Here is a 288,358-nt window from a genome sequence, read left to right on the forward strand (position 1 = left end):
ATTTCCTTTTGCATGGTAATTACTGTTGTAGTTTTGGTTTCAGGTAATGAATATTGACTGTCAGAATGTCAAAGTAAATGATGCACATGGCACCATTAACCTTATATAATGAAGCTTCACAGTGGTGTTAACTTGAGTACTGGGAAAATAACTTGTGCTCGGAGCTATCCATGAAATATCCCATCTAGCTACTCACCTTTTGTCCTATGGTTCTGTTTGCTTTTAATTTCTGAAGAAGATTTTCAGTATCGACAGTTTTTGAATATTTCCACTTGCAAGAGATAATTGGGGTGGCGCATGTGTTAAAATGCGTGATAAATTGCATGTTACGTTTCTAAAATTCTTTCTTTTGGAGTCAGTTTTAGAAGTAAAGTCAATGTGGATTTGTTGCTGAATCTGAATTGACTTTGCATGTAATCAAGAAAATTTCTCTCTCTTTCATGCTGGAGGTCCAGTTTTGCGTCAAGACCCTTCATCAGGATTGGATCTGATCATGTGTTTTGATGAAGGGTCTCGACCCAAAACATTGATGTTCCATTTGCTTCCGTAGATGCTGCCTGACCCACTGAGTTCCTTCAGCGTTTAGTTTGTTGCTCCAGGTTCCCATGTCTGCAGTCTCTTGTGTCTCCGTTTTACAGAATTACTTTAAGAGTTTACTCTGGGATCAAGTAGCTGCAAGGATTCCCTTGGTGTTAGGGTGGAGAATCAAGTTGAAGATTCTGCATATGGATAAGCCTGGTGATTTTATTAGGGAGAAATGGCAGTGAGGGATTGTGATGTCAGTATTTTTAGATTTAAGTTATTTTAATTTCATTTCAATACTTTGTTTTTATTCTTGGATTATTTTTATATTACAAGCTTTAACCGTTTGTTTATTTTCAGTAGCTTTCAAATATTTTTGAATATCTGAAAGCCACCTGCTGTCAAAGATTAGGAATGAGTTAGCCCTGGGAGATGCAAGACCTGAGTCATAGCCACAGTCAGCAAATTGTGGGCCACCTTTTCTTCCCTCTTGCTTTAATTTTTTTCATGCAAAATGTAGCCCCTGGCTGTTGTGCAAAACTCAGATTGGAAATTGTTCTTTGTGACTGGATCAATATACTACATGGGGAATTGAGGGAACCAGACACTTTTTATGAGGTGGCATCCTGACCTGGTTCTAGTATCTAAAAGACCAAGTAATTGAAGCAATCGGTTTTGTTGCATTCCTTAAACTTCCCGAGTTACAGAATGAAATTACTGCGATGAATTTTTAACAGTTATTTCAACTATTTCACACTTCTTGACTGAAGTGAATTCCTTGTTGCTAATTAGTTCTGGAATATCATTTTTAGTTCTTAAATTGCTGGAGACATCCACATCCATTATAGCAGCAATTGAGAGTAACAATAAGGACAGATTTCCATTTGAAAAGTTGAGCATCAAGGTTTAGATATTCTGCAAAAAGGTCTGTTTTATTTCAGATGTCTAGCATCTGCATTCTCCTTTGGTCTCTGGCCTACCACAGACATTCTCTTTATTGTTTCCATTCTTTCGCCTTCTCTGCAACTTAACATATATTTGTTCTGTGTGAATCTCAATTCCTTGCTGTACATGCAGTTAGACTTGTTACCTTTTTCCAGCATTTTCTGTTTTTTTTTAACTTCATATTTTCTGCCTCTTTTGCTGTGGGGAGTGTGAGACCACAATGTTTATGTAAAAACAAAATGCACAGGAATTCTGCAACAGTCAAACATTAATGTTGAATCCGCAAGAAAATTCAGTTCCTTTGCCAGTGGATTTTAGGGGTGGACGAGAGTGGAAGAGGAAAACTTTTAAGTAAGTTCTAAGTGAATGGGAGGAAGAAGGTGCAAGGAAGCAAATCCAGAAGAAAATGTTTGGGATGCCAAAGTCCCAGTCAGCAAGCTTGGGGAGAGGTATGGAGGATGGGAAGTGTGATTAAAAGTTTGAGGAAAGAATCAAAATATCAAGATTGGCGGATGAGTCCGAGATGGGAAATGTGCAGTAAGAAGGGACTAAACTGTGCGGATGAGCAATTTGAATTCAAGATTGAGCAGGAAACCAGAATTAATAAATTAGATAACTGTTTTTCGTTTCCATTTGAATTTTGGCTATTTAGATAGAATTGTTAAGAATCTAGAGCATTGAATCAGGTTGGTGCACTATTCAAACCACCACCCCACTCCCCCATTTAACTGCATCATGTTGTCTGACTCATCCCATGTTTATGTTGACTTGATGTAGATGCATTACTACTGGTGAGCTCAACCACTCCTAATGCTAGTGAATTCCACATTCCTAACCATTCTCAAGTTTCTCTTGGCCATTTGATGGTAGCTCATATTTACACCCTGGGTCACGTCCTCTCAAACCTCCTAATACAAGACCTCGGCTCCTAACATACTTGCCTAATAGGAGCCATAATATTTATCTTGCAAATCAGCATTTTTTTCCCATTATCCAAGTTACTTTTCAAATGTCATTGGAGGCTCCTGTCCAAACGTTAGCTAAGCAATGGGGCACCTCTTATAAAACTTTTTTTTTCTCTTTTAGCTAACTGTAAACCCAAACTTGCTTTTCAAAACACCAAAGAACTTGCTTGGATATCCTCAAGCGCAGGAAGTTCATTAACATTTTGCTGTCCTGTAAAGATGAGATGATTTGGCTTTGATCCATTGTCATCAAATGACTGTACTAAACTGTAACAGTAAGCTTTTACTTCAGGATATGAAGAGAACATTTAAAGGATGTTGAGTCCTTTGTGTTGATTGATCATGCCATATACATGTTTAAAAATTTTAATGTTTATGTAGCTAAAGGTTTAGTAAGGTCCAAAACCTTAAACTTTATTAGAGTTCACAAGGACTTAAATCAGAGAATTGTCAGAATTTTTTATTACAAGGATCTCATTTGACACCTTAGCAATTTCAATAAAAGCAGTTGCATGTTTTTACCAGCAACTTTGATGTGTGTTGCTTGAATTTCCAGCATCTGCAGTATTCTTGTTGTTTGCATGTTTTTTCAAAGCTGTTTTTTTCTTGAATCATAGGAGCCAATCCACTCATTCAACCTGCTCTAGTCACAATTAGTAGCAAATATAATTTTGTATGTTCTCTTTGACTCTTTGAGACAGGAGTGATTTATGCTCACCTTCCATATTATCACATCAGTCTACCATCTTGTGACAAAATGAAATGGTATACTTTCTGATACAGTCCTGCCACTATGGGGATAAAAAGCACTTATAAGGTAAATGTGTAATTACTACACTTGCATATGAAAATGTTTAGATTTCTTCAATTCCTTTCCCCTTCTAAGAACCACAGTTCATTGGGTGTATCATTATTTGTTGAAAAAATGACATTGGTTGAATCCAGTTTATTTGTCATTGTTTATATAAAGTCAATTGAATGAGCTGGTTTGTTGGTTCTGTTTCTCTAATACACTTTCTGAAACGTAGCACTTGGCTGTTTATGTGCTTGAGGGCGGTTAACTTTTTGGCCTCTGCTGCTGTTTACTCTGTGTGCAATCAGTTTAATCACTAAATATAGGATTTTTCTTTTTTTATTTAGCCTTGTTTTTGGTCCTCCGCCCAATTGATTTGTTAACTATAAACACATCTTTAACTCTTTATTTCTGAGCTTTGACTTGAGCTAGTTGGATTCTGAAAGAAAGATGGTTTGCAGCCCATTTGAAAATCAGTGTTAAACATAGTCATTTGGAAATGCATATTTAACCCAGTTTAAACAAAAACGAAACACGTGTTTTGTACTAAGCGTGGGGTCCAAGTATGAATAAGTTAGTTGAGGTGAATTATGTATAAATCTGGGATGCTTTTCCTTTCTTGCAGCAAACATATTAAGATTGATGGCTATGCCTTAAGTTAGGTGGCATATTACAGTAATTACATAAGTATAGTACCGGCAATGAATTAGTTGAGTTATAGTCTAATTTATAAAAGTAGGAATGAAACTGTAATAGAAACATAGAAACATAGAAAATAGGTGCAGGAGTAGGCCATTCGGCCCTTCGAGCCTGCACCGCCATTTATTATGATCATGGCTGATCATCCAACTCAGAACCCAGCCTTCCCTCCATACCCCCTGACCCCTGTAGCCACAAGGGCCATATCTAACTTCCTTTTAAACATAGCTAATGAACTGGCCTCAACAGTTTGCTGTGGCAGAGAATTCCACAGATTCACCACTCTCTGTGTGAAGAAGTTTTTCCTAACCTCGGTCCTAAAAGGCTTCCCCTCTATCCTCAAACTGTGACCCCTCGTTCTAGACCTCCCCAACATCGGGAACAATCTTCCTGCATCTAGCCTGTCCAATCCCTTTAGGATCTTATACGTTTCAATCAGATCCCCCCTCAATCTTCTAAATTCCAAACGAGTACAAGCCCAGTTCATCCAGTCTTTCTTCATATGAAAGACCTGCCATCCCAGGAATCTTGTCATTCTTGTGTTTATCTTTAAATTCAATCTAATCTCCTGCATTGGATAATATGTTTATGCAATTGATTTAAAAGCTTAAGTTGAGGTGATGCCTTGTGTCCAGCCTGGGTTTACAGTTCAGATCAAAGTTATGGAGACATGCGACACGCACCCAATTGTGAATGCTAGTGGTCAATACGTGCAATTAATGTGACGGCAAGGCTCCCTGAACCACTTCAGCAAAGGAACTTATGGACTGGCTTTCGGGAGTCATAGAGAGAGTCGCTGGCACAGGGGATCTAGTCTCTGGCTGGCTCTTATTGCTACAATGTAGCTGGTTAAGTGTCTGATCAATGGTAACCCAGATTTTGTTGATGTGAGATTTGACAGTAGTAAACACTATTGAATGTCAAGGGCAGATTCTGTTATTGGAGATGGCCATTCGTTAGTATAAATTTTTCTTGCCACTTTCCTTATATGAACCCCTTCAGCGAAGGAGCTAAGGGGATCAACTTTGGTGGCTTTTAAGGGTCCAGTCACAGTTTATTCAATTCACTCCATTCCACACAATGCAAGAAGTCAGTATGGACTCAATTGGCTGAAGGGCCTATTTCTGTGCTGTATAACTCAATGCTCTAAGAGCATAAGAAAGATTAAATATCTGGATTCTTGAGATGCTCCTCTATTCAGTAAAATCATGGCTGATCCAATCTTGGCCTCATCCTTCCCCATTTTCTCCTTTGACTCTTTGACGTTCACAATGCATAATACCTCTGCTTTCATGATTCTCTTAAATAGAGAATTCTGAAGATTCATGACCCCCTGTAAGAGAGAAGTTCTCCTCATTTCTGCCTTAAGAGGACATGTTATGCTGATACTGTGCTTCCTGATGTTAGATGCCCATAGTAGGGGAAACTTCTCTCACTATTTACTCTGTCAATCATCTTCAGGATCTCGAGTGCTACAATGGGTCAACTATCTCTAATATTGTTCTTTTATTCCCACAAACATACCCTGATCTTTTGTGCATGTCCAACAACTAATTGCTTCATAGGTTTTACATTCTTCATTCATGTTCTCTTTTCCCATTAACCTATCAACAAGGTAACTTCATCAAAAGCTTCTCCCCAAGACAACCCTGGCTTCACCCTATCAAATGTATTCCCTTTATCCTACCTGTCCCTGCCCCATTCTCTGTGCGACTTAAAAAATTAATTTATTTTCTCTCTTTCCTATTTCACACAAAGGAATGTCAGCCTGCAACATTAATTCTGTTCCTTGGGTGTTTCATGACCTGAGTGCTTTTATTTAGAGGTAGAGTGTGGAACAGGCCCTTCTAGTCCAACGAGCCGCACTGCCCAGTGACCCACCTATTTAACCCCAGCCTAATCACAGGAAAATTTACAATGACCAATTAACTTCCTAACCGGTACGTCTTTGGACTGTGGAAGCACCCAGAGGAAACCCCACAGTCCCAAAGAGACGTACAAAATTCTCACAGACAGCACCGGAATTGAACTCTGAATTCCAACACCCTGAGCTGTAATGATGTCGCGTTAACTGCTATGCTACTGTGTCGTCCTGGAATACAGACTTACAGCCTCAGTAGTTTCTTCTTCAATTTTCACTTTCAGCCACAGGATCCAATATACTTCAGTAAGAGGGACTCTCGTTTTTCTGAAATCCAGTGAATACAGACCCAACATGCTTGTCCTCTCTTCATCTTGCCAATCTCTTCATAACACGAATCAGCCTAGTTGACCCTTCCTTGCACTGCATTCAGTGCAAATATGTTCTTCCTTTAAATATGGTACTGAGTACTGCACGTCCTCAAGAGCTTTGTAAAATTGTAGATTGTGATACATGACAATGACAAAACATGCAAAGTCTTGGTGGTATTCATGAAGTATTATTAAAGTTGTGTGTTGCTGAACAAACTACGCTTCTAACTAAGCTATTTGTATAGCTAAATTCTAACATTAACTTGCCAAAGTGGAAGATTGCTGAAGTATATTCTGCCTGCATAAAACAGGCCAAATTTTCAGCCTGGTGACCTTTCCTTACAATTAGCATCCATCAGCCTATTCCCAAACATTAACAAAGTGAAGGAAAGGGTCATTGAGCTTAATGAAAGGTGGGGCAAAAGTACTGACCTTGATGTCGAGGCAGATTTTGACTGATGGGATGGCAAAAGCATGAGTAAAACTGAAGTCAATGAGGTCAAAGAAAACATTCCATTATCTGCAATCCTTCCCTGCTATAGTAGTGTAGCACTCAGTGTGACACTATTACAGCTTGGAGTTCAATTCCGACGCCATCTGTGAGGAATTTGTACATTCTTCTTGTAACTGTGTGGATTGTGTAGCTCATTGAGCCCGAAGGGCTGTTCCATGCTGTACCTCTAAATAAAAAAAAAATAAAATGAAGGAAGATATTTGTAGTTACTGGAGGTCAAAAATCCCGATCACTGGATAGCACTGGAAAAAATTCCCCTGGACAGTTTTGTAGATCCAGCTATCTTCAACAGCTTCTACATATAAGGAAAGTGGCAAGAAAAATTTATACCAATGAATGGCAGGCAATGACCATCTCCAATACCAGAATCTACCCTTGGACATCTGATAGTTATTACTGTCAAATCCCACATCAACAAAATCTGGGTTACCATTGATCAGAAACTTAACCAGCCACATTGTAGCAATAAGAGCCAATCAGAGACTAGATTCCCTGTGCCAGTGACTCTGACTCCCGAAAGCCAGTCCATCAGTTACTGTACACAAGCAAGGAGTGTGATGAAGTGCTCTCCTTTTACCCCAATGAGTGTAGCTGCAACAGTGCTCAAAATGCCAGGACACCATCTACCACCTTAAATTTTCACTCTGTCTATGACTGGTGCACCATGTCTGTTGTGTGTGCAATCTATAGGACCTCCCAAATCCCAACGTCTACCATCTAGATGGGTAGTAAACAACACTTTAGTGTAGAGTATCAGATTGAAAGTTGAAATACTTCAGTGAAACAAACTTTATTTTAACGACATACTGTATAACCAGGTACTGATAGCTTTAGCCATATCATTGAAAGTACCAAAAGCTGAAATTTATTAACAACCTGGTTTTCTGCAAAGAAATGTAGAAACAACAGTATAGTGATGCAGCCAGTAGATTTGCTGCGTCACAGCTCCTGCAACCTGGGTTTAATTCTGAGCTCTGGTTCAGTCCATGTGGAGCTTATGACCACATGCGTTTCCCACCAGGTGCCCTGGTTTATTCCCACATCCCACAGAGATGTACAGGCTGCTAGGTTAATTGCACACTGCACATTGCTACAAGTGTGTAGATGATTCATGTAAATAGGTACTTAATGATTCACAGAGACTTGTGGGCTGAAGATTCGGGGTTCTAAGATTCTGACTGTACAATTCTATTACTCAAACTACAGCAAGCCAATAATGTGTCTATTTAAAATACAAGGAGTTGAGCAATAACATGTGGTTATTCGCCAGATCTTTTTCAGTCTTCAGAAGTCCAGGACACTCAATAGTGATTAGGGGCAATATCGAAACATCCCATCACTGCACAACAAACTAATTATTCTTTAATTATTAAAATAACGCAAATTTGCCACCCATCTCCACATCAGCTAGTGTGAAAATTATGTTGTTTTGTTTATTGGCTGCTCCGGCCACAAAAAAGAAGTCCTTTTCCATGTTGTTTGCTGATGAATTATACTGTACTTATCTTTCATCTCTCCCATCACCTAGCCAAGTTCTTCTTTATTCCCTAAGCAGAATCTCCCATCATGCATTGTATACATTGAGAAAAGTAGAAAGGTGGAAGACTGAGGAAGGGCAAATACCTTTGCATTTTTTTCCACAAAAGCTTAGAAAGTAAAACAAAATTCAGTTTTCAAAGGAATAATTTAGTGATCAGTATGTCGATTATTACACTATTTTATTATACATACCAGTGAAAGACAGAATATGACAATAGAGAACAGATGCTGCTAGCCTCCCCAGCATCAAGGATAATGCCTCAAAAATGTGGTATCCATCATTAAGGGCCCCCATCATCCAGGACAAGCCCTCTTCTCATTGATACCATCGGGGAAGAGGTACAGGAGCCTGAAGTCACACACTCAAAGTTATTGTAATTTATAGCTTTTATTAATATGTATGGCTAGTTCAAAACAACAGATTTCATGACATATGTTAAACCGGATTCTGATTCTGAACCCTGTTAAGCATTCCCAGTATTTGCACACACTGTTGCTAGGCCTTAAGATCCCAGTGCATTCGACCATGAACTTTATTTGCAGTGCTGTGAGATCCATGGATTATCCTATAGGTAGGTCAGCATTTCATGAAATGTCACTTGACAAAATAGGAAGACCTTTTTGGAGAGTTTTCTTGTTGCAGGCAGAAGAAAATTAGAACAATCCTTATCTTCAACCAAGAACATGGAGACTGAGGAACAAGTTCTACTATTAACCCTCTCACCACTGAGGCTACAATGAAGAAGCTTAAAATAACTTGATTTTCATCATTGATGTAAAAGCAAATAAAGACCAGATCAAACAGAATGACAAGAAACCCTATAATTCCCTTGGTTATTTTGACTATACCTCTTCCCATCCTGTAAAAATGCTATTCCCTTTTCTCGGTTTCTTCACCTCTATCGCAACTGTTCCCAGGATACAGGTTTCCAATCCAGGACTTAAGAGATGTCCTCCTCCTTTAAAGAACAGGGTTTCCCTCCCTCTTCTATCGATGCTGCCCTTACACGCATCGCTTCCATTTCCTGTACATCTGCGTGCACCACATCTTCCCGCCGCTGTAATAATGACAGAATCCCTCTTATCCTTACCTACCATCCCATCAGCCTCCGTAACCAACACATTATCCTCCGCAACTTCCGCCATCTCCAAAGGGATACTATCACAAAACATACCATTACCTCCCCCCACCCCACTTTCTGCAGGGATTGCTCCCATTGCGATTCCCTTGTCTATTCATGCCTCGACCTTAATTTCCCTCCGGGCACTTATCCCTGCAAGATTAGATTAGATTGGATTCAACTTTATTGTCATTTTGCCGAGTATAGATATAAAGCCAGTGAAATGCAGTTAGCATCTGACCAGAAATGCAAAGAATAGTGTTATTTACAAAATAACTGTGAATAAATGCACACAAATATAAAAGTACTGAGACAGTACAATATGGATGTAATACTGCTTGGCGCTGTGACGTGAGGTTCAGCAGGGTCACAGCCTCAGGGAAGAAGCTCTTCCTGTGCCTGCTGGTATGGGAGCGGAGGCTCCTGTAGTGCCTACCGGATGGGAGGAGAGTAAAAAGTCCATGGTTAGGGTGAGATGCATCCTTGATAATGCTTTTCGCCCTGCCCAGGCAGAGCTTATGGTAGATGTTCTCAATGGTGGGCAATTGAGTGCCGATAATCCGCTGGGTAGTTTTCACCACATGTTGGGTTGCTTTGCGGTCTGATATGGGACAATTGCCATACCACACTGAGATGCAGTTGGTGAGTATGCTCTCAATGGTACAGCGGTAAAAGTCCTTCAGTATCCTGAGACAGAGGTGAGCTTTCTTGATGTTCTGCATTTTGACCAGGATGGAGGAGTTCGAGGACCAGGTGAGATCCTCGGAAATGTGGACACCAAGGAATTTGAAGCTTGATACACGTTCCACTACAGCTCCGTAGAGGTAGATGGGGACGTGAGTGTGGCTCCTAGCAAGCCTGAAGTCCACAATAATCTCCTTGCTCTTCTGTGTGTTAAGGGCCACGTTGTTGTCGGCACACCATGTGGCCAGGTGCTGGACCTCATCCCTGTAGGCCGTCTCGTCATCCCCTCTGATCAGACCAACCACCGTGATGTCGTCTGCGAACTTGATTATGGAGTTAGAACCATGTACAGGAACGCAGTCATAGGTGAAAAGGGAGTACAGAAGAGGGCTCAGCACACAGCCTTGAGGCACACCGGTGTTCAGGGTGAGAGTGGAGGAGGAGAGGTTGTCTAACTTAACTGACTGGGGTCTGTTAGTCAGAAAGTCCAAGGTCCAATTGCAGAGGGATGAGCTGATACCAAGCTGGCGATCAGCTTGGAGGGGATCACAGTATTGAATGCCGAACTAAAGTCAATGAATAGCATTCTGACATAAGAGTTGGGGCTGTCCAGGTGGGTCAGGGCAGAGTGAAGTGTAGCCTAGTGCTACACCTGTCCATACACCTCCTTCCAGGTGAGTCAACACTTCACCTGCGAAATTGCTGGGGTGGTCTGTTGTGTCAATGTGGGCTGTACATTGGTGAGACCCATTGTAAATTGGGGGACCACTTCGTCAAACACCTCCGCACCGCTCACCACGAGCCCAGTGGCCAACGCTTTTAATTCTGATTTCAATTCCAATATCCATTCTGACGTGTTGATCCATGGCCGCCTCTTGTGCCAAGACGAGGTCATCCTTAGGGTGGAGCAACACCTTCCACCTGGCTACCTTTCAACCTGATGGCATGAATATCAATTTCTCCTTCCGGTAAACAAATTCCCCCCCCTCCCCACTCTGACCTTTTATTTCTTTTCACCTGCCTATTACTTTCCCCTGGGGCACCCTCCTCCTTCCCTTTCTCCTATTGTCCACTCTCCACTCTTATCAGATTCTTTCTTCTCCTTTGACCTTTCCCATCCATTTGGCTTCACCTGTCATCTTTCCCTCCCCCCCCACCACCACCTTTTTATTCAGGCATCTTCCCCCTTCTGATGAAGGGTCTCAGCCCAAAACGTCAACTGTTTACTCTTTTCCATTGCTGCTGCCTGACCTGCTGAGCTCCTCCAGCTTTTTCTGTGTGTTGCTCAAAATTTCTAGCATCTGCAGTCTTTCTCATGTCAGTGATATCAATGAAGTTAAAGTCAATACTCTTATCAGGCCTGGTGGTGAGAAAAAGAGCTGATGGCAATTTGACCTTCAGACTATAAAGCATTGCTACTGAGATTGGCATTATCTAAACCACATTCAACATTTATAAATATGGTAGTAAAATTTTAACGGACAAAACAAATTCAAGGAGAAGCTCCATGATATCTTAATTATTTTTCTGGGGATCTGTTGTTAGACATTCACTTCATTTAGATAAGCACGCCATCTGTAATTGGTTATGTTGCCATATAGCAATGATAAGAGTTGATTATTCTCTACAGAAACAAGTTATAGCAATGCTTGAAGAGATTATATATTTGCCAATGTCACACCCTGGATGGTAGATTTTGACAGTGTTACTGACCTTTGTTAAAATGATGAATGAAAATCTGTGAAACCACGTGAGTAGGGGAGAAGATTGAGCAAGCTAATACAAATAAAGAACTGGTTAAGGTTAAGACGCAAGTCCATGCCTATTTTATTTTAAGGTTTAACAAGCCTGCTTAGTGCATGTCTGAGCACAACTTGTCATGAATTATAGGTCATTTTATACAATGTAGTAATGTAGGTTGGCACAGTAGATCGGAAGATGTCTGTAAGGAGTTCTCCCCATGACTGTGTGTGTTTCCTCTGGATGTTCCAATTTACTCTTAAAGACATTTGTGTTAAGATTAGTAAGTTGTGGGTATGCTATGTTGGCACTGGAAGCATGGTGACACTTCTGGGTTGTCCCCAGCACATCCTCAGACTATGTTGGTTGTTGATGCAAATAACGCATTTTACTGTATGTTTCAATGTTTTGATGTACAAGTGACAAATAAAGCTAATCTCTCTCTTTAATATGTTTCTTTGTCTCTGCTGTAAAGTATATCTTCCCTCAAGAAGGGAATGTTGGTTCACTTCAGCCAGAATGTTAACGTTAAACATGTGTTAGATGCGAATTTGGGTTAGATAGAGAAAGTTAAGTTTAAGAATGCTTCAAGATCTGTGTAGAGACATTGAGATAGGCTCCCTCACTGGGCACGAAAAGCTTCAGATCCCCCAAAGACTTCAGTTCACCTCAAGTCCTCTAAAGAGCTTGGTCTTGATGGTTCATCAGAGGATTTATTATTGACCAGCTTTGTTCCTTTTCTGATTTAATTCCTGATGTAAGCTCGTTACTTCATTTAATCCTTTATTTCAGTAAGGGTGAGAAGATGATTCCTTAATTCCCCATTGCAGCCCTCCTCCACTTCCCTAATTAGCAAAAGTAGGCAGAAAGAATTTAGCAGAAGTTTCCTGGCCCCAAAAGTGGTTCTACTGCTCTACTGTTAAACAAGAGTGGAAGTATTCATTTCAGACGGAGCTGTTTAAGTACATGAAGGCAAAAGACTCGGTGATTTTGTGAGAGAGAATAAGCTAATTGGGCTGAATGGCCTTTTTAGTAAGCTCTCATGGTATGTAAGTTGAGTGATTACTTTAACAAACCTCTAAACACCAATTAATTCTGAAAATGAACTTAAAATACAATCGTCTCATGAATAAAGAGGGCATAGTTATAACAGTTAAAGCCATATAACTGAAATGATGTTCATAAAGTCATTTTGTCAGATCCAAGTAATGATTCACTTTCTCTTGGTCATTTAAGATTTCATGGACTCATTGCTTCTGCGACGTATGATGTCACATACACTGAGTGTTGAAATACTGACTAATGATAATGATTATTCACTGTGAGAATGGATGCAAAGTTAGGAATGAATGTTAATGAAAAAGTCAGCACCTTATTATAAAGCTCAAAATCTGGGAACAATGGTTTGTGTCATAAACTAAATGGACAGACATATTTTTAGAGATGTGCAGTGGGTAGGGATGTTGTTTTGAGTGTTCTTCTGCTCTGGAGTTGCTTATATTAATTTTTTTTCATCATGTTAAAAGATTGCAGCAGCTCTATCCATATGGTAGGAGCCAGAGGTTGAGTCCTCTCGGAGAGCCGGGAACAATGGTGTTCTGTGATCAGTTTGTGTTCCCAAAGCATCAGAGCAGTTATTTGGTGTACTGCTCCAGGTTCCTTTGGAAATATCACATAAAGGACAAGAAATCTGAGCACAAATACAGAAGTTTTTGGTTTCCAGTTGTACTTGTCTCAGCATTTCCATTTCTATTAGCATCAATGCTCCCAAAAGTTGATCCGAGATGCAGATTTATTTATCGCACGTACATCAAAACATACAGTGAAATGTGCTGATTGCATTAACAACGGACGCACCCAAAGATCTCCTGAGGGCAGCCTACAAGTGTCACCATACGCTGTCTCCAGTGGTCTCAGATTCTCACACATCCGGTCTTCTACTTCACCAGTGGGCTTATAGAGATTCACAGACTCGGCACTCTGGCCATTGGGAAATTCAAAGCTAGCAATATTAGACCCGATTCTGATTCTCTTGCATGGGTTTCGTTTCGATGAACTTCTCCCCAGATGTTTCATTAATACTGGACCTGATCTTTGCTACCAGAGACTGTAAGCGAGTCAAGATATCAACAGAGCTCTATCCCCCACTGCATCGCCGTCAACCAACTTCCTCATTACACTGGTACCTTGCACAGAATGCAGGATGAGCTCTCAGGAATGAAGTCAGCATTATAAGGAGTCACTATAGAAGCTGGTGTACCGGGAAGCTGGTGCGAACCCCTGCCGCTTGCAGTGAGTCGCCCACAGCTCGATGTGGAGAGGCTGCTTCTGAGGTCACGTGCTGGTTGGGTTGGGATAAGCAGTGACTAAGCCTCTCAGTGATTTCTCGCTAAGGAAGGAGGATGTGGAATCTTCTGGGCTGGAGAGAGCCTCGTAGTCATTCAAGCACAGGGAAAGAGCAGCTTCCATCACATCCAATAGGAGATGGGGGGAGAGACTGTAGGATCCAGGTGGTCTGATAGAACACAGAGCAGGTGCTGCCAGTCCCTGGCGATGTATTCACTCTCCGGGCAGAGTTCGTCCACTCTGCTGGCTCAGTACCAGTCCTTTCAAGGTGTGGTAATTCATTACTGAGCTGATTCATTCCCTGTTTCTGTCTTCCTACATTCCATTCTCCCTCATCCTTGTCTTTAACTTCCCACAAAGTTTATTTCATTGGTCTGAAACATTAGCTCTGTTTCTCTCTATGGCTACTAGGCATTACCAAGGTTTTCCATTTTTATTTCAGAATCCAACACTGCAACCTTTTGCATCTGTGCTATCAAAAACAGTTAGGACAATCCATGCAAATTATTGTTATTTGTGGCCCATTTGCTACTTAGCAACTGTCATTGGACTTCATAGTAAGTCATTAGATATGAGATCTTTTCAGGCTGGACTGATAATAGCGTTATATGAACTGAAACCATGCTTTCTATCAGTAGAGTTAAATCTGTCATACTTTGCCTTTAAAACTGGCATTGTTCTAGGAGCCCAATTACTGGCCACTGGTGCAATGTAACAAATATTTCCTTGCCCATGCAATCTCCCAAATCAAATAAGTCATTTACTTTTTTCTGTTTTTTTTTCCACTGCCTTAATTAGATCTATGGCCATCTTAAAGAAAAGACTTGTTTGTGTATTATAAGCACAAGAGAGTCTGTAGATGCTGGAAGCCCAGAGTAACACACACAAATTGCTGGAGGAACTCAGTAGGTAAGGCAGCACTTTTGGAGAGGAATAAAGAGTGGATGTTTCGGACCGAGACCCTGCATCAGTGCTTGCGTGTATTTTACTCTATCCAGGAGTCTCTTAAAAGACCCTATCATTTCCGCCTCCACCACCGTCGCCCATTCCACACACTCACCACTCTCTGCATAAAAAAACTCACCCCTGACATCTCCTCTGTACCTACTTCCAAGCGCCTTAAAACCGTGCCCTCCGGTGCTAGCCATTTCAGCCCTGGAAAAAAGCCTCTGACTATCCACATGATCAATGCCTCTCATCATTTTGTACACCTAGTGCCTTGGATTGGTTGATTATCTACTTGAGACATGGAACCATGGACACCGTGGAACTCCTTCTGTATTGCATAGAATGTCAGCCTAGATTTTTCTGTTCGAACCTTTGGAGAGGACTTGAAACCTTAACCTCTGAGACAAGAGTGATGTCAACAGCTAGTACATTGCACATGAACTTGATCAGGATATTGATTTTTTGGAGGGAACAATCAGTTCCATCTTATTTCAAATCATGGTTTCCAAGCCAAATGACAATGTTGGATATTTTATGTAGTGTTCACAATCTAAGTAACAGTAGCTCCAACTGGATATGATGCTAATACTTCAGAAGGGCAGCAATAGATGATACACCCACCTTCCCCCTCTTCTGGTTTCGCCTATCACCTTCCAGCTTGTACTACTTCCCCTCCCTCCCTTCCTTATTCTGGCTTCTTTCCCCTTCCTTTCCAATCCTGATGAAGAGTCTTGGCCTGAAATGTTGACTGTTTATTCCCCCTCCATAGATGCTGCCTGACTTGTGTTCCTCCAGCGCTGTTGCTCAAGATTTCCAGCATCTGCAGAATCTCTCGTGCTGATAATGTACATTTTGACGTAATTTTGTTCTATGCACTCAGGATAACGGGAGCATCTTCAGAACCTGTGTGACATGTTGATCAAATTCCATGCAATGAGAGGAGGGTCACAAGGATGATTCCAGGAATGAAAGAGTTATCATATGAGGAACGTTTGATGGCTCTGGGTCTGTACTCACCGGAATTCAGAAGGATGAGGGGGGAATCTCGTTGAAACCTTTCGAATGTTGAAAGACCTAGACAGAGTAGATGTGGAAAGGATGTTTCCCGTGGTAGGAGAGTCTAGGACGAGAGTGCACAGCCTCAGGATAGAGGAGTGCCCTTTCAGAACAGAGATGCGGAGAAATTTCTTTAGCCAGAGGGTGGTGAATTTGTGGAATTTGTTGCCACATGCAGCTGTGGAGGCCAGGTCGTTGGGTGTATTTAAGGCAGAGATTGATGGGTTCTTCATTGGACATGGCATCAAAGGTTACGAGGAGAAGGCTGAGAACTGGGGTTGAGGAGAAGTGAAAAAAGGATCAGCCATGATTGAATGGCAGAGCAGACTCGATGGGCCAGATGGACTAATTCTGCTCCTATGTCTTACTGTCTTATAGTCTTATAATCAGCAATTAATGAGAAACTCAAAATGTGAAGATGTTACTCTAGCAATAGCACTCAAGTTCATAAACAGATCTTATTTAATGAAATACTTGCAACCTAATGAGACAGATATTCATTAAATCATTTATTGAAAGTGCAGGATTTCTTAATATTTAAGCAGCTCTTAGAATTCAAAAGGTGTTCAGTATAACTGAGGCTGTTAATGCCGCACTTCCTACAAACTAACCCAGTTGTTTCTTTTTTCACAGCTTATGTTACTTGAATTTAAAATGTGATCCACGTGTGGGATGGGTCCATCTCTGTTCCAGACGTAGGGACCATGAGCTTGATCTTTTATTGATGAAAATTACTGGCCTGTGTTGCGCTTAGTGGCAGCCACGATGCCTTGAAATAGGGTTCCAGAACGGAACAATGTGTTTTGGCAGGTTCTGAGTTGTGCTGCATTATGCCAAATCCAAGTGGATTGTTTTCAGGACTTTTCAAACGATGTGCTTTAGATGGGCTTTTCATTAATTTGCAGGGCACTGGATCCTTAGGATGGAGCATTCTTTTCTTGGGGAGCTGTACAGAGGAAGTACCATTTGCCAGGAGAATAATGAACTGATGACAGACAGCTTATTTATTCAGTGAGTCCCCTCAGACAAAGGCCTGTGCTTTGTTTGAAATTATCCAAGCTGATTTATGAGGAAATGTCTGACCACAGCAAGTAACACACCATAAGTCTGCCATGTGTATGATTTATATCTGCAGAAACTTCCGGACACCCTTTCACTTCAAGATACTACTTGCTCGTGTAAATGAACTCCCCTAGGTTATGATAATGACATCCTACCATAGACTTAATTATGCTGTAATGAATTGTTGAACTTAATCATTCTAGCAGCCTAAACTAGACAACAACAATAATGTATTCTTAAATAGAACCTTTAAATTGTCCCAGGGTACTTCACAGCGGTACTCACTGGAGTTTAGAAGAATGAGGGGGGATCTCATTGAAACCTACCGGATATTGAAAAGCCTAGATAGTGTGTACATGGAGAGGATGTTTCTAATATTGGGAGAGTCTAGGACAGAGGTTCCCAACCTACCATTAACCGAGAGGTTCATGGACCCCAGATTGGGAACCCTTAGTCTAGGATCAGAGAACACTGCCTCAGAATAGGAGGACATTGCTTTAAAACAGAGATGAGGAATTTATTTAGCCAGAAGGCGGTGAATTTATGGAATTCATTGCCACAGATGGCAGTGAAGGTCAAGTCATTGTGTATATTTAAAGTGGAAGTTGATAGCTTCTTGATTAGTAAGGGTGTCAAGGGTTATGGGGAGAAGGCAAGAAAAGGGATTGAGAGGGAAAATAAATCAGCCATGCTCAAATGGCCATGTCTGCTCCAATGATCTTATGGTCTAAAATATGAGATTCAATCAGATAGTGGCACTGGAGGAAGCTTTTCAGCCCACATACTGGCTGTTGGTAAGATGATCCTGTCTGTCCCAATCCCCTTCTTTTTCACTGCAGCCCTGAACATGGTTCTCTCACATACCCTTCCAATTTCTCTTCAGAAGTCCTAATTGAATCTGTTTCTTCTTCCCTTGCAGTTTGTGAGTTTAAAATCCTGCTCATATTAGCACCTTTTGCTAAAATTTTAAAATCTATGTCTCCTGGTCCTCAGTCCATCCACCAATGAGAAATGCTTTTGTTCATTTGCCATTAGAAGAACATGTGAGAGGAGCTAAATGAAAGCCTGGGCTTGGATGTAGGTTTTAAGCAGCAAATTAAAGAGGGAAGAAAAGAGGGAGACAAAGGGAGTTGGAGAAGACTCAACCGCCCAGGGTGGAATGATTAAAATCAGGAATGCTCAAGCAGGGAAGCATAGATATCTCGATGATCTGCCAGACTGCAGGTTATAGTAGTGAGAACTTGTGTTGTTCATCTACTTTTCTTCACAATGAGTATGTTATTCATTTTGTTGGACCTGACTCTCATCACTTGCTGCCAATAGCAAGATGATGGTGAACTGCCATCTTGAACCATTGCAATTTCCCTCACAAAATACATCACTTTCTTTTTGATGTTCATTATCTTGACAGAGGTCATGTTTTTATCAAGACTTTGATGGGATTAGGTGATGATTAGCCTTGTGGAAATCTAAACTGGGTCACAGTGTATAAGATATAGAACATGAAACATTTGATTTAATTTTTATTTATTTAGAGAATCAGCACAGTAACAGGCGCTTCTTGCCCAATGAGCCTCCACCGCCCAATTAACCTATGAATTGTATCTCTTTGTAATATGGGAGGAAACCAGAGCACCCAGAAGAAACCCACGCGGTCACAGGGAGAAGATACACACTCCTCACGGGAAGCAAATCCAGGTTGCTGGTTCTGTAATAGCATTGTGCTAACTGCTACACTACTGTGTCACCAACATTAAACAGTATAACACAGGACCAGGCCCTTCAGCCCACAACATTGTGCTAAACTAATTAAATGCCACCTAATCGGGGTATAGGCTGGTTATGCCGAGCTAAAGTAATAAGGATATAGATGAGTTATTGCCATTAGAAGGTACAGTCAATGACATGAATTTGATGACTGAGTGTAAACTGACTGTGTGGTAATAATCTAGATTGGATTTGTCCTAGTTTTTCTTTCATGAACAGGGCATATATGGACAATGTTGGTAGATTCAAGTATTGTAACTGTACAGGTATGGTTTGGCTAGACACATCGTTAGTTTTGGAGCTAAGTCTTTTGCACTGCAGATGGAACATTGTTTGATCTCTCAGTTTTTGCTGAATCCAGTCCTCTCAGCCTTTTCCCAATAAATCAAACTGGCTGGAGACTGCTTTTCATGATCGTGAGGCTCTCGAGAGAAAGCCAAAATAGGTTTCCAGTCACCACTTCACGATTGTGAATGCTTCAATCTTTTCATTCTCATCCAGTGTTGGGGATGGGGATGTTCTTGGAGTCTTCCCTTTTGCTGTTTAATTGCCCACCACCATGACCAGCTGTGGCTGTATTGCAAGGTTTTGATCTGGTCTATCGGTTAAGAGAGTGAACTGTTAGGATTCGAATCAGGATTTTGTCTTTCTTTCAACTGCTATCTCTATTCTCTACTGCAAGTGGGAAGTAGTAAAATTATAAACACAAGAGGTTCTGCAGATGCTGTAAATCCAGAGTAGCACACACTAAATACTAGAGGAACTCAGCAGGTCAGGCAGCATCTATGGAGAGGAATAACAAATCCTGATGAAGGGTCTGAAAGTCAACTGTTTTTTCCTTTCCATAGATGCTGCTTGACCTGCTGAGTTCATCCAACATTTTGTGTGTGTTACAATAGTAAAGTTAATTGTTCTTGAAGTCTGTGATGATCAAGAACACTGCTGTGATGAACATTATGTAGCATTCATTGTATAGTGCTTATATATGATAATTAGCTAGATTATGATTCATAGTTAGGCCCAAAAAGCCCTGGGAAACTTGTGTCATCAAACTATTCTTGAGTATCCATACAGATCAATTGGTTGAACAATCAGTGATTAATGAAGATGAATGTGTATTTGATGCCATTCCTGTATTATGAATTGCTGATGTCATTTTCAGCTTAACATTGTACATTCTGATGTTGCTCATGACCGTACCTGTAAAACATAACCCTCTTTAGACTGAGTATTGATAAGGTCCTGATGAAGGGTCTTGGCCTAAAACGTCAACTGTTTACTCCATAGATGCTGTATGACTTGCTGATTTCCTCCGGTATTTTGTGTGTGTTCCTTAAGATTTGCAGCATCTACACAATTTCTTGTGTTTATGAGAATTGATAAGGGTCTCATTGTCTTTTGGAGGAAAATATTCAATGAAGTGTCTTAAAAAAGTCATATTAGATATCTCTATACTGTGGCATACAAAAGTTTGGCCACCCCGGTCAAAATTTCTGTTACTGTGAATAGTTAAATGAGTAGAAGATGAACTGATCTCCAAAAGTCATAAAGTTTAAGATGAAACATTCTTTTCAACATTTTAAGCAAGATTAGTGTATTATTTTTGTTTTGTACAATTTTAGAGTGAAAAAAAAGGAAAGGAGCACCATGCAAAAGTTTGGGCACCCCAAGAGATTTGAGCTCTCAGATAACTTTTACCAAGGTCTCAGACCTTAATTAGCTTGTCAGGACTATGGCATGTTCACAGTCATCGTTAGGAAAGGCCAGGTGATGCAAATTTCAAAACTTTATAAATACCCTGACTCCTTAAACCTTGTCCCAAAATTCAGCAGCCATGGGCTCCTCTAAGCAGTTGCCTAGCACTCTGGAAAATTAAAATAAATGATGCCCACAAAGCAGGAGAAGGCTCTAAGAAGATAGCAAAGCATTTTCAGGTAGCCGTTTCCTCAGTTTGTAATGTAATTAAGAAGTGGCAGTTAACAGGAACGGTGGAGGTCAAGTTGAGGTCTGGAAGACCAAGAAAATTTTCCAAGAGAACTGCTCGTAGGATTGCTAGAAAGGCAAATCAAAACCCCCGTGTGACTGCAAAAGACCTTCAGGAAGATTTAGCAGACTCTGGAGTGGTGGTGCATTGCTCTACTATGCAGTGACACCTGCACAAATATGACCTTCATGGAAGAGTCATCAGAAGAAAACCTTTCTTGCGTCCTCACCACAAAATTCAGCATCAAAAGTTTGCAAAGGAACATCTAAACAAGCCTGATGCATTTTGGAAACAAGTCCCTTGGACTGATGAAGTTAAAATAGAACTTTTTGGCTGCAATGAGCAAAGGAATGTTTGGAGAAAAAAGGGTGCAGAATTTCATGAAAAGAACACCTCTTCAACTGTTAAGCACGGGGGTGGATCGATCATGCTTTGGGCTTGTGTTGCAGCCAGTGGCACAGGGAACATTTACTGGTAGAGGGAAGAATGAATTCAATTAAATACCTTCAAATTCTGGAAGCAAACATCACACCGTCTGTAAAAAAAAAAGCCGAAGGTGAAAAGAGGATGGCTTCTACAACAGGATAATGATCCTAAACACACCTCAAAATCCACAATGGACTACCTCAAAAGGCGCAAGCTGAAGGTTTTGCCATGGCCCTCACAGTCCCCCGACCTAAACTTCATCAAGAATCTGTGGATAGACCTCAAAAGAGCAGTGCAGGCAAGACGGCCCAAGAATCTGACAGAACTAGAAGCCTTTTGCAAGGAAGAATGGGTGAAAATCCCCCAAACAAGAATTGAAAGACTCTTAGCTGGCGACAGAAAGCATTTACAAGTTGTGATACTTGCCAAAGGGGGTGTTACTAAGTACTGACCATGCAGGGTGCCCAAACTTTTGCTTTGGGCCCTTTTCCTTTTTTGTTATTTTGAAACTGTAAAAGATGGAAGTAAAAATGTAATCTTGCTTAAAATATTAAAGAAATGTGTCATCTTTAACTTTATGCCTTTTGGAAATCAGTTCATCTTTTACTCGCTTAACTATTCACAGTAACAGAAATTTTGACCAGGGATGCCCAAACTTTTGCATGCCACTGTATTTCCAGGGGCTTTGGTAAATTCTTGACAAATTGAAAAATATTTAATTCCTCCACCAGTTGTGTACCTCAAGTCACTAGATACAAATTTTCATTCTCTTCTTTGCCAACAAAAAAAAACAACACTGTTTTGTTCAGGAGTTGTTTGCCTTTTATTTCTCCATCTTTGATTCACAGGAAGACTCTCTCAACCTGAGCATTCTAGGCTAGGTGAATCAAGGATTTTAGGTGATCTTGGGAAAATAATATTGGTTTAAAAATCTGAAGTCTTGTCCCGTCCCATCAATTTTAGAAATGATGCTCTACTTGGAAGCTGGATGTTTTGTTTTAAACCTCATACATTTCCAATTACGTGGGATTGAAATGTAACCAGGAGGATTGGCTAGTGCTACTGAGAAAAAAGGAGAATGATTTTCCAAAGTCCCCTGAGCACTTTTAAATGATAAAGTTAGACGTAGTTCATCAATGTTTTGATCTCAGTTATCATCATTAGATGTTTTTCTCAAGCAGAACCAAACCAGCTCCCAATATTTTTGTGAATGGTTGTGTTTGTTATTTATTCCTCTTTGTGTGTGAGAGAATGATATATTGAAGGCACAAGGGACTGCAGATGTTGGAATCTGAAGCAACAAGCAATCTGTTGGAGGAACTTAGTAGGTCAAGTAGCATATGTGCGAGGAAAGGAATTGTTGACATTTTGGGTTGAAACCCTGTGTCAGAACTGAGACTGGAGAGGCAAGGTGGCCAGTATGATGAGGAGAAGGGGAATGGCAGGAAAGGATTCCTAGATGATCACTGTCTGACCCTACACCCTATCCCCATCTTGCTCCATAATTCCATAACAGTTTTTAAAAAATGAAGGAAACATTGCTGGGTAGACTTCTGCTCACTATATCAACAGAGAAGTTTCATTATGCAAGCATCTGCTGAAAATGACCATTTCTCAGTATGTTTAATGCTGTTGCTAAGGTTAAAAGTAGTGCTATGTTATTTTTAATTAATTGCATTGGTCTTCATGATATACCTTAGAGTAATATTCCAAAGATACTTTGTTTTTAATCAAAGGGTGCAAGGAGACCTAATGAAGATTGACATAGAATTCAATCAGTTATTAATAAAGTAACTTTGGATTTTCAATAAATAAATTATTCTCAGGATAATTTGGACTCATTGCCCCTGCAGTTTCTTGCAAATCCTTTGAATGAAATGTGTCTTGACTTGTAATGATGTTATCGGCATGGTAATGTTGGCTCTAGAAATCCATGTCATTGATCTAATGAAATGAAGCAATGGAAATATGTCAGGATAGTGTAGTTTGGAAAATGAATAAGACCTCAAGTTGTTCTTATCCTTGTGCATGGTTAGAGAGTTCATAGGAGTTGGTCCATCTTTCAGAATGGCTTCAGTGAATTTCTGCAAATTCCTGTAGGATTCCCATCACCAAACTCCAGTGATCTGGAAACAAGTGGCCTTTGAATATAGTGGGAAGAGCTCATAGTTGGTAGATATTGCACAGAAACTTTGAGAGGTCAGAAGTGAGTGACTGATCATAAGATTCCCAGACTTAGTCCAGCTTTTGGCTCTGCCTATTTAGTTCAGCTTCAGGTCAATGCTTGATAAATAGGGAATTCAGTAGTAGAAGGTTGTGGGAAAATGGCTTGTCTTTTTCTTGTTTAAGATGATCATTACTTGAATATTTCTTAGTTATGCATGCATTACCAGTTGTTTGTCAGTCTGCACTGTAGGTCTTCTCTGGATAATGCTTCAGCTTGGCAAGCGATTTTTCATGGTTGGTTTGTTTAATAAAAGGTAATTTCCTATTAGACTTTATATTTATCCCAGATTTTCATTTTTGGGTCTCACTGTACTTTTGATTTGGATGTTGTGTGCTTCTCTGGAACCATGGAGCCAGCTCTGATTAGATCTGCAATGGTAATGTTCTAAATGTTGAAGTTGAATTATTGGCAAAACGGAACATCCTGTTTGAATAAAGAAAGAAGTGTGCTTATTTTCAATTAAAAATGATCCCAGGGACAAGACAGTTGTTAAATCTTTTACACTTTGTTGTTGCAGTCTTCAGCACAATGAAGTAATATGTACCAAATCTGAATTTCAGACTTAAGCATTTCCCAGCTGTGTCTCAGAAATTTTAAAATATAAATCAAGCCTAATTCAACAGTGATACCAGAGCAGTAGGATTTTGTTTAATGCTGGAGTGCAATTAGTAGGTCTCTGTTAAGTCTGAGTTGGAAAGCTACAATTGACATCAGGGTCAGTGAGATAGTGTGGGGTAAGGTAGTCAGAGTTTGCATTCCTCAGCATGATCCAGTGACCCTGGTTGAGATTCGATTGGACTCAGCTATACTGAAAAGAAAGTCTCTTAGACAAGTATTGGAGAGTCTCCTAGAAATGGATGTCAATGTGAATCAGCACTCTTGGTAGGTAAGAAGATAAGAAACAGGAGCAGGAGTTGGCCATCTGGCCCGTTGAGCCTGCTCCACCATTCAATAAGATCATGGCTGATCTGACTGTGGACTCATCTCCACCTACCTGCCTTTTCCCCATAACCCTTAATTTCCCTAATCTGTTCGTATTGAAGCAGATTATTCATTAAAGCCTATCAAATGAAAAACTGGTTAGTTACAATAATATGGGAAAGTGGTATGGAGCTAATGAATAAGATGCAGAATCACGGAAAAATAATATATTCAACTCTTGAGCAAAATACTTTAATGCCAGTTTTATAATTATTGAAAGTGGTTGCAAGTAGCATCATGGAATAGAATATGTTGGTGGCCTGGCAGAACAGGAATTAGAATGGCTGTCACTGCTGACCACAAGGATGATATCAGATTCATTGACTCTTTGACTGGCCATACATAAGACATAGGAGCAGAATTAGCTTGGCCCATCGAGTCTCCTCTGGCATTCGATCCTGGCTGATTTATTTTCTCCCTTGCTGTGATTGTGATCAAAGTCAGTGGAGAGACACTGAAGATGATGATATAGAAGTTTTCATTCATCACAACAAGCAGGCATTCTTCCAGAGACACTCGTGGTAGAGTCTCACAAACTCAAAAGTACTTTTTATACCCTTCTGTAAGTTTTATATATATTCTTAAGGGTATAAAAGGTTTTTATACCCTTAAGATAAAAGATAACAGCAGGTGACACCATACAATTTCAATAGTTACAATGACATAGTTTACTTCAAAGTTCAAAGCAAATTTATCCCCAAAGTACATATATGTCACCATATACAACACTGAGATATGTTTTCTTGCAGGCATACTCAGTAAATCCAAGAACCACAATAGAATCAATGAAAGACTGTACCCAACAGGGCAGACAAACATCTAATGTGCAAAAGACAGCACACTGTGGAAATTCAAATGAGAAAAATAATAAATAAATAAGCAATAAATATCGAGAACATGAGATGAAGAGTCCTTGACAAGTGAGTCCATAGCTTGTGGGAACAGTTCAGTGATGGACAAGTGAAGCTGAGTGAAGTTGTCCCCTCTGGTTCAAGAGCCTGATGGCTGAGGGGTAATAACTGTTACTGAGCCTGGTGGTGCGAGTCCTGAGGCTCCTGTACCTTCTTCCTGATGGCAGCAACGAGAAGAGAGCATGACCTGGGTGTTGGAGTCCTTGATGATGAATACTGTCTTCCTGCGACAGCACTCCATATAGATGTGCTCAATGGAGGGAAGGGCTTTACCTGTCCTGGACTGAGTCGTATCCATTACTTTTTAGAGGATTTTCCAGTCAAGGATATTAGTGTTTTCATACCAGGCTGTGATGCAACCAGCCAATACACTCTCCACCACACATCTATAGAAGTTAGTCAAAATATTAGATGGCATGCCAAATCTTCACAAACTTCTAAGGAAGTAGAGGCACTGCCGTCCTTCATTTGCCATTGCACTTTTCATGCTGGGCCCTTTGAATAGATAACACTAAGGAATTTGAAGTTGCTGATCCACTCCACTTCTGATCCCCTGATGAGGACTGGCTCATAGACCAACTGTTTCCTCTTCCTGAAGCCAATAATCAGCTCCTTGTTCTTGCTGACATTGAATAAGAGGTTGTTGTTATGGCACCACTCAGCCAGGTTTTCAATCTCCCTTCTACATGCTGATTCGACACCACCTTTCATCCAGCCAATGACAGTCGTTTGTCCTCAGCAAACTTAAATATGGCATTGGAGCTGTGCTTAGCCACACAGTCATAAGTGTAAAGCGAGTAGAGCAGGAGGTCTAAGCACACAGCCTTGTGCTTCAGCCGTGCTGATGGAGATTATGGAGGAGATGTTGCCAATCTGAAAGTGAGGAAACCAAGGATCCAGTTGCGCAAGGAGATATTAAGGCCAAGGTTTTCAAGCTTATCGATTAGCTTTGGGGGTAGATTGTATTGAATGCTGAGCTGTAGTCAATGAAGAGCATCCTGATGTATTCATCATCACTGTCCAGATGTTCCACAGCTCAGTGAAGAGCCATTGAGATGGCATTTGCTGTTGACCTGTTGTGATGGCCGGCAAATTAGAGTGCATCCTGCTTTCTTACTGCATTCTTTTTAGATACTGGTATAACTGAAGCAGGTGGGTACCTCATACTGCCAAAATGAGAGGTTAAAGTTCTCAGTGGACCCTCCAGCCAGTTGATGAACACAGGTCTTTTGTATTTGGCCAGGTACCCCGTTTGGGCTGGATGCTTTCCGTGGGTTCACCCTTCTGAAGGGTGCTCTGCCGTTGGCCTCAGAGACTGAAAACACAGTGTCATCAGGGGCTGTGGGGGTTCATAAAGGTACCTCCATTTTTTGACAGTTAAAGTGAGCATAGAAGGCATTGCACTCATCTGGGAGCGAAGCCTTGTTGTCAGCTACGTCGCTTGATTTCACTTTATAAGAGATGATAATATCCAAGCCCTGCCACAACTGTCGAGCATCCTTCAGTGATCCAAATTTAGTCCAGAATTGCCACTTTGCACGTGAAATGGTTTTCTGGAGATTGTACCTGGATCTCTTGTATCTTACTTGGTTGCCAGACCTGAATGCCTCTGATATGGCCCTCAGCAGACTGCAGACCTCATGATTCATCCAGAGCTTCTGATTGGGGAAGACTGAATGATTTTGTGGGAACACACTCATCTAAGACTATTTTTATATATGGTCCCTGACAACTGTGGTGTATTCTTTCAAATCCTCTGATGAGTCCTTGAACATGGCCAAGTCCATCAATTCAAAGCAATCCTGCAACCACTCCCCTGCGTCCCATGACCACCACTTTGTTGTCCTTATCTCTGCAGCCTTGCTCCTTAGCCTCTGCTTGTATGCAAGTAGGAGGAGGACAGCCAGATGATCAGATTTCCCAAAATATAGTCTAGGCATGGATTGGTATGCACTCCTAATTGTAGTATAGTAGTGGTTGAGTGTGTTGGGACCCCTGCTGCTGCAGGTGATATGTTGATGATAATTGGGCGAAGATTTCTTCAAAAAAGCCTGATTGAAGTCCTTGACAACGATTTGAAAGGCATTGGGGTAGATTGTTTCTTTTTTGCTGATGGCAACACTCAGCACCTCGAGTGCCTGCTGAACATCAGCCTTTAGCGATATCTAAACTGTGGTCAGGATCATGGAGGAGATCTCTCTTGGTAAATAGAACAGTCGGCACTTAATCATTAGGCGTTCCAGGTCGAAGACCACAAAAGAGTTTATCATAAAACAAAGAACCTTGCCTTTTGCCTTCTCTGAAGCAGCAGTCTGGTCCATCTGGTGAATAAAGAAACCCTTGTGTCTGATTGCCAAATCCAGTGTGTCCAAAGTGAACCATGCCTCCATGGAACACGGAGCACAGCAATTCCTAATTTTTTTCTGATACAGCAATCTTGCTCTTAGGTCCTCAGTCTTGTTCTCCAGTGTCTGTATATTTGCTAGCAAGATCTAGGGTGGAGGAAGTCTTATACCCCGGCGTTTTAGTCTGGCTTGGAAAAAAACACTGGACTATTGTTAGCGAGATAGCTGGAGTTATGTGAGTATACCAGATAACAAAGAGTAGCGATTAACGGGTCCCTTTCGGAATGGCAGGCGGTGACCAGTGGGGTACCGCAGGGTTCAGTGCTGGGAATGCAGCTGTTTACAATATATATTAATGATTTAGATGAGGGAATTAAAAGTAACATTAGCAAATTTGCCGATGACACAAAGCTGGGTGGCAGTGTGAAATGTGAGGACGATGTTATAAGAATGCAGGGTGACTTGGACAGGCTGGGTGAGTGGGCAGATGCATGGCAGATGCAGTTTAATGTGGATAAATGTGAGGTTATCCACTTTGGTGGTAAGAACAGGAAGGCAGATTATTATCTAAATGGAGCCAAGTTAGGAAAAGGGGAAGTACAACGAGATCTAGGTGTTCTTGTACATCAGTCACTGAAAGCAAGCATGCAAGTACAGCAGGCAGTGAAGAAAGCTAATGGCATACTGGCCTTCATAACAAGGGGAATTGAGTATAAGAGCAAAGAAGTCCTTCTGCAGCTGTACAGGGCCCTGGTGAGACCACACATGGAGTACTGTGTGCAGTTTTGGTCTCCAAATTTGAGGAAGGACATTCTTGCTATTGAGGGAGTGCAGCGAAGGTTCACAAGGTTAATTCCCGGGATGGCGGGACTGTCATATGTCGAAAGATTGGAGCGACTGGACTTGTATACTCTGGAATTTAGAAGGCTGAGAGGGGATCTTATTGAAACATATAAGATTATTAAGGGATTGGACATGCTGGAGGCAGGAAGCATGTTCCCGCTGATGGGTGAGTCCAGAACCAGAGGCCACAGTTTAAGAATAAGGGGTAGACCATTTAGAACGGAGTTGAGGAAAAACTTTTTCACCCAGAGAGTGGTGGATATATGGAATGCTCTGCCCCAGAAGGCTGTGGAGGCCAAGTCTCTGGATGCTTTCAAGACAGAGATGGATAGAGCTCTTAAAGATAGCAGAATTAAAGGTTATGGGGAAAGGGTAGGAACTGGATACTGATTGTGGATGATCAGCCACGATCACAGTGAATGGTGGTGCTGGCTCGAAGGGCTGAATGACCTACTCCTGCACCTATTGTCTATTGTCTATATTAATTCAAGCACGAACCGGTCTTCTGATCTTATTGTAAATTGCAAGCAGTAAATTGAAGTTAAAAGCACAAGCTGGCCCACAGACTAGGAGATATGGTTTGCAAAATGGTGACCATGAGATGTTCACTTAGGTATCAGACAAACGTTAAGACAATGGGGTTGTGCTAATTGGAGTGCATCAAACCTGGCAACATGGTTAAGTTATTTGCACTTTTGTTACTGAGTTCAAGCTGGCAGACCAGACTGATGTTGTCACTTAGCATATCAAACATGGTTACAGCTATAGTTGCAAACAAAAGCTGATCTATTGTTTACTCGGTGAGTTAACTCACACAGACACCAATCTTGGGCATCTGGTTCTCTGTCTTCAGAAGTTTTTAGAATACCTGTGTCAATTAGTTTGTCCCAGGGTTGTTTGCACATTCAGAAGTGTCTCCACTGTAGATATGTAATTCAGAGGAAGCATTGACAACCCAGAACATGCTTGACATCTGTGGTGAGGCTTCAATGCTATTACCTCTTACAAAGTGAAATCAAGCGACATATGTGACAAGGGGATTCGTTTCCAGATGAACTCAATGCCTTCTGTGCTCACTTTGACCAAACATATTTATCTTGAGTGTTACAATGAAAATGAAGATATGGAAGATGCAATCATTGAAAGAATTGTATGAGGGCAGTCCGCTATCTACAGTAAGTATCTGTGCTGAATTTGTTCATTTACAGTTAATCGAAAGAACACGGTCATGTACACTGAACAAATTCCTCCATTGATAACTATTGGGAACTAATACACAGTTTTATAGTACTGTAGTAGTATTGGTAGTTCTAATTTGTTCTGTATTTTATTTAAGTACAAAATTTGTTACTCAGTAAACAGTAGTTTGTCTTTGTTATACCTTTTTAACTTTTTCCATGAAACTTTGGCGCATTGGAGCCAAAATGTATTGGTCCCAATGTGCCCCAATTAACTGGAATCCAATGTATATGTACATGAGCAGTACTATATAAACGAATTCTGTAAAGCAAAGATGCTTTCAAAAAGTTTCTAACGATCAAAAAAATTATCATAAAGAACAGAAAACAGTAAAAAACTAATCAAATCAATATTTGGTGTGATCACTCTTTGCCTTTAAAACTGTAACATTCTCTTAGATACACTGTTGTGCAGTTTTATTAAAAAATCGGCTGGTAGGTTGTTCCAAGCATCTTAGAGAACTTGCCACAGTTCTGCAAACTTTGGCTGTCTCACTTGCTTCTGTCTCTCCAGGTAATCCCAGACAGCCTCGATGATGTTGATCAGGGCTCTGTAGAGGCCATACCATCTGTTGCAGAACTCCTCGTTCTTCTTTTCACTGAAGATAGTTCTTTATGACCTTGGCTGTGTGTTTTGGGTCATTGTCCTGATGCAGAATGAAGTTAGGATTAATCACATCCTTCCTGATGGTACTGCGTGATGGGTGAGAATCCGCTTGAACTTCACAGCATCGAAGATTCCATTAATTCTGACCAGATCACCAACTCCATTTGCAGAAGTGCACCCCCAAACCTGCAGGGAACCTCTGCCGTCCTTTACTAACAAGAGAAAATCTGCAGATGCTGGAAATTCAAGCAACACACACACAATGTTGGAGGAACTCAGCAGGCCAGGCAGCATCTATGGAAAAGAGTACAGTTGACATTTCAAGTCGAGACCCTTCAGCAGGACCTGATGAAGGGTCTCGGCCCAAAATGTCAACTGTACTCTTTTCCATAGAAGGAGCCTGGCCCGCTGAGTTCCTCCAACATTGTGTGTCTGTGTGTGTGTGCATGTGTTACCATGCTTCACTGTTGACTGCAGACACTCATCCATGTAGCGCTCTCCAGCTCTTCCACAGACAAACTGCCTCCTGTCCAGAGCACTTGCTGCCATTGTTCAGCACCCCAGTCCTTGTGTTTCTACTTTGGAGGAATAGCTTTCTGGAAGCAACTCTTCCATGAATACCATTTCTGACAAGAGTTCTCCAGACTGTGGCAGCGTGTACTTGGGTTTCAGTGGTTTCTATGAGTTCAGGCTGATAGCAGTGCTGGATTCATCCTGATTTAGAAAGGACATCTGTTGATGTATCTCTCAGCTGCTGCAGTTCGTTTCCATGCCAACCACTGCGTTTCTGGTCCTCAACCTTACCTGTTTCTTTGTACTTCTTCGGAAGAGCTTGGACAGCACATCCTGAAACTCCTGTCTGCCACAAAATTTCTGCTTGGGAGAGACCTTGTTGATGCAGGGTGACCACCTTGTGTCTTGTTGCTGACTCTTGCTATGGTGTAAGAATTGATGATTTGAAGGTTAATCTGTCACATCCGCCACAGCCTGACCTTTTAGTTTGGTTGTCCTTTGCCCAGTTTCGTTCCTTCTACACCCATTTCTGTTTCAGTTAATCAGTTTAATTCACTCAACTCATTATGTCATTGATCATTGGAACCTGTTTGTTATCTTTGCTAATTCATACACTGGGCTATATACATGCACATATATGGCTGCAATAGTTTGTTGGCCAGGGAATGAACTAGAAGCCACTGACATCAAGACCTGGAAACTACTAGCAATACATGAAAGATTCCACCCAAAATCCAACATTGAGTGACTGTCTACCCTCCGGAATAAAGGAGGACGGGGACTTGGAAGTGTCAAGGCCACGGTCCTGGAAGAAATGCGAAACATCCATGATTGTCAGGAAGATGTCCCCTAAGGATGCCTGCCAGGAGAATTCCTCAGACAGCAGGCAGGGGGCATGGAAATGGAAGTGGGTGAAGCAGAGCCAGAGGACCAGAGGCCAAGGCAGGACAAACCACTGTAGGAGATGTACCATCACCAGACATCAGAGGTGGCTGACATAAGAATGTCCTACCCATGGCTGGAAATGGCAGGGTTGTGGGGCAGCAGAGAGGTGCTGCTCGTGGCTGCACAAGAACAGGCGTTGAGCACAAGAGCAATGAAAGCAAGGGTCTATCACACCAGACAAGATCCATGATGCAGACTGCGCAAAGAATCCACTGAAACCATCCAGCACATAATAGCAGGGTGCGAGATGCAGGCAGGGACAGCTTACAATGAATGGCACAACCATGTTGCAGAAATGTGTACATGGACATCGGTGTTGAGTATGGATTGGACACTTCCAAGTCCAAATGGGAAACACCCGAGAAGATAGTGGAGAGTGACAGAGCTAAGGTCCTGTGGGACTTACAAATACAGACTGATAAGCAGGTACTGGCCAACCAACCAGACATAGTAATACTGGACAAGGACCAGAAGAAGCAATAGTAATAGATGTGGCAATCCCAAATGGCAGTAACGTTAGGAAGAAAGAATACGAGAAGCTGGAGAAATACTAGGGCTTGAAAGAGCGGATAGAAAGGATGTGGAAGGTTAAAGCCAGAGTAATCCCGGTGATAGGAGTACTCGGAGCTGTGACACCTGGACTGGGAGAGTGGCTCCAACAAATCCCGGGAACAACGTCTGATATCTCGGTCCAGAAGAGCGCACTACTAGGAACAGCAAGGATACTGTGCTGAACGCTCAGTCTCCCAGGCCTCTGGTAGAGGATCCGAGATTGAGGGAAAAATACGCATACACACCACCCATAAAGGGTGAGGGGAAAAAAACTGAATAATTCATAGTTTTGGGCAATTTCAGCAGTGAGGCTTCCTTTTTGTCTCTCAGCCGACACCTGTTAAGTATGCTTACAAGTTCAGGTCTTGGACAGCTTAAGGTCTAAAGCATCTTGGCAGTGCCATGGGGACCTGGCATACTCCTTCAGAAATATCTTTTTAAGTTGCTGAGTGTTTAATGAAGTTTTCTGATGGATACTAGGTTCCTGAATTATACTGCCTTTTCACCTTGCCTTTCCTGGACAGTTTGCCTGAATCCCAGGGAACCAATAGATTAAACATTAAATTTAAAATTGTTGAAGTATTACTCCAATTAGTACATAATACTTGCAAGTAAGCTTCACCCAAAGGGATTGTCATCATTCAGTCTAACATATTTGAGTTAATTGTGAAAATTGGTAGCTTGTAATAAGTTTTTAGCTACGCATGTGTTTTTTGCTGAATTAATGCCCTCTAACCTAACCCCAATTTACACTCTGCCTCTCCACTCCTTGCCAAGCCCTTTGTGGCCTTACTTGTTGCTAAGACCAGAACTACGTAGAATCCGTCTTCCCCATTGTAATGGGTTGGTTGAACCCTTGGTCAAGGCAATGCTTCCTGCTTGAAATAAGAGTGGGTTCGTTTCATAGTCAGCGAGGTGGGAGAACTGTCTGCCTTGTTTATACCAATAAAAATGGTTATTTCCTTGCTGTTTATAGTGGCTGGGTGATAATTGGATGCTTTAGCTTCCTAATGCTATACTACGAGTCAGAACATGGATGGTTTGTGAGATTACAGCATGTGAATACATGGAAAAATAACAGCTTTATTTAAAACTGTAAGACATAATATTCTGAGCCTGCAATTTTGAATTAATTTGTATATAAACAAAAATTGGCAGTAATGTAGCTCTGATAGCATCTGTGGAATGTTAACTTATTTAGAGTCTTTAATAAGTGCCAGAAAGAGAATTATCAGAAACAGACATGGCAATAAGTTAAACAAGGGTATATGAGAATGGAGGTAATGTTTCGTAATGTTTTAAAGGAAAAGCGGAAGGGATAAGGAGATTTAGAACAGAAGAACATAAGAAATTGGGAGCAGGGGTAGGCCATTCAGCCCCTCAAACCTGTTCCACTTCATTATGAAAACCTGTGACAACCAGCTAGTGGGTGTGTTCAAAGACATTTTGAATCCCTCATTGCTACAGTTGCTTCAAAAGTGCAACAATCACACCAGTGTCCAAGAAGAGCAGGATGAGCTGCCTTAACAACTATTGTCCTGTAGCACTCACATCTACGGTGATGAAGTGCTTTGAGAGGTTGGCTATGGCTAGAATTAACTCCTGCCTCAGCAAGGACTGGGACCACTGCAATTTGCCTATTGCCATGGCAGACACGATCTCATTGGCTCTTCATGCGGCCTTGGGTCATCTGGACAATACAAAAACTGAAGTCAGGTTGCTGTGACTACAGCTCAGCATTTAACACAATCATTCCTACAGTTCTGACGAAAAATCTCCAAAACCTGGGCCTCTGTACCTCTGGCTGCAACTGGATCCTTGCCTTCCTAACCGGAAGACCACAATCTGTGTGGATTGGAGATAACATCTCCACCTCTCTGACGATCAACACTGGCACACCTCAAGGGTTTGTGCTTAGCCCACTCTCTACACCCATGACTGTGTGGATCGGCACAGTTCAAATGCCATCTATAAATTTGCTAATGATGCGACCATTGTTGACAGAATTTCAGGCGGTGACGAGAGGGCGTACAGGAGCAGGATATATCAGCTAGTTGAGTGGCGTCACAGCAACAACTTTGCACTCAGCATCAGTAAGACGAAGGAACTGACTGTGGACTTCAGAGAGGGTAAGAAGAGGGAGCACACATCAGTCCTCATAGAAGGATCAGAAGTGGAGAGTGTGAGAAATTTCAAGTTTCTTGGTGTCAATATCTCTGAAGATCTAACCTGGATCCAACATTTCAATGCAGCTACGAAGAAGGCAAGACAGAGGCTGTATTTCATTTGGATTTTGAAAAGATTTGGTATGACACCAAAAATCTCTACAAACTTCTGGTGATGTACCGTGAAGAGCATTCTAACTGGCTGCACCACTGTCTGGTATGTTGGGATGGTGCTACCGCACAGGATCGAAGTAAGCTACAAAGAGTTGTCAACTTAGTCAGCTCCATCATGAGCACTAGCTTCTGCAGTATCCAGGACATCTTCAAGGAGCGATGCCTCAAAAAGGTGGTGTCCATCATTAAGGACCCCCATCACTCAGGTCGTGCCTAGTTCTTATTGCTACCATCAGGTAGGAGGTACAGAAGCCTGAAGGCACACACTCAATGATTCAGGAACACTACCTCACTACTTTTTTTTATTTCTAGTTTTTGCATTACTTATTTAATTTAACATGTACAGTGTATACTTACTGTAAATGACAGTTTTTGTCTTCTATTATTATGTATTGCTGCAAAGTCAACAACTCTTACGACATATGCTGGTCATATTAAACCTGATTCTGATTCCTTCTTCTGTAGCAGCTCTCCATAGCCCTCAATTAGTGGATCATTCAAAGAAGTATTGACTTACTCTTTTAAGTAGCTCCTATGACCTGGTCTCTACAACCTGTTGGGTAAAAGATTTCCAGAGATTCACCAGCATCTGTAAGGAGTTCCTGCACACCTTGGTTTTGACTAATTACTCCTTAATCTTGTAACTATATCAAGTTCAAGTTTATTGTCATCTGACTGTACATATATACAACCAAGTGAAATGTTCCTCCGAACCACAGTGCGCCCACAAAACCGCTCACACATATCACATAAAACAAAATATTGCCACAAACAAGTTAATAAAATATCATTCAAAGTGCATGTACTGTGTAGCACAGGTAAACAGTAAATAGTAAACAACTCACTGCTCTAGTGGTGAGACCTTGGTGTTGGCGTGGTGTTCTTTGGTCTCACCGCCGGAGGGAAAAAGTTGTTACCCAGTCTGGCAGTCCTAGTCCTGATGCTCCTGTACCTGCTTCCTGACAGTAGTGGGTCAAGGAAATTGTGGGGTGGGCGGTAGGGATCCTCAACAATGCTTCTGACCCTTTGTTTGCAACGCTCCCGTTAAATATCACAAATAGGGGAAAGGAGACCCCAGTGATCCTCTTGGTGGTTTTTACTGTCCTCTGAAGGGTCTTGTGGTTTAATGCCTTGCAGCTTCCATACCACACAATGATGCATCCAGACAGGACACTCTCGAAGTGCTCCTGTAGAAGGTTGTTAGAAAGGGGGTGGGGAGCCTTACACGTCTCAATCTCCTCAGAAAGTGCAGACACTGCTATGCCTTCTTGACTAATCAGGTAGTGCTGTGGGTCCAGGTTAGATCGTCTGTTACATGCACACCAAGGAACTCTGTGCTCTTCACCCTCTCCATGGCTGAGCCATTGATGTGCAATGGACAGTGGTTGACCTGCGCCTTCCTGGAGTCCATAATCATCTCTTTAATATCCCCTCATTTCAGATTCTTTCACTAGTAGAAACATCTTGAGATTAATCTGTCAACCTGTCAGATTCAACTCAAACCCCATCATCAAGTTTGCTGATGATATTACAGTAGAAACCTCTTGAGATCAATCTGTCAGGCCTCCTAAGGATTTCATGTGTTTCAAGAAGATTGTCTCTTATTTTTCTAAGCTCTTAAGAACGTTATCTGATTTCTTTAACTGCTTGTGATAGGATAACTCTCTCATGCCAGGTATTAGCCTGGAGTGAAAATTTCAGAGCTTAAAACCTTGGCAACTGAATGAGTAGCCCAATGATGGAGAAATTAAATGATGACACAGGAGACTGCAGGTGCTGGAAACTGGACTGAAAAATAAGCTGCTGGAGGAACTTAAAAAGTCGGGCAGCATCTGTGCAGTTGATATTTTGGGCCAAGATCACTCATCTGCAGCAGTTATACATGGAAATAATCAAGAACCAGAAATGGAGCACTGTAGATATCTCTGATATGGTCCTAAAGCTGGGGAGGATTACAGAAAAGGATCAGCATAAAACCTTGGATAGATTTAATAACAAGATTAAGATCTGAGGCACTGAAACCAAGCACAGGATTTTGACGCACAAGGGTGCAAATTAGGATATTGGGAAGCAGGGTTTTGGATAATCTCAAACAGATGGAGAGACAGACAAGTGAGGTCAGTCATGAAAGTTTACAGGGAGAAGGTGGGAGAATGGGGTTGAGAGGGATAATAAATCAGTCATGATGGACTAGTGGAGCAGGCTTGATGGGCTGAATGGCCTAATTCTGTTCCTACGTTTTATGGTCTTATGAAATTTTTCAGAATAGCCGAATCTAGCTGTAAGGGTTTGAGCAGCAGATTCGCTGAGACAGGGCTGAATTGTAAGATGTGATTGAAAAAAAATGGTTCATAGCTTTAAATCTCTTGAACTCCTGCAATAACAAATTATCATGTCTGAAGCCACTGATGTTCAGCTTGCAGCATCTAATAAAGAAAATGTAGGCATCAGAAGTTTGAAAACCCACAACACAGACTTTACAACCAAACGATAGGAGCATACAATTTTTGACAACTGTATTAAATAACTTTATAGCTCTGAATCTTGTTAGGATGCATTTTGAAACATGCTGCGAAATTACTGTTTATTCTAAGCATTGTGCCACGGGCGAGGGTGATCAGCTTCTTTTATTTTGTGTTTGGCAAGAGTTGGGAAGAAATTCATGCACAATTTGGCTTCATTTAATCTTGTAAACAAGTGGTTCCAGAAAAAAGCCGGAGCCTTCGGTGGGATCCCAGTTGCCATGAAGCACTGCTGACTTTAATTTTACAGTACACCATGTACAGGAGGTGATATCCAGCAGCTGATAGGTATTGCACCAGTCCAGAATAGTGGTGTGCTTTAAGGGTATCAATCAGGAATAGGACTGATCCAACAAAATACAGCATGTTGACTATAGCACAATTTTTATAACCTTATTATCTTGATTGTTTTAGATAGATAATACCAATAAGATCACTGCATTTACCAAAAGTACTGAAGTTAGTACTAAGTGAGAGCTGAACTACTACATACAGTTGAAATGCTTTACTCCTTGTACACTGAACTAAGAGCCGGATTAAAATATGCTGATATAACTGTACACCTCTTTGCTGATAGCTTTTGGGGCTGCTTGACATGCATGCCTGAGGCATCTGAGGAAAATATTGGTTGAATGAGGTTCACTGTCACTTAGAACATAGAACATAGAAATCTACAGCAGATTACAGGCCCTTCGGCCCACAATGTGGTGCTGACCATGTAACCAACTCCAGAAACTGCCTAGAATTACCCTACCATATGGCCCTCTATTTTTCTAAGCTCCATATACCTACCAAAGAGTCTCTTAAAAGACCCACCTCCACCACCATCACTGGCAGTGCATTCCACACACCCACCACTCTCTGTGCGAAAAGCCTATGCCTGACATCCCCTCTGTACCTACTTCCAAGCATCTTAAAACTATACCCCCTGTGTTAGCCTTTTCAGCCCTGCATGGAGGTCGGTGACCAGTGGTGTTCCACAGGGTTCTGTTCCAGGACCCCTTCTCTTTGTTATTTTTATAAATGACCTGGATGAGAAAGTGAAGGATGGATTTAGTAAATCTGCTGATGACACAATGGTTGGGGGCGTTGTGGATAGTCTGGAGGGTTGTCAAAGGTTACAGCGGGACATTGATAGGATGCAGAACTGGACTGAGAAGTGGCAGACGGAGTTCAACCCAGATAAGTGTGAAGTGGTTCATTTTGGTAGGCCAAATTTGAAGGCAGAATATAGTATTAAAGGTAAGACTCTTGGTAGTGTGGAGGATCAGAGAGATCTTGGGGTCCGTTTCTATAGGACGCTCAAAGCTGCCGCGCAGGTTGACAGTGTTGTTAAGAAGATGTATGGTATGTTGGCATTCATCAACAATGGGATTGAGTTCAAGAGCCGTGAGGTAATGTCACAGCTATATAAGACCTTGGTCAAACCCCACTTGGAGTACTGTGTTCAGTTCTGGTCACCTCACTACAGAAATGATGTGGATACTATAGAAAGAGTGCAGAGAAGATTTACGAGGATGTTACCTGCATTGGAGAGTGTGCCTCGGTCAAAACTTGCAATACCTGCACATTGTACTCTGCTTCTGAATGTCAATGATGAGTCCCTACCATCGGTAGCATTTTAAGTCTTTACAAATCTGGTTCCTCTGCGGTCAATTTGATCCCAATGAAATCTTATGGTATTGCTCGATGTGTCGAACATGATTGGTACAGAAACTTTGAGACTGGGGTGGAATAGAGCTGCCTCACCCATCTCCGATTTTTGGCCAAAGCATCATATATTTCTGTTTTATTATTTCCTAAATTATTATTGCACATTATTACAAATTATTGCACATTGGTAAATTATTATTGTGTATGCATTATTCTTGAATTTATTATTAGCTAAGTCTGCACACTGCTAAATGTGTTTTTAAATGTTGCTGTAACAAAAGAATTTCCTGTTCAGGTTCAATAAACAACTTCTTCTTCTTCTCCTCCTCCTCCTCCTCCTCCTCCTCCTCCTCCTCCTCCTCCTCCTCCTCCTCCTCCTCCTCCTCATCCTCATCCTCCTCCTCGTCCTTCTTTTTCTTTTGTCCCAAACAAGAGAAAATCTGTAGATGCTGGAAATCCAAGTATCCAAGCATGTTGTGGTTAATTGCTGAATATTTAAAGCAGAAGATTACGATTATTGATTCTTTAAGCTGAACTCTACAATGTACTTAAATACTATTTTCATATATTGGTGAGCACTGTTTGTAGTTACATTGGATTTACACCCATTTGTCCCAGCAACTAACCTGCTTCCTCCCAACGTTGCCCCCCTACTACCTAATTCTATGAGGCTACTGAGGTTTTGGGGCTTCATTCTTTCTTTGGCACTGAACAGTCCATCCATTGGTTCAGAATGTTTAGAGAAATAAGAAGAAAATGTAATTTTAACTGGATCGTCAAATTTATACCAAACCATTATACTCCAAACAACAGCAGACTACAATAGGCCTCAATGGAATTACTAGCTTGCAAGGTATTTTGCTAAAAAGCTGTAAAGTAATTAGATGATAAGTATCCATGAGACAAAGTTATCAATAGTTTTAATAGTTATCAATAGTTAATTAATTGCTTTAAAAATTATAATGGAAAGATAGTGTTTGATTCTGGCTGCTATACAGAAATATCTGAGCAGCTTCCAGTCCCACTGAGAAATCGATTTAATGCAGTTTATCCTGAAGGCCAGTCATGCGGAATGGCCTGAAAGTTGTTTGATTTAATTTGTAAAAATGCATGTTGTGAAGCTGCTCGGGCCAAGGTAGACACTGAAAGAGGCATAGACAGGAACAGCAACCCTTTAAATTGGAGCCTGAACACTTTCCAGCTCATGCAGGACTGTAATATAATCTGTAACAAATGATTGAAAATAGACTTTGCAAAGCTCTTGTTACGTGGATGCTGGGTTGATCAGTATTTCCTTTATATAGAACAGTTGTCTGTCCAGCTAAAACATCAATAGCAAATAATATAGTATTTAGATGTGTCCATATACTTCCTCTTAGATTTTATGAGAAAAAATAATTTCTTGCTTCTTTTAAATCCTTAATGATATACTGTGATAATTTATCATCTTGGTGATGGTGGACCTAATTCCACAATGCCTTTCAGGATGTGTATAACGGGAAATCAAAAATGTACAGTTATTATTTTCACCCATCATTTCCAATCATCCACTACTTGCAGGCATAGCCACCACTGGGATCCTGGAACGACTCCTGAGTAATTAAGTAGGCCAATGATTTTTCAGAGTAGATTAGCTTTATTTGTCGCATGTACATACAGTGAAGTGTGCTGTTTGCGTCAAAGCAAATCAGTAAAGATGGTGCTGGGAGCAGCCTGCAATTGCTGCCTAACTTCTGAGATAGCATGCCCACAACTTACCTTAACTGTACATCTTTGGAATGTGGGAGGAAATCAGAGCACACGGAGGAAACCCACATGGTTACGGGGAGGACATATGAACGCCTTACCAACAGTGGCAGGAATCGAACCCTAATAGGTGATCGCTGGTGCTGTAAGGTAGAAAGGCCATTATACATTGATTTACTGGAGCTCTGGTAAGTAGTGCAGCACTGAACCATATGGAGTAGGCCTGGTCCATACTTTGTGCTGAATTTACTGAAATCATCACAATCTGTGATAACTTGTGATTTGTTTGGATAGGAATTGAAAAAATGGAGGCATCTCCTGATGGTGGGGGTAGTGAGGAAATTATTCAAGCCATGACAACTTTCATCTATGTGTCATGTCTTTAATGTACTAAAATAAGTCAAGCAGCTTCACTGTAGTCACTTCAGAACAAAGAAAATTTGACATTATGCCTCTTAAGAGGATACATGGACATAATGCTTTTTCTGGATTTCAGTTCAAAATTCAACACTATTGTCCCACAAACCTTGGTGAACAAATTCCTACTCCTTGGTCTAAATACACCCCTGTGCAACTGGGTTTTGGACTTCCTAATGAGCAGACTTCAGATGGTCAGGACACACAAGCGCTTCTCCCGCCCCATCATCTTCAACAGTTGCTCCCAGGACTGAGTGCTAAGCCCACTGGTGTACACTCTGCTCACACATGACTAGACGGCCAAACACCCGAGTAATCACATTGTCGAGTTCGCCGATGACACGATAGTGGCGGAGCTCATCACCAACAATGATGAGATGGCCTACAGAGAGGAGGGGGAAGAGCTCAAGGCCTGGTGCCAGGCAAATAACTTCTTCCTCATTGTCAACAAGACAAAAGGGATGGTTATCGACTTCAGGAGAACTCACCTCACTCACCACACCATCCACCCCCCCGCCTGCCCTTTACATTGATGACACAGCAGTGTAAACTGTGGGAAGTTTCAAACACCTGGGAGTGCACATTTCACACAACTTCTCATGGTCCCGGAACACATTCCACACAATCAAGAAAGCTCACTAATGTCTCTGCTTCCTGAGGAGCCTGAATAGAGCTGGACTATGCACAGCTATACTCACATCATTCTACAGATGCACAGTAGAGAGCATCCTAACAAGCGGAGTCACTGCTTGGTACGGAAACTGCTCTGCAGCAGACAAGAACGCTCTACGATGGCTAGTCAAAACTGCCCAATGCATTACCAGCACAGCTGACCCACCATCAAGGACATATACACAGAAAGGTGTCAGGAAAAGGCCTAGTAACATCATGAAGGATCCCACCCACCCTGCTCATGGATTGTTTGTCCCACTCCTTTCAGGGAGGAGACTATGTAGCATCCATACCAGGACCACCAGACTCAAAAACAGTTACTTTCCCCAAGTAGCAAAGCTGATCAACACCTCCACCCACTAACCCACCCCACCTCACAACCCCCACCACCACTACTTTATCATTTCCTGGCAGTCACTTTATGTGCAGACAGTCCTGTGCCTGGTGTCACTTTATGGACTTGTAATCAATATATATACGGTATATCAGCTATCTTATGTATTTATATTCATTGTGTTTTTTTATTATTGTGTTCTTTACCTTATTATGTTTTTTTCGTGCTGTGTCAGATCTGGAGTAACAACTATTTTGTTGGCCTTTACACTTGTAAACTAGAAATGATGTTAAACAATCTTGAACAAGGACATTGGACAAAGGGCTTTGGTGGAGAGAAATTCTCATAGAGCAGAGAGAGAGGAACCATAAATTTACCTTTTATTGGTCTTCCAGAAGGCATTTGAGATGTTTCATAAAACATTAGGACAACAGTGTTGGATGTGATGTATTGGCTACCAGGCAGGAAGTAACAAATAGTGATAAAGGAGTCATTTTCAAGTTGGTGATCTGAGGCTTGTGAGGCACTGTGAGAATCAGAGCTGGGAAACAACTGTTTATTATATTAGACTATAAAACCATAGGCATAGGAGCAGAATTGAAACATAAAAACATAGAAAACATACAGCACAATACAATCCCTTCGGCCCACAATGCTGTGCCAAACATGTACTTACTTTAGAAGTTACTAGGCTTACTGATAGCCCTCTATTTTTCTAAGCTCCATGTACCTATCCAAGAGTCTCTTAAAAGACCCTATTGTATCTGCCTCCACCATCGTCGCTAGCAGCCCATTCCATGCACTCACCACTCTCTGTGTAAACAACTAACTCCTGACATCTCCTCTGTACCTACTTCCAAGCACCTTTAAACTGTGCCCTCTCGTGTTAGCTATTTCAGGCCTGGGAAAAAGCCTCTGGTTATCCACACGATCAATGCCTCTCATCATCTTATACACCTCTATCAGGTCACCTCTCATCCTCTGCCACTCCAAGGAAAAAAGGCTGAGTTCACTCAACCTATTCTCATAAGGCATGTTCCCCAATCCAGGCAACATCCTTGTAAATCTCCTCTGCACCCTTTCTATGGTTTCCACATCCTTCCTGTCGTGAGGCGACCAGAACTCAGCACAGTACTCCAAGTGGGGTCTGACCAGGGTCCTATATAGCTGCAACATTACCTCTCGGCTCTTGAACTCAATCCCATGATTGATGAAGGCCAATGCACTGTATGCTTTTTTAACCACAGAGTCAACCTGCACAGCAGCTTTGAGTGTGCTATGGACTCAGACTCCAAGATCCCTCTGATCTTCCACACTTCCAAGAGTCTTACCACTAATACTATATTCTGCCATCATATTTGACCTACCAAAATGAATCACCTCACACTTATCTGGGTTGGACTCCATCTGCCACTTCTCAGCCCAGTTTTGCATCCTATCGATGTCCCGCTGTAACCTCTGACAGCCTTCCACACTATCCACAACACCCCCAACCTTTGTGTCATCAGCAAATTTACTAACCCATCCCTCCACTTTCTCATCCAGGTCATTTATAAAAATCACAAAGAGAAGGGGTCCCAGAATAGATCACTGAGGCACACCACTGGTCACCGACCTCCATGCAGAATATGACCCGTCTACAACCACTCTTTGACTTCTGTGGGGAAGCCAATTCTGGATCCACAAAGCAAGGTTCATTTGGATCTCAGCAATCTCCTCCCTCACCTCCCACAGTAGCCTGGGGTACATCTCGTCCGGTCCCAGAGACTTATCCAACTTGATGCTTTCCAAAAGCTCCAGCACATCCTCTTTCTTAATGTCTATATGCTCAAGCTTTCAAGTCCACTGTAAGTCATCCCTACAATCACCAAGATCTTTTTCCATAGTGAATGCTGAAGCAAAGTATTCATTAAATACCTCTGCTATCTCCTCCGGTTTCATACATACTTTTCAACTGTCACACTTGATTGGTCCTATTCTCTCACGTCTTATCCTCTTGCTGTTCACATACTTGTAGAATGCCTTGGGGTTTTCCTTAATCCTGTCCGCCAAGCCTTCTAATGGTCCCTTCTGGCTCTCCTAATTTCATTCCTAAGCTCCTTCCTGCTAGCGTTATAATCTTCCAGATCTCTATCATTACCTAGTTTTTTGAACCTTTCATAAGCTTTTCTTTTCTTCTTGACTAGATTTTCAACAGCCTTTGTACACCATGGTCCCTGTATCCTACCATCCTTTCCCTGTCTCATGGGAACGTACCTATGAAGAACACCACGCAAATATTCCCTGAACATTTGCCACATACATTTCCCTGAGAACATCTGTTCCTAAATTTATGCTTCCAAGTTCCTGCCTGATAGCCTCATATTTCCCCTTACTCCATTTAAACGCTTCCCTAACTTGTCTGTTCCGACCCCTCTCCAATGCTATGGTAAAGGAGATATACTTGCGAAAACTATCTCCGAAATGCTCTCCCACTGAGAGACCTGACACCTGACCAGGTTCATTTCCCAATACCAGATCGTAGGCTTATCTACTTATTGTGTCAGGAAACTTTCCTGAACAGACCTAACAAACTCCTTGCTCTAGGGAGATGCCAATCAATATTTGGGAAATTAAAATCTCCCACGACGACAACCCTGTTATTCTTACACCTTTCCAGAATCTGTCTCCTTATCTGCTTCTTGATGTCCTTGCTGCTATTGGGTGGACTTTAAAAAACACCCAGTACAGTTATTGACCCCTTCCTATTTCTAGCTTCCACCTACAGAGACTCCGCAGACAATCCCTCCATGACGTCCACCTTTTCTGCAGCCATGACACTATCTGTCGGTACCTCCAGTTGAACTTCCCCCTTTCGCAATTCCTCCGTCTCTGCCGCATCTGCTCTCAGGATGAGGCTTTTCATTCCAGGACGAGGGAGATGTCCTCCTTTTTTTAAAGAAAGGGGCTTCCTCCACCATCAACTCTGCTCTCAAACGCATCTCCCACATTTCACGTACATCTGCTCTCACTCCATCCTCCCGCCACCCCACTAGGAATAGGGTTCCCCTTGTCCTCATCTACCACCCCACCAGCCTCCGGGTCCAACATATTATTCTCCATAACTTCCGCCATCTCCAACGGGATCCCACCACTAAGCACATCTTTCCCTACCCCCCTCTGCTTTCCACAGGGATCGCTCCCTACGTGACTCCCTTGTCCATTCGTTCCCCCCCATCCCTCCCCACCGATCTCCTTTCTGGCACTTATCCTTGTAAGCAGAACAAGTGCTACACATGCCCTTACACTTCCTCCCTCACTACCATTCAGGGCCCCAGACAGTCCTTCCAGATGAGGCGACACTTCACCTGTGAGTCGGCTGGGGTGATATACTGTGTCCGGTGCTCCCGATGCGGCCTTCTATGTATTGGCGAGACCTGACACAGACTGGGAGACCGTTTCGCTGAACACCTACGCTCTGTCCGCCAGAGAAAACAGGATCTCTCAGTGGCCACACATTTTAATTCCACGTCCCATTCCCATTCTGATATGTCTATCCACGGCCTCCTCTACTGTAAAGATGAAGCCACACTCTGGTTGGAGGAACAACACCTTATATTCCGTCTGGGTAGCCTCCAAACTGATGGCATGAACATTGACTTCTCAAACTTCTGCTAATGCCCTATCTCCCCCTCGTACCCCATCCGTTATTTATTTATATATACACATTCTTTTTCTCTCTCTCCTTTTTCTCCCCTGTCCCTCTCACTGTACCCCTTGCCCATCCTCTGGGCTTCCCCCCGCTCCCCCTTTTCTTTCTCCCTGGGCCTCCTGTCCCATGATCCTCTCATATCGTCTTTGCCAATCACCTGTCCAGCTCTTGGCTCCATCCCTCCTCCTCCTGTCTTCTCCTGTCATTTTGGATCTCCCCCTCCCCCTCCCACTTTCAAATCTCTGACTAGCTCTTCCTTCAGTTAGTCCTGACGAAGGGTCTCGGCCTGAAACGTCGACTGCACCTCTTCCTAGAGATGCTGCCTGGCCTGCTGCATTCACCAGCAACCTTTATGTGCGTTGCTTGAAATTCCAGCATCTGCAGATTTCCTCGTGTTTGAACTTTGTCTTTTTGTGTGTTTTCTCCCTAGTCATCGGTCTGTGGTTTTGTATTGTCATGTGCTCCTGTTTGTTTTCATGTCCCATATGCTCCTGTCCCTGCTCCTGCTCTGCTCCAGCCCCTGTATTACTGAGTACTTCGCCTCTCACCTGTTTCTCATTACTACCTGCATTGCCGCTATCTGTGTCTCATTGTGCTCTACCTATCACCTGCCTCTCTGTTTATTGCTCAGTGTATTTCAGTCCTGTGTTTTCACCTGGTTGTTGCCTGTTTGTGCCAGTGAGTTTTCCTGAGCCTTTCCAGCATTCGTATCTGAACTCTGTCCATCTGAATATCGACTCTGTCTGTTTCCCGATTCTGGTTTTTGGATTTCTCTGGATGTTTTGATCTCTACCTGAACTTCGACACTGACTTTGTTTGCACCTTGGGATTTGTTACTCAATTAATATCACTGTATGCACAGTACTGGGTCTGTGATTGGATCCCTACTCCAGTGTCCTGACACTATCTCTGATCAGCAGTACCATGCTCCCACCTCTTTTGCCTCCCTCCCTGTCCTTTCGGAAACATCTAAAGCCTGACACTCTAAGTAAACATTCCTGTCCCTGAACCATCTAAGTCTCTGTAATGGCCACAACATCACAGCTCCAAGTATAGATCCAGGCTGTAAGCTCATCTGTTTCGTACATGATGCTATGCTTCTTACATTAAAGTAGACAGATCTCAATCCATCGGTCTGAGTGTATCCCTGCTCTATCACCTGCCTACCCTCCCTCTCACACTGTCTCTAAGCTTTCTCTATTTGTGAGCCAACCGTCCCTTCCTCCGTCACTTCAGTTCAGTTTCCATCCCTAGCAATTCTAGTTTAAACTCTCCTCAATAGCCTTAGCAAACCTCCCCACCAGGATATTGGTCTCCCTTGGATTCAAGTGCAACCCGTCCCTTTTGTACAGCTCACGCCTGCCCCAAAAGAGGTCCCAATGCTCCAGAAATCTGAATCCCTGCCCCCTGCTCCAATCCCTCAGCCACACATTTATCCTCCACCTCACTCTATTCCTATACTCACTATTGCGTGGCACAGGCAGTAATCCTGAGATCACTACCTTTGAGGTCCTGCTTCTCAACTTGCTTCCTAACTCCCTGTAGTCTGTTTTCAGGACCTCCTCCCTTTTCCTACCTATGTCGTTAGTACCAATATGTACCACAACATCTGGCTGTTCACCTTCCCACTTCAGGATATCGTTAACATGATCAGAAACATCCCGGACTCTGGCACCTGGGAGGCAAACTACCATCCATGTTTCTTTCCTGGGTCCACAGAATCGCCTGTCTGACCCCCTAACTATAGAGGTCCCTATCACTGCTGCCCTCCTCTTCCTTTCCCTACCCTTCTGAGCCACAGGGCCAGACTCTGTGCCAGAGGCACGACCACTGTTGCTTCCCCCAGGTCGGCTGTCCCCTCCAATAGTACTCAAACAGGAGTACTTATAGTTAAGGGGGACAGCCACATGGGTACTCTCTAGCATCTGACTCCTGTCCTTCCCTCTCCTGACTGCTACCCACTTATTTGTCTCCCCAGGCTCCAGTATGACTACTTGCCTATAGCTCTTACCTATCACCTCCTGACTTTCCCTGACCAGACGAAGGAATTAGGTCATTCCTCCCATCGAGTCTGCTCCGCCATTCCGTCATGGCTAATTTGTTATCCCTCTCAACCCCATTCTCCTGCCTTCTCCACATAACCTTTGACGCCCTGACTAATCAAAATCCTATCAACTTCCACCTAAGTATACCCAATGCTTTCTGTGACAATGAATTCCACAGATTCATCACCCACTGATTAAAGAAATTCTTCCTCATCTCTGTTCTAAATGAATGTCCTGCTATTCTGAGTCTGTGCCCTCTGGTCCTAGACTCCCCTCACCATGGGAAACATGCTCTCCAGGTCCACTGTATCTGGGTCTTTCAATATATGATAGGTTTCAATGAGATCCCCTGTCATTCTCCCAACCCCAGTGAGTACAGGCTCAGAGCCATCATGCGCTTCTCATACATTAACCCTTCCATTCCCCGAATCATTCTTATGAACCTCCTCTGGACCCTCTCCAATGCCAGCACATCTTTTCTTGGATAGGGAGCTCAAAATTGCTCACAATACTCCAAATACAGTCTGATCAATGCCTTATAAAGCCTCAGCTTTACATCCTTACTTTTATATTCGCACCCTCTCCAAATGAATGCCAACATCAGATTTCTCTTCTTTCCATTTACTCAACCTACAAGTTAGCCTTTAGGGAATCCTACATGAGGACTCCCAAATCCCTTTGCGTTTCTGATTTTTGAATTTTCTCCTTGTTTAGAAAAGAGTCTAAGCTTTTACTTCTTCTACCAAAGTGCATGACCATACACTTCCCTACACTATCCTACACTATATTCTATCTGCCACTTCTTCGTCCATTCTGCTAATCTGTCTAAGTCCTTCTGCAGGCTTTCCACTTCCTCAACACAACCTGTCCCTCCACCTATCTCTGCATCATCCACAGACTTGGCCACAAAGCTATCAATTCCGTTGTCCAAATCATTGACATACGACGTGAAAAGAAGCAGTCCCAACACCAACCCCTGTGGCACACCACTAGTCACTAGCAGCCAATAGAATAGGGCCCCTTTATTCCCACTCTTTGCCTCCTGCCAGTCAGCCAATCTTCTATCCATGCTAGTATCTTTCCTATAATACCATGAGCTCTTATCTTGTTTAGCAGCCTCATGTGCAGAACCTTGTCAAAGTCCTTCTGAAAAACCAAGTAAAGAACATCCACTGACTCTCCTTTGTCTATCTTGCCTGTTATTTCCTCAAAGAATTCCAACGGGTTTGTCAGGCAAGATCTCCCCTTAAGGAAACCTAGCTGAGTTTGATCTATTTTATCATATGCTTCCAAGTACACTGAATATCATCCTTAATAATGGACTCCAACATCTTCCCAATCACTGAAGTTAGGCTAACTGGCCTATAATTTCCTTTTTTCTGCCTCCCTCCCTTCCTACAGAGTGGAGTGACATTTGCAATTTTCAATCTGGAACCATTCCAGATTCTAGAGATTCTTAAAAGATCTCTACTAATGACTCCACAATCTCTTCAGCCACCTCTTTCAGAACACTTGGGTGTAGTCCATCTGGTCCAGGTGACTTATCTACCTTCAGTCCTTTCAGCTTCCCAATAACCTTCTTCTTAGCAATAGCAGCTATACTCACTTCTGCCCTCTGACACTCTCGAATTTCTGGCATACTGCTGGTGTCTTACACAGAGACGACTGATGCAAAATACTTATTGAGTTCATCTGCCATTTCTTTCTCCCCCATTACTATCTCTCTGGCATCATTTCCCAACAGTCCGATATCCACTCTTTTACTCTTTATATATCTGAAAAAACTACTTTGTACCTTCTTTTATATTATTGGCTAGCTTACCTTCATATCGGTGGTGGGGAAAACGCTAGAGTCAGTTATCAAAGATGTGATAACAGCACATTTGGAAAGCGGTGAAATCATCGGACAAAGTCAGCATGGATTTGTGAAAGGAAAATCATGTCTGACGAATCTCATAGAATTTTTTGAGGATATAACTAGTAGAGTGGATAGGGGAGAATCAGTGGATGTGCTATATTTGGATTTTCAAAAGGCTTTTGACAAGGTCCCACACAGGAGATTAGTGTGCAAACTTAAAGCACACGGTATTGGGGGTAAGGTATTGATGTGGATAGAGAATTGGTTAGCAGACAGGAAGCAAAGAGTGGGAATAAACGGGACCTTTTCAGAATGGCAGGCAGTGACTAGTGGGGTACCGCAAGGCTCAGTGCTGCGACCCCAGTTTACGATATATATTAATGACTTAGATGAGGGAATTAAATGCAGCATCTCCAAGTTTGCAGATGACACGAAGCTGGGCAGCAGTGTTAGCTGTGAGGAGGATGCTAAAAGAATGCAGGGTGACTTGGATAGGTTAGGTGAGTGGGCAAATTCATGGCAGATGCAATTTAATGTGGATAAATGTGAGGTTATCCACTTTGGTGGCAAGAACAGGAAAACAGATTATTATCTGAATGGTGGCCGATTAGGAAAAGGGGAGGTGCAACGAGACCTGGGTGTCATTGTACACCAGTCATTGAAAGTGGGCATGCAGGTACAGCAGGCGGTGAAAAAGGCGAATGGTATGCTGGCATTTATAGCAAGAGGATTTGAGTACAGGAGCAGGGAGGTACTACACGCAGTTGTACAAGGCGTTGGTGAGACCACACCTGGAGTATTGTGTGCAGTTTTGGTCCCCTAATCTGAGGAAAGACGTCCTTGCTATAGAGGGAGTACAAAGAAGGTTCACCAGATTGATTCCTGGGATGGCAGGACTTTGATATGAAGAAAGACTGGATGAACTGGGCTTGTACTCGTTGGAATTTAGAAGATTGAGGGGGCATCTGATTGAAACGTATAAAATCCTAAAGGGATTGGACAGGCTAGATACAGGAAGATTGTTCCCGATGTTGGGGAAGTCCAGAACGAGGGGTCACAGTTTGAGGATAGAGGGGAAGCCTTTTAGGACCGAGATTAGGAAAAACTTCTTCGCACAGAGAGTGGTGAATCTGTGGAATTCTCTGCCACAGGAAACAGTTGAGGCCAGTTCATTGGCTATATTTAAGAGGGAGTTAGATATGGCCCTTGTGGCTAAAGGGATCAGGGGGTATGGAGGGAAGGCTGGTACAGGGTTCTGAGTTGGATGATCGGCCATGATCATAATAAATGGCGGTGGAGGCTCGAAGGGCCGAATGGCCTAATCCTGCACCTATTTTCTATGTTTATATGTTTCTATATTTCATCTTTTCTCTCCTTACGGCTTTTTTAGTTGTCTTCTGCTGGTTTTTAAGCTTCCCAATCCTCCAACTTCCCACTAGCTGCCCAACGAAACATCAAATGGCTTGACTTCAGCACTCCTCTCTCCCCTTCAAACCTTACTGCCTCTGAGCGTAATGTCATCCACTCTTTCTACACCAGTCCCAACTTCACCATCAAACCTGCAGACAAAGCGGGTGCTGTTGTAGTGTGGTGCACTGACCTCTACCTTGCTGAGGCCAGGCAACAACTCTCAGTCATCTGCTCTTAATTACCCCTTGAAAAGAACCCCACTCAGGACCATCAGGACATTGTCTCTGGCACCATCACCAACCTCATCAACTCTGGAGATCTCCCATCAATCTCTACAAACCTCATAGTTCCCTCACTCCACAGTGCTTGTTTCTACCTCCTACCCAAGATCCACAAACTTGACTGTCCAGGTATGCCCATTGTCTCAGCCTGCTCCTGCCCCACTGACCTTGTATCTGCATACCTCGACTCCATTCTATCCCCCTTAGTTCAGGTTCTTCCCTCTTACATCCATGAAACTTCACATACTCTTGATCTCCTCAACAACATTCAATTCCCTGGCTCTGATCATCTCATTTTCACCATGGATGTCCAGTCCCTATCCCCCATCAAGAAGGCATTAAAGCTCTCTGCTTCTTCCTGAATAGTTCCCCTCCACCACCACCTTTCTCTGTCTGGCAGAACTGGTCCTCACTCTCAAGAATTTCTCTTTCGGCTCTTCCCACCTTCTCCAAACTCAAGGTGTAGCCATGGGCATCCATATGGGCCCCAGCTACACCTGCCTTTTCATTGGCTACATGGAAGAGTCCATGTTCCAAGCTGACACTGGTAACGCTCCCCAACTCTTTCTATGTGGTACATTGACAACCTCATTGGTGCTGCTTCATTCACCCATGCTGAGCTCGTCAATTTCATCAACTTTTCCTCCAGCTTCCACCCTGCTCTTAAATTCACTTGATCCATTTCTGACACCACTCTCCCCTTACATGATCTCTCAGTCTCCATCTCTGGACGTCTATGAATCTCTTTTAAATACCTACTGATTCCCATGTTTATCTTGACTATACCTCTTCCCACACTGCCTCCTGTAGAAAGGAGGACATCTCTGATGTCTTGGAAAGGAAAGCTTCCTCTACGGAACAGATGCAGCGGAGACAAAGGAACTGAGAAAATGGAATAGCATTTTTACAGGAGACAGGGTGGGTACGGGATCTTCCTTCCTCCACCATTGATGCTGCCTTCGTCTGCATCTCCTCCATTTCTCAGACATCTGCATTCACCCCATCTTCCCACTACTTTAACAGGGATAGAGTTCCTCTTGTCCTCACCTATGAGCCTTCAACCTCAAGGTGTAGCCATAGGCTCCGCATCCAACACATCATTCTCCGCAAATTACGCCACCTTCAATGGGACCCTACCAGCAAACACATCTTTACCTGCCCCCCCCACTCTCCACTTTCCGCAGTGATTGCTCCCTCCGTGACTCCCTTGTTCATTCGTCCCTCCCCACTAATCTTCCTCCTGGCACTTACCACTGCAAAAAGCAGAGGTACTACACCTACCACTGCACCTCCTCCCTCACCTCCATTCAGGGCCCCAAACAATCATTGCAGGTGAGGCAACACTTCACCTGTGAATCTGTTGGGGTTGTCTACTTTGTCCAGTGCTCCTGATGTGGCCTCCTCTACATTGGTGAGACGCAATGTAGATTGGAGGACTGCTTAGCTGAGCACCTCAGCACCATCCACAAAAAGTGGGATTTTCCAGTGGCCATTTAAATTCCTATCTTCATTCTCATTCTGACATGCCACTCCATGACCTCCTCTTCTGTCATAATAAGGCCACTCTCAGGTTGGAGGAGTAACTCCTCATATTCCATCTAGGTAGTCTCCAATTCCATCGATTTCTCAAACTTATAGTAATTTTTCCCCTCCTCCTTCCGTCTTCTCCAATTCCACATTCTGGCCTCTTACCTCTTCTCCTCACCTTCCCCTTTCTCCTACAGTCCACTCTCATCTCCTATCAGACTCCTTGGCCCAAAACATCGACTGTTTATTCAGTTCCATAATGCTGCCTGACCTGCTGAGTTCTTCCAGCATATTGTGTGTGTTACCCTTGTCCTTGTGGATTTTTTAGTAAGCTTTTGTTGGTTTTTAAAAATCCTCTAACTTCCCACCATATTTTGCTATATTGCATGCCGTCTCTTTTGCTTTTATGCTGTCTTTGACTTCCCTTCTTCAGCACAGTTGCCTCATCCTCCCTTTAGAATACTTCTTCATCTTTGGGATGTGTCTAATCTGTGCCTTTCAAATTTCCCAAAGAAACACCAACCATTGCTGTCCTGCCGTCATTCCTGCTAGTGTCCCCTTCCAGTCAACTTTGGCCAGCTTCTCTTTCACGTGCTTCTGTAATTCCCTTTACTCCACTCCAATATTGATCTATCTGTCTGTAGCTTCCCCCTCTCAAATTGCAAGGCAAATTCTATCATATTCTATCATGGCAGGCATTTAAAGGTTGCATGGATGAACTACAACAATTGTTCATCCCAGTTTGGCAAAAGAATAAATCAAGGAAGGTAGTGCACCCGTGGCTGACAAGAGAAATTAGGGATAGTATCAATTCCAAAGAAGTAGCATACAAATTAGTCAGAGAAAGTGGCTCACCTGAGGACTGGGAGAAATTCAGAGTTCAGCAGAGGAGGACAAAGGGCTTAATTAGGAAGGGGAAAAAAGATTATGAGAGAAAACTGGCAGAGAACATAAAAACGGACTGTAAAAGCTTTTATAGATATGTAAAAAGGAAAAGACTGATAAAGACAAATGTAGGTCCCCTGCAAACAGAAACAGATGAATTGATTATGAGGAGCAAGGACATGGCAGACCAATTGAATAATTACTTTGGTTCTGTCTTCACTAAGGAGGACATAAATAATCTTCCAGAAATAGTAAGGGACAGAGGGTCCAGTGAGATGGAGGAACTGAGCGAAATACATGTTAGTAGGGAAGTGGTGTTAGGTAAATTGAAGGGATTGAAGGCAGATAAATCCCCAGGGCCAGATGGTCTGCATCCCAGAGTGCTTAAGGAAGTGGCCCAAGAAATAATGGATGCATTAGTGATAATTTTTCAAAACTCGTTAGATTCTGGACTAGTTCCTGAGGATTGGAGGGTGGCTAATGTAACCCCACTTTTTAAAAAAGGAGGGAGAGAGAAACCGGGGAATTATAGGCCGGTTAGCCTAACGTCGGTGGTGGGGAAACTGCTGGAGTCAGTTATCAAGGATGTGATAACAGCACATTTGGAAAGCGGTGAAATGATCGGACAAAGTCAGCATGGATTTGTGAAAGGAAAATCATGTCTGACGAATCTCATAGAATTTTTTGAGGATGTAACTAGTAGAGTGGATAGGGGAGAACCAGTGGATGTGGTATATTTGGATTTTCAAAAGGCTTTTGACAAGGTCCCACATAGGAGATTAGTGTGCAAACTTAAAGCACACGGTATTGAGGGTAAGGTATTGGTGTGGGTGGAGAATTGGTTAGCAGACAGGAAGCAAAGAGTGGGAATAAACGGGACCTTTTCAGAATGGCAGGCGGTGACTAGTGGGGTACCGCAAGGCTCAGTGCTGGGACCCCAGTTGTTTACAATATATATTAATGACTTGGATGAGGGAATTAAATGCAGCATCTCCAAGTTTGCGGATGACACGAAGCTGGGTGGCAGTGTTAGCAGTGAGGAGGATGCTAAGAGGATGCAGGGTGACTTGGATAGGTTGGGTGAGTGGGCAAACTCATGGCAGATGCAATTTAATGTGGATAAATGTGAAGTTATCCACTTTGGTGGCAAAAATAGGAAAACAGATTATTATCTGAATGGTGGCCGATTAGGAAAAGGGGAGGTGCAACGAGACCTGGGTGTCATTATACACCAGTCATTGAAAGTGGGCATGCAGGTACAGCAGGCGGTGAAAAAGGCGAACGGTATGCTGGCATTTATAGCGAGAGGGTTCGAGTACAGGAGCAGGGAGGTACTACTGCAGTTGTACAAGGCCTTGGTGAGACCACACCTGGAGTATTGTGTGCAGTTTTGGTCCCCTAATCTGAGGAAAGACATCTTTGCCATAGAGGGAGTACAAAGAAGGTTCACCAGATTGATTCCTGGGATGGCAGGTCTTTCATATGAAGAAAGACTGGATGAACTGGGCTTGTACTCGTTGGAATTTAGAAGATTGAGGGGGGATCTGATTGAAACGTATAAGATCCTAAAGGGATTGGACAGGCTAGATGCGGGAAGATTGTTCCCGATGTTGGGGAGGTCTAGAACGCGGGGTCACAGTTTGAGGATAGAGGGGAAGCCTTTTAGGACCGAGGTTAGGAAAAACTTCTTCACACAGAGAGTGGTGAATCTGTGGAATTCTCTGCCACAGCAAACTGTTGAGGCCAGTTCATTAGCTACGTTTAAAAGGAAGTTAGATATGGCCCTTGTGGCTACAGGGGTCAGGGGGTATGGAGGGAAGGCTGGGTTCTGAGTTGGATGATCAGCCATGATCATAATAAATGGCGGTGCAGGCTCGAAGGGCCGAATGGCCTACTCCTGCACCTATTTTCTATGTTTCTATGTTTCTATATTATGATCACTGTGTCTTAAGGGTTCCTTTACCTTAAGCTTGCGAATCAAATTGGTTCATTACACAGCGCTCAATCCAGAATAGCTGAAGCCCTCATGGGCAGTTCTAAAAAGCCATCTTGTAGGCATTCTACAAATTCCCTCTCTTGGGATACAGCACCAACCTGATTTTCCCAATCAATCTGCATACTGAAATCTCCCATGACTATTGTAACATTGCCCTTTTTACGTGCCTTTTCTACCTCCGATTGACGGAGAGCAAGGAAGCAAATATATGGTATTGGTATTGGTTTGTTATTATCATATCTACCAAGGTACAGTGAAATGCTTGTCTTGCTTACTGTTCATATATATCAAGTCATTATACAGGGCATTGAGGTAGAATTTAAAGCAAAAAAATGCAGAATGAAGTGTAAAAACTGCTGAAAAAGTGCAGTGCAGGTAAATGATAAAGTGTAAGGTCATGATGAGGTAGATTGTAGGGTCAAGCGTCCAACTTTTCGTACAAGATGTTCATTCAAGAGTCTGATAACAGTAGGATAGAAGCTATCCTTCCTTGAGCCTCTCAATATATGTTTTCATGCTTTGGTATCTTTTGCCTAATGGGAGGGAGAGTAGAGTGAACAGCTGGGGAGGCTGGGGTCTTTGATTATGCTGGCTGCATTTCTCAAGCAGGGAGAAGTATAGACAGATTCCATAGAGGGGAGGCTGGTTCCCGCGATGTGCTGAGCTCTGTCTACAGCTCACTGCAGGTTCTTGCGGTCATATGCAGAGCAGCTGCCATACCAAGGCATTATGAATCCAGACAGCATGCTTTCTATGGTGCATCGATTAAAACATTGTAAGGTTCGAAGGTAACATGCCAAATTTTGTTAGCCTCCTGAGGAAGTAGAGGTGTTGGTGAGCTTTCTTGGCTGTGACATCATTGAGGTTGGAGTAGGATAGGCTATTGGTGATGTTCACACCTAGGAACTTGAAGTTCTCAACCCTCTCAACCTCAACACCATTGATGTAGATAGGTGCAAGTACACAGCCCCCCTTTTTGAAGTCAATGACCAGTATTTCATTTCTTGACATTGAGGGAAATGTTGTCATGACACCATGCCACTAAGCTCTCTATCTCCTTTCTGTACTCTGACTCATCATTATTTGAGATGCAGCCCATTACAGTGGTATCATCTGCAAACTTGTAAATGGAGTTAGAGCAAAATCTGGCCAAGCAGTCATGGGTTTACAGGGAGTAGGGGCTGAGGACACAACCTCAGCCCCCAATAAGTATGGTAATCAGATTTGCAGACAACATGACATAAGGAGAGAAGGGAAGTAGGAAAGAGGACATAAACACTTTACAGAGAAAGATAAGTGAGTGGGAAAAACGTTGGCAAAAGGATTACAACATGGGAAGGTATTTTGTTTTATTTTGGTCTTTCCAAAATGAACATATTATTTAAATAGAGAAAAGCTGCAGAAACCTTCAGCACAAGATCATTTGCAAGTTCTTCTCCATGAAACACGGAGAGGGGCTGGAGGAGGTTTGAGTATGAGGAGTATTTGATAGCTCTGGGCCTGTACTTAACTGGAGTTTAGAAAATGAGGTGTGATCTCATTGAAGCCTATTGAAAGGCCTAGAAAGAGTGTACGTAGAGAGAATGTTTCCTATAGTGGGAGAGTCTAGGACTAAACTGCACAGTCCCAGAATAAAAGACTTCCCTTTCGAACAGAGATGAGGAAGAACTTCTTTAGCCAGAGCAAGTTGAATCTGTGGAATTCATTCCCACAGACAACTGCGGAGGCCAAGTCATTGGGTATATTTAAATCTGAGGTTGATACTCCTGATTAGTAAGAGCATTGAAGGTTGTGGGGGAAAAGGCAGGAGAATGGGTCTGAGAGGGAAAACAGATCAGCCATGATTAGACTCAGACTCAGGTATTGAAACAGACTCGATGGACAGAGTAGCCTAATTCTGCTCCTGTTTCTTGTGACCTTATCGTCTTAAAAAGGCATCATGTCTGGAGTGCTGCAAACAATTTGTGACCCCCTTATCTCATTGGAGGTAGTTCAGAGAGATTCACTAGAATGACTGTTGGTAGAGAGTGGTTGTTCAATGAAGAAAGATTGAACAGACTGGAACTCCACTCAGTGGAGTTGGGAGAATGACAATGAGAACAGAAGGTGTCAGTAAACCTAAGGCTGAGACAGACAGATTTGTAATGACTAAGAGAATCATGCGTTATGAGGAAATTGCAGTAAAGTGGACTTGAGGAATGTCGGATCAGCCATGATCCTATTGAATGGCTACTTCTTCTGGTCTTGTAGAGAGCTAGGTTTATGAACAGCATTCCACTGCTTTTTTAAGGGTTCATGCTTTGTCCTCTTTTGCCTTAAAGAACAGTGCAGGCCCTTCAGCCCACAATGTTGTGCCAACACCTAAACCTACGCCAAGAGCAATCTAACCCTACCCTCCCACCCAGCCCACCATTTTGTTTCATCCATGTGTCTATCTAAGTGTCCCTAATGTATTTACCTCTATTACCATCCCTGGCAGTGCATTCCATACACCCACCACACTCTGTGTTCTTAAAAAAAAATCCTAACGCAGGCATCTCCCCCTAGACTTTCCTCCAATCACCTTAAAGTTAAACCCCCTTATAAATTCAGAAAATGTTTTATTGTGAAGTATTTCTGAGGTTCAATAAAAGTTCTACCTCTCAACTAACTTTCCAGTAATTCCTGCTGGATAAATCTTAGTGCTTTGAATCAGAGGAAAACCGCGACAGCTGTAAAACTCTGAAATATCAAATCTGGTAATTACTGGCGGTATAATGATTTCAATTTATTGATTAATATTCATTTACAAATGAATGGCATCTACAACTTTTGTAGTCATTTAGTTTGCTGTTCAACCATTTTATGCAAAAATCCTTGAAAAAATGACATTACATTATTTACATTTGTGTGATCATGTTATCTTGCCAAGCTGGTTAGTTAAAGGATCAACAAAGATACAGGTGCATAATAATTTTAAACCACGTCAAATTAAATGAGTTCAATAGATCTTTCAGATGCCCTTGGTGGAGTAGGGATTGATGTTCAGAAGAGTGATCATGTTCCTCTCCACACACGGTGTTGGCACAAAGAACTCCACATTGAGGATGTAGCTTGGGGTTCCAAACCATGTGCCTTAACTTTACTTCAGAACAACAACACATACAGCATCAATACCGCTTGTATCATCTTGCTCACAATAGCTGCTTCTAATGGTTTCTAAGAGAAAAATTAAAAATCAGGATTGAGGCTTGTTTAGTGTTCAAACAAGCAAAACAAAGTTTTCAACCCACTTTTGAGAGATGTTTTCAGAACTCATAAGCAGACAGAGTTTAGGTGACAGTGTGGTTAGAGGACAGCTGCAATCCTCAGCTTTAATTGTTCCCTTTCAAAGGCACAGTTTGATAAGATGTTTGATAACATAGAAACATAGAAAATCTACAGCAGAATACAGGCCCTTCGGCCCACAAAGTTGTGCCGAACATGTCCCTACCTTAGAAATTACTAGGCTTACCCATAGCCCTCTAAGCTCCATATATCTATCCAAAAGTCTCTTAAAAGACCCTATTGTATCCGCCTCCACCACCATTGCCAGCAGCCCATTCTACGCACTCACCACTCTCTGAGTAAAAAACCCGCCCCTGACATCTCCTCTGTACCTACTCCCCAGCACCTTAAACCTGTGTCCTCTTGTGGTAACCATTTCAGCCCTGGGGAAAAGCCTCTGACTATCCACACAATCAATGCCTCTCATCATCTTACACACCTTTATCAGGTCACCTCTATCATGTTCTGTTTCTCAAACTCTATTAGAATTGACCTCCACAATATGTTCAAAGCTGATTGCCCTGATAGTCTTGCTATTATCCTTAATATCGAGAAAATAACCATAATATATATTTTCTGAACGGCATCTCTTCTATTCCTTGCCTAGGCAGTCTTCCAGAGATGCTGATTGTCCTTTATCAAGTGTGAGCATTGACTGAGATTTTCAACAAGCTATAACAATGGGGAAGACAGCAGAGAATATACATTCTCATACATTGCTTGCACCTGCCACTTCCTTGAATAGTCTCCTGATATTCACTAGCACAGGGGGCTGTGGAGGCAAGTCGTTGGGTGTATTTAAGGCAGAGACTGATATGTTCTTGATTGGTAAAGAGGTTAAGGGTTACAGGGAGAAAGTGAGAGAACAGAGTTGAAAAAAAAATCAGCCATGATTGATTGGCAGAGCAGACTTGACTTGATGAGCCAAGTGGCCTAATTATACCCCTACTGTATATTTTATGGTCTTACCACAATGGAGGAAATGGTTATGGGATCTCAGGATTACTCCTTTATCATGTCTCTCTCCAGAAGGAGAATAGCTACTGTAACTCTAAGGAATTAAGGGAATGAAATGCAGGGATTCCTGTCAGCTGGTGGTTCATTTGTTTGCATCTACTGCCCTGAGTTAGATGGTGGTGGGTCAAAACGCATTCCAGAAACTGGGCAAAAGTCTAGGATGTCACCCCCATGTAATAATGAGGGAATGACACTTTGTCAAAGACCATAAACCAAGGCCCCTACATGGCCCCTTCAGTTTTGGGGGATAGTAAAATGGGAGGGAGAGTCGATGGAGTTGCTGTTTTATTGGGTTACACCAGCCACTACAGTTCAAATTATTTTATTGCAATGTAAAGCTTGTTGAGAAGCCATGATGGGACCCACATAAATTTAACTCATCTCTTTTTAAAACCTGACCCACACAGTAGTACCAGCAACTGCATAGAATAAATCTACTGAGTCATTGGGGTGCACAAGCTGAAATGCTATTTGCCATCTGTGATCAAAACATTCTGCTGGATATGAAATTTATGAATGTTAAATGTGTTTTGTGGGAAAGAGCCAAACAATATGACCTGAGCAGTGAATAAATTTTCAGCAGTCCAACAGGCGCGGATAACTCAGTTTTGTATGCCAGCACTGGCTAGTTTCTCTTGGTTTATTTCTCTTACAAGGATCTCTTGGATCTCTTCTCTGATTCTAAATAAAGCATTTACTGCATGTTGGATAAAGACCCTTTGAGCAGTAAGTTATTGAGAAAACAACCCACATCACAAAGTGAGCCTGAACACTCACTGTGGGCAATACAGTCCAAGGTTACCCGAGGTTTCCTTTTCATTTAGACACTGTAGTGTCATTTATTCAGCTGTTCTCTAAACAAAATAAATGGCTCTTCTAACTCTAGAGTTGGCAAAGACAGTATGTAACTGAACCAAGGAGCTGGATTAAGTATCAATTCGTGTTGAGTTCATAGATGATAAAATTCCTGCTCCTGTAAACGAGCCCACATGGACCAGAACATTCTTGGCCACTGTACTGCACCACCTACTACCAAATAGCCCTTGCTCTACCTAGGCTCACACATGATGACCAATAGCTACTGAATCATTCCCTAGCAACCAATCCAAACAAAATAAATGAGTCACAGAAAGCATGACAATATTTTAAGCTTGATACACCCTTTGTTTCTTTCATTGTGTACATCTAGCCCTGGCATTAACTTTCAGCCTGCATAGCCAGGATGATTGGGTTGGACCATCTTCCAAGAGAAGTGTATCTCAGCTAAGATAACAATATAACATTTAATGTAAAGTAAAACACATTCCATAGAATACAATAACATTGCATTCATAGTGGCAATATGCAACCTATTGTACAGGATGCCATTCAAAGTTAACAGTCTTGACCTGAACCCAAAATGAAGGAAAATCAATTTCAACACTAATGAATATACCAAACACGAGAAAATCTGCAGATGCTGGAACCTTCAGCATCTAGGCTGAATATATTTAAAAAAATTTTTAAATGTATATATTTTTAAAATGGAGATCTTAAAAATTCTGATTGTCCCAGACTTTGCATAACTCAGGTGCAACATGCGTAGAATGTGCCTATATCGGCCAAGTAGCTTGGGGAGCAGGACTCTTAAATCATGCACTGTAAGCACCATCTCACTCCTTGCACAGCTCTCTACATGTACTAGCAAAAGTTACAGCTATGACTTGCTTTAATAGCCTGCGACCACATTACTTTTTTTTCTCCTTCAAACAAACTGAGAGTTTCACAGAAATAGAACTAATGTGGTCAAAGTGCTTAAAGCCATAAATGTTCAATATAATGCTACATTTGAAGTAGTCATTAAAGTAAGTCATGAATAAGTTATATATTGCTACATCCATTGCTCTACACAATAGGTAGCTTCACTTCATGGTGGCCAGCACTCTTTGCAAGTTTTAGACAATATTTAGCTGGCAGATAATTTGCTCCTTCTTTTGCTATAATACAGAAAACCTGCATCTTTCCACCTCTGTTTCTGCTCCTGAAATTATTTGCACCTCGAATCATCATCCTCTGCTCTATATCCTTCTGCTTATGTCAATTTCAAGAGTAGTCAGTTTCTATCGGAAAGTTTAATTTGGGACTGTGGAACAGGGACAGTGATACAATTCTGAGTGTCACCTCACCGAGTAACACCACTTCCCCATCCTTACCACAACACCAGGACCGGCAGAATAGCAAAAATAGAGTTTAGCTGGCTTGAAGATGAACACGGGTTGGCTTTTGGATGAAATAGAGCATATGGGGTAAGAAAGAAATGAATAATAAGGAAATTGCTGGATTTTCTGCTAATCAGGGTCAAGGAGGAGATTGTTTTTTTTCCTATACCAGCATGTTATGAAGTCATGGTAGTGAAAGGGATAAGTTTACTATCTGACAGTTATTTTAGCTAGCTTTCTGCATACTCATAAAATTCCCGCCATTCTAGACCAACAATGACATGCCAAACCAAACCTTGAAAAACCAGTCTCAGTAACTCCCTCATCACCCATCCCACTGACACTTTGACATTGTTAATTGATGCCAAATTTAGTGCCAGGATGGTACGGCCGTGATACTGTGCTGGATTTACTGCACTCTGCATCGATGTGTGTAGACGTTCTGTATGATCCTGTTTGAATAAGATTCATGTGGAACTGACTCTGTAGCAGAATCCTTAGAAACCATCGTGTATGTTAAAAGTGTCCTGGCACTATCCCTTTTGCTCTATGTACCTTACAGTCAAATTCTGTCAAATCCAGTATTTAAAACCACATCTCTACACTTGCTTCACACACTGTGTGTGCTTCTAGTTTCCAATAATCAGTTGTTTTTCATTATTTGTTTTCATAAGTCCAAATATCCATTGCATAGTAGGAACTAATAAATCCATTCTAAGTTGAATCAAAAGTACACTCTTCGGCAACAAACAATTTGCAGTGAAGCTAATCAGCTGATCATTGCGAATATGGACTAGGTGCCCACTTCAAAATTAAGACTAGATTCAGAGGCCCATCTAACAGGAGGTGACGTGGTGAATTGAAATAGCATGTTTGGAATGGAATTTTCTTTGTACTTACAATGGAAAGTCGCTGCTTAGTCACGGTTAATTGCTTTTCCGCTCACTAGTGCTATGGGGCAAAACAAACACCTCCGCCTACAAGTAGAATCTAAATGTGGCTTCTCAGTTTTATTTTTTTTTAATTCCAGGCTTCTCTTTGGAACTTAATGACTTTGTAGAAGGTTAAATTGAGCAGCTTTGATTCAATAATTTCCGATCAATAGCTTTTTAGGCACTGAACTAGTTTGCTGTTATTCTTATTAATATTGTCAGATAATTCATCATAAATGAAAATCAGAAAAAGTTCAGCTGCTAGAAAACTGAAATAAAACCCCCAAAAAAATGCTCAAAATACTAAGCAGGTTGAGCAGTATCTGTGGAAATGTTTTGGGTTCAAGACCCTTTGTCTATCCTTCTCTGAATACAAATCTGATTTTCTATCTAGTGACACTGCCTGACCTACTGAGTGATTCCCAGCATTTTCTGGTTTTGCTTCATAAAAATATTTTACGTTATCAGGATTGGATTGGATGTCCAGAGCAAACAGGCTCTGCTCTTTGAAAACAGAGAGAATAAAATATCATTTTATAATATCTACTGGTATGATGGCTAACTTTATATGCATGTTTACCTGACAAGTTTCCAACAAGTATTGCCTTTGTTTGTCATACACATGACTATAGTATAGTATATGCGGACCATCACCGAGAAAATAACAGGAGACCCCAAATTGAAAACTAGTTTTGGAGATTAATAATTAAACAAAATTCTTGCAAATCAATGTGACAATAATATACAGGTGTTTGCACAATAAAATACGTTCAAGGTAGAAAGAAAGGTGTGCACTTGGCAGTGACAAGCATTTGGATGTCTCTCATATATTTACCAATACTCATTAAGAGATTTTATGCAGAAAGATGCATAGAATGACTTAAAGGAAGCATATTGAAGAGAAGCAAGAATATGTAATGGGTTAAAGCCATGAATCGACTTGCTGCTTTCTTGCAAATGAATGAGACTGCTGAGAAACCCAGCACTGCCTCGAGCTACTGAAGTCGCTTGCACAATATGCGTACGTAGTGGGGCGAGATTTATACAAAAAAAAAGCAGACAAATCAACCAAGGTTCTTAAACCACATAGGCTATAACTTTATATCCCAGGTTATTTGATATATGTAGTTCTGAAGCAACAGATTCTAACTTATAATTACTACCAGTTTCTAATAGTTATCGCAGTGCAATTAGAGAGATTAAAACCAAGTATTCCCATGTTGCTAATCAATACATGTATCCTTTGTTATAGTGCTGTGAATTGATGCACCCAGCATCTGACACGTAGGTGGTGTTCTCATCCAGATGTGACAGGGGTACTGTGTCCTCTTCGTTCACGTGCCGATCAAATTCTGACTTCAACAGTGGCCGCTGATTGTCAGGAAATGCCAAGGAGAAGAGTGCTTCTGGCTCACAGACAAACTTGTACACATACCGCTCACCAGCCACCTGAAAACACCAAAGGTCAATGGAGTACATGGGAACAAACATTTCATTTATAAATGGACACTTGCATCAGAGTTTCAATTCACTGCTTGATTTGTGGTTCTAGTTAATCATCTACATTTTTCTTTCACATTTCATTATTGGTTGATGAAAAAAAAACTTTTTCCATCACCACTACCTCCATTTTTTAATTTGGAATTTTAGACATGAATTTTAATGTGAGCTTGATCATATGAGATAGTTCAAAGCCCGCTCCTGTCCTCAGCCAATACACACACACACACACACACACACACACACACACACACACACACACACCCTTCCCAGAATAAGACCATCAGGTGATGGAGGAGTGAAAACCTGACTAACATCACCCCTCACTCACAGGGAAATTCTAAGCCACTTATAATAACACATGAGATCAGACAGAAAGCTGACCTTGAAAGCTGATTCCACATTGGGAAATGCACATATTTCCCTGCAGTTAAGAGCAGAAAGGAGGTCAACAATAGATTGAAATATTTAAAACTTGAACTGAATTCCTGAGCCATCAAATTGGTTGAAAAGCATTCTATCCTGTCCTTTCGCAATCACAATTCATTGGTAATGCAATTAGGAAGCACTCAACCCAGTTGTAGATAGGTTGAAGTCCATGGTAAATACAGAACAAAATATATTTTCATCATATTGATAATCTTGTTCCAACTGTTAACAAATGTTATCAAATCCTTAATTATAAAAAAAACATATTTTCTTCCCCCGTCCCACCCCCAGATTCTCACCATTATCTACACCTGCCAATTTGTCTCCTTGGGCTCAATTTGGCAATTGCTGGGTACACGAGTCTTCAAAAAATAAAGGCAATGCCTCCAAAAGGTAGCATCCATTATTCAGGACCCCCATCATCCCGGACATGCCCTCTTCTCATTACTGCTATGGGGGAGGAGGCACAGGATCCTGAAGACACACTCAATATTTTAGGAACAGCTTCTTCCCCTTTGCCATCAGATTCCTGAATAGACAATGAACCCATGAACACTATCTCAACATGTTTTCGCTGTCTTTGCACTACTTATCTAGCTTAATGTTTTATATTAATTTATAATTCTTACAGTTACAATAAAAATAATAAATTTCTTATTGTAATTTATAACACTTTTATGTATTGCATTCTACTGCTGCTGAAGAACAACAAATATCATGATACTGATCAAATCTCTAATTCTGATTCTGATACTGATAATGTGAAAGTGTATTTCATAACCTCCAATGGATCACACAGTTTAACCATGGAAAGACTCTTAGCTTCCTGATTGCAAAGACATTTGTGTTATAATTCTTGAACTTCAAGGGGTATGGAAGGTGGGGAGGAACTGAAAGTTGTCCAGGCTCGATGGAACTTATACAATAATATAAAAAATTATAAATACAAATCGAAGTGAGTAAAACTAAAAAACATGGAGAGCTTGAGAATTTGTTATTTTGACATTGATTACAATTTTTCCCCCACTAAGACCAGCCCTTGAGTGCATCAACCCCTCTGGCATTTGTCAGAACTGCTGGATAGCTGGTCTGTCTGGTCTCGGCCCGCAAAAAGGTTTTTATGCTGACTTCACCATTCTGGCCCAACCGGCCTAATCACTCTGCACACATACATTACCAGATCAGTCAAACATTATGGGAGGTTAAACGGAAAGCTAGCTTGATGGGCTACAGAGACAGTGCTCTGCTGTATGAATGAATTGGAGCCTGTCTATGATTGGGCTGTAGTCTTGATCGATGATCTGCAACAGAAGGCACTACAGTCAGATGGGGAATGGTGCCAGGAGACCTCCAATGACAGAGAGTTAGCTTGCTGTGGATAAACTTGGAATAAAATTATAAATAAACTATCCCTATAAACATTTTACAGAATATATACAACTTGGGATACACTCATTTGGCTCAACCAGTCTCTCAGTCTCTCATCCCTCTTCATTTAATTCTAACCATATGGCTTTCAACTCTCATCCACTCAACTTACTCGTTAATGCAACAATATAATTCATCTTAACCTGTGGGATGAGTTCAACTTTCTGGTCACTTGGGACATATCTGAATTGTCAGTTCTTCCTGGATCAACTTTGGCAAAATCTTGAAGATCACTGTTTGGTCATTACCCCCCTCTTTACAAGAGAAAGGAAATCCGGCCTCTTCAGTCTTTCCTCATTGCTAAAACCCAACCATTTGATAGCAATCCCACCAATCTTATTGCCATATCTCTATAGAACTTCCAAATATATATTCTGTTTTTGGGGCTAAAAAGCAGATTTTAAACAAATAACTGACATAGAAGAAAAAACAATATTCGAAAATCTTGATGGAGATACTGATTCTGATAACCAGCATATTTCACTATTAAGGTTTCTTAGTTTAATGAGTGAATTACGCTAACCTTTTGCATGATGCCCTTCTCGTAATAGTAACGAAGGGAACGGCTCAGTTTATCATAGTTCATGGCTGGTCTGTTCTTTTGCATTCCCCAAAGTCTTGCCACCTGGAAAATGAAGAAATTCTGGTTACATTGTTGTGCACAAATGAAAAGTGATTCTGCTCTTTACCGTCAACAGTTCAGAGACTACGAAAACTCACAATTTCATTATTGATTGGTCTTTTCTACAGTCCAATTTTATGAACCTAGAGGCCTGTAAAGGTTCAGGGCCATTAAACAAGATAACAAAGTCTGCAGGGTGACTATAGGAACTAGAGTATCTGCTTAAATTCATGTGGTAAGTCAGCAATTGGATGCAAACTTTCAAAACAATCATACAACTGAAGAAAATAAATCACTAAAATACAGCATCTATGGGGTGGGGGTGGGTGGAAAACTATCAACATTTTAGGTGATATAGCTGAAGATTCCACTTGAAATTCTGACCAGTCTGCTTTCCTGAAGAAGGTCTCGGCCCGAAACGTCGACTGTATTCTTTCCCATAGATGATGCCTGACTTGCTGAGTTCCTCCAGCATTTTGTGTGTGTTACTTTGGATTCCCAGCATCTGCAGATTTTCTTATGTTTACAATCTGCTTTCCTTACTTATTCGCCAACCATTTCCCTGTAACCTTTGACGCTCTGACTAATCAAGAACCTACCAATGTCCGCTTTAAATATAATCAATGACTTTGTCTCCACAATTGTCTGTGGCAATGAATTCCACAGATTAACCACCCTCTGGCTAAAGAAATTTCTCCTCATCTCTGTGTAAGTGGACATCCTTCTATTCTGAGTCTGTGCCCTCTGGTGCAAGACTCTCTCACTATAGGAAACATCCACTCCACATCCACTCTATCTACAGTAGGCCTTTCACTATTCAGTAGCTGTCAATGAGATTCTACCCCCCACCCCCCGCCATTCTCCTAAACTCCAGTAAGTACAGGCTCAGTGGCATCAAACACGCTTCATACATTCACCCTTTCATTCCTGGGATCATTTTCATTTTATTCAACTGTATTCCAAGCTTCCTCTCTGTCGTGAAATTTCCTCCTGGGATACAGTTTGATAATAGAAACATAGAAACATAGAAAATAGGTGCAGGAGTAGGCCTTTCGGCCCTTCGAGCCTGCACTGCCATTTATTATGATCATGGCTGATCATCCAACTCAGAACCCCGCCCCAGCCTTCCCTCCATACCCCCTGACCCCTGTAGCCACAAGGGCCATATCTAACTCCCTCTTAAACATAGCCAATGAACTGGCCTCAACAGTTTCCCGTGGCAGAGAATTCCACAGATTCACCACTCTCTGTGTGAAGAAGTTTTTCCTAATCTTGGTCCTAAAAGGCTTCCCCTCTATCCTCAAACTGTGACCCCTCGTTCTGGACTTCCCCAACATCGGGAACAATCTTCCTGCATCTAGCCTGTCCAATCCCTTTAGGATTTTATACGTTTCAATCAGATCCCCCCTCAATCTTCTAAATTCCAACGAGTACAAGCCCAGTTCATCCAGTCTTTCTTCATATCAAAGTCCTGCCATCCCAGGAATCAATCTGGTGAACCTTCTTTGTACTCCCTCTATGGCAAAGATGTCTTTCCTCAGGTTAGGGGACCAAAACTGCACACAATACTCCAGGTGTGGTCTCACCAAGGCCTTGTACAACTGCAGTAGTACCTCCCTGCTCCTGTACTCGAATCCTCTCGCTATAAATGCCAGCATACCATTCGCCTTTTTCACCGCCTGCTGTACCTGCATGCCCACTTTCAATGACTGGTGTATAATGACACCCAGGTCTCGTTGCACCTCCCCTTTTCCTAATCGGCCACCATTCAGATAATAATCTGTTTTCCTATTTTTGCCACCAAAGTGGATAACATCACATTTATCCACATTAAATTGCATCTGCCATGAGTTTGCCCACTCACCCAACCTATCCAAGTCACCCTGCATCCTCTTAGCATCCTCCTCACTGCTAACACTGCCACCCAGCTTCGTGTCATCCGCAAACTTGGAGATGCTGCATTTAATTCCCTCCTCCAAGTCATTAATATATATTGTAAACAACTGGGGTCCCAGCACTGAGCCTTGCGGTACCCCACTAGTCACTGCCTGCCATTCTGAAAAGGTCCCGTTTATTCCCACTCTTTGCTTCCTGTCTGCTAACCAATTCTCCACCCACACCAATACCTTACCCCCAATACCGTGTGCTTTAAGTTTGCACACTAATCTCCTGTGTGGGACCTTGTCAAAAGCCTTTTGAAAATCCAAATATACCACATCCACTGGTTCTCCCCTATCCACTCTACTAGTTACATCCTCAAAAAATTCTATGAGATTCGTCAGACATGATTTTCCTTTCACAAATCCATGCTGACTTTGTCCAATCATTTCACCGCTTTCCAAATGTGCTGTTATCACATCCTTGATAACCGACTCCAGCAGTTTCCCCACCACCGACGTTAGGCTAACCGGTCTATAATTCCCCGGTTTCTCTCTCCCTCCTTTTTTAAAAAGTGGGGTTACATTAGCCACCCTCCAATCCTCAGGAACTAGTCCAGAATCTAACGAGTTTTGAAAAGTTATCACTAATGCATCCACTATTTCTTGGGCTACTTCCTTAAGCACTCTGTGATGCAGACCATCTGGCCCTGGGGATTTATCTGCCTTCAATCCCTTCAATTTACCTAACACCACTTCCCTACTAACATGTAATGATCAGTAACCATCAGTAACTCATCTGAGGAACATTTTTCATTGTGGAATTGTGGTTATACTATAGCTTGCCACCTTCAAAATGAACTGCTAGATATTCTGGACACTGAGTGATGTTGGCTAGTTGATCTCTGAAAACCCTCTAGTTAATACTTTTACCAGCTGCAACGAACACTCTGAAATGTCACTGGTTAGAGTCCAGAAGTATAGTTTGTAACTATCTTTGGTGGTAAGGTTACAGCAGGTCAGCATGGATGTAGTGGGCCAAAGGATCCACTTTTGTGCTGTAATATTCTATAAGTCTAGCTAAGACCAGAACTATCATTGATGTCCAGCTCTGAACAGTGTTAAATTGAGGCTGGGGGTTGGGGGGGGGGGGAGGAGAGAAAAAAGAAAGAAAAGGATATATATATATTATCACAGAAATCCACAATCAGGAGGAATTTGTGCCATGATGACCATGTGACAGACCAGCATGATACTGGTTAACCATCTCCTCAGCTGAGTTAGTGTACTAACTGAACACTTCTCAGGTTGGCGTGGCAGAGCAAAGTCCAACACCATTTCCAGAAGAAAATACAGTAAATCTGGACATTGGGAGAAATGTATAGCTTTATGTAGTGCAGGTGAAAATGGGAGTAATTTTTTTTAAAGAGGGGTCTTTGAGTGGCACCACTGTTTAAACTTTAAACACTGCAGGTAAGCCAAACTTACGCTTGGCTGAGAACCACACATCTGTGTTTGCATGCTGTCATGGCTGGATGGATATTGGCATAATTAACACATTCCCTTCACCTTCACCCTCACCCCCACCCCCACCCCCACTCCGCTTGTTATCTTGCAAGTGTGACAAGTTCAGTGAATTACAGCAACAAGGACACTGAGTAGTTTTTACTGGGAGGACAATTAAAAAGCACAAGGTGTTATGTGGCTTTCACAGCGCCGACACAGGTGGTCTCCTATAAAATTACACCCTGAACAGGAGAGGAGGGCAGAGACCGAAGAGGCAAGTTCAGTTGATGTGTGACTAATTAACAGAGTATTGCTACAGCTCCTCCCCAGGTTACAAGTACCCCGTTTATTTACAGCCCATGCATAACAAACATCCATTTAGGAGATCCGTGAGATGGATTTATCAGCTGCTGAGGGACTACAGGTGACTATTATTGACACTAGCTAGAATTTTGCCACATCGAACCCAAGAGGAATACATTCTAGTTAACAAGTTTGCAAATCTTGTTCAGAGATACCCCATTTGGGCCATTAGCAGTGTTTGTTTCAAAACTGCCATCTAAAAACATGTAAAACTTCATCTGCAGTAAAATCTTCTGAAAGAATATCATTATCACATCAGTTAAGCCCAGGCCAAATTTGTCATAATTAACATAATTAAGAATGGCAAAACAAGATTTAGAATACTTCATCGCGAACTAGACGGGCTGAAGGGCCTGTTTTTGGTGCTGTGGTGCTCTATGATTCTATGACTCTCTATGACTTTATTTATATCTTTGGAACAACCCATCTCTGCTGGGTGGGAACTCAGATCATGACTGTATTTCTTACTTGAGAACTGAACACTTCTCAGGAATGGGACCTAGCTTTAACCTGGGAAGGGAATGATCTGTATACAGTTAGCTTTGATGGACAATATGAATCTGAACAAAATATTTCTTAATAAACTGCTTGACTGAATGGTTTGTCAGAATCTGTGCATTTTATTTCTTAGTCTGAACGTTCCTGCTTCATAACCCAAATTTACCTCCCTTTAACAACTGCTACGTAATTTTCAGTCCTCTCCCCTGGTAATGAAGGAATTTATTTGAGATATTACATTTGAATGAGCATTATAAATCTGGTAAAACCAAGTTGTGGTCTTGGAATCTACTCTCTCAAATGGAATTTTTCAAAATGTAATGCTCTATTGCCCTGTTTGAGTCAGACCATCTAAGCCAGTGGTCCCCAAGCACCGGGCCGCAAAGCATGTGCTACTGGGCTGCGAGGAGGCAATATGATTTGACAATATGAGTCAGCTGCACCTTTCCTCATTCCCTGTCACGCCCACTGTTGAACTTGAACGCACGCGAGGTCATTACCCACGCGTCATCCATGTCAGCGTGGGAAGAAGATCAACTCCTCAAGCTTGCAAATGACGGCGGGCTGAAAAGTATGTTTGACATAACATCTCTGCCGGCATTCTGGATCAAAGTCAAGGCTGAATATCCTGAGATAGCCACGAAAGCACTGAAAACATTGCTTCCATTTCCAACATATCTCTGCAATGAATGTAACGAAAACTAAATTGCGGAATAGACTGGACATAAGGAACCCCCTTCGAGTATCGCTGTCTCCCATCACCCCTCGATAGGACCGTCTTGTTGCAGGAAAACAAGCCCAGGGCTCCCACTGATTCAGCGATATTGGTGTGTTTCAATGATTTTATATGTTCATACGAGGAAAATATGTGCTGCGTGTTTAATATCCAAACGTTACTTAAAATGTTATGATGCTATTGACTTATAGTGACTTATCACTATATTCATGCGAAGAAAATATGCACTGCGTTTTTAATATTAAATTTGTTAGATAAACCCTTTTAGAAACAAAATTGAGTGTATTAGCCACTTATAAGTGACTTATAGCTGACTTATCACCTATAGTCCGGTCGTGATTAACACCCCCGCCCCAGGGTTGCCTACTGTCCCATGTTTGCCAGGACATCCCTTACATTGGGCTAAATTGGTTTGTCCCATACGGGACTGCCCTTGTTCCGTATTTCCCCTGCTAAGGTAGAGTGTTCCTATGAAACCTTTCGTGCCGAAATGGCGTAAAGCGAAGAAGCAATTACCATTAATTTATACAGGAAGATTTTTTGAGAGCTCCCAGACCCAAAAAATAACCTACCAAATCATACCAAATAACACATAAAACCTAAAATAACACTAACATATAGTAAAAGCAGGAATGATAAGTACACAGCCTATATAAAGTAGAAATAATGTATGTACAGTATAGTTTCACTGAACAGAATCGCAAAAAACGATTTGTAGAAAAAAAATCGACACGTACACGTCACGCATGCGCACACAGGTGCCCGCGCAAGGCTTCATGGTCATGGTAGTCTTTCTCGGGGTAAACACAACGTATTTGACTGCTACTCTTGTCCGTTGGCAACCCTACCCACCCCACTCACTGCCAGGTCGGCCGGTCCGCAAGAATATTGTCAATAATAAACCGGTCCGTGGTGCAAAAAAGGTTGGGGACCCCTGATCTAAGCATCAAATAGCACTCATGCAATTGTATTGTTGCACACAAATCCCTAGGTGGTAAAATCAGCTGGATTGTCAGTCCTTAATGGAATCAGGTAGGTAAACAAGTGACAAGTGGCTAAGTTGCACAGGTACTTATGGTTTGACTGAATACACTACCTCTTCATATCCGTCTGTTTCAGGGCCCATGGGTCACTTAGGTCTCTTGGTCCTGCCTATAAAGACAAATGAAGCTCCCACAATTGATGCATCAGTTGATCGACTTCATAAATGTGCCCCAAATGAGGTGATGATTTGGCCACCATCTTGTTTGTTTGTGTCTCGGCCTCCAGGCAAAGGTGAATGGGCACCTGTCACCCTGTGGCGAGCGAGGGAGGCTGGGACAAATATTTTTTAGGGTGGTATGGTAGAATAGCAGGCAGTGTAACACTATTACAGTGCCATCAGTAAGATTGGGGTTCAATTCCTGCCGCTGTCTGTAAGGAGTTTGTACACTCTCCCCATGACCACGTAGGATTCCTTCAGGTGGTCTGGTTTCCTCCCACATTCAAAAGACACACTGGTTAGGATTAGTGAGTTGTGGCCGCTCTGTGTTGGTGCCAGAAGCATGGTAACACTTGCAGGCTGCCCAGCACATCCTCACTGATTTGATTTGATGCAAACAAGGCATTTCAAACACCAACGCGTTTGAACAGAAAATCCTACAAAAGGTAGCATCACTGGTAAAGGTCTCCCAATCACTGAGCACATCTGCATGAAAAGCTCTCATAGGAAAGCAGCATCCATCATCAGAGATCTCTAACAGCCTTAGGACTCATAGCACTAGGTTCAGGAACAGTTACTACCCCTCAACCATCAGGCTGTTGAATAAAAGGGGGTAACTACATTCACTTGCTCTTTATTGAAATGTTCCTACAACCAATGATTTCACTTTAAGGACTCTTTATCTCATGCTCTTGTTATTTATTGCTATTTATTTATATTTGCATTTGCACAGTTTATTGTCTTCTGCACTCTGGTTGATTTTTCATGGATCCTGGTATAGTTATTATTCTATAGATTTGCTGAGTATGCCCACAAGAAAATTAATCTCAGGGTTGTATATGGTGACATAGATGTACTTTGATAATAAAATTACATTGAACTTTGGCTTTGATTTTCACTGCATGTTTCAACGTACATGTGGCAAAGTTAATCCAAACCTCACTGCAAATCAGGCAGGTGGGGTATGTCACAGAAATAATGAATTAAGTAGATATAGGTCATATATAATTAAATGTTCTGTGTCACACATGAATTGGCAAGATGGTGATGGGAACATCTTCACCCAAATTTCTGCTAGTTTAGAAAAGATATAACTCTGTTTTGTGCACTCCTAAGATTCAGCAATCACTCTGAGTTAATGAGAAAAATGGGATCATTAAACTGCACTTCTGGTGAAGAACTTTGGCTACTAGAAAAGCTGGGATTTCAGGCATGGTAGGTGGAAAATCTGGTGGGTGCTTGGCGATAGTCCCAAAATGTATTCCTGGCAAATGGTATCTTGCAGGTTGCTCTCAACTATTACACATGAAGCAACTGGAATCAAATTTCAACTGCCTCCAAATGTAAGGTGCAATGATAGCCATGAAGATAAAATCAGCATTAGAAATAAACTCCACAACAGCTATATACAAAACAGATGAAATTTGTGCAACAACTTTTACCTCTTGTTTGAGATACAGTCTATTGAAAAATATAAGGTATTTGATGTTATTTTGGCTGCTGATGTGCTTCTTTGTTATAGTTGAATCAGCTAAGTTGGTTATAATGACTCTATCCTTGTATCTGTTTAGACTCTTGCACGAGTGTCATCATAATGGAACAAGACTTGGTGGTGAACTTTTAACAATGTTTGTTTTAAATCATTCTGGAAAATGAAAGTTTGGAATTCAAACTTTTTTGAAAGAGTGAAATGAAGAAGGATGTCTCTCATTACTGTCTTCCAGTACTTGAAACAGATTGCAGGTTGGTTGGAGATTAAGAACACACGGGAAGCATTTATGTATATAGGAAAGAACAAAGTCATCCCTTTCTAGTTGTATACATCAGGAGATACCAAAATGGACTTCTCGTCTATCTTATGACCACACTTTCCTTATTCAGGCATTTTTCTTAACTAACATTATATTCAGCTATTCTCTCCTTGTACTGTATCTGTTTAGACTCTTGCACGGGTGACATCATAATGGAGCAAAATTCAATGGTAAACTTTTATCAATGTTTGTTTTAAATCATTCTGGAAAATGAAACAGTTTTGAATTCAATTTTTTTTTGAGAATGTGATATATAGAACGATCTCTCTCATTTAGAGTTTAGTACTTGAAATAGATTGCAGATAAGTTAGAGACCTCCTGCAATCTGTTTCAAGTACTGACCTCCAAATGAAAGCCATTAGAAGGTACAGGAGAGTCTAACATTCCTTTTTTATGCTTTAATTTGTAATGGTCTAGCTGACCACTGTTAAGTTGTCAACATGGATGGTATGTTATGGCTGTTCTAAGTCCCTATGTACACTAATACTTTGACAGCCAGCTCCTTCCGGACTAGGGGTTTAATCTTTTCTTTATTATTCCATTCCAGTTTGTACTTTCCTTTCAATCTCCATTTGTTTTTTTTTTAATATTCTGCAAATATTCATACTTTCTATGTCTTACCTTCTGCCACGGGGGGCTGCTGCACCCATTTCCAACAGTTTTACCACATCCTTCTCTTCTGCTTAAATTCTCTCATGGCTATCACTTCCGATCACTACTCCCTCCTTCCCAAGATCAAACCTCGACCTCAAGCTCCAAGCATCTTACCCTTAATTTAAAACATGTGCTCCCAGTTATTGCTGAGGATCACCTTGAAGATCTTTGTCTGTGTGGTTTCAAAGGAGGTTCATGTTGTATCTTTTTCATTGGTTCAGTGTTGATATGATACATTTTTCTACTAATTGAAAATAGCAAAACAAAATAACCCATGAAGGGATTTTTTAAAAAAGGTTTCTTTAATGGGAATTAGATCTGTGCAGATTTCTTTTCTCAAAAGTCTTTGAAAGCATTATCAACTCCCTAATCTGCCCTACTTCCTTTTGCATTCTCTATTATTTCTCTTCAATCAAAATTCCACCATTCTACAGTTTTAAAGACTTAACTCAAAGATACAAAGAGTAGTCTTGTTTACTGTAACCCTGATACATCTCTTCTGATCTCCCTAAGATAATAAGCAACACACAAGATGCTGGAGGAATTCAGAAAGTCAGGCAGCATCTGTGGAGGGAAGTGGGCTTGTGACGTTTCAGGTTGAGACCCTTCATCTGGGCTCTTTAGACACTGCAGAGTCCAGCATCTGCAGTCACTTGTGTTTCTCTAAATAATAATGACCACATTCTCCTCCTCCAACACTTCTCCACTATCTGCCTGGTGTGATGAGATTGATGTTATATGGCTAGGCCCCTAATTATCGGAGCACAATGACACTTACAGTCTCCTCTAGACTCTTCCACCTCCATCAGTTGAATAGTGTACAGGCATTGGTTTTGATCCCGTAACAAATTTTGAACAAGTTTTGACAGCTTCTCTCTTTCTGCTGTCTCCAATGGATTCAAGGTTTCTGATGCACAGGTTAGTGAAGAGGCCACCACCACATCATCAGCTGTGTCCACCCAGAGGGTGGTCCATCCATCTCATGGTTACTTCCCTCCTGAACCATTTCAGTATTCTCTTTGCCAGCTTCCTAACCTCCTCAGATGCCTGCTTATCCACAATTGTGCTGACTGTATCTACTTCCATCCTGAGTTCCATTCATTCTCACTGACCAACAATAGCTCTCATTACCACTATGTCTCCAATTTAAAGAAATTATATTTTTTTGTTTTAACCTTTTATGAAATTGTATCTCTCTACTTCCAATCTGCACCAGCTTTCTACCCTTTGCCCTTCTTTTTTTGTCCTTGGTCTTCTATCGCTGACTTAGTCAATCCCTTCCCCATCCCACCAACCATTAGTGGTGGTGTTTTTAATTCCCTAATCTCTATATTCTGGGGACCCCTTCCTAAACCCTTTTGGCTTGCTAGCACCCCCTGCTGGCATCACGGTAGTGCAATGCTTTACAGCACCGGCCGCAAGAACGGGGTTTGATTCCTGCCGTTGCTTGTACGGACTTTGTATGTGCACCCTGTGATCACATGGGTTTCCTCCAGGTGCTCTGGTCTCCTCACACATTACGAAGACATGCAGTTAGGTTTCTATATTGGCATCAGAAGCATGGCAAGACTTGAGGGCTGCCCACGCCTGATTTGATGCAAATGACAAAATTCACTGTATGTTCCAATCTACATGTGAAAAAATAAAGCTGATCTTTGTAATCTTTCTTTCTAATCTTTCCCCCTTTGAATCTCCATAAAATTCACCTCTGTGATCAAGTTTTGGTCAATTCTCATAATATGCCTCCTTTATTTCAACAACTATTTCATAGTTAATTATATTTTACAATTGTGGACAATCTTCTATTTTTAAAGCTAAATTCAGAGTACTACATAGAATCAATCATAGAGTCATATAGCACAGAAAACCTTTGGCCCAAATAGTCCATGCTTAGCAAGATCCTCAATCTAAGATAGTCCCACTTTCCAATGTTTAGCCTATATCCCTCTAAACCAGGAGTCCATGAACCCCTTGCTTAATAGTACTGGTCCATAGCATAAAAAAGGTTGGGAACCCCTGCTCTAAACCTTTCCTATCCATGTACCTGTCCAAATATCTTTTTAAGTGTTGTTAATGTACCTACCTCAATTACTTTGTCTGGATGCTCATTCCATTCACTGACAAGTTGGGTGAAAAGTTGTTCCTCAGTTTTCTATTAAAGTACCTCCCCTCTCAACTTAAAGCTATGCCTTCTGGTTCTTGATTTCTCCAACCCTGGGAAAAAGATTGTGTACTCACTCTATCTATGCCCCTCAGGACTTATACACTTCTCTAAGATCAACCCTCATTATCCTGTGTTCCAATGAAAAAAAAGTCCCAATCTGATCAATCCCTCTCCATAACTGAGTCCCTTGAATCCTGGCAACATCCTTGTAAACGTCCCCTGCAATCTTTCCAGCTTAATGGCATCTTTGCTATAGCAGGGTGATCAAAATTGAGCGCACTGTTCCAAATGCAATGTCTTGTACAACTGCACTATAACCTCCCATTTCTATACTCAACACCCTGACTGATGAAGAGCAGCTTGTCCAAAGCTTTCTTATCATGTACATGCAGATCTGATGTTTTTAAGGTCTGTGCATATAGTATATATATATATACACACACACACACATATATATATATATATATATACACACACACATTCCGCCCCCCCTCCTTGCCCCTTTCTGTGTGGGTTTCTTGTCTACTGTGAACACACTATCAAATGCATGATGAGAGACAGGCTCTAACTCATCTGAAGACAACCTTGAAGGTCACTGCTGAGCTACAATCTAAATTTCTGTATCTCCCACCTCAATCCCCCACCCTCGTTGTCCTTCTTATCCAAGATTCATACTCAGTTCCTCCCTGCTGGCCATTCCACACTACACCTTCCTTTGTAGATTGAGCTACCCCATGATCTCAAGCTGCTGTTTGATTCCATTTGTTTTAGCTGTTCACACAAAATATCTTCCGGACTTCCATCCCTTAGCCTTTGAGTAATGATTTAGAAAATGTAGCAACAACCTCACAACAATAAAAAAAACATTTCAATCTATCTTCTCACCTCCTCTGGTTCAACAAGTTTGAATTCCATTCCTCGACCAGTCCAAGCAATGAAGTTAGAGTTGGACGGATCGTCCAGGAGAGCAACAAGAAACTGCCACAACTGCAAAGAACCTCGGCGCTGATATAAAGGACCTTCGCGATATGTATTGATCTCCTGTTTGATGTCACCTGTCAAACGAATACAACATTTCTCATTGAAGTGACTAGGAAAGTTAGCAGACCAATATCCAGCATTCTCACATACCTGCACGAGCCAACTTGCCAATTGTCTTTTTTAGCTTTGTTTGCAGAGCTAGACCATGGAACAAATTTCACCTAGGTTAAAGCCAAAGGTGCATGAAGCGTGATAGATCATGCTTGAAAGAAAAACACACACACACACACACACACACACACACACACACAACAAGAAAAGATACATTAAGTGGCAGCAAATGGGTAACATCTATTTTAGTTTCTTCTTAAACACAAAGGACCACTGGTGGATAGAACTGGTTCCACTATTTTGACCCCCCCCCCAGGAAATAATAGTGAAGAGGTCATAACAATGAAGTTGATTTTGTATGTTTTAAATGTTTAGGCACTTTACACGTAAGTGAAGGAAATGATGTTGAAGTACTGTATAACTGAGGAGTGACTTGAAAACTAAGTTGAAGCACTTGAGCTCTGGGAAGGTCTAGAATTAAGAGATAGTAGCTTAAAGAGGAATTTAATGATGCCATGGTAATTAAAAGGTTAAATAATAATACGGTGCATGAGGGGAAGAAGGGGACAGAATGTGAAGAAGTGGATGTATGTCTGAAGGGTTTCAGATGCTGTGAGGGGTTTCAAGGGAAACAAATAGGCGGGTTGGGGCACAGTAGTGATGGTGAAATTTGCCTTTGGCTGCCAACACTGAACAGATGTGTATCCTATTGCTAGCTTGGCTCATCTCTTGCATGTTTGATATCTTTTCAGTTGGTGATGCTGAATGTTCTTGAACACATATAATGCTACTGAGAGAAGTTGAACTTCTCCTCCCAGGAAGTTAAGCCATCTATGGGGTCCAGGGAGTCAGTGCTGGCCAATAAGGATGGGTGTAAACAGTACAGACATAATGGAGCTCCTGCTAAGTATCAGATTGGAGTTTACTGAGGTTGAGAGGTCTGGATATGATAACGACTTTAGGGTTTCTACTGCTTTCTAACCCAAAAATTAGTACAGCCCTGGGGGTCCAAGGGTCTTGGTGACAAAAAGCAGTTGGATCATGAAGATCAGTTCAAGGCAGAACAAACCACCAGAGCAAAGAGGGCAGTCAGTCTTGTGATGAAAATCAGGGCTGGTTTTATCCCCAGTGTTCAGTGAAGGAAATTGCCACCATCCCAAGACACTGCCATTAGTGTTGGAGGGCTGGTACTAGAATGACATTAATGTAGGGATTTAAACTGTCTTCTGGAAGTGATGGGAGCTGTAGAGAGAGAAACCTTCACTGGATGTGCAATGGGGGAAAACAAGGCCAGTCCTGGTAAGCTGGGCAGTAAGAGAGACAATGGCAGAGTGAACAATGTGGGGGGAAAAAACAGCACTACTGAGGACAATAGGAATAATGTGAACAGTCATGAACAACAAAAACCTGTTTCAAGAAAAACATAGAGTAAATGATTTGATTAATGTTCTGCATAGGTGCAGCCAAGCATGTTTATTTTAGTCTTTGACTTTAATCTTTGTTAGTGTCAGGACACCAACACAAAAGCACATAATGGTTTCATAAACTGGGTAGCTAATAAAGAATAGGAGATGAGTCTTGTCTATGGTACCTTGAAAATACAGGAAAGAGTATGTGTGAAAGAAGTTAGGAAGAAAATAACATCTTTTCATCACGAAGTCTGCTGCCTTCTTACTTGTTACATACACCTGTTAGGGTGCATTCTCCTTATAAGGTAACTGTAGCCTTCAGCCAGGAGCAGATGTCATCAGGTGGTTGCCAACCTTCACCGAGTGTTTCGACCCTTAACCACGACACTCTCCAGTTGGTGGGCCGGCAGTGGAGGCCAAATCACTGCCCGTCTGCTCCTGGCTTCCAGCTCCCCGCCTCTCCCCTACTCCAAATCCAAAAATTATTTGTGTTTAAGCACTTCTTTCAATATTAATGTCTCAGGAGTAAAGAAACACACACATAAAAGCAAAACAGACCATCAAATGATGGTCCTGTCTGACTAGGAGAAAGTCTGAAACAAACATTTCCCTCATAGTTTATACAAAACAGAGACCTGAGGGAAAAGGCTGACTATTACGCAACACAATAGCTATGTTCACACTTCATTGTGAGGCTCCTGTGCTGGATGGTGTTCAGCAAATGGTAATAAACTCCATTCCCTCTGGAGTCAGGCTGAGCCACTGTTTCCAATGGAAAATTCACTAGGGTCCTCGAGAGGAAATGTGCCCAGCCAGGAACAGCTTGGTCTGTGAAAGAGCTGTATTAATAGCTTTTACTTGGATTATTCACAAGTTTTAGTATTAAGATTGCCAAAGTAAAAATCATATTCTGTGGCCTTCATTAACTCCCCCTCATCAAGATAGATCATATGGTACAAATGGACTAAGTTAAACTAATTTATTATCTGTGTCATTGCTTTTCCTCAACTTCCACAAGGATATAAATGAAATTACTTCAACAACTTAATATGAAGTTTAGGCTGGGCAAGACAATTATTAACCTGAGTTACGTAAGGGAAGGATTGTATTGGATTATTCAGTATTGTTTGAACGTGGATGGAGTTACCAGTCCCAACCATTGATTCACTCATTGCCACAAATTATATTTCATGTTTCAAAGCATGTGTTATACAGTGCCTGTAAAAAGTATTCACCACCCCCCCCCCTTGGAATTTTTCATGTTTTATTGTTTTACAACATTGAATCACCGTGGATTTAATTTGGCTTTTTTGACACTGATCAACAGAAAAGGCCCTTTCATGTCAAAGTGAAAACAGATCCCCATAAAGTGGTCTAACTTAATTACAAATATAAAACATAAAATAATTGATTGCATAAGTATTCACCCCCTTTAATATAACACACCAAATCATCCTGGTGCAGCCAATTGGTTTTAGAAGTCACATAATTAATTAAATGGAGATCTGTTTTTGGAGACCTGCGTGCAGTCAAGGTATTTCAAATAATTGTAGTAAAAATACACCTGTAACTGCTAGTGAGTCAGTATCCTGGCAAAATCTACACCATGAAGACAAAAGAACACTCCAAGCAACTCCACAAAAAGGTTATTAAAAAGTACAAGTCAGGAGATGGATACAAGAAAATTTCCAAGTCACTGAATATCCCCTGGATTATTCAAGTTAAGTCAATTATCAAGAAATGGAAAGAATATTGCACAGCTATAAATCTGCCTAGAGCAGGCCGTCCTCAAAAACTGAGTGACTGTGCAAGAAGGGGACTCGTGAGTGGGGGCACCAAGAGACTTATGCCAACTCTGGAGGAGTTACAAGCTCCAGTGGCTGAGATCGTAGAGACTGCACATACAACAACTGTTGTCTGGGTGCTTCAGCAGTCACAGCTTTATGGAAGAGTGTCAAAGAGGAAGCCCTGTTGAAAAAAAACGCTATGTTTGGCATAAGCGGGACATTGCACATCATCAAAAACACACCTTTCTTACCATAAAGCATAATGTTGGCTGTATCATGTTGTGGGGATAAGACCATAAGATGTAGTAGCAGGAGTAGGCCATTCGGCCCATCGAGTCAGCTATGCCATTCAATCATGGGCTGATCCAATTCCTCTAGTCATCCCCACTCCCCTGCCTTCTCCCCATACTCTTTGATGTCCTGGCTAATCAAGAACCTTTTTATCTCCGCCTTCAATGCACCCAATGACTTGGCCTCCACAGCCACTCATGTCAACAAATTCCAAAGAGTTACCACCCTCTGACTGAAGTAATTTCTCTGCATCTGTGTTCTAAATGGACGTCCTTCAATCCTGAAATTGTGCCCTCTTATCCTAGACTCCCCTATCATGGGAAATAACTTTGCCATATCTAATCTGTTCGGGCCTTTTAACACTTGAAATGTTTCTATGAGATCCCCCCTTATTCTGCTGAACTCCAGGGAATACAGCTCAAGAGCTGCCAGACTTTCCTCATACGGTAACACGCTCATTCCTGGAATCGTTCTCGTGAATCTTCTCTGAACCCTCTCCAATGTCAGTATATCGTTTCTAAAATAAGGAGCCCAAAACTGCACACAATACTCCAAGTGTGGTCTCATGAGTGCCTTATAGAGCCTCAACATCACATCCCTGCTCTTATATTCTATATCTCTAGAGATGAATGCCAACATTGCATTCACCTTCTTCACCACCGACTCAACGTGGAGGTTAACCTTTAGGGTATCCTGCATAAAGACTCCCAAGTCCCTTTGCACCTGTGGATTTTGAATTCTCTCCCCATCTAAATAATAGTCTGCCCATTTACTTCTTCCACCAAAGTGCATAACCATACACTTTCCAACATTGTACTTCTTTTGCCACTTCTTTGCCCATTCCCCTAAACTATCTAAGTCTCTCTGCAGGCTCTGTTTCCTCAACACTATCTGCTCCTCCACCCATCTTTGTATCATCAGCAAATTTAGCCAAAAATCCATTAATACCGTAGTCCAAATCATTGGCATACATTGTAAAAAGCAGCGGTCCCAACACCGACCCCTGTGGAACTCCACTGGTAACTGGCAGCCAGCCAGAATAGGATCCCTTTATTCCCACTCTCCGTTTTCTGCCGACCAGCCAATGCTCCACCCACGCTAGTAACTTCCTTGTAATTCCATGGCTAAGCAGCCTCATGTGTGGCACCTTGTCAAAGGCCTTCTGAAAATCCAAGTACAGCACATCTACTGTATCTCCTTTGTCTACCTTGCTTGTAATTTCCTCAAAAAATTGCAATAGGTTAGTCAGGCAGGATTTTCCTTTCAGGAAACCATGCTGACTTTGGCCTATCTTGTCATGTGCCTCCAGGTATTCCATAATCTCATCCTTACAATCGATCCCAACACTGACGTCAGGCTAACAGGTCTATAGTTTCCTTTCTGCTGCCTCCCACTCTTCTTAAATAGCAGAATAACATTTGCAATTTTTCAGTCATCCAGTACAATGCCAGAACCTATTGATTCTTGAAAGATCATTGTTAACTGCAGCAGGCCCTGAAAGGTTTTTGAAGGCAGAGGGTAAAATGAATGCAGTAAAATACGGGGAAATCCTGGAGGAAAACCTGATGCAGTCTGCAAGGGAACTGCAATTTGGGAGAAGATTTGTTTTCTAGCAAGACAATGACCCCAAACATAAAGCCAAAGCTACACAGGAATGGTTTAAAAACAACAACGTTGATGTCCTGGAGTGGCCAAATCAGAGTCAAAACCTCAATCCAAATAAGAACTTGTGGGTGGACTTGAAAAGGGCTGTTCACTCACGATCCCCATGCAATGAGAGAGCTTGAGCAGTTTTGTACAGATGAATGGGAAAAATTGCAGTGTCCAGATGTGCAAAGCTGTTAGAGACCTATCCACACAGACTCAAAGCTGTAATTGGTGCCAAAGGTGAATCTACTAAATACTGACTTGAAGGGGGTGAATACTTAAGCAATCAATTATTTTGTGTTTTCTATTTGTAATTAATTCAAATCACCTTGTAGACATCTGTGTTTATGTTGACACAAAAGATTCTTTTTCTATTGATCAGTGTTAAAAAAGCCAAATTAAATCAACCTGTGATCCAATGTTGTAGAACAGTAAAACATGAAAACTTTGAAGGGGGAGGGGCAAACACTTTTTATAGGCACTGTATGTGGAACATAGCATTATCATTACTAGCTGTGCTAGATTACAGTTCCAGGACAGCCTTACATTTACATTTGTCATTATTCCCTAGTTAGCTATGATGAGTGTGTCCCATTCCAGGAAAGAAGTGGTAATAGTGAAATTCCTGCTATTAGCGAATACTCTTCTGAGCCTTCCAGCTGGGTATAGGTGTCGATTATAACCAGCATTTTGATGACAAACTCTATCATCTTCATCAGGGCATCATCCCCGATGAAGATGGCAGAGCCTGTCAGCGAAATGTTGGTTAAAAGCAATACCTGTACTCGGCTGGAATGCTGAGAAGAGTTTATTCGTCATATACACTGGGAAAGCACTAGATCCTATTTCTGCTATTATCTTTCCTCCTTTATTTTCATACATAGCTAAACTCGGTATCTTAACTTCAAACTGGCAGGTAATTCCACAAAATAGGTACAAATAGTTCTCAATTCTTTGATTTTAATTCATCACTCTGGGCTCTAGATGGGCTGACGCACCCGTTCCTGTGCTGTCGTACTCTATGACTCAAGTTCAAATCTCTTACTCACTCTTCCTTCAGTTAGTCCTGACGAAGGGTCTCGGCCCGAAACGTCGACTGCACCTCTTCCTAGAGATGCTGCCTGGCCTGCTGCGTTCACCAGCAACTTTGATGTGTGATGCCCACAACTTACTAGACCTAACCTGGCTGCCTTTGGAATTTGAGAGGACACTGGAGGAAACCAACACGGTCTCGGGTAGAACGTACAAACTTCTTACAGACAGCAGCAGGAATTGAACCTTGATTGTTGGCGCTGTAAGTCGTTATGCTAACCACTACACTTTGTGCCTCCCTCTACCAACACTCATACAGAGCATTTCAGATTTCAGTCACCCTCTGGGTGAAAAACTACTGTCACAGATCCCCTCTAAATCTCCTACGTCTCACCCTAAATCTATACCCTCTACTTTTAGATATCACTGCTATAGGGAAAAGTTTCCTACTATCAGCCATATCTATGTCCCTCATAATTTTGTCTGCTTCAATCAGGATCTCCCTCAGCCTTCTCCACTCCAAGGAAAATAAAATCAACCTATCTAGTCTTTGCTGACAACTGAAGCTATGCTCTTAGCTGATGAATTACCAGTGAGTATTAATGAAACCACAATAATTTTTATTTCTACCACATTAGTGTGAGGATGAAAATTGTGCCCCCCCCTCACAAAATGGGAGAAGATAATTTTGTACAAAATATATTTATGAGAAGAGCACCACAAAAGGAAGAGGGTTGACTGAAGGAAGGAAAAGGGAATTTGAAGCACAGACAGTATTCCATAGACAGACAAGTCACGGAACATGTTGATGCCTGAACCCTTGATCAGCGGTTGCTAAAGCTGAGATGGAGTTGCTTAGAGGGCTCTTTCTGTGTCATTCCTAGCAGTCACACTGCAATATTACTGCAAGGAATTGGAGCTATGAATTACAGCAGATTTTATTATTGTTATTCTTCCTGCAGGTTCCAACTTAGTACATCAAGGCCTTCGGAGGTGCTTGCAGTACATTTGGAGATTAAGACATTCCACTAATCCTGATTCCAAGAAAAATCCCTCAGGCATATGCACCATGATGTTACAACAGTGGAAAAACTGGGTCAGGCAGAATTGGATCACTCTAGGTTGTCTACTCCCAGTACCTGTAGAGTATTACATAGTGTAATTGGGAATCAGCTGAGGAAGGCTTTCTGTCTCTTGGGTGATGTCACAGAGATGTAGAAGTGAAGCTTCCTTCAGGAAGAAGAGGCATTATCGGCTGAGTCTCTGCACAAGAGAGAATGCGAGTACTTGCAAGCCACAACTCTCAGACAGCCTGACCAGGCTGTCACCACTCTGTGTGCTACCCAACGACCACATGAATTGGCAGCATCCCTGCTGGCAAATCTATCTATACTTATTAAGTAGGCGGGAGGTAAAAATAACTGGCTAAATCAACAAATTGGTCCCAATGTGCTTAGAAATGACTAACTGATCTGTTATGGTCTCAGTAAGCACACTCTGAGGCTGTCTTAAGCTTAACTGTTGTTTTTGTTATTGTAGCTGCATGGGATGGTTTCCTAAGTTGGCAGATGCTTCTAAATTCCTACCAGCTCTTCTTGTATGATACAGGCAACCCCTGTATTACAGCAGTTTGGGTAATGGAAATTCACCTTTAGGTAACTCACAAATCACCACCCAAAACTCTGATACAGAATAACAAATATGCTTTTATAAAACATATGAAGAAAAGTAAATAAATGGTCACAAAATTCACTTTTTTCAACTCAAATATTTTGATGCATGTGCAGATGACGTGGCATCACATTACAGAAAGTCATGGTACAAACCCCTCCAGAAGGTGAGGGCTGCCTATACTGTGCTATCAAGTTTAGAGCATACTACAGAAAGAATAACTATTATTCTTATTTTAAAATATAATTAAAAATTCGATCACATTTTTATAATTGTTATACCACATCTTATCAATTAAAAAGTGGCCTTCATTTAAATGTTTATTATCAAATGCAATGGACTTATGATAAGCACAGGACTTTATACATGTATTTTAAAAATTGAATTGGAATGAAACCATTCTGCAAAGCACATTTGAATGCCTAAGTCATGCTCAAACAGTAGTCAGGTATCAGTTGAAGATACTGTTTTTTAAATTGAGGAAACACAGTCTACCGCCTCTTGTTAATTAAACCAAGGCACAGTTGCATTGAGATATTCAAATTAAACTGCCAGGAACTTTTCAGTAACTGAAGGGTCTTTCTTTTCAGTTATATAATACATTCATTTTACTCCTACAATGACAGCTGGGTCTAGATCCCTACACTGGTGCAGAAAAATACAATTCAAATTTATATTTATATTCTGTTAGTACACTGAGTTAACATTTTCAGCAAAAGTTATTGAACAGAAATCTCAAATCTCTCATGAGTATGGAAAGTTGGCTCTGTTTATATTGTGGTTTCACTGTATATTCTTGCTTTATCTTTCCAATGTCAGAAGAATTGCAATGCTTTTTTTCCCAAAATCAATGGTAATAACCAACATCAGGCGAAAAACCACTTGCAAGACGTAGTTTATCACAACTTCAGATTTGCATTATGACTCTGTTTTACACAAATTCAACTCTGATATAAAGTTAAACAGAATCCAGGTGGTCCTCTGGGTCATCTTTAAAACTTGAACTTTTCATGGCCATTTGAGACCAGTGAGTGGAGCTCTGTACACATATTGAAACTTTGGTTGCTCTCTCTTGAATAGTGTGAATGGGCAGTGAAAGTTAAGGTAATATATTTCATTAAAAGTAACATGCATCAACATAGTTGTCCTAAATGCAGCAAAAGTTTCCAATGTACTCCATAAGAATTTGACACCAAGCCACTTTAGGCAGTATGAGGAGAGGTGTCTAAAGGTATAGATATAAAAGGAGTAGGTTTCTATGGAATATCTTATAAGAGGAGAGAGAGGTGGGGAGGAGAATGATTTCAGGTGGAATTCCAGAGTCCATTGCCAGGGCAGATAAAAGCAAATGAGCCACCAGTGAGGCAATAAAAAATGGATCTACTGTAAAAGCAGATACCATGGTATATACATTTCAAGATCAAAACCAATAGTCGATAAACATAGAGGACTTGAATGAATGTTAACCTTATGCTATGAAATGGGGACCTTAGTACAAGTCCATGCAACATCAGAACCTCTTGTAGAAATTGAGCAACTGGGAGAAGCTTTTCCATTTCCACGGATCTGGGAATGAAGAGTTTCATGTTTAAAGTTGCCTCTGGTTTCTGGGGTTAGACATCTTCGTGCCATGTGCAGTATAGCTGCACTATTGACCTCCGACTGCTGCCCAGGTGTGAAGGAGAGCACAATTTCTGAGTGGTATTCATGCATACAATTAGTCCTAATGGTCATAGACCATAGAAATGTTTAATGAATTTCCCTTATTGTAAAATTTAAACTTTGCCCATCATAAACCTCAGCTTTTGGTTATCAGTTATTTTAAACCATTTGTGCACTATTCGTCCACTGTTATGCAATGAAAAGTCCTAACCTTCAAGTTTGTCAGGAACTACAGATGCGTCGTCACTATAGGATCTCAGCTGTTTCTCATAGGAAAAACCTGAAATATAAGAAAGAACATTTAGTAATATTATTATTGCATGCCTCAATCCAATGACTTGTCTCGTGCACCTCATTTGAACAGTGATAACTATGGTTAATAAAGAAATCTATATTAGCTAAGGTATGTACTGAGAACTGATTCATGGCAGCACAATGGTACAGTGTTGTATTGATTTTTGGGTCAGTAATTTATCCTATAATGTACTATCTTACTATTTGTAGTGTTCAAGCAGATCGATTGTTCAACTTCGAAAAGCTGAATGCTGGCAGTTTGTACAACCACTTACACTGTTTAGAAGTCAGTGACAAGAACATATTGTATCCAGGATATATGGATAGATGGAATTAAAAAGATATTCTTTGAGATTGTTAATGAAGTTCCTCATTGGATATTAATGAGATAAAGTTTTACTTGATTGTGAAGATGAAACAAGTGAAAAGGAAGATTAAAAGGTTAGCATAACTGCTGGCTGATACAGCTGCACTTTATCAGTGCCAACAACTGAACAATTTCCTTGCTTACATTTTTAAATGTGAAAATCTGAAATACTGAACTTGGGAGGGGATATGTTGCCTCTGCTTCTGTTGTAAATCTGTAGTAGTGTTTTAACTGTGTAATAAACACTTCAAAATATACATCTATTGAGGCTTGCTTGTTCATTACATCGATCCTTGTTGACTTAACTTCAGATTTCTGCATATCAGATTTTGCTAACTGCACCCTTCTATATTTGATTTATGGTGTCAATAGTCAGTGATATCCATGAATTTTGTTCTACTTTAATGCAAACTTTGCATTTTGCAAAGGGTTAAGGCAAAAGGACAAAATGAGACAAAATGATTCTTGGGAGCAGGCCAGCCTGAACAAATAGAGACAGCATATGCTATAAAATTTAACTGTTTTAAATGAAACTTCCTATTTTAAATTCCTCCTCAATTCCAGACATAAAACCAACTACATATTATACTCTAATTCCTCAAGTTAGTTCTATTGACCTCAAAATGTATATAATAAGCTTTGTTATGCGTGCATATACAACCAAGGACAAATTTCCATTCCTTGCTGTACAAGGATCTCCAGTCTCATAAATATGAAATTACGAGTTGATCATAGAAGACCTAATTCTGCTTACAGTGCTTTGTCAGGTATCTGTGCTAATAGATAAATCAAGCACATTTTCTTTAGGGACAGCAGCAGGTCATTCTACATTTCAAGCCCATCCTTCTATTCAATTAGATCAGGGCTGAACTGTACCTCAAATCCATTTACCTGCTTTTCTTCCAAGTCCCTTGATGGTCCTACCCAATAAAATTCTATTGATCTCATTCTTAAAAGTTCAATAGAACCTACATCCATTGGCTCTGGGGAGAGTTCCAAGTTTCCACTACTAATTCATGCAAAAAACAGTTTCCAATTTCTAAAATGCTTAACCCTGATTTTAAGATTATGCTGCTTCATTCTGAATTCTTTGGAGGATATGCTCTTTCTGTATATGCTCTACCATTTTTACCATTTTCTAGATTATAGTATTTTCAATATTCAAATGTTTGAACTAACGAGGATTATCGGCGTTTACCATCATTACACCGAGGTCCCAACCTAGAGAAGCTGCAACATAGGACTACCTGTATGCTCACTAGCACCAAGCATGTTCAGAACCAAAGAATCAAATGGATTACATCTAGTATGATGGTGGTCAATTAAACAACTAATGGGAGGAGGAGACTCCAAGAGCAAACTCATCCTCAGTGATGCTGAGACCCAGCATATGAATGCAAGAAGGCTGAAGTATTTACAGCCAACAGAGATAATCCACCTCAGCCTCCTCTGGATATCCTCACCATCACAGAAGCCAGTCTCCAGCCAAATAATTGCATTCAGTATAGTCTCATTAAACGGCAGAGAGCAAAGTCTATGGAACAGAAAACCTACACATGAAAACCAGTGTGCTTCTCTAACATATCTGGTTGAGACTTTATTCACCCAGAGAGTGATGAATACCTGGAATAGACTGCCTGAGAGAGAGTGGTGGGAGCAGAGTACTTGACAAAATTGAAGAACTGCTTTGACAAGCACTTGAATCGCCTGGGTGTAAAAGGTTACAAGCCAAAAGCCTGAGGATGGGATTAATACGAATGGATGTTCCACTGGTAGGTATGAATGTGGTGGATTGAATGGCCTAAATCCATGCCATATGATTCTATGACCCTATTCAAACTGTTCCACTGTATTGGCATCTATCCAGAAATGTGGAAAATTGCTCACAAGCAAGACAAATTCAATCCATTTAATCTAAGCTACTCTCAAACATCAGCAGAGTTATGGAGGCCATCAAAGACAGTGCTTATTAGCTGCACTTACCAATTACCTATTCATTGATGCCTAGACCACACAGCTCCAGCCTCACTGCAGCCTTTGTTCAAACGTGGGCCACAGCGAGGTGAATTTTGCACACGAGAAGAGAGACTGCCCTGGACAAAAAGGAAGCATTTGAACGAATGTGGCGTCAAGGCACTCAGGGAGAACCGAAGTCAATGGGAATCAAAGGGAAAGCACACCAGTGATTGGAGTCATATATCATGCAAAGGAAGACGGATGAAGCTGCTGATGGTATTTCCCATAAAGTAGCACTTTGCAGTTCTATAAGTCAATAGCTGAACTGCATTCTATTGTACATGGCCAACCAACAAAAAATTATAAATGTGATTAAAATGTTGGGAATGAACTCTAAAGACAAGACTTACTGATTTAAGTTCAGTAAATTGAGTGGGTCCCACCCAGGCAATTAATGAATAGTGATTCATGGATGAATAGATCTAAGGGAGTCAAAGGATAAAAGAAAGTGGAACTGAGATAAGAGAAAGCCTATTCCTACCCTTATTAAGACACCAAATCAACTTGAATCTTCAGTTGTCACTATCATGTTATTTTCCATCTCTGACTGTTGATGAATAACAAATCTCTATCTGATGCCTGTGCATTTGTGAAAGATCTGTTTAGACCACTGAAGGAAATCTCAGGCACCCCACGCTAAAATTCCTGCAGGATCCTGATTAATTGACAGGAAGCACAGACCCACAGGCCAGGTGCCTTGGTGCAAGAGAGACAAGTCACTGTGGGTTCAGGAAGGTTAACTTCAGGGGTGAAAGGGAAACAGCTTTGGTGAAGTAAATTCAATGAGCCTTGCAACTACAATATGTGGAATAGGTAGTCAAGGCTTAAGGCAGGAAATTAGATACTCCCTTGGCATATTAGCAGAGCCTCCGAGAAGTCATTCTGGGTCATAGGTACAAGGTTCAGTGGAGTGAAATGATTTGTAAAATGCCTCAGTTTTACTAGTACTGTCAGCTATTTCTTCCACGGCCTTAAGATGAAGAAGCACCTTCATCTGAAAGAAACTGTATTTTCAAATTTATTTCTTTACAGGTTTTATCTTGTATCTGATGTTGGCACGCATTTGTCAATTAATTCAATGACTTGATGACTGAAGTTATGGCAGTCATTTTTATCACTATCTTTCATGCAGTCAGACTCAGCAATTCCACTGTAGTAATCTGTCCCAGTGTGGCCATTAACAGAAATATAATAAAATCTAAAAGGGGTTATTCAATATGATACAGAACTTTCCTGTCCTTCCTCTTTGGGGTTACAACCACAGTATAATTTTTGTTTCTTATGAAATTAATCATTTCCAAATACTGTAGTGGACAAAATTGCAATTAGATGAAAACAATCTTCAAGAGGTGTGAGAAACTTATCCTTTACTCCTCCTTTCAAGCCACATGTAAATTCTGGCTACCCAGTTTGTTGACAATTAACATAGGACTTTAAAAAAAATCTTGCCTTTCAATTTCCTATTAAGTGTTACTGCTTCCTTAGTTTTTTTAAGATATTAACCAAAACATTTGTAGCCACTGAACTAAGCCATTAATATATATTAACTGATGTATAGATTATTGTTGATTTTTTTTCTGTAAGCAAATACCCTTGAGTAAAAGCAAAGGATTTTTTTGTCAGCAGTAAAGGTTAAAATAGATCTATGTGCAGTGGAGGCTCACTTATCCATTAAATTTACCTTGCCCATCAGGATATTTGCAGACTAAGCTATCTGCAGAACGTTGTATGCTAACACAAATGAACCCCAGAACTCAATTTAGATCCAACTAAATCTGGCTATTTATTTCTATGTCTAGATTAACACCATTCCATTCATAGAAGTCCAAAATGTGTTTTGTTATTATACGCTGGGGACCCAGTCCATTTGGAGTGTATAGCAAGAGGTTCTGCTATAGCAATTTAAAACAGATAACCAGCAGGGTGTCTAAAGTCATGGTTGATGATAGAATGTCTCATTAGGATTAAGGTGCATTTAGCATTGCTCTTTGTGGGTAGTTACTCTTCAGAATGATCGTAACAAAATTGCATGCTATTTAGATACCAACTGTAGGATGCCAAGCAGTGGAGAACCTCTTACAGCTTTTCATCCACGTTAGTACTAATGCAGCATCCACGCTAGGACCACTAGTCTCAAAAACAGTGACTTCCCCAAGCCGTCAGGCTGCCAAACACCTCCACCCATTAACCCACACACATCACCTAGCGTCACTTTATGTACATACAATCAATCCATGTATTTAACAGTTACTTGTACATTGTGTTTTACAAGACTGCTTCTATATTTATATTTATTGGGTGTTTTTTTTTGTTTTGTGTTCTTTATGCTTATTGTGTTTTTCATGCTGCATTGAATCCAGAGTTACAATCATTTTCTTCTCCTTTACGCTCATGTACTGAAGAATGCCGATAAGCAATCTTCAATCTTAAAACTGAATCTTAAAACTCTTGCCAACATCAGTATGGAACCAGTGTGAATTCCATTCTGGCTCAGGCTTGGAATCCAGATAGGAAGGAGATTTTTAAGAAGCATATGACACAGAATAGGCTCTTTGACCCATGATGTCAATGCCAACCATCAAGTACCTATCTATATGAATCCTACTTACTAGCATTTGGTCTGTACCTTTCCATGCCTTAGTGACTTAAGTTCTTCTCTAGGATATTTATTGAATGTTGTGAAAATAGTTGCCTCCATTACCACCGAATCCAGTGCATTCCAGATTCCAAGCACCTTCTGGGTGAAATGGTTCTCCTCAGATCTCTTCTAAATCTCTTTCTCTTTCCCCTAAACCAATGTCCTCTAGTTTCAGGCATCCCAGGCTTGTGAAGCTTCTCAGTCTTCCCTATCGATAGCCTTCATAATTTTGCATGACTATTACACCACTGCCTCGTCTCCTCCTCTCCAAGGAAAACAAACACAGCCTACCCAGTGTCTCCTCATTACAGAAATGGTCCACTACAGGTAACATCCCCAGTGAATCTCCTTAGAACCCTCCCCAATATAATCACATCCTTCTTATACAAAGTAGTTTGGTAACCAGAACTGTAAATACTAATCCATTTGTGGCCTAACCAATATTAGACCATGGAACAGGCCCTTCAGTTTACTGTCGGTGTCAACCATGATGCCTACTTACACTGCACATTTGCCTCCACATAGTCTATATCCTTTCATTTCCTGCCTGCACATGGTCTATATCCCTCCATTTCCAACCTATTCCTTTCAATAATACAAACTGATCTCTTTAAAGAGAGTTGGACAATAGAACATTAAGTCCCATCAAGTGAAACTTTACATAATGGAACCTTTATAGAAATTTATGTGTGTAGTACTGATTAAAGATTAAACTGTGTCTCTGACCCATCTGTATGCCATTTCTCTACGGAGATTTATATATGATTTTATAAGACACTGCTATTTATGTTAATATCCAGATGACAGCTCCACTGAATTATCCATTTGGAGACTGAAGAAAGCTGAGCAGAATAAGGAGGTGCATTGAAGCTACTGGACAATATTTAATGATGTCTTTTATATGTTTAATAGTTCCTCTACAGCTCCACTGGTAAATGTCTAGCTCATACTGCAGTGAACTGGGTGATGTCTGTGCAGTGCGGTCTGATCTCTGCTCTGGCAGTGGTGGAGATGGTACAATGGCTTCATTGAGATTGAGCCAAGAAGGGGACCAAGTGAGGTCAGCGTTCCTTCTCCTAGTCTCTTCCCGGTCTTTCACAACTGTAAAAGGAATCAGCCCCAGCTATGATGGCTCTCATCATGAAACTGTTCGCCAAATCTCACTTTTTAAGATGGTACTTGAAAAATAATCACATGATCCTTGGACATGTGAGGCTCCTTTCAATAGGGAAGGGAGAAGTTAGGAAAAATTTAGATACTGTTACCAGCATATCTTCCAAATAAAAACAGAACTAGTTAAGAATTAATCAAAAGCTCACATTGGAATGTCAAATTCAAAAAACAAATTCGTGAATAAATTGATATTCAGTCAGAAGATTCATCACCCCATAGCTTTAATTTCACAAGTTAATTACATTCAATTTCTTTGTCTTATATCAAAACATTGCAAAAAGTCTGAGTCATCCCAGTGCTTAAACCAGTATCTCCTTGAATAACATATTCATATTAATCTGATCAACCATTCTAGTTAGCCACTGCCACCCCCTCTGTGATTTCAGTCACTGTACTCCACTGTAAACATTTTAAACTTCTTATTATAATGCTGTTCACATGCTGGTATTTATGTATTTATGCATATTTTATTCCATATCTGTACTTAAACTTCATTTTTATGTAATTCTTATAATTGTTAAATATTGTTTTAATTACATGTTGTGCCAACACACCACAACAAATTCCAAAAACATGTAAATGTATATGGCAAATGAAGTTGATCCTTGATCCTTAAATTTTATAAAATATTTGACAAAACAGGGTAAATACTGTTGACTACATTAAGAACATTATTATTCAGGAGCTTGGGACTGCGCAGAATTTGGGCAACACAGTAGCTCTACAGGTAATGTTGCTAATCTCAAGCTCTAGCCAACCCAGGTTCGATACCGGCCTCTGGTGCTCAATTTGTGGCATGCGCATTCTCCATATGACCATGTGGGTTCTGCTTGGCTGCTTCAGTTTCATAGCGCAAACCAAAGACATGATGATATTAGATTGTTTGGCTGCTGTAAATGAAGGGTGTCATAGCAAAATCAGAGGGTAGTAATGGGTACGTGTGAGAATAAGGTAAGGAGAATTGAGGGGGAATGAGACTGAAAAGATAGCTCTGAGAATGGGCATGAAGTTGATGGACTGAATAGTCTTTTATGTAAAAAGGAAACTTGAAAACCCACTGTGGTTGAAGTGACTGCTCCCAATATAAAGACACTTGTGCAGACAATGTAAACTTCAGATGAGACTCAATCCATAAGAACAACCTATTCAATTTAAATTGTTGACATTGTACATTAGTAAAACAGCTATCCTGATTTTTGGAAGTTAATATTCTTACAGAAGAGTTACTCGACTGACTCTGATTTTACCTTCGGGATTGCTGGATTGAGTAAGATAACCTTCAGTAGGCATGTACATGGAAGGACAGCCAGGAATATCTAGGGAAAAGACAAATTGTTGTTGGTTATAATGAGGTCCTGCAGTTTCACCAGTAATTCAGCAGCAGGGATAACAATAAACTTGCCTCCTTTAATTGAGTATTAGTGTACAGACAAATATTAGTAAATGGCGATTGTAAACAGAAATTTGCAGAAATAATGCATGCAATAAGTGATAAGTGCATTATACACTCCATGGCCACTTTATTACGTACACCTATAATCAGCAAATCATGTGGCAGCAACTCCATGCATAAAAACATAAAGACCTCTGGTCAAGAGGTTCAGCTGTTGCTCAGACCAAACATCAGAATGGGGAAATAATGTGATCTAATTGATTTTGACTGCGGAATGATCATTGGTGCCAGATAGGGTGATTTGAGTATCTCAGAAATTGCTGATCTCCTTGGATTTTCACACACAACAGTCTATAGAGCTTAGAGAAGGATGCAAAAAAATGAAAAAAATCCATTGAGTGGCAATTCAGTGGGTGAAAATGCCTTGTTAATGGGCTAGAGCATGATCATACATTCAAAATATGACATGAACGGACACTCAGTTCCCACTTTATTAGACACAAGAGGCATCTAATAAAGTGGCCACTGAGTGTATGTTAGATATAACTCCACTCTTATTTAATATCTCCATTACTCAATGAATTCAACTTTTACAAATGGGTTTCAAATTGACTGAGAATTTGCGGTGAGGAGAAATGATACTTCCCAGTACCTTAGTAAAAGCTGCTCACAAAGATCTAGAGACTTCAATGGCAAGAACTTCTCCTATTCTGATGCCCTTGTGCTGTCAAAGTGATCCCAGGCATTCAGCATACGTGTGATACACCAAACAGACTGAGCAGCCAGCCAAGTAAAAGAAGTCTCACACAGTCAGCCAGGATGTAATGTTAATTAACTTCTCAAACATTACACAGAGTGCTAAATAATGGTGGCAACGTACGTATTTTGATTAAAGTAGAAGCTAAAATATTATAAACAATTAAAAAGTCAGATTTCAAAATAGCATTTTAAGTATCTCTGTTAGGAAATTAGGTATGTAGTGCGAGATAATATACTCTTCAATAATTATAATTTAGTTGAAGTTCAATAATCACAGCTCTAGAATATAAGACCATAAGATATAGGAGCAGAAGTAGGCCATTCAGCCCATCGAGTCTTCTCCGCCATTCAATCATGGGCTGATCCACTTCATCCAGTCATCCCCAGTCCCCTGCTTTCACCCCATACCCTTTGGTGCCCTGGCTAATCAAGAACCTATCTAACTCTGCCTTAAATGCACCCAATGACTTGGCCTCCACAGCCGCTCGTGGCAACAAATTCCACAGATTTTCCACCCTCTGATTAAAGTAATTTCTCCGCATCTCAGTTCTCAATGGGCGTTTTCAATCCTGAAGCCGTGCCTTCTTGCCCTAGACTCCCCTACCATGGGAGATAACTTTGCCATATCGAAACTGTTCAGGCCTTTTAACATTTGGAATGTTTCTATGAGATCCCCCCTCATTCTCCTGAACTCCAGGGAATACAGTCCAAGAGTTGCCAGACGTTTCTCATACGGTGACCCGCTTATTCCTGGAATCGTTCTCGTGAATCCTCTCTGAACCCTCTCCAATGTCAGTATATCATTTCTAAAATAAGGAGCCCAAAACTGCACACAATACTCCAAGTGTGGTCTCACGAGTGCCTTATAGAACCTCAACATCACATCCGGGCTCTTATATTCTATACCTCTAGAAATGAATGCCAACATTGCATTCGCCTTCTTCACAACTGACCCAACCTGCAGGTTAACCTTTAGGGTATCTTGCACAAGGACTCCCAAGTCTCTTTGCAACTCTGCATTTTGAATTCTCTCCCCAACTAAAAAATAGTCTGCCTGTTTATTTCTTCCACCAAAGTGCAATGCAACACACTTTCCAACATTGTATTTCATTTGCCACTTCTTTGCCCATTCCCCTAAACTACCTAAGTCTCTCTGCAGACTCTGTTTCCTCAACACTACCCGCTCCTCCACTGATCTTTGTATCATCGGCAAATTTAGCCACAAATCCCTTAATATTGTAGTCCAATCATTGACATACATCGTAAAAAGCAGTGGTCCCAACACCGACCCCTGTGGAACTCCACTGGTAACCGGCAGCCAGCCAGAATAGGATCCCTTTATTCCCACTCTCTGTTTTCTGCCGACCAGCCAATGCTCCACCCACGCTAGTAACTTCCCTGTAATTCCATGGGCTCTTATCTTGCTAAGCAGCCTCATGTGTATCACCTTGTCAAAGGCCTTCTGAAAATCCAAGTATACCACGTCTACTGCATCTCCTTTGTCTACCCTACTTGTAATTTCCTCAAAAAATTCCAATAGGTTAGTCAGGCAGGATTTTCCTTTCAGGAAACCATGCTGGCTTTGGCCTATCTTGTCATGTGCCTCCAGGTACTCCGTAATCTCATCCCTAACAATCGATTTCAACAACTTCCCAGCCACTGATGTCAGACTAACAGGTGTATAGTTTCCTTTCTGCTGCCTCCCACCCTTCTTAAATAGCGGAGTAACATTTGCAATTTTCCAGTCATCCAGTACAATGCCAGAATCTATCGATTCTTGAAAGATCATCATTAATGCCTCCGCAATCTCTCCAGCTACTTCCTTCAGGACCCCGAGGGTGCGTTCCATCAGGTCCAGGAGATTTATCCACCCTCAGACCATTAAGCTTCCTGAGCACCTTCTCAGTCGTAATATTCACTGCACAAACCTCACTTCCCTGACACTCCTGAATGTCCGGTTGTAGACGTCTTCCACTGTGAAGACTGATGCAAAATACGCATTCAGTTCCTCTGCCATCTCTGCATCTCTCATTACAATATCTCCAGTGTCATTTTGTATTGGTCCTATATCTACCCTCGACTCTCTTTTACCCTATATATACTTAAAAAAGCTTTTAGCATCTTGTTTGATATTAGTCACCAGCTTCCTCTCATAATTCATCTTTTCCTTCCAAATGACCTTTTTAGTTTCCTTCTGCAAATTTTTAAAAGCTTCCCAATCCTCTATCTTCCCACTAGCTTTGGCTTCCTTGTATGCCGTCTCTTTTGCTTTTACTTTGGCTCTGACTTCACTTGTCAGCCACGGTAATGTCCTTCTTTCCTTTGAAAATGTCTTCTTATTTGGAACATGTCTATCTTGCACTTCCCTCATTTTTCGCAGAAACACCAGCCATTGCTACTCTGCTGTCCTTCCTGCAAATGTCCCTCTCCAGTCAACTTCGGCCAGTTCCCCTCTCATGCCATTGAATGTACTTACAAAGAAGGTTTCCTGAACCCATCCATCCCCAATGACACTCCTTCCATTATGAAACCAGAAGTGGGGACATCAACAGCCTCAGAACAGAATGATTTCCCTTTAGAACAGAGATGAGGAGGGATCTCTTTAGCCAGAGGTAGTGAGGCTGTGGAATTCATTGCCACAGATGGCTGAGGAGGTCAAGTCATTGGGTATATTTGATTCTTGATTAGTAAGGGTGTCAAAGGTTACGGGGAGAAGGCAGAAGAATGGGGTTGAGAGGGATAATAAATCAGCTATGATGGAATGGCAGAGCAGACTCGATGGGCTGAATGGCCTAATCTGCTCCTACAGTATGTTTTATGGCCTTATTTGCTGATGGACTATGTATGACTAAATTACTGCTCCTGCAGCAGTGCTCAAACCCACACCTGTACCAATAAAGAAGGACAAAAACAGCAGCTACATGGCATCTCCATCATCCACAGCTTCCCCATCAAGCCACACCACCTGAGTTTGGGACATTCCTTTCATTTTCTTTGGGTCTAGTCCTACAGTCCCTGCCTTCCCACATTCGGATGAGCACCTTCACCAGCAGGATTATAGTGGTTTAAGATTTTGCCTCACTTTCTCAGAGGCAGCTGCAGAGAGGCAACTAATGCTGGCTTGGTTAATAAATTTTGCATCCTGAAAAATAACAAACAAAACAATATTAAAATCATAATTAGATCCTATAACAAAGAGTAGGACTTTTGGGATATTTTACATGTTGTGATAATCTGAAGTTGACAATGTTTCAGGTACTTTTGACATAACTGCCCGAGAAAGCTTCAATCTACAGCCTGAAGGTGCAATGCACCTTTGAAAGCAACATTGTGTGATTTCCACAATAACTTCTTCTCATACTGTAAATGCAAGTATTTATTTTTTCCATACAGTACTGTATATTTTATCACTGAGCCACGGGGGAAGACCTGAAGACACATCTATTAGCAGACTAAGTTCCTCTTCCTTATGGTCATCACAGAGTTAATAAGCTATGAAAACTGAAGTGCGTGCCTGAACTAAAACTGGTGTATAAACAATTTATGTATTCATAAATTCAGACCATAAAAGGGAATCTATTCAATGCAAAGGTCGCACAGTAGGAAATCCCCTCCCAATATCTCTCCATTCATAATGATTTTTTTCCATGAAGACATAACACAAGCCACATATCAAAAAAGGATTCCTGTGCTTGATTTCATAGAGAATTTGGATAAGTGATGTGTACAAAAGCATAATTATAGAGCACATTGGATTAGTCATCACCCAGCTTTACCATCCATCCCCTTTCAAATATGAGTCTGGAAAATTTCCAGATGTGTAATTTGCTTCCCTCATTTTATTTGGGAATGCAGGAAGGGTTCCAGTCTCAGCCTTACCATCCCTTACTTAGCAAAGGAAAAAGCTATTACTTCTATTTTGAAGAACAACAGGAGAGTGAGGAAAGAGGCTCAAAAATAGCTTTGCAACTTAAAATTCCCTATTTGGTTGTTACTGTTTTTTTGCCCATGTAATGAGGTGGTGATAGCATAGGATCTTGATGCAGAGAGTTGTACTTCCTGGTCCAATGGAGCTCCCAATCATTTATCATTGGCAGCGCAGGAGGAGAAAGTTTTGATAGCTTCTTGTCATTAATATGTAACTTCAATACTTGGGGAGGCACAGAGTTTGGGGTAAGGCGAGTGCCCAGCACACTGGTGGCTGGAGTTGATCTGGCAGTATCCAGAAGACTCTGGGGAGATTTGTGGTGGGAAGCTGCAAAGTGGTTGTTCAGTACTCAGTGTCAATATAATCTCAACCCAGCCAATACACTGCTGCCTGTGCCTTAACTTGCGTTGTCTTTTTCTCCTAAAACCCAGAGCTTTGTGGCTCCCGATTAAATAATGGCCGACTTTACAGTTTCTATACTCGATTTCAATCCCTCTGTGATCTGATCTCTCCCCAGTTCATTAGCTCCGCCTGTCTTCCAGCCCTTTGGGATAGCTATGGTCATTCAATTTTGCACTCGTGAGTATTCCTGATTTTAACTGCTCCACCACTGGCTGTCAGCCTTCAGCAGCTGAAGTCCAAAACTCTGAAACTAACTTCTAACTCTTTTCATTACACATTTTAACCCTTTTAAGACATTCAGAATCAAAATGAGGTTTATTATAACTGACGTATGTTGTGAAATTTGTTCTGTGGCAGCAGTACAGTACAAGGCAGAAAAACCACAAGTTATAATAAAAAAAATAATTAAGTAGTGCAAAAGAGGCATAAGTGAGGTAGTATTCATGGCTTCATAGATCATTCAGAAACCTGATGCAGAGGGAAAGAAGCTGTTCCTAAAACATTGAGTGTGCATCTTTATCCTCCGTGATGGTAGCAATGAGAATAGGGCATATCCGAGATGGTGAGGGGCCCTTAATGATGGATGCAACCTCCTGAGGCATCGCCTTTTGAAAATGGTGGGGAGGCTTGCACCCGTGATGGAGCTGGCCGAGAACAACCCTCTGCAGCCTCTTTTGAACCTGCGCATTGCAGCCTCCACACCTGGCAGTAATGCAACCAGACAACATGCTCTCCACCATACATCTGCAGAAATTTGCCAAGAGTCTTTGTTGACATACCAAATCTCCTCAAACTCCAAATGAAGTAAAGCCACTGGCGTGTCTACTTTGTAATTGCGTCAATATGTTGGGCCAACATAAATTCTCTGAGATGTTGATGTCGAGGAACCTGAAGCTACTCACCCTTTCCACCGCTAACCCCACAACAGGGGCTGGCGTGTATTCTCCCGACTTCCCCTCCTGAAACGCACAATCAATTCCTTGGGCTTACTGATGTTATGTGAGGTTGTTGCAACATCACTCAACAATCTGACCTACCTCACTCCTCTACGCCTCCTCCTCATTCTCCGAGGTTCAGCCAACAACAGTGATGTTTTGACCAGGCATCTACCCATGGAGCTCTGTATAGTATCAAACTCTCAGTGACAATATTCCTGCAAAATACTTTCTATTCTTTTCAGCCTTGATGAAAGGTCTCAGACTGAAACATCATCTGTCTGTGCTCCTTCGTAGATCCTGTCTGACTATAGATTTCAAGTATCTGCAGAATCTCTTGTGTTTGTGAAATACCTAGGGATACTTTACTGTTTCAATGGCCAGATGTCAAAGTTGTTATATCTACCACTCTTCGAAGTCCTCCTCTGAACTGGGCCACTGTTCTGTAAAACATAGATCCTTTTGTATTCCTTATGTGGTTTTAACTCCTAGCACATCACAGGAATTCCGTGAGTCTGTTTGAATTTATTGGATTTAGTCAGTAATTTGTATTCAGAGTCTGTGATTGCATGACCTAATAAATGTTAGACACAAGAAAGCTGATACAGCCCCAAAGCCATTCCACTGTATAGAACATCACCATCTCTCATAGCCGAACCTGTGACAGCAACACATCTGAACAGGAGCTACTGAAAAATAACCAGAAGCTTCACACTGTCTTTTCCTTTCTCTCTCTAGCCTGTGCAGGAAGTGGTTGCAGGATCCAAGCGGTCACCCAGCTGAGACCAGCTGCTTCAAAAAGGCCCAGGGAAGGAATACAACTTCTTCTTTCGGCCTGGGTCATCTTCCTTTCTTTCCTAACAGAAGATGCTGTAATATCCTTAATACAAGAGATTCTGCAGCTGCTGGAAACCCAGAGCAACACACACAAATTGCTATCTAGGTAGGCAGCATCTATGGAGAGGAATAGTCGATGTTTTGGGCTGAGACCCTTCTTCAGAAGACCCTCCATGCTGATGAAGGGTCTCGGCCTGAAATGCCGTCTGTTTGTTCATGTTGCTGACCTGCTGAGTTCCTCCAGTGTTTTGTGTGGGTTACTGTATTATCCCTCAGGCCCAACCAGACTCTCACACATGGTTGTGTTACAGTGCAGTAGCAGCAGAAGAAGAAACTCATCCTGGGTCTCTGGATCATCTTGCTATCAGGTGGTTGTGAGAGATCCCATAGCTAAAGCAGAGTTGAGGAATTTTCCCCGGCATCCTGGACGATGTTTGTCACTTATGCAGAGTATCTGCTTATGTACCACTTAGCTTTGGGAAAGTACCTATTGAACATCTAATACTGCTTCTCACAGCTGTCAGGTTTCAATCGGACCACCGATGCTGTCTATGTGGAGTCTGCATATTCCTCTGTGAGTGCATGTGTTTCCCTGGGAGGTTCTGGTTTTCTTTCTGGTAAACTGGCTGCAGTAAATGATCTCTAATCAGAGTGGAGTTGATGGGGGAGGAATGGGATTGCTGGGATTGATCTGACAGCCAGCATGAATTCAGTGGGCCAAATGGCCTCCTATGCTGTAAAAATGAGTTATGACATTATGGGAGCTTGCCATGCACAGACTTCTTCCTATGTTTCCTAACTAGCACCATTGAGTACAGTTCAAGAAGTATTTCATGAAAAATACTGGAGAAACTCAGCAAGCCAGGCAGGGGAATAAACAGTTGATGGCAACTGTTCACTCCTCTCCATAGTTGCTGCCTGACTTGCTGAGCTCCTCCAGCATTTTATGTGTGTTGCCCAAGGTTTCCAGCATTTGCAGAATCTCTTGTGTTCAGAACATTTCAACTACTGTAAACTGATTTGTCAAGTTCTGAGGCAGTGGACATTTCTATAGAAATACAGGTGTACCTTTCTATCTAATAAACCCCCAAAAACCTCCTGTAAATGAGGGCATGGGATGGTAGGCCAGAGCTAACTGGGGATCTGCTGTGATGCCTCCTGAGCACAAATAGCTGTAGCCGCACAGCGCCCACATGGGAAAAATGAATAACAGGATGTGATGCCCCAGGTTACCTTTATCCACAAGTAAATTTTCAACAAGAGTAAGAACAAATTAAAGACAGAAAATGTGTTATTTATTCAGCAAGGTTGAGGTAAATCTAAGCAATGGGCTGCAGCTGAACTAACATCTGGTCAAAACCTTTGTAGCTGGGCTATTTAACACCATCTCCAATTTTACTAAGCATGCTCGTTTAACCCTGAAGTCATGTGCCCTTATAGAGGAAACGTCTGGTGAAATTCTACACCACAGAAATTCCAGCTGGAATTCTAGCCTTTCCAACCTCCATTTTATGAATGAAACGCTGCAGCCTCCATTCACAGAAAAACAAGCCCCTACTGGTTGTTCCCAGAGGTGAGGCAGTCACTGACGATAATGGAACAAAGTCTCAGTGGGAGCGGATAAGGGCTGTAAGCTTCGTATACCTGAAGGGTATCAACAGTAGACAGACAGGCTGTCGGTTCACAAGTTTTTCTAAATAAATTAAATTGGCCTTGCAACTTTGGCAGGAAACAATCGGACTCCCTTAAAAGTGGAAAATACAAAGAGAACCAGAAACAAAACCACAGTCTTTCAGTGAAAATAAACAAAGTTCAGTTAAACAATAAACCTGGCATAGTGGTTAGCGTAATGCCATTACAGCTAGGGCGTCTGAGTTCAGAGTTCAATTCCGGCTTCCTCTGCAAGAAAGTCTGCATGTTCTTCCTGTGAACACGTGGGTTTTCCTCCCACAGTCCAAGGACATACTGGTTAGTGGGTTAATTGGTCACTGTAGATTGTCCTGGGATTAGGCTAGGGTTAAATCGATGGGTTGCTGGGTGACGTGGCTCAGCCAGCCGGAAGGGTCTGTTCCGCACTGTATCGCTAAATAAACAAAACATTTTAAAAATAACGTTTACCATTGAGTACTCTGGACAAAATTCAAATCCTGCTCTTATCAAGAAAAGCTATGAGAAGTTTGTGGAAAGTGTTTGAGGTTGAAATCAGCAGCAGCATCGTTTTTGTTTATATGCCATTTGCCCAAACTTGACTTGGCCTCAAATAGGTTGTGCCGCCAATCATTTCTGGGTGAAATTGTGCCAAGTGCAGGATTAGACTGGGGACTTCTGTGTGCAATTCACATTAGCACACCTGCCATTTTTCCTGCATCAGGTGGTGCACACTTAATGACAATATTATTTGCATAAGGTTCAAATCTGTTCATACTGCTATGAACTGGAGAGGAAGCTGGAACATTTGATCACATTAGAACAGTCTCAATAGAATTCAAAGCGCATTATACAAGTCTGTTGCTTTTATCGCTGTTTAAAGATACACTCTGCTGACATTAGAAGATCTGATGACTGCCTTCAGAAGTGACTGCAGGCCACTTAAATAGCTCCCAAAGTCCACAACAACCAACAGAAAGTGCTTTCTTCAGTACTTTGCTGCTGAAATTCTCATTCTACAGATACTTCTGCTGAACTCCACCAGCAGTTCTCCATTACTGGCGGCTTCTCTATGACTGTGGATGGCTTCTTAGTGTGGGTTGGAGACCTCTGGGCAGGTAGCAAAAAGCTCCCACAGAGACACCACATCCCAGCTGAATCTCTCCAGTGGCCTGTGTTTTCAAATGCTTTTCACATTTCCAGGGTTGTCAGACTCTCTTGTGCCTGGACTCCTGCCTCTGTGGAGGTTATGGTCACTTCCTCACCACTGGGTGCTTCCAGATAGGTGCAGCAGATCTCTGCTGGGTCTCCTAATTGCATTAAACTGCTGCCGCAAAACAACAAATTTCATAGCATAGAGTAGTCAGTGATAATACACCCGCTTCTGATTCTGAATTTGCTGCCTGTCGCAACATCACGTAGGTTGCGGGTACTTTATTTTTAAAGGAAGGCGAGCTTGACTTCAGTGATAAGATAAGGTATCACCTCAGGCTTTGAGACCTGCCAGCATTGTTGGCTTTCCAAAGTGCAGGTAACCATTAACTATACTTGCATGCTCGTTAATATTATAGGTAATGTCACAGAGAGGTAGAGCACGGCAACAGTCCAGTTGGCCCACCGGATCCACACTGACCTGTAAGTACCCATTTAGACAAATCTTCATTCCTAATGTTTTCTTATTCTCCCCACATTCAACTCTCCTTGGATAAAACCCCTCCCTACGCACTAGAGGTAACAAATGTTAGTCAATTAACCTACCAACCTGCAAGTCTTTGGAATGTGGGAGGAAATGGGTACACCCGAAAGAAACCCAGGCAGTCACAGGCAGGATGTGCAAAGTCCACACAGATACTATCTAAGATCAGTATTGAGCTGGGATTGCGATGCAAGACTCTAGCTCTTGTCTCTGTGTCCACCATCCTGTTGCCATTTGAGACAGTCCCTTGGTCAATGTCGCAATTTGATTGTGCAGGAATCTGAAAATGCATTAGTACTAAATGCAGCACACTAAAACCGATGCAATCTAATTTCTAGGCTATCCATTGTAACAGTTGGCAGCTACTATAAACTTCAAATTCAATAGAATTGGGCTGTTGAAGAAAAAAAAAATGAGTGTTTACGTCAATTGAATTCTCCAACTGAGTTCTTGCATAAACTGTTGGCCCGTCTTAAATTACAGTGTGACAAAGCCTACTGAGCACATTAGACAGTACAAGGAACTATTTTAGAAAAAGTGATAAAGGGGATCACAATGGTATTTTGTGTCACTTGAAGTCAGATATATTTAGCTCACATGGCATTATTAGCAAAGGCAGAGTACTGGGAGAAACAACCAACCCTAGAAACCCACTATAGCGTACTGTTTCTTTGGCTGGTTTAGGCACAGTTTCCATCTTGGCAACATAGTCAGGAAGATGCTTGATAAAAATGTGTGTAACTGACCTGCTTAAAAGCACTATTCCTTCATCTTGAGTCAGGATCATCACTGGGGCACATTGGAGCAGATGTAAGCCTCTGTTACACCCCAAGAGGAAAACCTAGAATTTGGAGCTTCCTGCTATATCTCTTGACCCAGTAATCATACCCTATCCTTACTGCAGGACATCATAAGTTCATGCCATGTCTCAGTAGTCACAGGCTGAGGTCATTCTCTTTCTGCCTGACCATTAACCCAGTGCCAGACTGCAGAAGGGGGTTACCCAAGAAATCAGCCGCCAGAACCAGAGACGCAAGAGAGAGACTGGAGATCTGAGGCAATACACACAAACTACTGGAGGAACTCAGCAGGTCAGGCAGCATCCATGGAGGGATATGAGCAGCTGATTTTTCGGGCTGAGACTCTTCATCAGGGTGGAACCAGACAGTGGCCCTGGAACTGTGAGGTTGACCCATGCTTCTGTAAAGCAAGTGAGCAGATTAACCAAACAGAAAATAATACTTTCCAAACTGAGTTGTCAGGTTGTCGTGGGCACTGTGGAGGAGTGGCTCTGGTAGCTGCTGTATGTACTGTAATACAGGAAAGCAACATGAAATCATGTTTTGATCATATGACCAAAGGAGGTGAACAGGGAAGAGTTTGAGAGATGGAACAATTTCCTGCTGTTGATAGCGCTGCGGTGTCAATAAAATTGTTCGAGTTCACCTGCAGTGCTCCCAATTGGCTTCAGTGCACCTGCCCAGGATCTCAACTACAGCCAACTGCAGCAAACACCTTAACGATTTGTCTTTAATCAAATTACAACCGAACAAGCCTGTATAATCACCTTATGCAAGAACCTCAAATTGGAAGATGTGACATGTCTCTTCATGTTGCCTGGAATAAAGTCTACCCTCTGTGCATAATTATTTTGCTGATTTGCATTTTTAGATTGCCTCTCCGATTTTAAGATTTACTTCCCTTTATACTAATTTTGCTTCTTACTATTGCCTTTCTTGTTTCCCACATTCTGAATCATACAGCTAAAAACAAATTGCAAAACTGCCTGTAAGAAACAGCAGGCTGGATTTCACCAAGGATGCTTATTGACATTCATTGGTAAGATGAGCTATACGTAGATTGTTCAGTCATACTTGACATTTGTATTTGCACTTTACTAAGTACACAATAGTTTAAACAACATGAACCATCCTGTTGCCTCTTTCCATTCTATAACGCAAAAGGTGATGCACAATGTTTAGCAAAGTTTCAGTAACAGCACAGACTTATTAATAATTTTTATGACTATCATGTGGTATGACTTTCAACAGCCCTGTCTTCTTAATTATTCTTTTTTTTGGATCTAGGTATCACCAGCATTTATTCCACATCCCAAATTACTCATTGAGAAGATGGTAGAAACATAGAAAACCTACAGCCAATACAGGCCCTTTGGCTCACAAAAAAATTACCTAGGGTTACCCATAGCCCTCTATTTTTCTAAGATCCGTGTACCTACCCAGGAGTCTCTTAAAAGACCCTGTCATAGTGGTCCCCAACCACCAGGCCACGAGCATGTGCTATTGGGCTGTGCGGAAACGATATGATTTGGCGATATGAAACGATATGAGTCAGCTGCACCTTTCCTCATTCCCTGTCACGCACTGTTGAACTTGAACATCCCCTCCCCACCCGTCGGCCGGTCCGCAAGAATATTGTCAATATTAAACTGGTCAGCGGTGTGCAAAAGGTTAGGGACTGCTGCCCTATTGTATCCACCTCCACCACCATCACCGGCAGCCCATTCCATGCACTCACCACTCTCTGCGTAAAAAACTTATTCCTGATAGCTCCTCTGTATCTACTTCCAAGCACCTTAAAACTGTGTCCTCTTGTACTAGTCATTTCAGCCCTGGGAAAAAGCCTCTGACTATCCACACGATCAATGCCTCTCATCATCTTGCACACCTCTCACCCTCAGTCACTCCAAGGAGAAAAAGCTGAGTTCACTCAACCTATGCTCCCCAATCCAAGCAATATCCTTGTAAATCTCCTCTGCACCATTTCTATGGCTTCCACATCCTTCTTGTAGTGAGGCTATGATAACATTAAAAAAAAGGCCTTTGCAATTAAAGAGATCAATCACGAGGTGGTTGAAGAGCCAAATAATATTCCTGAAGGGAACTTTACAACAATTCCTTAGATTTTTTTGTGATAATCATTTCTAAGATTGTTTGGATTCTGGTTTACCAAATTATTAACTAAAATTTAAATTCCACATTTGTATTGGTGGGATTAGAATTTAGGTCTCTGGGTTGACAGTCCAGGCCTCTAGACTACCATTGCATCAATTTAACCTTCTACATTGGAAAACCAGAATTTGGTACATATTCAATTTGTTACAAGTTGTTGTGGTGAAGCTTAAGAGGAAAAAGTCTGAAGCATTATTTATCTCCCTGGAAGAAGTTGGAAGATGATCTACAGATTTGATGTTATCACTTTGCCAGATCCTGTTGTCATGAATTTAATTGACGACAATTAAAAATGCTCAGTAGCTCTCAACTTACAGTTAACTGCTATCGCTCAAGTTGAAAATAGATTGCTTATGATCCCTTCAAATTGCTTAGTAGTTACTATTTCACTGCTTACTTTAAATGATAAAAACAATGTTTTATAAATGAGATACTTAACTATTTCAGCATCTGAAATAATGATCCTGTGTTTGAGTAGTGCAGCATTAAGTGCAGTATGTGGTGAGAAACCAAATCTCAATTCAATTGACTGCACTGCCCCTTCCTTAGGGAAGGGAGAATTGTCCAGGGCTCCTATTCATCTTTGCCACTGATATTGTGTAACAAGGGAGCTGCAGTCAGTGGCCACTTTAATAGGCACCTCCTCTACATAATAAAGTGGCCACTAAGTGTATGTTCATGGTCTTTTGCTGGTCCGATGTGTTGTGCATTCAGAGATGCTCTTCTGCCCACCACTGTTGTAACACATGGTTATTTGAGTTACTGTTGTGTTCCCGTCAGCTTGAATCTGTATGGCCATTCTCCTCTGACCTGTCTCATTTTCACCCACAGAACTGCCATTCACTGGATGTTTTTTTTTGTTTTTCGCACGTTCTCCGTAAACTCTAGAGACTGGTGTATATGAAGATCCCAGGAGATCAGCAATCTTTGAGATACTCAAATTACCCCGCCTGGCACCAATGATCACTCCATGGTCAAAGTCAATTGGACCATATTTCACTCAAATTCTGATGTTTATCCTAAAAAAGCAACTGAACCTCTTGACCATGTTTGCATGCTTATGCATTGAGTTACTGCCATATGATTGGCTGATTAGATATTTGCATTAATAAGCAGGTGCACTGGAGGTACCTAATCAAGTGGGCACAGAGAAATAAAAAGAGATAACCAGTAGGGGAATACTGAGGTTAATTTGCTCTTTAAACAATTGTGGTAGAAATGCCTACACTACAACTCCAGCTCTGACTACAAGATTTCAATCGCTCTGCTTACTGGAATGTTGCCAGAGGATTGGAGGACTACTAAAATTCTACAGCTGGTTAAAAAGGGAGAAGGGCTGAACGAAGAAATTACAAGCCTGTTAAATTTTGGAAATGAGCAAGTTATTGGAATCCATTTTAAGAAACAGATTCACTTAAGGCAGCATAAATTAATCAGGGACATTGACTTGTTTTTGTAAAAAAAGGATTTACTTTACTAATATTGTCTGACAAATGATTGAAGTTTCAGAGGAAGGTCATTGAGGGGAGTGCATTAGACATAGTCCAAATGGAGTTTGAAAGGCTTTGACATAGTCCCATATGTGGGCTGGTCCAAAAAGGGAATGGCCCTAGATCTGAAAAGAGAGTGGCAAATTGAATCCAACCTCACTCTTTGGCAAATCATAGAGAATAATGGTGAACAGCTGGTGTTGTGACTGGGAGGTTGTTTTTGTTCTCGTTATTTTCGAATATCTATATGATATGATAAAGAAGATTGTGGATGATACAAAAAGTAGTTGCCTGGTTGATCAAAAGAAGGAAAACTTTACACTATTGGAAGATATAAATGGCCTGGTCACCTGAGCAGAAGGCAGCCGAATGAATTTAAATGTGAAGTAATGAATTTGAGGAAATTTAAAATAGATGGGAGCATAATGAGTAACCTTTTTTATCTAAATTCTTTGACACCACCATTGGGAAGGGAATGTGGAGCACAGTCCTTGAGTTTGCCCACCCACAGAATTCAGCTCCATTTGATTCTTGATGGTGTCCAAAGCAACAGTTCCACAACCAATCCACTCTCAGTGCAGAGCAGTGGTAAACAAGACTTCCTCATTTTCCTGGCTCTTCTTCTGCGCTAATGGGTTTCGTTCAGGTTTAACTGATCTACAGGACAATGGGAAGCTGTTCAACACAGTAGTCCAGCTGCAGATCACATGCATATTCAGAAGTTGACCTCTGAGTCGTTAACTCATTCACTGTTGCATACGGGAGGATGGTCATTCCACTCAACATCTACAACATAAAAATTCCTCTACTAATCTGTCCCTGTTGTATGACATCTTCCTTCAACAATATAGGTCTGTACTAATACATTGGAAAACATTGATCACTTTCCTTTCCTTGGGAGCCAAACATTGATTATGAAAATTTCTATCATCTTCAAAGTATCTGCCCAGCCTTTCCAACTTCTTTCCACAGAGGAAGATTTGACCATGTTTTGTTGTCTAACCAGAACATCTGATTGACCCTAGAGACTGTCTTACCTGGGTCATATGCATAATCTGGAGGTTCTTGCTTGATGACCATGGAGTGGGAGAAACGCTGGCTGCCAGCATTGCCTGGGTTTCCCTGTTCATACATTGGGTCGTGATACTCCTGCTTGTAACTGTGCTGTGGGTATGAGACACAGGGCTCAGACATTTGCTGCTGGTATCCCAGAGGTGCTTCCCTGTTCATGGTTTGGGAAGAGGGAAAACGGTGGCAAAGCTCCAAAGGCTGTTGCTGAAACTGCGAGCTGAGAACAAATATGAAATTGGTGATTACAGTAAGTACAAGAGCTCTTTGTGGATACTGATTTATCCATCACATCTTTCCTGCCTCCCAAGAATTGACTTTCATAATCTAGCCTTGATCCCAATGGCCTTAGCAATCTCCTCAGATCATCTGCCTTAAACACTGTTAATATATCCTTTTATTTTTTTAATGTACAGTCGGCCCTCCGTATCCACGGGTTAACATCCGCGGTTTCAACCAACCGCGGATCGGGATCGAAAAATAATGGAAGTTCTCTCTCTTTCTTCTTATTCCCTAAACAATACAGTGTAACAACTATTTAAATAGCATTTACATTGTACAGGTTTCCCCCGCTATCCGAAAGTAAAGCGAAGAAGCAATTACCATTAATTTATATGGGAAAAATTTTTGAGCGTTCCCAGACCTAAAAAATAACCAAATCATACCAAATAACACATAAAACCTAAATAACACTAACATATAGTAAAAGCAGGAATGATATGATAAATACACAGCCTATATAAAGTAGAAATAATGTATGTTTAGTGTAGTTTCACTTACCAGAATCGGGAAGACAGCGAGCACACTGGAAGGTTCATGCATTTTTCGATCATACAGTTCTTTGTAAACACTCAAAACATCCTGCAAACCTGCCCTAAACCTACGTGCCCTTTCAAAATTAAAGTCATACTTTTCTGCAATCATTGCAGCACTGTCAGTCGTAGCGAAAATCTCACGCAGTTCAAAGCTGTGGCGGCTTGATGCTGAGAGCAAAACAAACGCTGAGCGCTATTTTAGCTTTTCGCCACTCTTGCTGCTTGGAGTGTGCGCTGCTTCTATAACGGCTCGCTGCAAGGCAAATGCTGAATGCGATTTTCGCTTTTCGCCACTCTCGCTGCTCGGGGTGCGCGCTGCCTCTATAACGGCTCGCTGCAAAACAAACGCTGAACACTATTTTTGCTTTTCGCCACTCTCGCTGCTCGGGGTGTGCGTTGCCTCTATAACGGCTCGCTGCAAAACAAACGCTGAACGCTATTTTTGCTTTTCGCCACTCTCGCTGCTCAGGGTTCGCGGAAGAGCTACGGTGGTTGCGTCTGTACCGAACATGTACAGACTTTTTTTTGTCATTATTCCCTAAACAATACAGTATAACAACTATTTACATAGCATTTACATTGCTAATATAAGTAATCTAGAGATGACTTAAAGTATACGGGAGGATGTGCACAGGTTATATGCAAATACTACGCCATTTTATACACAGGACTTGAGCATCCGCGGATACAGAGGGCCGACTGTAACTCTAAATATGTATCTCATTATCTGGAAGAAAATGGAAGACAAAACCATACAGCTTATCAAATCAGCATTATCCAAAATCTGAATATTATTATTATTTTGTTGAAGCTCTCCTTCCATCATAGTCACTAATCCAAATACTTATGTCTATTTTGATTAGGCAATGGTATTAATGGGACCAGATTTGGTAGATGGCAGGTAGATTGGCTGGAGCAGACAGAGCAGTCTGAAAAGCCTGCTGCTCTACTGTACTGTTCTATGTATATGGCATTAAGAAATTTTATCAGCAAGATTGAACTGAGTGGTAGAATCAGTCTGAGGGGTTGAATGGTCTACTATTGTTTATATGTTAAGGTCCCTTTTCCTATTTTATTTGAAGTATATCAAGTGTATGGAAATAAAACTTGGCAAGGATTTTTTTTTAACCAACATATCTCATACTGGAATAACATATCTTAACAACACAACTACCCCCTAACAGCTAGGCACAAGCACAGGATCAGATACCAATACAGTTACTTCTTAAATTTCTCAAATATTTACACAACTCTTTTTGATATGCATACCATCTTCACATGCAAGTGCTGTATGTATTGAATGATAGAGTTTATTGAAGTTGACACCAAAAAGATCAAAGGAAAAGGAAGTGGGTCGGGAACATGAATGTGAAGTGTATTATCAGCCGATATCTTTCTGAGCGATGGGGTAGGTTTGCATTGCTCCTGCTTCTCTTTTCCCATGTCCTTATATGATCAATGGAAAATATTTTCAGGCTGTCTTTAATGGATTTTTGTGTCTAAGTTAATTGAAGTTTTAAAGAACAAAATTAGGCAGCCTCTGAATTTACAATTGATGATCATTTCTGGAGCTGAAGTCTGGAATGAGATTAGAAGACATTGGAAGACATTACCCAGTGGACAGTGAAGTTGTGACTTTCTCTACCACTTAGATAGAGGATCATTTACATGTACTCAAAGCATGATTTGTGTGTACTCGGGGGATCAGGGGTTATTGGGTTAATATGGGAAAGGAGTGTTGAGGTAAACAATCATCCATGATTTTATTGAACAGGTTCACGCGATGGAATGCCATACATCTGTTCTGTTTTTTAATTCCTTCCTCACAGCTTTATTCAATGTATTTAAGATTGAAAACAGCAAAGCCTGGAGGAGCCAATATGCAAAACTTATCAATGTTGCTAAAACACCCCTGACCCAACTGAGAGTTGAAAGAGCAGCATCAGGTGCAGCTCCAATGATGGGAGCATTCCTACCACTCTTACCAAAGTGCCCTATGTGGTTAAAAACACAGACACCACGTGAGATTGATACATAACTAAATAATTCTGGGATCTGTAGTGAGTTCTGCAATGGCCTTTTATAAACTGTGTTATGTAAGCCTTTTCCACCTCCAAATGAAATCCCAGCAGTTGCTTACTGTAAATTAATATTTTAGACTGGATGTCACTAGCTTAACTCAACCACACCAGAATGATTGCTTGTGGTTATTTCTGAATTTATCCAGCAACACACAGCATTAAATATGTTATATGAAATCACGTTGTCCTAATGAAAATAATAGGCAGAAGCTAATTGCCTGGCAAGAGAAAGTAGATAGTCCTGGTGCTTCTTAGCTCCAAACACCCAGGTTTTATCCTGACCTTGGATCTGTTTGTGTACAGTTTAAATGTTCTGTGATAACATGGGTTTCTTGCAGGTGTTTGGTGCAGATCAATGGCAGAGAGAAAAAAAATCAAAGGGGAGTTAACGGGCTTGTGTAAGGGAGAACAGGTTGCAGTAGTGCAGAGGACTACAAGGAGGAGGAACGGAACTGTTTCCCTGGGATCTAGCATAGATCCAATTAGCAGAATGATCTCCCCCTCTATCATTATAAGTTTAAGGTATGCATACGTAATACATTTTACACCGTTTAACAGAGATGAATTTTAGGCAGGCAAATGTTGACAAGATAATATGATGCAAACAACTTATCATAGAAAGAAGAAACTGTAAAATATTTTGGAAACCTGTTCATATTCAATAAGAAAACATAAATGTGATTTGGTATCTCTGGTACCTGTACCTGTGATCCATTGGGTATCTGCCATTGGACATAGGTTGAGTGGGTGTATGGAGATTCAAAAAGCCGTGGTCCCGTCTGGGGTTCACAGTGGATTTATTGCAGACTTGCTGTAATGGGGTAGTTGAAGGGTTCCCATGATTTGGGGAGTTGAGACCAACGTGTGGCTTTTTCTCATAGGCACTGCATAAGGAAGCATAAGCAAAATATTGTCTACAATGCACAAATATTTCTCTATTACATTATTCCTGAAATATTCATCACTTCGTTAAAGGTTGTTTATTTTTGTTTTGGGGAATTCCTTTAACATATTTCATCTCCTTCAATGATTTCTTCCATGTTCAAGGTCATTTCCTGGACTTCATCTTGGTTCCCTGTTCCCTTCATCACATATAGGCTGCCTCTCATTCAAGTTTTCCAGAAGTATGCGTACACCATCCACAATAACACAATCTCCTCTGGTCATATGTCTTAGTTCCTATCCTTTTCTCCTTTCTATACTTGAGTTCTGTATTCTTTCAGTTACTAAAAACTTGGTCAACTGAAACCTTTCACCCAAATCCTCAATATATCCTGCTTTCTTTCCAAAAGATTTCTTAATACCCTTCTTTTTGCTCATGTATTCAACCCTGCCTTCTAATGTTTCATTCTCCATTGCTCTCAATACTTTGTTCTTCATATCCGTCTAAAGTGTCAACATTTTGAGGAGTGATTCTGGATTCGGATCTGTTGCTTATCTTGCAATAGCTCTAGACATGAAAGCTTATTCTGCATTCACTGAAATTTCTGCCTTATTGGGAGTACAAAGGCAAGAATTAAAGAGCTCATCTAATTACATTCCAAGCCTGCAGTTCTGAGCAGAGCTGCACATACTGCTGAGATATAGCACATAGTTCTGGATGTGCAAACACAGGGAAAGGTTGATCAAACAGAACTGTAACACAGTGAAATCTTCACTTTAATATATATGACAAAAAAGATTAATATAATCTTTATCCAGAGTTCTTATCTGCCATTTGCCTATGTAGAGAGGAACTTGGTAAGTCTTGCCAAGCAGTTGGTCATATTTACAGAATCAGAAGAAAGCCTTGTGTCTAGTTTCCACTCAATGTAATCAGACCAACAGGTCAACTTATTGATAATGGGACATGCCTGGAACACTGGGATTTTATGCAAAAAGCCACCATGCTATATTGCCATCATAGATTGGACATTATTAATCTTAATCTTAGCTTAGTTTTTGGCCTGCTTTAATAGAGAGTTATGAATGCATGAAAAATTCCTTATTCATCCATTACTAATATATCCTGCAGCGGGCTGACACATTCAAATACAAGATCTATGGGTGGTGCATTCCAATACTGACGGTACAAGAAAGCATAGGGAAAAACAAAATACCGACCAAGCCAAACATGCAATAAAAATATTGGAAGCAGCAAGGAGAAATTTAAACATATGCAACAGCATCCTCTCTATTCCTGTTAAGCTCATGAATGATCCCCATCGAGGAAACACAGCCGGTCTTGACAAGCATTCTGCTGTGTTTAAGGTAGGTGGCATTTGAAATCTAGTATCAACAATATTAGGTTACAAGACTTCAGATATTAAATTTTGCTAAATCGTGTTTAAAATAGGCATGTACGTTTAACAGCAATTCATTTCCTCTCAGTCTGTGCTACCATTCATGAAGTTAGAGCAAACATTTCAGTGAAAGCTGAGTTGCATCTTAATGCCATGTGTTACAGTATCACCTCCTGTCGAACCTACGACTCACTGAGGAAGATATTGCGTTGAGTCTGTGCCTGAAGAGTCAGGAACCCGATCCACAAGTAGAATGTGGTGACATATCTTTGTAACTTTGCTCTGTTACCTTGCCACGTGATTCCTCAACCTGTGGCAAAACTTCTGCTAAAGCACTGTTAGTCTGGAATATGCAACTTAAACTGCAGACATCTCCCAAGCACAGTACTGCACTGCTCTATGGTCAACCTGCTGAAGTTTGCTGATTTTTGCTGGAAGTAATTTCCACACCCTTCTCCTCTAAATCTTGAGGGGGTATCAGATAAACTATACATTGGAAAGGCCGAAGTTGGTTGAGATAGTCATTGAAACTTGCATCTCTCAGTCTGACTGAAACACTATTCATGTACTGTAATGACCAGACTCCAGTTACAAGCTTTGTTTAAACTAGCTCTTACATTAAATAAATACCACATGTGATTGAATGCCAAAATCTTTATTTTTGTAATGCAGGCATATCCTGAGACACCTTCTCTAACAGTTTTCAGATTAGTGTGAACTAAGGAAAATTACTGTGAAATTAACCCCCAGCTGTTTTAAGCAGAATGAAGTTGCTGACAGGTGAACAACAGAATTATCAAAAAGTTCCATTTCCTTGGGAGAACAAAAAACTTCATTCCAGTTATTTTAAAAATTATTTTAATCAGAAATGGATCCCAAGGAAACGATTAAGGAGACTCTTTTGCGGATGTGAAAACGATATTTATATTTTGAAGCAATGTGAAGGCCACCCATTGTTCTATGATTTCCTTTATAAAAGATTCCTTTCCACACAGACTGATCATGTATTTTTATATAGCTGAAACACAGGAGGATGAAGCAAAAACAGAAATAACTCATTGATGGACTTAATCGGGTCATAACATCGGGAACTGCAATGTTATGACAATAACATCCAAAGTTCAAAAAGGTGATGTATTCATTTAGAACATTCAGATCAGGTTAAGGTTTCCCATCTTATCACTTCCACAACATTATACTTTTTTGCTTCTCCAGTTGTCTAGTATCTTAATGCTAAGTAAACTACTCTATTTATCTTCCTTCTTCCTTCAAACTCAAAAAAGGTTTATGATTGCTTAGTGTGAGGGTGGTGGAAACAGAGAAAATCAGTGCTTTTGGAAGAATTATTTTTAGGGTTGTGGGGAAAGAGAGGAGAATGAGATTGATAGGATTGCTCTGATATAGAGGCTGGCACAGTCTTGAAGAGCTGAACGTTTCCTTCTGTACACTAAAATTCAAAGATTCTTTGGTGCTGCCAAACTGAGCTTTTACTTATAGCTTGTCATAAGAAAAAAACAAGCAGAAAAATAACTTTTAAAAATAAATATTATATAAAAATGCAGGATCTGCTGTAAATGACGGATTTGAGTCCTGCACAATAGCATTTGCTGCAGCCAACTTCATTCTGTGTAAAATAGCTGGGAAGAGGGTTAATTTCACAGTAATTTTGCTTAGATCACTTCATTTGTCATAATTTAGATTATGTTAGGTAGTTTTCTGATTTCTGACATCCATTCCTGTCACCATTTTCACTTAGACACCAAATGACCTTGTTCTTACATTCCCAGCCTCTCCTCTATAAAACCAAAGGTTGTTTTCTTTTTGATTGTGCATTGCAAAAGGAACTTCTCTCTCCCCAAAATTACTTCTATGAAGCTTATGATAATTACTGCATAACACCAACCTGGCATAAAGGCACTGTTCCCCATTGCCATACTGGTATGGTTGCTTATGTCGGCAGGACAGGCTTGGATTAGAGATGGGACTCTGTGGCTCCTTCTTAATCTTCAGTGTGGGACTGTGAAAAGCCACTGTTGGGGAAAAAATAATGCCTGTGATAAATTGTCTTTACAATTCTATTCTCTTCTGGTCGAAATGTTCAGCAGAGTTGTGATCAATACGTGTCAACATTAACACGATGAATGAATTCCAGAGCTATGGGAAAATAAACCATGAGCAAATCAGGTTATTATTTTTAAGGCTTAAAAATCAGGCGCAAAGACAGAATATGCACAAGTACCCCTTGGTCACTGTCTCAGTACAGATTTTAAATTCAAGAAGCCAAGCATAACTCAAGAGTAAAATATATTTGTACAAGATGAAAATGCAGAGCAGAGATGATTAATTAATTATAGTGATTCAGAATTAGAATTGACAGGACATTTGCATAATTATCTGAATATTTTACAAATCTATACATACAGAAAACAAGTTAGAGGTCCTCCATGAGACCCTTCTACAGCATTGCATCCAAATCACTTCTATCACATCTGAAATCCTGCCTGCCCTCTACCCTGGACCCCCATCAATTTGCCTATCGCACCAACAGGTCTATAGAGGACGCCATCTCCACAGCACTTCACTCTGCCCTGACTCACCTGGACAGACCCAACTCTTACATCAGAATGCTGTTCATTGACTTTAGTTTGGCATTCAATACTGTGACCCCCTCCAAGCTGATCGCCAAACTTCACCAGCTTGGTATCAACTCATCCCTCTGCAATTGGACCTTGGACTTTCTGACTAACAGACCCCAGTCAGTTAAGTTAGACAACCTCTCCTCCTCCACTCTCACCCTGAACACCGGCATGCCTCAAGGCTCTGTGCTGAGCCCTCTTCTGTACTCCCTTTTCACCTATGACCGCGTTCCTGTACATGGTTCTAACTCCATAATCAAGTTCGCAGATGACACCACAGTGGTTGGTCTGATCAAAGGGGATGACGAGACGGCCTACAGGGACGAGGTTCAGCACCTGGCCACATGGTGTGCCGACAACAACCTGGCCCTTAACATCCAGAAGAACATGGAGATCATTGTGGACTTCAGGCATGCTAGGAGCCACACTCACGTCCCCATCTACATCAACGGAGCTGTAGTGGAGCGTGTATCAAGCTTCAAATTCCTTGGTGTCCACATTTCCGATGATTTCACCTGGTCCCTGAACTCCTCCATCCTGGTCAAAAAGGCGCAACAGTGCCTTTATTTCCTGTGGAGCATGAAGAAAGCTCACCTCTGTCCCAGGATACTGACGGAATTTTACCGCTGTACCATTGAGAGCATACTCACCAACTGCATCTCAGTGTGGTATGGCAATTGTCCCGTATCGGACTGCAAAGCACTCCAGCAGGTGGTGAAAATTGCCCAGCGAATTATCGGCACCCAATTGCCCACCATTGAGAACATCTACCATAAACGCTGCCTGGGCAGGGCGAAAAGCATTATCAAGGATGCATCTCACCCTAACCATGGACTTTTTACTCTCCTCCCATCTGGTAGGCGCTACAGGAGCCTCCGCTCCCGCACCAGCAGGCTCAGGAAGAACTTCTTCCCTAAGGCTGTGACCCTGCTGAACCTCACATCACAGCGCTAAGCAGTATTGTACCCATATTGTACTGTCTCAGTACTTTTATATTTGTGTGCTGTAGCACTTACTTTTTATTCACAGTTATTTTATAAATAATACTATTCTTTTGCACTTCTGGTCAGATGCTAATTGCATTGCATTGGCTTTGTATCAATGACAAGAAAGTTGAATCTAATCTAATCTAATCTAAATACAATACACACCAATGTGTACATCCCTGTTCACTAAACCACTGAGCCTTTATGAGGTTGAAAAAGAGAAAGAAAACAAAAATAAGCCAATATATGAAGATAATGTTTGCTTTCAAGCCTGGGACAATCTAAACACTATTTGAGACACAAGAATCAGAATCAAATTTAATAACATTGGCATATGTCATGAAATTTGTTAACTTCTTGGCAGCAGTAGATTGCAATACATAATAATATCAGAAAATAAATAATTAAAGTATATATGTATATTAAATAGTTAAATTAAAAATAGTGCAAAAACAGAAATAGTAAAAGTGAGGTAGTGTTCATGGGTTCAATGTCCATTTAGGAATCAGATGGCAGAGGGGAAGAAACCACCTCATCCATTTAGGTTAAAAGGTTCTAACAGTAATAAAGCGGTTGCATCCTTGCTACAGAACTTATAGGGTTATGGATTTAACATCAACACACCTGGCACTTGAGTACCAAAGTCTAGGCTGACTCTGGAACAGTGCTAAGAGGATGGTGCAGTGTAGGTGTTGCCTTCCGAGACACCGGTAGTAGCTATGTTAGTGCAAGGCCTCCTTTATCCTTCAGGTCCTATTTACAGTTCCATTCTGTTGAGACTGTTCTGTTTTGAACGGATTGATTGCAATTGCATAAGAACATATGAAATAAGAGGAAGAGTAGACAAGTCAGCCCCATATGCCTTCTTTACTGGTCATTGATACCATTATTAGGCTTGTATGTCAGCAGCACTGCCTTGCACAAATCCCTTGATTCTCAGAATCAGAGGAGGATCTCACTGTCTCAATAGCTGTCTCAAGCCACTTTGAGAATTTGATCTGCTGCACGATGAGATTGGCTCCCGTTATTGAATCCAAATCAATTATTTAAACCAATCTTCATCTCACCATTTGCAATGATAATTTGAGGTACATCTATCTGATTACAGTAATTTTTGACAAATGAGTATGAGCAACATGTGTGTGAAAAGGTATTCAGCCAGCTGGGAGTTAAATTGAGTAATGGGGGTGGGCAAATAGATTATTCGACCTTCACTTACCTGTGTCACATGGCTTCCGTCTGCAGTGTACCACTAAGCAATGGGGACTGCATTACAGTAACTATATGATGAAAGCTATGATCTTTAGATTAGATTTGAAGGGCCTGTTGCTGGCACTTAGCATGCGTAGCATATTAGTACAGGGACTAGTGCCATCACCAGTGACATCAAGTGGGGTACAATATTTGTTGATCTCAATTGCTCAATATTCAACGCGGTACACAGGGAATGGAAGAATAATGAAGCAGCTCTTAACTGAAGTCAGTTGCCAGCTTCAACTTTCCATCAGCAATGATGCCAAGTTATACTATTGTCTTCAATTCCCTCCCTTCTATTTTGTTTCCACCTTCTATTGCCACCTGACTAAACCTCCTCTCATTTGGATAGCCCATGCTGCTAAACATCTGCTCAAACCGAACTGTCCCCCATTAATTAGCTGCTGAGGATTTTCCTCATAACACCCATCTGACCTGATACCCATAGCACCTCTGCACCACCCCCTTCATGAACTCTATAGTCAGAAAATATATGAGGTGCTTCAGCAAAATAATCCAAGTGTTGATTTGTGGGTCAAAGCATAGAGTAAAAATTCTTGTTTACACTATGGGACTGCATCAATTTGTACTCAGTTTGGTGCTACTGGATGACTGTAATACATCCTGTTTATTTTACAGGGTACATTCTATGGCCCTGACAGCCCAAGACAGCCTCAGAGTTCCATTAAACCTTTTGATTTATGATTGGATTTCCTGATTTCCACATTTCATACGTTATTTCATTCCCACAGTGACATTTCTAAATAAGCCTGCAATCTGTGTGTGTTAAACACTGACTGGTAGGAACCTATGAATGTTTGCAGAGTTTTAAAACTGACATCAGGTAAACCAATGATCTCAAAGCTACGTGTCACTTCATTTATCTGGCAGAACTCTTGCTCTGGGTGAGAACACTGTGGTTTCTCTCTGTATTCCAAGAATCCACGTTCATGATGATAAATTGATATTTCAGTCTGGAGAGAATTGTTGCTCTGTCAGATGCCAGTGTGCAGATAGAGTCATGATCTTGGAATCTAATGATACTGGTAAATGTTATGCCAATGCACTCTTTAATGCAGTGCAACAGGTTCTGCTCTCCACAATAAGACATCAATCATCTAAACTGCTACAGGAAGAAAGCCTATTCCGATGTTCGTATCCCGAGGAATAAGAGTTTACTGATAATTTCATTGCTGGCTATAAACAGAACTGCACTACATTAAACATGATAGAACCACTTTACAGGTTTAAGCGACACACACAAAACGGTGGGGGGAAATCAGCAAGTCAAGCAGCATCTATGGAGGGGAATAAGCAGTCTACATTTCACGCAGAGTCTCTTCATTGGGACTGGAATAGAAGGGGATAGAAGCCAGAATAAGAAGGTGGGGGGAAAGTAAAGTGATAAGTGAAAACGGATGAAGAGGAGGGGGGGGGATGAAGTAAGAAGCTGGGAGGTGATACGTGAAAGAGGTAAAGGGCTGAAGAGAAAGGAATATGTTATGAGAGGGCAGTGGACCATGGAAGAAAGGGAAGGAAGAGAGGCAACAGAGGGAGGTGATAGGCAGGTGAGGGAAGAGAAAAGGTGAGAAGGGAACCAGATGGGAAATGGAAAAAGAAAGAAAGGAGGTGTATCACTTCTATCTTGCACATTTAGCACATGTGACTATGGATGGATTTCTATCCCGGAAATTTCATGCAAGTCCTGGTGAAGGGTCTCGGCACGATACGTTGACTGCTTATTCCTCTCCATAGATGCTGCCTGACATATTGAGCTCCTCCAGCACTTAGTGTGCATTTCTATCCCGTTATTTGTAAGTGCCAGTGAAAAAGGAAGGGTCTTACAAGACATATGCCTTTAGTTACAAGATTACAATAAAGAGCAGTTTAGAATTGGAATTGGTTTATTATTGTCACATGCACCGAGATACAGCAGTGAAAAGCTTGTCTTGCAAGCTATTCATACAGCTCAAATCCTTACACAATGCATTGAGGTAGAACAAAGTAAAAAAATAGCAATGCGTGATAAAGTGTAACACCTACAGAGGAAGTGCAGTGCAGGTAAACAATAAAGTGTAATATCATAACAAGATAACATACAGATCTTCACCACACTAGAGGGCAGGACAGCCAGCGGTCATTGACAAAAGAGACTGCAGATCTGAAATATGGAACCAAAAGAAAAACCAGAACATTGGAAGAATTCAGCAGGTCAAGCAGCATCTGTGAAGACAACAGATGTTAGTTGATGTTTCAAGTTGAAAAGTTCATGATGTATAAGACGGAAGTGGAAAAATAGCCGGTGTATAGCAGTATGTGGGAGGGTGAAACAGAGGCCGGTAGGTGATTGGTGGAACCAGATGACCAGTTGAGGGAGGGAGTGGAAAAGATTAACACGTGTGTGTTTTACCTGAAACTGGAAAATACAGTGTCTATATGAATGGGTTGTAAGCTACCCAAATGTTATACAAGTTGTTGTTTTTACAATTTGTTTGGCCTCACTGTAGCAATGAAGGAAGGAGAGTTAAAATGAAATGCAACAGGAAGCTCGACAGAGCATAGGTGCTCCACCAAACAATTCCTTACAGTCCATCCATTAGTCACCACTCTTGAGGAGGCCACGTGGAGAGCTTCGAAAGCAATAGACCAGGTTGAACAAGTACTGGTGAGCTGATATTTTGTTTAGCTGTGTACATGTATGGCTGAATGACAATTGAACTTGAACACGACTTGCTTCCCTGCTGTACATCTTTGATTGCGAGGTCCTGGGTGTTCCTTTTGGATGTAAAAGCTCCCCCAGTATTTTGTATGTGTTGCCTGCATAGAGCTGTCAGGTGCAATGTTGTCTGGCACAAGATCGTTATGGAGTTGTACAGTGCAGAAACAGGGCCCTTCAGCCCAATTGCCATGTCAACCACTGCACTTACTTTTAACTAGTCCTAGTCACTGGTTCTACACAGCTAATCAGTATCCTACTTATGTACAGCCTGTAGAGACGTTGAAAGGCCGAGATAGTGTGAATGTGGAGAGGATGTTTCCTTAGTGAGGGAGTCGAGGGCAAGAGGGCACTGCCTCAGAATAGAAGGACATCCCTTTAGAACAGAGATAAGGAGGAATTTCTTTAACCAGAGGGTTGTGAATCCATGGAACTCATTGCCACAGACCACTGTGTAGGCCAAACCATTGAGTACATTCAAAGCAGAGGTTGTTGGATTCTTGATTAGTCAGGGCATCAAAGATTACAGGAAGAAGGCAGGAGAATGGGTTTGAGAGGGTTTATAAATCAGCCATGATGGAACGGTAGAGCAGTGGCCTAACTGTTCCTATGTCTTATGGTCTTATTTAGCATAGATCATAGAACAGTACAGCACAGTACAGGCCCTTCAGCCCAGGATGTTGTGCCAACCCTTTAACCTACTCTAAGATCAATCTAACCCTTCTCTCCCACAAAGCCCTCTGTTTGTCTTTCTTTCATGTGCCTGTCCAAGTTTCTTAAATGCCCTTAATGTATCTGTCTCTATTTAGTTCCATGGTTTCTTCTTCCTTTTCTTATCTTTCCCATTGCTTCCCCTCTTCACTTCCCCATCTGGTTCCATCTGCCCATCATTCCCCCCCCCCACCTTATCTGGTTCCACCTATCAGCTTTCAGCCTCATTTCCACCCCACCCTCACTCTGCTATATACTGGACATCTTTCCTCTTCCCTTTAAATCCTAATACAGGGATTTGACCCAAAACATTGACTTACACCTTTTGCCTCCACAGATGTTGCTTGACCTGCCAGGTTATTCTTGCATTCTGTTTTCTTGTGCTATTAAAATCTTAATGATCTGGACTAATTCCCCAGACAAAGAGGCTTGGGAGAAACTTTGAGGGAATAAATTAAAGAAAATATAACTAAAAACAAATGAAAATATACTGTTACTGTGTTGTAGCTGTTGTCTCCCATTTTGTCCAGACCCACAGTGATACAATTCACTGCTAACTATCTGCTTAGCATACATTTAATTCTCTTATTTCTTCATTGGTCAGAGCATGAAGGGATAAGGGGAGAAGGCAGGAGATTGGGGCTGAGAGGAAAATTGGTTTAGCCACGATGAAATGGCAGAGCAGATTCGATGGGCCAAATGGCCTAATTCTGCTGCTATATCTTACGATCTTATGGTCCAATAATGGGCAATAATTGTGAGGTCAATTTGCAGCAGCCACACTCCATATGAAAATAAAAGATGTATGGTATTGAGGCATTTAGACTAGATGAGGAGGAGGAGAAGATGGCGGCGCGACGGCAGCGCACGCGGCCTCTCCGGTGATGAATATCTGTTATCTGTCAAGTAGGGGACCGTGCACAATTCTGATTTGATGGAGACGGATGTGAGAGTACGGAGGAACATCTGGAAAACTTCTGAAATGCCTGTTTCGCTGCTGCTGCTACTGTGTGGTAACCAGAATCTCCGGAGCAGAAGGCCCCGAAATCCTCAGCTTTGCTTGTTTCAGCGGCCGGGGTGAGGTCGAAGGCGCTTGGCAGAGGATGGTGCTCGGGAGGCTGTATCGGAGGGGCTGGTCGGAGGATCAAAGTTTTCGGACGGATGGACTCAGTGTCAGCTGTGTCGGCTGCTTCCAAGGCATCAGCAAGTTGACGGTGCCTGGAGGTTTATGGCAGGGAGTTTCTCCCTTTTGCCGCCTGCTATCGGGGACTCGGGAGTCGATCGACTCGGGGATTTTGAGACTTTTTTTTTACCGTGCCCATGGTTTGTTCTTCATCAAATTATGGTATTGCTTTGCACTGCTGTAACTATATGTTATAATTAAGTGATTCTGTCGGTGTTAGTCTTTGGTTTGTCCTGCTTTCTCTGATATCACGCCGGAGAAGCATTGTATCATTTCTTAATGCATATATGCATTTCTAAATGACAATAAAAGAGGACTGAGTATTCTCATAATCTAATCTAATGGTCTTAGATTTGATACCAGACTATGTTGAGTACATCCTGAACATGACAGAGGCAGGATAATTGGATTCAGTGCTCTTGCACCAAATATTGGGAGTGATTGGTGTTGAGGTTTGAACATAGGCTCTCCCACTGATTCCTTTTATCTGGTCACTTCAACAGGTACAGTACATGAAAAGGAAAGGTTGAGAGGTACAGGGACCAAACAGGTAAAAAGGAGTAGCTTAGAAAGGCATCTGGTCAGCATGGACCAGTTGGGTTAAGGGCCATGTTTCCCTGTAGTATGACTCTATTTTCTATACTCTAAGTCCTGATGCAGGGTCCCGACCTGGAACATCAACAACCCCTCTGTATCCACACATGCCGCCAGACCAGCTAAGTTCCTCTAGCAATTTGTTTTTTTTTTGTCCCAAATTCCAGTGTCACCAGTCTCCTGAGTCTCTTTACACCTGTGCTATTTTTGACATTGAAAGATTGGGATGCCATGCCCTTCATGATGCAGAAGGCTTCTAGTATCCATTTCCTGAGCTCAGGGGTTAAAAATTGCCACTTACAACAAATATTAGAATGGTTCAACTTTGAGGAATTGAACACAGTGTAGTGAAGACAAACAGGGGGTGGGGGGGAAATCACAGTAGTCTCACATTGCTCCCCTGTTAGCTTTTAATATTCCTGTCAACTATCAATATAGATTGGCTTGGATTTTGTTTTAACAATGACAGTTAGTTTTTGCTGTTATTACTCTACAAAACTAACACTTCCATTATCTTCACATCCACAATTAAAAAATAACTGAAGTGATACTCTGCACTGTTACATAATACATCAGTGGCAGTTACTGATGTGTTATAAATATCTATATTTTTCTATGTATTCAAGACAGGCAATAAAAGCAAAATGATAATGTTAAACCTTAATGAATGAAGTATGAATAATCATTAATGCTCTACTCCCTCTCTGGCTCTGAAAATATGAATGAAATTCCATTCCCTCCCATAAGCCCAATTTAATTTTAATATGATTAACATGGTAAATATTTAAAATGACTGTTTTTATATTGCAATTCTTGCTCAAGAGTATTTCTCAATGTTAACTCAATTTCTATCTGTTACTTTAAATGTGATTTATATTCCCTTTTTACTGGTTATTTTACGGTCTGTAAGACTACTTTAATGTGATTGGCTGCATTATTGCTGGATACTATACTGTGGATTCACTGTAGAAAGGGGCAGAAAAGGAAACCTGCATTCAAATGCCCAGTAAATCTTTGAGGGGAAATATGTTTGAGGTCACTGACAACTACTTCTGGTTTTACCATGAATATTAAATCATGAAAACCACGCCTTGCTTGGCTAACTGGCAAAAATCGTACCATTTGTGAGCTCACTATTTAATGGGCTGCCTCACAAACTCCAAATACGTTTAACATATCTGTGGTTGATTGATTTGCCATTCCCTGTTAGACTGTTCAATACAGAGGAACCATGCATGGCTGCCTAAACTATCCCATGACTAATGCCTTGAAAGTTAATAAAAATGGAGATAACTATTTTAGTTCAGTGCAGAAAGTATGCTGACCGGTTAGATTTATCATTTGGTTTATTATAGAGAGTAAGGGGCTTAAAACCAAATGATAAACAGATGGGCTTGCTTCCTCCCAGGACTCTACTGTTGGGGTCAGAGCATAAACCAGTTAAAAGTCTGTTCACTATTCTTACTACCGTATACCTCAGAGTACAAGGAAAGCACTTACATCCAGTGCACAGTTTCTGTTTCACTAAAATTGCTGTAGATGGACATATTCCAGATGTAAACAGACAGAATGTATACACGCAAAAAAACCTCTAGACTTGCATTACTGTCATAGAATATAGAACAGAATAGCACAGAAGCAGGCCCTTCAGCCCATGATGATTGTGCTGTGTACAAAAATTCTCTTGCATTCCACTATTGTACCTGCAGTCCATCGGAGAGCTGGCTCTACCAGTTGCTGTATGCTAACATGCTGCACAGGAAACCTGAGAGATTTCTGAAGTGTTACCTTCACCTTCCTTATGGTGATGGGCACTCCCTCCCTTTTTCCTTGAGAAACCCACAACCAGTACTGCTCCTTTCCCTTTTCTGAGTCTGTGCCCTCTGGTTCTAGACTTCCCCACTATAGGAAACATCCTCTCCCTCTCCACTCTATAGAGACCTTGATAGGTTTCAATGAGATCCCTCCTCATTCTTCTAAACTCCAGTAAGTACAGGCCCAGAACTATCAAACATGTTAACCCTTTCATTCCTGGGATTAAGTAGTAATATGACCATCACGCAAGGGTACCAGTCACTCTCAGCTAGGGTATCAATAGGGGAACTGCACTTGATAGTGCTCCCTAGAGAGGGAAAAAAAAAGAACTATCATTGCAGGAGTTCAGTGAAGATGGCAGTGGCTTTGATGGTAGTGTACAAAAATGAAATGGCATCCCATCAATCTGAACCCACATAGAAAGAATTGACACCAGGGGAAAGAGTTACCTTTTTATAATCATTTAGCACCTTTAATAGATGAAGGAGAAGGGACTAAAAAGAACATCTCTTTCTGCCTTGAATCTACTAGAGCTATGTTATTCATTAAATCCTGTACATGGTTTTAATGAGAAACAGTAACATTTACAAAGCAGTCTGATTAAGCATCATTCCTATTGACAAAGGCATCCAATGCATTAAAAAGATAACTCTCAAACAGGAAAATCTATTCTTCCAAGATTAGTTAAGAATTTGCAGAGCCCATATTTAATAAAGTTCATAGTAATCTGGCTTTATAAATGCCATAATACTACAGAAGCCATAAGATCTTTGATTAAAGGGTGGATTTAAAACTACTTACTAAAGTATTTTATATAGATAATGCTTTCATCATCTTTATTCTTAAACTACACCTTTGCCTTATTTGTGTGTAGGTTCAGAAATGCTACTGTAATAAAGGATTAGCTGCCTGAAATTATATGACTCAAAAGTGTCTGAGAATATTTGACCTCTTTTTAGCAGATGGATGCTGTCACAAGTAATTTGTCTCTAGGAAAATAAGGAAGGAACATCATATTGTAAACTGACTATCAAATCTGTAGCACCACATACCTCTCCCACTCTTCAACTGGTCCCATGCTTTATTGCATAATCGAGTTTTTCTATCTTTCCATTTGCTGATTTAAAACTATTTTCAATACACTCCACCATACACAATCCTGCCTATCATAAAGCTTGCCAAAGTTCTGATGTCTAGACATCAATATTATCCCCAGACAAATGGCAGTGCATATTGGTTCTGCAAACTTTTTAAAAATTTTACATGGAGCCCTGTCACAGCAAAGCACCATCCAAGCCATGCTCTCTTCTCACTGCTACCATCGGGAAGGAGGTACAGGAGCCTCAGATCCCATACCACCATGTTCAGGAACAGTTACTACCCTTCAACAATCAGGTTCCTGAAACACTTGGACCTCACTCACTTTAACAGTGAACTGATTCCACAACTTACAGATTTACTTATAAGGTCTCTACAACTCATGTTCTCAGAAATACTTATTTATTGATTGATTATTATTTTTTTGTATCTGCACAGTTTGTCTTCATTGCACATTGATCGTCAGTCTTTGTGTGTAGTTTCTCCATTGATTCTGTTGTATTTCTTTGTTCTACTGTAAATGCTTGCAATAAAATGAATCTCAGGGTCATATATGGTGACATGCACGTACTTGATAATAAATTTACTTTAAATTTTGAAATTAATTCTGATAAGGCCTAGATATGATTCCTTGCCTGCTGTTTCTTCTGTAAAGGTGGGTGTACTGCACCCTAAATGTACTCCCTTCATTTGTATCCACGGTACTCAAAAACTAGGGAAACCATCAATGAAACCTTTTCAGAGAAAAAAAGTAACTTGGTATGATTTAACCACTTCCAGATTTATCTTTTTACCTAGTTCCTGCTTCCACTTGCTCAATTGTCTGAATCGAACTGAAAAGTTATGTCAGAGCAAGAGTGAAAGATAGCATTGAAACCATCCAAGTCGCTTGGAAGGAGAAATATTGTTTCATTCTGCTATGCATTAAAGAAGTGACCCTTAGAATGTTCTGAATTGACAAAGTTGTGCACTGCTGTTGCAGAATAAATTCTATCTCCAATCAAGTTCATCAGATAGGATGAGGGATTTGGGGGCACAGTAAAGGTGAAGGGGCAGATCAGCCATGGCACTGTTGAAGAATAGGGTAGGCTGCTAGGCCCGAGTTGTTTAGTCCTGCTCCTATGCTCTTACGTTCCTACTTTTAGATCCACAGTTTTTCTCTATGATTGGCTGGAAAATTTCAAGATTTTCAGGGAACCTGCCCTGACAATGGATCTCATTTATTGATAACAGATGTCAGGTTAACCAATCCAAATTTCCCTGGATAGACTCCGTCATCATAACGTAATGACATTCATAATTTTGTGTAATCTAAGGGAATCAAAGGAAATTCACCAAAAGGTCTTGGTTCGATCACTGTACCCAAGGGGAGACATGCAGAATTAGTCAAGGAATAGATATAATGTTTATTTGCCGGATTGATACTGGATCTTCAAGATTAATTTATAAAAACAGGTAACTAGGTTTTCAAGATTTTAAGGGGATGTGATGGAGTAGACAAACTATTTTTAAATGGGGAGTTTAGAACTAAGGAACTAATCAAAATATTGGGGATAGGCCTTCTTTGGAGTAAAGTTAGGGAACTCTGTTCCACATGCAGTAGTGAAAGTTTAGAACTTATTCTACAACTGATAATTGATCTATTTAAATTTGAGGTTGCTAGATGCTGGTTAATCAGAGGTATTAAAAGATATAGAACAAATACTGGTTGATTAATTATTACAACATGGATGAAGGCCATCACCAAAGCAACCAGTTTCATTCCCTCTCTTTCTGTATATATCTATTTTCTAACATCCCTTTTTGTTAGTTATCAAGATTAAGGAGAAAGGTAGAGTGCCAACCAACTCACCAGTGTATTCTTAGGATCTGGAAACTCATATATCACAGGGCTAACATGCAAATACCACACAGACAGCAGCTGAGGTCAGGCTTAAACAAATGACCCTGGAACTATGAAGCTGCAGCTCTGAATGGGAATGCATCATATTCTCCTGGTGAACCGCTACACAGATCAACTACGATCTCATTTATTGCTGGAACAGACTCGGGACTACAATGGTCTACTCCTGTCCTTCTCTTCTGATGCATGTCTGCATTCAGCTACTCAGTGCATTTTGTTGAAAACATCGTCCCTCTGTCTTTACTATATGCTTGTCTAATCTCCACATTAATATATTCTATATTATGGCTGTTACCAGATGATCCTAAGACAACTACTGTCTTATATCCTTTCCATTCATCATTCTAATCATGCAATCTCTTATTATTTCCTTCATCGTTGAAGTAATTTCACCCTTCAGTAACTAAAGCTAGTGCTCCCACTATACATTTCCCACTTCTAGGAAAGTTCATAAGACTGCATATCCTGTAGCTGGTTTTGATAGTCTTTCTTTCACATCTTGATGATAGTCCTCTTTCTTTCCACCTTCAACTCTTTCAATCAGCTTCTTTTACAAAAAAATTCTAGTTTTGATCTCGCACCTCAGTCCCGTTTCTTCTTTACTAGTATTTTATATCTTTTTTCTCATGTTCTATTTACTCATCATATAAATGTAATTGCAAAGAAAGCATGACAGCACTTTTAATTCCTTAGGAGTCTGTGTAGATTTAGCATGACATCAAATACTTTGGCAAACTTCTATAGTGTTTACTGGAGAGTGTATTGACAGGCTGCATCATGGCCTGGTATGGGAACATCAATGCCTTTGGATGCAAAATCCTACAGAAGGCAGTGATTTGGTCCAGTACATCATGGGTAAAGCCCTCCCAACCATTGAGCACATCTACATTGTCGGAGGAAAGCAACATCCATCAAAGACCCTCAACACCCAGGCCATACTCTTTTCTCACTGATGCCATCAGGACTTGCACCATCAGGTTCAAGAACAGTTACTACCTCTCAACCATCCGGCTCCTGAACAAAAGGAGATAACTATACTTACCTATTGAGATGTTCCCACAACCAATGATCTCACTTTAAGGACTCTTTATCTTGTTAATTCATGTTCTCATTATTTATTGCTATTTATTTATATTTGTATTTGCACTGTTTATTGTCTTCTGCACTTTAGTTGATCTTTCATTGATCCTGTTATAGTTACTATTCTATAGATTTGCTGAGTACGCCCACAGGAAAATGAATTTCAGGGTTGTATGTGAGAATGCATATGTACTCTGATTTTAAAAAAAGTTCAAAGTGAATTTTATTAACTATTTAAATAGCAAATAATGCTATTATGTTAACAAAAAATATGAAATGATAGAGCATTTAATTTACAGTCGTCATACAAATGGAGAAAGGCTCTGATTTGAAGTATGATTTGAGTTGAGTCAGATTTGTTTCTGTAAGAGACAGATTTCATTTTTTATTTAAAAAACACAAGCTTGAATACATGCTGAATTTTCAAATGATTCTGTGATTTCCCAACTTAGCTATTAGGATAGTTTATGTTGTGCTTTATGCATCACTGATTTTCCACTTTCTTCTTACATTCAAAATACACGTCAGTAATGTTGGTTATAACCTATAATTAACTCATTAGGAAAATTACTGATTTATAATTAGGTAGTTAGCCATCACTCAGCTCTCAAAAGGACAATTTAAACTGATGCACTTAAAGTTCTATTGGTTAATATTTAATGTGGTGTTAAATTCTCCATTTTAGAGTAGCGATTAATGGCTTTGCTTAAAACGGACCAGTCAATTTCAAGCCTAAAAGCATATGGACAGCAAAAGTGTAAGTTTTAACTTAAAAAAAAACTGCTTTTTTAAAAAAAAGCTAAAAATTAAACAAAATTAAATTAAGTAGAGGGAACCAGTTTCTTTTTGTTGAAACGGAAGGTGTAATTGTTACTGTGGCAATTTTAATGATATTAAAAGAGGGGTGAAAACTTCAAAAGTTGGCAGAGGGAAATAAATACAAATAATATTGCAAACATACAATAACTCTATTAGTGTTTTGTTGTGATTCTTCTACAATACTCATAGGTCATACCTTTGACCTCCAATTACAATTTTAAGGCAGGAGTTTGCGTTACTCAAATAATGATATCATTAGGCGAGTCTGTCTGATATCAGAGAATTGTCAGGTGCATTAAAGTGAAAAGTCCACAGAAGTGCTTGTGGTTTCATTATATCCTGAGTTAAAATAATTTTCACATGATTTTCATATAAAATGTGCTAATCACTCCAAAAATACTCAGTTACCTTTGAACTTACAGATGGGCTTTTCCTGAATTATTTAATTCTATGAGTAGGCTCACATTTATTCATCGAAATTGGCATTTAGTTATTAAGTAACAAAGGATGGCATCGAAAACAGCACAGTCCTTGTTCTGTAAATATAGTCATTTGGCAAAATCCAATAAACCACAGACCGTTCAGGGCAAAGACTGTATATACATTCTACAATTTGCCAATGACACCACTGCTCTTGGAAGAATCACATGTTGTGATGAGTCAACATAACAGAGCGAGCTAAGACACCTGGTTCAGTGGTGCCACAACAACAACCTCTTGCTCAACGCTAATAAAACCAAAGAACTAACTGGTGACCTCAATAAGGCGAAGGAGGGCAGGCATGCACCAATCTACTTTGGGGGATCAGCAGGTGTGCCAACTGCTCTAAATTTTTGGGCTTTAACATCCTGGATAACCTATCCTGGGCACAGCACATAGATGCAATCGCAAACACTCCGAACACCCTAACAAACTTCAACAGATGTACTGTTAACAGTATCCTGTGTGGTTGCATCATGGTCTGGTACGGTAATTCAAATGCACTGAAGCTGCAGAGAGTAATGGACTCATGGGTACATCCTTCCCAACCAGCAGCTGTATCTACAGGAAATGCTGCGCCACTGAGGATCCCCACCGACCAGGCACTGCCATCTTCTCACAGCTACCACTGGGCAGATTATACAGAAGCCTTAAATCCCACACCACCAGATTCAAGAACAGCTACTTCCTTTCAACCATTCAGTTCGTAAACTGAAAATTCAACCAGCATGACCCCTAATCATTTCCTTTCTCACTAACAAGGGGTTATCGCCCACAGAACTGCTGCTCATTGCTTGTCTTTTCTTTTTTGCACCATTCTCTGTAAACTCTAGAGGCTATTGTGTGTGAAAATCCCAGATCAGCAGTTTCTCAGATACTCAAACTACCCCGTCTGGCACCAATAATTATTCCACAGTCAAAGTCACTTAGATCACATTTCTTCCCCATTCTGATGTCTGGACCGAACAACAGCTGAACACCTTGACTGTGTTTGCATGCTTTTAGGCATCAAGTTGCTGACACATGATTGGCTGATTGAAAATTTGCATTAACAATCAGGTGTACAGGTGTACATAATAAAGTGGTCACTGAGTGTACAGGAGGAATACCTCACAAAGTGAATGCTGTTTTCATTTGACAGGTGTACCATTGGAAACAGATAATGAAAAGGAGTTTAATAACAAACAACAGTAAAATTCAGCAAGTTTATTTATGCATGAAAGAGAACAGAGGGAGAAAAGTAGAATTCAGTAAGTGTTGGGGAGGGAGGGTAGACAGTAGATCTGACATGGAAAAATAGATTATAGAAAATGACAGCACTCTCAATAAACCAAGTTCCTGGACCTAATGATAAGAGATGAAGGTGTGTAGATATATCTGTCACAATTTTTCCTTCATGCTTTAGATTCAGGAATAATGATTGTGTGAACTGGAATGCTGTGAACATGAGTATACATACGGAAGAAGGATAATTGAAACTAAATAACTAAAGACCGGGTTTTGATGCAAGATCATCTACTTTTAAAATTAACTCTGCTCCCCTCTCCATGGATACTGCTTGACTTATCGAGCATCTTCAGCATTTTCAGTTTTTGTGTCAAATTTCTACTGTCTGCAGGTTTTTTTTTTAAAAGCTACAGGCGAATCAATTTAATGTCCTAGCAGAGGAAGTGGGTGCACAATTGATGTTGAAGACTCTTACAAAGACATTTGGGGAAAAAAGAGAGCAAAAAAAAAATACACAATGGTGAGGCGGAAGGAGTCTTGGAATCTAGGAGACACATATCAACAGATAGAATGATGTTTTAGAAACAGCATTATTTTGGTTTCAGCTCTTTAGACCATGGTCCAGAGTATTGTTTGGTCCAAATATATCAAGGGGCTGCCTTTCCTGGCCCTGCATGATCAAAAAGTTTAAAAGTTAACAGAAAAGTAAGTTTAAATAAAATTAATTATGATAATTAATTTGGTTTAATAAAGAACAGGATATTTATTAAGCATTTTTCTCAATACAAGCTATCACAAATATTTCAGACCCAGTGAAATGCATTATTGTTGTTCCTCTTCACCCCTTGTGGCGCATCGGGTGGCAATTTTGCCATTTCTTTAGCATGTCTTTTTTAATGAGGCCGAGGTGCTCGCTCGACACTCAACCCAGCACGGACCACTCACCTTGAAGTCTGGTGCGGATGCCACTACTCCACCCACCAGCAAGTGAAGTACTTTGCAAGAATGTTAATTGTAATCTTGCAGCAAAGCACTGCATTCACATTAGTGCATAACAAAGTAAACAGCCAGGCAATAAGGTTCTAATATGGAGGGAGGAAATCACATGCAAAATACTCAAGATAGTGGAGATCTGAAACAAAAATCATTCTGGAAATACTCGGTAGGTCAGTCTGCAGCTGTGGAAAGAGAAACAGAGTGAATCTATTGAATCTGTGGAATTCTTTGCCACAGTTGGCTGTGGAGGCCAGGTTATTAGGTATATTTAAAGTGGAGATGGATAGGTTCTTGATTAGTAAGAGTGCCAAAGGTTACAGGGAGAAGGCAGAAGAATGGGGTTGAGAGGGAGAATAAAATCAGCCATGATGGAATGGTGGAGCAGACTTGATGGGTCGAATGGCCCAATTCTGCTTCTATTCCTATGGCTTATGGTCTTATGGACCTCTTATCATCATTTTCTGATAGCAATCAAGGGATAAATGTAGGCTGGGATATAAAGAAGAATTGAATCAAAAATAGAAAATGCTGAAAACAATCAGCAGCTCAGGAAGCATCCTCAGATAGCATTTTACATTTGGCTGACTGAGCAGAAGGGGCTTTAGTTTATTGGCTTACATTTTACTTCGGGCAGTGAACCAATGGCATTCAGTTCTGACCTCAAAGAAAACTTCCCTCGAGGATTGCTGTGCTGATCTTTCCCTTTCTCCACATTGGTTGCTGCCAAGCACTGGTTCCTGGAGTTTGCTTACAGTAATGTCATCTAGTTCACTGAGCAGTTAATTCCATTAATCAATTCTCACACACAGGAAACAGTGAAGGAATAGACATAACCTTTACTATTTTTCAGAACCTGAAATAAAGATTGGGCTATACACATTAAGGTGCAAGGTAAGAAATACTTCAAAGTTTTAGAATTTTCATCACATTTTGAAGTATTTAGCTGAGAGATTACAATCCATAAACAATAGATTTATTTGAAATTGTAGAGAAGTTTTCAGGCAATAAATAAGACTAGACTATTAAAAGTACAGTAATAAAGTCTTCAGGTCATTAGATAGAGGATAAGTTATATATACATATCATGTTTTTGTTCGCTTGCTGTTTTCCTATGTGCAAGTTCCATTTGATGCTCCAGGAGTCACTGGAATTCCAAGTTTAATTATACACATGCTAACACTAGAAGATACTGTTTCTGTTGTACCAGGAGTGGTGGTGATGCAGGTACATGAGGGACCATTTAGGAAACTCTTAGATAGGCACATAGATGACAGAAAAATAGAGGGCTATACAGGAGGGTCAGATTGATCATAGAGTAGGTTAAAAGTCTGACACAACATTGTGAGCCATAGGTACTGTACTGTGCTGTAATGTACTATGTTCTTTGATGTAATGATGACAACTTCGTCTTCATTGCAACCACAGGATCCAAGCAGAATATTGCTCAGAAAGCAGGATCTCCAACGGTACAGCACTCATTCTGGGCTGGACTGAAATGTTAGATTATGTGCACAAACCTAGTGGTTCTTGAATCCACAACCTCCTGACTCACTGCTTGAGTGTTACCACTTAACCAAGGCTGGTAAACACAAATTAAGAAGTCCGCTTCGCATAATTGATAATTGCAGGCCACACATCGCATTCTGGGACCTCCCACTTTAAGGAGTGAATCCCCAGATGTCTTACAATTTCTTGCACATCAGAAAGTTCTTCCAACTTAGCCCTTGACGTGGGGCAAGTTAATAAAAGGTGGAAGTGGAATATTATGACCGTCATTCGGTGAGGGAAAGAAAACCAGACAGTTTCCAGTTCCCTGGTGTAGCTACTTTTTGATGTGTGCAGAATGTTAAGTAAAGAAATGTTTTGAGTTCTGCCCATGAGGCTCTGATTCTTGAAATCAACGCTGGAACATGGATTGAAACTAAGAGTGATAGGTTGGGTAAGATAGGAGATGTTTTTCAGAGCAGGTGGGGTCATGTTCACCTGTACATCGTGGAGACAGAGGGGAGGAAACAATCAAAATCTAAATTGTAATCCTCAGTGATCAGCTGAATGAGCCCAGTTAATTCCAGGGGTAACGTTTCTGCAGAAACCGTAGCCATGTTGACTCGTTTACCAATGGCCATTTAAATAGGGTATTAATTTGGGTTATGGATAAACCTCTGCCTTTCATAAAGATATAATTGGTTTCCAAGATAAACCGACTGACAAAGATTTTTTGAGTTTTATTTGGTTCACTTTTAATTGGGAAAGATGCACAGATTTATTGCTGCAATTAATTCATCAGCTTTCTTGTTGATGACAAAGAAATCATTAGCAAACCGAATAAAAAGCAACTCAGGAGGACCCGTCCTGATAAAATGGACTGCAGCACACTCCTTCATTTAATAATATAAACTGCCAATATTATAGAGACAGCTGGAGGCACTGTGGAAACACAGCTGACGTAATGTGCAGCCCCAGGAAGTTGGGAGTCATTTGTTCATGATGTGCATAATTAAACACATATGAATACAAGACCTGTAACATTCCTCAAATAGCTCATTCCTCCACATGCAAAGACTCCCTTTCATCCCATGACAAAACAATGCATTAATGTAACCTGAAGCAAACATTGGGTTTGTCCACCTTTTTTGTGAATCAATGGGTTTTCCCATCCTCATACTCAACCCCTATACATTAGGATTTTGACACACAAGGCTGAAAACTAGACCCGAAATTAACAGGAGCCTTTCCTAATGTTGTTTTCCCTCCAGTATTTGGCAAAGAAATGCATACGGAACTCAACACTGGAACTTTGAATGAATTAAGGTGTTGAGTTAAAAATATTTTTGACTGTGAGGACTTAATGCAGCGTTAGTGTTACTTCTATACACTGTATTTAAACACCACACCAGCTCATGCCACAGTCAAAAGCACCATTCATAATCTGACTAATATGCTTAGTCTACAAGTAGATTTGAGAACTGAATCAAACTATTCTGTTGGGAGGTCAAAAAAATAAAACTGTATCTATCGGGATTTCTGGTTTAATTAGGAGCTTACTACTTTGTTGGGTCAAATTGACTTTATGCAACCAGAGTTTGGGCAGATAGCAAGTACACAATTAAACAGTTTAACCAGACCTTAAGCAGTAAGAACATAAGAAATAGGAGCAGGAGTACCCATACATCCTCTCAACCTTACTTAATTATTTGACAAGGTCAGTGCCAATCTGGTTTTGGCATTGGGTTCACTTTTATCTATGATCCCTGTAATTCTTAATTCCCTCATTGGTTATAACCTGTGAGCATGGAATAGAATGCAAGCCTCAGTCTCTCTCACTGTCCAAGGGAGATAAATTTAAAAATCCATAGCCCTCTGAGAAAGTAAATGCTATCTTCTCTTTCTAAAATGAGCGACCCATGGTAGAGCCTTAATTTTAAAACTGTTTGGGGAGTGAGTGCCCTCTTTGCTCGTCTGATGCTGCTGTGTGAATAACTGTTTTACCCTGAAACCATGCCTCCATGTTCTGAATTCATCCACGAAGGGAAATTTTTTGAACATCAGCTATCCTGTCAAATATGATGGGAAGTATACAAGATCAAATCTCATTTTCCAAATTCCAGACAATACTGATCCAGTTTACTCAATTCTTCCTCATGAGGACAGGAATCCATCTAGTAAACCTTCAATCAACGAACACTCTTCTTTAAATAAAAGAGAGGTCCTGAGAGGAGAATATAAGGAGTTAGGAAGGGAGTTGAGAAAAAGGACTGCAAAGGTAGTAATCTCGGGATTACTGCCTGTGCCATGCGACTGTGAGAGTAGGAATTCAATGAGGCGGAAGACAAATGCATGGCTGAGGGTTTGGAGCGGGGGCAGAGATTCAAGTTTTTGGATCATTCGAACCCCTTTTGGCACAGGTGTGACCTGTACAAAAATGATGGGTTACACTTGAATCCTAGGGGGACAAATATCCTGGCGGGGAGATTTGCGAGGGCTACTGAGGTGACTTTAAACTAGAATGGTTGGGGGGTGGGAATCAAATTAAAGAGACTAGGAGGGAGGAGGTTAGTTCACAAATAGAGAAAGCTAGTAGACAGTGTGTGAGGGAGGATAGGCAGGTGACAGAGATCTGGAGCACTCAGACCAAAGATGTAGGGGAGAAGGAAGAAAAAGATAACAAAGTTGTTTGCTCCATTAAGGATAAAAAGAGAGTAAGAGGTGGAGAGTTTCTTAAATGCATCTATTTTAATGCTAGGAGCATTGTAAGAAAGGTGGATGAGCTTAGAGTATGGATTGATACCTGGAAATATGATGTTGTAGTTATTAGTGAAATGTGGTTGCAGGAGGGGTGTGATTGGCAACTAAATATTCCAGGATTTCGTTGCTTCAGGTGTGATAGAATAGGAGGGGCAAGAGGGAGAGGTGTTGCATTGCTTGTAAGAGAAAATATAACAGCAGTGCTCTGGCAGGATAGATTAGTGGACTCGTCTAGGGAGGCTATTTGGGTGGAACTGAGGAATGGGAAAGGCGTAGTGACACTTATGGGGGTGTATTATAGACCACCTAATGGGGACCGAGAACTGGAGGAGCAAATTTGTAAGGAGATAGTGGATATTTGTAGTAAGCACAAGGCTGTGATTGTGGGAGATTTTAATTTTCTACACATGGACTGGGAAGCCCATTCTGTAAAAGGGCTGGATGGTTTGGAGTTTGTCAAATGTGTGCAGGATAGTTTTTTGCAGCAATACATAGAGGTACCAACTAGAGAAGGGGCAGTGTTGGATCTCCTGTTAGGGAATGAGATAGGGCAGGTGACGGAGGTATGTGTTGGGGAGCACTTCGGGTCCAGTGATCACAATGCCATTAGTTTCAATATAATTATGGAGAAGGATAGGACTGGACCCAGGGTTGAGATTTTTGATTGGAGAAAGGCTAACTTTGAGGAGATGCGAAAGGATTTAGAAGGAGTGGATTGGGACAATTTGTTTTATGGGAAGGACGTAATAGAGAAATGGAGGTCATTTAAAGGTGAAATTTTGAGGGTACAGGATCTTTATGTTCCTGTTAGGTTGAAAGGAAAGGTTAAAAGTTTGAGAGAGCCATGGTTTTCAAGGGATATTGGAAACTTGGTTCAGAAAAAGAGAGGGATCTTCAATAAATATAGGCAGCTTGGAGTTAACGAGGTGCTTGAGGAATATAAAGAATGTAAAAAGAATCTTTTACAAAGAAATTAGAAAAGCTAAAAGAAGATACAAGGCTGCTTTGGCAAGTAAGGTGAAAATAAATCTAAAGGGTTTCTACAATTATGTTAATAGTAAAAGGGTAGTGAGGGATAAAATTGGTCCCTCAGAGAATCAGAGTGGGCGGCTATGTGTGGAGACAAAAGAGATGGGAGAGATTTTGAACAATTTCTTTTCTTCGGTATTCACTAAGGAGAAGGATATTGAATTGTGTAAAATAAAGGAAACAAGAAGGGTCATTATGGAAAGTATGACGATTAAAGAAGAGGAAATACTGGCATTTTTAAGGAATATAAAAGTGGATAAGTCTCTGGGTCCGGACAAGATATTCCCTAGGACCTTGAGGGAAGTTAGTGTAGAAATAGCAGGGGCTCTGAAAGAAATATTTCAAATGTCATTAGAAACGGGGATGGTGCCAGAGGACTGGTGTATTGCTCATGTTGTTCCATTGTTTAAAAAGGGTCCTAAGAGTAAACCTAGCAATTATCGGCCTGTGAGTTTGACGCCAGTGGTGGGTAAATTGATGGGAAGTATCCTTAGAGATGGTATATATAATTATCTGGATAGACAGGGTCTGATTAGGAACAGTCAACATGGATTTGTGCATGGAAGGTCATGTTTGACAAATCTTATTGAATTTTTTGATGAGGTTACTAAGAAAGTTGACGAAGGTAAAGTGGTGGATGTTGTCTATATGGACTTTAGTAAGGCCTTTGACAAGGTTCCACATGGAAGGTTAGTTAGGAAGGTTTAATCATTAGGCATTCATATCGAAGTAGAAAAATGGATTCAGCAGTGGCTGGATGGGAGACGCCAGAGAGTAGTGGTGGATAACTGTGTGTCAGATTGGAGGACGGTGTGTAGCGGTGTGCCTCAGGGATCTGTACTGGGTCCAATGTTGGTTGTCATAAATATTAATGATCTGGATGATGGGGTGGTAAATTGGATTAGTAAGTATGCAGATGATACTAGGATAAGTGGAGTTGTGGATAATGAAATAGGTTTTCAAAGCTTGCAGAGAGATTTAGGCCAGTTAGAAGAGTGGGCAAAAAGATGGCAGAAGGAGTTTAATGCTGAAAAAGTATGAGGTGCTACATTGTGGTAGGACTAATCAAAATAGGACATACATGGTAAATGGTAGGGCATTGAAGAATGCTGTAGAACAGAGGGATCTAGGAATAATGGTGCATAGTTCCCTGAAGGTGGAATCTCATGTGGTGAAGAAAGCTTTTGGTATGCTGGCCTTTATTAATCAGAGCATTGAGTATAGGAGTTGGAATGTAATGTTGAAATTGTATAAAGCATTGGTAAGGCCAAATTTGGAGTACTGTGTACAGTTCTGGTCACTGAATTATAGGAATGATATCAATAAAATTGAGAGAGTACAGAGGAGGTTTACTAAAATGTTGCCTGTATTTCATCTAAGTTACAGAGAAAAGTTGAACAAGTTAGGTCTTTATTCTTTGGAGCGTAGAAGGTTGAGGGGGGACTTGATAGAGGTGTTTAAAATTATGAGGGGGATAGATATAGTTGACGTGGGTAGGCTTTTTCCATTGAGAGTGGGGGAGATTCAAACAAGAGGACATGAGTTGAGAGTTAAAGGGCAAAAGTTTAGGGGTAACATGAGGGGGAACTTCTTTACTCAGAGAGTGGTAGCTGTGTGAATGAGCTTCCAGCAGAAGTGGTTGAGGCAGGTTCGATGTTGTTGTTTGAAGTTAAATTGGATAGATATATGGACAGGAAAGGAATGGAAGGTTATGGGCTGAGTGCAGGTCGGTGGGACTAGGTGAGAGTAGGAGTTCGGCACAGTCTAGAAGGGCCGAGATGGCCAGTTTCCGTACTGTAATTGTTATATGGTTACAGGTGTCCCCCGCTTTTCGAATGCTTGCTTTACGAAACCTCACTTTTACGAAAAAAAATTCAGCGCGCGCCCCAAGCAGCTGCTCTCACCCGGATTGGGAACTGCATTGCTTTAACATGTTGCATTGAGCAGCCGTTTGCAAGATGAGTTCTGAGGTATTGGAAAAGCCTAAAAGAGCTCGTAAGGGTGTTACACTTAGCGTAAAACTAGACATAATTAAGCGTTTTGATCGTGGTGAACAAAGTAAGGACAATGTGAGTTTGGCTCGTGGAAGCTGACGAACATGATGTTGAAGAGGTTTTGGTATCCCATGACCAAGAACTGACAGATGAAGAGCTGATGCAATTGGAAGAAGAAAGGATAGCAATCGAAACCGAATGAGTAATGATAAAGTACGACTTTAATTTTGAAAGGGTACGTTGGTTTAGCAGATATTTGTAGGATGGTTTGAGTCCTTATTAAAGAACTGTGTGATAGAAAAATGCACGAGGCTCAGCAGTCAAGCAAGCCTTCCACATCAGCCACAGCAGATGACAAACCTCGACCTTCGACATCGAGGCGGGCAGAGATAGAAGAAGATGAGCCGCCTGCTCTAATGGAAACAGACGATGAGATGACACCCCAGTGTCCCACCACCCCAACCCCCAGGCCACGGACAGATACCGATTCGCGGAAAATGCAACAGTAGCCGGGACGCACGCAGCACATCTTTAAGAAAAAAGCCAAAATAAACATGCTAATTAATTAGGTGCCACCTAGCACGTAATTGTCGGCCCAGATCACTGCTGATGCAGTCGGCAATCGTCTCTGTTCTGCACCGACATTCACGTGCTGGGCAGCACCTAATTAATTAGCATGTTTATTTCGGCTTTTTTCTTAAAGATGTGCTGTGTGCCTCCCGGCTACCCCTGCGTGCTTCGCGGCAATGTATCAGTCGGCGGCCCGGAGGGTGGGGGCCACTGCACCACCCAACCTGTGATGACTCAGTCTAACACACCATCATCAGTGTGCTCGAGGTCTTCCCAATTCCGGTAAGTGATACTACACTGTACATACATTATTTCTACTTTATATAGTCTGTGTATTTTTACGTGTTATTTGGTAGATTTGGCAGCTTCATAGTTTAAAGGTTACTAGAGAGCGCGTTTATGCCAACAGCGCTTGCGTGAGATTTTCGCTACGGAGATCTGTGCCGGCAATTGTTGTAGAGAAGCATTTCTACTTTATATAGGCTGTGTATTTATCATATCATTCCTGCTTTTACTATATGTTACTGTTATTTTAGGTTTTATGTGTTATTTGGCATGATTTGGTAGGTTATTTTTGGGTCTGTGAACACTCACAAAATTTTCCCATATAAATAAATGGTAATTGCTTCTTCGCTTTACGACATTTCGGCTTACGAACCGTTTCATAGGAACGCTCTACCTTCGGATGGCGGGGGAAAGCTGTAAATGTAATAAAAAGAGACTGAACCTATGTACAACACTTCTTACAGAGACCTTGTACAATTGCAGCAAGATTTCCCTAGTTTTGTACTTTATTCCTCTTGCAATAACACTGGTATTCCATTAATCTTCCTAATCACTTGCTGTACATGCGGCTAATTTTTAAAAACTCGTATGCAAGGACACCCAGATTTCCACTAGTTCCATTATTTATTTCACAACCTTTGAACAATATTCATTTGTCTCTTTCAAAATTGTTAACCTCACGTTTCTCTCACAATATTCCACCTGCCAGGTTTTTTTTTGCCCACTCACATAACCTGCCCATATTTACAGGTTTTCTGCAGTCACTTCACAACTTTGTACAGTCTACAAATGAAGTTAAAATAAAGTTTCTTTTCGGTTGTAGTAATGTTTGTGCAACTGTATATGTATATATTGAGAATATAAAAAGGGACATTTATCTTGAACAAGAAATGGCCAGTTTGTGCCAGGACACAGCTGTATGTAGACTAAATAACCGAACAGTGTTATTACTTTGGACACTATAAAAGCAATAAAATTAACTTTGAACACAGTTTGCAATGATTTCATGACATATTAAGCTGTATCAAATAGAGAAAGACTAAAGTTTCAAATTTAATTCTACTTTTCATAGATCTGGCTTCACATCCAAACCACAGCAGAAAGAAAAACTTCAAATCCAGTCTAAAAGCCAATTCCTTGCTTGGTTAATCTACTGGAGTTCTTTAAGGATGTGGAATAGATAAAGAACAATGTAAGTGGTGTGTTGCCTTTTATTGCAGGAGAATGTTAGCAAGGGAGTAAAGGCATCTGAATAAAATTGTAACATCCTCTAGACTACAAAGTACAGTTTTAATATCCTTCCATAAAATAAAGGATTTATTTTCCATAGAGGGAGTGCAGTGAAGATTTGGTAAATTGCTTTCTGGGATGATGGGTTTGTTGTACAGTACGTACAGACATGGAATAGACTAGGCCTATGTTCTCTAGAATTTAGAAGGAAGACAGACTGATGATTTCACTGAAACTTACAAAATTCTTACTTGGCTCAGTAGGTGGAAACGTGGACGATTGTTACTTTGGCTGGAGAGTTAAATTCAGGGGGCACAGTTTCAGGATAAGAGATAAGCCCTCTGAACATAGATGAGGAGACGCTTCTTTACTCAAGAGGGCGGTGAACCTTTAGAATCCTCTATCCCAGAAGGTTGTGAGGACACAATGACTGAGATTATCCCAAACAGAGATAAAGGTTCAAAGCATAGAACTCTGAAATTTGTATTTCTCCAGATAGCCACGAAACAAAGAAGGAATAAGGAAGTCATTCAGAGAAACATCAAACCACCCCCTCCCCCTGCCAGTACAAAAAAAAGAACTGCATCCCAATCATCATGCCCCCCCCCCCAAATGAACAGATAGATTTCTGGACATTAAGGGAATCAAGGAATATGGGGTTAGTCAGGAGAATAACAATAAGGGTGGAAGTCCAATCATCATCTTAATGCATAGTAGATGCGACCAAAAGGCCTACTCTTGCACCTAATTCTTGTGTTATTATTTCCTAAGTGCAATGCACCCTATGGTCAGGTTTCCTTTCTTACTAAGTCACCCGACGCAGGCTGGGAGATCGTTTCACTGAACACCTATGCTCTGTCTGCCAGAGAAAGCAGGATCTCCCAGTGGCCACACATTTTCCTTGCATTCTGATAATGTCTATCCATGGCCTCCTCTACTGTCAAGATGAGGCCACACTCAGGTTGGAGGAACAACACCTTATATTCCGTCTGGGTAGCCTCCAACCTGATGGCATGAACACTGACTTCTCTAACTTCCTTTAATGCCCCACCTCCCCTTTGTACCCCATCCCTTATTTATTTTTTCCCCTCTCTTTTTTCTCCCTCTGTCCCTCTCACTATAACTCCTTGCCCATCCGCTGGGCTCCCCTCCCCCTTTCTTTCTCCCTATGCCTCCTGTCCCATTATCCTCTCCATTCTCTAGCCTCGTATCCCTTTTGCCAATCAACTTTCCAGCTCTTAGATCCACCCCTCCCCCTCATGTCTTCCCCTATCATTTCAGATCTCCCCCTCCCCCTCTCAAATCTCTTACTATCTCTTCTTTCAGTTAGTCCTGACAAAGGGCCTCAGCCCAAAACGTCGACTGTACCTCTTCCTAGAGATGCTGCCTGGCCTGCTGCGTTCACTAGCAATTTTTATGTGTGTTGCTTGAAATTTGGTGTCTATTTTGGGTTCAATCGTTAGGTATTACTATTGAAGTAGTAAAATGGATTCAGCAGTGGCTGGATGGGAGACGCCAGAGAATGGTGGTGGATAACTGTGTGTCAGATTGGAGGCTGGTGACTAGTGGTGCGTCTCAGGGATCTGTACTGGGTCAAATGTTATTTGTCATATACATTAATGATCTGGATGAAGGGGTGGTAAATTGGATGAGTAAGTATGCAGATGATACTAAGATAGGTGGAGTTGTGGATAATGAAGTAGGTTTTCCAAGCTTGCAGAAAGATTTAGGCCAGTTAGAAGAGTAGGCTGAAAGATGGCAGATGAAGTTTAATGCTGATAAATGTGAGGTGCTACATTTTGGTAGGACTAATCAAAATAGGACATATGTGGTAAATGGTAGGGCATTGAAGAATGCAGTAGAACAGAGGGATCTAGGAATAATGGTGGATTTCCCCCATTTTGGATCTGCCCCTCCCCTCCCACTTTCAAATCTCTTACTAGCTCTTCCTTCAGTTAGTCCTGACGAAGGGTCTCGGCCCGAAACGTCGACTGTACCTCTTCCTAGAGATGCTGCCTGGCCTGCCGCATTCACCAACACTTTTTATGTGTGTTGTTTGAATTTCCAGCATCTGCAGATTTCCTCATGTTTGCACTGATCTAATAATTCTGGATTTGAATTGTAATCAGTGATACCCACCTCAACCAGCATGCATTTAGATTATTATTAAATTAAGCTTGCAAGCAATCTCAAAAAGCTGAATCCTGTTCTTTTTTTTAAATAAATGAATACAGAAGGTAACATTGCATTTTCATCCATGTTCAGCGTCTAATAAAGCAAGCCATCTGGGAAGGTAAACTTACAGAAAGACAGACCAAAATTTGCAAATCCTGGCTTTTTCTATCATGCTACAAGTACACAGAGAGACATACTCTGCAATCTCACATGGACACGATGAATTTGCCAGTGCAAATCCAAGTTAAAAACTAGTGATTGCTTTGTGAGTTTCTCGAGTAAAATTAACTGAGTCGTAGAGGTAAAGCTGGTATTCAACAGGTCAGGTAGCATCTGTGGAGGTGGAAACGAAGTGATCACGCTGGAATGTTCGCTCTGTTTCTCGTTCCACAGGTACTCCCTGACAGCTGATTATCTCCAGAATTTCCTATTTTTATTTCAAATTCCCAGTATTTGAAGCATCTAGTTTCTAAAGGCAAGGAAAACTCCAGGTTTAATCCCTCTGATACTACGTTAGCTCCCCCAGAATAGCAGTACAACTATTAGAATTAATGTTTCTGAATCATAAAATGAGACCTAACCACCAGTCAGGAATCTCATTTCAGGCCTGTCCTACTGGAGCAGAGACAGAGACAGTTATTGTCTAATACTAAAACTAAAGAGGAGGGGGGACAGAGAGAAAAAGAAAGAGGGGAGAGACCAAAGCAGAGAAAGACAAACAAAAAGAGAGACCCAGAGACAGGCAGAAAGAGACAAACAGAGAAGACACAGGGAAAGAATACAAACAGATATTCAATCACTTAACATTGTGCAATTGAAAATCAATTTTCTTTTTCCTGAATGAAATACGAAAATTGCCACTGCTGAGTGATTTGACAGAATACCGTCGAGTGAATTACTGTGACACATTGATGAATGGGCTGGGGGAGTTATCCTTTGCCCAATGCTCTTTTTGGTATACAGTTTGGGGAAATGAGCACCACATTTGGTCACTAACAGGACATCTTGTTCTTCACACTGCCATACACGATCAGGTTTCACTATCACGCGTCTTTTATTTACCTTATCATCCACCTGTTCTCCCCATCCCCTGCAACACGACCCAACCCATACATTTCATTCTCCTGCGTCTCAACTAAAGCACATCCCTTCATCATCCCTTCCTTCATACTGACCAAAGCTCAGACAAATGATTGTTCACCTACAGTCCTTACCAAAACATAGGCTTCGGGCATTCATGCCCTCCTCACTACCAAAGCACAGGCCTCAATTGTTCATATCCACATCTTCCCAACCCCCAAGGTGCCAGGACCCCGTTATTATCCCCAAACCTAAGTAGAGCAGAGAGCCCAATCAATCATCCCCTTCTCCCCCACCAAAGGCAGATCATCATTGTTCCCTCCCACAACCATAGACAGCATACAGCTGTTCCCACTCCCTGCCCCCACACCAGATGTTGGCCTCCATTTTAACTCTGGACAACTGAAGACTGGAAGGACAAAGACAGGAAGGAGCCAATGCACAGGATTGGAAAAAGCTGCAGAGGATTGAAAACTCAGCCATCTCCATCATGTGAACTAACCTCCCTACCATCAACGACATCAATGTCTGCCAGAGAAAGCAGGATCTCCCAGTGGCCACACATTTTAATCCCACATCCCATTCCCATTCTGACATGTCTATCCACGGCCTCCTCTACTGTAAAGATGAAGCCACACTCAGGCTGGAGGAACAACACCTTATATTCTGTCTGGGTAGTCTCCAACCTGATGGCATGAACATTGACTTCTCTAACTTCTGTTAATGCCCCACCTCCCCCTCGTACCCCATCCGTTATTTATTTATATACACACATTCTTTCTCTCACTCTCCTTTTTCTCCCTCTGTTCCTCTCACTATACCCCTTGCCCATCCTCTGGGTACCCCCCCCTTTTCTTTCTCCCTGGGCCTCCTGTCCCATGATCCTCTCATATCCCCTTTTGCCAATCACCTGTCCAGCTCTTGGCTCCATCCCTCCCCCTCCTGTCTTCTCCTATCATTTCAGATCTCCCACTCCCCCTCCCACTTTCAAATCCCTTACTCACTCTTCCTTCAGTTAGTCCTGACGAAGGGTCTCGGCCCGAAACGTCGACTGTACCTCTTCCTAGAGATGCTGCCGGGCCTGCTGCGTTCACCAGCAACTTTGTGTGTGTGTTGCTTGAATTTCCAGCATCTGCAGATTTCCTCGTGTTTACGACATCAATAGGTGATGTCTCAAGAGGTGGCATCCATCATTAAGAGCTCTCACCATCCACGACATGCCCTCTTCTAACTGCTACTACCAGGGAGGAGGTACAGGAGCCTGGAAATACACACTCAACATTTCTTCCCCTCTGCCATCAGATTTCAGAATGTTCCGTGAACACCGCCTCACTTTTTGCACTACCTTTTTTTAATACATTTCTTATAGTAATTTATAATCATTTTTCACCTATTGCTCTGAGCTGAAAAACAAATTTCACAACGTGTCAGTGATAATAAACCTGATTATTGCAATTATACTCAGCCCAATTGCATGCATACACTAACTTTTCTAGGCCAAACTCTGTCAACTAAAAAGCAAAGTGTTTGAGCCAAAATAGCTTTAAATTAACTAAAAGCTTTCCCTTGCTGACTGGATATGGAACTGTGATTGCGTTAGCATGCAACTCCATGGCAGTTCTCTATTAATGCTGGTGCTCTAAAACGCTGGGGGAAAAAAATCAATAGAAAATGTTACTACAAATGCATCTGTCAATAAAGAAATCCTTTACTTGCGAGTAGGTAAGCTGTGAGGGTAAAATAAATTCCATCTGGCAGACCTATTTAGTTTCTATAGACAATATATGTTACGCAACAAGTCATTTCTCTAGCAAGGGGCACTTGTAGATCTGTCAGCACTACATCACCAGTAAAACAAACTAATGGCCATATATGGAAGCACTTCCTGCCCATAATGACCTGTTGCAGCCAACTCTTACTGTTATAGATTACAAACAACCCATTCATAAAATCGAAAGAGCCGCCTGCTTTCACCTCATGGGTCAGCGTTGGAGGAGGGGCACCATCTCACATGGCAAACAAAAAGTGCCTCCTGAAGGAAGAAAACAACTGAGCGGGAGACAGGTTGGATTAGAGATCCTTTGTGATATATTTACACTGCAGGCTTCAAATATGCAATACCTGTTGAAACTCTCAGTCCTCACAGAAACCCTCTTATTTATAGGTGTCTCTTTACAGTTTAGAAGTGCAGCTCCTGTTGTGTTTGCATGCCAAGTTTCTTATCCCCAAACAATCCAGGCTCAATAAAATATAGGTTTTATGACGTAGGAGTGACAATAGTGAAAACATATGTGGAAGGAGTGCATGCTTCTTTCCTGCACTCCTTTATAGCATGCACAGGATGGAAAAAATCTGCAGAAAGTTGCAAACTTAGCCTGCTTCGTCATGGTCACTAGCATCCCCAGCAATGAGGAAATCTTCAAAAGGCGATGCCTCAAAACGGCGAAGGTCTCACATCACCCAGGACGAGCTCTCTTCGCATTACTACCATCAGAGAGGAGGTACACGAGCCTGAAGACACACACTCAACATTTTACAAACAGTTTCTTCCCCTCCACTATCAGATTTCTGAATGGACAACGAACCAACCCATGAACACTCCCGCGCTATTTTTTACTCTCTTTTTGCACTTACTTAATTTATATAATTATTAAATATTTAGATGTTTATAAAATATTTTATATTTCTTATTGTAATTTATAGTTTTTTTATGTATTGCTATCTACTGCTGCCGCAAAACAACAGATTTCGCAACGTGTCAGTGATATTAAATTTGATTCTGAATTATTTTTTCGTTCAAATTTCCCAAATAGTCTTGATTTCTTTCTCCACCCAAGCCTGCACCACACCTGCCAAATCACATGGTTGTGTGTATAGCACACACAAAAGGAACTTTAGTAGTGTAGCTGTAGGGAAATGTTTGCTTTGTGGAGCCCAATCCTGTATTGGGCATTTACTGAAGAGAGACTTCCATATCAGCACATAAATCACTGATTAAATGTGAAAAGAACTGTACTCACGGCTTTCACAGTGATAATCCGGCACAAACTGCTCATCGCTGTCTGGCACCTGAGCTGGAATATGGAGGGAGGAAAATTTTAGAATTTTGAATACGTGACAACTGCTTTCCATTGTAAAATACAGTCAAGGTAACAAGAAGTTACAAGATCTTCAGTACAACTATTGTATTGTGCTGGGCTCTCGATGTTAAGTGTCAGTACTGGATAGGTCATTATGATGGGGTATTTGGGAATGATGATGATCCACATTAAGCCAGATCCTGCCCTTTGATCAGTATTTGCACGTGCACGTTTTAACAAGGGCCTCCAGTGATCACGAGAGAATTGACTCACACAGCCTTTAACTCGTAATGTTCACAGCACCTTGATGATATAGAGGAGCGATTGCCTTGGAATTTCTTTGCCTTTTTTTATTTTAAGTTATTTATTCACAGGATGCGGATCTGCTTCTATTGTCCACCCCTGGCGAGGGAGTTTAAAAAAATCAACCATGTTAACAGGTCTGGAGCCACATATTGGCCAGTGTGGCCAATGTCATTCCCAGAGAATACTAGTGAACCAGCTTTCTGTAGTTTCACAGTCACCATTGGTATTGATATTGCTTTATTATTTCACATATACCAAGGTACAGTGAAAAGCTGGTCCTGCATACTGTTTCCACAGATCAAATCATTACACGGTGCACTGAGCTAAAATGAACTAAAACAATAATAATGCAGAATAAAGTGTAAAATCTATCGAAACATTGCAGCTCTGGTAAATGATAAAGTGAAAGATCTTAACAAGGTAGACTGCGAGGCCAAGAGCTTATCTTGTTATACCTCTTATAATAGCTTAAAAAAATCTACATTAAATTTAAATTTGAATTTAAGTACTCCAGCTGCTATGATAGGAATCCAATGCTTTTCATTTGGTGGAGACCAAACGAAAAGCATTCTGAACACATGATGCTCCCTCAACTCAGGTCTATAAAGACCAGCAAGATAAAAGTTAGTGCATTCATTCACTAAGTAACTGGAAAATAGATCCCTTAATCTGTTTAACATAATCCATTTTAACTTTCCAACTAGATTGAGCATCAATAAAACCAAAATTTTATTACTTTCACAATACAAGCTACGTCTATGATTGATCTTTTCAAACAAAGTGAATGGGTACAGGTCTCTGGGGTGTTTGCTGGGTTGCTGCCTGACAGTACAATAAGCCTTAGACACTCAAACAAGGTGGTACTCAACTAGCAGTTAACAGAGAGACCATTCATCACTAGACCAATGTATATAGCAAGCAAATTGGGAAGGATTTTGCACCATTCCTCACTACACCTTACTAATGACATTGATAGTAGCAATTCAATTCACTATGGAACTAAATAGATACTCTCGTAACCAAATGCAGCTGAAACTATCCAGAATTCAAAACTTAAATTATCTGCTGTTGTAGTAAGCCAGTGGAATACTTAAAAAGGAGAACTGCAATTATTTTTTACTCCATCACACATTGTTACAAGACCATAGGAGTAGAATTAGGTTATTTGAACCATCGAATCTGCTCCGCCATTCTACCGTGTCTGATTTATTATCCCTCTTAACCCTGTTCTCCTGCCTGCTCCCCGTAACCTTTGAATCCCTGACTGATCAAGAACCCATCAACCTCCGCTTTAAATGTATCTAATGACTTGGCTCCCACAGCCATCTGTGGCAATTAATTCCACAGATCCACTACCCTTTGACTAAAGAAATTGCCCCTCATCTCTGTTCTAAAGGGATGTCCTTCTGTTCTGAGGTTTTGTCCTCTGGTCCTAGACTCTCTCCACTATAGGAAACATCCTCTCCTCATCCACTTTATCTATGCTTTTTGATATTTGATGGGTTTCAAACAGATCCCCCGCTCATTCTTCTAAACTCTAGTGATCACAGGTCCAGAGTCATACGCGCCTCATACATTAACCCTTTCCTTCCCAACATCATTGTCATGAACCTCCTCTGGACCCTCTCCAATGCCAGTACATCTTTTTTTTGTTTAAAAAGATAAGGGGCCCAAAATTGCTCATAATACTCTGTGCAGTCTGACCAGTGCCTTATAAAGTCTCAGCATTATCTCCTTGCCTTTATATTCTAGTCCTCTCAAAATTCATGCTAACATCATATTTCCTTTTCTTAACACTGGCTCAACCTGCAAGTTAACTCTTTGGGAATCCTGCACACTGGCTCAGTGATCACTGTTTGTAAATACATACTGCAAAATTCTAGCTAGAAATGACAGCATAAGAAATTGTTTTCTAACATATAAAATATTTAACTTAGTGATTAGTGTTACTATTTGGTCAATTGTAGTATTTGCCAGTCACACGTAACCCAAGTAATGTCAAACCAAACTTTTAGCATTCTAAGAAGACTCCAGATCCCTCTCATGCACCACTGTGTGCCATCCCGAGGAGCATTGAAACAGCATGGTTGCACATGGCAAGGGTACCGACTTAATACACCTTGCATTGTAATTGAACTTGCCATCAAACTTTGAAGTCTTAATATTCATTAATGGCAGTAGAAATAATGATGAAACATTACAAAACTCGCAATCTTGGTGGGGTCTTACATGCAATAGAGAACATATCAGTCCACTGCCTGCAATATTCCACACATAGGAATGAGCTCTGTGCTTTCCCTAAATTATGAAACGCTGTGTTAGATGGAGCAGATTTCAACTGATTGAGAAAACATGGTGCTCAAATCATTGGCAAAATATTTTATTTATTATTCAACGACAATTACACAATTTTAAATAAGAAAAAATATGCAGATGCTGGAAATCCAGCTCCAAATTTTCTCCAGCATTGTGTGCGTGTTGCACACAATTTTAAGGTCAGCTGTGGTTATTTTCTCTTAAAGTAGTAATCTATTTCTACTGGCTGATCTTCGAGCTTTTATTATGTGGAATAATATAACTTGGCTCTAATTAATATACTAATAATATTGATAAGCATTTAAAATTTATATCTCCACATGGGAAATAATTCAAAAATTATAATAGCCTTCTCACTTTTACTAAATATTCATCTATTAATCCATGGTTACAAAATCAAAATTACTCTATCATGAAATATAAAGCAATATGAAAATTGAAATAATGTGCACAGCAAACAAATGAGGAAAAACAGAAAAAACAAAAACAATTTGACCAATAAATCATACCAGCCTGTGAAAATAAAAAAGTTGAAAAGAGACTCCGAAATGGGAGAATAGAAATGAAGACTTTTTAAATTCTAAAATTCTGAATGAAAGACTGATAATGACAAGATACAGAATAAATCTATCAGCAAAGAAAGATCAAGCAAGGTTGAAATAGACTCCAAATATGTTCTCTGAACGAAAAAGATCCTTTATGCCTCTCCAATATTTCCTGTTTTTAATGAGAATTAAGGAGTATTCTTGGTCACTACACAAAGCAGAATTAAATGAGATATTGAGAGGTAGAACTCTAATCAGAAGTCAAACACCAAAAAAATACCACACGAAAAGAATCAGGCTCTAACTCCAGATTAAACAATACACTTTTACCCATCCAGAGCTGCAAACACTGGCTCTTGCTGCAATATATCTCCTTGAGTGCAGGCAGATCGTTAAGTGCATCACCCATTCTCTGTCTAACAGAATGACCAGTTTGACCAGGGGAGGGCAAACCTGGATCCAGTCTTCACCTGTCACACACAAGCACACATTCTAGCCAGGAGTTTGAGGACAGATCAACTTTCTTCCTACCTGGGCAGTGAGGCCATCGGTCCTCGAAGTTCACAGAACAGGACAGTGAGGAGATCATTTGGATCTCTGGGCCCATTCTGGCTGTTTGGAAGCCCTACCCACTTAGTCCCAGTCTCCAGACCTTCCCTCATTGGTGTCTTTTTTTTCCATTGTAAATTACAATTCAGCACCAATTTGGACAATTTAACCCACGCCCACATTTTTTTTCTTCTTTTAAAAACGACTTTTCCTTTGGCTAGGAAAATCAATAGGTTTGGCAATACTACTGGAGAAACACTACACCTTACTTTCAATCAATAACAAAGGGCACACAAGCATAAATTAACAATTCATTCAAGACATACTAAATCTAGATGTAGAATTCATTACAAATTTACAGTGAACGAGTTGCAAATGAGGTGAGCTGTTGACCCTTAATTCTGATTAAAATTAAACTAAAATACATGAAGGTGGACAATTTATTTTGAAAAGGATGTGAGTTACTTAAATCAGAAAGGTTAACTCCATGGGCTGCCTGAACACGTATTTTACATAGCTCTTGATGATTGTGTTGCTGTTATCAGATTACAATCCAGACAAAGGATTAAGAGGAGATACTTCTCCTTTAAACCCCCAACCTTTCAGAACTTTTCAAATAGCGTTGGGGTAAACCGAATCATCCCATCTTTTGCACAATCATATACATAATACATAAACGGACGGTTCCAACGATTTCAGAAATTCTCTGCAATTTCGTTGCAGAGACATCAAATTATGCAGACAATGTGTCTAAACACTGTCTTGCGTGCTATCAGACGATGGACTCAATTTGAGTCGCTTTTTTGAGCAAAAGAGTAGCCAGTCACTCGTTCATCTCCTATCCTGAAAAGAAGTCCTCTACAACAGTTTTATTAGCCGTAAACCGGTGCATGTGCTTTGAAATTTCTTGGTTATAAAAATTTGGCACCGTAAAAGTCAATATCAGAAGAGAATTTAAAAAAATAAAATGTCGCGAGTTGCCAGTCTCACTTGGTTCAGATTCTGGTCAGCTCAGAGAGTGGACCTAAAAAAACTCAGTTGTAACTATCAAAATATGCTGGCGGGTTGTACCGAGCACGGCGGCCGAGGAATCATGCCCCGCTGATGTTTGAAGAGATTAAGAGGTGTCATTAACTGAACTATTAACCTTTGGCGATAAATGGACGGGGGGAGGGAACAAAAATGAATAGCGAAACAAAGAAAGAAATAATTACAACGAAAAGGTCCCCACATCGCGAACTGAAGGATTATATACAAAAATATTTTTGAACTCACCTTCTGCAAGCCATGCTTCTTGAAGTTGACTTAAATCCTGGAAAAGATCTGAAAAGGAAATAATTTTCCAAATGTAAAACTAAGTGGGGATTTGATTAAAAGTGAAGCTTTCGCAATGTAGATTTATTATTTTATTTAAGATATATGAAAAGCCTGATATTGTTACCTTCTGTGTCCGGTGTTAATTCTTTGGCGATGTACCTCCTCTTCCTGGCAATCACAGCCCGTTCCAACGTCCCAGGATCATGCGCTTTCTACAGTGAGAATTTTCAAGGAGCATTTGGAATCACAATCAGAATCAAGTTTAATATCGCCGGCATATGTTGTGAAATTTGTTGTTTATCAGCTGTAGTCAACTTTACCTGTCAGTCTGATTCAATCATGCAACAAACACATGGAGTCAAACAGTTGATATCACCTCCCCGCCGCCTATTTCTTTTGATTTTTGTTAATTTCACGATCTTGGTTGTCATTTTAATAACGTGATTGCAAACAAATTTTGTTTCATTAATAAACCCAATCACTAACAGACACACGCATTCAGCCAGAGCATGCAACTCAAAGCAAACTTTCTCTTAACCTATTCGGATTTTTTTTGGCGTCATTATTTTTCAAAGTTTGACAGAAACCCGAAATTTCGTGGAATGGCCATACTCACATTTGGAAACGTATAAGGCACTTGCTGATCCAAATAACCATCCATCCTGTGCTCCATTGTTAACCGTTTATGAGCATTTAGACGGGATTTAACAACAACAAGCTTCGATCAGCCTGTGGAGACCGGGTGGGGGTTGGGGGGGTTGGAGGGGAGAAAGATCATGAATGAACGAGCGAGGCATGCATAAATAATAAGCTTCATTCACAAAAAAAAAGTCGAAGAGACAGCCCACGGGCACTGAACGGCTGCTCTCCCAGAGAAGCAGACTCTTAAAGCAAGGATGTGCCCATGTTAAGGCGGAGTTGTCTCACTAAAATACAGCCTTTTACCTTTCCGTTTCACTCGAACATGAGGTGAACACAGTCGCTGATTTTGATTTAAGTTGGTGGAAGTGGAGACTTTGTCGAAGATGTTAATCGCGCGAGCTGAAAAATCTACCATTTTTGCCGTTGTTTGGAAGTATATTTAACAGAGGCTTTGTTAACATCAGCACCTAGTTAACATCCGTGAAATGTATCAAGAGTGATTTTACAGTGTTAAAACATGATGCAGTTTGTTCCAGGGAGAAGCAGTCTTAATCCAAATCAGGGAGAAAGATCGCGGGTTCAAACCCCAGTCCAGACAATGCAGAATGTAATCCAGACTGCCATATCCTGCAGTAAACAGACTAGGATGACGACCGCCAGGAACACTTGCAAAGTGGTTTTGAGATTGATTGTGCTGACTGGTCTCCTACTGTGGCATTACAGAAATGTTAAATGTAATATTAATTATGTTATAATATGAGGCTATCTTCAACAGGTGATGCCTCAGAAAGGCAGCATCCATCATTAAGGTCCCCCATCACCCATGACATGTCCTCTTCTCATTGCTACAGTTAGAGAGGAGGTACAGGAGCCTGAAGACACACACTCAACATTTTAGCAACAGCTTCTTTCCGTCTGCCATCAGATTTTTAAACACACAATGAACCCGTGAAAACTACTTCTCTATTTTTTGCTCTTTTTGCACTCCTTATTAAAGTATTTATACATTTCTTATTATAATTTATACTATATATTATGTATTGCACTGCACTGCTGCCGCAAAATAACAAATTTCACAACTTTTATCAGTGATAATAAACCTGATTCTGAATATGGACGAATAAATCAGAAGACCTTGTCAAGAATCTCAAGGCAAAATTCTGAGCATCAGATGAGAAAGTAAAAATTTGCCAACTATTGAATTATTGTAAAATCCCTCTGACATTCTCTTAGAGAAATAAATGACTTCCTTGCTCTTTCTTCCCCATACGTAACCAATAAATGTATGTTACAAAATAACAAGGATATATGTGCTTCAGAAGTGGTGACATATTTTAGGATTCCCCGTGGACGTGAAAGCTGCTATATAAATGTAAGTTAATTTACTTGTGTTAACACCTCTGGTATGCACAGCACAATTTGAAATATTAACTTTTTACGAGACTGGCTGACAATCTAAATGTCGGCAGCATTTTCTGTCTGTGTCCTGGAACCTAAAATAAGCCCCTGTTCATCTCATTTTACTGGCAATTAAATTTGGGAATTTAACAAAATGTCTGTGATTTATTTCAGAGTCAGGAAGTGCTTTGTTTAGAAGGATAGTCCTTCATTTCAGAATATTTTCTGCAAACGCCTGTGTATAAAATAAAAGCTGAAACTCAGTTAAATTATTGTTAGTGGGTCAGGCAAATGATAAAAGACTCCAACAAAAGCACAATCAAAACAAAGGATTCAGGTAGTAATGAAATAAAGGCACAAGCATACTGTATAAGTATCTTCAATAAGAAAAAATTAAATATATAGATGATGGGCTTTTTAATCTCTTGATTTAGCCCCCGAGGATAAGATTTTATGGCACTTTCTTTAAGTAATAGATTATTTTATACCATACATAAGGATTGTCTAACAGTGTTTACTTCTGATTGTTATTTTTGAGATAGGGATTTTCTTTGACTTAGTTACACAATACTTTGTGACACAATCTACACACATTATAACTGATCACAGATTTTGAAAGTTAGAAACATAGAAACATAGAAAATCTACAGCACAATACAGGCCCTTTGGCCCACAAAGCTGTGCCGAACAGTCCTTCCTTCTTGCAGCAATACATTTATATCTCAGAGTTAATTATATGATTTGTACTATAATGTCCATTTCCTGATGACAGACTTTGATTATTACTTGCTCATGCATCACCACATACAAGGCAGAAAGTTTCTGTATTTAACCCACTAAACCGTTTCATGATGCATATAGCAACATTCACAACAAGTACATTATTAGATAGCAAACTGTAAGATTATCAACATGTGGTATTAAAAGAATACAGTATTCAACATGCAGTATATTCTTCTCACGATACACAAAAAACTACAGCAAACTGTCAGGTTGGCTGAAAAGGTCATTGGCTGCAGTCTACCATCACTGCAGACTTGTATGTGTCCAGGACAAAGAAGTGGGCAGGAAAAATCATTGTGGACACCACCCACTTTGCAAACTACCTTTTCCAAAAGCTCCCTTCGGAAAGTGCTATGGGCTATTAAAACAAATAGTTCACACAGTATTGAAGGTTTCTTCCCCCAGGCAGTTAATCTGATCAAACATTCCAGTCAGCCCCACCCCACCCACCTCTATCTATTATCCCCATCACTGCACTGTAAACACTTTAAACCACTTTGTGTAATGCTGTTTACATTGTAAGTACATGCGGGTAGTTATGTATTTATGTACATTTTATTCCATATCCGTACTTTAACCTCCAACTTTATAGTTTATATAATTCTTTATTCTTTAGGATTGTTGAATGTTGTTTATTGTTGTATGTCACACCAACACACCACAGTACATTCCTAATACGTGCAAAAGTATAAAGTGAATAAAGTTGATCCCTGAACCTTGATGTAATATGTATTTAATCCAAATAAAAGTATTAATAAATAGGAGTAATTCAATCCACTTATCTATGTGACTAAATAGCAGATATGGGTGAGTGCATCAATAGCAGTAAGATGTGGTTTTAGAATAAAAGTATTAATATCTGTAAGGATTTAATTGATTTGAAAGATGTTTTTATCAATGTGAAATGACTTTAATTGGCCATGTGAACTGTTTTGCAGCCATATCCTGGGGTGATTAGCAGCCTTTATGAAAGATGAAATACATGACTGTCTTCAGATACCCTTACTTTGATGAAGTGCTCTTGATGGCACACTTTAGCATACAGTGAGTACCTCTGCTCACTGAGGAGTTCTGAACGTAGAGAATATTGTCAGTCATCCAGACCACCTTGAAATTGCAAGAAATTCAGAGAAAATGAAGAAAGAAAGTAAAGAAGTAATGGGATATATAGTCTGAGATCCACTACAGATGTTCATTGACGGTGGCTGCATGTTCAACTGCCACATTTAAGAGAAATTTAGATAAGCACATGGGTGTGAGCACGTGGCTAAGTGGTTAAGGCATTGGACTAGCGACCTGAAGGTCGTGAGTTCGAGCCACAGCCGAGGCAACATGTGTTGTGTCCTTGAGCAAGGCACTTAATCACACATTGCTCTGCGACGACACTGGTGCCAAGCTGTATGGGCCCTAATGCCCTTCCCTTGGACAACATTGGTGTCGCGGGGAGGGGAGACTTGCAGCATGGGCAACTGCTGGTCTTCCATACAACCTTGCCCAGGCCTGCGCCCTGGAGAGTGAAGACTTTCCAGGCACAGACCCATGGTCTCGCAAGACTAACGGATGCCTTTATACATGGATGGGAGGGGTATGGAGGGCAATGGTCAGGGTGCAGGTCAATGGGATTAGATAGAATAGCAGTTTGACTCAGATTATATAGGCCAAAGGGCCTTATTCTGTGTTGTAGTGCTTTATGATTTTAAAATATGCCATTTTCTGTAATTCATTCAGATTAAACAAGTTATTCAAATTAATCCTTTCATTATATGCACATTTTACATGCAAAAAGCACCAGCAAATTTTTATCGGATTATTTTGGAAACAGTTCTATTTTAACTTCATCAGTCCACAGGATTTGTTTCCAAAATGCATCCTTTGAACCTTTTGAATAGAACTTTTTGGCCGCAATTAGCAAAGGTATGTTTGGAGAAAAAAGGGTGCAGGATTTCATGAAAAGAACACCTCCTCAACTGTTAAGCATGGGGGTGGATCGATCATGCTTTGGGCTTGTGTTGCAGCCAGTGGCATGGGGAACATTTACTCGTAGAGGGAAGAATGAATTCAATTAAATACCAGCAAATTCTGGGAGCAAACATCACACTGTCTGTAAAAAAACTGAAGATGAAAAGAGGATGGCTTCTACAACAGGATAATGATCCTAAGCACATCTCAAAATCCACAATAGACTACCTCAAGAAGCGCAAGCTGAAGGTTTTGCCATGGCCCTCACAGTCCCCTGACCTAAACATCATTGAGAGTCTGTGGATAGACCTCAGAAGAGCTGTGCATGCAAGACGGCCCAAGAATCTCACAGAACTAGAAGCCTTTTCCAAGGAAGAATGGGCAAAAATCCCCCAAACAAGAATTGAAAGACTCTTAGCTGGCTACAAAATGTGTCTACAAGCTGTGATACTTGCCAAAGGAGTTGTTACTAAGTACTGACCGTGCAGGCTGCCCAAACTTTTTCTTCGGGCCCTTTTCCTTTTTTGTTATTGTGAAACTGTAAAAGATGGAAATAAAGAAGTTTTCTTGCTTAAAGTATTAAAGAAATGTGTCATCTTTTACTTTATGCCTTTTGGAAATCAGTTTATCTTTTACTCACTTAGCTATTCACAGTAACAGAAATTTTGATCAGGTGTGCCCAAACTTTTGCATGCCACTGTAAACACAAGAGATCCTGCAGATGCTGGAAATCCTGAGTAACGTACACAAAGTGCTGGAGGAACTCAGCAGGTCAGGCAGCATCGATGGAAATGAATAACCAGTCAATGCAGTTTATGTAATTTATACTGTATCCATCTTCAGTATGGTCAAAATCACAGGCTTCTGTGATTCATCAGCTTCCATTACTACAGGGAGGAGTCTCATTTATTGTGGTAAATACATTTATAGCTACCCTAATGTAATTGATGTCCCAGGATACTGCACAATCCTATAACTTAGTGTTACATTTTTATTTTTAATGACTTCTCTTGCTCATTTTAAATGTTATAATGTGAGTATATAAATAAAAAAAATGTTCAAGAGACTTATTTTCAATAAAGATGAATGATAATCTTCAATGGTTTCAGGTGAAGTAAAGCCCTGAACTATTTGATCTCATTTTCATCATTGACTCTCTACATTATAGAGCCACTTCTGATAATCACCACTCTTCCAAGCAGTTCATTCAAGCTATTAAAATACCTTCAATATAAAGAATATTTCTTGGCTGTTTGTCTTAAAGCTGCCAGCCACGACTTCATATTTATGACCTTCTGCCTTCCTGCCATGTAACATGTAAAAATATTAACACAAGAGATTCTACAAATGCTGAAAATCCAGAGTAACACACACAAAATCCTGGAGGAACTCAGCAGGTCAGGCAGCATCTACGGAAAAGAATACAGAGTCGACGTCTCGATAAAAGTTGACCTCTTGACCAGAAATGTCAACTCTTTTTTATTCATTTTCACAGATGCTGCCAGAACTGTTGAGTTTCTCCAGCATTTTGTGTCTGTTACTACACAAAAATATTATTTGGAATGTAGATTGTATTGTCCAGAGACATCTCTCTTCTTTTAACAAATATTTTAAAGTACATTTGTCTAAATTATGACTGCTAAGTGTGATAATAGCTATTTTGGATCATTTTGCCTTCCTCTGGAATCTTGCCTAGGACTTCCTGCCATGGGTCTTAGTTGTATATCTGATGCAATTTAAATGAATCATGGCATTTCCTGTATAATGTTTCTTTGGACCAGTACAAGGGCAACTAGTCAGTGTTCATCCTAGAGCTACCTTTCATGGTCATTCCCAAGACAATGATGTTTTCCAAATGATCTCTGGTCTGGAGCTGTCTCTAGGGTAAATGCCATATTTACCTTTTTTTTGCCTCCATTCCTATTTTACTAATCTCACACTCTGTCCACTCCCAACCTCAACGCAACAATTGCCCAAATACTTTTTGTTGCCTTGATCCAATTATGTCCTGGATACTTGAATGGCTATCCTTGCCTTTTCCTGCGCCTCTCCCAGACCACTTCTCCTGGCACGTTCCTCTATCCCTCTGCAAACCCAGGTCTGGAGGCCAGACAATGAATTTTTCTCTGCTGCTGAAGGTTGCAACGACAGATCAAGGGACAAAATGGCTGCCGTTGCACCATGCACCAATATTTCAGCATGTCCATTATGGAGCACGACAGTTAGAATCCATCAGTGCCGTATGCCTTGATAATGGATTGCAGTTATAGCTTACTGAACTTAGTTACCCTCATTAACTTTGTACATTGCTAAATTTCTACAGAATGGACTATTAGGGCATCAACATCAACCGTGATACCAATAACACCAAATCAGAACGGAACACAAATAAAATAAACTGTGGTGAATACAGTGTATGGAATGCTTGCCTTCATAGATTGGGACATAACCCTCTCTGTGGTGCAGTTATCAAATATAATAGATACATCTGGAGGGATTCCTAAGCAGTAATTTTGGAAAGACATTTGCATTATAGATGTACAGCAAGTGAGCTACAATCACTGACACCCCCCCCCCCAACCCTACAGTGATAGTAATGACTCTCCTTGGTATATGTTCCTAATGTAATGGAAAGCTACAATAGGCTCCTGTGAGTTGCATTACGTGTTACTGAACAGGGGATGGATTGTGGTGCAAGGAGATTGCAATGGCTTGGCACCAATTTCAGATAGCTTTTTCACTCAATGTCAGCCACGTCTCAGTGAGCAGCCCTCTGGCCTCCGGTCCAAAGGATCATGGGGTTGAATCCAGCATCGGTGGCTGGGGTACAAAATAACAAGCAGACTCGTACTTCATTACAGCAAGAACAAATAATAAAATGTATCATCATCTGTTCACTCTAATTGTTGTTTAAAAACACCAGCGTTGCTATTTCAAAGATGAGCAAAGTACTCTGATGTCAAAGGCCACTCATCAATATAAAAAAGCCCACCTCATTATTGTCATGCTGCTGTTGTGGGAGCTTGCTATGCACAAATTGACCAATACATTTCCTACCCTTTGAAAGTAATTGCACTTCTTCACTGCAAAACACTTTAGGATATTCTGAAGGGTACAATATACCCTCAGCGGCCAGTTTTTTTAGGTACACCTGTACACTTGCTCATTAATGCAAATATCTATCAGTCAATCCTGTGGTAGCAACTCAATGCATGCAGTGAGTTGCTGCCACATGATTGGTTGATTAAAGCATGCAGACATGGTCAAGAGGTTCAGTTGTTGTTCAGACCCAACATCAGAATGGAGAAGAAATGTGATCTAAGTGACTGACTGTGGAATGATTGTTGGTTTCAGATGGGGTGGTTTGACTATCTTGGAAACTGCTGATCTCCTGGGATTTCCACACACAACAGTCTCTAGAGTTTACAGAAAATGGTGCAAAAACAAAAAAAATATACAGTGAGTGGGAGTTCTGTGGGCAAAAACACCCTGTTAATGAGAGCGGTTAGAGGAGAATGGCCAGACTGGCTCAAGTTGACAGGAAAGTGACAGTAACTCAAATGACCACGTGTTACAACAGTGGTGTGCAGAAGAGTATCTCTAAATGCACAACACATCGAACCTTGAAGTGGATGGGCTACAGCAGCAGAAGACCACGAACATACACTCAGTGGCCATTTTATTAGGTACAAGAGGCTCCTAATAAAGTGCCACTGAGAAAATTACAAGCTTTTCTTTTATATCATCGTTGTTTATTTCTTGCATGAAAACTAAACATTTGCCAAACTGTTGCGTAGAATTCAATTTTGACAAAAAAAATCTGTCTGGTTAGTCAGTGTAGATTATCTTCCTCCAACAAATTACAAATGGAAAACACTTCCTCCATCTTCCAGCAAACACAATGAGTCAGCTATCTGGCACGGTGAGTAACTGAACCCCAAAGACCAGGAGAGGTTCCATTTCAGTCTCAGGTCTATGCTGCAATGCAATAAGAGGGGTTTTACTGTTGGATTTTTGGTCACCCAGCTAGGGAGATATAATACACCAAGGCTGCCACTACACAGTACACATCTGTTCATAATCTTGAGAGAGAACAGGGTCAGGAATGGATTTGGTTTTTGTGAATGAATAGTGTTCATTTGAGTGAGACAATAAAATCACAGGGAGACGCAACATGGAAATGAGTCTTTGGCCTACTGAGTCCATGTCAACCATCAAGCACCCATTTACACTAATCCTACATTAATCCCATTTTGTTTTATTCCTTCAACAACCCCAGTTTCTACCACTCACCACAAACTGGGGACATTTTACAGAGGGGAATTAACCTACAAACCTGTATATCTTTGGGATATGGGAGGAAATCCATGTGGACACAGAGAAAACATGCAAATTCCACATTTTCTGAAGTCATAAAGCAAGTATTCCATTGCATACTATGTGTGGGAAGGACTGTTATGATATCAGATACAAATAATGAAAGATTGTACATAGACAAAGCAGCTGATATGGGTATTAGTCTGTGTTAACATCAGGCATCAGTTGAAGGTGCTTGGTTGTTCATTGAGAAAAAAAACAGTTCTGATATCTCCAATAAATAGCTCAGAAGTTCTTCTAGGTTCATTATGACATTGTGCTTCCAAGATTTATTTCAAATGAAAAAGATTAAATACAAAAAAATCTCTATACAACACAGAATTATAGCTGACACATTCTCATCCCCTGAAGTTAGCAGCAAAGCATCAGCATTTTTTCCTGCAAAATAATGTTAATGTATCTTTGGTGGTTAACCCTTTCATAGCCACAAGTGTAGCTAGAAATTCTAGCATGGGTTAATACAGCACAGGAATTACACACTAGTAGCACTGGCATTGGGCGCTACCTGGGCAGGTATTGAGCATTTGTTCAAAAGACGTGCACTGACTGCCACTGAACAAACACCTGGGGCACCCCAATGAAGGCCAGGCTCTCCTGCCGGGTGACTTACCTCAGTAAGAGTCCAATCTCAGTTCCCAATCAGACCTATCATTTCTGACTCTCCTCTCTACTCCTCTTCAACCCCCAAACCCAGCTCAGTCCCACAAAAAAAATGCATCAGTCAAATTTCCTGAATTCTACAAACCTTGAAATGAACAATGTCATAAATAAAATAAAACCCCACTATTTGAGTACATTTTCAATCATGCAGCACTGAAATAAACAGCACAATGTACAAAATTTGATTCTCTGACTACCATGTTTGAGCATAGTATATTAAGAAACCAGGTTCACAAATGCATTTCCTATCTCATCTTTACACTTAGAGAAATATTTTCTCTTTAACTTACACACACCATGGCTCAGTCACAGGTAATAAAGATTATAGACGTAATGAAACTGTAAACAACGTGGTTGCCGGTGCGATTGTGTGATTCACCCCATGAAACCTAGATCTGAAGATGTTAAACACTATACTGTACCCTCATTCCCAATTATTGTAGGTAAAGGGCTTTCATGCATTATGTTCTTGTGTTAATATTTTCAAAATATCTAAAACGGTCAGCAACTTATGAAAATGGGGGCATTGTTGATCATTTTAAACACAGCTTCCCCCCTTCTTTAAATGGTCAAATTCATTCTACATATGTTAGATAGGTTGCTGGGATTTTTTTTTTGTTTAAATGAGCACTGGTTAAAGATCTAAAGCTACTAATCACTGATTCAGAGTTTATGAATATCCATCTTTCCACAAAAAACATCAAAGACATTGGCAAAAATAAATATTTTGTCAGCCCTAAGGAAAACACAGCATGTGATTCCTCACATTAGAACAAGGGTAATTGTCAGCGTCCAAATGGGGCAGTGAATTACAAGAATGAAAAGGCCGAAAGGCTGTGTTTGTACTTTCTGGTTAATAAAATTTAGTTAATACAATGTCAACAATGTTTGGAGAAGTGACCTTTATTGTAAAGATCCTTTGTAATCTCTTTACCATTTTTTTCAAATGCTTACACTGACAAAGAATAACAAGCATTTAAAATATCTTTAAATATCATAAAATGATGTATATAACTTAATTCAAATGAAACAATTGAAAGAGACTTTTTGGGTAACTTTTAGCAAGATTTTCAAATTATTCCCCTCAAGAAAAACACTTATTACTAGACAACACATATTTATTTCAGCTCTTTCTCGGTCTTTTTTTTCCTCATATTAATCTGAAAATAATTTACTCTTAATACATTTATAGATGAAGCCTAAAAATATTTAACTTCCAGGAAAAGAACTTTAAAGAGAAGGCAATTTGAAATTTTTGGCTTTTCACTGATAAAAACTTGAAAAAAAATGATAGGCCTATTAAGAAATGATAAGGGTACTTTTTCATGAAATTCCATGCCAGCAATAAATGCCAACTTGACAGAAATTGTACTTCACTCATTTTGGTTTAAGAATGCTGTGGCAGGTTTTTCATGCTGCTCAGGGAGGCCGCAGATTGATCCTGTTTGTGGGAGCCACTGAAGTGAAGTGGGAGAGAAATCTCACTAGAATGCAAAGGTGTTTCCCATTGAATGAAAGAAAACCCAGCATCGAGGATATCTTCAAAAGGCAATCCTATAATGTCATTATTACAGAGTTAGAGTTTGAGACCAAAAGTTGACAAGATATTTTAAGAACAAAAAATTCCAATTTAGCTAAACATTGATATAAATATCAAAACTAAGTCAACATTTTAAAATAAATGTAGAAATCGGTCTCTATCCATTGTCAAATAAGATGAAATATGTTGATATCTGAGTGAAATCAGCAAACGGCATATGAAATCTTCCATTCTGCAATGCCACTGGCCTCTTGGAACCTTTCCACCCATGGTGTACATAACAAAACCCTCCCTATTGTAGATTTCACAAGAGTTTTCCACTCAGGTGTACTGTCGTCCTTACTTTATGCAATCAGTACAGTCTCACGTGGGTGTGATTTCTCCAAGGTTGCACAAATAGAACATATATTGTTTCCTATAGACTTTAAAAGAGGTCTGGGAGACGGTCGTATGTGGTGAAGATTTACATTCCCTAACCTTACTCAAAACCTAGCAGCGTGCCCAGAACTCTCCTTTGATTTAACACGCCAACTAAGGAGCTATGAGTGAAAAATTAAAAAGACAAGTTAAAACATTAACATGGACTGACAAAATGCGTGCACAAGGACATTGTATCACACAAGAAATTTCCATTAGCCTTTAAAAAAACATTTCCTAATGTAGCCCCAATTTAAAAAGGAGAAATGAGAGATATTTGTCGGTGCAGACCACATTCAACTCCAAATAGGAAGGAAGTTTGGGGATTTTTAAAAACTGAACGGTTTTGCAGATTGGAGAGATAGGAGGAATTACATATATTTCATTTCACTTGACAACATGTTTATTTATCCGCAGAGAGTGAACTTTTCATTTTTCAAAAAAAAATGTTGGTTTCCGTTTGGAGTTTTATTTATATTCATACTGAGAATTATATAAATTGTCAGCAGTTCAAATTATTAATAATTCTGTAGATGCAAAGTAATCACAATGGGTAAAATCATTATTGAGAGAGACCTTGAGCTACGAAGATTAAAAAGGAACCAAAATGTAATTACAGTACTCCTTACACTGAGTGGGTTGATCTCAATGAATGAAGGCGTTAAACTGACCTCAGCACTCATGAACTAGCAAGGACTGAAATACAGCCGAAACTTTTCCCCTCGTTGCTAGTGAGTGCTTCCCGTTGCTGATGGTATCAAGCTGTCTACACAACCGGTTGGGTCAACAGATGCTCATTATTTAAGACCGGTAGAGAAAAGTTCATTGGTGAGTGCTGCCAGAGAGCTACTGTCCCGTCTGAACCCAGCTCAGAGAAACAGTTAAGAGTATCTTACTTAAGTGCATTAACTTGCATTTAGCAAACATATTTACCATAGGAAACATTCACAAACGACATTTTTGAGGTAGATTACAGACAACCAAACTATGCACTGTTGTTGTGTATTACCAACTTCACCATATTTAAATATATTAACATCCGTGCACGTTCTTCTCTTTTCTCTAAGTCTAGAAACACAATAGGACTGTAATGGACTTTGCGTTGCAAGATTGGTAAGGGCACAGCGACATTTGGCACAGGGCACTGTCGACAATTAGCATTCTATAGAGAGAGCAATTTCTGTTTAGAAACGAGACAACCAGCTAGCATCATAGGGTGGACCATTTATTGGGAGGGAAGGGATTAGCAGAAAGATTGCACTGCTAAAGAAAAACTGCCAGAAAAGCATAATCGTTAAAGTCAGAGTAAAAAATCAGTGGGGTTATCACTGTTCCTCGCTGTTCACCACAACCTGCTGCAAGAAGATGTATTGATTTTGGTAGGTGCTGATGTACAGAACTGCCAAAGTGTGTGTGAAGGTCAGAGTGAAGAGCCCTAACACCAGAGTTTTACTGGCCTCAGCTAAGATAGATAGATAGAAAGAAAGATGTGGACGCAAGAGAGACTGGAAATCTTAAGCAACACACGCAAAATGCTGGAGGAACTCAGCAGATCACGCAGCATTGATGGAGAGAAATAAAGAATCGACGTTTCAAGCCGAGACCCTTTATCGGGATCCTATGTGTTGTTCTAGATGTCCTGCATCTCTTGCGTTTGTACTATAGATAGACATGGGGGTGGAGAAAGAAAGAAAGGGAAGAATGTAAAGACAATACAAAAAAGTAACACATTTCCATTTCTACTACCAAATAGCTTAGCAGTTTGAACCCGGCTGCTAAATTGTGGCTTCGTCGTTCAAAGTAATTATCATGCACTAATTGGCACCCAATCACCTTTCTCTCCAGTGAAAGAGGTAGGTATTTAAGACATTACTCCCACTTCGTGTTAACATCAGCACTTATAACTACGTCAACAAAGACACGAGCAAAGCTTTTACGGGATTTAGCTGCACTTTCAGGATTCTTGTAAAGAAACTGCTTATGTTACTAAAGACAAGGATGCTTAAGATTCCTTTGGGACCACGACCAGAATCACTCTGTTTTCACATCATGATAGTGCTTCACATCATTATAGTGCATTTGCCATCAGTTCCATACCGGCCCATGTTTTCTAAACACTACATTTGTCTATGAAAAGAACAACTATAGTTAGGGCCTGTTTTATTTTAAATAGCTGTTAAGATTTTTCACTGAAGCCCTAAATTTTAAATTCTCTGTTCTCCTTTTAGTCATCTTTCTGGCAGCTCCCTAGGTACCCCCGGAGAGATAGTCGAATGTCAGACAGAAAAGGGAAGAGAGATGCGCTCTGACTGCACAAAAGCATAGCATATCTACAAAGCTTTAAGGGTTTCAAAAATCTTCAGGCCCTCTGACGGTGAAAGAAAAGTAATAAACAAGTTGGCTTAATGATTGAAAGTACAATTGTTACCAAACAGTTTCTCGAGTCGGAACACAGCTGTATAATATGAAAAGTTATAATATTTATATTTTAAAGTGATTAAATACAAGCTGCTGTCGATATTTTCCATCTGCACGAGTTTAGAAATGAAATGAAATCCCTGCAAGATAGTAATCAAATTCACTGGAACATATGAATGTTATGTTATCTAGTAAGAAAACAACAGCTACATAGTTCCTTCATTGAAAAATGCACTTGAAGTTTCCTTTGTGATATCGATAAAGTAAAATAACACTTTATTCATAGGACTTTCATCAAGATCCATTTATATTTAGTGCGAATGAAATGTTTTTGTAAACGGAAGGTGGATTAGGCGACAAATCACAATTGGAAATCGTATATTACTACTTCGAGTTTTTTTTTTACTGTTGTTAACTATTGGCTAAACGTGAGTCACATTTTTTAAATATAGAAAATATTGGTAAAATTCAGAGTAAAGGTAAATAAAGGTAAAAAAAACTTTTGTTTAAAAAAATTGCCCGGAACGCGTCTTTATTTTTTTATACGCGGTTTTTCCTTAAGTATAGTTCTGGGACAGTGTAGCTTCAAGTACTCCCAGTGTCGTTTATGCTGAACAGTTCATGTTTGGTCGGATCAGACTAATAAAACAAAGCAGATCATCGCGTGATAAACATCAAACCGTGAGGGGGAGGAGGGTGCTTAACTGCTGCAATAAGAAATTAAACTTCATCAAAACTATGATCTCACCTGATTTATGGAAATGGTTTGACTAATACAACATAAATCCCCGGAATCGGCAAGCTGCATATGTAAAGTTTTCCTTTAATAATTCTGTGCAGCCGACTTCAGTGAAGGTTTCAAAAGACTTGTTTTTCTTGCTTCAGTCAGTTGTTTGCCCAAGGGATTCGGCGATTGGTTCATTTCCTCTTTCACGGGCTCAGATTTCTCTGTTTCTCTCCTCTCTTTTTTTAATGAATGACCGGCCTCAGTCAATGACATGACACGAATAGAGGTTCTAGCCTATGAGAGGTGAGAACCGAGGTGTTAAATTACCTGAAGGAGGGACACCACCCCCGCCCCCAGATCTGGAACCAATCAAGTTCTAGGCGCTCTGTTCCATTCATAGTTCTGATCCTCTGCCATGGCCTCTCATTCACAAAAAAAAACCTTCAAGGGGTCATTCATAAAATCTGGAAGCAGTGGAAGTGAGTATTTATTCAGGCAAAATATATTTAACCGTCTACTTTTTTTACGAAAGGCTTAACTGTACTTTTTAAAATGACATTCTGCAAACAGAATCTTAATTCTAAATTGCTAAAGTTTATTTAATAAAAAGCAATCTATCAACAGGTATTCCAAGATAGCTGCATTGGACTTAACCTCAACATGCATGCACACTAGGGCACAGTTTACAGAGAAAATCTGGAGTTAATTTTGATTATATTTTGCTTGAAATTACACTGGGTGTGATGCATATGTATCAAACATGCACCAGAGTTGCATCATACAAAACGTATCTCCTCCTCATTTTCCACTGTCACGACTTGACTCAAAAGCAGTGGAACCATTAACTCTTAAATCCTACATAAACATTTGTGAAGCAACACACATCAAAGTTGCTGGTGAACGCAGCAGGCCAGGCAGCATCTCTAGGAAGAGGTACAGTCGACGTTTCAGGCCGAGACCCTTCGTCAGGACTAACTGAAGGAAGAGTTAGTAAGGGATTTGAAAGTTGGAAGGGGAGGGGGAGATCCAAAATGATAGGAGAAGACAGGAGGGGGAGGGATGGAGCCAAGAGCTGGACAGGTGATTGGCAAAAGGGATATGAGAGGATCACGGGACAGGAGGCCCAGGGAGAAGGAAAAGGGGGAGGGGGGGAAACCCAGAGGATGGGCAAGGGGTATAGTCAGAGGGACAGAGGGAGAAAAAGGAGAGTGAGAAAAAGAATGTGTATATAAATAACGGATGGGGTACGAGGGGGAGGTGGGGCATTAGCAGAAGTTAGAGAAATCAATGTTCATGCCGTCAGGTTGGAGGCTACCCAAACGGAATATAAAGTGTTGTTCCTCCAACCAGAGTGTGGCTTCATCTTTACAGTAGAGGAGGCCGTGGATAGACATGTCAGAATGGGAATGGGATGTGGAGTTAAAATGTGTGGCCACTGGGAGATCCTGCTTTCTCTGGCGGACAGAGCGTAGGTGTTCAGCGAAACGGTCTCCCAGTCTGTGTCGGATCTCACCAATATACAGAAGGCCACATCGGGAGCACCGGACGCAGTATATCACCCCAGCCGACTCACAGGTGAAATGTCGCCTTACCTGGAAGAACTGTCTGGGGCCCTGAATGGTGGTAAGGGAGGAAGTGTAAGGGCATGTGTAGCACTTGTTCTGATTACAAGGATAAGTGCCAGGAGAGAGATCAGTGGGGAGGGATGGGGGGGACGAATGGACAAGGGAGTCACGTAGGGAGCGATCCCTGCGGAAAGCAGAGAGGTGGGGGGAGGGAAAGATGTGCTTAGTGTTGGGATCCCGTTGGAGGTGGCGGAAGTTACGGAGAATAATATGTTGGACCCGGAGGCTGGTGGGGTGGTAGGTGAGGACCAGGGGAACCCTATTCCTAGTGGGGTGGGGGGAGGATGGAGTGAGAGCAGATGTGCGTGAAATGGAGGAGATGCGTTTGAGAGCAGAGTTGATGGTGGAGGAAGGGAAGCCCCTTTCTTTAAAAAAGGAGGACATCTCCATTGTCCTGGAATGAAAAGCCTCATCCTGAGAGCAGATGTGGCGGAGACGGAGGAATTTCAAGAAGGGGATGACATTTTTGCAAGAGACAGGGTGAGAAGAGGAATAGTCCAGATAGCTGTGAGAGTCAGTAGGCTTATAGTAGACATCAGTGGATAAGCTGTCTCCAGAGACAGAGACAGAAAGACCTAGAAAGAGGAGGGAGGTGTTGGAAATGGACCAGGTAAACTTGAGGGCAGGGTGAAAGTTGGAGGCAAAGTTAATAAAGTCAACGAGATCAGCATGCGTGCAGGAAGCAGCGCCAATGCAGTCGTCGATGTAGCGAAGGAAAAGAGGGGGACAGATACCAGAATAGGCACGGAACATAGATTGTTCCACAAAGCCAACAAAAAGGCAGGCATAGCTCGGACCCATACGGGTGCCCATAGCTACACCTTCAGTTTGGAGGAAGAGGGAGGAGCCAAAGGAGAAATTATTAAGAGTAAGGACTAATTCCGCTAGACAGAGCAGAGTAGTGGTAGAGGGGAACTGATTAGGTCTGGAATCCAAAAAGAAGCGGAGAGCTTTGAGACCTTCCTGATGGGGGATGGAAGTATATAAGGACTGGACATCCATGGTGAAAATAAAGCGGTGGGGGCCAGGGAACTTAAAATTATCGAAAAGTTTAAGAGCGTGAGAAGTGTCACGAACATAGGTAGGAAGGGATTGAACAAGGGGGGATAAAACCGTGTCGAGGTAAACATTTGTGAAATGTGTGCTTTTGTTGTAACAATGAAGCACAATTCCTTCTAGTGGTGGAATATACTTACAAATCTTATTTGTTTTTGTACCATGAAGGACTTGCAGTATGCTTTAACAGACTCCAGATTTGTAACATGCTCATCAAAGAGATGGGAGATATTATTGCTATTTATATTTTGAAGCAATAGGTGCAAGGGAATTGGTTTGAATGTGGTGAACAGGGAACTTCAGAGGAAATATTTATTGGGTTTAGGGATTAGAACTGCCCCAATACAAGCATTAACTCTATAAACTCTAGAGATTCTGCAGATGCCAGAAATCTTAAAGAACACACACAAAGTGCAGGAGGAGCTCAGCAGGTCAGGCAGTACCTATTGGGAGGAATAAACAGTCGACGTTTCAGGCTGAGACCGTTCATCAGGCCTGGAAAGGAAAGGGGAAGAAGCCAAATAAGAAGGTGGGTGGAAGGAGAAGGAGTGCAAGCTGGCAGGTGAAAGGTGAAACGTCTTCTCTCACCCCTTTGCTTCTCCTCACCTGCCCATCACCTCCCCCTGGCGCCCCTCCTCCTTCCGTTTCTTCCATCATCCACGGTCCTCTCCTACGAGATTCCTTCTTCTACAGCCATTTGCCTCTTCATCCCCCCTCCCCTGGTTTCACCTATCCCGATGAAGGGTCTCACCTGACATGTTGAGTGTTTATTCCTCTCCGTAGATGTTGCCTGTTCTGCTGAGGTCCTCCAGCACTTTGTGCGTATTAACTCTTCAAATACAAGATGCAACAAATGTCATTAATAAAATGAAAATGGCTTCCAATGAGACAATGTGAAGGTTGATTATCCTGCTCACCTTTGACAAACCTGATCACATCCTCATTGCAGTTCTGCACTGTTATTAAGCAGGGTGGGACTCTCTTTGCTCAGCTCCATTCCAACTTACCTAATCATACCAAATCAATCAGCTGCAAAGTTATTTCTTCTTGCTTTCCCACTATTCCTGCTGGTGCTGCCAAACAGCTATCATATTAATTACACGCTGGCTCTTTGAAGAGCAGCCAAAACAGTGCCTTTCCCATCTTTAGGAAGAGGCGCAGTCGACGTTTCAGGCCGAGACCCTTCGTCAGGACTAACTGAAGGAAGAGTGAGTAAGGGATTTGAAAACTGGAGGGGGAGGGGGAGATGCAAAATGATAGGAGAAGACAGGAGGGGGAGGGATAGAGCCAAGAGCTGGACAGGTGATTGGCAAAAGGGGATACGAGAGGATCATGGGACAGGAGGTCCAGGAAGAAAGACAAGGGGGGGGGATGACCCAGAGGATGGGCAAGGGGTATAGTCAGAGGGACAGAGGGAGAAAAAGGAGAGTGAGAGAAAGAATGTGTGCATAAAAATGAGTAACAGATGGGGTACGAGGGGGAGGTGGGGCCTAGCGGAAGTTAGAGAAGTCAATGTTCATGCCATCAGGTTGGAGGCTACCCAGACGGAATATAAGGTGTTGTTCCTCCAACCTGAGTGTGGCTTCATCTTTACAGTAGAGGAGGCCGTGGATAGACATGTCAGAATGGGAATGGGATGTGGAATTAAAATGTGTGGCCACTGGGAGATCCTGCTTTCTCTGGCGGACAGAGCGTAGATGTTCAGCAAAGCGGTCTCCCAGTCTGCGTCGGGTCTCACCAATATATAAAAGGCCACATCGGGAGCACCGGACGCAGTATATCACCCCAGTCGACTCACAGGTGAAGTGATGCCTCACCTGGAAGGACTGTTTGGGGCCCTGAATGGTGGTAAGGGAGGAAGTGTAAGGGCATGTGTAGCACTTGTTCCGCTTACACGGATAAGTGCCAGGAGGGAGATCAGTGGGGAGGGATGGGGGGGACGAATGGACAAGGGAGTTGTGTAGGGAGCGATCCCTGCCTTTTATATATTGGTGAGACCCGACGCAGACTGGGAGACCGCTTTGCTGAACATCTACGCTCTGTCCGCCAGAGAAAGCAGGATCTCCCAGTGGCCACACATTTTAATTCCACATCCCATTCCCATTCTGACATGTCTATCCACGGCCTCCTCTACTGTAAAGATGAAGCCACACTCAGGTTGGAGGAACAACACCTTATATTCCGTCTGGGTAGCCTCCAACCTGATGGCATGAACATTGACTTCTCTAACTTCCGCTAGGCCCCACCTCCCCCTCGTACCCCATCTGTTACTCAGTTTTATGCACACATTCTTTCTCTCACTCTCCTTTCTCTCCCTCTGTCCCTCTGAATATACCTCTTGCCCATCCTCTGGGTCACCCCCCCCCCCTTGTCTTTCTTCCCGGACCTCCTGTCCCATGATCCTCTCGTATCCCTTTTTGCCTATCACCTGTCCAGCTCTCGGCTCTATCCCTCCCCCTCCTGTTTTCTCCTATCATTTTGCATCTCCCCCTCCCCCTCCAGCTTTCAAATCCCTTACTCACTCTTCCTTCAGTTAGTCCTGGCGAAGGGTCTCGGCCTGAAACGTCGACTGCGCCTCTTCCTATAGATGCTGCTTGGCCTGCTGCGTTCACCAGCAACTTTGATGTACGTTGCTTGAATTTCCAGCGTCTGCAGAATTCCTGTTGTTTGCCTTTCCCATCTTTCTCATTTTGACTCTTTTGCCATTTAGCAAAACTTATTAACTAATTAACCTACCAGTCCCTGCCTTCGGAATGTGGGAGGATACTTAAGAAGCTGACAGAAAATCACATGGTCCTGGGGACGGCATGCACACTGCTCATAGGCTGAGGTCAGGATTCAATGCAGGTCCCCAGCACTCTTAGGCAGCAGCACGAACTGCCTTTCTTCGACCTCTCGTCTGCATCATACAAAAATGCGGCCTCCACTTCAGCGCGTATGCTAATGACTTCCACCACTGCCAAGCCTCCAGCTCTCTTAATCAGCTGCAGTGCCAGGCGGCAAAGTGGCAGAACCTATGAGTCACTGCCTCGTGGGTCCAGTGAGGCAGGCAGGTTCAACTCTCACCTCCAGAGCTGTGTGTGCAGACTTTCAAATACTCCCTATTCCTCTGTGGATTTCCTCGGATTGCTCCGATTTCATCCCACTTGATGCACTGATGAAATGAAATGATCTTTATAACAAGCATGAGGAAATCTACAGATGCTGGAATTTCAAGTGACACACATAAAAGTTGCTGGTGAACGCAGCAGGCCAGGCAGCTCCCCCCTCCCCCTTTCTTTCTCCCTAGACCTCCTGTCCAATGATCCTCTCATATCCCCTTTTGCCAATCACCTGTCCAGCTCTTGGCTCCATCCCTCCCCCTCCTGTCTTCTCCTATCATTTTGGATCTCCCCCTCCCCCTCCCACTTTCAAATCTCTTACTCACTCTTCCTTCAGTTAGTCCTGACGAAGGGTCTCGGCCTGAAACGTCGACTGTACCTCTTCCTAGAGATGCTGCCTGGCCTGCTGCGTTCACCAGCAACTTTTATGTGTGTTGTTTATAACAAGCATGCCGTACTTCAGTACATGAGACAATAATTTACCAATTTATAGATTTATTTCATAGGTTAATTGGACAACATAATTTGTTTGTAGTGCTTATGTGAGTGGTAGAATCTGGGAGTTCAGCAGAAGTGGGGAGAATAAAATAGTATTTGTATCGGATTAATGTCAGCACTGCTCCTATGCTGTATGACCCTCTGCCTATAAGACCAACTGTACATTTTGGAAGGGTTGACTGACGCACACAGCATTGGATGAGTGGAAATTTTCTCCACTTCATTGATGTCCCAAAGCTTTTTTTGTGGAGTGTGTGGGGGATTCCACAGTGGGTGTTTATGTAGGGTATGTTCTAGTAGGGAGGGTTGAATGGGGATAAAATCTGAGTGCTTTGAAAAGCATCTCTAATCCACAGCTTCTCTGATTTTCTGTCAACACCTTCCAATCAGACAGTGGCATCTGAAGCATGATAATAAGCTGACAGGGTCTCACTTAACTCGCTTTGCCAGTTTTACAGTTGGCATTTGGGTTTTCAATGCCTCAGGAAGCATGCCAGCTGTAGTAAAGGAAGGGCATTTTGAGTAAGAATATAAACACTGACACATCCTATGAGAGGGGAAGAATCAAAGTTCCCTCCCCAGTCCTCAGATCTCTCACCAGTAAGGGTTCCCCACCCCATAAAACCCTCCATTCCCATCCTTGAAAGGCCCTCTTTCTTCTTTGGTCATGTATTTGGCCATCAATTCAGCCTGTTTTGTTCTGGAAGGCAAATCTGTTACCTGGGTAGATAGGTTGTTTAGAAAGACCATAGAACAGTACTGCACAGTACAGGCCTTACAGCCCATTATCTTGTGCTGACCTGTTAACCTACGTCAAGATCAATTTAATGTTTCTCGCTCATATAGCCCTTTACTTTTTTCTTTCATCCGTGTACTTAAATATCCAATAATATATCTGCCTCTAATGCCACCCCTGACAAAGCAATCCATGCATTGACCACTCTCTGTGTAGAAAACCTGCCTCTGTAATCCCCACCTATATTTTCCTCCAATCACCTTAAAATTATACCCTTCATACTAGCCACTTCCACCCTGGGAAAAAGTCTCTGGCTGTCCACTCTATTAATGCCTCTTATCATTTTATACACCTCTATCAAGTCACCTCTCATCCTCTTTTGGTTCAAAGAAAAAAAACCTATCTCGCTCAACCTTTCCCCATAAGGTATGCTCTTTAATCCAGGCAGTATCCTGGTAAATCTCCTCTGCACTCTCTCTAAGACTTCCACATCCTTCCTATAATTAGGAGACCACAACTGAACGCAATACTTTAAGTGTGGTCTGACCAGAGGTTTATAGAGCTGTAACATTACACCGTGGCTCTTGAACTGAATCCCCTGACTAATGAAGGCCAACACACCATACACCTTCTTAACCACTCTATCAACTTGTGCAGCAACTTTGAAGGATCTGTGGATGTGGAGCCCAGGGTCCCTCTGTACCTCCACACGACTAAGAATCCTGTCATTAACCCTGTGCTCTGTCTTCAAATTCAACCTTCCAAAGCGTATCACATAACACTTGCTACACAGTACAGGACTTGCTGCAGGAGCTGGACTTCCGTGCTCCCCATCTAAAATGCAGCTGACCACCCACTAACCAATGTTCTGCTCTCGTGAGTATCCAGCTCAAGGCCGAGGCTCCGTTCCCGAGTCACAGATCACATTCTGCTTGCTGAAGCAGATTCTTTGCAAGTGACAAGCAACCTGCTTGAAGAACTCAGCGGGACAAGCAGCGTCTGTGGGGGGAAAAGAAGTTTTGACATTTTGGGTCAAAACCCTGCATCAGGAATTAGAATTGTTGCAAGTTTAGTGATGTACTTTCATGGTTGTTACATCACATGTTTCAATTCTTGCCTCTGCATTCTTGCTGCTGAGTCATTCATCCATTCCATGACTTCCTCTTTGCCTCGTTATCATGACAAATTCCTGCCTGGCCTTTCAACTTCCATATATAATAATCATAAAGTAGTCCTAAATTTTGCTGTCCATGTTTCAAGTTGTTTCCTGTCCCCTCTGCATCACCTCTGCACTCATGAACTAATGTGGCTCCCGGTTTAACAAAAATTCTTAATATATAAAAGAAGTTCACCCTTGTCTCCAAGTCTTACTTATTGGTATTATCGTTGGCATTGGTCCAAGTTACAGTGAAAAGCTTGTCTTGATACTGTTAATACAGATCAGATTATTACACAGTGCACTGAGCTAAAATGAGGTAAAACAATAGCAATGCAGAATAAGATGTAAATGCAACCAAAAAAGTGCAGCACAGGCAAATAATAAGATGCAAGATCATAATGAGCTAGATTGTGAGGCCAAGAGTCCATCTTAAAGTACGAGGTCCATGCGAGAATCTGATAATCATGGGATAGCAGCTATCCTTGAACCTGGTTTCAGGCTTTTGTATATTTTGCTTGACGGGAGAGGGGAGAAGAGAGAACTTCTGGGGTCAGTGGGATCTTTGATTATGCTGGTGGCTTTACTTTCTATCACTTTGTGTTGAGATGAGTTTCACCAACCTTGCAAAGAAGCAAACCTTTTGCTAATAGCCACATGTACATGATTAATGAAGGGATTAAGCATAGGCACTGTGATGTGGCTGTTACGACACACACCCAATTGCACCAGCCTCTGGGGATTAGATACTCTAACTCTCCAGAATATGGCTAGCTGGCACGGCCCCTATAAAGCTTCAGGTCCGTCCCGCTAATTGACAGCCATGTTTTGGTACAAGGTTTTTAATATTTAAAGAGCACCTGAACTGAGGTTCAGTGCTCAATCATCAGCTCAGTGTTGGATTCTTGTCTAGCATCTAGTTGAGAGCCCTGTCTTTGTTTCAGTCTCGTATTGTGTCTCGATTCTAGTCTCGGATATTGCATCACTTGGGTCCTAACCATCCTTAACTAGATCTCTCGTCACAGTACGATTGAGCCTAACGTGGACCCAGTGAGGTATCAGAGCCTCTCGTCAGCTGTGGGCAGCCAGAGTGAGAACATTTCTGGACAGAGCCTGGAGATGCATGACCTCCAGGTTGCCGTGTGCCAACTATCACAAGGAGGAGGCCAGAGTTACTCAGGTGAGGCTGTCGGTCATTCTGCGGAATCAGTCCATCTTCCGACCCTGGAGAGATTCGGCAGTGACCGAACTCTTGCTGTGGCTTCCTCACTCAATGTTCCTTGGTGTTTGGACTCCAGCCATCCCGGTTCCCTATGGAGCGTGGAAAAGTGGCCTTCATGATCTTTCTCCGGACAGGGAGAGCCCTGGCCTGGGCCACCGTGTATTGGGAGTAGAGGTGAGAGATTTGCTTGGATTCGGAGGAATTCATGGATGCCATGAGCTGTGTGTTCCCTCAGAGCCTCGGACCGTCTGGTGAAGCTGCATCAGTGTAGTCGGTCGACTGTACTATTGAGTTTCGGACTTTGGCTGAAGAGCATGGCTGGAACGGGGAGGCCTTCGCTGCTCTGTACAGCCAGGGATTCTGAGGCAAACTAAAGGATGCCCTTGCCTTTGGTAGGAGACTTAGAGGCTCTGATTGACCAATCAATCTGCCTCGGTGATTGCCTGGCGGAGCGAGAGTGGGACTACCACAGGAGGTAGGGAAGAGCTAACCCCAGCCCGGCCGCAATGCATCACAATTCCACTTCCCGACCTCGGATAATGACCAGCCTGTCTCCTGTTGACCCATGCAAATCAGCGGCACAAGATTCTCCATCAAAGAGAGGTCCCAGCGTCAGAGTTGAGTCACCTGCAGGCCAAATGTCCAAAGCTGCAGCCTTCGGGAGACTGCTAAGACTGTCCAGGGCTGGGAGGACTTTAACTCAGTGGTCCCCAACCACCGAGTCGTGGACCGATACCGGGCCGCAAAGCACGTGCGAGGAAATGATACGAGTCAGCTGCACCTTTCCTCATTCCCTGTCACGGCCACTGTTGAACTTGAATGCACGCGGGTCGTTACGCATGCGCGGTCATTACCCACGCGAGGTCATTACGCAAGCAAGATCATCAGTGACCCAAGACGCACGCAAATGATCCAAGATGTATAAAGGAATGGGTCCGTGACCCATTTGTGAATGTCCCCAGTGAATCATCCATATCAGCGAGGGAAAAAGATCAACTCCTTGAGCTTGCAAATGACGGCGGGCTGAAAAGTATGTTTGACATAACATCTCTGCCGGCATTCTGGATCAAAGTCAAGGCTGAATATCCTGAGACAGCCACGAAAGCACTGAAAACATTGCTTCCATTTCCAACATATCTCTGCAACGAATGTAACGAAAACTAAATTGCGGAATAGACTGGACATAAGGAACCCCCTTCAAGTATCGCTGTCTCCCATCACCCCTCGATGGCACCGTCTTGTTGCAGGAAAACAAACCCAGGGCTCCCACTGATTCAGTGATATTGGTGTGTTGCAATGATTTTATATGTTCATACGAGGAAAATATGCGCTGTGTGTTTAATATCCAAACGTTACTTAAAATGTTATGATGCTATTGACTTATAAGTGACTTATAATTGACTTATCACTATATTCATACAAGGAAAGTATGTGCTGTGTGCTTAATATTAAGTTTGTTAGATAAACCCTTTTAGAAACAAAATTGAGTGTATTAGCCACTTATAAGTGACTTATAGTTGACTTATCACCTATATTCCAGTCATGATCAGCACTCCCCCCCCACCGACGGCCGGTCCGCAAGAATATTGTCAATATTAAAATATTAAACCGGTCCACGGTGCAAAGAAGGTTGGGGACTCCTGATTTAACTGTAGCAGCCACTGCTCCCAACCCTACTGATTCTGGTGTCACGATGAGGGTGGAGATCTTCTGGGGTAGGAACCGATGAGAGGTGAATGCCTTTGTGGACTCCAGTGCAGTCGGTAATTTCCTGGACTTGGAGACTATCAGTCGGCTCAAAGTACTGTACCTCTGCAGGAGTCGAGCCAACCCTTGACTACAACAGTCCTGGACGGCCGTCCTCTTGGTTCCGGGCAGATCCCACAGCAGACATCGGAATTGTGGATGAGGATAGAGGATCACGCAGAGGACATTAGATTCTATATCATTGAGTCTCCTCTCGTACCCCTGATCCTCAGGCAGCTTTGGCTGTCCCAGTATAACTGATCTGTGAACTGGAAGGAAGGGAGGATCGTTGCATGGTCCAGTCGTTACAAGAGGGTATATTTCGGCTTGGTGTTCCGAACCCCAGACTCTCCTGAGACCAGCAGCTGACGAGGAAGCAGACTTTGTTTCAGCGTAACCTGAAAAAAACAGACTAGTGGTGAGACCACGTGATGTGAGTAGAGGTCACTCACAACACTTCGCAGCATTCGATGCATGGGATGTCCCCATTCGAATGCCGATTTGGGTATTTTCCGTCACTCTTTCCTGAGCAGGAGGCCGAGGTTGGGTTTCCTGTGGCTGAAAATCTCATCCGACACTGTAAGGCAAAATGGACTAGGGGAAGGAAGATTTTGTTGGCCTCTATCCCAAAGGTTGAAATAAAGGCTAACCACAAGAGAAGACAGGGCCCAGCTTTGCAGCCTAGGCAACAGGTCTGGCTCTCTACTCAGGATTTGCCTCTGTGGGTGGAGTTGGCACCCAAGTTCATTGGACCCTTCAAGATTCTCAAGAAAGTAAAACCGGTGGCTTACACTTTGCAGCTTCTGAAGGCCCTCAAGATCGATTGCATCTTCCACATTCCTGAAGACCCTCAAGGTCGATCTGTCACGGTCTGGTCCGTGAAGTCCGCATTCCGGTTCACGGTCTGGTCCATCAACCCTTGCTCCAGGTTTTCCTGTCAACCTTGTTTCTGTTCCTGTTGAGCACTAATTGAGGCAGCTGATTCTCGTTGGGGCTGGCTGCATAAATACCTCCAGAGACCAGGGTGTGGCTGCTGGATTGTTCTTGTCCTTACTCCTTGTATCCCTACCCCTGCCTTCTGTTTCCTTGCCTGAAGCCTTGCCTGGTCTTGCTGGTAACTCTCGCCTCGCCTCACCTGAAGTTCTTGTCTCGCCTTGCATTGCCAGAAGCCTTGCCTTGTCTTGCCGGTAACTCTCGCCTCGCCTGAAGTCTTGTCTTGGAGCCACCCTGTATCTAGGTCCCTTCCTGTCCCTTGCCTCCGCCGAGTAAGTCAGGCCGTCTTGCCGTTACCCTGCGGTTGGTTCTGTCCCTTCCTGTCCCTTATCTCCATTGGGTAAGCCAGGCCAGATTGCTGTTACACTGCGGTGGGTTCTGTCCCTTCCTGTCTCTTGCCTCCATTGGGTGGAGATCTGCCCTGCCCAGGAGTACCGCACCCTGCCCAGGAGGAACTTCAAGACCCCAAGCCCCTGGCCTCCAACCTCCAGCCTCGAGCCCCTGGCCTCCAGCCTCCAGCCCCTGGTCTCCAGCCTCGCCTCAAGTCTCAAGCCTGAAGACTCCAGCCTCATCCTGCCTGCCAACCAAGTCATGTCCTTGCCTAGTTCTGGGGTCCAAGCCAGAGGCAAGACCCAGGTTCTGGGTCCTTGTCCAGTCTCTGGCTCGGAGTCCAAGCCCTGGCTCCTAGCTCTCTTGTCCTGTCCTGTTCTGGGTTCCTGGTTTTCGTGTCCATGTCCTGGCCCTCACCCTCTATCCTAGTCCAGTCCCTAGTACTTCAGTGTCTGTGTCTTGCACTTGGGTCCGTTCCCAGCCACCACCTTATGACACGATCACATTTTCCACATTCCTGAAGACCCTCAAGATCGATCGCATCTTCCACATTTCCAAATTAAGACCTGTAAACACCAGCCCTTTAACCCCACCACCATCAGTCCTGCCACCACCCAAGTTTGTCAATGGGAAACAGGTCTTCACGGTAAAAAGAACTCTGGATTCATGAACTATTCGGGGTGTTCGTCAGTTCCTCATAGACTGGGAAGGATTTGGACCCCAGGAACAGTGCTGGGTTCTGGAAGGGGATATTTTGGATCCAGTGTTCATCCATGATTACCATCATCGTTTCTCTGAGCAGCCAGGGCCATCAGGAGTCGGCTATAGGGAAAGCGTCCTGTTATGACACGCACCTGAGCACGCCAGCCTCCGAGTTTTTGATGCTCTAACTCTCCAGAATATGGATAGCTGGTGCAGCTTCTTTAAAGATTCAGGGCCTCCCTGCTAATTGGTGGCCATGTTTTGGCACCAGGATTTTAATATTTAAAGTGCATCTTAACCCAGATTTGGTGCTCAATCGTCAGCTCAACTTTAGATTCTCATCTAGAGTCTAGTTTAGAACCCTGTCTTCATGTCAGTCTCGTATCATGTCTCGATTCTTGTCTCCGATACTCCAGCACTTGGGTCTCTCGTCACAGTGTCAGAATGGAGAAGGAAAAAGAATCCACTCCTGGAGTCCATTCATATTGGGATCATATAAAGTTTGAAAAGGTAGGAACTAGAGGAGTGGTGTGAGAAGATGACGTAGTCAGCTTATGTTCTGGTGAGGTAGAAGATGAGATATATTAACAATATGACATTCATTTTAATATCTCAGGGACAACAATGTCTCAGTGTGGTAAAGTGGAACACTGCAACCTTAGAAATTCTTCAGAAAAAGAACATTAAAATGCAGTTTCCTGTACAGGTGGACAATAGAGGTTCCATTCAAGAAAAACAGAAGAGGTATCTTGATTTCATGAAACCAACAGTACATATTGATTGACACCCACGTATGCCTATTCTCCGTGTTTATAATTTTCTATATATCTTGCTTCTTTATGATATAGAAAGAGTCCATTTGGTCCAGCAAATCAGTGCAATCCCATATATCATATTCCCACATCTCTTGTAATCTATTTTCTGACGCATGGCCACATGAGGGTTCTATTATCCACCTACACTTGGGATGATTAACAGTGGCCATTTATCTACCAACTAACATGTACTTGGGGTGCACGGGAGAAAACTTGAACTCCTAGAGAAACCCACACAACCACCAGAAAAACTTGCAAACATTACGCAACACTGGAGATAGAAGCCAGATCGGAGGAGCTGTGAGGCAACAACGATCTAGGTTCAATTCTCGCTGCTGCATGTAAAGAGATTGTACGTTCTCCCGTGACTGTGTGGGATTCCTCTGGGTGCTCTCTTTCCCGCCACCATTGCAAAGAATTATGGCTGGGATTAGGGCTAGTAAGCTCCGGGCATGCTATGTTGGCGTCAGAAGTGTGGAAACACTTGTGTGCTGTCCCCAGCACAATCCTTGGACTGTGCTGGCTGTTGACACAAACGACGCAGTCACCGTATGTTTTGATGTGCATGTGACAAATAAAGGTAATCTTTTTTTGAACATCTCTACACTGTATGGATCTGCACTGCTCACATGTGCGAATAACCTCATCAATATCATGCACAATGCAAACCTATCCATAAATGTTCATTTATCTGAGCCCTCTCACTTAGAGGCTTCAATTCAAACATAGCACTCATAACTGGACAGTATCATTCACTGTTACTCACTGGATGAAGTCCATTAGCTGTGTCTATTGTTAAGAAAAGACCATGAAGGAAAATCTATTCAATGCATGTAAGTGGAGAGCAGAAACAGAGTAGACTGATAGGCACTGGTTTTATTGCAAGTGGAGAGCAGAAACAGAGTAGACTGATAGGCACTGGTTTTATTGCAAGTGGAGAGCAGAAACAGAGTAGACTGATAGGCACTGGTTTTATTGCAAGTGGAGAGCAGAAACAGAGTAGACTGATAGGCACTGGTTTTATTGCAAGTGCTCAAGACTAGGTGACAGATGGCAAATGTAATATTATTTTTTATTGTTCTTCTTATTTAGGTAAGAGTTCAGGAGTGCAACATCTGTGGAATGGCTTCTGCCCTTAAATCTTATCCTGGTGGTGAAATCATTGATGCAAGAAAAACCCATTTGATGCTGCCATCGTAAGAAGTCCATTCATGGAATTTCAACTGTTGGGAGCCAGCTCACATACTAAGATCTCCCAGTATCTAAACTAAACAGTACCTACATTAACCAAGAGCACAGGAACGAAATAGAGCTTTACACGATCACTTCTGAGTTGGTTCTTTCACAAAAAATCTGAACCCCTGTGTCCCCATCAATACAGTTTCCTAGTTTTCTGTCCAGAGTGGTTAAATCTCCCTCATGATATACCTTTTGGACACATCTGTGTGATCCGAGGTTTCTAGATTCCAAAATGTTGCCTTCTAGCCTTTGAATCTGTTTTTTCCTGCTGCTCCCTTCTGCTCCATTGCTTTTGACGTGTAAGGTTTGAAAAATAGGATTATAAATATAGAAATGCACTAACCTCACTCTGCTGTCAAACTGGTCTGTTCCTACTCTGGAAGAACAATTGTTCAATGACCTCATTCGATAGTCTTCGTTATTTGTTGATGAAAGCAAAAAAAAGATCCAGATGATACAAATCTGAAATAAGTGCTATAAAAACACTTAGCAGTTCAGATGGCACCCACGGAAACAAAAACAAAATTGACGTTTGAATTTGAAGACCCATCAACGTAATGTGTTTTTATTTGTTTTTATTCCATTGGGGTAAAAAATAATTTTCAGCCACTTTGTTGTGCCAGTTTGTGTAATTTAGCAATAGTTGAGTTTTCAGTTAATGTCCAAAATTTGGTTCCATTAAAATCAAAAGAGCTGAATATCGGAGGTGGAGTGAAGTGCTCATTCACTGCTTTATAGAAATACAAGATGCTGGAAATCTGGAGCAATACACAAATTACTGGAGGAACACGGTGGGTCAGGCAACATCTATGGAGGGAAACAGACAATTAATGTTTGGAGAAGCCAGTCCAGATGATGAATCTTAACCCAAGATGTCCACTGTGCATTCCCCTCTACAGATGATACCTGACTCACTGAGTTCAGGGCTTTGGGCATTGTTTCACTGCTTTATAGATTGTTTCACACTTGCAACCAATTACAAATGTTTGGAGAATGAAGAATAACCATTTGACCTGTGCCAAAACTGGGACAGAGTTATCCATTTAGTTTCACACTTCCTCCAAACCGTTTTCAATCACACCTTCCTGACTTCCCCTTACATTTCAATTGCATTTCTCTTTTGAATGTTCTATTCACCTCCGTGTATCCCTTGTATAATCATATTCTTCTTAAGCCCATCACTCCTATTGTCGCCGACAGCAGCTTGCCAGAGTCCTCTGCCCTGGGCCAATCTTTCAGTCTTTCAAGGTGTAGCCCATCAAAGATCCTTTCTTTCCCAGAGATGAGGTCTTTGGAGGTTCTGTAGCTCAGGGTTTTTACAGGATGCCATTGCTAACCCCATTCCCAACCCTCCTCCTTTCGTAGTCAGACTTGGAACCATACATGGCAAAGGTCTTGTGTAATCATCCCTATTGATATTGAAGCTGCTCCTTCCTATCAGCGATTTTTTCATTTTGCTTTTTCTTCCCTTCCACATTTCTCACAGCCTTTGCTCCATCTGTAATATTTTCAATTTCTGAGGGAGGATCAAAAGGTCGAAGCATTAACTCTGTTTTCCCTCCGCAGATGCTGCCTGACCTGATGAGCATTTCCAGCATTTTCATTCATATTTTGAATTTCCAGTAGTTGCAGTATGTTGCCTTTTCTCTTTGAAAGTATTTTAGTATTTAATTTCTGAATTTCTCAGGAAATGTCAAGCAATTTTTCTGTTAAACAAATATGGATACTCAGCAGCTAATAAATTATCATCCATCATCACACTGTTCAGTGAAATTAGGGAAGCTTTGGACAGACTGATTGATGGTTATATGCCATATATTTTCAAATAGTTTGCTGAATGGCAAAATAGTAGAAGACAGCAAAAATGCAAGTCAGCTACAATTGTTGTAATTATGATTTTCATGTTTTGCAAATACAGTATTATTTTTTCTGAACAGCAGTTCAATAAGTGCTGCTTTGTTAGAACTGCCATTGTGTTACACCAAAATCCCTTCTGCCCTTTCAGTTAGGAATAGCAGATCCAGTGATATTATAAGGGCAATCAATAATCCCCTGTGTCCTAGGATCAATATTTATCCCCTAACCAGTGGTTTCCAACTGCATTAAATGAAAACTCAACTCTGGTGTGCCTACTCATAAAAACTGGGTGAGTAAAGAATGCAGTTTGTGAATTTTTCAACTAAATCATCTCAGTATTACTAAAACCTCATCGATCCTCTGCAATCTTTGCCAGTGGCTCTTAAAGAGTTGAGGGCCCTTAACCGACATGACAAAAGCATATTATTTGGTCATTTTCAGATTAATGTTTTTGGGTCCTTGATGTAGATGTATTGGCTGTTCATTCCCTATGCTGCAAATGTGAAAAACATACCTCCTTGAAACGCTTTGGGATGCCCTGTATTCTTGAGATGTTAAAGAAGTACAAGTCTTTCAAAAAAATTGGCAATCATCAAGGCTTGGTGGCAATAGATAAGCTGGAAATTGGAAGGATTGGGGTGATTTTGAGGGAGATGGAGTGGTGTGCAGCTTATTTCACCAGCAGCTCTGTTTAGGAGGGGATTATTTTTGTTGCAGTTTTTTTTAAACCAACTGTTATGTTGTTTTTAGAAAGTTATTAAGCTCTTTGTTTTTGATAACTTTCCACAGCAAAAGAAACCAATTTCATTACAACTTGACAAGTTTTGCTTGAAACATTTTACTGTAGCATGGCTGTCTATTCCAATAATTTGCAACATCTTTGATCAACAGAAAGCGACTTTTGTGAATGCAGCAGTTTCCCAGGAGCAGTGTGGGGTTGCGAAATCAGCTCTTTGCCAGCACTGGAATTGCCACATCCCTCATGACTTTCTGAATGTCATTCTGACAAAGTCAAGGTACAGTGGCTATAAAATGTATTCAACCCCCTTGGAAGTTTTCATGTTTTATTGTTTTACAGCATTGAATCACAGTGGATTTAATTTGGCTTTTTTGACACTGATCTACAGAAAAAGGCTCTTTTGTGTCAAAGTGAAAACAAATCTCTACAAAAGTGATTTAAATTAATTACAAATATAAAACACAAAATAATTGATTGCATAAGTATTCACCCTCTACCCCCCCCCACCCCTTTAACATTACACACCAAATCATCACTGGTCTAGCTAATTGGTTTTAGAAGTCACATAATTAGTTAAATGGAGATCTGTTTTTGGAGACCTGCGTGCAGTCAAGGTGTTTCAATTGATTGTAGTAAAAATACACCTGTATCTGGAAGGTCCAACTGATGGTGAGTCTGTATCCTGGCAAAATCTACACCATGAGGGCAAAAGAACACTCCAAGCAACTCCATGAAAGGCTATTGAAAAGCGTAAGTCAGGAGATGGATACAAGAAAATTTCCAAGTCACTGAATATCCCTCAGATTATTCAAGTTAAGTCAATCATCAAGAAATGGAAAGAATATGGCACAGCTGTAAATCTGCCTAGAGCAGGCCGTCCTCAAAAACTGAGTGACTGTGCAGGAAGGGGACGAGTGAGGGAGGCCACTGAGGGACCTATGACAACTCTGAACGAGTTACAAGCTTCAGTGGCTGAGATGGGAGAGACTACGCACACAACAACTGTTGCCCGGGTGTTTCACCTGTCGCAGCTTTATGAGAAACTGGCAAAGAGAAAGTCACTGTTGAAAAAGACTCTCATGAAATCTCGGCTAGAGTTTGCCAGAAGGCATATGGGAGACTCTGAAGTCAGCTGGAAGAAGGTTCTTTGGTCTGATGAAACCAAAATTGAGTTTCTTGGCCATCAGACTAAACACCACACATGATCAAAAAAACCCCATCCCTACCATGAAGTATGGGGATGGCTGCATCATGCTGTGGGGATGCTTCACTGCAGCAGGCCCTGAAAGGCTTGTGAAGGTAGAGGGTAAAATGCATGCAGCCAAATACAGGAAAATCCTGGATGAAAACCTGATGCAGTCTGCAGGAGAACTGTGACTTGGGAGAAGATTTGTTTTCCAGTAAGACATTGACCCCAAACATAAAGCCAAGGTTACACAGGAATGGTTTAAAAACCACAAAGTTAATGTCCTGGAGTGGTCAAATCAGAGTCCAGACCTCAATCCAATTGAGAATTTGTGGCTGGACTTGAAAATGGCTGTTCACTCACGATTTCCATCCAATGTGACAAAGTGTCAGCAGTTTTGTAAAGAAGAATAGGGAAAAATCGCAATGTCCAGATGTGCAAAGCTGACAGAGACCTATCCACACAGACTCAAGGCTGTAAATGCTGCCAAAGATGCATCGATTAAAAACTGACTTGAAGGGGTGCATACTTGTACAATCAATTATTTTATGTTTTCTATTTGTCATTAATTTAAATCATTTTGTAGAGATCTGTTTTCACTTTGACATGAAAGTTTTTTTCTGTTGATCAGTGTCAAAAAAAGTCAAATTAAAGCCAGAAAGTGTCAGAAATAAGGCGAATGAGCTTGAAGCTCAGGTGCGAATGGGTAACTATGATGTTGTTGGGATAACGGAGACATGGCTGCAGGGGGATCAGACCTGGGAATTGAATGTACAAGGGTATACGTGCTATCGAAGGGACAGAAAGGTGGACAGAGGGAGTGGGGTGGCCCTGTTGGTGAGGAATGAGATTCAGTCCCTTGTAAGGGGGGACATAGAATCAGGAGAAGTAGAGTCAGTGTGGATAGAACTGAGGAACAGTAAGGGCAAAAAGACCCTAATAGGTGTTATCTACAGGTCCCCAAACAGTAGCATGGATATTGGGTGCAAGTTGAATAGGGAGTTAACAATGGCATGTGGCAAAGGAAAGGTCGCAGTAGTTATGGGGGATTTCAATATGCAGGTGAACTGGAAAAATCAGGTTGGTACTGGACCCCAGGATAGGGAATTTGTAGAGTGCCTACGGGATGCATTTTTGGAGCAGCTTGTACGAGAGCTGACCAGGGATAAGGCTATTCTGGATTTAGTGTTGTGCAATGAACAGGATTTGATAAGTGATCTTGAAGTAAAGGAGCCATTAGGAGGTAGTGACCATAATATGATAAGTTTTTATCTGCAAGTTGAGAGGGATAAGGGCAGATCAGAAGTGTCAGTATTGCAGTTGAACAAAGGAGACTATGGAGCCATGAGGGAGGAGCTGGCCAAAGTTGGCTGGTTGGATATCCTAGCAGAAAAGACAGTGGAACAGCAATGGCAGATATTCTTGGGAATAATGCACAAGGTGCAAAATCAGTTCATCCCCCGGAGAAGGAAGGATTCAAAGGGGGGAAAGTGGCCACAGTGGTTGACAAAGGAAGTCAGAGATAGCATAGCATTAAAAAAGAAGTATAACAGAGCTAAGGTGAGTGGGAAGATGGATGATTGGGAAATTTTTAAGGAGCAACAGAACTTAACTAAAAAGGCAATACGGGGAGAAAAAATGAGGTATGAACGCAAGCTAGCTAGGAATATAAAGGAGGATAGCAAAAGTTTTTTTAGGTATGTGAAGAGAAGGAAGATAGTTAAGAACAATGTTGGGCCCTTGAAGAATGAATTGGGAGAAATTGTTATGGGAAACAGAGAAATGGCAGACGAATTTAATAAGTACTTCGGATCTGTCTTCACTAGGGAAGACACAAGCAATCTCCCAGATGTATGGATGGGCCAAGGACATAGGGTAACAGAGGAACTGAAACAGATTGACATTAGGAAGGAAACTGTGATGAGTAGACTGATGGGACTGGAGGCTAACAAATCCCCAGGTCCAGATGGTCTGCATCCTAGAGTACTAAAGGAGGTGGCTCTGGAAATTGTGGATGCATTGGTGATCATTTTCCAATGTTCCTTAGATTCAGGATCAGTTCCTGAGGATTGGCAAATGGCTAATGTTATCCCACTTTTTAAGAAAGGAGGGAGGGAGAATACAGAGAACTATCGCCCTGTTAGCCTAACATCAGTAGTGGGGAAGATGCTAGAGTCCATTATTAAAGATGAAATAGCGGCATATCTTGATAGCAGTGATAGGATTGGGCCGAGCCAGCATGGATTTACCGAGGGCAAATCATGCTTGACTAATCTATTGGAGCTTTTCAAGGATGTAACCAGGAAGATAGATGCGGGAGATCCAGTGGATGTGGTGTACCTTGACGTTCAGAAGGCATTTGATAAGGTACCACATAGGAGATTGGTGGGTAAAATCAGAGCTCATGGCATTGGGGGGAGGATATTGACATGGATAGAAAACTGGTTGGCAGATAGAAAGCAAAGGGTAGCAGTGAATGGGTGTTTCTCGGAATGGCAGGTGGTGACTAGTGGGGTGCCACAGGGCTCGGTATTGGGACCACAGCTGTTTACGATTTATGTCAATGACTTAGAGGAAGGCATTGTGAATAACATCAGCAAGTTTGCTCATGATACTAAGCTGGGTGGCAGTGTGACGTGATGAGGATGTTAGGAGAATTCAAGGTGACTTGGATAGGCTGGGTGAGTGGGCAGAAACGTGGCAGATGGCGTTTAATGTGAACAAGTGTGAGGTTATTCACTTTGGGAGCAAGAACAGGAAGGCATATTATTATCTGAATGGTGTGGAGTTAGGTAAGGGTGAAATACAAAGAGATCTAGGAGTACTTGTTCATCAGTCTCTGAAGGTGAATGAGCAAGTGCAGCAGGCAGTGAAGAAGGCTAATGGAATGTTGGCCTTTATTACAAAGGGAATTGAGTACAAGAACAAGGAAATCCTTTTGCATTTGTACAGGGCCCTGGTGAGACCACACCTGGAGTATTGTGTGCAGTTTTGGTCTCCAGGGTTAAGGAAGGACATCCTGGCTGTGGAGGAGGTGCAGCGTAGGTTCACTAGGTTAATTCCTGGGATGTCCGGACTGTCTTACGCAGACAGGTTAGAGAGACTGGGCTTGTGCACGCTGGAATTAAGGAGATTGAGGGGGGATCTGATTGAGACATATAAGATTATTAAGGGATTGGACAAGATAGAGGCAGGAAATATGTTCCAGATGCTGAGAGAGTCCAGTACCAGAGGGCATGGTTTAAGAATAAGGGGTAGGTCATTTAGGACAGAGTTGAGGAGGAACTTCTTCTCCCAGAGAGTTGTGGAGGTGTGGAACGCGCTGCCTCAGAAGGCAGTGGAGGCCAATTCTCTGGATGCTTTCAAGAAGGAGCTAGATAGGTATCTTATGGATAGGGGAATCAAGGGTTATGGGGACAAGGCAGGAACTGGGTATTGATAGTAGATGATCAGCCATGATCTCAGAATGGCGGTGCAGACTCGAAGGGTCGAATGGTCTACTTCTGCACCTATTGTCTATTGTCTATTGTCTAAAGCCACTGTGATTCAATGTTGTAAAACAATAAAATATGAAAACTTCTGGGGGGGGTGAATACTTTGTGAACCCTTTATAGGCATTATAAATGGAACTAACTCTTGGAAAAAGGAATAAGTTTGAAAAAAGCAATGCTAAGATATTAAACATGAAATATACTGCATCCTGTAGTATAAGCAAGAATTATAATCAGAATAATATAGTCCCTGTTCTAGCTTTCTAGATTTTTTGATTATATTATCCAGTCTTGGTTTGGAAATTTATCCACTTATTACTAAATATAATTTGTTTGCATTGTATGTTGCTCATAATGAGCATGTGAAACAGACTTGTATCCCTTCATGCTTGGCTCTCCCGATAAGTTTGACATGTCAAGTGGATTAATTGTTCTGGTCAGTGTTGACCCAAGTCTCCAGACTCTGGTCTCCCTGCATATCCCCTGCTCTTTTTCACTTGATGTGTACACAAGAGACCTAAATGACAAGGTAATGCCCTCTTTTGTCAAGGCTTTGCTTCCAAAGATTTTGAAAGTGAGGCTTTCAGGAGCTACTGTGCACCAATGATTATAAATCTGAAGGAATGGATGTCATCAGAGGCTGCACTTAAAAACTGTCATGATCATATCTGAAGTGGGGTAAAAGATTTGGTAGAAGCTGGGAGGAGGAGTGTACCAGATATCATCTCATCTTTCAAATAGAAAAAAGAAGAAACAATTATTTTGTGATTTCACAGATGTTCTGGGTAAAGGAATAAATTAGTATTTTTCTTGGTGCATTTTCACTGCAGGACTGTGGCCTCATTAAGTAGCAGCGTTCAGTAATGATACTGAGCAGTAACATTCAAACTGTAAAATATTAAACACTTGTTTATATATTTGAAGTTTTAATGTGCTGATCTCCATAACTGCTGTGCTGGTCAATATGAAACGACAAAATAGCAGGGTTTGCTTGCTAATTCAGTTCAAGCAACATCAATTAGATGTTACTGTAGACACCCAGCCATTTGACTCCTGCTCTATCACTCTCAGGCTGACGCCAGTTTCTACTTTCTCCCACAGTCAGCTCCTATCCACTGGTCATATCTTTAGTCAGATCCCAAGACCTATGATCTCAGCAAGTCTATTTTTTATGTATAACTGTGCTCATGAGTCATCCACATTGATCTTTGATCTTTGAAGTTAAAATTTGTTTGATCTTCAGATCACATGTTTATTGTGCATTTTTAAATTCAAAAGCTTTGGTTCAATCCCCACTGAAGAGATATGACTGCAAAAATCTAGATCTGTGATTGTATACAGTGCAGAGGGAGTGTTACACACTATTTATGTGGTGTCTTTCTTAGAATCAGAATCAGGTTTTATTATTTCTGACATGTGTCATGAAATTTTTTTTGTGGCAGCAGTACAGTGCAATACATAAAATCACTGTAGGTTACAACAAGGTATGTGAATAAATAGTGCAAAAGGAGATCAAATTCATGGATTGACGGACTCTTCTGAAATCTGACGGTGGAGGGGAAGAAGCTGTTCCTAAGACATTGAGTGTGGGCCATCAGGCTCCTCCTCAGTATGAGGGCAGTATGCGAAGAGGGCACGTCCAGAATGGTGAGGTCCTTCATTATAGATGCTGTATTCTTGAGGCACAGCCTTTAAAAGATGTCCTTGATGGTGGGAAGCTGTGTCCATGATGGAGTTGGCTGAATCGACAACCTTCTGCAGCATTTTTTCCGATCCTGTGCATGAGAGCCTCCATATCAGGTAGTGATGCAGCCAGTCTGAATGCTCTCCATGGTACACCTGGTGAAATTTGCTAGATGAGATAAACTTGCTAGATTTTCTGATGACATGTTAAAATAATGCAGTCTGGCAAAACTCGCATGGCACTCTTTTAAAAATTGAGAGAGTTATCCTGAGTATCCTGACCAATATTTATCACTCAGTGCCACTGAAGTACTGATTATCTGGCCATTGTCACATTGTTAATTGTTTGAGTTTGTATGTGCAAATTGACGGCTCCTCCATTGCAATTGTTAAAGAGCACCAAATTTCTTGGTGTTCACCTGGCGGAGAATCTCACCTGGTCCCTCAACACCAGCTCCATAGCCAAGAAAGTGGATAGTGAGGTCAGCTGAGAAGATCATCGGGGTCTCTCTTCCCGCCATTACAGACATTTATACCACACGCTGCATCCGCAAAGCTAACAGCATTGTGAAGGACCCCACGCGCCCCCCATACAAACTCTTCTCCCTCCTGCCATCTGGCAAAAGGTACTGAAGCATCCAGGTTCTCACAATCAGACTGTGCAACAGTTTCTTCCCCCAAGCCATCAGACTCCTCAATACCCAGAGTCTAGACTGACATCTACATCATTTATTATTATATTGTAGTTTGTCCTCTACTGTGCCTATTGTCTTGTTTATTATTAATTAATTATTGTACTGCCCTGCACTGTTTTGTGCACATTAAGTAGTCCTGTGCAGGTCTGTAGTCTAGTGTAGTTTGTGTTGTTTTACGTAGTCTAGTGTAGCCTTGAGTTCTCTCACATAGTCCAGTGTGGTTTTGTGTTGTTTCAAGTAGCACCATGGTCCTGGAGGAACATTGTTTCGTTTTTACTGTGTACTGTACCAGCAGCTTATGGTCGAAATGACAATAAAAAGTGACTTGACTTGACTTGATTAGCTGTCATGCTTCCTATATTACAATAGTGACTCAATTTCAGTTACTTAATTGGTTGCTAAGCACTTTATTTTAACATCATGAAGGAATCTATAAATTCAACTAAGCACCTGAAAGGCTGAATAAGGCCAGTCAGCTAGTCTTCTATGCATGCTAGTATTTCCCTGTAATTCCATGGGCTCTTGTTTTGTTGAGCAGTTTAGCAGCCTCATGTGCGGCACCTTGTCAAAGGCCTTCTGAAAATCTAAGTAAACAGCATCCATTGATTCTTCTTTGTCTATCCTGCTTGTTATTTTCACAAAGAATTCCAACAATTTGTCAGGTATGAAGGGGCAGTTGGCTCACAAGTGGAGAAAGCTTGGAGACAGTGCGAGAGGGAGGGTAGGCAGGTGATAGAGAAGGGACGAGCTCAGACTGATGGTTTGAGGTGTGTCTATTTTAATGCAAGAAGCATCATGAACAAAGCGGATGAGCTTAGAGCATGGATCAGTACTTGGAGCTATGATGTTGTGGCCATTACAGAGTCCTGGATGGCCCAGGGGCAGGAATGGCTACTTAGAGTGCCAGGCTTTAAATATTTCAGAAAGGACAGGGAGGGAGGCAAAAGAGGTGGGGGTGTGACACTGCTGATCAGAGATAGTGTCACAGCTGCAGAAAAGCAGGAAGTCATGGAGGGATTGTCTACTGAGTTTTGGTAGGTGGAAGTTAGGAACAGGAAGGGGTCAATAACTCTATTGGGTGTTTTTTATAGACTACACAATAGTAACAGGGACATCAAGGAGCAGATAGGGAGACAGATTCTGGAAAAGTGTAATAATAACAGGGTTGTCGTGGTGGGAGATTTTAATTTCCCAAATATTGATTGACATCTCCCAAGAGTGAGGGGTTTAGATAGGGTGGAGTTTGTTAGGTGTGTTCAGGAAGGTTTCCTGACACAATATGTAGATAAGCCTACAAGAGGAGAAGCTGTACTTGATCTGGTATTGGGAAGTGAACCTAGTCAGATGTCAGGTCTCTCGGTGGGAAAGCATTTTGGAGATAGTGATCACAATTCTATCTCCTTTACCATAGCATTGGAGAGGGATACGAACAGACAAGTTAGAAAAGCGTTTAATTGGAGTAAGGGGAAATATGAAGCTAAAAAGCAGGAAATTGGGAGCATAAATTGGGAACAGATGTTCTCAGGGAAATGTACAGCAGAAATGCGGCAAATGTTCACGGGATATTTGTGTGGTGTTCTGCATAGGTACGTTCCAATGAGACAGGGAAAGGATGGTAGGGTACAGGAACTGTGGTGTACAAAGGCTGTTGAAAATCTAGTCAAGAAGAAAAGGTTACGAAAGGTTCAAAAAAACTAGGTAATGATGGAGAACTAGAAGATTATAAGGCTAGCAGGAAGAAGCTTATGAATGAAATTAGGAGAGCCAGAAGGGGCCATAAGAAGGCCTTGGCGAGCAGGATTAAACAAAACCCCAAGGCATTCTACAAGTATGTGAAGAGCAAGAGGATAAGTCATGAGAGAATAGGACCAATCAAGTGTGGCAGTGGAAAAGTGTGTATGGAACAGAGGTACTTAATGAATACTTTGCTTCAGTATTCACTACGGAAAAGAATCTTAGCGATTGTGGGAGGACTTACAGCAGATTGAAAAGCTTGAGCATATAGACTCTAAGAAAAAGGATGTGCTGGAGCTTTTGGAAAGCATCAAGTTGGATAAGTCTCCGGGACCGGACGAGATGTATCCCAAGCTACTGTGGGAGGTGAGGGCGGGAGATTGCTGAGCCTCTGGCAATGATCTTTGCATCATCAATGGGATGGGAGAGGTTCCAAAGGATTGGAGGGTGCAGATGTTGTTCCCTTATTCAAGAAAGGGAGTAGAGATAGCCCAGGAAATTATACACCAGTGAGTCTTACTTCAGTGGTTGGTAAGTTGATGGAGAAGATCCTGAGAGGCAGGATTTATGAACATTTGGAGAGCATAATATGATTAGGAATAGTCAGCATGGCTTTGTCAAAGGTAGGTCATGTCTTACGAGCCTGATTGAATTTTCTGAGGATGTGACTAAACACATTGATGAAGGTAGAGCAGTAGATGTAGTGTATATGGATTTCAGCAAGGCACTTGATAAGGTTCTCCATGCAAGGTTTATTGAGAAAGTAAGGAGGCATGGGATCCAAGGGAACATTGCTTTGTGGATCCAGAATTGGCTTGCCCACAGAAGGCAAAGAGTGGTTGTAGACGGGTCATATTCTGCATGGAGGCTGGTGACCAGTGGTGTGCCTCAGGGATCTGTTCTGGGACCCCTTCTCTTTGTGATTTTTATAAATGACCTGGATGAGAAAGTGCAGGATGGATTTAGTAAATTTGCTGATGACACATAGGTTGGGGGTGCTGTGGATAGTGTGGAGGGCTGTCAAAGGTTACAGCAGGATATCGATAGGATGCAAAACTGGGCTGAGAAGTGGCAGTTGGAATCCAACCCAGATAAGTGTGAGGTGGTTCATTTTGGTAGGTCAAATATGATGGCAGAATATAGTATTAATGGTAAGACTCTTGGAAGTGTGGAGGATCAAAGGGATCTTGGGGTCCGAGTCCATCGGACACTCAAAGCTGCTGTGCAGGTTGACTCTGTGGTTAAGAAGGCATACGGTGCATTGGCCTTCATCAATCGTGGGATTGAGTTTAAGAGCCGAGAGGTAATGTTACAGCTATGTAGGACCCTGGTCAGACCCCACTTGGAGTCAGTTCTGGTCACCTCACTATAGGAAGGATGTGGAAACTATAGAAAGGGTGCAGAGGAGATTTACGAGGATGTTGCCTGAAATGGGGAGCATGCCTTGTGAGAATAGGTTGAGTGAACTCAGCCTTTTCTCCTTGGAGCGACGGAGGATGAGAGGTGACCTGATGGAGGGGTATAAGATGATGGGAGGCATTGATTGTGTGGATAGTCAGAGGCTTTTCCCAGGGCTGAAATGCCTAGCACGAGAGGACACAGTTTTAAGGTGCTTGGAAGTAGGTACAGAGGAGATGTCAGGGGTAAGTTTATTTTACGCAGAGAGTGGTGTGTGTGTGGAATGAGCTGTCGGCGACAGTAGTGGAGACAAATACGATAGGGTCTTTTAAGAGACTCTTGGTCAGGTACATGGAGCTCAGAAAAACTGAGGGCTATGGGTAACCCTAGGTACTTTCTAAATTAAGTACATGTTCGGCACAGTATTGTGGGCCAAAGGGCCTGCATTGTGCTGTAGGTTTCTTATGTTTCTATGATTTTCTTTTTCGGAAACTCAAGCTAACTTTGGCCTATTTTATCATCTAACTATCCTGAAACCTCATCCTTAATAATAGACTCCAACACTTTCCCAACCACTTAAGTCAGGGTAGCTGGCCTATTTTTTCCTTTCTTCTGCTTCCCTCCCTTGTTAAAGGGTGGAGTGACTTTTGCAATTTTCCTGTCCTCCAGAACCATTCCAGAATTTAGTGATTCTTGAAAGATCACTACTAATACCTCCACAATCTCTTCAGCTACCCCTTTCAGAATCCTGGGGTGTAGTTCATCTGGTCCAGGTGACTCGTCTACCTTCAGACCTTTCAGCTTCTCAAGCATCTTCTCATTGGTAATAGCATCTACATTCACTTCTGACCCCTGACACTCATGAATTTCTAATATAACGTTAGCGTCCTTTAGAATGAAGTCTGATGCAGAATACTTAATAAGTTTGTCTGTCATTACTACCTCTCCACCGTAATTTTCCAGCAGTCCAATATCCACTCTCGCCTCTCTTTTACTTTTTATGCTGTAAATATGAAAAATATTTTGGTATCCTCTTATATTGTTGAGCTTAACTTCATATTTCTGCTTTTCTCTCTTTACAGTTTTTAAAGTTGCCTTCTGTTGGTTTTCAAAAGCTTCCCAACCCTCTAATTTCCCACTAATTTTTGTTACACTATATGCCCTCAGGAGAAAGAAGACTCTGATCTCAAGCCTCCACTACCTTGCTGCTATATTCACTCACAGGGAAGGCTTCGGGAATAAACCCCGAGAAAAAATGTGGAGCTGAAGTCCCAAAGATAGTTCCACGTTAAGTTCACTGCTGACTGGCAACTCCTGCCATGCCACTGGTGCCAAACTGTATTGGTCTCTGTCGTTCCTTTGGATTCATTATCTGCAGCTTCGTTTCCATTTTATACTACCCTGGGTTGCATATCATGTAGACAGACATGGTTGACCCTGACCAACAGAGGGCCTCAATATGCCCTCATTTTTTTGCAGCCTTTGACTTCCCTTGTCAGCCACGGTTGCCTCATCCTCTCTTTGGAATACTTATTCATCTTTGTGATGTATCTATCCACCGCCTTTCAAATCACTCCTAGAAACACCAGCCATTGTTGTTCTGCCATCATTCCTGCTAAGTGTCCCCTTCCAATTAACTTTGGTCTACTAGTGGGCTCAATCACAAGCAGTTCTAAAAAAGCTATCTCATAGGCATTCTACAAATTCCCTGTCTTGGGATCCAGCACCAACCTGTTTTTCCCAATCTACCTGCATAATTGAAATTCCCCATGACTATTGCAACATTGGCCTTTTTATATGCCTTTTCTGTCTCCCATTGTAATTTGTATCCCACATCCTGGCTACTGTTTGGAGACCTGTATATAACTTCCAGAAGGTCTTTTTATCCTTGCAGTTTCGTAAGTCTACCCACAAGGATTCTACACCTTCTGGTCCTATGTCACCTCTTTCTAAGGATTTAGTTTTATTTTTTACCAACAGAGGGGGTGGTTCTGTCAACCTGCCTCATCTTTTGATACAATATGTATCCTTGGATGCTAATCTCCCAGCTGCGATCTTCTTTCAGCCTCGACTCAGTGATGCCCACAACGTTGTACCTGCCAATCTCTAACTGTGCTACAAGGTCATCTAATTTATTCCATATACTACGTGCATTCAAATCTGATTCCTTCAGCTCTGTTTTCATCACCCTGTTCAATTTTGCCTCCATGTTACACTTCAACTCATCTAACTGACTGCAATTTTGCCCTATCATCCGCTTGTCCTTCCTCACAGTGCATCTACTTGTATAGCAACTGCCTCCTCCTTAGCCCTATCACTCCAGTTCCCATCCCCCTGCCCAAAAGCTCTAACAAATCTGCCCACAAGGATATTGGTGCCCTTGGATTTCAGGTGTAACCCATCCTTCATATACAGGTCATAGCTTTCCCAGAAGAGATCTCAATGATCCAGAAATCTGAAACCCTGCCCCCTGAACCAATCCCTCAGCCATGCATTTTATGCCAGATCATCCTATTTTTACCCTCACCGGCACTTGGCACATGCAATAATCCAGAGATTACTGCCCTTGAGATCCTGCTTTTCAGGTTTCTACCTAACTCCCTATACTCTCTCCTCAGGACCTACTCCCTTTTCCTGCCTATGTTATCGGTACCATGAGTTATGGCTGTTCCCCCTCCCCCTTTAGGAATACTGTGGACCTGATCTGACACATCCCTGACCCTGGCACCTGGGAGGCAACATACCATCTGGTGTCTCTTTAACACCCTCAGAATCTCCTGTCTGCTCCCCTAACCTACTCTTACACTTATTTCCCTGTAACCCCTTCCGTCTCACATAACCAGCAACTCTCCCCAATTCTCATACTACCCCTTTACACTAAGGGTAAATCACAGCAATCCATTGTACATACCAAGTCCTTTGTGGGACATGGGAGGTAACTGGAGCTCTTTGGGGGTACCCATGTAGTCACAGAGAGAATGTGCAATATTCTCATAGACAGAGGTAAGGTCAGGATTGAATTTGGGGTGCAGGAGCTGTATATCAGTAGTGCTACCCATTACATCACTGTACCATCCAAGCTTTCATGGTCATGGGTATTTATCCTGACTTTGTATTAGACTACTTGTTACAAACACACTTTGTGTTCCTTTAACTACTTAAAACAAATGTTCTCCTATTGTAGACACAAGAGATTCTGCGGAAGCTGGAAATCTTGAGCAACACACAGCAAAATGCTGGAGGAACTCAGAAGATCAGGCAGCATCTATGGAGGAAAATAAACTAGAATTATCCTAATGAAGCATCTCGGAACAAAACGTTGACTGTTTATTATGCTCCATTGAACCTGCCTGACTTGCTGAGTTCCTCCTCCATTTTGTGTGTTTCCCTCCATTGTGGCTGTTTTGAAGTTTATATTGCACAAGTTCATTCTCAATAAATATGCACAGGACTTAATTATTTGAAAGAACAGGGAAGCTCCATCCAGCCATCAATATGTTTCATCTCGGGGGTACAGTGATCCATGGAAGGTCGTGCAGCACATTGCTGAGGTCAGGTTTCAGTGAGAATCCTGGCCAGACAGGTTTAGCAGTCCTCTCATCAGGACACATCTTAACTTCAGGTACCATCTACCTATAAATATTCATCCGTGCTGTTGGGGCATGTAGAGAGGATCTATTACCAGTTATTTAATTTCAATGCATTCTTAGCTAACCAATTGAATACTGTTGACATACCATCTGACTTGTCACCTTCAAGCCTCAATGTATCTTGGAGACAAGCATAGTCACTAGTCACATGCATATCATTTTACAGTATAGTTGGAAATGCTGCAGTACACTAGCTAGAGATTGTAGGTTAGTGCAGTGATTTACTGCGTCAGCTGTAAAGTTGGGGTTCATTTCCCGCCACTGCCTATCAGGAGCTTGTACGTTCTCCCCGTGACAATGTGGGTTTCATCCAGGTGCTGTGGTTTCCTCCCGCATCCCAAAGGTGTATGGTTAGGGTTAGTAGGTTGTAGGTACACTCTGTTACACTTGACGTGGGGCGACCTCTGTGGGCTGCCCCGCGCAGTCCTCGCTGATTTGATTTGATGCAAGTGACGCATTTCACTGTATGCTTTAATGTACATGTGACAAAGCTAATCTTTAAAATCTTATCTTAAGAAACAGACTGCTAATGACTCCCCTCCTGCTGACGTTGCATGAACATTTCGTTCTTTAAATGGGAGAATATTCTGGCTGGACTGAGGCCAAATCCTGGAGTTTGGAGTACTGAGGATAGAGTCAAGCAACTGGAGGTCAAGGATTGGGATCTGGGGTTCCATTGCCAAGGAAAATGGAACCAGACTGGAGGGTCATTGGTATCTTCAATAAGGTTTATGGCTGTTTGGATGGAGGCAGGAATGAGTGCAAGGAAGGTAGGTCAGAGGCAGCAGTCAGAGAGGGGAGTGGAGGATGTAGCTGCTACCATGGTGACCATAAGGAACATCACTGCATGAAGGTAATGGGATGGTCCGGGACCCTAAGAAATTAGATTGCATTAGAGCCCACATGGATTGGATGATCTTAGGGGCCTGGGTTGATGGGATAGTACAAGACCGGAGCAGACTAGATGATGTGATTGCTGAAGAGGACTGGATAGTTTGAAGGCTTGGGCTAATTGGATGGTCTGGAGATTGGGTTGAATGAATGGTCTGGGGACAACAGCAAATTGGATAATTTGAGAGCTTGAGCTGATTGGATGGTCTAGGAGGTACGGGCTGATTGGATGGAAGTTGGTGAGAATTCAGAAGCCATGACGTTTTGGTGACAAGGTCCGAGGATGAGATTATAGAAACCTAAATGCCAAATAGGTAGAGAGTGGCCCAGAGGACCAAAGGTGAATACAATGTTCAACTTCCAGCATTTCAGCCCAGCACTGCAACATTAAAACTTGATTATTGAGGGAGTGGTGAATAATGATTACTCCTGGGAAACCTGTTTCCGGTGCTCCCAATGCGGCCTCCTCTACATTGCTGAAACTGTGTACATACATCTACTGATGCTTCTGGACACATCTTCAGTGATGTTTCTGGAATCATCAGGTGTTTCGGGTCTTTCAACATCATACAACCTCCTCCAGGTGACCCAGCTGGGGCTGATCAGACCCCAGCTTGTGTCCAGATGGCTAGCTACTTATGACTCCATGGCTCCCCTCTTTTGAGCCACAGCCATCTTGAGGCCCTCTCTGCCGCATCGGTGGTACTGTGGATGGCTCTCCTCTTCCTCTCTCCCTCGATGCCCAAAATGCTGAAGGCTCTAACTAAAGAACGGGCTACGAATCCCCTACAACCAACCTCCACTGGGAGACACCTCGCTCTCCATCCAGCCTGCTGACAGTTGCTGACCAGTCCTGCATACTTGGACAGCTTCCTTTCAAAGGCCTCCTCCAAGCGATTTTCCCATGGGACTGTCAGCTCCAGCAGCACCACTTGCTTAGTAGACTCAGACACTAGGACAATGTCTGGTCGCAGGGTGGTGGCTGCGATATGGTTGGGGAACTTCAGCTGCCGTTCGAGGTCCACCAACAGCTGCCAGTTCCTTGCAGAGGTCAGAATGCCTGCAGATGTTCTTTTGGCAGGTATTGGCTGCTCCCCAACTCTGACAAAGGCAATGGTCTGCTTGGAGGGTCGGGACTGCTTCGCCCACTCAACTCCTGCGCTGACGGCTTCAGCGATGGTCTTCAGGACCTGATCATGCCTCCACCTGTACCATCCCTCACCAAGTGCCCTTGCACAGCCGCTGAGGATGCGCTCCAGGGTTCCTCGCTTGGAGCACAGTGGGCACACAGATGACTCTGCCTTGCCCCATGTGTGCAGGTTTGATGGGCTTGGAAGCACATCGTACACTGCCTGGATGAGAAATTGGATGCGGTGTGGTTCGGCTTTCCAAAGCTCAGCCCAGGTCACTTTCCTCTCAACCGCATTCTCCCATCTTGTCCAAGCTCCCTGTGGCTTCATTCCCACCGCCTTGCAGGCTCTCGTCTCCTCCGCTACTGCTCTCACCTCCTCCTGAACTAGACAACGCCTTTTCTTCCCTCTGGTGTCCATTTGGGGAGTTGGAAAGGATTCTAGTCCAGCTCGGCCTCGTGTGACCACTCCCACCAGCCTCCTGTGACGCAGCCTCGTCTCTGCCTCCTGAACAGCTTCATCTGCCCTCCACTTCCTGCCAGTCCTCACTTGGATCCCTGCTCTAGCCACCTTCGGGTCACTTGAGTCCCTATACTGTAGCACTTCTCTGGCTCTTGTTACCTTGACTTCTTCCTCCAAGGATTTGAAGGGCAGTTGCAGTTTGTTGTGGTGTCCATAGAGTGCGATGCTGCTCAGGCTCTTTGGCAGCCCCAGCCATCTCCTGAGGTGGCTGCTAACCCTCCTCTCTAAGGTTTCGACTGTCGAGATCGGAATTGCATAGACGAGGAGGGGCCACAGGATTCTGGGAAGAATGCCATGCTGATACACCCAGGCTTTAAACTTCCCAGGTAGGCCAGATTCATCCACAGATTTCAGCCAGCCATCCAACTCATTACAGGTCGCCTGAATGGATGTCATATCCCTTAAAGAGCTGTCAAAAACTTTGCCCAAGCTCTTGACTGGCTTTTCTGTGATGGTTGGGATGGTTGTGCCTGCAATGCTGAACCAGAACTTGTTCTCCACCTTCCCTTTCCTCAGCACCATCGATCTTGATTTGGCAGGCTTGAAACACATCCGGGCCTCCTCCACCAGCTTTTTGAGCCCCTTGCAGAATCCTCCGGCAGCCTGGGACTGATTCTGTGGTGACTGTGAGGTCATCCATGAATGCCCTGATAGGTGGTTGCCGTTGAGTGGAATTCATTCTGGGCCCTCTGGACTCTGGTTCAGCAGACTTAGTGAGCATGTTCATGGCTAGGGAGAACAGCGTCAGTGAGATAGTGCACCCTGTGATGATGCCGACCTCCACCTTGTGCCAGGTTGATGTAATTGCTCCTGAAGAGACCCTCATCCTGAAGTTGCTGTAATAATCAGCGATAAGGTCTCTGATTCTGCTGCGGACGTGATATTTGGTCGGTGTGAGCTGCACCAGCTTGTGCGGAATGGAGCCATATACATTTGCCAGGTCGAGCCGCAACACTGACAGGTTGCCCTTGTTCTCTCTGGCCTCCCTGATGAGCTGTGTCACCACACCGGTGTGCTCCAGACAGCCCGGCATCCCTGAAATGTCACCCTTCTGGACTGATGTATCAATATAGGTGTTCTTTGCTAGGTAGGTGCACAGCCGGTTAGAAACGGCACTGAAGAAGATCTTCGCCTCGACACACAGCAGGGAGATGATGTGGAACTGATCTATCTGGGTGGCATTTTCCTCCTTCGGGATCCACACCCCTTCAGCCACTCTCCACTGTTCTGGGATCTTCCCCCTTCTCCAGAAGATTCTCAGGATCTTCCACAGACGCAGCAGGAGTTTGGGGCAGTTCTTGTACACTTTGTACGAGGTGTTGCTTGGTCCTGGAGCCGAGCTTGCCCTTGCTTTGCCGACGACCTCTCTGACTTCCTTTAGTTGCAGCTCTGATATGTCGAACTGCACATCCGATTCAGGTGGGTCTATTAGGATGTCGCACTCTCCCAACTCCTGCTCTCTTTCAGGATCATTATATATCTTCTTCAGATGTTGGCCTATGCCTTCCTGCGAACAGGCCAGTTTCCCACTGCGCTCCTCCCCCAGCAACTCCTTGGTGAACTTGAAGGGGTTGGCGATAAAGGCAGCACGTTTTCGGGCCCTTTCACGACGCCGCCTCCGATGCCACTCTGCCCGGCAGAGGACCCTGATCTTCTTTCGTAGTATGCACATCAGCTGGGCCAAGCCAATGCGCTCCTCTTCTCCTGCCTCCTCGTATTGGGACTTCAGCGCTTTCATCTCCTGCCTGATGTTGTGGATCCTCAATGCTCTTTGGTTCTTCGAGTAAGATGTTTTGGAGCCTTCCTTCTCCTCTTCTCCGAACTGTTCAGCTGCGATACTGACAATAATTGTTGTCATGGCTTGCAGCTTCCTATCAACCCCTCGCTTCGCCGTTGCCTCCAGAATTTGGTTGATATCTTCATCAAACTGCTTCCACAGTGAAGTCATGTTAGCTGCAGGCCATTTGATCCGCCTCCTGTTAGACTTCATGTTAGAGGGATTAGTTTGCAACACTTGGAGGTTCCGGGCACTACGGGGTGACTCCGGGCCTGGCCCCTCCTTCGTCTCACCAGGTTGGACACCTGCGCGTTGTGCTGCTCCTGCTCCCGCCAACCACTTCATCCTCGCTTGGTGGATCTTCAAGCCGCGATCGTTCTTGCAGATTTTGCCACATGCACACTGCTTCCTCATTGTCGTTTGTTCATTGCCTGGGTCTGATGTCGTTATGTCCGTCTGTCCGACTGGGGTGCTCATCCTCCCCCACCTCTCGGGCACCCCTGGGGGTATCTTTCCCTTAGATTCTTTGTAGCTTTTGTGGGGGTCCTCCTCTCAGAGGACACAGATTGGGTTGCCAGCCCGTTCTGCCCTGGTTGCCGTCTCTCCGGGCTGTCACTGACTCTCCAGTCGTCACCACTCTTTTCGTGGTTGTCACCCAGTCTTTCCTGGCTGTCACTGATGAACTCAGGGTGTAAGCTGTGTACATACATCTACTGATGCTTCTGGACACGTCTGCAGTGATGTTTCTGGAATCATCGGGTGTTTCGGGTCTTTCAACATCATACAACCTCCTCCAGGTGACCCAGCTGGGGCTGATCAGACCCCAGCTTGTGTCCAGATGTCTAGCTACTTATGACTCCATGGCTCCCCTCTTCTGAGCCACAGCCATCTTGAGGCCCTCTCTACCGCATCGGTGGTACTGCGGATGGCTCTCCTCTTCCTCTCTCCCTCGATGCCCAAAATGCTGAAGGCTGTAACTAAGGAACAGGCTGCAAATCCCCTACATCCAACCTCCACTGGGAGACATCTCGCTCTCCATCCAGCCTGCTGACAGTTGCTGACCAGTCCACATACTTGGAGAGCTTCCTTTCAAAGGCCTCCTCCAAGCGATCTTCCCGTGGGACTGTCAGCTCCAGCAGCACCACCTGCTTAGTAGACTCAGACACAAGGACAATGTCTGGTCGCAGGGTGGTGGCTGCGATATGGTTGGGGAACTTCAGCTGCCCTTCGAGGTCCACCAACAGCTGCCAGTTCCTTGCAGAGGTCAGAATGCCTGCAGATATTCTTTTGGCAGGTATTGGCTGCTCCCCAGCTCTGACAAAGGCAATGGTCTGCTTGGAGGGTCGGGACTGCTTCGCCCACTCAACTCCTGCGCTGACGGCTTCAGCGATGGTCTTCAGGACCTGATCATGCCTCCATCTGTACCGTCCCTCACCAAGTGCCCTTGCGCAGCCGCTGAGGATGTGCTCCAGGATTCCTCGCTTGGAGCACAGTGGTCACGCAGATGACTCTGCCTTGCCCCATGTGTGCAGGTTTGATGGGCTTGGAAGCACATCGTACACTGCCTGGATGAGAAATTGGATGTGGTGTGGTTTGGCTTTCCAAAGCTCAGCCCAGGTCACTTTCCTCTCAACCGCATTCTCCCATCTTGTCCAAGCTCCCTGTTGCTTCATTCCCACCGCCTCGCAGGCTCTCGTCTCCTCCACTACTGCTCTCACCTCCTCCTGAACTAGACGACGCCTTTCTTTCCCTCTGGTGTCCATTTGGGGAGTTGGAAAGGATCCTAGCCCAGCTCGGCCTCGTGTGACCACTCCCACCAGCCTCCTGTGATACAGTCTCGCCTCTGCCTCCTGAACAGCTTCCTCTGCCCTCCACTTCCTGCCAGTACTTACTTGGATCCCTGCTCTAGCCACCTTCGGGTCACTTGTGTCCCTATACTGTAGCACTTCTCTGGCTCTTGTTACCTTGAATTCTTCCTCCAAGGATTTGAAGGGCAGTTGCAGTTTGTTGTGGTGTCCATAGAGTGCGATGCTGCCCAGGCTCTTTGGCAGCCCCAGCCATCTGCTGAGGTGGTTGCTAACCCTCCTCTCTAAGGTTTCGACTGTCGAGATCGGAACTGCATAGATGAGGAGGGGCCACAGGATTCTGGGAAGAATGCCATGCTGATACACCCAGGCTTTAAACTTCCCAGGTAGGCCAGATTCGTCCACAGATTTCAGCCAGCCATCCAACTCATTACAGGTCGCCTGAATGGATGTCGTGTCCCTTAAAGAGCTGTCAAAAACTTTGCCTAAGCTCTTGACTAGCTTTTCTGTGATGGTTGGGGTGGCTGTGGTTGGGAAGCTGAACCGGATCTTGTTCTCCACCTTCCCTTTCCCCAGCACTATCGATCTTGATTTGGCTGGTTTGAAACGCATCCAGGCCCACTCCACCAGCTTTTCGAGCCCTTGCAGAATCCACCGGGAGCCTGGGACTGATTCTGTGGTGACGGTGAGGTCATCCATGAATGCCCTGATATGTGGTTGCCGTTGAGCAGAATTCATTCTGGGCCCTCTGGTCTCTGGTTCAGCAGACTTAGTGAGCAACATAGATTGGGGGAGCACTTTGTCGAGCAACTCTGCTCCATCTGCCAAGAGTGGTGTTTCCCAGTGGCCAACCATTTTAATTCCTATCGCCATTCCTGTTCCGACATGTCAGTCCATGGTCTCCTCTTTTGCCATGATGAAGCCACTCTCAGGTAGGAGGAGTGACACCTCATATTCCGTTTGGGTAGCCTCTAGCCTGATGGCATGAACATTGATTTCTTCTTCCAGTAAAAAAATCTCCGCCGCCCTCCTCTTTTATTCCCCGCTTTGGCCTCTTGCCTCTCCTCCTTACCTGCCTATCATCTCCCTCTGGTGCCCCTCCTTCTTCCCTTTCTCCCATGGCCCATTCTCCTTTCTTATCATATTCCTTCTTCTCCAGCCCTATACATATTCCACCCACCTTGCTTCACCTATCATCTTCTAGCCATCCTCCTTCCCCTCCCCAAACCTTTTTATTCTGCCATCTTCCCCCTTCCTTTCCAGTCCTGAAGAAGGTTCTCGGCCCGAAACATTGACTGTTTATTCATTTCCATAGATGCTGCCTGAGTTCCTCCAAAATTTTGTGTGTTACTCCTGGGAAAATACAGTCTAAAAAAAACCAGTACTTTGTGATTTAATTTCTTGGCTGTATTCAGATATGGAGGTGTTAGATTATTTCATTGCCCACTTCCAACTTTTTACAGTAAGTAACGGAAATTGGGCTGAAGCTGAATGTAATATTAACATGAGCACATAAAACAAATATTTTGCAAAGAACCTAAGTGTAACTTTCCGGCCATTTGATAACCTGTTGCTTTCATAAGCAAATCCATTACCTCTGTTCAGATGTTACAGCTCTGAGTCACACAACTCAGCAAGATCCCTGGCTTCTTCTGGGACCTGTGGAGGTTGCTACTGTTAGCCGCAATGCTACAGATCAGGATGAGAAGATCCCAACCTAGGCTCCTACAATACACATTGCCAGTGTGTATATGAAGGCGGTGACACAGCTGTGAAAAAGTAGGTGCTACTGCCTTCTAGCTCCTGTCCCCCAGCTTCAATCCTGACCTCTGTGTGGAGTTTGCATGCTCTCTTGTGCTTGCATGCGCACTCCTACCACCCTCAGGGGATCTGGTGTCCGAAGATGGGCTGGTTGGATGTTACTTGGCTATTGTCTGCAGCGTAGATATTAATGATTTCAATAAAAATGTGGGTGACATGATTAGTAAATTTGTGGAAAACACCAGAATTGGTGAGATGGTTCAAAGTGAAGCAGGTTGCCTAAGCTTACAGCAAGATTTTGATTGTCTGAGAGAGTGGGCATGTCAGATGGAATTTAGCTCAGACAAGTGCAAAATGATGCATTTTGAGAAGTTAAACCCGGCAGGAGATTGACAGGGTTCAGAGAACTTCTATAGTACAGAGAGACCTAGCTGTACAAGTATATAGTTCTCTGAAAATGGTGTCACAGGACGGCAATGAGAAGACATTGGCTTCATTGGTCTGGATGCTGAGTACATGAGCTGGGAGCTCATGTTGCAGCTGTATAATGTGTTTGTAAGACAGCACATGCCATATGTCTGCAATTTTGGGGCCAAGAACAGGAGGCCCAGCCTGTCCTGAGGTTGGAGGCCTGTCTGTGTGTGTGAATGGGTGGGAGGATGGGGAAGGGGCTTGTTTTGCTGTTGTTGTTTGCTTTTGTTGTTTTGGTGACACTTGTGGCTGCCCTCAGCACATCCTTAGGTGTATTGGCTGTTAACAAAAATGATGCATTTCGCTGTATATGCAGAAATAAATTTAAATCTGAATTTAAATCGAAATCTGAGTACTGTATGCAGCTCTGGTTGCCATACTAGAGGAAGGAAGTGGTTAAGCTGGGAAGGTGTGGAAAAGCTTCACAAGGATATTGCCAGGATCGAAGGGCTTGAGTTATAAGGAGAGACTGGATAGGCTGAGACTACTTTTTTGGAGTGAACAAACCTTTCAAATGTTTATAAAATCATAAGGTGCATAGTTAAAGTGGATGGTCACAGTCTTTCCTGTGGTAGGGGAGTCTGAAGCTAGGGGGCATAGGTTTAAGGTGAGATAGGTTTAAGGTGAGATGAAAAAGATTTGAAGTGGACCTGAGGGGAAGAATTTTCACACAGAAGGTGTGGGTATTTCTAATGAAGAAGTGGTAGAGTTGGTTACAATTGCAATATTTGATAGATATTTTGGAGAGTCGTTGAGAAGTACAGCACAGAAACAGGCCCTTCAGCCCATCCAGTCCATGCTGAAACTAGTTTAACTGCCTACTCCCATCGACCTGCACCGTGATCATAGCCCTCCATACCCCTACTGTCCATGTGTCCATGTACCTATCCAACCTTCTCTTAAATGTTGAAATCGACCACTTGTCCTAGCAGCTTATTCCACACTTTCATGACCCTGAGTGAAGAAGTTTCCCCTCATGTTCCCCTTAAACTTTTCACTTTTCACCCTTAACCCATGACCCCTGGTTGTAATCTCGCCCAACTTCAGTGGAAAAAGCCTACTTGCATTTACCTTGTCTATATCCCTCATAATTTTGTATACCTCTATCAAATCTCCTCTCAATCTTCTACATTCTAAGGAATAAAGCCCTAACCTATTTAATCTTTCCTTATAACTTAGGCCCTCCAGACACAGCAACAACATTGTAAATTTTCACTGTACTCTTTCAGCCTTATTTACATCTTTTCTGTAGGTAGGTGACCAAAATTACAAACAGTACTCCAACTGAGGTCTTACCAATGTCTTATACAACTTCAACAAATTTCCCATCTCCTGTATTCAATACATTGAGTTATGAAGGCCAATGTGTCAAAAGCTTTCTTTATGACCCTGTCTACTTGGGACGACACTTGCAATGAATTATGGAACTGTATTCCCAGATCCCTTTTTTCTACCACATTCCTCAGTGCTTTATTGTTCACTGTGTAAGACCCGTCCTGGTTGGTCCTTCAGAAGTGCAACACCTCACACTTGTCTGCATTAAATTCCATCTGCCATTTCTCAGCCTATTTTTCCAGCTGATGCAGATCCCTCTGCAAGACATGATAGCCTTCCTCGCTGTCCACTACACTCCCAATCCTGGTGTCATCCGTAAATTTTCTGATCCAGTTAACCACATTATCTTCCAGATCATTGATATAGATGACAAAAAACAACAGACCCAGCACTGATCCCTGTGGCACTCCACTAGTCACAGGCCTCCAGTCAGAGAGGCAACCCTCTACTACCACCCTCTGGCTTCTCCCAGAAAGCCAAGGTCTAATCCAATTTACTACCTCATCTTGAATGCCAAGCAATTGAACCTTTTTGACCAGCCTCCCATGTGGGATATTGTCAAATACCTTGCGAATTCCATGTAGACAACATCAACCTCCTTGTCTTCATCAACTTTCCTGGTAAATTCCTCAAAAAACTCCATAAGATTGGTCAGACACAACCTACCATGCTTAAAGTTTTGATGAGTATCCTTAATCAGTCCATGACTATCCAAATACTCATATATCCAGTCCCTTAGAATACCTTCCAATGACTTTCCCACTACTGAGCAATAATTTCCTGGTTTATGTTTGGAGCCTTTCTTAAATAGTAGAACAACATTAGCTATCCTCCAATCCTCTGGTACCTCTCCTGTCGCTAAGGATGATTTAAACATCTCTGCTAGGGCCCCGGCAATTTCTGCACACCTCCCGTAGGGTCCGAGGGAACACTTTGTCAGGCCCTGGTGATTTCTCCATGCTGATTTGCCTCGGGATAGCAAATGCCTTCTCCTCTGTAATCTGTACAAAGTCCATGAAATGGATACCGCTTTGCCTCACTTCTATAGACTCTGTGTCCATCTCCTGAGTAAATAGAAATGCAAAAAAAATATTGGTTAAGATCTCCCCTATCTATTTTGGCTCCACACGTGGATTGCCACTTGATCTTGCAGAGGACCAATTTTGCTCCTTACAATCCTTTCACTCTTAATATATCCGTAAAATTTTGACAAGCCTCCTACACCACTAATGAAAGTGTATCACCTTCAGGTTTTCTCATCCACTCTCTAATCCTTCAACCAATTTACTTTAAATCTATTTCTCTTGACTGTTCTCACGTAAATCAGATCCTTCCCACTTGCTCTGTTGAGGCCCTTGATAATTTTATACACCTCAAGTCTTCCTGTTTCATTGCCAGAAAAAAAAACTAGCTTTCCTTGCAACTAAATCTTCCCAGGTTTGGCAATGTTTCCTTTTCATCTCCCTACTGTACTGTTTAGGAAGAGGTTCATGGGTAGGAACAGTTAGAGGGATACGGGTTAACCACAAGCAAATGAGACTGCCTCTTGACCAGCATGGATGAGTGGGGCCAATGAGCCTATTTCTGCGCTGTATAACTCTGTGGTACTAATAAGCAGGTGTTAAGAGAGGTTTGATGGCTTCTGAGAGAGAATGGGATTGATAGGATAACTCTGTGAGCTGGCATGAAGTTGATGGGTCAAATGGTGCCTATATCATAAGAAAATATGAAATATGAGAAGTATTAGGTATTAGATATGAGCGTCTTTCACGATTTGCTCATGAAGGTGGTGCACCATCACCTCAAGGGTAATTAAGGATGGACAATGGCCTCGCCAATTATTTATGTGTCCCAAAAATGCAATAAATAGATAAAGAACCCTCCTGACCATCCTCAGAGGCAAACAAAAAGGATCCCGTGTATTTTCTACCCTGCACTGCCATCTGCTTCAGCATACATGCCTGTGATTTTCTTTCCTTCTATTTCTCTCTCACTCCAGTCCTGCCTGTCATCCGGAACATTCTCTTTGAGAAGTATAGACCAGAGTATTTCTGCACACAGGTATATACCAGTGAATAAATATGGTGGTTTATTTATTTGATGCACATGAGACATAAAGGAAATATTACTGCTGCATTTTCCCAAAAAGCCCAATTGAAGGTCATTTATAATTATTGACAGAGAGTGCCCCAGGACACTTTCTCCAGTAGCTCAGCTAGTTAAGACAGTGAACGGTGGAGTCAGGCACAGCAGGAAACCTTTCATTTGAATTGGTCGGTAGCTGGGTGTGTCAAGAGACCACATTGAGTCTTGGTTGACTGGGCAGAGTTTTCATTCTTAGAATCAGAGAAAATTTACAGCACAAAAGGAGACTACTTGGCCTATTGTGTCTGTGCTGGTTGAGACACTGCTTCCAACACCAGCCCTTCAGCAGCCCTGTCACACTTCATCCAACCTCCTTCAATGTGATGAGGTTTTCTCCCTGTGCCACCTGTTGAAGTAGCACATTCCAGATCTCTGCCAACCTCAGGTTTTCTCTTCTGCCTTCTCAACCTCCAACCATTTACTTTAAGTCTATTCTGCTTGATTTTTTTTCCATTTCCCATTTGCTCTGTTGAGGTCCTTGATAATGTGATACACCCCAAGTCTTTCTGTTCCAAGGTGGAAATAAAAGCTAGCTTTCCTTACAACTAAATCTTTCCGGGTTTGGCAATGTTTCCTTTTCATCTCTCCATTACACTATTTATCCTGCTGGATAATGGTAAATGCTGGGTAAGAACTGCATGAGGATTGAATATTTGAATATACTGCTCACCTCACTCAGATGACCATTTGATCAAAGATTTGCATGGCAGCTCAAGAAATGAAAACTGATTAAAAAGAAAAAAAAATGGTGCGAGTGGTTAATGCAGACAATTGAGTACAAGCAGGAGATTCATTTACTGCAAAAAAAAATCTACTAGTTTGTTAATGATCTGAAGCTGTTTGGGTGAAATCTTGTATTAGTGGTTATTATTGTGCATTTGTGATGTAGTTTCTACTGACGGTGGATGGATTTTAATTGTTCCTTGCCTTTTCTAGAGGAACCTCTTTTGTCCCCGAGTCTCGAAGCTCTGATTTTAAATCTCACTCCAGAAACTCAAGGGCAGAATTCACGTGGACATTTGTTGTAGTCCTGGGGAAGTACTGCACTGATAAATTCATTATATTTTGGATGAAATGTCCTAAACCTTCAACTGTCCTTTCCTTTAGGCATAAACAGATACTGCGTTGCTATGCAGAGGATAGGGGCAGCATTTCTGATGTATTAATTAGCCATTTTTTTCCCTACAGTGTAACAGTGGCTGTACTGTAAGGCTATTGATTAGGCTGTAATGCACTATGGGAGATCCTGAAGCTGCGTAAAGCAAATCTATTCATTCTTTTAATTAATTTATATAGTTATGAACAACATTTATTCTCGCAGAACATGCCACAGATCCTCAAATATTAACATATCTTACCAAAGACAGTACAACTTTCCTTTGAATGCTCAATTTACCAACCACTGTATTTCATGATTCAATCAAGAAAGGACCCTAAATGTTGGCTGTATGCATTGTGAGGTTACCTCTAGAACGCATGGTATCTGGTTAATTTATGTCACCAAGATTAATTCAGTTCTAAAATAGTTGATCCCAATGTGTATGAAGGACTTGAGTATAAAATTAGTCAATATATTTTGTATTTAAGATACTTAAACAAAGCATCTTTGTCTTCAGGAAAAACAAATAATTGAATATTTGTTCGGGCTAGTGGTCGGAGTTGAAATTTCACAAGTTAAATAATGGTCAAGATTACTCCAAGCAACGTCAAACCAGTGCCTGACTATCTGACCTGAAATCTGTGAAACCTGATTATTTGTGTGGTGTTTGGGTAAGACTGCTCTTGAAAAAATGGTGACAAAGATTTGAGTTGAGATTTGCCATGATTGAATTGGTTGTAGGATGGGCTTTAATCCATTAGAATAGGGTTATCCATCCTGTGAAGGAGTGTTTTTCTTACATTGTACATTATTTCAATGTCTTTGATTATTTGTCAGTATTTCTTAAAAAATAGTTTTGACATTTTTATTTTTAAACTTGTTTAAATACCTGGATGTGGTATTTACAATAATAGCTCTGACCACTGACATGTAATGACTTTGAAAATCTTTTGACAACCAGTGAGGTGTTTGGAACAGTAGCTTCTCAGAGGCATCACATATCCAGATACGGTGTGCAGAGGGAGTTACAAAATAAGTTAGATTGAGTGAGGACCATAGGTCGCCAGAAATGGCAGCAGGCTGGGTCCAGCCTGATGCATCCCAGTGCTTTTCACCTTTTAATGACACTGTATTTAATAGAAAGCCTTAAACTAAAGAAGCACAGCCATTACCTTCAAGTTTTGCTGTGACAATATCCTAGATAAAAGGATACAGTGTTACGAAATATCTCTGCAGGAAACATCAGTCCTAGTGGTATAGGGACCTGGATCAGGTTTACATTGGCCAATGTTACTTTGCTTTTTTTTGCCATACACTAATGAGTCTGTTATATTTGTGCAGCTGTACTCATTTAATTTTCAATTTATAAAACCTTAATGAATCCCACAAGCTAAATTTAATGCACGCAATGGCAAGTCGCAAATGATAGTGGTGCATCTGACTTCATACATTTCAACAAGAACATTTTCAGTCCTTTCAAAAAAAAGATATTGCTGCTTCTGTGTCACGTTGTCTACTGTACAACGAGCTAAAAGTCTGCACAGTGTTGCAGAGTGGCCAATGGAAAACAGATGTCGGCCAAGCTGAAAGTATGGAAATTATGACTCAGTGACCAGGATGGCAGTTTCATGCTTCACTCGGTCGCAAAGGTTCTGTTTATGGAAGTTTAGTTATTTCATTCTAATGCAATCAAAGGCAGAATCAAATAGAAATGGATGACCTAAGTGATGTTAAAGTATAGAGAGGTAATTAGAATTGAAGAAACATCCATTGTCAAAAGAATGATTTAGTTCTGTAAGTAAATGCATGATTCATTTGCAGCTTATTATTGAAAACTTGCCAGTAAGGAAAATAAAAGCTTACTATATATCTGTTAAATAGTCTACAAGTACCTGTATGCGTAGTACCTCTAGTTATTGGAAAAAAGCAACCAACAAAGAAATCGAACAGTGAACAACATACTTTTTCAACAGCTGCAGAGGATTATATACTGCATTAGTAAATGAGACTAATGATACAGAAACACAAGTTCAAGTCACATTGTAGCTGCTTAGAGATTTTAAATTTAGTTAAATAAATAAATCTGGAATAAAGAGCTAGTATCACTGATGGTAGCTATCAAATTACCGATTGCCATAAATGTCCATCTGCTTAATCAACAAAGTTGAGTCAACATGATTACATGAATAGGAAATCACGTTTGACAAATTGACCAGACTCTTTTGATGACTTAGCAGTCAAGATTGACAAAGTATAGATAGACAGCTGGTATCTTTCTCCCTGGGTTGAAATATCTAATATTAGAGGACGTGCGTTTATGGTGGTAAGTGTAAAGCAGACGTGCAGAGGTAGTTTCTTTTTTCAGAGAGAAAGGCAGGCGCCTGGAATATGCTGTCAGGGGTGACAGTGGGGGCAAATATGATAAATGTAATAAAGAGGCTCATAGATAGGCATGTGAATATGCAAAGAATGGAGGGATATGGACTATGTCTAGGCAGAAGAATTTAGTTTAGTTTTGTGTTAGACTAACAGTTTAATTAATTTGGCTCCACATTGTGGATTAAAGGACCTATTCCTGCTGTGTTGTACTGCCCTAAAGTAGATGATGTAGTATATTAGGACTTCCAGAAGTTATTTGGTTAGAACCTGAACACAGAACAGCATTACACTGCCCATAATGTCTGTGTCAACCATAATATTATTTTAAACATGTCTGATCTGCCTGCACATGGTTTATATCCCTCCATCCCTTGCCTGTCCATGTGCTTGTCTAAATGTCTTTTAAATTTAGCTGTTGTCTCTGATTTCACCACTTCCCCAAGCAATGAGTTCCAGGCACCTACCAACCTCCTTGTTTAAAAAAAAACTTGCCTCGTATATCTCCTTTAAACATTCCCCCTCTCCCCAGCTTTCCTCAGCTCCTGTATGACAATGTTGTAATTAGCCCTCCCTAAATTTAGCACTTTTCCCTTCTCTATAACTAACCTAAAACTCATGATCACTCTCCCACTGAAACTCTGATCACCTGATCAGGCTCCTTTCCAATACAAGGTCCAGCATTTCCCCTTCCCTGGTTAAAGTATCTACAAATTGTTTCAAGGAAACCTTCTGGATGCACCTCATAAACTTTGGTCCATCTAAGCCTTTGGCACCAAGGAAGTCCCAGTCAATATTGGGGAGAGTAAAACCACTCACTATGATAAGTACTTTCCATAATCTAACAAGAAATCTGTTCCTCTGACTATTGGAACACATAGAATATAACCCCATATTGACTGCACATTTCGTACTCCTAAACTCTACACATATTGCCTCAGTGTACGAGTCTTCCAGGATGTCCTTTCTAAGAGCAGCTCTGACATTCTCTCTGATCAATAATGCAAACTCCCACCTCTTCTACATATCTCTCTGTTGCATTGGAATGAGCTAAACCCCAGAATGATGGGCTACCAGTCCTTTACATCTCTCATTTTTCTCTGTAAATCCACAGATCCACACATTAATCCACACTCTATTAATCAACCTTTTCCATAATGGTCCTTGCATTGAAATAAATACACCTCAGCCCATCAGTCCCACCACGTTCATTAACCCATCCCTGTCTGAGCTTGCTTTCAGATACACTGGACCTAATCCATTCCTTCCCCTTAATCATTAACCTATTGCTCTGGCTCCCACCCCCACCATGTTAGCTTAAACCTTCCCGAGTGGTTCTAGCAAACCTCCCTGTGAGGATATTGGTGCAACCTACCCTGGTTGTACAGGCCTAACCTAACTAATGGAACACAAAGAGTTAGGATAAGTAGGTCATTTGCAGATTGGAGGTCAGTGACTGGGGGGTGCTGGAGATCAGTGTTGGGGAAATCTGTTATTATTATTTATAAATTTTATACAGTATATTGTTTGAAGGGACCGAAATGTACCGTACTTTAGCCCGATGATACAAAGGTAGATGCGTTATGAAATTTTGAGGAACCTTTGGAATTTTCAACTCAGCTGAGGTCTGGAGGTGAAGCCACTAAACATATTCAAGATGGAGGCTGACAGACATTTGAATGACAAGAGAGCCAATAGGTATGCGGAGAGCAGGGAAATGATGTTTGTGTCAGTAGAGTGTCAGCCATGAACTTACTAAGTGACAGAGTAGGTGAGGGAAGCCGATTGTTTCTTATATTCATCTTTTTTTATTAATGTCCTTTCGACAAGGAAATCTGTCATCCTTGCCAAGTCTGGCTTTTAGATGACTGCTGGCCCACAGCTATTTGCTTCTTTCTTTATTTGGAACCTGAAATGGGTTGACAAGTCTCCATTATTCCAAAATAGTACAGCACAGATCCAAACAGGTTGGCCACCACCTCATTAGAACATTTACACAGTGGCCACTTTATTAGGTACACCTGTATACCTGCTTGTTAATGCAAATATCAAATCAGCCAATCATGTGGCAGCAACTCAATGTATAAAAGCATGCAGACATGGTCAAGAGGTTCAGTTGTTGTTCAGACCAAACATCAGAATGGAGAAGAAATGTGATTTTGACCATGGAATGATTGCTGGCACCAGATGGGGTGATTTGAATATCTCAGAAACTGCTGATCTCCTGGGATTTTTATGCACAGCAATCTCTAGAGTTTACAGAAAATGGTGCAAAAAGCAAACAAAAAAAATCCAGCGAGTGGCAGTTCTGTCGGCAAGAATGCCTTGTTAATGAGAGAGTTCGGAGGAGAATGGCCAGATTGGTTCAAGCTGACAGAAAGGCAACAGTAACTCAGATAAACACATGGCAGTATGCAGAATAATATCACTGAACACACAACATGTTGCACCTTAAAGTGGATGTGCTACAGCAGCAGAAGACCATGAACATTTACTCAGTGGCCAATTTATTAGGTACAAGAGGTACCTATTAAAATGGCCACTAACTGTAGAACAGTAGTAACAATAGCGATCCCGTGAGTTGAGTATGATGTTCTCCCAAGGGGTTAGTCCCTTAATGGAGAATGCTTAAGCATGACTTTGTTTGATGTGGGGAGACTGATGCATGGGCAGCCACCACACGATCCTTTTCAGATTGGCATCAGGGTCCAGTGGCATGGAATGTAAGACAACAGGGGATCCTTCACTGCTCCAGCCTTCCTCCGCTTTCACTGCTGTTGTGATGTCATCATCCTCAGCCCGCTACACCATTGAGTTCTTGGATGGATCACTCTTCGTCCGAAACCTCACTCTTGACCTTACTACCAGAGCTAAGCTCCAGATTGCATAGCTCTCACAATCTCAGGAACTCACAAGACTCTCCACCACAACAATGTGATGATGAAGTATAAAGTATAAAGTAAAAAGTATACAGTATAGCACAGGAACAGGCCCTTTGGCTTATGACAGCCAAACTAATTAAGCAAATGATACTTAATCCTTTCTGAGCAACACATAAAAATGCTGGAGGAACTCAGCAGGCCAGGCAACATTTATGAAAAAAGTACAGTTGACATTTCTGGCCGAGACATGGGTCTTTTCCATAGATGCTGCCTGGCCTGCTGAGTTCCTCCAGCATTTTGTGTGTGTTGCTTGGATTTCCAGCATCTGAAGATTTTCTCGTGTTTGTTCTTAATCCTTTCTGCCTGCCCATGGTCCATATCATTTGAACTGGGCAGTAAATGCTAACCTTTCCTGCAATGCACACAAATTGTGAGCGAATAAAATAAATATAACACTGCTCTGAATACTGAGTGTAGTTCTAGTCACAAGGAAATAAAAAAACTATGGAAGATTTGGAATTGACACTGCAAAGCACAAGAGACAGTTCCAGCATCTGAAAGCTGAACTCTGCAGAAAGAATGGAGATCCTTCCTGTCCTGATGGGAGATAATTGTATGGTGGTGAATAAAGCAGTAGATGATATAGAGAAGACAAATCTCTATATGCCAACGATCTAGATTCAACTCCCACCGCTGTCTGTAAAGAGTTTGCACCTTCTTTCTGTGAATGTGTGAGTTTCCTTTGGGTGCTCTGGTTTCCACCTACATTCCAAAGACATGCGGGCATGCTATGTCACCATGCTGGAAGCATGGCAACATTTGCGGGCTGCCCCCAGCACAATTTTGGACTGTTGGTTCTTAATGCCAGCGAAACATGTACGGTATATTTGAATGTAGATGTGACAAATAAAGGTAATCTTAAATCTTAAATCTGGAAGACTACTTCAAGTTAAATTGCAAAACCAAAACAAAATGATTGTTCATTTCACAAATATTTAATTAATAGTCTTTAGTATCCCTGGCATTGAAGTTTGTGTACTAGCACCAAGCGCAGGAGATTATTATCCACTTTACATTTCACTGCCTCACAATCTCAAGTCCATTAATTTTAATAGTAAAAGTTAAACAGTCCCATGGGGAATTAAATTACACTTAGGTCTTTTTATTTTTTTATTAATTTAGAGATACAGCACGGAACAGGCCCTCCCAGCCCAATGAGCCGCACCACCCAGTAACCCACCTATTTAACTCTAGCCTAATCACAGGACAATTTACAATGACTGCTTAACCAATTAACTGGTACATCTTCGGACTTTGGGAGGAAACCGGAGCATGCAGAGGAAACCCACGCAGTCACAGGGAGATCATACAACTCCTTACAGATGGCACCAGAATTGAACTCAGAACTCCAGAACACCCGAGCAGTAATAACGTCACGCTAACTGCTGCGCTACCGTGGCAACACACATCAAAGTTGCTGGTGAACGCAGCAGGCCAGGCAGCATCTCTAGGAAGGGGTACAGTCGACGTTTCAGGCCAAGATTTGGCCCGAAACGTCGACTGTACCTCTTCCTAGAGATGCTGCCTGGCCTGCTGCATTCACCAGCAACTTTGATGTGTGTTGCTTGAATTTCCAGCATCTGCAGAATTCCTCGTGTTTACACTACCATGGCAACCATTTTTCAGATGGCTATTTTATTCTTTTGCACGCTGGTGTCAAGTTTCAAGCACCATAACAGTTTCATGTCTAAAAACCTAAAGAAACCAGATTTAATGGGAAAAAAATGCAATATCCAAGTTGTACAAATCACCTGTAAACTGCAGGATTAGTTGATAATGGCAGAAAACATTGGTATGCCTACTCAAATTGTTTTATTGATGTTAGCTATTAATAAAATTACTGAAGAAATAAAACTGCATTGAACTGATTTGATACAGGGGATATAAATTATTAGGTTGTTAATTGTAAATTTTAATTTTGAAGAATAAAATTTGATGTGAAGTAAATTTTGTTACCACTGATTTCCTTTCAAATGCTGTGTGCAAGTGTGTTTGCTATATTGGATTTCTTTGGGGTGCATTTTCAAGAGGTGCAAACAAAATGTCTTGTTGTCATAAATGTTACAAATTGGTTGCTGCAGGAAGTCTGCTTTTTAATCTCTTTACAGACCAAACACAGTGAAAAATCGATGTCCCACTTTTGTCATAACTTCTGCTGCACATCTACCAAAGTTACAGGAGGAGAAGTTCCAGAGAATTTTGTTCTCACTGTCCTCAGTCCAACTACTCATTGTAAGTAGAGACTTGCAATGTTACACAATTACGTTGTTGTGGGTGATTAAGAATCCACAGTATTTTTCTTTTTTGGGGAGGGGGATATAATTGTCTGTCCTGTAGGTTTCTTCCGAGCTATTCCAAGATATATCTCTCTCATTCACACTACTCTTCCCATTTGAATGTACCTTAACTGAGTTGGCTGGTTAGATATGAAATAAATGCAGTAGATTACATGGCTTCTTGTATCTTCTCTATTCAATGTGACCAAACCTGACCCTGTATCTTATCCACTCTTTCATGTGATCCTCACATTCTGTTATTCTCTTCATGCCAGTTGATCTCACTGTTGAAGAGACCTAACAGCCATGCAATCACAGGCCTCCATGGTGGATAAAGATTCACAATACTCTGAAAATAAATAATCACAGTCCCAAGTGGAATTTGGTGGTCCCTAGATCTTGGCTGAGAAAACAACTGGTGAAATAGACTCGTAGCCTCATTAAACATGATCTCTGTAAAGATATTGGTTAATGACAGATTGCTTGTCCCATCATTTGATGTTGAGGATTATACTTATGGTAATTTTGCAGAATAAGGCAGTATATCCTCTGTTTTCTTTGGATTATAGTCTTCAGAAAATAATGAAGTTTTATTGTTTGATAAATGGTTGTAACCCCCTTAATAATTTGAGCAACATACACACTAGCCTGTGAGATATAGCATCTTTTCCTGAGAGCAAAAGAGATGAAAATAAGTATAGAGACTCAAGAGACTACAGTTACTAGAATCTAGAGCACCAAACTACAGCAGGGGCTCACACCGCGTCCACAGACCCCTCAGTTAATGATCAGTTTCCATGGCATAAAAAAGATTGGGTCTACATGCTGGAGATACTGAAAGGATCAGACAGCATCTATGGAGGGAAGTAGATAGTTGACATTTCGGGTGAAGACCCTTCATCTGGTTTATGGTCTATATGAAGTATAGCCCTCTGCCATTCTATAAGATCATCCAATACTTCATGTAGGTGAAGCTTGGTTCCCAAATCATTTGATTGAATCCACCTTACCCTTGAACAACTGAGCATCCATGATCCATTGGGAATTAGAATTCTGAAAGAATTACAACCATCCAAGGAAAGAATTTTATCCTTATCTCAGTCTCAAAAGGCAGACTCTTATCCTTTGACTATGCCCCCAAACTTTAAAATCTCCAGCATGAGGAAACAAGCTTGAACAGCTCTTTAGTAATCACAGATGTGCAGTTTAGATGGTGGCATAGATTATATAACTGAATCCAGATTCAACATAAATGCTGAGAAAAGACAAAACTGTCATTTAAAGAATATTGTTGCACATGGAGTGTAAAAAGTTAAACAGATTGGAATTTGAAAGAATGGGTTTCAAATGAGATATTGGCAAAACACTTACTGTAACAATAGATATTCTTTTTAAATATTGTTTTATAAAACCACCATTGAGTGAACAGCGTAACAGCAGTAATCTTCACTCTCGTTTGTTGAACGGTGAAGCACCACCATTGACGTTACCAGTGAGTTTACAATCTTGAACTGTGCTGCAATGACTTGAATAGAGGCTGACTCCTGCATTCCTAAATCTGTTTACTGATTTTACACCGGATATTTTTGGCATTTGTGTTACATGCTATTCTTATAGCTCTGCCGTCATTCCTCATATCCTCAAGAATATTTGCACTTGCTCTGATATTCAAGCGAATTTGATACAGTGCCCAAGATAACAAACAGGGCTCTGCTTTCGATTGTTTCAGCTGCTGATCCTTTTCTAAATCTCAACAGGATCCTCCAAACAGCATCAAGGTACCATTCAGTCTGATTCTTAGGATTTATTGAAGAATAATTTGAAGCACTGTGACATATATTTTCAGTTTTAAACATTCATAATTCTACTCAGTCTTTTCATGCCATGGGTAATTCTGAGTTTCTTATCTGCGGAAATTACCCTATTGGAATATATCAGATAGGTTCTAGTCCAAACTAATTGATGAATACATTGCAAGCTATTGACTATTATAACTATCATATGACTTGGTGAATTTTTACTCTTGATTGTTAAATGCTGAAGCAGCTATTAATCAGATTTATCTAAGTTGCTTATTTGCGTTGGAACTGGGTATCTAGTCTCCAGTCTGCAGTAAGTTCCCTGAACATAACAGATTGACATCAAGACATGATTTCTGAAAGTAAGACTGATTTTTATTCCCTTGTGTATCAAGGCTGAATTAAAAGAGCCATTATTAACCAAAAAAAATTCTATTCCTCTCACTCCTATTTCCTGTTTGTCAAGTAACAATATGTATGTTGGTGCACAGCTGTTGAGAAGAGGCTTATTCGCAGATCTTTAGTTAAACAGTGGTAGTTTCTTTATATACAAAGCAAATACTGTTATGTGGGGCAAAGTCCCATAATTTCACTTGCTGAATAACTTGGAACAAATTCTCTTTCCAAGTTGATTTGCTTTGAACAGTATCTCATCATTTTCTGAGTTTAATGGTATTAGTATTGTTTTAAGCAATATCTTTGATTTAACATTTCTCACTTATTGTTTACAAATCTCTCCAATTCTACAACTCTGTGAAATATTTGGAGTTGTCCAACCCTGGCCTTTGTACTTGCTGCACAATTAGTGGTGATACCTTCACCTATCAGGGCACCTCACTTTATCTCGCTACCTCTCCTTCCTTGCCCTCAAGTCATTTTGTTCTTAGACCAAGCTTTTGACCACATAGTAAGTGGCTTGACCTCCTTTTTTTCTGTCAGACAATCTTCCAGTGAATTGCTTTGGGCAGTTTGTCATACTAAGGACAGTATGTAAATGGCAGATAATGTTATTGTTCACACCAATTAGATTGGAACAAAAGCATGGGAATTCAGATGAATAGCACTTGTTTCTGAATAGAATTTGTAAGAAACTGTTTCCTTGTCAATTCATGCCACTTTGGAATTCAATCAGTTGCTTTTGATTGCAATTCACCCTTGTGTCAGTAGCATGTTTCTGTACCAGTCAAGCTTGGGATAGATTCAAACTCCTTCGTCTCATTCCAAGGTTCTTCAGTGTGATACCTGGAAAATTAGGCCATATTATTCTGTGAAGCACAGCAGGTTAGTTCCCTTTAAGTATCTTTGAACCCATCTCCTTTTCTTGGATCATCCCATTGCTGTGCTGAACAACTCAGTGACAATCTCATTTCCCCTGCCTGATTTTCCAAACCCAGGCACCAATCTTGTCTGAAGTCTTAATGCCATTCCCCGGCTAAATCCCTCGACCCCCCCCAAACAGACTTTGCTCTCCCTCTTCAACCCTCCCCAGTTTTGTTCCACTAAATCCTCCTTCGTGCTGATGGAGTCCCCTCCCATTAGCCTCCTCTCCACCCTACCCTCCCAGACCCGGCCTAGATTTGGAAAAGTCCTATTTTTCTTCGTGTACTCTGTAACATATGATAGAATATGTTCAAGGTCTTGGACACAACTGAATTTTTGCAGCTGTATTCTTGTGAACAAAGGATATTGCCCCATTAATCTGCAGGTTAATTTCTAGACAGGATGTTAACTAATGATTTGTGCAATATAGAGCAAAGTCGTTCATTACAATTTCGGCTACGTGTCACATATTGGGTAGTAAATGATTGTGTACTCTTTCAACAGCAGGCTGGACAAGTGAAGCAGAATTTACACTGATACTGGAGATATTAACCGGCCCCTAAGTGGCTCTGCGGAGTTCTACATAGAATAATTAACCTACTTATGATTGAGCAATGGTTAAGGAACTGCAAGGTCATAGGCTGTAATGCTATTTAACTTTTCCATTGTACAGTGCAGAGGGTTATTTCATTGCTTATAAACACAAGATAAAAGGATTCATTTTAATCTGCATGAGGTTTATGATAGGAAATTGTGGGAGTCCAGTGATAGAGCTGATAGCTTTAATCAGCAAACCTCATTAAGTGGTTCTGACTGACCAGTGGACAGGAAGTAATGTCGGCCAATGAAGAATTGAACAGCACCAGGGTGCTTGTTACTATGACTGCAGCTGTGAGGAAGACGGTACCAGAGCGTTCATGTGGAGTTTGGAGACTCAAAAACAGTTACTTTCCCCAAGCAGTGAGGCTGATAAACACCTCCACCCACTAATCCCACCACTACTTCATTATTTTCCATCAGTCACCTTATGTAAAGCCTAGTGTCACTTTGTGGGCAGACAATCAATCTATGTTTATAAGCTATCTTAGGTATTTGCATATATTGTATGTATATTAGTAGTATTATTGTTTTCTTTATCTTTTGTGTTATTTTGTGTGCTGCATCGGATCCGGAGTAACAATTACACTTGTGTACGGGAAATGACATTAAACAATCTTGAATCTTGAACAGAAGCACCAAATCTTCCCTGTTGGCTTGGGTGGAGAACTTTCATTCTTTCTTTCCCACATCGGAAAGTAGGCGCTTTACTTTGAAAAGCCTTCCTGGCTCAGGCTTTGTGATATATTTTCAGGGCCAGTCACATGGTTTTCTCCCTTCTAAATGATGAATCTTAGCAACACACACACACAAAATGCTGGGGGATCTCAGCAGGCCAGGCAGCATCTATGGAAAAGAGTAAATAGCCGGCGTTTCGGGCCGAAACCCTTCGGCAGGACTGGAGAAAAAAAGCTGAGGAGTAGATTTAAAGTGCAGTGAGTGGGAGGGGAGAAAAGAACACAAGGTGATAGGTGAAACTTGGAGGCGGAAGGATGAAGCAAAGAGCTAAGAAGTAGATTGGTGAAGGAGACAGAAGGCCATGGAAGAAAGGAGAGGGGGGAGGAGCACCGGAGGGAAGTGATGGGCGGGCAAGGAGATAAGTTGAGAGAGGGAAAAGGGGATGGGAAATGGTGAAGGGGGAGGGTGGGGGCATTATGGGAAGTTTTGAGAAATTGATGTTCATGCCATCAGGTTGGAAGCTACCCAAACGGAATATAAGGTGTTGTTCCTCCAACCTGAGTGTGGCCTCATCATGTCCTCACTGATTTGATGCAAATAGAGTATTTCACTATATGTTTCAATGTATAGCATATGTGACAAATAAAGCTAATCTTTAATCTTTACCTTTATTTCTGATACATATTCCCAACCAAAGATAATCACTACAGTGAATGCAAAAGGAAAAGCTGGTCCTCTAAACTGGACCACCATCTTCCAGGACTTGTGCTCATTCACATAATGCATTTCAAACCCCTTACTTAGGGTATTTTCTAACTGTGTTATTGGATACCCTTTCATTTTCTTCCATCTGCCTGCGTCTTTTTATAGTCGTCTGTATTTTTCCTCACTATTTCAATGTTCACTAATTCAATATCATCATCAAATGCTGTTATAATTGCTTCTATCCCCAAACCAGTGTAATTTTTACAGAGAGCAGATGGTTCCAATTCATATCCCAGCCAAGCCTTTCCATTTATTTATTTTGTAACATCAAGATTTTCCTTGTTGAAAAGAAGATCTTTACTTAAAACTATCTCTCTTCCTCGTTGGGAATGAACTTTAATCTTCTTTTGTTTTGAATATGGAGTTTGGAAAAGCACCACTCAGCAGGGAGCTCCAGGGCCCATGAGTAAGCAGCTTGTGTGGCGCTAATATCAATCAACATTGCTTAATGCTGAACAGGAAACACAGTTGACTTTAAAAGTCGGTACCTGCTCCCTAAATGCCTTAGTGGGTAAATCCAGCCAATAGTGTAGAACTAACTGGAGGGACACTTATTGATCAGCTCATAAGTGCGTTATGCCTCATGAGCCAGCAGTATTCTCACACCCGGCCCCCTTTATAGAGGCACTCACAAAAGCACTAACTTGCATTTAAGTAGTGCTTTTACTGTGGAGAAATGCTCCCAGGTGCACCAGTGAGGCATCACTTACAGAAAAAGGACAAAGGAGAAGACGTTGGGAAAGGCAGCCAGTAGTTAGTTCAAAAATACTTTGAAGGATTTATGGGGCTGATAAAGGAGTGAGGTGAAAAGGAGAGATTTAGGAATGGATAGATGGAGTTATAGAGTAATACATAATGGAAACAGGCCTTTCAGCCCAACTTGTCCATGCTGACTTTGGTGCCCACCATGTTAGTCCTATTTGTTTGTGTCTGGCCCTTATCCCTCTAAACTCCTCCTAACCAAGTACCTATTCAAATGTTTTTAAAATGTTATTATGTGCTTGCCTCAACCACTTCCTCCGGCAGCTCGTTCCATATATTCCTCTGCACAAGCAAGTTGCTCACAGATTCCTTTTAAATCTTTTAAAACCCTAATGCCTTCTAATTTTTGCCACACAAGAAAATCTGCAGATGCTGGAAATCCAAGCTGCACGAAATGCTGGAGGAACTCAGCAGGGCAGGCAGCATCTATGGAGAAGAGTACAGTCGACTTTTCAGGCTGAGACCCTTCATCAGGACTGAGGAGGAAGGGGGCGAGAGTTTTTAGTTTCCCCTCCCTGGAAAAAATTACTCTGTGTCTCTATACCTCATCTCCATAACATCACCCTTCAATCTCCTATCTTTCAAGGAATTAAGTCCTAGCCTGCCCAAACTCTCCCTATAACATGAGCCCTCAAATCCTGGCAGCATCCTTGTAAAGCTCTGCACTTTTTCCAGTCCAGTGATGTCTTTCCTATAACAGGATGAGCAGGACCTCATAGTATATAACTGTATTGTTCTGGAACTCACAGTGTTTCAAGTGCAGTCTCATCAATGTCTTCTACAAAGCTCTGGCCAAAGGCAACTCTGAGTCCGGGAAAGAAAGCAAAGAAAAGTCTTTTAAAAATGATCAATGCACAAAGTGTGGACATTAATGTTAATACAGCAACTTGCTGTCCAATCCCATTTGCTCTATAATTGAGGAGGTAGTTAAGAATCAGCTATATTCTTGGTTCACCTCCACTCTATCCACCATCCACCACAAGCGGAACTTCCCAGTGGCTAAGCATTTTAATTCCCATTCCCATTCCCGTTGGAGGAGCAACACCTTATATTCGACCTGGGTAGCTTCCAAACTGATGGCATGAATATCGATTTGTCCCTCCAGTAAAAAATCCACCCCCTCCTCTATTTCCCACTCCGACCTTTTACCTCTTCTCATCTGCCTATTACTTCCCTCTGGATCCCCTCCTCCTTCCCTTTCTCCTATTGTCCACTCTCCTCTCCTGATAGATTCCTTTTTCTCCAGCTCTTGATCTTTCCCACCCACCTGGCTTCACCAATCAACTTCTAGCCAGCCTCCTTCCCCTTCCTCTACTTGTTTATATTCTCAGTCCGAAAGAAGGGTCTCAGCCCAAAATGTCGACTGTCTATTCATTTCCATAGATGCAACCTGACCTGCTGAGTTCCTCCAGCATTTTGTATGTGTTGCTCTAGATTTCCAGCAACTGCAGACTTTCTCGTGTTTCTAACCATATTCTCTGGTCTGGAAAATCATATAGATCAGACCAGGTTCATGTGGTAGACGGTCTTCCCTGTCAGAAATTGCTAAACCAGACCTGTACTTAATGACAATCCACTACATTCAGTTGTTGTAGTAAAAAAAGACTGAAGAAAGACGTTGGAATTCCAAAGCAAAAACAGAAAATACTCAGTAGATCAAATTAACGCCCAGCGAGACACAGAGCTTGGTGTTTCAGATCAGTGATCTTGCTCAGAACTGGAAACGTGACAAAGCAAACCTGTTTTAAATTGCAGAGGGAAAGAGAAGAAAGAGAAGAAAGAGAATGTTTGTGAATAGGCATAAAGCAAGGTTGTTGAGGTAACAAGTGCATTGCAGTAAAAACTGACAGAAGACAAGAAAAGAAACTTTGAAAAGGAAAGGTACAACTACATCTGCGGAGGGAAGGAGGGAGAAAGGAGGGGAGGAGAGAGAGAGACGGAGAGAAAGGAAGGAGGGATAAGGGGGAGAGAGGGAGACAGAGCGAGAGATAGAAAGGGAAAAGGGGATGGTTGACATCTTTTCCTTAAACTTAAATTGGGCATGCGATGAAAAATTAAAGTGACGTGATTGGAAGCTCAGAGATGCTGAAATGTAGTGCAGTTGAAATAACTATGAGGGTCAGTGGGCTTAGTGTGGATGATGGGATAGAGATATCAAGAACAGGAAGGGAAGAGTCAGATATAGACCATGTGAATGTGAAAGCAGGGTGGATGTTCGCTGTATAGTTACTGAGGTTTTCTCACTCTCCTTCCCTGCAACTGAAATCATACTTGTTTTCTCACTTTTCAAGTTCGGATGAAGCTCCTATGTAAAACATTGACTGATTCTCTCCCCACTTGATCTGTGAAACCCAGTTATCTGATTGTTACTATTGTTGAAATAGTAGAGTTATCAAGATGCACAGCACAGAAATGGGCTCTTTAGCACACGATGCCCATGCCAAACTTTTGGCCTGTTTAAAATAAAAGTCCTAGATTTATTTAATTACTTGAATTTGCAATAGTTTTCTCAACATATGTCAGTATTAATAAACCTGATTCTGATTTCATTTAAATTCTCCAGCTGCTGTGTTGGAATCAGAACTGAAACCCTTCAAATGAAGATCTAGACTCTAGCTGCTAACCTACTGTACTGACTGGCCATGTTGCTCTATGCTTTCCACCATATTGTGCCCTGTGGAGAGGAAAAACAAGCTCAGAAACTGATCTAGCTATGCTTTATATACATATGTGGCCTCTGAATGAGACCAATAGATGTGGTCCAATAGACTGGCTGCCTCTGCCCATATCGGTGAGCAACTGGAGACATGAGATACCCAAATATGCTGATGCTTTCAGTAGTCGTAGGTAAAATGGTTTTTCACTTAAAAACCATGATACTACAATGCAAACACAAAAGATTCTGCTGATGCTGGGAATGCTGGGGAGCATACACAAAATGCTGGAGGAACTCAGCAGGTCAGGCAGCATCTATGGAGAGGTATAAACAGTCATGTTTTGGACCTTTCAGTACTAATAAAGAGTCTCAGCCTGAAACATCGACTGTTTATTCCTCTCCGTAGATGCTGCCTGACCTGCTGAGTTACTATAACACAATGTGAACAGTATATTGAATCATGCAGTGAGGAAACAGCCCTGAGGTATACTAAGTCCATGACACCTATCGACTACCCATTCACATGAATCCTGCACTGATCTCATTTTATCCTGCCCCCATTTAATCAGCTCCCTACAGCCACCACCCATCACTTACCTACACATCAGTGACAGTTCACTCTGGCCAACTAACCATCCAGCCCACAGTCTTTGGGATGTTGGAGTCAGAGCACCCAGGGTAAACCCATACAGTCATAGGGAGACAACTCTGAAGATCAGGATTGAACCAGGGTTGCTGGAGCTATGAGGCAGCAGTTCTCCTGGTTGCATCACTGTTACTGTTAGCTTGATTCTTCCCATTGATCTTCTTGTATGTGGTCTTGATGAATGTTCATGTGCTGCTGTGTAATATATTATACAACGTTGGTAAATGCCAGATCATCCACTTTGGAAGGAGTAATAGAAGAGCGGATTACTATTTAAATGGTGAAAGATTGCAGCATGCTGTTGCGCAGACGGACTTGGGAGCGCTTGTGCATGAATTACAAAAAGTTGGTTTGCAGGTACTACAGGTTATTAAGAAGGTAAACGGAATGTTGGCCTTCATTGCTAGAGGGATTGAATTTAAGAGCAGGGAGGACATGCTGCCACTATACAGGGTACTGGTGAGGCCGCACCTGGAGTACTGTGTGCAGTTCTGGTCTCCATACTTGAGGAAAGATATACTGGCTTTGGAGGCAGTGCAGAGGAGGTTCACCAGGTTGATTCCAGAGATGAAGGTGTTAACCTGTTAGGAGAGATTGAGTCGCCTGGGACTATACTCTCTGGAATTCAGAAGAATGAGAGGGGATCCTATAGAAACATACAAAATTTTGAAAGGGGTAGATAAGGTAGAAGTAGGAAAGCTGTTTCCATTGGTAGGTGAGATGAGAACTAGGGGACATTGCCTCAAGATTCAGGAGAGAAGATTTAGGATGGAGATGAGGAGAAACTGTTTTTCCCGGAGAGTGGTGAATCTGTGGAATTCTCTACCCAGGGAAGCAGTTGAGGCTTCCTCACTAAATATATTTAAGATACTGTTAGATAGATTTTACATAGTAAGGGAATTAAGGGTTACGGGGAAAAGGCAGGTAGATGGAGCTGAGTTTACAGACAGATCAGCCATGATCTTATTGAATGCGGGGGCAGGCTCGATGGGCCAGATAGCCTACTTCTGCTCCTATTTCTTATGTTCTTTTCTTAATTATTATCAGTATGGAGAAAGCAGCTTCTTCCCAATGGTATCAATAAATTTGCTAGGTGGCAAGGAATTTTAGGCAGCATTCCCAAATCATGATCAAACTTTTCCTTTGGCTTGCAGTGGTTTTCCTGTGCTTTATCCAGTGTGAAAGCATGCCAAAAATATGAAGACAATTAACTAATAATATTTTTGCAGTAGCAAAAGATCTGCCAATCACAAAAAGGTTGGGATCGGAGCCTTTCTTACACTCACCTCATTTGCCAGTTGTGAATTGCCCCCAATGACATATGCATTTGCCTTTGAATCATACAGAATGGAAACAGGCCCTTCAGACCACTGAGTCTGCAATGAGCACCCATTTACCTGAATCCCTGATTCTCATCAAATCCCCCCCAAGATTCTATCGCACACCAGCACACTAGGGGCAATTTACAGTGACAAATTAATCTGCCAACTTTCGTGTCTTTGGGATGTGGGAGGAAACCGGAGCACCTGGAGGAAACCCACGCAGTTGCAGCGAGAATGAGCAAGCTCCACACAGTCAACGCCTGAAGCTGTGACTGAACCTGAGTCTCTGGCACTGTGAGGCAGTGACTCTACCAGCTGCCCCATGAGCTTGAAGATTCTAGATTTATCTTTTGCTTTAAGGGATTTCAACCAATTTTCTTGTGCTTGTAATCTGAGTTTTGAACAATATTCGAGTGGGTGAAGACAGGAAATTAATGAGTTAATTTCCCACCATTTAAGGCTGCTTGCTTTAGGAAGAAAGCTCTAGGAAGACAAAGTGATGAAGAAGGTATTTGCCTTCATCGGATGGAACACTGAGTATGAACGTTAAATATTAAAGTCTGTCACGAGCCTTGTGACCCATCAGGCCAGTGCTTATGCCGGTTTCCGTGGCGTGAAGTGACTGAGAGTATGAGACTCACCCCTGCTCCCCCCCCCCCCGGATAGGACGCCAGTCTATCGCGAGGTTAACTCCCAGCATTCTTGCTGGTACCCATTCTCAGCTGGGTAGACTGGAGCATTGTGTGGTTAAGTGCCTTGCTCAAAGACACACACGCTGCCCCGGCCGAGGCTCGAACCTACGACCTTCAGATCGCTAGTCCAACACCCCAACCACTTGGCTAGAGTATGAACATTGAGAGATCATATTACAGCTCTACCAGACAAAACCTTGAACGGTGTGTGTACTTCTAGTCGCCTTACTAGGGGAAGGATGTGATTAAGTTAGAGAAGGTGCAACAATGTGCTGGGACTGGAAGGCTTGGATTATAAGGAGAAACTGGATAAGGCTGAGATTTTTCTTTCCCCTGATGTGATAGAGGTTGAGATGAGAGATAACGTTATGAGGGTTATTCAATCATGAGGGGCATAGGTAAGGTGGAGGGTCACAGTCATTTTTCCCTGGGTAGAAGTGTTTAAAACTAGAGGGCATAGGTTTGAGGTGATAGTGGAAAGGTTTAAAGGAGATCTGAGGGGAACCTTGTTCACACAGATGCTTATGCAAATATTGTATGAGCTGCTGGAGGAAGTGGTCAAGGCAGGCACAATTACTATGTTTAAAAAACATTTTGGACAGGTTCATGTATTGGAGGCGTATGGATCAAATGCAGGCAAAGGGGAGAGAATTTTGAGAAGATCATCAGTTAGGACATAACCTCAAAAAGTTTCGCCACCTGTGTAATTTAGACATCGCTAATAAGTAGGTGTGTTGGCGCGTGGCCAAGTGGTTAAGGCATTCATCTAGTGATCTGAAGGTCGCTAGTTCGAGCCTTGGCTGAGGCAGCGTGTTGTGTCCTTGAGCAAGGCACTTAACCACACATTGCTCTGCGACGACACCAGTGCCAAGCTGTATGGGTCCTAATGCCCTTCCCTTGGACAACATCGGTGGCGTGGGGAGGGGAGACCTACAGCATGGGCAACTGCCAGTCTTCCATACAACCTTGCTCAGGCCTGTGCCCTGGAAACCTTCCAAGGCACAAATCCATGGTCTCACAAGAGTAACAGATGCCTATTAAAAAGAACTAAGTAGGTATACCACATAATTTGACTGTACAACAAGATCAAAGTATGGGTATGCACGTAGATACAAAGAGAGCACTGTTTAAAGGTGCATAATGCAAGACTATAGGAGGGCTGTTATACTAAGATAAGGAATACCTACCATTCCATGCCCAGACCACATTTCAGTAAATTTGATCACTTGGCTATCCTTTTCCTACCTGCATACACACAAAGGCTAAAGAGCAAGGCTTCAGGGATTAGGACAACAAAGAGGTCGTCATGGGATGCAGAGGAGCAGCTATGGGATTGCTTCGAGTTGATGGACTGAGCCGTGATCTGTGGATCTGAATGAATACACCATGAACTTTATTAAAGTAGTTATAGACAAGTGGATCCCCACAGAATCATTCAGGGTTTTCCCCAACCAGAAGCCCTGGATAAACCATGAGAACCACAACCTGCTGAGGGCCAGATCAAAGGCATTCAGGTCTGGTGACCAAGAAAGTTACAAGAGGTCCAGGTACAATCTCTGAAAAGCCATCTCATGGGTAAAGTGGAAATTCTGGACTAAACTTGAATCAATGAAGGATGCTCAACAGTTGTGGCAGGGATTGAATGCTATCACCTCTTATAAAGTAAAATCAAACAACATAGGTAACAACAAAGCTTCACTTCCAGATGAGCTCAATACCTTCCATGATTGCTTTGACCATCAAAACATGGAGGAACCATCACAAACTCTCACAGCCCTTGATGATCCTGTGATTTCAGTCTCTGAGGCCAACATGTGAGCATCCTTCAGGAGGATGAACCTACGAAAAGCATCTGGACCGGACATGGTGCCTGGCCAAGTGCTAAAGACTCGTGGTGATCAACTGGCCGGAGTGTTCACTGAGATCTTTAACCCCTCGCTTCAGCAGTCTGAGGTACCCGCCTGCTTTAAGCAGCTTCAATTATACCAGTGCCTAAGAAGAACATAGAAACCTGCCTCAAAGTCTATCATCCAGTAGCACTTATATCCACTGTGATGAAGTGTTTTGAGAGGTTGGTGATGATACATATCAACTCCTTCCTGAGAAGTGACTAGGTTCCACCCCAATTTGCCTATTGGTGCCATCTCATTGGCTCTTCACTCATCCTGGGACATCTGGACAGCAAAGATGCATATATCAGGATGCTCTTTATCGACCGCAGCTTGGCATTCAATACTATCATTCCCTCAAAACTAATCAATAGGCTTCAAGACCTTGGCCTCAACATCTCCTTGTGCAACTGGATCCTCAATTTCCTCACATGCAGACCCCAATTATTTCAGATTGGCGACAACGTCTCCTCCCCAATCTCCACCAGCATAGATGCACCACAAGACTGTGTGCTTAGCTCCCTGCTTTACTCGCTTTACACTTCTGACTGTATAGCTAAACACAGCTCCGATGCCATAATCACGTTTGCTGATGGCACCACTACCATAGGCCGAATCAAAGGTGGTGACGAATCAGAATAGTGGAGGGTGATTGAAAATCTGCCACAACAACAACCTCTTACTCAATGTCAGGAAGATGAAACTGGAGGTCCATGAGCCAGTCCTCATCGGGGGTCAGAGGTGGAGAGGGTCAGCAACTTTAAACTCCTCAGTGTTATCATTTCAGAGGACCTGGCCTGGGCCCAGCACATTATTACTATTATTATTATTATTATATTTGCACAGATTGTCTCCTTTTGCACATTGGTTGTCAGACTTTGTGTGTAGTTTTTCACTAATTCTTTTGAATTTCTTTGTTGTATGGTGAATGCCCACAAGAAAAAGAATCTCAGGGTAGTATATGGTGACATACACATACTTTGATAATAAATTTACTTTGACTTTGAGCTTTCCCTTGTGTGACTTGCACGAAGTTTCATTTCTCTGCCTCTAAAAACGAAGGTTTGTAGAAATAGAGTTGGTATAGAATGATTATAATAGGAGTAATTAGTGGATCAGCAGACTGCAGCTTGCAATAAGTCGTCACACTTCGGTGCTATCTTGCAGAGACCCTGCAGAAATGTAGAATGGTTTTCACGTAAAGAACAGTTAGGTAGAGTGCTTGCAGTTATCATCTATTTTCCTTTCTCTGTTTTTTGGCTGGATAGCATGAGGATGGAAGGCAAGGTGAGTGGGTGTGAAGAGTTCATCCCATTCCTGGTCCTTCCATAATTCCATGTTAGTGTGGTCCTGGCAATGGAACTAATGGTGATAAAAAATCAAGCAAGCTAAATCACTCTGTATCACACCTGAGGACTCTACAAGTCTCACACGCAGCATTCATTTTTTCACTTTTAATTGTGAAGCATATTCTGTGCAAATACACGACTTGTAATGATCATCTGGTTCCGGGCATTGGCAGCTTGGTTGGAGTCTACATTGAGGCTATCCTGTACCAAACTCCCTCCAAAGGAGACCTCTTGCCTGCGATGTGTCTGTATTATGAGAACAGTGTACTGTTTGGGAACCAACATGTACATCCAGAAAATTGACAGCTAGTGGAGAATGTCCTTACAGAATCATCCATTGGTTCAGCTCGGTTATAATAGAAGATTCTAATTTCTTGGAAATTTACCAGTTTGTTTACTTACTTTCATTTTTATTTTTGACAAAGTATATCTAACAACTAGGAATGCATTGTACCTACAGTTATTGATTCCTACTATTGAACAGGTCCAAGTTAACCTCTTAAAGCAAGGATAACTTTGACAAACAAAAATAAGTTCCTTTTTTATTTGCTGATCATTGTCTTACATTAGACTTGAAATAAAAACAGAAAATGCTGCAAACTCTAATTGCATAACACCTGCTTGTATCTTAGAGCCATTTTCTAAGATGATACTCTAACCATGTTGCTTCATTGAAGGGTGCACAGCCCAAAATCTACATTCAGCTCAGAGAACTGGGAAGGCCTTGTGGTCTTGAGCAACAAACCCATCCCTCAGAAGCATCGACTGTTATTCCAAAGTCTGCTAATCATACAATAGTTTGTACAAACCAAATGAAGGCTACAGCAGGTAGAACTACCGGTTCCACAGTACCGCAACGCTATTACAGCTTGGGACGTTTTGGAGTCAGGTGTTCAATTCCGGCACTGTCTGTAAGGAGTCTATACATCCTCCCCGGGTGCTCTGGTTTCCTCCCACAGTCTAAAAACATACCTGCCAGGTTAATTGGTCATTATAAATTATCCCTTGATTAGGTTAGGGTTAATTGGGTTTGTCAGGTGTTGCTGGGGCGGTGTGGCTCGAAGGGCCAGATGGGGCTAATCTGCATTGTTTCGCCAAATTAATAAACTACAGACGGTTTAGTGCAGGGGTGTCAGACTCATTTTAGGTCACGGGCCGGATTGCGCAAAATGCGACTTCATGCGGGCTGGATCAGCTGTGCACGCGCGCTAGCTCCCACAGCTTCCGTTGCCTTCATTTTTTCAACCTGCTCTCATGTGTCTCAGTCTCTGCTATAACTACAAAGTGTTTCACTTTACAAATTTTGTTTCCTATGAAGAAGATTGCCTAGCAAGCATTATTTTTATGATTGGTATTAACTTAGGGTCGTAGGCTGCAAGAAAGTTGTGATGAGAGAGAGAAAAAAATGGTGCTATTTTGGCTAAGATTGTTTTGGGAGCCTCACCCTTTCTATTAATAAACCATTTGAAATCGAACATTTGCAGACACAAATGTAGACCTAATGAAACAAATTGTAAATGCAGGCTATACAACTGCACCTAATTTTTATTAGCCTGCTTCCAGCAATCAAACTCGGACAATGAACACAGTTAGCCTCTAATTTTTATTGAAGTGATCACATTTACAATAATAGAATAGTCAGAAAATAAATGAATCACAATATTATGACGCTCAATATTTCATAATGCATTTTGCTTACATGTCGCGGTGCATCGAACAGTGTCACTCATTTTTCACTTGCTGCTTCCAGACACCTGACATCTCTTGGCTTTAACCAGCCTGTCAACATCAGGGACCAGATTCTGGGCAGTTGTGATTTTCATAATGTCATTTAGATGTCTGTGTGTCAGCTGTGAGCGCAGTTTGGATTTGTTAATGTTCATTATGGAGAACGCCTGCTCACAGAGATATGTTGTCCAGAACATGCAAAGGATCTTTGAGGCAAAGTCTGTCACCTTGGGATACATCGGTCCCAGGTATTGATAGAATGAGTCCAGACCCACAGTCTCAAATTTATATTTCAAAGCCGAGTTACACTGTATTTCAATTAATTCCATTTGGATTTCCTCCGGCACATCTGATGCTGCGTTGGCGGCAAACGACGAAGAAAATAGTGAGAATTCCTTCTCGAGCTGAGTGAAGACTTGGAAACGATTCTGAAACTCACTTTTCAGCCGTGATATTTTGTCCTTGTACCTGTCCACGTTGTCATTATTCCCATGAGCGACACGCACAGACCGCAAAGAGGGGAAATGAGCTGGGTTGCTCCAGGATAGTTGATTCTCCCACAGGCCTAATTTAATTTGAAAGGCACGAATGTTGTCATAGTAACAAGTTTGTTGCGGCCTTGCATGTTAACATTAAGCACATTTAATTGCTCTGTTATATCCACCAAAAATGCAAGATCATGAAGCCAGTCTGGGTCATCCACCTCTGCCACTGGCTTCCCTTTCTCGTTCATGAATAGTCCAATTTCCGCACGTAATTGAAAAAACGTTTGAACATAACCCCTCTGCTCAACCAGCAGACTTCAGTGTGGTAGGGTAGGCCGTGTCCAATAATACTTTCAGACAAAAGAGTGTCAAATTGCCAATGGTTCAGTCCCTTGGCTCTAATAAAATTAACCGTTTTGATTACTACATCCATGACATTATCCATTTTCAGGCTCCTGCTACATAACGGCTCTTGGTGTATAATACAATGAAAATTCCAGAATTCCTGTTCTGGATTCTCCGTCTGAACTTTCTCTCTGAGTTTCGCAACAACACCTGTCTTTTTCCCCACCATGGACGGTGCGCCATCTGTTGCCACGCTGACAGCACGACTCCAGTCAACCCCCAGTCTGTCCAAGGTCTCAACGAGGCTGGAGAAAATGTCATTTGCCGTGTGGTGTTTGTCATGGGCACCATCTCCACAAACTCCTCGGTGACGGTCAAAGATGCATCAACACCACGAATAAATATTCCCAACTGAGCTACATCAGTCACGTTGGTGCTCTCATCAATTGCAATAGAGAAGGCAATAAACGACTTCACTTTGTCTTTTAGTTCACTGTTCAAATCTCCTGCAAGGTCCCTGATTCTCTCTGCCACAGCATTTCTTGACAAGCTGATATTACCAAAAGCCTGTCTCTTCTCAGGGCACACCAGCTCAGCCGCCGTCAGCATGTATGCTTTGATGAATTCCCCCTCTGAGTATGGCTTCAACGCAGCAGCTATTTTGTTGGCAATAATATAGCTGGCCTTGACAGCTCCATCATGAGTCTGTCGACTTTTGGTGAACACTGATTGCTGTTTTTTCAGAGCTGTTTCAATCTCGTTTACCTTTTGCGTTCTGAGTCGTCCTGCGTACTTGTCATATTTTTCTCCGTGTGACATCTCATAGTGTCGTTTGATATTGTACTCTTATTGTACTCATATTTTTCTCCGTGTGACGTCTCATAGTGTCGCTTGATATTGTACTCTTTTGCCACAGCTACTTGTTGCGAGCATATCAGACACACAGGTTTGTCATTAACCTCACAAAAGAAAAAATGATCTTTCCATTTGTCGTTGAATATCCGACCTTCGATGTCAACTTTTCTTGGAAAGCATTTTGAACCACAGCAGCAAACAGTCTCAGCCTTGCTATAGGTGTTACTTACCTGAGTACTCTGTGTGTTTATACTGTGTCTGACGACGTAAATGGGGCTCTAGTGGTCTTCAGTGCAGGGTGCACACAGCGGGTGGTTAACTGCCGCCTATTGTTTTCTAAGTACACACAACAAGCTGCCAGTATAGCAGATGGCACGGACAGCAGTGGGAGAGAGAGCAGCTGCCGTATGGATGCATAATAAATATTCGTGAATATACTTTCTCTTCCACCAAATCATCCCGCGGGCCAGATTGGACCCCTTCGCGGGTTGCATCCGGCTCGCGTGCCGGTAGTTTGACACCCCTGGTTTAGTGAAATAAGGTACATGAGGAATAACAATTATGCGAATTCAAGCTCTTGTTTCATAATAGGCTTTGATTCATTTTAATGATATATTGCACTAGGATAGAGGAATTGACAGATGCAGAGCACATGAAGTTTAATAGAAAGGTGAGGTAGTACAGTTTGGTTGGAAAAACGAAAGGCAATAGAAAATAAAGGATACTTTTCTAAAATGGGTGCAGGAGTAGAGGGACTTGGGTTTAACTGTGCAGAAATCAATGAGAGTGGCAGGACTTGTCACAAAAGTGGTTAATATAGCATGCTTTATCTATAGACCATTTGGAGTATTAAAGAGAGAAATCACACTGAACGTTTATAAAATACGGATCTGGCATCAACTGGAATATTGTGTTCATTTCTATTTGCCACATTATTGGAAGTACTGTGTTCAGAATTCAGAATTCAGAATCAGGTTTATTATCACTGGCATGTGTCGTGAAATTTGTTAAATTAGCAGCAGCAGTTCAATGCAATATAAAATACAGACGAGAAAAATAAAATAATAATAATAATAAATAAATAAGTAAATCAATTACAGTATGTATACATATATTGAATAGATTAGAAATCATGCAAAAACAGAAATAATATATATTAAAAAAGTGAGGTAGTGTCCAAGGGTTCAATGTCAATTTAGAAATCGGATGGCAGAGGGGAAGAAGCTGTTCCTAAATCGCTGAGTGTGTGCCTTCAGGCTTCTGTACCTCCTGCCTGATGGTAACAGTGAGAAAAGGGCATGCCCTTGGTGCTGGAGGTCCTTAATAATGGACGCTGCCTTTCTGAGACACTGCTCCCTAAAGATGTCCTGGGTACTCTGTAGGCTAGTACCCAAGATGGAGCCGACTAAATTTACAACCCTCCTCAGCTTCTTTTGGTTTTATGCAGAAGCGCGCCCCCCCACCACCATACCAGACAGTGATACAGCCTGTCAGAATGCTCTCCTCGGTACATCTATAGAAGTTTTTGAGTGTATTTGTTGACAGACCAAATCTCTTCAAACTCCTAATGAAGTATAGTCGCTGTCTTGCCTTCTTTATAACTGTATGAATATGTTGGGACCAGGTTAGATCCTCAGAGATCTTGACACCCAGAAACTTGAAACTGCTCACTCTGAGACACCGCTCCTTGAAGATGTCCTGGGTACTTTGTAGTCAGGGTACCCTGTATGTCAGGGTATTAGGGAAAGTCCAGAAAACACCTACGAGAACATTTCCTGAAATAAGGGACTGTAGTTACAAGGATAGATTGGAGAAGCTGGGACTGTTCTCTTTGGAGAAGGCTCTGAGCAGATTTGACAGAGGAATATAAAATGCAGAGGGGTCTGAACATAGTGAATAAGTGTGTTCCCATTAGTGGAATGGTTGAGAATGTGAGATCACCAGCATAAGGTACAAGTGCAGATTTTTTAAAGTATCGTTGTGATGAAATATGATTTCATGTGCTGATTTTAAGGTTACCTAATCTGTGATGTGGATGTCACAAAGTACAGGCAACAGAAATGTTACTTAAAAACACCACGAGCCTGCCTATTTACATAAATTGAAGGTACTATTATGTACTGTATGTAATGTAAATGGCTTCAGGTGACTGTGTAGACTTAAGTGTTAAGTGTATCTCCCTCGTCTCCAAGCAGCCTTACCTATGTAAAGCCAGCAGACAAAGAGGATCATGAAGATGTACTGACTACTGCAATTAAACACTGCTGGAAAATTGGCCCATAGACCCAGTGTGAGGCTTGACTGTTGGGAAAAACAGATTGGGGGCGTGATACAGTGGGTGTAAGCTTGCCTTGTAGCTGGGGAGGGAATAATCGCAACTTTTTCTACTGGCCTTGGTTGTAAAATGAGCCATATACCAAAAGAATAGTATCTTTTCTAGTTTGTGAATATCTCATAGTTCTGGTCTGGAGCGATTAATGCATTCAGTCAAAAATTCCCTGCGAAGTCCGGAAGCCCAGCACTCTGGAAGATCCCTTTGCTCAATCTACCTCTCTGCTTTCAACAAAAGGAGCAGGCAATGAGAGACCAAGTCTTGCAATATTTGTAGTTACTGAAATGAGTTCCAAACATGTTACATATTTTTGGGGCCACTGTTTGTGTTTGAATACTCATCGATGCAAGAGGATCCAATTCCTTTAGTTAATGAAAATGTGCACAGATTTTCAGCAAATTAGAATGGATTAATATTCTTTACTCTTATACTTAAGTACCCATTTTTAGTCTGATAATCAATTGCAATAGTCTTCTCTCTGTTGGTCAGATCATCCTAAATTAATTGCATGTGGCAAAGTCTCATCACTGCTCTTAATGAACAAGAACAAAAGCGGCCATAATTTAAAACTTTCACCACTAAATTGGCAGTGGCATCAAAGATATGCAAGCCACCTGTTTAGAGATGTTTTTTCCAGGAGACTGGGGGAAGGTGGCATATTAGGCCACCTCATTTACAGTAGATGACAACTTCAAACCTTTGTATTTGATTTAATTTTAATCACTTCTAAATATTCTGTCATGTTCACCTTTAATTCAGTAACAACTGTTTTCAATGAAAATGCTTTCATAAAGTACCCTGCTATCTCTTGCTATATTAAAGGTGTTATACAAATGCAAGTTGTAAAGCTGATCTGCTTGGGATCTCACTCTGCTTGAATTTATTTGATCAACTTATGCCCGGTAGTTTCTCAATCAGTTATCAAGAAACAAGAAATCAATCCTCTCCAAAAAAGTAGTGGCAAATCATCCAATTTTACTTATCTCTTACTCATTCATCCTCAGTCACATGTAAATAAACGCAACAAATTAACATAGTAGGTTGCCTCCACTGCCAAAATTCAGCTCCACTGTAAGCGATAGAGTTGAATTTAGCACCAGGTACTATGCATATGTACATATATCATGTGTAGCAGTTGCAATGAGCAATGAATTTAAATGACTGTAAATTAGTTTGGTCTATCCTCGGTTAGAAGATGCAGCAAGGTTGAGGTTTCAGCTGGTGACTTTCCATGAGATAACTTTGTTCAGAAGATAAAATCTGAGTGGAAGGCGATAGCTTCCCTAATTCTATAATTTAGCCTGACATAATAGAGCGAGATGTAAACTCAAGTGCTCAGCTGCTTCTTCCATTTATCCATGTTATAACTTGAAGAAGAGTGAGATGTTCTGATAGCTTAGCCAGCATCAGCCCCTGACCATCTGCTTTCTTTAAACATCAGTACCAAAAATAGATTACCTGTTCATTCAATGTTTTACAGTAGTAGCTTCTTGTTCACCTAGAGTCAATATCATAAATTGTGAAGAGATTTACCATGTGGTGTTTTTGACAAATCTAATGCTACAGCTGTTCATGCTGTAGCTCAGGTGGCTTTTTATGTGTGCAGACTTGAATGTCCACCTATGATGTGACAAAGGTGTGGGCAAGGCCAATAGACCATATGATGTAGGAGCAGAATTAGGCCCTTTGGCCCATCAAATGTGCTCTGCCATTTGCTCATAGCTGATTTATTTTACCTCTCAACCTCATTCTCCTGCTTTCTCCTCATAACTTTTGACTCCATTTGACTATCAACCTCCATTTTAAATATACCCCATGACTTGGCCTCCACAGTTGTTTGTGGCAATGAATTCCACACATTCACCACCCTCTGGTCTAAAGGGACATCTTTGTATTCCGAGGCTGTTCCCAGGAGCATGCATTATTACTTTAATTAACCTACTGTGTCCATTCATTTTCTGCTTTTACTTCTGGTTTCCTCTTACATTTCTCAAATTTATCCACTCATGGATCTTTCCCTTGTGCAATTGGATCCTGGATTTCCTCACTTCCAGACTCCAGTCAGTTTGGATTGGCAAAGACATCTCCTCCACAATCTCCATCACCACAGGAGCATGCCAGAGATGTGTACTCAGCCCCCTGCTCTACTTGCTTTACACCTATGACTGTGTGGCTAAGTCCAGCTCCAAAGCCATATACCAGTTTGCTGATGACACCACTGTTGTGGGCTGTATCAAATGTGGTGACGAATCAGTATACAGGAGGGAGACTGAAAATTTGGCTGAGTGGTGTAATAACAACAACCTCTCACTCAGTGTCAATAAGACCAAGGAACTGATAGTAGACTTCGGGAGCGGGAAATCAGAGGTCCATGAGCCAGTCCTCATCAGAGGAGCAGAGGTTGAGAGGGTCAGTAACTTTAAATTCATGGGTGTCACTATCTCAGAGGACCTGTCCTGGACCCATCATATAAATATTATTGCAAAGAAAGCACAACGGTGCCTCTACTTCCTCAGGAGTTTGGGGAGATTCGGCATGTCATCGACAACCTTGGCAAACTTCTATAGATGTGTGGTGGAAAGTGTGCTGACTGGTTGCATTATGGCCTGGTATGGGAACACCAATGCCTTTGAACAGAAAATCCTAGTAGAGTTGGCTCAGTACATCACGGGTGAAGCACTTCCAACTATTGGGCACATCCACATGAAACGTTGCTGTAGAGAGGCAGCATCCATCATGAAAGATCCTCACCACCCAGGCCACGGTCTTTTCTTGCTGCCACCAGGTAGAAGGTACAGGTGCCTCAGGACTCACACCACCAGGTTCAAGAACAATTACCACCCCTTAGCCATCAAGCTCTTGAACAAAAGGGGATAACTACATTCATTCTATTTCTGGTGTTCCCACAACCAATGGTCTCACTTTAAGGATTCTTTATCTTGTTATTTCATGCTCATTATTTATTGATACTTACTTATATCTGCATTTGCACAGTTTGATGTCCATTGATCCTGTTTACAGTTACTGTTCTATAGATTTACTAAGTCAGCCCACAGAAAAAGAATCTCAGGGATGAATGTGGTGACATGTATGTACTCTGATAATAAATTTTACTTTGACCTTTGAACTCTGAGATGGACATAATGCTACTGAATTAATTGGTAAATGGGGATAGAAAATTTGGCAGCCAGAAAGCCATGAAAATGGCCACTTGCTGCTATGGCTTCATCAGGAAGATGTATCTGCAGCCAACGCTTTTGGATAATACTGTGATTGCACTGCGGCGGGAGGTTTGTCCAAGCAGCAGTTGTTTTCTTTGGAACAGGGCAGGCTGAGTGAAGATTAACTGAGAAGTGTAAGATTATGAAGGACCAAGACAAAATAAATACAAAATTCCTCCGTCCATTAGAAGAGAGAATAAAAACCATAGGAGATAGATATAAAGTAATTTGTAGAAAGTTCAGAGGGTAGACAAGCATTTTTTTTCACCCACAGGGGATCAGAGTCTGGAAGTCACTGCCTGAATGGCTCGCTTTTAAACATTATATGTACTTTGCCATGCAGTACAGTACAGTATGTTGGAAGGAAGGATTAGAATGGGTAGGTCTTTTTTGACCAGAAGAGGACAATGGCCTCCTGCGTTTGAACTTTTCAATGACTTCAGATTCTCTAAGTTGATTGAAAAAGTGTAGGTGAAATCTTTCTTTTTCACTTCTGCGTGCAATACATCTCACAGGTGATGCTGCTAATGTAACTTTCGAAGAATCATTAAAGGGCAAGAAGGGAGTGTGGGAACTCTGAGGATCAGTAAGCTTGGATCCATTTCCTTGCACTGATGATCTCATAATCAACACAGCTCCAGTCTGAACATGTAACCAGGTAGCCTCCTCACCACCTTGAATTCTCAACCATGACCAGATCTCCCCTCCTGGTAATCAGGACACAACTTCTCGTAATCAAGTTCACAACTTCTGTAGCTAGTACAACCCCAACCCATGATCAGGATGCTTCTTGTAACATGGACACAAATACTCTACACACCATCATCCCCTTCTCTCCTGTTATATTTCAGACAGCCCTCCAATTATCTTTCTTCCTATTCCAATGTAACTATCTGCCTTCGTTCCTGCCAAGGAAACCTCTCCAGCCTGCCAATCATTGAGCACAGGCAGAGAGCCCTATTTAAAGGAGTCCTTGTCTTAAATTTTGCAGGAAATCTATTCCTCCATGATTCAAGACCTCACAACAGATCACCCCACATCCAACACGCCAGCATCCCCTTGTTAAATCACCTTCAGGTTAAAACTGGCCACTGTTCCTGACAATGCAGCACTCCCATAGCGCTGCATCTTAGTGGTAGGTTTATGTGGTCAAGCTTGTAGCAATGATTGAACTCACAATGCCTACTGAGACTTTGAATGGACTTCTATACTGAGCCAAATAATTGCAAATACTGCAGCAAACAGTTATTGGTAACTGAGTTGTTGAATGCACCGCCACTATCCAGTAAAGTAGGTCGGAAGATGAAGCATGCAAGGTTCTTTACTGTTGGTGTGGTCAGAATCAAAATCAGAATTAGGTTTATTATCACTCACTTGTATGACATAAATCTTGTTGTTTTGAGCCAGGGTGGTGAGGTGGAGATACATCTCTACCGAAGGAGGCGTAAGGCACTCCTTCCCTCCGCTAGCCTGCAGGTTACCCTCAGGCAAGGTGTAGCACCTGCTTAGCTCCCGGATTAGGGTTATACGAAGCCATGGGAGCAGATGGTGGATGGTTGTATGAGCAGCTGATGCATATCACAAGTTCTGGTTATGCAACCATTGATGGCAGGCAGACAATCTCTGATAATGGCTGAGTTCAACATCTTGTAAAGCCACTGCCCAGAAGAAGGCAATGGCAAAACACTACTGTCGAAAAATTTGCCCAGAACAATCATGGTCATGAGATCATAATTGGCAATAGCATACAACACTGCACATAATGATAATGATGAGTGCAGTGCAAAGACACAAAATTACTATAAATTTCAAAAATGAAATAAGGTCTCTAGAAAAGGAATAACAAAGTAGTGTTCACATTTGGGAACTCTGCAGTTCATGTTTTGTGTGTTATTTGTTTACTTTTTATTGTTGGCACATTTTGTTCTTGTTTTGCACATTAGATGTTCATTGGTATTTGTTGTGTGGGGTTCTTTTGTGGATTCTATTGTGTTTCTGTGCTTTGTGGTTACCTGCAAGAAGGTGAATCTCAAGGTTGTATATGGCATGCATACTCTGATCATAAATGTACTTTGTGTCATAATGGGAGCATTGGGAATGGACCCAAATGCAAGACACAGACACTGAAGTACTAGGGACAGGACTAGGATACAGGACCTGGGTGAGGACATGGACAGGAAACAGGGAACCCAGACAAGGAACCATGAACTAGGAGCCTGGGCTTGGGAAAGCGGGACCAGGACTAGGAACCATGAACTAGGAGCCTGTGCTTGGATTCCGAGCCAGAGATTGGACAAGGACCCAGAACCTGGGTCTTGCCTCGGGCTCGGACCCCAGAACTAGGCAAGGACGTGACATGGCTACAGGATGTGGCTGGGGTCTTGAGGCTTGAGGCTGGGGTCTTGGCTCTTGAGGCTTGAGGCTGGGGTCTTGGCTCTTGAGGTGCGGAGGCTGATAACTCGGAGGCTGGAACTTGGAGACAGACTGGGAACTGTACATCAACATAGAGCTGGGACTTATCCTTCGAAAAGCCAGGACTCATCTTTAACACGATACCAACATGAGACTGGACGGTACACAGACATAGAGCCAGGACTTATACTGAGACAAGCTGGGACTCAACTTTATCGCCACACCAAGGTGGGTCAGGTCCATCTGTCGGGTAACGGCAGAACGGCTGGACTTACCCAACAGAGGAAAGACAAGACAAGACAGGTCCCCCAGCAAGGCAACAGCAGAACGGCTTGACTTACCCCATGGAGGCGAGGACAAGACAAGACAGATTCCCTCCGCAGGGCAATAGCAAAATGGCCTGACTTACCCCACAGAGGTGAGGACAAGAAGAGACAAACACTGAAGAACGACAGACAGTTCCATGTCCGCATTGGGGTTGCTCCAAGTCGCAGTTACTGCTAGCAACCTAGGCTGGCTACAGAAACAGCTGGATCACTACCTAGCTCGGAGTGGCTGATGGCCAGCTGGCCCGGGAAACAGCCGAATCTATACCGCAAAGACAGCTCCGACTACCGACAGCAAGGCTCCATGAAGCGATGGTTCACCAACACAGCCTAAAGATGGCAAGTGGCCGCTCTAGCCTTCCACCAGCAGGTTGCTCCCAGGGAATCTTGACAAGACAAACCAGCAGCCCACACTCGACCACAAGGCCACTTATATTACAAGCCCCAAGATGGGAATTTGGTGCCTATGATTAACTCAACCAAAACAAGGGACAGCTGGAAGACCCGGAGTCCTGAGTCCACGGACCAGACCAAGGACCGGAATGAGGACTTCATGGACCGGACCATGACACTTTGAACTTTGGGTTCATGGACCATTCAGAAATCTGATGATGGAGAAAAAGAAGCTGGTTCTGAATCATTGAGTGTGGGTCTCCAGGCTCCTTCCTGTACATCCACCCTGATGGTAGTAATAACAAGAGAGCATGTCCTGAATGGTGAATTGTGCATTGGAGCCTTCCTACTAGGCTGTGATGCAAACAGTTAGAATGCTCTCCATGCATATCTACTACAAATTTATAAAAGTAAGAAGAGGTTTCTGTGAGCTGGGAACATTTGAATACAGATAACTTATATGCCAATATGTTCAGAGATCCTGATATAGAGAGGAGATAAAATAGCTATCAATCTTCTCACCAACTAGAAAACATGAATGTGAATTGAGGAACACACTCAAAATGCTGATTTTTTTGGTTTTGTGAATTGAGGAGTGGAATTTTCTGCCATGCTTTAAGTAGTTGCTCATGTTGGTAGTCTAGGTCCACTTGAAAAGAATGTTAGTGCTGGTGAACTAACTCAGGAATTTTAGCCAAGGACCAGTGACTTCTGGGAAGATGGAAAGTAAAAGTTGGAGTAGGGGCAGGGAGAGAGGGAAGGGCAAATTCGGGAGAACGTTGGAAAATTTGCCGTGACATTGTTAGGTCAGTTAATGGCAGAACTTACAATGTCACTAGCATGAAGTTGTCCTAGGACGATTAATCTGTAAAATAAGCCACTGGATATAGGTAAAATGCCTTTGTAAAGCCAAACTAAAGTGCTAAAGCAGTTCAGCCCAAAGTCAAAGGATAAACAACAACAGAAAGCCAGCTAGTTCCTTTTGAATAGGTACAATGCAATCTACTTATCATGCTCGAAGACACGGCTAATAAAACTCAATCAATGCAATTCCTTTTAAGTCAGGAGATTCAATGACGCAGAAAACGGCTCCTCTGAAGAAAGGAAATGATTGCCAATAAAGCGCACACCGTATGGGAAAAAATCTATTAAAACACAAGTTATTAAACAACCTTTGCGAGAAAAAAACCATCAGGGACAGGACTTGGTGGCTGTGTGACCAGTGGTTAGATAAATGCACTTCCCTGAGAGGAGCTGACTGGTGGGAATTTGACTTTAGATGAAATTCGTAATCCAACAGTGAAAGAAGCCAGACTTCAGAAGCCAAACATACCAAGTTACCTCTGTGGAGGTGTACATGTTTGATGTTGGTAGCATGTACAGTGCCTATAAAAAGTATTAACCCTCCCTTGGAAGTTTTGATGTTTTATTGTTTGACAACATTGAATCAGAGTGGATTTAATTTGGCTTTTTTGACATTGATCAACAGAAAAACACTCTTTTGTGTCAAATGAAAACAAATTTCTAAAAATTGTTCTGAATTTATTAGAATTATTGAACACAAAATAATTGATTGCATAATTACTCGCCCCCCCCCCCCTTCAAGTCAGTATTTAGTAGATGCACCTTTGGCTGCAATTATAGCCTTGACTCTGTGTGGATAGGTCTCTATCAGCTTTGCCCATCTGGATACTGCAATTCTTCCCCATTCTTTTTTACAAAACTGCTCAAACTCTGTCAGATTGCATTGGGATCATGAGGGAACAACCCTTTTCAAGTCCAGCCACAAATTCTCAATCGGATTGAGGTATGGAATCTGACTTGGCCACTCCAGGACATTAACTTTATTGTTTTTCAGCCATTTCTGTACAGCTTTGGTTTTATGCTTGGGGTTATTGTCTTGCTGGAAAAGAAATCTTCTCCCAAGTTCTCTTGCAGACTGCTTTAGGTTTACCTCCAGGATGTCCCCATATTTTGTTGCATTCATTTTACTCTCTGACTCAACAACCCTTCCAGGGCTTGCTGCAGTGAAGCATCCCCACAGCATAGTGTAGCCACCACCATGCTTCACAGTAGGGATGGTGTGTTTTTGATTATGTGCAGTGTTTGGCTTACACCAAACATAGCGTTTAGTCTAGTGGCCAGAAAGCTCAATTTTGGTTTCATGAGACCATGGAACCTTCTCCAGCTGACTTCAGAGTCTCCCACCTGCCTTCTGGCAAACTCTAGCTGAGAATTCATGTGACTTTTTTCAACAGTGGCTTTCTCTTTGCCACTCTCCCATAAAGCTGTGACTGGTGAAGAACTCAGGCAACAGTTGCTGTCTATGGAGTCTCAGCCACTGAAGTTTGTAATCCCTCCAGAGTTGGCATAGGTCTTTTGGTGGCCTCCCTCACTTCTAAAACCAATTGGCTGCACCAGTGATGATTTGGTGTGTCATATTAAAGGCGGTAAGCATTCAATTATTTCGAGTTTTACATTTGTAATTAATTTAGGTCACGTTGTAGGGATCTGTTTTCACTTTGACACAAAAAAGCCTTTTTCTGTTGATCAGTGTCATAAAAAGCCAAATTAAATCCACTGTGATTCAATATTGTAAAACTATAAAACATGGAACTTCTAAGGTGGGGGGGGGGTGAATACTTTTTATAGGCACTGTATCCATGATAAAAACTCAGACGAAGTGAAAATGCCAAAGTATATTTTCACATACTAGGTTAGCAAGGGAATAAGTTGGTAAGCTGTTATTCCTTTCAACAATCAAAGCAAATGTATTGAAACATAGAAACACAGAAAACCTACAGCACAATACAGGCCCTTCGGCCCACAAAGTTGTGCTGAACATGTCCCTACCTTAGAAATTACTAGGCTTACCCATAGCCCTCTATTTTTCTAAGCTCCATGTACCTATCCAAAAGTCTCTTAAAAGACCCTATCGTATCCACCTCAACCACTGTTGCCGGTGGCCCATTCCACACACTCACCACTCTCTGAGTAAAATACTTACCCCTGACATCTCCTCTGTACCTACTCCCCAGCACCTTAAACCTGTGTCCTCTTGTGGTAACCATTTCAGCCCTGGGAAAAAACCTCTGACTATCCACACGATCAATGCCTCTCATCATCTTATACACCTCTATCAGGTCACCTCTCATCCTCCGTCTCTTCAAGGACAAAAGGCTGAGTTCACTCAACCTGTTTTCATAAGGCATGCTCCCCAATCCAGGCAACATCCTTGTAAATCTCCTCTGCACCCTTTCTATGGTTTCCGCATCCTTCCTGTAGTGAGGCAAACACAACTGAGCGCAGTACTCCAAGTGGGGTCTGACCAGGGTCCTGTATAGCTGCAACATTACCTCTCGGCTCCTCAATTCAATCCCACGATTAATGAAGGCCAATGAACCGTATGCCTTCTTAACCACAGAGTCAACCTGTGCAGCTGCTTTGACTTGGACTCCAAGATCCCTCTGATCCTCCACACCGTCAAGAGTCTTACCATGAATACTATATTCTGCCGTCATATTTGACCTCCCAAAATGAACCACTTCACACTTATCTGGGTTGAACTCCATCTGCCACTTCTCAGCCCAGTTTTGCATCCTATCGATGTCCCGCCACAACCTCTGACAGCCCTCCACACTATCCACAACACCTCCAACCTTTGTGTCATCAGCAAACTTACTAACCCATCCCTCCACTTCCTCATCCAGGTCATTTATAAAAATCACAAAGAGTAAGGGTCCCAGAACAGATCCTTGAGGCACACCACTGGTCACTGACCTCCATGCAGTATATGACCCATCTACAACCACTCTTTGCCTTCTGTAGGCAAGCCAGTTCTGGATCCACAAAGCAATGTTCCCTTGGATCCCATGCTTCCTTACTTTCTCAATAAGCCTTTCATGGGGTACCTTATCAAATGCGTTGCTGAAATCCATATACACTACATCTACTGCTCTACCTTCATCCATGTGTTTAGTCACATCCTCAAAAAATTCAATCAGGCTCGTAAGGCATGGCCTGCCTTTGACAAAGCCATGCTGACTATTCCTAATCATATTATGCCTCTCCAAATGTTCATAAATCCTGCCTCTCAGGATCTTCTCCATCAACTTACCAACCACTGAAGTAAGACTCACTGGTCTATAATTTCCTGGGCTATCTCTACTCCCTTTCTTGAATAAAAGAACAACATCTGCAATCCTCCAATCCTCCTGAACCTCTCCCATCCCCATTGATGATTCAAAGATCATCGCCAGAGGCTCAGCCATCTCCTCCCTCGCCTCCCACAGTAGCCTGGGGTACATCTCATCGGGTCCCAGTGACTTATCCAACTTGATGCTTTCCAAAAGCTCCAGCACATCCTCTTTCTTAATATCTACATGCTCAAGCTTTTCAGTCTGATGCAAGTCAGCAATACAATCAGCAAGATCCTTTTCCATAGTGAATACTGAAGTGTTCATTAAGTACCTCTGCTATTTCCTCTGGTTCCATATATATTTTTCCACTGTCACACTTGATAGGTCCTATTCTTTCACGTCTTATCATCTTGCTCTTCACGTATTGATATAAGCTAAGATATTTTAACACATGGCTGAAAATCGATTGGTCACAAGCTTTAAAATAGATTAGATTAGATTAGATTATGAGGACACGCAGTCCTCTTTTATTGTCATTTAGTAATGCATGCATTAAGAAATGATACAATATTTCTCCGGTGTGATATCACAGAAACACAGGAGTTAATGGAAACTAACAAAAACCACATAATTATAACATATAGTTACAACAGCGCAACAATACCATAACTTGATGAAGAACAGTCCATGATCACAGTAAAAAAGTTCAAAGTCTCTCGAAAGTCCCACATTTCACGCAGATGGGAGAAGGAAGAAAACTGTCCCTGCCATACCCGACCACAGTCCGACTCTGAGTCGTCCGAAAACTTTGAGCCTCCGATCAGCCCTCCGACACCGAGTAACGAGCACCATCTCTATCCGAACGCTTCGACCTCAGCCTTGATCGCCAGCAGCAGGCGAAGCCGGGGATTTTGGGGCCTTCCCTCCGGAAGATTCTCGATCGCACGGTATAACGGCAGCAAACTGGCGTTTCAGAAATTTCTCCAGATGTTCATCTGTGCCTTCTCACGTCTGTCTCCATCAAATCAGAATTGTCCACGGCCCCTATTTAACAGATACGATATCATTTCACTGGAGAGCTGCGCGTGCTGCGTCGCGCTGCCATCTTCTCCTCCCGCCCGATTATTGTCGTCTTTCAAGTTCTTCCTAGTTTTAATTATACTCATCACCACCGGACATGTGTCTTCCCCAGGATTTTTAAAGGAAAAATGTCTGACTTAAGTCTAAGTTCCTGTTATCTTTTTTCCAATGGTCAGAAGCCCTGTCGTTATGAGTATACTGTCTCTTTGGCCTTTATCGGCTCTCTGTTGTGTTACCATGCAATTCCCATACCAAGTAAGTGTGAGGCAACTACCCCTAACCACACTGAAGTGTTTCTGTCTCAGACGAAGCATTCTGACTTTGATCTGTATTTCTTTTAAGTAACACAAAGGCGATCAAGAGTTGGATTTATATCAGCTTGGTACATCGGCATCATCATCGTGTGCCATGTCATATGACGTAGGGGATCATGGTCTTATGACCATGGTTGTTATTAACAAATTTTCTGAGGAAGTGTTTTGCCATTGCTGCCTTCTGGGCAGTGTCTTTACAAGATGGGTGATTCCTGCCATTACCAATCTTCAGAGATTGTTAGTGGTCGCATAACTTGGACTTGCTCATATGACCATCCACTACCTGCTCCCATGGGTTCACGTGACCCTGATCGGGGGGCGAACTAGGGGCTACACTTTGCCTAAGGGTGAGCTGCAGGCTAGCGGAGGGAAGGAGCGCCGTACACCTCCTTTGGTAGAGACGTATCTCCATCCTGCCACCCAAGCATAGTACAACTAGCCACAAAACAGAAAATACTAGAAGCATTCAGCAAGTAACATGTGGGGAGAGAAACAGAGTCAACAAAGACCCTTCATCAGCGCTGGAATAGTGAAAAAGCAAACTTGTTTTAAATTGTAGAGCGTGAGAGAGTGGAGAGAACAGAAGGAAGGCCAGTGATAGGGTGGAAGCAACATTTTTTAAAGTAACAAGGACTTTATAAGGCAACAGTCAGAGATAGAATAAAAAAAAACAAGGAAATAAATTGAAACAGAAAGGATATAGCCATATCTTTGGAGAGGTTGGAGTGGGGTAGAGGAAGGGTGTGGGGAGGGAGAGAGGGAGAAAGAAAGGGGGAGAAGGGCCGATAGATCGATACTTTCTGAGATTATGAAAGTCAGCATTAAGACAAGAGGGTTGTAATATGTCCGGATGAAAGACAAGACAATATTCCTTGAGCTCAACATGGGTATTGTTCGAGCAATGCAGTAGGCTGCAGACAGAGAGGTCTGAGTGCAAGTGAGATGGAGAATTAAAGAAAGAGATGAGCGGAAGCCAAGGGTTGGCTTTGCAATTAGATTGAAGTCCACAGGGCAACCCATCTTAAGTCCAGATGAAGGGGTCTTAACCTGAAGCATCAACTGTCCATTTCCCTCTACAGATGCTGTCTGACTCCAGTTCCAGTGGCTCATTTTTTGGCCCAGATTCCAGCATTTTGTGTCTCCATTCTGAGCATACCTATTATTATAATATATACTGGCTTTAGCTCATGGAGAGGGTCGTGTCAGTTACTAGCTGATGCATTAGTTTATATTTTGGAGTGGGAACCAGGGCACCACCTAAAATTCCAGGCCCCTGGTGTTTTCCAGAGCTGATTTTCTTTTATTAATATTTACGCACATGCTCTTTGTTTATGAAGAGATTAAGGATATTAATTAATTGATTCAAGAATTTTGTTTTGGTATTGCTAAACTGCAGCGAACAGTTTGTGGTATGTGTCACTCATTTCCTCCTTTCCATGACCATATGGAGAAAACAGGTTCTCAAGGCAGCGTCTAGCTAGAGGTGATAGTCAGTTCCCGATCACCGGGCAACAGGAGAATAAAGGCTTACGTACACACTGTGCAAATATAATGTCGTTTATACAGGTGTTTGTTTCAACCTAACAAGCCTGGCAGCCACATCACCAAACAGCTGTCTTATTGTATATTATAGTTTCCATTAACTCTGTGTGGTCTGTAAGCAATAATTGTGAATGACAACACCAGCCTTTGTAAAATAAATGGCTTTTATTGAAAGATATTGTTAAGATTTGTGAGATTACAGAAATAAAAGCTGAAATTTAATGTCATCTCACTTCTAACTTTGTTTTAACAATAACTATACTTTTTCAACTTAATTCGCCCTCTACTGTTTGGTTCTTCATGAAGCTTAAACTGCCTAAAATATTAATCGCATAGACCTGTTTTCTTCCGTGGTTGAAAATGGATCATTTAGTTAAAGTTTAAAGTTCAAGGTAAACTCAATATCAAAGTACTTACTATACGATCTTGAGATTCACTTTTTGTAGGCATTCACAGCAGAACAGAAAAATAGAATATAGTCAATAAAGAACTACACACAAACGAAGGCTGACAAAACTAATGTGCAAAAGAAGGAAAACTGCATATAAAAATAATAGTAAATAAATAATACTGAGAACGAGCTGTAGAGGTCTTTAAAGTGAGTCCATAAGTTGTGGAATCAGTTCAGTGTTGAGGTGAATGAGGTTATCCACAGTGGTTCAAGGGCAAGATGTTTGAAGGGTAGTAACTGTTTCTGAACCTGGTGCTATGACCAACGGCTCCTGTACCTCCGTCCCGATGACAGCAGCGAGAAGAGAGCATGGCCTGGATGGTGGGGGTCTTTGACGATGGATGCTGCTTTCCTGTGGTAGTACTCCTTGTAAATGTGCTCAATAGTGGGGAGGGCTTTGCCTGTGATGGAGTGGGGTCTATCCATCACTTTTTGTTTGTTATTCCATTCCTGGGCATTGGTGTTTCCATACCAGGCACTGATGCAATCAGTCAGGATACTCTCCACTGTGCATCTATAGAAGTTTCTCAAAATAAATCAGAGAAACACAGTAATATTTCCGGATTGTTTTGCACCACTCAGGAGGTTTAACTGAGTATTTCTTAATGTGAGCTTTACTTGTATGTCTAATGTGTTTTCTGGTCAAATGTGTGCCAAATCCTATCATATATTACGCTGCTCCAGGAGAGTGTAACCTTGGCACTTTCTGAGAAAATGGGTTTTATTCAAGTTGCACAGGACTGGGGTCCTGCTAAGGTTAGTTCCATTGCTTACCTTTTACCTTTTCCAACCTAACTACACTAACCCATTCCTTGTACAAGCAATCTCACCAATTACCCCTCCAACCCTCTAGACCCTAATCGTATGTACCTAGCTCTGAAGCCTCCCACAATTGCCCCCCATTCCTTCCCCCCACCAATTTCTAAACTGTCCGTTTTCTAACTTCTTCCCCCCCCCCCACAATAGCCCCATTACCTGCCAGAGATCAGCCTCACCCTCCATGGTCTCTGTCTACACTTTTCACTGCCTCACTAAAGCAACCGGCATAATGAAAGATTCCTCCCCCCCCCCCACCCCGGGCATTCTTTCTTCTCCCCCCTCCCATTGGGCAGAAGGCACAAAAGGCTGAAAGCGTGTACCACCAGGCTTGGGGACAGCTTCTCCCCTGCTGTTATGGGATTATTGAATGGTTCCCTAATACATAGCGAGGTAGAATGAGAGGGCAAGTGTCCATCTTGTCGTACAACAGGTCTGTTCAAGCGTCTGATAGCAGTGTGGTGAAAGCTTTCCTTGAGCCTGGTAGTAATTTATTCTGCATTCTGTTATTCTTTTCCCTTGTACTACTTCAATTTATTATTATAATGAAACGATCTGTATGGATGTCATGGAAAACAAAGTTCTACTGTACCTTAGTACATGTGACAATAATAAACCAATTTAACAATTTACTTGCTACTGCATCCACCTCATTCATACATCTTTCAGGCTCCATTACAACATTCCCCCATCCCTTTGACCCCAGCCAGCTTCATTTGCAACACTCTTCAACTGCAGACTGTCTCATATGTAGTACTCACCTTCCTGAAGCCTGGGCTGAAGCAGCTCGATTCCCATTAGACCTCCACCAAGTGTATTTTCTCTCTCTCTGTGCATCTCCTGGATTTAGCCTCACTTCCTCCATCCCCCATTTTCTTTTACTCCTCCACATCACACAAGAAACATCTGTGAAATCTATTGAGTAGAGCAGCCTCAGGCACTACTGAAGCTTGCAGCAACATGTTGCTCGACTGAACTAGTATTGACAGACTGCACAGCAACTGTATACTGTGCATTTAATGACATACTCCAAATTCTAGACCACTCTGTCTTTGCCAGAAAGCAAGTTAAACAGCACACTGGACATACTACAAGGCTCATTATCAAATTTCAATTAGGCTTCTCATTCAGGTAACTTTGTCAAAGTTTGTCAAAAAAGAGTGTGCAGTCAGTGCCATGACCAGACTAGTTGGCACATGATGTTCTTTATGGTCTCAGATGTCCATGTTTAAGGCATCAACATTAAATCCATAAAAGCCTACGTGTTTGTATAGAGCATTTTGTGCAGATTGCATTGGAGAGGGAGCAGAGACTTGAAAAGACTTGAAAACCGAGAATTCCAATGTCTTGTTTTTTTTTGTCCCAGATTCCAGCATCTGCAGTCTCTCTCACTAGAGTATTTTGGAGATTCAGACTGAGACTCAGATTTATTTATCACATGTACTGTACACTGAAACATACAATAAATATGTCATTCACATTAACAGCCAACACACCCAAGGATGTGCTGGTGAAAGCCCACGTGTCATATATTCTGGTGCCAACATAGCACGTCCACCATCCTCAACAGATCAACATAGAGCAAAACAAAGCAGGTTTTCCCAAGCGACAAAGAACTAACAGCAAAACAAGCCCCATTCCTAACTCCCATCCACCCACGTGCAGACACCGTCCTCTAGCCACAAGACAGGCCATCTTTGGCCTCCAGCCTCCAGCGGACTCTTGGATTCGCTGACATTGGGCCTTAACTTTTCTCAGCCAGCTTGTAGACATTCACAAACTCGGGGCGCCAGCCATCGGGCTTCGACTTCTGGGTTTCTGATTGATCTTGAGACTTCACTCTGGACTTCCAATCTTTGGAGCAGAGCAGGTTGAGAGGAGACATATTCGAAGTGTATACGTTTATGAAGGGCTGAGACAGAGTAAGCTGGAAAGAACTGTCAGAAGCTGGATCTATGAACTTATTTGTAATTGGTAGAAACATAAGAGGAGAGATGAAGGAAGATTTTTTTTCCATCCTAAGAATGGTAGGGGTCTGGAATGTGCTACCCGAAAGGGTGGTCATAGCACAAAGACCATCACCTTGTCATGGTGGAGAGGCTTGAGAGTTTCTGAGGTCTTGAGAGCAAGGCCAGCTCGAGTTTAGCCCACTGGCATATTGCTCTCGCCTGTGGCGGTAAGGTCAAGAGGGAGGTTCCGGACAAAGAGTGAACCAACCAAGACCTCAGTGGTGGAGCTGGCAGAAGATGATGACACACTAGAATGGCAGTTAATGCGGCGGACAGTTACAGCAGGGAAGGGTCCCCAGTCACCTTGCATTCTATGCCACTGGACCCTGATGTCAATCTGTAAAGGACTTTGTGGTGGCTGCCCATGAGTCAGCCTCCCCACATTAAGTAAAGTCACGCATAGGTGTTCTCCATTGAGGGAATCCACCCTAACATCCTGGAGTTACGTGGATCCCAGATAGACCTCTACTGCCACCTGTGAACCCACCAATAGACAACCCCTTGGGAGAATTCAACTTAAGTGATCTCATTATTACTACCAGCACAGACTATCACTTCTTTTAAAAAGTGCTTGGATGTGTACTTGAAGATGTGAGTCCAGAGGAGGTTCACGAGGATGATTCCGGGAACAAAGGAGTTAACATATGAGGAGCTTTTGGCAGTTTTGGACCTGTGCTCACTGGAATTTAGAAGAATGCAGGAGGATCTCATTGAAACCTACTGAATGTTGAAAGGACTAGATAGGGTGGATGTGGAAAGGATGTTTCTTATGGTGGGGGTATCCAGAACTAGAGGGCACAGCCTCAAAATTGAGGGGCAACCTTTAAGAATAAAGGTAAAGAGGAATTTTTTAGCTAGAGAGTAGTGAATCTGTGGAATGCTCTGCCATAGACTGCAGTGGAGGCCAAATCCGTGGGTATATTCAAAGTGGAAGTTGATAGTTTCCTGATCAGTTAGGGCATCAAAGAATATGGCGAGAAGGCAGGTGTATGGGGCTGAGTGGGATCCAGGATCAGCCATGATGGAATGGCAGAGCAGACTTGATGGGTTGAATGGCCTAACTATGCTCCTATGTCTTATGATCTTATCTGTGCCCCGTGGGACGATAGACCTCACTTCAGAAGCTGGGACTAGACTGAATAGAACTTTCTCAACTAACAGGAACACAAAGGGTTGAATGGCCTCTTGCTATATGGTATATTTTCTATGATCCTATGATATGATGTAACATGCACAGAAATACTATTGCGAGTCTAAGCCTTCAGGTGGCTAACATATTGCGCATTTCTAAATTTACTTTTAAGTTATTTGCACTAAACCAGTTCAAAGTTCAAAAGTTCAAAATACATTTATATCAAAGTATGTATACTTTATACAACCTTGAGATTCGTTTTCTTACAGGCAGCTACAAAACAAAGAAACCCAATAGAACCCATTAAATAAAGAAGACCGTCAAAGACCCAATGTGCAGAAAAAGAAACAAAAAGACATGCAAGCCATAAAATCAAGCAAATAGCATTCAGAACTGAAGTTCACAAAAGTGAGTCCACACTGTAATAGTTGCAGGCCACAGCCACGGTTCAGTGTGAAGTTGAGTAAAACTCGTGGAGCAGTGATTGCACCGGCCCATCCCAGGCCTCTGGACTGGACACCCTGATCTTTTCAATCAGGCCCGGTGCTTAAATCATTCAGACTTCAGCTTATTCCTTGTTCTCAGACTTGGGTCCTGCAGGCTCCCTGGCCAGTGCCCTGCCATCTCAATTTGGCCTGTACCCAATTTTCCAATTTGTCTCGGCGCTTAAATCGACTGAACTTCGGGTCTTTCCTCTCCCTCAGGCCCAGGTCCACTAATCTCAACGCTCTTACACAAAATTAATACTAAAACTTTAAACTTTGCATACTCATGTTGCTGATTTTCCTTCAATATAACCTTATCATTCCAATAAACTCAGTGGCCATTGTATTGGATACACGTGTAATGCAAATATCTCATCAGCCAATCATGTGGGAGCAAATCAATGCATAAAAGCACGCAGACATGGTCAAGAGGTTCAGTTGTTGTTCAGACCAGACATCATAATGGGGAAAAAATGTGATCTCAGTGACTTTGACTGTGCAATGATCGTTGGTGCCAGATGGAATGGTTTGAGCATCCCAGAAACTGATGATCTCTTGGTATTTTCACGCACACCATATAACCATATAACCATATAACAATTACAGCACGGAAACAGGCCATCTCGGCCCTTCTAGACTGTGCCGAACTCCTACTCTCACCTAGTCCCACCGACCTGCACTCGGTCCATAACCCTCCATTCCCTTCCTGTCCATATATCTATCCAATTTAACTTCAAACGACAACATTGAACCTGCCTCAACCACTTCTGCTGGAAGCTCATTCCACACAGCTACCACTCTCTGAGTAAAGAAGTTCCCCCTCATGTTACCCCTAAACTTTTGCCCTTTAACTCTCAACTCATGTCCTCTTGTTTGAATCTCCCCCACTCTCAATGGAAAAAGCCTACCCACGTCAACTCTATCAATCCCCCTCATAATTTTAAACACCTCTATCAAGTCCCCTCTCAACCTTCTACGCTCCAAAGAATGAAGACCTAACTTGTTCAACCTTTCTCTGTAACTGAGGAGATGAAACCCAGGCAACATTTTAGTAAACCTCCTCTGTACTCTCTCAATTTTATTGACATCTTTCCTGTAATTCGGTGACCAGAACTGTACACAATACTCCAAATTTGGCATTACCAATGCCTTATACAATTTCAACATTACATCCCAACTCCTATACTCAATGCTCTGATTTATAAAGGCCAGCATACCAAAAGCTTTCTTCACCACCCTATCCACATGAGATTCCACCTTCAGGGAACTATGCACCATTATTCCTAGATCCCTCTGTTCTACAGCATTCTTCAATGCCCTACCATTTACCATGTATGTCCTATTTTGATTAGTCCTACCAAAATGTAGTACCTCACATTTTTCAGCATTAAACTCCATCTGCCATCTTTTTGCCCACTCTTCTAACTGGCCTAAATCTCCCTGCAAGCTTTGAAAACCTACTTCATTATCCACAACGCCACCTATCTTAGTATCATCTGCATACTTACTAATCCAATTTACCACCCCATCATCCAGATCATTAATATATATGACAAACAACATTGGACCCAGTACAGATCCCTGAGGCACACCGCTACACACCGTCCTCCAATCTGACACACAGTTATCCACCACCACTCTCTAGCGTCTCATATCCAGCCACTGCTGAATCCATTTTACTACTTCATTGTTAATGTCTCACGACTGAACCTTCCTAACTAAACTTCCGTGTGGAACCTTGTCAAAGGCCTTACTAAAGTCCATATAGACAACATCCACCACTTTACCCTCATCAACTTTCCTAGTAACCTCATCAAAAAATTCAATAAGATTTGTCAAACATGACCTTCCACGCACAAATCCATGTTGACTGTTCCTAATCAGACCAGATAATTATATATACCATCTCTAAGAATGCTTTCTATCAATTTACAGGCTGATAATTGCTAGGTTTACTCTTAGAACCCTTTTTAAACAATGGAACAACATGAGCAATACGCCAATCCTCCGGCACCATCCCCGTTTCTAATGACATTTGAAATATTTCTGTCAGAGCCTCTGCTATTTCCACACTAAATTCCCTCAAGGTCCTAGGGAATATCTTGTCCGGACCCGGAGACTTATCCACTTTTATATTCCTTAAAAGCGCCAGTACTTCCTCTTCTTTAATCATCATACTTTCCATAACTACCCTTCTTGTTTCCTTTAACTTACACAATTCAATATCCTTCTCCTTAGTGAATACCGAAGAAAAGAAATTGTTCAAAATCTCCCCCATTTTTTTTGGCTCCGTACATAGCCGTCCACTCTGATTCTCTAAGGGACCAGTTTTATCCCTCACTATCCTTTTCGTACTTATATAACTGTAGAAACCCTTTGGATTTATTTTCACCTTACTTGCTAAAGCTGCCTCGTATCTTCTTTTAGCTTTTCTAATTTCTTGCTTAAGATTCTTTTTACATTCTTTATATTCCTCGAGCACCTCATCAACTCCAAGCTGCCTATATTTATTGTAAATCCCTCTCTTTTTCCGAACTAAGTTTCCTATATCCCTTGAAAACCATGGCTCTCTCAAACTTTTAACCTTTCCTTTCAACCTAACAGGAACATAAAGATCCTGTAGCCTCAAAATTTCACCTTTAAATGACCTCCATTTCTCTATTACATCCTTCCCATAAAACAAATTGTCCCAATCCACTCCTTCTAAATCCTTTCGCATCTCCTCAAAGTTAGCCTTTCTCCAATCAAAAATCTCAACCCTGGGTCCAGTCCTATCCTTCTCCATAATTATATTGAAACTAATGGTATTGTGACCACTGGACCTGAAGTGCTCCCCAACGCATACCTCCATCACCTGCCCTATCTCATTCCCTAACAGGAGATCCAACACTGCCCCTTCTCTAGTTGGTACCTCTATGTATTGTTGCAAAAAACTATCTTGCACACATTTGACAAACTCCAAACCATCCAGCCCTTTTACAGAATGGGCTTCCCAGTCTATGTGTGGAAAATTAAAATCTCCCACAATCACAGCCTTGTGCTTACTACAGATACCTGCTATCTCCTTACAAATTTGCTCTTCCAGTTCTCGCTCCCCATTAGGTGGTCTATAATACACCCCTATAAGCGTCACTACACCTTTCCCATTCCTCAATTCCACCCAAATAGCCTCCCTGGATGAGTCCACTAATCTATCCTGCCAGAGCACCGCTGTTACATTTTCTCTGACAAGCAATGCAACACCTCCCCGTCTTGCCCCTCCTATTCTATCACACCTGAAGCAATGAAATCCAGGAATATTTAGTTACCAATCACACCCCTCCTGGAACTACGTTTCACTAATAGCTACAACATCATATTTCCAGGTATCAATCCATGCTCTAAGCTCATCCACCTTTCTTACAATGCTCCATGCATTAAAATAGATGCATTTAAGAAACTCTCCACCTCATACTCTCTTTTTTATCCTTAATGGAGCAAACAACTTTGTTGTCTTTTTCTTCCTTGTCCCCTACATCTTCGGTCTGAGTGCTCCAGATCTCTGTCCCCTGCCTATCCTCCCTCACACACCATCTACTAGCTTTCTCTATTTGTGAACTAACCTCCTCTCTCCTAGTCTCTTTAATTTGATTCCCACCCCCCAACCATTCTAGTTTAACGTCACCTCAGTAGCCCTCGCAAATTTCCCTGCCAGGATATTGGTCCCCCTAGGATTCAAGTGTAACCCGTCCTTTTTGTACAGGTCACACCTGCGCCAAAAGAGGTCCCAATGATCCAAAAACTTGAATCCCTGCCCCCTGCTCCAAACGCTCAGCCACACATTTATCCTCCACCTTATTGCATTCCTACTCTCACTGTCGCGTAGCATAGGCAGCAATCCTGAGATTACTACCTTTGCGGTCCTTTTTCTCAACTCCCTTCCTAACTCCCTATATTCTCCTTTCAGGACCTCATCCCTTTTCCTACCTATGTCATTGGTACCTATATGTACCACGACCTCTGGCTCCTCTCCCTTCCACTTCAGGATATCTTGGACGCGATCAGAAATATCCCGGACCCTGGCACCAGGGAGGCAAACTACCATCCGGGTCTCTGGACTGCGTCCACAGAATCACCTATCTGACCCCATAACTATCGAGTCCCCTATTACTACTGCCCTCCTCTTCCTTTCCCTACTCTTCTGAGCTACAGGGCCGGACCCTGTGCCAGTCTCAAGGCAGGGTTCCAACTTGGGGTCCATGGATCCCTTGCTTAATGGTATTGATTCATGGCATAAAAAAGGTTGGGAACCCTTGCTCTCGAGTCTACAGAGAATAGTGTGAAAAAAACAAAAAGAAATCCAATGAGTGGCAGTTCTGCGGACAAAAATGTCTTGTTAATGAGAGAGATCAGAGAATGGCCCGACTGTTTCAAGCTGACAGTAACTCAATTAACCATATGCTACACAGTGATGTACAGAAAAGCACCTTTGAACGCATAAAACCTCAAACCTTGAAGTGGATGGACTACAGGAGATACCTAATGAAGTGGCCACTGAGTATATATTAAAAAAACATACTCACCCCAAAAAAACTCATTGAGCATTTGTTGCCCGGTGAGAGACGGCTTTCCACACTGACTCATTGGGGAGCCTGGTCCCGAGAGGATTTCTTTCATGGGTTTGCAGTTTCTTGGAACACTTCAGCACATTGCTGTAAGCAGCTCTCATTGAATAGGATACAATCAATTTCAGCTCATGATACTAAAAGGATGCCTTGACTGACATCAAGAGGCCATGAAATGGCATTGGAACCTTTCTCTCTTAGACTCCCTGCAGTGATGTGTCTGCGCAGAGGAAAGAAGAAAGCAACCACAAAACAAAAGAAAACCACAGAAATATTATTGTGTATATTTTATTCATTTAGCTGTATGGGTTTTAGGAAGATTTGTTATGTCACCAAATTTCTACATATGTACCGTGGTGAGCATTCTAACTAGTTGCATCACTCTCCGGTATGGGGGCGGGGTGCGCTACTGCACACGATCAAATTAAGCTGCAGAGAGTTGTAAACTCAGTCAGCTCCAGCATGGGCACTGGCCTCCACAGCACCCAGGACATCTTCAAGGACCGATGCCTCAAAAAGGCAGCATCCAGCATTAAGGACCCCCATCACCAGGTCATGCCTTGTTCTCATTTCTACCATCAGGAAGGGGGTACAGAATCGTGAAGGCACACTGTCAATGATTCAGGAACAGCTTCTTTCCCTCTGCCATCCGATTTCTGAATGGACATGAACACCACCTCACTATCTTTTGTTTACTATTATCTTCACTATTTATTTATTTTAATGATTTAATATACGTAATTACTGTAATTCAGTTTTTTCTCTATTATTGTGTCCTGCATTGTACTAGTGCTGCAAAGGCAACAGATTTCATGACGTATGCTGGTGATATTAAACCTGATTCTGATTCAAGTAATATGGTTTCCTGATGGATGAGAAATTAAATCTGTAGTGCAATATTAGTCCATAAATATCTTGATGTCATAGTGTTTCTAATTCATTATCTCAGTTGTGAGACTCCACTTGGTTTCATTGGCTCTGTAGTGGTGATATAAAATAGGCCTCACTGGATTTTACTTACTGCCAGATGTTAATTTCTATTGAATGCAGTAGAATGAAATGTCAGGTAATGGGGTGCTGTGTGCACCAGACAGTTGATCCAAAATTGATTTCTGCCCTAATAAAATACCTACCATCTTCCTTAACACAAGAGATTCTGAAGATACTGCAAATCTTGAGCACGCACAAAATGCTGGAGGAACTCTGCAAAGCAGGTAGCATGTATGGAAGGGAATAAACAGTCAATGTTTTGGACCTAGACCCTTCATCAGGATTGGAGAGGAAGGGAGAAGAATACAGAAAGCCTTGCTAATTTATAACCTCTATTTGACTTCATCCTTGCCTGCCCTCCATTGTCCAAAGGCATGAATTAATCTTTAATGGCTTCAACAAGACCATACAGTGTAAAACTTGGATCTACTATCAATTTAGAGTCATAAAGTCATAAAATATTACAGCACAGTCCCCCTCCCATCCATGTACCTATCAAAATTTCTCTTAGCTGTCGAAATCGAACTCTCATCCATCACTTCTACTTGCAGCTCATTCTGTACTCTTTCCACTCTCTGAGTGAAGAAATTCCCCCTCATGTGCCCTTAAATATTTTACCTTCCACCCTTTATTTGCGGAGGAGACTAGTTGAGCCAAATTGTCTAATGCTGCTCTTATATCTTATGGTCTTTAACCTATGACCTCTCATTCTATTCTCAACCAACCTCAGTAGAAAAAGCCGGCTTGCACTTACCCTATCTATACCCCTCAGAATTTTGAATACCTCTATCAAAGCCGTGAGAGCACGGAGGAACATCTGGACTAACTTCTGAAATGCCCGGTTTGCTGCCGCTGCTATTGTGCAATCGAGAATCTCTGGAGGGAAGGCCCCAAAATCCTTGGCTTTGCCTGCTGCTGGCGACTGGGGCTGGGGTCGAAGCGCTCAGCAGAGATGGTGCTCGGTGTCGGAGGGCTGGTCGGAGCTCGAAGTTTTCAGACGACTCAGAGTCGGACTGTGGTCGGGCATGGCAGAGAGAGTTTTCTTCCTTCTCCCATCCGCGTGAGATGTGGGACTTTCAGAGACTTTGAACTTTTTTACTATGCTCACAGCCTGTTCTTCATCAAGTTACGGTATTGCTTGCAGTGTTGTAACTATATGTTATAATTATGTATTTTTTGTCAGTTTTTCAGTCTTGGTCTGTCCTGTGTTTCTGTGATATCACACCAGAGGAATATTGTATCATTTCTTAATGCATGCATTACTAAATGACAATAAAAGAGGACTGCGTGTCCTCATAATCTAATAACTCTCCCCTCATTCTTCTATGCTCCAAGGAATAAAGTTCTCATCTATTCAACCTTTCCTAATAACTCAGGTCCTCAAGTCCTGGCAACATCCTTATAAATTTTCTCAGCACTTTTTCAATCTTATTGACATCTTTCCTGCAGGTAGGTGACAAAAACTGCACACCGTACTCCAAACTAGGCCTCACCAATGTCTTATACAATTTCAACATAATATCCCAACACCTGTACGCAATACTGTACATTCCCAAACCAAACGCCGTGGATGAACCAGGAGATACGTCGACTGCTGAAGGCTAGATCTGTAGCATTCAAGCCTGACGACCCAGGCCTGTACCCGAACACCAGGTATGATTTGCGGAGGGCTATTTCAAGGGTGAATGGACAATTTCAAACGAGGTTGGAGGCAACATCGGATGTACGAACACTCTGGCAGGGTTTGCAAGATATTACTTCCTACAAAGTGAAACCCAATAGTATGAATGTCAGTGATGCTTCACTACCAGATGAACTCAACACCTTCTATGTACACTTTGAAAGGGAGAATATAACTACAGCTGTGAAGATCCCTGCTGCACCTGATGACCCTGTGATCTCTGTCTCAAGCCGATGTTAGGCTGTCTTTAAAGAGAGTGAACCCTCACAAGGTGGAAGGTCCTGATGGAGTACCTGGTAAGGCTCTGAAAACCTGTGCCTACCAATTGGTGAGAGTATTCAAGGACATTTTCAACCTCTCACTGCTATGGGCAGATGTTCCCACTTGCTTCAAAAAGGCAGCAATTATACCAGTGCCTAAGAAGATTAATGTGAGCTGCCTTAATGACTATTGCCCGGTAGCACTCACATCTACAGTGATGAAATGCTTTTTGAGAGGTTGGTCATGACTAGACTGAACTCCTGCCTCAGCAAGGACCTGGACCCACTGCAATTTGCTTATCGCCACAATAGGTCAACGGCAAACACAATCTCAATGGCTCTTCACATGGCTTTAGACCACCTGGAAAACACAAACACCTATGTCAGGATGCTGTTCATCGACTATAGCTCAGCATTTAATACCATCATTCCCACAATCCTGACTGAGAAGTTACAGAACCTGGGCCTCTGTACCTCCCTCTGCAATTGGATCCTCGACTTCCTAACCAGAAGACCACAATCTGTGCGGATTGGTGATAACATCTCCTCCTCGCTGATCAACACTGGTAAACCTCAGGGGTGTGTGCTTAGCCCACTGCTCTACTCTCTCTATACCCATGACTGTGTGGCTTGGCATAGCTCAAATACCATCTATAAATTTGCTGATGATACAACCATTGTTGGTAGAACCTCAGGTGGTGATGAGAGGGCGTACAGGAGTGAGATATGCCAACTAGTGGAGTGGTGTCGCAGCAACAACCTGGCACTCAACATCAGTAAGATGAAAGAGCTGATTGTGGACTTCAGGAAGGGTAGGATGAAGGAACACATACCAATCCTCATAGAGGGATCAGAAGTGGAGAGAGTGAGCAGTTTCAAGTTTCTGGGTGTCAAGATCTCTGAGGACCTAACCTGGTCCCAACATATCGATGCAGTTATGAAGAAGGCAAGACAGCGACTATACTTCATTAGGAGTTTGAAGAGATTTGGCATGTCAACAAATACACTCAAAAACTTCTATAGTTGTATCATGGAGAGCATTCTGACAGGCTGCATCACTGTCTGGTATGGAGGGGCTACTGTACAGGACCGGAAGAAGTTGCAGAGGGTTGTAAATTTAGTCAGCTCCACCTTGGGTACTAGCCTACAAAGTACCCAGGACATCTTCAAGGAGCGGTGTCTCAGAAAGGAAGCGTCCATTATTAAGGACCTCCAGCACCCAGGGCATGCCCTTTTCTCACTGTTACCATCAGGTAGGAGATACAGAAGCCTGAAGGCACACACTCAGTGATTCAGGAACAGCTTCTTCCCCTCTGCCATCCAATTCCTAAATGGACATTGAAGCTTTGGACACTACCTTACTTTTTTAATATATATTATCTCTGTTTATTGCATGATTTTAATCTATTATGTATAATGTAATTTATTTATTATTATTATTATTTTATTATTTTTTTTTCTTTCATCTATGTTATGTATTGCATTGAACTGCTGCTGCTAAGTTAACAAATTTCACAACACATGCCGGTGATAATAAACCTGATTCTGATTCTGATACTTTGTTTTATGAAAGCCAATTAATGCTCTTTATCAATTTCTGGGTATGATTTCTTCAAGCTATGCTCATTAAGATGATTAAACTTCAGCACTTTCTGGCTTCTGCCCCTTTCTTTCCAGTCCTGATGAAGGGTCTGGGCCTGAAAGGTTGACTGTTTAGTACTGTCCATCGATGATGCCTGACTTGCCGAGTTCCTCCAGCACTTTTTGTGTATTACCATCTTCCTCCTGTGACCGCTCTCTGCTGACCTCTACTGGCGAGCATGAAAGCCAGGTGCAGGCAGAACTGGAGCTCTTCGAGCTAAGCCATTTTCCACACACTGACTGAGCTCTCAGTTGAAGCAAATGCTTATCTTTCAAGAGGATGGGACACACCTCAGCAGAATCTTTTACTGTTAGCAACAATGGAACATGGCAAGATTGTACTGGTATATTATTGTGCCCATTGTGTCTTGGCCACTTGTTTCATCCAGAACATTTTTATAAAATATTTCTAAATAACTTCTAAGGTTAGTTCAATAATTTTTAAGTATTTTTGGATTCTTAGATGTTTTTAACACCAATTTACAAGAATGCAGCAGGATTCTGATAATTGCCCTTCAGTACCATTTCTATCTACTTAATATTCTTACAAACACAGGAAAGTAGGAGCAGGAGGAGGTCACTCTGGGTATAATTTCTCAGGCCAGTCATGCTATTAAATATAATTGAGGCTGATCTGCCCCAGGCTTCACTCCCTCTTCTCCACCAGTTCCTCATAGCCCTCAATTTCGTGTTCTTTCAAATATAAATCTACTTCCTCTAGTCTCCATAACCCCAGGGGGAGAGAATTCCAGAGCTTCATCAGCCTCTGTGAGAAGCTTATGATCATAAAAATTAAATGTTGATATAAGGCAATCTTTTACTGTTAGATAGTGTTGAAGGTTACTCATCACAAGGGCACAACTTGGAGAGATCATACCCAAAAATGGATAAGGAACATAAATAAATTGATAATAGAACCAAGTATTAATTGGTTTGGTCTTGTTGAAGCCATTAAAGATGAATTCATGCCTTTGGGCAATGGAGGGCTGTCAAGCATGAGATTAAATAGAGGTTTATAAATTAACTAGGTTTTTATAAGGTGAAGGGGGACAAACTATTACCCCATTAAAAGGTCCAGCGGGGCATGTGTGTTTAAAATTCCCACTCGCACCAATGAAAAAGATTAAGAACAATGTTTACATCCAGATAGTCACTGGAACATGGAACGCTTTGCAATAGGAAATAGTTGATGCAGAGATAGTGCATAAATGTTTGAGCTGAAAAGGAGAGGCAGAGAGCAGACTTGTTGATCAGAATAGAACTGCCTTCCATCTGTGTTGCAAACCTCAATGGCTCCATGGTGCTGTCTTTACTGTAGGATGACTGAAGGAGCTGATAAAGACTTGTTATCCTCACTCAGCCTGATCTCCCTTTATAGATGCTTGAACACAAAAATCCGTTTGCTTACTCCAGTATAGTTTTTTGGAATTTCAGCACTTTTGTAAGTGCCTCCTTTCCAAAGAGACTCTGTTTGCTCCCACAGATGACTATGGCAATTCTATGGCACTATCTGACAGAAGAGCACCTTGTTCCCCAATTAAACATCACTAAATCAGACTATTTGGTCATTTGCAGCTTTTGGAAGCCTTCTGTTGCAAATTGGCAGCTGTCAGTGAAAGAGAATTTATTCTATAAACTTTGCGTCACAGGTTCACTAACTTATGTTTCTGTACCGCTGAAAGCTTCTACACAGCTTAGAAAAGTTGGCACCTTTTTGGAAACAGGAATTGGGGACAGGATTAGGAATGAAGCAATGCTATGGGAAGACACCACTGTCTAGTCTGATTTAGATCAACTGTTTTTCTAGTGTTACTTACAGTCTGGGAGGGTTGAGTTGAGTGGGACGACATGGCACATTTACTTTCCAATAAGCTCCAGCCAGACATGATGTATTCCATGCTTGCATATATTGTAAACCTGATACTCTGATATTTTTTCGCTTGCAGTGATTAAGATCACCAATGCATGAATTTCTTCAAGGGAAGTCTATGTTTATGTAACTTGAACATAATTACAGTTATTATACACACTCCGGCAAGCCCTTCTCTGTATCAGGTTCATAATTTCACTCTCTGCAATTTAACTGCTGTATTTTTTTACTCACAGTTTTCCACTTGTGTGAAATGCATACTTTTAAATCATTAAACATGACCAATCTTTCACACATATGCATCCAAGAGTATCTGTAGGATTTAATTCTGGATTCAGGTTCCCTTCTCTACCTCCAGTAAGTGCTTGCTCGAGGTCTCCTGTGATTTCACTCTGTATAAGCTAATCACAGAAATGTATTCCCCAAATTTAAAATTTCAGAAGCTATTTACAGCAATATTATTTTGATCTTGCAACCAGCCAAAGTGCAAGACTAGGGGTGCCTTTGAGAAACGGTTTCCAGATGTCCCTTAGCAACACATAAACGGGACTTCTACATAAAAGCATGAGGGTGTGGTTATTACAATATTGGGGTTAGTAGGGTAAAAAAATATGGTATTAAACATAATGTTGTTTCTTTACGGATTTAGATTTGCTGAGTATATGCAGACAACTATAAAGTTTAAGTGCTAGCTGTTCAACCTGCATACATAATTTATCAGATTTTGAATTTTTATTTAGAGATACGGCATAGCCCAACGAGCCCACATCACCCAGTACACCCATGTGACCAGTTAATCTACTAACCCGTACATCTTTGAAATGTGAGAGGAAACTTCAATACCCAGAGGAAATCCATGCTGTCACGGGGAGAACGTATAAACTTCGTACAGACAGCGGAGGAGTTGAACCCCAGTTGTTGGTTCTGTAATAGTGTTATGCTAACCACCATGCTGCTGTGTTGCCCAATGTAAGGAATGTGAGGAACTTTCTTTCTCCCAATGTAAGAATTAGTTGCACTGTGAACAATCTTGAAATATCTAGGCAGTTTTTATTAACATGTTTCCCTTTTACATGAATCCTGATGTGCTTGGGAAATAGTAAGAGAACCAAGAAAGCAGGGGACGGGAGGAGGATGAGAGAAGGATATTAGAAAGAGACTGTGAGTTCTCCGAGGACAGCCCTCACCTCCTCCAGAAGAGCCATAAGGTTTGGCTAACTTTAAAAGTGCTGATAAACTAAACACCTGCTTAGCGCACCCGATCAAGGTCACGTGAAGCTAAGGGAGCAGGTGGTGGATGGCTGTATGAGCAGCTGGTGCATATCACAAGTCCTGGTTGTGCGACCACTGACACCAGTCAGACAATCTCTGAAGAGTATTGATAAAGGCTGGGATCACCCATCTTGTTCATATTAAATCTGAATGATAAGAGTGTCAGGGACGCACCGGTAAGTAAGAGTGGGATTTGTGGAAACTGAACTTAGAACTTTAGGGTTTCATCTCCTAAGTTACAGAGAATGGTTGAACAAGTTAGGTCTTTATTCTTTGGAGTGTAGAAGGTTGAGACGGGACTTGATAGAGGTGTTTAAAATTATGAGGGGGATAGATAGAGTTGACGTGGATAGGCTTTTTCCATTGAGAGTGGGGAAGATTCAAACAAGAGGACATGAGTTGAGAGTTAAAGGGCAAAAGTTTAGGGGTAACATGAGGGGGAACTTTACGCAGAGAGTGGTGGCAGTGTGGAACGAGCTTCCAGCAGAAGTGGTTGACGCAGGTTCAATGTTGTCGTTTAAAGTTAAATTGGATAGATATATGGACAGGAAAGGAATGGAGGGTTATGGACCAAGTGCAGGTCGGTGGGACTAGGTGAGAGTAGGAGTTCGACACGGACTAGAAGGGCCGAGATGGCCTGTTTCCATGCTGTAATTGTTATATGGTTATATGAATGTATTCGTTTGGTTAAGGTATAATTGCATATATAAGTGTGAAATTGGATTGTTAATGAGGTAACTTTGATAACTTATAACATCTCAAGCCAACTTCCAGCTAAGAATCAGATTAAATTCATTATCACTGTCGCACATGACATGAAATTTGTTGTTTTACAGTAGTATTACAATGTAAAAACATAAAATTACTGTAAATTACAAAATAAATAGTGCAGAAAGAAAAAGAATAATGAGGTAGTGCTCATGGGCTGATCAACTGTTTGGAAATCTGATGATGGAGGAGAAGTTGTTCCTGAATCATTGAGTGTGGGTTTTCAAGCTCCTGTACCTCCTCCCTGACAATAGTAATGAGAAGAGGGCATGTCCCAGATAATGATGGTTCTTAATGATGGATGTCAACTTCTTGGGGCACCACCTCTTGAAGGTATTCCCAGTGGCGGGGATGGTGACGTCCTTGATGGACCTGGCTGTGTCTACGGCTCTCTGCAGCCTCCTGCAATCCTCTGCATTGGAGGCTCCATAGCAAGCTGTGATCCAGACAGTCTGAATACACTCCATTGCACATCTGTGGAAACTTGTAAGAGTTTTTGATGATGTATCAAATCTCCTCAAACTTCTAACAAAGTAGAGCCACTGACGTGCCTTCTTTGTGCTCGCATCAATGTGTGTGGCCCAGGAGAGATCCTCTAAGATGCTAACACCTTTTCCTGTTTTTCCTACGTATTTCCTATGTCAACTCAAGAAGTACAACCTGCTTCAGGAGCTGCTGATTTAATTCTGTTCAGGAATAATCCAGTCTGTTCTCTGTTTGTCCATCACTGTCTGGTTTGGATCAGCTACCAACCAAGACAAGAATAGACTCCAAAGTACCGTCAGGGCTGTGGAAAGGATTATTGGTGTGAAGCTGCCCTCAATCCAGGATTTATATGCATCTAGAGTCAGGAAGTGGGAAAGCAGCATCATTGTAGACTCATCACACCCTGGACATCACCTGTTCCAACTCCTTCCTTCTGGTAGGCGCTTTAGATCACTGTGTGCCAGGACAAATAGGTACAACAACAGTTTCTTTCCGTATGCCATCAATCTTATGAACACTTGAATTTTTGTCTATTATAAACCAAGTCCACCTGTACATACACTGGTATACCTCATTGTATATAGTTCACGATTATTTGCACTATTGTTTTGTTTACCCTTTGATTCTGTGCAGCGAGAGCTCAGGGAAACCGGCATCAAATTCCCTGTATGTGTCCACATACTTGGCCATAATAAAGGATTCTGATTCTGATTCTTTAGGCTGCTCACCCTTTCCACTGCTGACACCCTAACAAGCACTAGTGCATGCTCTCCCAACTTTCCCTTCCTGAAGACCCTAATCAATTCCTTTGTCTTGCTGACATTGCTTGTTGTTATAGAAACATAGAAACATAGAAAATAGGTGCAGGAGTAGGCCATTCGGCCCTTCGAGCCTGCACCGCCATTTATTATGATCATGGCTGATCATCCAACTCAGAACCCAGCCTTCCCTCCATACCCCCTGACCCCTGTAGCCACAAGGGCCATATCTAACTTCCTTTTAAACATAGCTAATGAACTGGCCTCAACAGTTTGCTGTGGCAGAGAATTCCACAGATTCACCACTCTCTGTGTGAAGAAGTTTTTCCTAACCTCGGTCCTAAAAGGCTTCCCCTCTATCCTCAAAATGTGACCCCTCGTTCTAGACCTCCCCAACATCGGGAACAATCTTCCCGCATCTAGCCTGTCCAATCCCTTTAGGATCTTATACGTTTCAATCAGATCCCCCCTCAATCTTCTAAATTCCAACGAGTACAAGCCCAGTTCATCCAGTCTTTCTTCATATGAAAGACCTGCCATCCCAGGAATCAATCTGGTGAACCTTCTTTGTACTCCCTCTATGGCAAAGATGTCTTTCCTCAGATTAGGGGACCAAAACTGCACACAATACTCCAGGTGTGGTCTCACCAAGGCCTTGTACAACTGCAGTAGTACCTCCCTGCTCCTGTACTCGAATCCTCTCGCTATAAATGCCAGCATACCGTTCGCCTTTTTCACCGCCTGCTGTACCTGCATGCCCACTTTCAATGACTGGTGTATAATGACACCCAGGTCTCGTTGCACCTCCGCTTTTCCTAATCGGCCACCATTCAGATAATAATCTGTTTTCCTATTTTTGCCACCAAAGTGGATAACTTCACATTTATCCACATTAAATTGCATCTGCCATGAGTTTGCCCACTCACCCAACCTATCCAAGTCACCCTGCATCCTCTTAGCATCCTCCTCACTGCTAACACTGCCACCCAGCTTCGTGTCATCCGCAAACTTGGAGATGCTGCATTTAATTCCCTCATCCAAGTCATTAATATATATTGTAAACAACTGGGGTCCCAGCACTGAGCCTTGCGGTACCCCACTAGTCACCGCCTGCCATTCTGAAAAGGTCCCGTTTATTCCCACTCTTTGCTTCCTGTCTGCTAACCAATTCTCCACCCACACCAATACCTTACCCCCAATACCGTGTGCTTTAAGTTTGCACACTAATCTCCTGTGTGGGACCTTGTCAAAAGCCTTTTGAAAATCCAAATATACCACATCCACTGGTTCTCCCCTATCCACTCTACTAGTTACATCCTCAAAAAATTCTATGACACCACTCTACCAGCTGATCCATTTCACTCCTGTGTGCCTCCTCCTTGCCATCTGGGAGAGTAGAGCAGCGGGCTAAGCACGCATCCTTGAGGTGCACCTTCACCAGGGATTTGCATTACCCTACACTGCCTTCAGTTTGAATCTGATGATGCTGAAACGCCTGGAAAACTGGCAGCAAACATTGCCCTTGGGTCAGGTAGTAGCATTCTGATATAACATAGAAACAGAATGTGCTGGAAATACTCAGCAGCTCATTGAGAAGCAGCCTGACCTGATGACTATATCTAGCATATTTAAAAATTTTATTTCACTGCAGATTTCCAGCACCTGCAGTCATTTTTTTGAATTTCACTTACTAATACTATTCTGATCTCTGATTCTGAGGGTTCAAAGCCTATTCTAAGCACTTACGATCAAAAGTAAGCTGATATCCCTATACCATTTAACCTACTTGATGTTAAAGTGACACCCTATCTGCTCTCATAGGTGGATTCAAGAGATCATGCAACAGTTTTTAGAAGAATAATAGTTATTGCTATTTCCAAATTATGCAGCTTTATTACCTATATTACATCTATAGTTACACTGTAACAGTACTTTCTAAGGGACAATACAGCCTTCTTTCTAAGGACCCCATCAATTGCCTTAAGGCTGATTTATACTTCTGCGTCAAATCGACGCCATAACCTACGCAAGTGGCCTACGCGCGTTGTGAGCATTTATACTTGTGCATTGGTGTGTCTGTGTCACTCTGCAATTCGGGCACATCACGCATGCGCACACAACTGCCCATGCAAGGCTTCATGGTCATGGTAGTCTTTCTCGGGGCAAACAAGTTTAAAGCAAGCGTCTTTTTTCGTAAAAGTGAAATGTGTCCTCCATAATTTCGGAGGTCTGTAAAGCTTTATGGAAAGCATTGCAGCCAGAGTTCCTTCCCTGCCCTTCAGTCACCCAATGGGAAGCTATTGCAGCGTAGGAGGAAATGAGATGCTACCAAGCGGACCAATCACAGTTGTTTCGGTCTGCGTTGTCGTGACGTGTAGTACATTTTGGGAGAGGTGCGCGTTAGGCTACAGCGTAGGGTTCGGTGTAGATACAGTGTAGGGTTCGCGGCGACGCTGTACCTACAGCGTCCATTTGATGCAGAAGTATAAATCAGCCTTTAAACGTTTACTTGCTCTACCAGCAGCATTTCATTGGCTGAAATGTATGTACCATGTCAAAGTTCAAAGTTCAAAATACATTTGTTATCAAAGTATGTATACTGTATACAACCTTTGGATTCGTCTTCTTTCAGGCAGCCACAAAACAAAGAAACACAACAGAACGCATTAATGAAAACCTGACACAACAAAGACTGTCGAACACCCAATGTGTGAAAATAAAGAACACATCATGCAAGCGACAAAAAAAAAGTCAACAAGTTACACACAGAACATGAACCACAGAGTCCCTGAAAGTAAATCCACAGCCATGGAGCCAGGCGAATGAAGTCGGTGCAGACACAGTCACAGAACCACATGTTTTCCAAAATGTTCTGCAGTCACTTGTCCAGACTACTCCAACAGCACCTACCAAATCCAACTTCTTGACCAGCAGACCTCATGAACACTATCACCTGCAGATTTGACTCCATGTCACAAATCTGGCTTAGCCTGTCCTTGCGCACTGTAGGATTTCCCTCCGAGAAGGATTGCTGAAGTTCAAGGTGATTTATCGCACCTTCTCAAGGGTACTTAGGGATGGGCAATGCATACTAGTCTTGCCAGCAACACCAGAGGAGGAAACTGAATGTTTTACAATTCTATAACATCTTATTAAAATATTTTATATAATGTTTTATAAATGAATGCTTTCTTGCATGGACCAGTGATAACATTTACTGACAATCACAAATACTTAGTTGATAAAAGGATATAGAAAGGAACATAAGGAATGCACGTAGGCACAGCCACATACATCACAGCTCTAGTGACACGTAGGTTCAATCCTGACCTCCTGCAGGGTCTGCATATTCTCCCCGTAACACCTGAGCTTCCTCTGGGCACTCTGGTTTCGCCCCACATCCCAAAAATGTGAAGGTTGGTAGGTTAATTGGCCACTGTAAATTGTTCCGTGATAGAATCTGGGGTTAGTCATGTGGAACCTGGGAAGAATGAAACAGGATTTGTGTAGGATTAGTGTAATTGGATTCTAAATTGGTTAGTATGGATTCTGCGGGCTAAATGCCCTGTTCCCATGCTGTATAACTCTATTATATGATTAAACCATGAGATATATTTCGCTTTGTATTACCTTGAGCATCAGCTCCAGTAGGCACGATGTGGATTAGCAATGCTGAGTGCACCAGAATTAATCATTAAAAGATTGAGAGTGGTGTTATCTTACATCAATTCTTACCTACCACAAAAATGTCTGAGGACAACAAACAGAGCCATGGGAGGTCTTCTGTCTATTTTCAATGGCTGATTGCTTGACTGATGCTTCAACTGTTGCGTCAACTTGTATCAGGATATCCACTGAGAGTGTGCACTGTTCGGTCTGACAGTGGGGGAGGAAAGGAATTGGATGGGATTTGCCTTGTGGGACAGTCAAAGACAAAGTGCATTCATTAACTAGTGGCGGCCACATAAAGGACACCTCTACCTCGCAAGCTGCACACCCCCCTCCCCCAATTTGACCAACACCACCCACTAGCCCATCACCTAGAGTAGGGATGGTGAACCTTTTTGAGGACATGTTCCCAAATCGGCGATAATCTTCTAGGCAATACTTTTAGTCATAGTCATAATCATATTGATCCCAGGAGAAATTGGTTTTTGTTACAGTTGCACCATAAATAATTAAATAGTAATAAAACCATAAATAGTTAAATAGTAATATGTAAATTATGCCAGGAAATAAGTCCAGGACCAGCCTATTGGCTCAGGGTGTCTGACCCTCCAAGGGAGGAGTTGTAAAGTTCGATGGCCACAGGCAGGAATGACTTCCTATGACGCTCTGTGTTGCATCTCGGTGGAATGAGTCTCTGGCTGAATGTACTCCTGTGCCCAACCAGTACATTATGTAGTGGATGGGAGACATTGTCCAAGATGGCATGCAACTTGGACAGCATCCTCTTTTCAGACACCACCGTCAGAGAGTCCAGTTCCATCCCCACAACATCACTGGCCTTACGAATGAGTTTGTTGATTCTGTTGGTGTCTGCTACCCTCAGCCTGCTGCCCTAGCACACAACAGCAAACATGATCGCACTGGCCACCACAGACTCGTAGAACATCCTCAGCATCGTCCGGCAGATGTTAAAGGACCTCAGTCTCCTCAGGAAATAGAGACGGCTCTGACCCTTCTTGTAGACAGCCTCAGTGTTCTTTGACCAGTCCAGTTTATTGTCAATTCATATCCCCAGGTATTTGTAATCCTCCACCATGTCCACACTGACCCCCTGGATGGAAACAGGGGTCACCGTTACCTTAGCTCTCCTCAGGTCCACCACCAGCTCCTTAGTCTTTTTCACATTAAGCTGCAGATAATTCTGCTCACATCATGTGACAAAGTTTCCTACCGTATAACTGTACTCAGCCTCATCTCCCTTGTTGATGCATCCAACTATGGCAGAGTCATCCGAAAACTTCTGAAGATGACAAGACTCTGTGCAGTAGTTGAAGTCCAAGATGTAAATAGTGAAGAGAAAGGGAGACAAGACAGTCCCCTGTGGAGCCATGGTAATTTTTGCATGCCATAGTAATTTTGAGCAGAGATTGACATTGATTAATGAAGTAGTAACAATAGTTATAAATCTTTTGAGGAAAAAAGGATGAATCCTGTTGCTTAGTTGTGTGTATTAATTATTTTACTGTTAATAAAAGTATAACAGAGACAAGTTGAAATAAACAAAGCGTTTTGGAAAACCTGATCAAAAAGTAAATTGGAAAATAACGTCATTTCTAAATAGTATTTTTATTATGTAGTGTTGATATTACTATCACTGAACAACAGTGTTCACCAAAAAAAGATAGAAGAAAAAGAAGCAGAGCGAAGCCAATGCTGATTGGCCCAGCTGTTTACTGTCCAAACACTGATGAGTTCACCAGGTCTATGAGGCTTTCCAAATGTTTCACCCAAGGTCACGTATTTTTGCAACTGTCTAGCGGGCGGCAAGTTGTCATGAGACATTACCTGCGAAAACAACTAATGCTCTTGGTTTGTAAAAACTCATTTTTTGCTTCATCTAGCAGTAAAGATAATCATTATGTGTCTTTTTGTTATGGGTGGGGTTTAAAGAATCAAGAGCGGCACGCCAACAAAATTTTTGTGCCTGCCATTTTGGGCATGCGTGCCATAGGTTCACCACCCCAGAGAGTGAGGCCGGCTCATCTGGGATACAGCACACAACACAGGTCCCAGGACAGATTCATATTGTGATCTCTGGAAGGGCACTCTTGCGTCTCCCAGTCCTATAAAAATTACTCAAGCCACCCTAGCATTTGCACGTGGGGTCCTTAAGTTAAAAAGATTCCTAGTATTAAGGTGAGTTAATTGTTTGAAACAGCCAGTGCTTTAGGCAGTTTTGAAAGGAGCTCACTGTGTCAAGGGTCTTAATAGAGCAGTTTGGATACACTTTGATGGCAAAGCAGGCAAAGACAATGAAAATCAACCAGTTGGGAATAATTAAAGGAATTGTTTCACTTCCATACATAAATTTCTAAAAATTCATCCCTGTCAGTAACACCAAACATGCTATATTAAGATCAGCACTCTGTCCCTGAAGTCAGTGGAATTGAATTTCGGGGGCAAAATACCATGTGCTGACAATACTATATTATCACTACTAACCGGGATATCTTTCCAGAGCAAAGGAGCCTGAACTTAATCAAAAAGTAATGATATATTTTGATTAAAAATACTTCACTCACAATTTTCTGTCATATTGGCCAGCAGGGTGACATAAAATATTTTGGGAGTAGAGAATTAAGATATCACCTGTAATAACTTCGGAGGGTTTAGCTGCTGGAATTGGGCCACTCAACCTCTTGAAATAGTGTTTTTTATCCACTGTGCTTAGGCACTAAAGAGTGGAAAGTTGAGTTGGCTGCAGACACATGGCAGCAGTGTTAACTTTCCAATGTCTCACTAAAAGAAATTTTGAATCAAGTTTGCCAAATGCTGAGGTTTATTTCTGAACTTGCCAAGGGCTTGATATATTGTAACTAAAATATGGAAGTTAGAAAAGACTTATATACACAGGAGTGGTGGAAATTCTGAACTCTCTTCAGGAAATGTCTGTTGGAGTTTGATCGATTGTTAAGGTTAGGACTAATAGATTTTTGATATCCAAAGTATTATAGGAAACAAGGAAAAGATCAGTGTTTGGAGTCAATTCACAGATCTGCCCAACTATCACTGAAGGATGGAACTGGCTTAAAGGGGTTAGCAAGCCTATTCCTGCTCTCATGTTAAAATTAGCAGATTGTACAAAGTACTTCAATAAGCCCAGTGTCCCAGGAACAATGGAGATGCAACAGACTGCAGATGCTGGAATCTGGAACAGAAGACAAACTGCTTGAGGAACTCAGCAGGTCAAGGCAAAGGGATAGTCGATGTTTCAAATCAGGAGTACTGATGTAGAGTTTTGACCTGAAACATTGACAATCCCTTTGCCTTCACATATGCTGCTGAGTTCCTCCTCCAGTTGTCCTTTGTCTTAGGAACAATAACTGCCCAGAAATTAGATTGCACATTGCCATACCTGTGTATTATTTTAAATATTAAATATTATTAAAACTTGAAGATTTGGATCATTAGTTGCATAGTTTTTGTTCTGGATCTTCCAGGTGTCCAATGATCTTGAACATATGCAACAAAATGCAAAAAGATGTGACGTGCATTTAGATATCACTGATGTAATCTTCAATCTGTTGTATAATTATCTGCAAGCTGCTTACACAAAAGTGACCTACACACACTTGTAAGTCTGTTTCAGCACAGCTTAAAGGGAGGTCATTGAGTTGATCCCATGCTAGGCACTGGATTGCTGACTTAGGTGGATCCCAACAAGTAATTTACTTTGTTGGACTGCGCCGCCCCCCCCCCCACACAGCCACCCTCATTCACTCAAGCCTCACCAATTTACCACCTGAACTGATCATACAATAGTGATTATTCTCCCCAAATCAACTATCTCCAATAGATCCTCACAACCAATCCCATTTTCTATTGTGTTTCTCCCAAGATAGTATGGAATAAAATTATTGAACAATCTCCAGAGCTTTTATATTCAGTATCTTTAAGTACATGTTAGTTATATCCTTTGATAAATAGCTTGGTCTAAACACAGATTGAACAAAGCAAAGGAGTACAATGCAATGTTGCATGTTGAGTTCAATAAAATACCTGATGGATCTGCAATGCACTTTATTATTTAGATTAAAAATAACTATCCCTTATATCTGAGGCCAAATGCTGTTTTTCTTTGCAAGGCGGTTGATTAAATCATGTTCTAAATATTGCACACTTACAAAGTTTGAATAGGTCTAGAGCGGTGTGTGAGTCTTGACTGTTCTCAATGGTGGAGGGCTCTATTTACATTCCTCCATCACTGGTTTAGGGATTTAATTTCCTGTGCAATAGCTCGCTGCTTAACACGTTTGGGGACAACACCTTTTGTGCAGTATTTTATTATCCCACCTCTCTTGCAGCAGGAATTACGGGATAATAATCAACAGCAGTAACTTTGAATGACTTTTAAAATAAATGGATTGATAAAATGCATTAAAATATAACATGAGGAATTGTTCACATATGTATTAAGCAATGCTCTACCAGAGGAAATTAAATTCCTCAGTTGTCAGAATTTTGAGCAATTTCTGTACAGTTTCATTTGGATCTGGCAGAAGTTTGACTGAAACCCAGCTTTCCATTCAGAGCTCCATTTTCCATCTGCATAAAACTGGGACGGAAGATGTACTGACAGCCAATATAATTACTTGGTGTTTTTATAACTAGGCTCAGTTGGATTATCATTGACATTGTCAGCAAGTTATCCTCTCTCATCTGCATTGTTTCTCTCTTTCCCAGAAGATGAAGTTTTAATGTTTTGTTCTCATTAGTAAGCATTTTTTACCTTTTCTTCACATCTTCTCCACTTTCCTTTCCTACTCTGTTTTGCATGGCACTACATAGTCTAACCAAAGGGAGTCTTGGATACCACTGGTAAACTGCAGAACACAGGAGCCTTGAACAAGGTTGTTAACAAGAACAGAATGAAGGAGATGTCCTCCTTTTTCAAAGAAAGGGGCTTCCCTTCCTCCACTATCAACTCTGCTCTCAAACGCATCTCCCTCATTTCACGCACATCTGCTCTCACTCCATCCTCCCGCCACCCCACTAGGAATAGGGTTCCCCTGGTCCTCACCTACTGCCCCACCAGCCTCCGGGTCCAACATATAATTCTCCATAACTCCTGCCACCTCCAATGGGATCCCACCACTAAGCACATCTTTCCCTCCCCCCCCCCCGCTTTCCGCAGGCATCGCTCCCTACGCGACTCCCTTGTCCATTCGTCCCCCCCATCCCTCCCCACCGATCTCCCTCCTGGCACTTATCCTTGTAAGCGGAACAAGTGCTACACATGCCCTTACACTTCCTCCCTTACCACCATTCAGGGCCCCAGACAGTCCTTCCAGGTGAGGCGACACTTCACCTGTGAGTCGGCTGGGGTGATATACTGCGTCCGGTGCTCCTGATGTGGCCTTCTATATATTGGCGAGACCCGACGCAGACTGGGAGACCATTTTGCTGAACACCTACGCTCTGTCCGCCAGAGAAAGCAGGATCTCCCAGTGGCCACACATTCTAATTCCACTGCCCATTCCCATTCTGACATGTCCATCCACGGCCTCCTCTACTGTAAAGATGAAGCCACACTCAGGTTGGAGGAACAACACCTTATATTCCATCTGGGTAGCCTCCAACCTGATGGCATGAACATTGACTTCCCAAACTTCTGCTAATGCCCCACCTCCCCCTCGTACCCCATCCGTTATTTATTTATATTCACACATTCTTTTTCTCTCTCTCCTTTTTCTCCCTCTGTCCCCCTCACTATACCCCTTGCCCATCCTCTGGGTCACCCCCTTTTCTTTCTCCCCGGACCTCCTGTCCCATGATCCTCTCGTACCCCCTTTTGCCAATCACCTGTCCAGCTCTTGGCTCCATCCCTCCCCCTCCTGTCTTCTCCTATCATTTTGGATCTCCCCCTCCCCCTCCCACTTTCAAATCCCTTACTATCTCTTCTTTCAGTTAGTCCTGATGAAGGGTCTCAGCCCGAAATGTCGACTGTACCTCCTCCTAGAGATGCTGCCTGTCCTGCTGCGTTCACCAGCAACTTCTATGTGTGATGCACAATACATTGTGCTTACATCATATGTGTAAACATGATGATATCATGTTGACCACATGATGTCATGGTTTACATGACTACATCCATATAATCTGCTGTGCTTCGCCTCTTTGAAGCAAACACTTCTCACAGTTACTTTGACTAGCTCCTTTAATTAGTATGATCTTTTCAGTCCCTGTCTTTAAATCTGAATGGCAGTTAAGTAGGAGAATGTAACCTTGATTGTGGGGTAATTTAATCACTTTGCATAAGTGTGCAGCAAATGAAGAATGAAGTTCACTGTACTCTGTAGATCTTAAATAGGACTTTGATCATAGTCTACTTTCTAATTTAGTGTTTCTGTATTACTTTTCTTGTCTGGCTCCGGAATAACTCCTGTTAAATGGAGGTACAAGAAAGACTTCAGATGCTGGAAATCTGGAGCAACACACAAAGTGCTGGAAGATTTCCGCAGGTCAGGCAGCTTCTATGAAGGGAAATGGATAGTCGATGTTTTGGCCAAGACCCTTCATCAACTGCAGATATATGAACAAGGGCAGATTCTAATATATATAAATGCATGTGATGACATTTCCAGTTCCTCCAATTTCATGATTTATTTGCTCCACTATATTCAAATACGCCACAGTCTCCACCCGCCATACCTCCAATACACCTCAACTTCTTTTCTGAATAAAGTCCCTAAACACCTCAACCTTTCTCTAGAGAATTCCCCAACCAAGCATTTCTTCTTTTCCTCTGCTTTTACAAGAACAATTCTGTTTTGATTACTGCTCCTAATTTCTATGCAAAGGCCCAGTTACCTTGTGTTCTCCTTGGCACACTACGCTGGGATGCTGGATCTACATGAAAGATGCTTGTTTGGGAAGTCATTGGCAGTTAGTAAGAGCATGCATGATAGAATCAGTTTGTTGTACTGTACT

At 41.9% G+C, this 288,358-nt stretch overlaps 1 protein-coding gene across 4 annotated transcripts; it reads right to left on the minus strand.

The window, feature by feature from the left end:
• Nucleotides 1–58,632: 58,632 nt before the first annotated feature.
• Nucleotides 58,633–176,159, minus strand: etv4 (ETS variant transcription factor 4). 4 transcript variants are annotated; one of them, XM_063036971.1, is made up of 15 exons: nucleotides 176,080–176,159; nucleotides 172,669–172,941; nucleotides 162,990–163,046; nucleotides 158,343–158,455; nucleotides 157,851–157,938; nucleotides 157,685–157,732; nucleotides 152,634–152,687; nucleotides 119,411–119,537; nucleotides 115,924–116,109; nucleotides 112,299–112,549; nucleotides 96,450–96,518; nucleotides 88,926–88,994; nucleotides 79,009–79,178; nucleotides 67,215–67,316; nucleotides 58,633–64,783 (listed from the first exon to the last, which is right to left on the minus strand). In XM_063036971.1, exons 4-15 carry the CDS (start codon nucleotides 158,397–158,399, stop codon nucleotides 64,562–64,564), a joined length of 1,443 nt encoding a protein of 480 aa, XP_062893041.1. In that variant the 5' UTR covers nucleotides 158,400–158,455; nucleotides 162,990–163,046; nucleotides 172,669–172,941; nucleotides 176,080–176,159; the 3' UTR covers nucleotides 58,633–64,561. The 4 variants fall into 4 exon arrangements, with proteins under 4 accessions (XP_062893041.1, XP_062893043.1, XP_062893039.1 ...); XM_063036973.1 differs by lacking the exon at nucleotides 162,990–163,046 and having other exon boundaries at nucleotides 115,930–116,109; XM_063036969.1 differs by lacking the exon at nucleotides 162,990–163,046.
• Nucleotides 176,160–288,358: the final 112,199 nt, after the last annotated feature.

This window comes from Mobula hypostoma, chromosome X1, assembly GCF_963921235.1.
Source record: "Mobula hypostoma chromosome X1, sMobHyp1.1, whole genome shotgun sequence".
NCBI lineage: Eukaryota > Metazoa > Chordata > Chondrichthyes > Myliobatiformes > Myliobatidae > Mobula > Mobula hypostoma.

What these genes read in the sequence shown, in the direction of transcription:
- etv4 (XM_063036969.1), bottom strand. Translation starts at nt 158,399, where the DNA reads ATGGAGCACAGGATGGATGGTTATTTGGATCAGCAAGTGCCTTATACG. An exon ending in ATTAACACCGGACACAGAAG is followed by an intron (nt 157,733 to 157,850) that starts GTAACAATATCA and finishes TTTCCTTTTCAG; the next exon opens with ATCTTTTCCAGGATTTAAGT. An exon ending in CCAATGGATCACAGGTACAG is followed by an intron (nt 112,550 to 115,923) that starts GTACCAGAGATA and finishes ATTTGTTCTCAG; the next exon opens with CTCGCAGTTTCAGCAACAGC.